This window comes from Rhinolophus ferrumequinum, chromosome 3 (assembly GCF_004115265.2).
Source record: "Rhinolophus ferrumequinum isolate MPI-CBG mRhiFer1 chromosome 3, mRhiFer1_v1.p, whole genome shotgun sequence".
In the NCBI taxonomy this organism is placed as follows: domain Eukaryota; kingdom Metazoa; phylum Chordata; class Mammalia; order Chiroptera; family Rhinolophidae; genus Rhinolophus; species Rhinolophus ferrumequinum.
Window position 1 is genome coordinate 84,002,892 of NC_046286.1, and position 228,636 is coordinate 84,231,527.

The 228,636-nt window shown below is 40.0% G+C and overlaps 3 protein-coding genes, 2 non-coding genes and 1 pseudogene across 6 annotated transcripts; all 6 read left to right on the forward strand.

Moving 5' to 3' along the window:
- Positions 1–18,795: 18,795 nt before the first annotated feature.
- Positions 18,796–172,893, forward strand: ARFGEF3 (ARFGEF family member 3). Of its 2 annotated transcripts, XM_033099357.1 has the most exons (34): positions 18,797–19,152; positions 25,428–25,479; positions 54,727–54,808; positions 57,683–57,814; positions 75,794–75,862; positions 87,161–87,283; positions 91,248–91,290; positions 93,504–93,582; positions 101,101–101,205; positions 102,602–102,935; positions 107,047–107,159; positions 107,934–108,847; positions 116,837–117,003; positions 118,017–118,182; positions 121,648–121,755; positions 122,080–122,295; positions 122,454–122,564; positions 124,239–124,389; positions 126,197–126,517; positions 128,545–128,678; positions 131,788–131,933; positions 133,504–133,683; positions 138,376–138,520; positions 140,071–140,193; positions 144,125–144,228; positions 145,935–146,079; positions 148,294–148,422; positions 150,467–150,643; positions 152,153–152,267; positions 153,089–153,191; positions 153,447–153,578; positions 154,094–154,215; positions 162,476–163,697; positions 165,079–172,893. In XM_033099357.1, exons 1-34 carry the CDS (start codon positions 19,068–19,070, stop codon positions 165,268–165,270), a joined length of 6,540 nt encoding a protein of 2,179 aa, XP_032955248.1. In that variant the 5' UTR covers positions 18,797–19,067; the 3' UTR covers positions 165,271–172,893. The 2 variants fall into 2 exon arrangements, with proteins under 2 accessions (XP_032955251.1, XP_032955248.1); XM_033099360.1 differs by lacking the exon at positions 87,161–87,283 and having other exon boundaries at positions 18,796–19,152.
- LOC117020970 (U1 spliceosomal RNA) lies at positions 32,918–33,081 on the forward strand. The gene has a single exon (XR_004422790.1). It is a non-coding gene; the product is annotated as a U1 spliceosomal RNA (small nuclear RNA).
- LOC117020969 (U6 spliceosomal RNA) lies at positions 137,716–137,818 on the forward strand. The gene has a single exon (XR_004422789.1). It is a non-coding gene; the product is annotated as a U6 spliceosomal RNA (small nuclear RNA).
- An 18,810-nt stretch (positions 172,894–191,703) lies between the features above and the next one.
- On the forward strand, positions 191,704–192,692 carry LOC117020699 (Y-box-binding protein 1-like; annotated as a pseudogene).
- Positions 192,693–200,846: 8,154 nt separating this feature from the next.
- SMIM28 (small integral membrane protein 28) lies at positions 200,847–206,997 on the forward strand. The gene is made up of 2 exons (XM_033102767.1): positions 200,847–201,257; positions 204,652–206,997. Exons 1-2 carry the CDS (start codon positions 201,147–201,149, stop codon positions 205,033–205,035), a joined length of 495 nt encoding a protein of 164 aa, XP_032958658.1. The 5' UTR covers positions 200,847–201,146; the 3' UTR covers positions 205,036–206,997.
- Positions 206,998–215,831: 8,834 nt separating this feature from the next.
- Positions 215,832–222,546, forward strand: HEBP2 (heme binding protein 2). The gene is made up of 4 exons (XM_033097677.1): positions 215,832–216,778; positions 217,362–217,497; positions 218,372–218,552; positions 222,254–222,546. Exons 1-4 carry the CDS (start codon positions 216,677–216,679, stop codon positions 222,450–222,452), a joined length of 618 nt encoding a protein of 205 aa, XP_032953568.1. The 5' UTR covers positions 215,832–216,676; the 3' UTR covers positions 222,453–222,546.
- Positions 222,547–228,636: the final 6,090 nt, after the last annotated feature.

Sequence of the window (228,636 nt, forward strand, 5' to 3'; positions counted from 1 at the left end):
ACATCCCAAGGACTTCACAAAGTTATGTTACCAGTAGTACCTCTCTAAATCCTCCCAACTAACTGCGAGTTAGATGTCATTATGCCCGTTTTACAGATGGAAAAACGGAAACTGAGCCATTAAGTAAATCACCTTAGTAAATAAGGGGATTCAGACCCCTATCACCTTGCTGCAATGTCCATGCTATGTCCACTTCATCACATCGATGTCATGATCTCTGAGTTGAGCTAAAAGTTGTTTTTTAGATAAGTATAGCATTTGGAACAAACAACTAAATAGAGTTAATGAAGGGTTACTATAGACATATACTAGGTGTGGATAATAGTTAAATCTCAACATCAATTCCAAGCTTTGAAATTCACTAAGTAAACAGAGAATGAAATACTGAACTCAAATAATGTCTTCTGGAACCCAAAAGTTTAGTTAGAAATAATGAACACTCACATTTATTGCGTGCTTCAAAGTTTGTGGCACTATTCTTAGTACATGATATATAGTAATTCTTTTATTCTCAGAACAACCCTCTGAGGAAAGTGCAATTATTATATCTACTTTGCAAATAGGGACACTGAGACACAGATAGTTTAAGTTACTTGTTCAAGGTCACTCAGTAAGTTGTTGTTAGAGCTAGGATCAGAAACAGAGTCCAGACCAACATTCTTGGTCTAAGGCCTTAGCTCCTGACCACTATGCAAATAATAATAATAATAATAATAATAATAATAATAATAGCAGTTAACCCTTGTATAGTGCTTATTATGTGTCGGTCCCTGCTTTAACCACACATTCATTTCTCTTATCTTCATGGTACCATGAGAAATATACAACTATTGCTTCTATATTACTGATAAGGAAACTGAGGCACAGAGATGCTAAATGATTTTTCCTAGATAACACAGCTAGTAAGTGGTAGAGCCGGACCTCAAACCCAGACATTTTAGCTGCTGAATCTGCACAATGAACTCCTAAAACTCAATTTTAGTGTGCATAGTCTTAAATTTACTGGACTATATTTGAAATGTGTAGAGCAAACCCAGTTGTCAATGTATGTTTTCAGACTCTGCTTATCTCTCCAAACCAATTCCCAAGCGTGCTTGCTCTCTCGCTCTCTCTCCACTATAAAGGTGATTATTGTGCTTATGGGATCATCACCGAAATGCAGCTTGTGTATCCTGGGGTTATTGCAGCCTGGAAATTTTCCAATAGTCAGCTAAGATCTAAATGTGTAAATAAATACATGCCCTTAAAGTGCACTTTTGGAAAATATAGTCGCAAGATAGGGAAGGGGGTGAGAAAATACAGGTCCAGGTGGAACAGACTTATATTGAGAATCACATAAACTTGCTTTGTTAAAGAATTGCAGAGACCATCAATGTTTGGGAGACTTTTGTATGTAAAATTCACACATTTCAGTCTGTTTCTCACATGGACATTTGGCCTTATTTGGAGTTTTCTGTGAGTTCTCTGCTGCTCACGTCTGGAAATGTGTGAGACCACCCAGCCCAGGCCATAATGACCTCTCAGAGACCACTTGGTCTGGTCTCTTGCCTCTACACAGGTCTCCCTGTTGTTTCCCAAACTGACCTTACACACCTCCAGAGAATACAGAATTCTCTGTGTTCCTCCAGCATCTATTTAATCTGCCAGCGTCCATGTCCCTTGATATCAGAAAACATAACTGCCAAATAATAGAAGGGATTTTCATGTGGATAGAAATGAGAAAGAGAAAAATATTCTCAAATATATGAATGTTATGTCCTGTTTAGAGCCTCTATTGAGGAAAAAGCAGTCGCTCCTAAACCCTGGAATCCGCTGCCGTTGTCCACGCAGAGAGAGACAGCATGGAGCCCCAGTCCAAAGGTTTAGTAAGTTAATAATGTTCAGTTAGACAGTGTTGAGAGAGCTGTGTTGGCTCATAGGCCTTTCAGAGAATATTAAATAGAATACAGGGATATCTCCCAATCTTTCTGACAAATATTCAGATTCATTTTTCTGGAGATTAACTTCGCAGAACGTGACATGTCTTGTCCATTATTGTATCACTGTCGCTGTTCCCACTCATTGGACTCAAACGAAGATTTCTCTTATCCAATTGAAGCAAAAGCTCTGTCTTTCTCTCATCCTAGTGTCCTGTACATACATAGGTAAATATTCATATATATGATATGCGCAATAAAATGCTTTGCATTAGTAAACCAGTGATAAATTTCTGGTTTGAGAAATTTAGTAACTTTATAAATACATCATTTGTTGCATTTACAGATCTATTCATTTATCTCATACTATCTTGGCATCTAGTTAGAAAATACTGGTGGGCTTAAGAAAAATAGAAATTATTGAAACCTCAAATGATAAAACAAATTAATCATGGAGGGGGATTCTTTTATTTACTTTTGGGGGGTGTTTATAAATCACTTTATAATTACAAAATACTTTATAATTGATACAGTTTGATTATGGTTATTTTATGAGAAAAGGATTACATTTTTTATTTTTATTTTTTTAACATACACTCTTTTTTTTTTTTTTTTTTAAGATTGTATTGGGCAAGGGGAACAGGACTTTATTGGGGAATAGTGTGTACTTCCAGGACTTTTCCAAGTCAAGTTGTTGTCCTTTCAGTCTTAGTTGTGGCGGGTGCCGTTCAGCTTCAAGTTGTTGTCCTTTCAGTCTTAGTTGTGGAGGGCACAGCTCAGCTCCAGGTCCAGTCTCCGTTGCTAGTCACAGGGGCACAGCCCACCATCCCTTGCCGGAGCTGAACCGGCAACCGTGTGGTTGAGAGCCCACTGGCCCATGTGGGAATCATACCTGCAGCCTTCGAAGTTAGGAGCACAGAGCTCCAACAACCTGAGCCACCGGGCCAGCCCTCCATTTTTTATTTTTTGAAATATTTAAAGCAATGTTTCTTTAAAAATAGCTACAAGTTAATCAAGCACTTTACCAGTTGGATTTGTGTCAACTAGAAGGGAATATAGACCCCACCTCTTGTTCCTTTAAGTTTATAAGTTAATATGGAAGGCGGCTCATACTGGAATATACATGAAAACAAGTAGCATTAAAAAGTATTTATGACTAAGTGCTCAGTGGAAATGAATTGAGTAGATATTCAGAGGACAGCGGGGAGCAGAATTATACTGTAAACAGGTGTATTAATTTTCTATTGCTGTGTAACAAACTACCACAAACTTAGCGACTTAAAACAACACCTACTGGTCAGCTCACGGATTTGTACTTCTGAGGTGTAGGCAGGCTCAGACATGTATTCAGACTGTCCTCTATCTAGGGTCTCCCAAGGTAAAATCAGGGTGTCAGCTGGACTCGGCTCTTATATGGAGCACAGGGGAAGAGTGTGCTTCCAAGCTCATTCACATTGTCGACAAAATCCAGTTCTTTGTGATTGTCTACCTGAGGTTCCCACTTTCTTGCTGGCTGTCAGCCAAGCCCTCTCTATTTTTTGGCCTCCTCCATCATCAAAGCCAGCAACAGGGCATCGAGTCCTTCTCACACTTCCAATCTCTCTGACTTCATTTTCTGCTGCCAGCTGGAGAAAACTCTCTGCTTTCAATGGGCTTGGTGATTAGATTGTACCCACCCAGATAATCTCCCCTTTGCCATGTAATGTAACACCATCAGAGTAGTGACAGCTTGTCATATTTATAGGTGCCACCTACACTCAAAGGGAAGGATTATGCCAAGGGTAAGGGTTACGGGGGCCTACTCTTAGAATTCAGTGAATAGTTCCCAAAGAAGGAGGGACCAGAGTGCATCTTAAAGGAAGGATGGGTTCCAGATAAAGAAATATGCTAAAACGTTTATTCCAGGGATAGGAATAGTTTGTTCATTCAGTAGATATTTACATAATATGTCGCTATCTGAATAGTGGGATTAAAATGATGAGCAAAGGAGACATGAATCCTGGCCTGACGAAGTTTACAGAAGTGGCCAGAGAGAACTGCAAGAGCTGTGTGCAGGCATATTGAGTAGTCCACAATTTTGGGGACAGAAACAATTCCTCTAAAGAGATAAGACATGGTAGAGTGTAGGGTCACATGGGTGTGTTTATACAACAAAGCATAGATGTGTGAAGGTTTTTATGATGAGGCAGGGAATTTTATGTAAGCAGCCCCCTGGCCTCTGGAAGGAAGAAGCAGAGACACCTAACCTTTCTTCCAGAGACCTAACGTTGTTTAAACCTGCCTAGGTGCTCTTTAAAATTAAGCACCACTACCTCTGAGGTCACGCTTTAAAAAAAAGATGCAATGTGCTTTTTATATTTCTAAATTTTCAGAATATCTAAAAATTCATGAGATAGCACATGACCTATGTTATTAGCTGCCTTGATGGTATGGTTTGAGGTTAGTTACTAATCAGAGAAAAATATAAATAACATTGGGTGAAAAGAACAATTCCAACTGGCAAGAATGTCATTGAGATGTCACTAAAGAAATTCTGGGGCTTAGACTGTTGTGTCTTGCAGACACCAGGACCAAAGCATTGGGCCACTGATGTTATCTGAGATGCGGCGCATTTGGTTTTTAGCGCATTGGAAAATTCTGAGACCTGAACAACAGCTACTCCATGGTACATGAAGATGAGAATGGGTACAGGCTAGAGGACTTCTGAGAATGCTGCCTGGCACTCAGCCTGACTCAAATCACCACTGACATTCCAGGGCATCTCTCCGGGTAGGAGAGAACTGGAAACAAAGGAAGAGAGACTAGATTTCTGAGAAAAGCCAAGCGGGGAAAGTGGAGGAGAAAATGCTGTCTTGGTGTGCCTGCTCAGTAATGGCAGATTGGATTTAAAGTCCGCCTCTAAGGGTCTAGATGACACAGACTCCTTCATTGCAGATTATGCACCCTATTCAGTTCTGTCCCAGAGTCTTGGAGCTGTAGCCCAGACTTTCCCTCTTCTCAATTTAGCCACCATTATGGAAAGAGAATCAGACTAGGGAATAGCCGGAGTTTCAGTCTTGATTTTGCAACTGAATCTATGACTTTGGAAAAGACTCTAAATCTCTCTGGAATTCATTTCTTCAATCTGTAAAGTGCAGGAGTTGGACTAGATAACACAGAACTCTACAAATGGAGTGTAAAGTGAAATCAGTTATCTGACTCTGCACAACACTGAACTTGGGGTTACTATGACTAAGAGCAGAAAATAGAGAGGAGTACCCTCTCCCTTCTCTGAATTCCTATTCAGTCCTTGAGGACCCACTGCTTTTCCAGTGTTATTTGCTAGTTGTTTCTTGTAAGATTTACATGCCTCTGAAACTTGACTATGAACCCTTCATAAAAATGATTTCACATGCCTCAAGTTTATGAAGGCGGTGAAAAAGCCACAGAAACAGAACGGGGTGTAACCTTACTCAGGCAAGACTTATTTGCTTATAATAAAATCCAAATTGCTTTCTGAGGTCTAAAAGCCTCTCTGATCTGGCCCTTGCTAATCTTGCCAACCCCATCTGGTGCTACATGGCCTCTGCTCACCAGCCTCCCTCCTGGCCTCCTGTCCCTCCAACACACCATGCACTTCACTGTCGCAAAGGCTTTGCAGTTACTGTTCCCTCTGCCTGGAAGACACTTCTCCAAGCTCTTCACATGTTGCGCACACTCTTATCTTTCAGGCACAGTCCAATCCCCATCTTAACTAAGCACACCACTCACTTTAATACCTCACCCTGTTTACTGCATCTAACATGGTGTGTGTGTTAAGGGTCTCCAAGACCACACTCAGACTTGGTGATTCGCTAGAAGGAACCACAGAGCTCAAGTAGTTGTTATATTCATTATCATGGTTTATTACAGTGAAAGGACACAGATCAAAATCAGCGAAGGGAAAAGGTGCATGAGTGAAGTCCAGGAGAAACCAGGTACATGCTTCCAGGTGCCCCTCCCAGAGGAGTCACACAGAGATGTCCTCAATTCTCCCAGCAGCAATGTGTGACAACACGTTTGAAGTATTGCCGACCAGGGACGTGCTCCACGCCTTAGTGTCCAGGGATTTGATTGTGGGTCAGTCACATAGGCTTTCAGGGCCCATGTGACTGACCTTACTGCTCAGTTTCCAGAACCCCTGCCCCTACCTCCCTCCAGAGGTCAATCTGACACAGCATGGCTGAAGGCCTCAGGGATCTGAAACCCTCGTATCAGGGTGTCCTAAGGGCTCAGAGGCGATCTCCCAGGAGCTGGTCGAGGGGCCAGTCCTCCTAAACACAAGCTTTTCTTTGGAATGTGCAGGGTTTGAACAACCAGGGCCTGCTAAGCTCACCCTTTACTGTGCAGTCTGAAATGGCACAGAGAGACACTCAACAGATATCTGCTGAAGGAATAAATGAATTAGCAAATGGAACATGAATACCTATTTACAATAACTTTCTGTTACCTCCCTTCTTATAGAAATTTTGTCACACTGGCACACCTTAAGAGCCTAGAAGGAAATTATAAAACATAACATTTTCACAGAGACAAACAATTCTTCTAAAGTTAAGTCCTCGTTAGCATAAAATTCCGAGCATTTCTTCAAGCAATATTTACATTTCATAATTATTGGACTTAGCATGAAAATTCCATCTAAATATGTCATAAGTTTGAAAAATAATTTTGGCTTTGTAATAAATTTCACTTTATTGCAAAGCCCGACTTTCTCAAATTATAGTAATAATTCTACTACTTTTCTGAAACATTTATGAATTCCTTTAACTTACATTTCAGTAGCATCTTAATCTTTTGAACTTCCTTATGTGAAAATAACTTTTTATCTAATGTCATAATTTCTTGTAATGTATTCCAGTGGAATAAAAGAATCCTTCAGTAAATGTAATAAGTTTCCAATATAGGACTCTGCTTTTGCGGAGGGGTGTGTTTTATGATTACATTACCTGATGCTTAGGTTTTGCCATCTGCTCTGCCTACTAATTATAAATGACGGGAGAAGAGCTTACAAACATACAACATAAAAATGATTTAAAATCCCCGTATCTGTTTCTTCCATTAAAAAATGCTGCTAAGAAGACATTATTATTCATGATTCAGGCACAAATTATAAAGTGAACTAGTTATACATGACAGAACAATTTGTTTCCTGGAGTAAAGATTTCCTAAAGCTCCTACGATGCGGGGGTATGACTACATTGAAAATTCCATAGCATCGTCGGCATTGTGAATTATTTAAGGGATGATGTTTATGGTAGCACTGACCTCCCAGTTTCAGCTGCATTCACTCTGTGGTTTGGGATGAAAGGAATTGTTAGAAGAAAAGAGAACAAGATGTGAGGATATATATACACGCTCTGCAGATTTGCATAATCATCATCATAATAAATCCTGCTGTACTAGAATAAATCTTACTATGGACAATGAATTTAAGCTCTAACGAAAGCCATACTCTCCTGATATTCATACTATTCCTGTTCAGATAAGTGTAAGTCCCTTGCTTTTAGAAAACTCATTGCTCTGTCCATAGAAGTCAAATAGTGATATAGTAGATTCTATATTAACCATATGCTTTGATAATAATAATAATAATAATCACCTGGGTGCTTATTAAAATCACAACTTTCTAGGCTCTGCACCTATAGAGTATGAGTATGTTTCTGTAGTAAGGGAGGGGGATATAAAATTTATCTTCCAAATTGGCCAACAGGAAACGTCCTGAACAAAGCAGACCACATGGTTATTATCAGTAGGTGTGTATATCTCCCAAGAACTTTATGTGATTCTTGTGAAGAGGGAATGGAAACATCTCACGGGAATTAATTTCCCTCTGTTCCTCAGTACCTACAGCACTTCCAGGAAAGTTTCCACCTGGAGGGAACCATCTGCTATGTCACAAGGAAGGGCCTTTCAGGGAGAGTGATCAAATACCCTGGTTTGCCTAGGACTGAAAGAATCCCCACGACACGGGGCTAAAACCAAGTCCTGGGCAAACAGGGATGAGTAGGTCACTCTCTCATGGGAGCCAGGCAAAGCGGCTTTTCCAGCGACTTGGGAATGGGAGAAGTCCATGAGAAGAAAGCCAGAAAGTCAAAAACAGATCTGAGAACTCTCATAGGAGTGGACTATTGTTTCCATCCAGTCCCTTCCTATCTGAGTATGTATGTTGTTAATTTTCTAGGGCTGCCATACTAAAGCACTACCAACTGTCTGGCTTAAGATAACAGAAATTAATTTTCTCACAATTCTGGAGGCTGAGAGTCTGAAATCAAGCTGTTGGCCTGGTCACCTGCAGGACTGAGGGAAGACTTCTTCCTCGCCTTTTCCTAGCTTCCTTCGGGTGGCTGCTGACAGGCCTCGACGTCCCTAGGCTTGTGGCTGCACTGCTCTGATCTCTGCACCTATTGTCACAATGCCTTCTTCCCTGGTAAAATGTTCGTGTGTGTGCATGCTTGTATGTGTTTATATTTCCAAATTTCCCTCTATTTTCTCTTAAAAACTCACCAGTCATTGGATTTAGGGCATAGCCGAATTGCTCATTTTAACTAATCCCATCTTCCAAGAGCCTGTTTCCAAATGAGGTCACATGCTGAAGTTCCAGTGGATGCCAATGGGGGATGGGCAGCCACCATGCAGCCCATTACCACCTATAAGATACATTAGTGGAAAAAGAACTATTTTCAAAGGTGGTTCCTAAGGGACCCTTCGGAGACTACACTACATAGTGTTCCTACTCAAAGAGATTTGCTTGCTTACCTGGTGTCAACAAACATCACTTCCCAACACATACAGATAGGGGCAACTTGGTGACAGAGAGTCACCGTCTGAAATGTGGAATTATGTTTCTCAGCAACACTGTGCCCTTACAGAGTTTTGCTGGTAGTATCTCAAACATGAACTAAGAAGTATACACTGAACAAGAAGGCAACTGGGCCTTTTCATATATATTTTTGGAGTTTGAAAGGAAAAAATAGAATGGAACATTTATTAAGCATTCAGCTCTACTCAGTAGTTCCTATACATTATTTCATTTAATCTTGACAATAACTGTGTGAAATAGGCATTGCCAGTTCCAGCTTCCCACTGGTCTCTCCTCTCAACCAATAAGGGCCTCTGTTCTCCTGAACTCATTTATTCCCAAGACCTCCTCACAGTCAGCAGGGATTTGGTTACAACTTCCTCGACTGATTTATGTCACTCAGAAGAGCAAAGTTTGGTAAAACAGGAGAATTAAGGTATTTAGTGGATTTGTTGCCCTAAGTAGTTACAAATCTCTCTTCCATTCATTATTCAAAATACCGTATTCTTAGTGCAAGCCTCAGGGGGCGTTAGTTCTCCTTTCAAGTTGGGTCATCAGGAGCCTGTGAACAAACCACACACACACACACACACACACACACACACACGCCCCCTCCCACCACACACACACACCCAGATGGTTCCTTCTCTCCTTTCCTCAGCTCCCAAAGGAGTTAGGTGTCAATTGTACTTAAGACCTCTCCTACGTAGCTTGATCCCGAAGCCCTCACTGCTTACTACAGAGCAGTAGAGAAAGGAGCCCGAGGTAGGGAGCATCTCATCCCCCCGGAATCCGTGTTTTGGGAGGCAGGAACAAACTGTCTCTTTAGCAGGGGTCTCTGGAGGACACAGCTCCAAGGACGTGCTGGCGCATACCCTGCCCACCAAGGCGATTCAGAGAGAAGTCAGAGGTGCGAAGATGGTGTGTAAGGGCCAAAGAGGGGAGAGGTCCCTGGAGAAAGAATTGAGAGGAAAATGCAGTGCTGCACATACCAGTGCAAGCTGAAAGAGTCAGCGCTAGGCGCGTCCGCACTGCGTGCCTGCGCCTGAGAAAATTGCTGTCAAAAATAGACCTGGAGCAAGGAGCCGCTCAGCTCCTGGAAGAGCTCCTTTTTGCTGTGGCAGGCTGGGGTGTAGGGGTGGCAGCTCTCAGCCGCTACAAACTGCAGAAGCAGGGATTTCCACCCCTGCCTGGCTCCCACGTGGCAAGAACAGTAGCAGTCTCCATCTGAGATAGTACATTAATTTCCTCAACAGAACACTGCACTTCGCAAAGCTTACTGTGTGGAGTAGTGTCAAGTCTCCTTTAACTTGGCAAACAGTATATCTGTGTTTCATCCAAGATCGCAAAAGACACTTTCTTCAATGTATGGAATGGAAAGGTTCACTAAATCACAGTCGATTGAACTTCTTGTAAGGACGTTATTATAGTAGCTCATTCTGACACATCTTTATGTGACTCACAGGGAAAATAGATCAAGTATGAGGAACTTCTAATCGTTTGTTTTTGTTTTTCCAAATATGAACTAAGTCACAGTTTTCAGAATTGAATTTGCAAAGGGTTATGTGAAGATGCTTTCAGGCGTACCTAAGAAATCGACATGTAATTTCATAAGGATTTTTCTGATTTTCATATGTGGCAATAAATTTCCTCTCCAATATATTATTGAAGGAAAGACAACTGCGCGCAGGTGAACTCATATAAACTTTGGGCCCCAAGTATAATAAGTATTTGAGAGATGACAATAATAGAGCTTCCCAAGGTTAGAGCATTGGTTCAAAAAGTCAGGGTTCTCACTCAAGCTCTCAAGTAGCTACCCATGTAAATGAAAACTTCTTTAACATGCTTCTGCCTTAGAAGTCTTTTCTGTAAAATAAATATATTCAACCAAGTCATTTTCATAGTGTGCCTTCCAAACCCCAGCTGAACTTTCATTCTGACTTTCCTCACTCATTCTCACTGGAAATTGCAAGAGGCTAATAAACAACACCACATTTTCCTTTAAGTGTTAGCAACATAAAGGAGCAACAAGAATCGTCAAAGGTATTGTGGGTTTTAAGACTGATTGCTTTTTGATTTTGGTTTTTATAGAAATATGCATAGCTAATTAAATTTGAGAACATAGTGCCCTTTAATTTGATCACCTGATCTCAAAAATTCCCTTTACCTTTTTTTAAAAATTAAAAAAAATTTTTTTTCACCTATTTCTCCCCGCCTCCCAACCCCCACCTCTGGCAACCACCAATCTGTTCTCTGTAACTATGAATGTGAGTTTATTTTTTTAGATTCCACATGTAAGAGAGATCAAACAGTATTTGTCTTTCTCTTACTCGTTTCACCTGACATAATAATGCCTTGAGGTCTATCCATGTTGTTGCAAAAGGCAAAATTTCATTGTTTTTTATGGCTGAATTGCAGATATAGGAGGTCGGACAATTAAGTTCACCAACTCATCCTAGAACAAGTGCTACATACCTCACTGCTGAATATCACTACAGTCACCTTCGAAGTACTCCCCCTGGGAAGCTACGCACCAATGCCAGTGTCTAGTCCACCCTTCAAAGCAATTTTGAAACTCTTTTTCTGGAATGGCCATCAGAGCTGTCATCATATTACCCTTGACGTCCTGAATGTCATCAAAATGTCTTCCTTTCAATGTTTCCTTTACCTTTGGGTAAAGAAAGAAGTCATTGGGGATGAGTAGAGAGGATGTTCCAATACAGTTATTTGTTTACTGACTAAAAACTCCCTCACAGACAGTGCCCTGTGAGCTGGTGCATTGTCGTGATGCAAGAGCCATGAATTGTTGGCGAAAAGTTCGGGTCGTCTAACTTTTTCTTGCAGCCTTTTCAGCATTTCCAAATAGTAAACTTGGTTAACTGTTTGTCCAGTTGGTACAAATTCATGATGAAAAATCCCTCGGATATCAAAAATGATTTGCAACATCGTTGCAACAAGTTGGGGAACGTAATTGTCAGGCCTCGGATACTCATGTATACACACATCTACACACACAGACATATCACCGTATGAGAAGCTGTTCATTAAAATTTTATTAACCAACAGGTGCCAAGCCTTTGGGGGCTGTTTATTGTTTACCATGTTATGTATAATTCATGTAGTTTTAACTCTATATGATTTCCTTTCCTTGACAACTTCATTCACGCTATAATTGCTTTAGTAATTCGGAACTCCAATTTCTGTCTTCCCAAACCTTGAGAACTCTGACATCTGTAGGCCACCATTTCCACTTGGCCCTACGCACTATGTTGAAAGCTGGCAAATGCTCCGAGGGGAAAAACAGCAGAGAACATCTAGGTCACTTCTGTGCATGACGCTTCCATCCAGGATCTTGGCCCTTCTGGTCCTGGCTGCTCTGTTTGTTTTGGATGCCTTTAAGTGATTGTTTTTAATTTTTTAAATCCAGTTTTATAATTGTTTTCAGCAGGACAGTTGTTCTAATACAAGCTGCTATAACATAGCAAAAAGCAAAAGTCCAGTTGTATCATATTCAAGTATATATTAATTATTACTAAAATAGAGAAATGTTCTGTGAATAAAGGAATTTTTCAATGTTAATAATTATTAATATTATCTAGTTTGGGCTATTTAAATTTTTCCTTAAATAAGGAAAAAATTCCCTTTAATACTGTATTTTACACAAATTGCTTAAAATATATTAAAAATAATTATTTACTTTTGAAATGCTTAAGACCACCATATTCAAATGAAGTATCATTTTCAATATTATTTAAATATTATTCAAATTAAATATTATTTTTCTAGGCTGAGTTTAATGCAAAACTGAATTTCATCCAAAAATACATTTATTTTACTTCCAGATCATACTGGTGTACGTTTGGGTTAGACTTGTTATTGCAAACAAGTTTCTTTAGTATCCGGGGAATTAGGCATCAGAGTAAGTGAAAAGACCAATGATTTGAATATCAGGTAAAACAAGCTTGAAGGGAGATTTGAGCAGGAAATATGGATTTAGCATCACCTTGGAGGTCAGGGTTGAAGTACAGTTGACCCTCAAACATCATGAGTTTGAATTGCACAGGTCCACATATACGGACATTTGTTTCAATAAATACCTGTAGTGTTTTAGATCCGTGGTTGGGAGTCTGTGGATGCGGAAGGCTGACTGTGTGCAGTGATCTATGCCATTTTACATAGGTGACTTGAGCATCTGCAGATTTCGGTATCTGAGGAAGTCCTGGAACCAATTCTCCGGCAGATACGCAGAATCGACTTAAGTTTTGGGGGTTCAAAAGTTGCATGTGGATTTTCCACTGTGCGGGAGTCAGCGCGCCTCACCCCTTCAATGTTCAAGGGTCAACTTAATAGCAAATTCATTAGATATTACCAGCTTTGGAAAGGTTGCTGAACTGGGACTGCTTCCTAAATGTTCATAAGCAAGGGACTGCTTGGGACCTCAACACTACAAGAAAGCTATCTATGTAACTGTACTCAACTCTCTTTCCCATTTCCAAATTTTTGGTCTTCCATCTACTCTTTTCTACTCTCACACTCGACGAATGTCCTCCTGTTTCACAAGGAAAACAGAAGCCTTCCGACAGCTCCCACAAATTCCTCTCCCCACATTAACAAAGTAAAAGCCATCAAAATCCAGTCTTCTTTCTTCCTCTGCTTGTCTATAGATTAGCCTTCATCCCCTAAATGGGACATTGACTCTATCTGTACACTAAATACCATCTGTCTCATCTCCTTAGGATACTTGTTTTACTTTTTACGCCGGCTGCCTACTACTTCTTCAATTTCTGCTTTTATGTCTCCTTTCTTTCGCTGTATAAACCTACTTCCCACCGAAAGGCTCTTTAATCTCAAATTGCCTGCTGGTCTGGTGTTTTTCAAATTTCAGATCTTTACCCATACTCTTTTTGGAAATGAAGTAGTGTGGCACCTACGATATCAGAATGCAACACATACATTCTAAATCTGAGCTGTCCACATTGCAGCAAATACTGGGGACAACAGAATAGAGTGACAACTGGTAGAGGGGGATGTAATAACTACGCATTGGCTGGGAGCTAGCCTGCCATTCACTCTTCTGTTCACGGTGTCTCATTAGATTTTCTGGATTTGATCATAATTGAATCAAAGAGTTAAAGCTTTCGAGTATAATTTATGCCAATGTAATTTACAGTTAATTATGAAGTGAAGTTTAGAAGAATGTGATCCACTGTTGGCAAAGGCATCAAGACTTCCCAACAAATTTTGGTTATAAAATAGTAACTTTCAATGTGTTTTGAATTAGGCATAACCATTAGGCAATTTTCACTTTGCAATAACTGCATATTTTAATCAATCTTCCATAAATTATCCTTAAAATAATTTATTTAATTATTAGAAGACATAAGAATGATGATGTGAAGAACACAGAAGCATGTTCTGGTTGAACTGGTAGATCTGAAGCCATAAATAATGACAACATTGGGGAAAATGTTTCTTCTAATCAATAAATTTTAAAATTTGAGCTATTATCCAGGAAAAAAATAAATGCAAACCTTTTTAATAAAGATTAAGAATAGCTTGTAAAATGCTCAAAACCACTGAAAATGTGTTATTTGCAATGATATTCTTGCAAATGAAAACTTAACATCTTACTTAAAAAAAAAAAAAACTTCGAAATACAGCAAGCCAAACTGGTTGATAAGGCCCTCAAATATTTTCAAAGAAAGGACAAAAAGACAAAACATAAACGTGTCACCACTATTTCATGTAGGTTAATAACAAAATACTATCACATTTAGTTAAATATGTGTGGCAAAAGAAAAAATTACTAACATCGTTGCTGAAAAAAATTATTCTCGGCACATATGAATATGGTGAACATGATTCTTGATAAATCAGCTGAGAAAATTAAAAACTATAGCTTTAAGTGATAACACAATCTCTTAACAAATTTTGGTTCTACAAAAGATATAAAATAGAATTAATACTCATTAGGTAGACATGAGCAGACATGGGTTGTATACTTTCTCTTAATGAGAGCACTAATATTTATAGCATTTATTCATAAGTTACTAACACTTTCAGTTTATGCCAAATATATATGACAAGACAATTTTTATAAAGAATTTATTGTGTTGTTTAAATTTAACCTGACATAATTGGTTTAAGTAACTTTGTATGATTGGAAAAATACATTATTTGAAAAACATAAATGAAACTGGTAAATTGTAATGGAATTCAAGTGATGTGGAAGTAAATGTGACCGGGAAACTTAGCAGAGTAATTTAAAATATTAGAAACTACCATTTATAATACTATTTGGAATCACTGTTTCATACATTGTAAAGATTTGGTATCCTAAGAATTCTACTGAATCTCTTGAACTTCAAAACAAAACTAGTGATAGTTGTTTAATTTCATTAAGAGAACCTTTACTTTTTGATATGTTTTGTTCAGAAATTAGAGCTGTGGCAAAGATCAGTGGTCACTGATCTTTCCTCCCTCTGCCAACAGAGCTGTGGCAGGGCCCTGGGGGCTCAGATGGACTCAATTGTACCCGAGTGTGTCTCTGCAACTGTCTTCACCAATGGAGTAAGAGAAGGATGTGACTTCTACACCTGAGGCCTGGGCCCAGATATCTACTCTCTTTTCCTCTTCCTGTGAGCTGGAACACAGCCTGCCTAGGACCCATCTTTGATTACACAACTAAAACAACTCCCTAAGGGATGATGCAACAGTAAGATAGATGTAGGATACATGGTCCATGAATGATCTCCTGGAAGTACTGTACCAACACAGACCACTGACTCAGGACTCAATTTAAGTGAGAAATATAAGTCTATGTTCTTTATAGAACAATATTGTTGGGTCTTTGTTAAAGCAGCTTAACCTTTCCATGGTCCAACACATATATACATTATAATATCTTGGAGTTATTGGTCATTATACGAACCAATAAATACGAACCAGGAAAATACGAACTAAGCCTTATGACCTCAAGATTGGGATTCACATTTTTCTGTTTAATAGCAATCTCATTTAACAAACATTTTTGAGATGATATTTCAGCAACAAAATTGGCATATATATCTCATTTTTAAAATATATATTTTTTGAATTAACTGAATTTGGATCTATTGAGAAAGAGTAACAATACATTTCAAGATGTTGACTATATGGAACAGTTACAAAATATATTTTAAGTAATCACCATGGTTACTACATGTTCTTAACACTTTGCAACACCTGAAGAGAACATTCTTAATGAAGACACTTTGAATAGAATAAAATTAAAGATATTAATGATATTGCAAGTCTTTTTTAAACTTCCAACATTTCCAAAAAAGAAATTTGAAATATCAAGGAAAACCATTTGAATACAAGATCCATTGTTTTTCAAAATCCTAAATCCACATATGAATTAAAGTTAATGCTCAAAGAAAAAACAAATACTAATGCTTTGTTATTAAAATACATTGAAGAATGATTATAAGTTTATAACCATTTTAGATTAAGATTAAAGAAGAATTTGATAAAATTTGCAATTTCAGTTGCTAAGTACAGTATCTTGTTATTAATAGCATCCTCAGCAATATTTATGTGACAAGAATTTTTAATTAACATAACTAAAAACAGTGGGAAGAAATAGACATCAAAGCACAAAGCAGCTGGGTTGTGCATGTAGCATTGTTCTCATGTCTCCAGCCTGGAAAGAATTTAAGACCAGGCAAGCATACCTGCAACAATGAATAAAATCATAATAGTAACTTTATTTCACAGTATTGTTTTATAAATAAAACTTTTGTTTCAGTTTTTTAATCTATGCATGTATCAAACTTTTTATCTCTGAAATGGTTATGTTTTTTCTAGTTTATATCTTAAGTAAATTTGTTTTTAATTAAAAGATAATAAATACTCTTAAAAGAGTAAAAAATATAAACACACATAAAATTGAAATGTAATTTACTCTCCTTCTTCCTTCAATCCACCCTTCAAAGTGTCATTTGCTTTTTAATTTTTTTTATCAAACTTTTGACATAAAGATTACAGATATTGAAATAATCAAATCTATTCACCTTTCCTGTTTTCAGTTTCTGCTTTAGCTGGTTTGTTAGAAATAATGTTAATGCATTATGATAAGTATATTCACTTACATTTTCTTCTAAACCTTTTAGATTTAATTATTACATTTAACTCTTAACACATTTATAATTTATTTTTCTATAAGGTATAAAGTTGTGATCTGAATATATATTTTCCAAATAGTTAACAATGTAGTCTAACATTATTACATTATCTACTACAATGTTTTTGAACTTTTTTTTTTAGCAGCCCTGGAAACCTTTCTTCAAATGATGGCTTCATGGGTTGGGTACATGGTGAATAGAAGGTTCTTTGGAGGATGGGACTTTGCAAGTTTTGCCTCCTCAGTACCAAGAGGGCTTAAGGAGCAGTCAGAACACCCCTGTCCCCCCCCCCATCTGTTGCACACCCTTCTGTGACATTCCCTTTGCTGGCTGCCCACCCACACCTCAGGGTTTCTGATTGGTCCTTCTCAGCCTCTTCTTTTAGCACTTGCTACTCTGCCCATCAGTTGGGTGTAACAGGGCCCCCATCTCCCTCCCTGGCATCCTGCTTTTCCCATTCCATCCACTGCACCCTTTAACATTTGCCAAATCCTAGACATCAACAATTCTCAATACCTGGTGGCTTTCCGATCCTCGTTTCTATCACAGAGCCCTGCTCTGTGTTCCTGCCCATAAGTAAAACACCCTATGGATATCTCATTATCATTTCAACCTAGACATGTTTAAAAGTGAACTTACATACTCCCAGATTCCGAACGTTTCTCTCCCTCTCTTTTTTAACTTGGAGCGTGGGCCATCATCTCCCCATTTTCCCAAACAAGAAACCAGGAAGTGATCGCATATGCTACTACCCAATCGTCAGTAAATTCTACTACTTTTACTTCCTAAATATCCCTTGCTAAATTTTCCTCTATTCCTTTTCCCCCACCATTGGCTTAACTTATTTCTAGGTTACTGCAGAACCTTCTTACTGCCCTCCCAGCTGCCAGTCTAGGGCTCTGTAACTTATCTTCCTCGCTACTGCTACAGTTAGTTTCTAAAGGAAAACGAATATGCTTCAAATCCTTTCTTAGCTCCCAATCACAGCTTTCCCAATAGGGAAAAAATGAGATTTCCAATGGAATTCGTGGTTTCCTCTCCCTCTTTCCTCCAACAAGCATCCCAGGGCCTCCCTCAGTGAACAACTCCAAGCTACTGCAACAGGGTGCTTTCTCTCAGATTTGAGGCCCTGGTTCACAATGCCGCCCCCATTCGGCCACCCACATCTGCCTCCCAAGATCAGCCTAAGGGGTCTGCTTAGGGGAAGCTTTCACTGTCACCCTCTCCCACCCCCATCCAAGCCAGCCCTCTGCTTGGTGAGCCCCTGCGTGCCACCCCCTCACCCACATTTTTTTTTTCCCCAGAGGGAAACTATTCAGCACAAGACAATAGGGAAAGGGGGGTAGGGAGGAGAGTGTTTTTGTTGTTGTTTATTAAGGGTTTTGGATTCAACAATGTATTTTGTGTCCACCTCTTGTTGGTCACGGAAGTAATTTCGCCTCTGGGCTTGTTTCCTCTTGTGATAATGGGGATATTAACTTCTATCAACACACACACACACACACACACACACACACACACACTCGATAGTGTTGCACACATGTTGGGCAGAGTCACAATCTATTCACAGGTTGCGCCCGAGCCTGGCACCGAACCTGGCACGAAGAGTGGCCCCAAGGAGCTGTTCACTAAATAGTGAACGCACGGAAAAGGGGATGAGCGGGTGCAGCGGGGGGTCCGCGAAGGGCTACGGCTCCCCAGCTCCGCCAGCCTGGCGCAGGGGCGGGGGGCGCAGGCGGACAGCAGTGAGGCCCCTCCCTGCCCACTTCCCGCAGCCGATCAGACGCTCCTTCGGGCTGAGCTCTGCCAACGCCTGGCCGGCGAGCCAACTCAGGACATCCGCCTCCACCTTTCCGCGAAGCCTCGATGCGCCAGGGGCCTGCCTTGACTGCTGGGTCAGGGACGCGCCCTACAGCCTCCGGCCCCAGCCCCGTAGCGCACCTGACCCCCGCGGGCGGGGCGCTGCGCGGACGGGGCGGGGCGACAGCACTGACGTGGCCCGCGGCATGGAGAGGGCGTGATTCATCAGCCGCCGCTCCGGGGCCGGATGCTGGCAGGCGCAGCGGCCGCCCAGCTTTCTCAGGGCCAGGCAGCAGCGGCGGCGACATCCCGGGTCGGGCCTCGCTCTCTCCTCTCGCTGTCGGCGGCCGAGCTCCTGCGTAGGTCAAGATGGAAGAGATCCTGAAGAAGCTGCAGAAGGAAGCGTCCGGGAGCAAGTACAAAGCCATCAAAGAGAGCTGCACCTGGGCCCTGGGTAAGCGCAAGGAGCGGGGCGCGGGGCGCCGGGCACCTGCCAGCCTGTCGGGCGCTGGCGCCCCTGCTCGCTGCAGCCCGAGGGCCGCGCGGGCTGGGGCTGAAACGGCCCCTCTGCGTAGAGGGCTTTTGCTGAGCATCTGTTATGGATGCATTTCGCGCAATTCCGAGAGTTGCCTCGGTGAATTGATGTGCGCTATTCTGGTTCGGCCGTTGACATCCGTCTGCCTTCCCTCTGGTCTATCACAACCTTAGCGGGGAACCACTGTCCTCCCCGCCGGGCGGCCCACTCCAGATCCCCAGCACCTTGGAGAATGGTCACTCATCACCCAGTGAGACAGGATTCGCCGCTGAGAATCCAAGGGCCTGATTCCGGAGCGCCAGTTGGAGAAGGGGGAAGTTGGACCATCAACCCCGATCTCAAAACATTGGCGAGTGTAACCAGGAAGGAATGGCTTATTTAATTTGATTTTCCTGATAGAGGCCAGCTTAAGTATTAGCTTTCATGGTTATTGTACATGAAAAATAAAAGACGTGTGGGATTGTGTTACCTCTGCAATTCTGTTGTGGTCAGCCCCTTCAGACAGGTGGGCTTTGAGTTTTGTGAGCCCTACAGGCATTGAAATAAGTTCCACGTAGCAAATTTGTGTTTCCCATTAGACTCAGATTGCAGAACTCAACCTCGGAGAAAACCGAAAGACATTGCTATCAGGCAAGAATTTGGGCAATCAAAGATGGGAAGGCAAAGAGATCAGGAGCATACTTTGGGTGATGGTGTTGCTTTAAAAAAAGGAAAGGCCAAGGAGAAACCAGGGCATCTCTGTGGGCCGCTGGCTTTGCCCAAGTGTGCATGTGATTCCTCAGCTGCCACTCAATTGAAACCTAAAATTGAAATCCTTTCTCTCTCAACCAAAAAGCAATCAATGTTTGTCATGACACTATACTGTGGTACAGCCTGAAAAGAGGTAGAGAAGTTCCATTGCAGGTTTCCCACTAAATGTAAAATTCTTATGGTATTTTAGATGACTCTTAATATTTAGAAGGTCTGAACTCACATATGTTTAGGTGTGTGTGTGTGTGTGTGTGTACAATCATAGTAATGTCACTTTTTTTGTTTTTACATCTGCATACCATCACAACATTTTCTAGAATATTGTCTAGGAAGTTTATCTTGTAGGCAGAATCAAAACTTGACCATTTGTTTACTGTTAAAGAAAAATGGACCAGATAAATAAGTGAGCAGCAAGGCTCTTAAAGCCATAGTACTGTTTTTGCTTTGCTATTGTCATTCAGCAGAGTGATTCAGAGCTAGAATCCTAAATCCCGCTAATGAAAGGTCACAGATGGCTGGGTAACATAATAAAGCAGGGCCTGACTGTGCTCTAAACATACTATTCCCTTGTATTCATTATTATTTTGCTGTAATTTAAGCAGATTTAGATAAAAGGGAGAAGAATAATCTAGGTTGGTTTTTTTTGTTTTTTGGTGGTTTTTTTTTTGGTGGGGGTAATGTTGGGGATCAGTCTGTTTTTCCAGGGCCCATCAGCTCCAAGTCAAGTTGTCCTTCAAATCTTTAGTTGCAGGGGGCACAGCCCACCATCCCATGTGGGAATTGAACTGGCAACCTTGTTGTTAAGAGCTCGGGCTCTAACCATCTGAGCCATCCGGCCGCCCCAATCTAGTGTTTTTAATATTTGAATTTTGATATTCATTATCTTCCCTTAAACTACAGTGTTGCTGAGTTTAGGTCCTTGGAGTCCAGAGTTGAGACAGGTAGATTGTCCAAGTTTAGAGCCTAGAGTCTAGCCTGACTGTAAGAGTAGATACGATTTCTTTCTCTAGCTATCAAGAGCAGCCGTAAGTGCATTAAATAGTTATTAATAGTGCAAATAGAATGAGTAAACTGGAAACAAGATAAAAGAAAAGGGGGTGACTGTGGGGTCGGGGTGCTGCGGGGTATTGGTGTGAGCTGGTGGGACTTTTGAAGTAGGTTTGAGTTGAAGAATGGGTAAGCTGTGGGTTCCTGCTTTTCTTTACTGAGTTGTTTTGCAGACATTTATTAAGACCTCCGCTGTCCCGAGCAATGAGGTATATGGATGAATAAAATACTTCCTCCCTGTGGAAGTTTGGTAGAGGACATGTTGAAGGGAGAATACAGCATAAACAATGGCACGGAGATGATTTCCTGTTCTCTTTCCTACTCCCGTCCTTCTTCCACTGTCCCATCACTTGTTTTTTACTATAAAACACTTTTCTCTCCTCAACCCCCATAATTTCTTTACAGATTAAAGTGTAAATTCATTAGAATCTCTTCAGAATGTAGCCCTCGTCTTCTTTCTTCTCGCTTCTCCACCAAGGGTTCAACGATCCACAGGAAGCTGCAGCACTTTCTGGAACACACTGTGCACTGCACATTTCTCGGCCTTTGCTCATGCTAGTCCTTCTGCCAGGAATTCCCTTTCCAGAATCCTAAGACCCAACTCATATAGGAAGCATTCATTCCCTGAGCTCCTCAGTTGAAGCATTTGGTCCTCTGGATTCAGAACCCTGCCCTTAGGACTTTCCTAGAGCACCTGCTACTTTGAATTATAGTTGGTTGTGTGTACAGCTACCCTTCTAGGGGCAGGATAATTGAGAATATGTTGGGTTCAAGAAACCAAAAAAAAAAAAAAAAAAAGAAAGAAAGAATTCAAGCTGACTTAAGCAAAACAGAATTTATTCACTTTAGTAACTCAGTATCCCGTGGAAGGCTAGCTGTGGGTTGAGTTAGGTTCAGGAACCAGACACTGTTTCGAGGACCTTACTCTGCTTTTTGGGGGGTGACTAAAATGCTCTGCATGAGTCTCCACAGCTTTGGGCTCACGAATCATCACATTTAGACCATCTCATGAGAAAGGGGCATCAGTACACTTAGACTACCTCAGGAGAGAGGGATCCTCTCCCCCTTAGACCATCAGAGGAGAGAAGGGTTTTCTTCACACCTAGGCCATCACAGGAGAAAGGGGTCATCTCTATCTTGGACCATTATAAGGGAGAACAGTCACCATGACATTTAGACCCTCACAGGAGAGAGGAGTCATTTCCCATTATAACCATCACAGGAGAAAGGGGTCATGTCTCCCTTAGCCCATCATGGATCATCTCGAGAATGTGGCTCCTCTAGTCACTCGTTCTCTCTTTGTTCCAATGGGTTGTGTGTGTGTCCTTGAACCAGTCCTCCAGCTAAGGACTGGAATGGGCTAACTGGCTTAGGCCTAGGCTACAAGGCCCACTGAAATTCCAGGCTCAGGGAAGGATTGTTTTCCTCAAAACCGAATTAGGGTGCTGCTTCAGAAGGGGTATAGTGGGTGCCTGTCAACCAAAATGAAAAATGGTGACTGTGTAGATGTGAGCTTCTTGAGCACAGGGACTGTCACTTATGCTTCTTTGTGGCTTCTGCATCTAGAACATGAGAAGCAGATGTTCAATACATAAATCAACGCATTAATGACTTGTTTGAGTTTTAAGTGATATTCATTTTTTTCTATTTATAAAACTTATATATGTGCATTTTAGAATGCTGAAATATATTTGAATAGTATAAAGACAAAATTAAAATCACCTGTAATCTCACCACCCAGAGCTAACACACTAATTATATTTTGGAGTATATCCCTTCTGCAAACGGTGATATCATATATGGTGGATTGCCATTTGTATTTTAACTTTAGCATTATCTTCTACTTTTTTATTGATACTTCTCTGAAAATGGGTTTTCTTAATAGTGGCATAATAACTGGCAAGGAATATATATGTATCTCTCCTCTATTTTGAGCTACCATGTTTCCCCGAAAAGGAGACCTAACCGGACCATCAGCTCTAATGCATCTTTTGGAGCAAAAATTAATATAAGACCCAGTCTTATTTTAATATAATAGAAGACCGGGTCTTATATAATATATAAGACCTCGTCTTATATAATATAAGACCAGGTATAATATAATATAAGACCAGGTCTTATATTAACTTTTGTTCCAAAAGACGCATTAGAGCTGATGGTCCAGCTAGGTCTTATTTTTGGGGAAACACGGTATGTAGGTTGTTATTTTTATTTACTGATCGATTGATTGTCTTTGAAGAAATGGTCTGACTAGAGAATAGAAAGAATAAAGGAGCGGTCAGCCTGTGGCGAGCCTGAAAGATTGGCATTCTCCTTTAAAGAACTGGCAATCCTAGAAGCTTGTGAGCTGGGAATGGCATGAAATAGAATGACAGAACATTAGAACTGGAAAAGACCATGCCCTCATTTTAGAAACTTTTAGTGTTTTACATATTTCAGGGGACTCGTGTAGAATGGATTTGGAAAATGGAGGAGAGGAGAAAGAAAAATAGAGACTAGGACACTAATTAGTGGAAGAAAGATAGTCTATCCAACCACCATCCTTCCCTCTATCTTCCCACCCACGTTTCCTTCCAGCTACAGTTCCTCTTACCTTCACAGCCAGACTTCTTCAAGTCTGTAGTGATCACTGCAGTACCTATAGTGATTGTGTCCACATTCTCACTGTCTACTCACTCTTCAATTCCTGGGATCTGACTTTTTCCTCCATCATTCCAGCAACTCTCAGGGAAGAATAAACACACAGATCTCAATCTAGCACACCGTGTCACACCCGTCATTCAGGTCCTTTTGGCCAAATATACTGGACTCCTGCTTTACTTGGCCTCCATGACCACGCCCTGCCAAGTTTTATAATGCCTTGTGAGCTGCTCTGTCCCCTTCGCCAGCTCCCACTCCTCTCTCTAACCTAAATGTTCTAGTTTCACAGGATGAGCCCTCTTCTCTTCCCCCAACCCCACTGGAGTTGAACACATCCATACCCACAGCTTCAGTTCCGTTTCTGAGACTGTGATGCCCACATTTACCTACCAGTCCACACCTGTGTGCTGGCATTCAAACCCCAATGCAGCTACTTACTCAACATCTCTACATGAATCGTTAGGGCTCATATGGCCGCTCTGTGACTTCCTTTTCTCTTTTCCCCTCCTAGCTCTTTCTTAGCATTTGTAGAGATGGGCACTGTTGCACATCCTGAGTGGAATATAAACCCTTCTGTCTGATGAGGAAAACTATGACAACTTGGTTGTTGGGTATTAGAACCTCCCCTTGAGGAGCAGCAGCAAGTTGTCCTGGACACTGGCCCTGCCATGCTGACCTGCGTGGCCTTTGAGCTGCTCTGTGTCCCTGAAGCTCAGGTCTTTGTTTCCTTGTTATCCTGTCTTATCTTAAGGACTGACCTCAGTCCTTCCACTTCCTCCCATAGCCTTGTGGCCTCTGCACCACTGACCCTACTGATTCCCTCTTTCTGTTTCACGGATTGCCTGGCTTACACCAGTGTTTTGTCCCATTGGCCACAAGAGGCACAGATCCCATCATCATCATTTTGTCCTGTTCTTACTCCTGTGTCTCACGGATACATTTGCTGGTCCATTGTTCCCTCTGCTGTCTTGGCAGAGTTGGGGAGAGATGTTCTCCTTTCTCCCAGTGAAAAGGCTCAAATTGACAGACTTGTTGACTCTAAGCAGTGATGAAGAGAGAGTGCAACACAGTTTCAGCTGAAAAACTGAAGATAAACTGAGCTATTAAATTAGAACAGTTTCTGTTTTTGGTTTTCTTGGAAGAAGATAGTGACCTTTTCATTGTCTCTACAATTGGAGGGCAACAGTTGTGTGAGTAATCCACAACGATGGTGAAGCACTGAACATCCAGACCGAATTAATGAGATTGGGGATGAGCCTTCCATCAGTGTTTCTAATTATACTGTGATTTTAAAAGTTTAATCTACCATGGCATAAATGTGTTCAAGAATATGAGATGTAGCATGAAGCGCTTTGTGAACTTGAGAGTCTCTCACAGGTAAGTTATCGTTTAAGGTATTGAAACTGTAGTTTCAAGGAAACAACTTTCCTTTCTCTATTTCTATTTAAAGAATATAGTATTTTAATCAGTTGTAACTAGGTTAAATTGGCATTCTGGTTCAGGTTAGGGATCTAACTATTCATGCTGTGTCTCTATCAGGAAATGTGTCCTGATTTTAACCTTCCCCAGGGAGGTCTCGAGGCTACCAAGGGAGAAGGATTTTTAAGTATGAATGATTTGCATACAGAGCATTGCGAATTGACTACTTTATAATGATAGACACATCTAAGGAAAAAAGAAACTAAGAGTGAAGATCTAGACAATGTCGATTCTCATTTTGTACAGATTCATTTTTAACTTTGATTTTCCTTTTGCAGAAACCCTGGGTAGCGTGGATACCATTGTCAAGGTTCCTCCACACTTGCTGAGGTAAGGAGACTGGAGTTGTATAATATAGTGGAAGTAAACATTGCCCATTGTGTTTTCCAGAAATCCCAGATAATCTCATTGGTTTATAGCATAATACCTGCTGACCGTCGGCTTTTATGCATCTATGAACCGGGGTATTTCATGAGGTTGGCATAATGGGAACATGATTGCACTGGTTTCTATCTGTCTGTGGAGTGAGTGGTCAGTGAGTCAAAGGAACCTGCTGTGGAGGTCAGGGGTGAAAGGATGAGGGTCAAGGAGAGAAATGACTATAGTCTAAGTGAGGATATGGGCATTGGACAGTGTCTTCTACTCCAGATTAGACAGTGCAGCCCCCCCAGGAGGATGCGGCCCTCCCCCATGGGGGGTGGACTCAAGCTCCCACAGGCCCCTCAGCTGGACACCATCACACACACTCTGTAGCCACAGGTAGCAGCCCTGAGACAGTGAATGAACCTATTTCCTTCCCACTTTTCTCACTTCCCTCATCCTTTTATTTTCCTTCCATTATGAGAGAAATACGTGCCCTTTGTGGAAAATTTGGAAAGAAACAAATAAGAAAGTAGTCCATAATTACACCACCTAAGGAAAACCACTGAAACAGTTAATAGATTTTCTTAAACAGGCTTTTTTTTTTTTTCCACACACACATATATTTATAAATTAATGTAAAATTTTATTTACAAGTTTGTTTCCTCCTTGTTTTTGTAGTCAACACCATAGGAAGAACATTTGCTAATGTCAATATATGTTCTTCAAATTAAATGTTGCATGTTCTTCCATTATATGGCTGCTGTAACATAATTTGTGTAACAGCTTTTTTATTAGTTGACAGTTGGATTGCTTCCAGAGCTTCTTTGAGATTATTAAAAATACTGAATTTTACAGTCTCTTGTTGGATGTAATTTCTATACTGTCAAGACACGATGATTTATTAGGTATTTCTCTCTTTTCAAGTAGATTGAACAAGAATTATGTTTCGGTCTTTTTTTAAAAAAATTATTACTTCTCGTGTAGTATCTGCTATGGGCTGATATATTGTAAGGGAATTCATGTGTTAATCAAACCAAGTGTACTTTTGTGAGCATAACACTTCTAAATGGACAGAATTCTGGCAGCAACGTTCTTGCCTAGAGGAGGTGAGTGCCAGCTGGGGTATTCATGACAAAGAAGAGGTGAAGACTCTCCAGGAGAGACAAAGGCATGGATAGTTTAAGGGAGACAGTTTCCTGGTCCCCCACTCCTTAAGTACCCTTTCTTAAAACTGATTTGCTTCCAAATGGATTTTGCAGGTTACTTTTTACTTCTTGGCTTTCAGCAAATTGAAGAAGGACTTAATCTGGTTACAAGTTAATAGACCAAAAGATTTTTTTGATAAGTTTTCTGCATTCTCTTCTTATTATGTAAACAAGTTTCTTACTGTTTACATCTATAAAGGTGAAAAAAAAAAGGTATGGAATTGGTGGTAAATCCTACTTTGTTATAGCAAGAGGGAGTATTCATCTATAGGTGTATGAACAAATTCAGGAGAACAATAAACTAATTCTGTCCATTTCTTTAGACATGCACTTCCGATAAAATTGTACTTTCCATGTTAACGTTCTTATAAGTAGTTATTAATGTTGTTTGGATCAGTTATGGTCTTTAGTAATTATAACTCAAACCAGAGGAAAATTGAATACTTCTAAGCCTTATGGCCATAGGAAAATTTTAAAAATCACTTAATACATACTTTGTTACAGAGCAATATAATACACAGGTTAATAAAAGCCTCTTAAGCTTAAAATATGTAACATGGAGAGAAAATTCTGTGGGGAAGTGGAATGGAAACATGAGTTTAAGGAGAACAATGCAGCCTTCTTTACTGTTAAAGGGGAATTTGTTCACGTATATTTGATGGATAAAGGTGGTTTGCATCCTGGAGAGGTATTTAGATTTCATTAGCTACATTTAAATGACTGATATATGTTTTAATGAAAAATTTAATAATTCCAATATGCTAAAATTATAGCCTTTGCTATTAATTACAATTCTAATGAAAATTTAAATATCAATTTAAAATGTGTGAAAAACAGAATTTAAAAATGTTCTTAGTATCTAGCAAACATGTTTAATGACATTGCTCTATATGTTGTTTTCCAGTCCTAAGGGCTGTTGAACCTCCAACGAGGTTCTCTGTGATTCTGGGTCTGTGGTAAAAGGTCTTCCTTCAGTATTAGGGCAAGATATGATACATAGAGGCTGCTGGTCTGTTAGTTGGAAATGTCCATCAAAGACAACTGGTATTTTCTAACTCTTGGTGTGTGTGTGTGGCCAGATGACTAGGAAAAATACAGTGTTAACGGGCCTAAGGAGATATGTTTTAGACAGTTAGCTTTCCATGGCCTTGAGATTTACCTCAGGGACAGCTAGCCATCTCGTACAACCCATAGGATAGTCACAAAATTGGGAGAAAGATGCTGGATGAGGAGCTGTGGAAGAGTATGTATCGGTGTCGTTACGTATCTTCACCATTATTAGAATGTAATTCAGAGCTTTTATTCTATGATAAAGCACTGATGATGCTACCCTTGTAAGTGAAGGGATGTGCATTATCGAATTCCAGGTGTGCAGTGAGGTCAGTCCAGCATTTTTATACAGAGAATGGAGCCATATGAATAAGACATCGCAGACGTGAGCGTTGCGTATTATATTCTGAAGGAGAAGGATGAAGACACACACAGCTGGAAAACACTGTTATGAGGTGGCAAGTGTACATTTATTGTAGAATGTTATCCATATGAGGAGTTTCAGTTTGACCATGATTTGCAATAGTTGGGACCCTTTTAAAGCCTCTTTTACGGTACAGGAATAAGCCATGACTACATTTAGAAAGAGCCATCAGTTCAATAATGCTCTGATTTACTATTTTACTTTATTATCTGGGATGGGATATAATGAGGAGATATACTGTGGGGGCTTTTTCCCCCTTTGTGTGAAATAGTCTTCCTTAATCCTTTGGCTCATCTTCCAGGCACTTTTAAGTCCAGAGAGCACTTACTCTCTCCAGTCATTATGTTCAACATGCCATCTTCTTACGGTTTGAGCACCTGCTCAAAGAAATCAAGTCACTGTAAATATTTCTCTGCTCATGAGAAAGAATGTGGATATGTTAATTCTTTTAAATATTTTTCTTCGATTATATTTAGTCTATGAGAAAGAAACCAGACTCATAAACTTGTATTCTCCCTGATTTTGTGTTCAGATTGTTTCCATTTCTGCTACATAATCACCACAAGTGATTATTTACAGATTTTGTTGTTGTTGCAGGTTTTGAAAAGGGCTATAAGGAATAATTCAAATTACAAATGTTTTTACTGTGCTGTATTCCTTATTTTTTTCTTTTGCCATTGATTGACTGCTTTTCATGCTATAAATAAATTAACACTCTGATAAATAATGACTGATATTGTTTTGATCAGTCCTGTCTATTAGTAATGATAGCTCAAAGAAGAAGAAAGTTGAAACTGTGAGGAACCTATATGGTTGTAGTATCTTTTTTTCTCTTTCATCATGGATTGCTCTGAGGATTGCTTGTACAATCTGAAGTCCAGATGTTACGTGAATGATTTTAGTGACTAGATTCAGTCATGCATTGGACACTGTCAGGAGAAACCCATGATAGGACATTTTAGATGGAAGTAAAGACTGGTCAGGCATTGCTTATTGCTGGCCCAGACTCTCTCACTGAGTAATTGCCCCCTGTCCTAGTTGAAGCTGTGAGCTTCTTTAGCAACAAGTGGAGGAATTCACGCAGAGGTCCCAACGAGCTTTAGTGTCAGGGCTGGAGGAAGGTCCAGGGAACTAATATGTGTTAGTATATGGTTTTGTGAAAATCTTTCCACTTTCCTGCCATTAATATTGCTTTAGGTTTGGGGAGTGAGTTTTAAAAGTCCTTATCTTCCTCTATAAGGAGCCTGCATTCTCATTGTCTTTGCTTCTCTTTCCCGTTTTCTTCTCTTATACCTCTTCACAGGGTTGATTAAAACCTGTGAATTACTGGGCCATTGCAGTGTCCTTACATTCAAGAAAGACGTCATCAATAGCTCAGGCTTTCCCTTAGATTGGGGGTACCATTTCTGTATCCTCCTTGTTTTATAAGCCAAAGGCAGCTTAGGATATTCCATAGTAGTCACAGACTTAGTAAAATATCTCTGACCAAGTCAAGTAACCATTCATATCCCCTGACTCCTTGGATGTTAGCCACTAGTTTTCTGACCAAGAAATAAATAAGACCTGGAAGCCTGACCAAGAAGTAAATAACAAGATGTTTTCTGTTCTCTGACATCCTTCTTCTTTACCTTCTCACCACCGGTGAGAAGGTGGTTTTTCCGGTGGTTTTGAAAATAAAGTGATATAATCAAAATAACCTGGTCATTTATGGAATTTTCAGGGCTGTTGTGGTTTTTGCTATGAACTTTCAGGGCTGATTCCTGTGTTTTGTGAGGCTTTCACCAACCTTGTCTGGCAGGAGCTCCTGGCTGAAGCCCACAACTTCTATAATGTTTAGCTTCTTGCAAATTGATGCATTGGCTATCCCCATCCATGCCCTGGTGTCCTCATGACGGCTTGTTTATGATGATATCTAGATCTGTCTGATATGATTTTTCTCTCTGAAATGTTGAAGAGCTTATATTTTATTTGACCCTGTTTGTTAAAAGGAAAAGAGCTTATGACTCTTCTGTGGACCTTTCGGTACCACTGTTATTTGTAGCTAGTGCCTCTTCCAAATCATTCTGGACCTGCTGGCACATCTCCAGGCAATGTCCTCCCCGCCACCTAATGGACTCCTTCAGTGTTCTTCTGCATGTGAGCCTCGGTTGGGAGTGCCCAGTCTCTCTGCTGGCATCTGGGCCAGAATGCCCTGTCAGCTGTCTTCACCATTGGATTTGAAACTCCGAATCCTGGTGGCTGTGGGTCTGGGCGCCCTCATATTGATCTATATTAATCTGCAATGAGGTTGCTTTTCACCCCATGTAATGCCAATGCCCAGAGACTTTAGGCCGCTACCACTTTGGATGTCATGGCTGAGCTGCCAGGCTCTCTGACTTACCACTCCATCTTCCCTGTCAGATTACCTGGGGGATCACTCCTCTGGGCCTGGGACCAAGGGGTTCACTCCCCCAGGCCGGGGACTAGGGTGAGGCGACTGAGGCTGAGTCATGCAAGTGCAGGGCCAGATCCTGTCTTCATTTAAAATTTTAATATTTTGTTCATCATGAAATTTCTGTATTAATTTTGAGGTTTTAAAAATGTGGCATTAAAATATTATTTATCTTGATGACTGAGTTTTGTGGTGCTTCCTTAAACTTTGTGCCCAGGGCCAGGGCCTCACTCCCTTAACCCAAGGTCTGGCCCAGCGCTCCCCATCCTGTTGGAAAGTTCTCATAGCCACAGAAGCCATCCACACTCAAGTCAAGCTTTATTCTGCCTCCTCCAGATTCCGCAGACTGTTTTCTTACTAAGGACGTTGGTTTCTGTCCTGCTCTGAATGGAACCTCAGTGGCATACGCCATCAAGGAAACAAGCTCCTTCCCAGGACTGAAGCTCTGTTTAGTAAGCCCCCAGTCCCACGATACCCTCTCCCACATGTTCTAGGGTTTTCCTGAAGGCACTTTCCAGCCACTGCCCTTTCTCCCTAATGGCCCATCTCATAAGTTTAAATAGAGACTTATAAATCCTTCTGCCTGCTAAAACTTGGACTAAAACAACAGGTCTGGAGGTGTTTGATTAGCAATCCAATGCTCCCCTTTATATGGGGCACTAAAACTACCAGGGGAGAATTTTGTGAGCTGCTCTCTTTATCGAGATTGCCTGCTGTGTGTTTTATAACATGCATCGTTTCTCACCTCTTCGTCCTTCCTATCCTTGAAGACTGAGCTGCGGTTGGTAGAAGCGGACCATCTTTCCTTTGTGGCTTCACTATACTCTACATAATTCTGTCATGGCACTTACCCATCAGGTTGACAGTTGTTAAGGATTCTGAGGACCTATCCTCAAGGACCTCATGCGTATAAATTAGTCATCTTTGCATCCCCTAGTTCAGGGCCTTATAAATGTTTGTAGGGTGAAACTGCTTCTCCAAACTCTGCATCACACCTCCCAGAGAATCTGTGCCCTCATCTTTTAGATCCTTGGAAAACATAGTATTTGGAAGAATCCAAGCCAGAATGGAATCTCGACTTTTGCAACAGAACTTCTACTATCTCATTGAATGAAAGGGTAGATCCCAAACAGTAGAACCAGAAGCCCAACCACCAATCCATTGACCTGAGCTAGCATAGTCTTAAATCCCTCACTCTCTACTCCACCAAAGCCTTGACTAGCTTCATGTGTATTAGATCAGGGGTGAGCAGTTGGTGGTAGTTATTGGGACGCTTATGCCGAAGGATATTGAATATACAGGGTTGCAGCTCTCACTGAGTTCCCACGAAGAGTCCTTGGATCTTCATGCTGCTGCCCTACCCCACCCCCCAACATGAATTCGACTTAGAGTATTTCCGTTCTAAAGAACCAAAGAAATTCCAACCCCTCGTGCTCCAATCCAGGATTTCCTCTTTCTCTTAGACCAGGTTACTTACTTACAACAGGATGGGTCCAGAGAGAGAAAACTGTCAAGGGAATCCTCGAGGTATCTTGTTAAAAAGCAGCCATTGGCGGTGAATCTTTTGTTGGCATTTCTCAATGCACCTTGGGAACAATCCCAGCCATTATCCAGCCATGGCCCAACTGCCATTTTGCTTACCTTTCCTGTGACTTTTCAGAGCCAACCTCAACCTAATTACTTTTCTTCTGCCAGTTATAGTTCTCAGAAAGACTCCAGTAGCCCTTCTTCTCATTTGTTTTTGTATGTGTCCTCCAACCCTTCCTGTTTCCACCCTGGCTAAACCTCTGCCCAACCCTCTGCTTCATTTTACTTGCTTGGTCCAGATACTTCTATCAACCCAGATGCTGACATGTCCTCCTTGTCTTGATTTGGGGACCTACTGAGCTTTCATGCAGAGTGGGAGTACTCATCAGCATTTATGATTGCATTTATGCTTGGAGAGAACCATCTATAATAGCTTCCCATTTTTTGTATGATTTTTTAAATCAATTTTAATGCTTTAGTTCTGTGCTTTGAACCCTGGACCAACATCTACAGGATGTTCAAATTTTTTGTTTGTTTGTTTTTCCCTCTCCTCCCTCCTCCCAACTCCAAGTCAAGCCTCAGTGTATTTGTGCAGGACACAGCTCATTGGCCCATGTGGGAATCGAACCGATGACCTCAGTGTTAGGAGCCCAGTGCTCCAACCACCTGAGCCACCCAGCTGCCCTGTTTGTTTTTTAATTGAAGAGATCAGCATGCTTACCGTATATCAAATAGGAAGGATATATGATTTAAAATGGATGACAACATATACTTACCTGGCAGGGGAGACACCATGATCACGAAGGTGGTTTTCCCAGGGCGAGGCTCACCCATTGCACTCCAGGTGTGCTGACCCCTGTGATTTCCCCAAATGTGGGAAACTCGACTGCATAATTTGTGGTAGTGGGGCACTGCGTTCACGCTCTCCCATAAAATAAAATAAAATAAAATAAAATAAAATAAAATAAATAAAATAAAATAAAATAAAATAAATAAAATAAAATATAAAATGGATGACAACAAATACCTCAATAGCAGTTTTCGCAGGCATTTTCGATCTCATCACTGTTATTTCTGCCTTTCTTGTGTCACAGAGAAGTGTTGGGCTCCCCTTGCTACCTCCCACTGTCAAGAGAGGGAAGCAAAGAGTGCCCGTGTAGAATGCCCAGGTCCTGTCTTCAGCTTGCGCTAACTGAATGGATGGTGTCAGCGGATGTGCAGGACATGTGCTTCTGATGAGGCATCCGCATTATTTCAGGTGAATTGCAAACATCTGTGCTTCTCCTGGATTTAAATTCATCTTGAGGTCTCCTCTCTTGCTGATTTCTGCCTTTCCTCCCTACTGTAGCTGACTTCTCTGTGCAGAGGCACACAAATATAAGTTTTGGCTCTATTGATCTTTTTGCTGGTTCTGCACCAGAAAAAAAAAAAGTGAGAGAGAGAGAAAAGGAGGTTTAAGACACTTTGGTTGGTCTAAGCCTGGCTCATTATCAGTGCAGAGAATTGTGTATCTCAGCGAGCCATGAAAGGAAATATGAAGGGTGACATTGATAACCTTGCTGGGAATCAATGGGAACCATTTAAGTGAGCAGGGCTTGTCCTGGAGTCACCTGAACTGTTCCAGCTTCCTGAGATCAGGCTTACCCTAAAGAGCAAGCACAATGACATTTCCGTGTTGGCCACAAAAACCAGATTGCAAGGAGAAGGTGGAGTAGCCTTTGGCAGTGGTGATGCTAAAATCCATGGTAGAAAGCAAGGTGACCTGAAGATCTAGTTTCTCTTTTTTCCTCTCTTTACTGCTGTGGAAGACAAAGAGTATTCCTTTCACCTTTTAACAGAGTATAAGTGACAATACTCTAATATTTCCTAACTTACAAACAGCTGCTTCTGTGTGTTATCTGCCAGCCTGTAAGCCAGTCCTAATGGTTTTCATGTTCTATTCCCTTTGATAAGGAAGACCTACAATTAGTTCTCAATTATAAAGCTCTCCTTGTTAATAGCCCCTGACCTAAAAGCACTTTTAAATGATGCAGTCAGTTAAAGAAGTGCACAACCTACCCACGCTAGGATGTAGGGGATATTGCGCTTGAGTGATATTCTGTGATGTGAGCACGATATTAATGGCCAGAAACCAGCCGTGACCACTTATCTTTCTTTTATGACAAGTCGTTGATGTCTTTATTTTATAGCACTCTAAAGGGAAGTGTTAGGAGGAAATATAACTCCATTTTGAAAAAGTATAACAACCCAATCATGAATTTCGTTTTTTGGGCTTCTTCATTCCTTTTGAATGGGATGAAGGTAGAATTTTTGCTGTGCAGATTATTCTATGCGAGGTTTTATGATTAAATGGTGCCTTCCAGGCATTTAGGTCCAAATTTCCTTCCATTTCAAAGTATGCCTCTGAGATATTTTATATTGATGGGTTACAAAAATGGATTCCAAGAGATGGGTAGGGACCTGAGCTCATCAATTCAGTCATGTAAATGGCTCCGTGAGGTATTCGTATCTCTTTTTTCAACCCTCTAGGACTTTTCTACTGGGGAAGGCACGGTCCAAAGCATCATATTTAGTTGCTTTGGACATCTTTGTGTATTAAATATTTCATACGATTATTGTAGTTTTATTTTACTGCATATTTATGTATAGTTGAACTGTTTATCAATCAGTAGCATTGTGTAACTACACAATACCTGGTGTATTGTTTTCAATTTAAAGCCAATAAATCTGACACAGGAGATCTCCCTCTACCTAGTCTGTAATCCAGAACTCTGTTAATATGATGCTTCTTAGCATGCTGAATGGCCTTACGATTCACATTTTCCCAACTAAATTTGGGGCACGTTAGAACATAAATTGACATTTTTTTAAACCTCTATTAAGTGCCAGAGACTCTCTCAGATGCTATACATGCTGGTGTCAGTCCCGACAGCACTTCTGTGAGGCAGGGGAGATACTGAGGCTTGGAGAGACCCTCACACCAACCCAGATAGAGGCAGGACAGTTAGACTCCATTCTTAACATTACAGAATATTACCTATCCCGTTATAGATTTAACACAGAAGTTTATTTCTTCTTATTTGTAATTTATGTAAAAAGCTGAGCTATATAAACCTCCATTTCATGCAGTAAATTATTTGCTGAAGCACCATTATTGAAAAGAGTTCTTGAGAAATCTGCTGTATTTAGCCACTGCTCATACATGTGTGTAATTTACTAATGTAGGAATATGAGTAATATGACCTTGTAATGAAGTAACTTTAAAAGCAATTTCCAAGGAGCCAGAGCTTTTCAAAGTGGGACATGTGGCCTCTCTTCAGACTTAGGGAAGAGCCATGAATTAGAGCTATTGAGAGTAGTGTGTATATTACATGACTCTCTGCCAGGAAATGGCCTAATGGCCTTTTCCTCTCTGTAAGGCAGAAGGAGACCTTAAGATAAAAGAGACGCTAGTCTGGAGTTGGTGTGACTACCCAGTGGGGAAGCCTGAGTAATTATGTAATTAAATAACTCACCCTATCCTTTCTGAGCTTCTGCTGCCTTGACTGAGGGAAGAGGCCAAGTCGCAGCTAAGGTGGTTTCTTTAGGGAAGGTTATTAAGATGAGGAAACCTGCGGAGTAACCAAGAGAAGATTTTGTGTAGGGCTCATCTAGAATAGATCATGTTCTAAACTAAAGAAATGCTTCTAGAATAGATCATATTCTGAGTAGAAGCAAACCTGGCCTAATTTGTAATCTAATGAAGTCCAGAGAGAACGGCTGTTATTTCAAAATTGTTTCCCACGAAACTGTAACCTCCCCCATTTACTTGCTTTATTTTGTAAGCCCCATTTTTATTTTATTTTATTTATTTGTTTATTTGTTTATTTTATATTTACCAGCTGGGAGAGAAATCCTTCAAAGACAAAAGGGGGTTTTGTATGCTTATTTCAGAAACTGTTATTAGAGAAGAAAGTGGGAAGCTGTGTCCAGCTATGGGTTGTTGCAGGGAAGGACAGAGGGAGGGGGCTGGACATAGAGGCCTCCCAGGATTGAGCCATGGGAGGACGGCTGTATTACCACATAGGATTTTAACTCCAGAGAGAGATACTCATGTGTTCCAGAGATAGTGAAAATATAGATGTAATTTAAAGTCAATTGGATATTTGATTATGAAAGAAAAACAGTTGTTAGTTTAAGGTGTGTGTGCCCAAGCACGTAGTACAGTGACGCCTTTATCAATATTTGTTCGCGACGATTATCTTTAATGTCAACATCTCTACAGGAGACATCTGGAAGGGGATCTGGGCTCTCGTGAAGGAGACAGTGGCAGGTGGGGATGGGTGTCCTGGGTTTGGAGTCAGAGTCAAGCAAGCAATGTTCTGTGTGCTGGGAACACAGTGGGGAACAAGACAAAAACTCTCCCCTCCAAGAGGCTTCCACTTTCTGGGGGGAGGTAAGCAGATCATTGAAATACACACACTAAGTCCCGGATCCGAGTCCTGGTTCTCAGGGTCCCCCAGTGGGACCCTGAGCCACTCATTTTGCTTGTCAGCTTCTATAAATGGAGATGGACACTGGTGAGGTGCCTTTGTTTCCCCAGTGTGATCATTGACGGCCCAGTAGATGCAGAGGAAATAGATCTAGAGGGACCCGATTGCAGGCCACAGAGGCAGACTGGGCCTCCCCTGCAGGGCTCAGCGTGCCTGCTCCAGGAGAAGAGCCTCTGTTTTACCTCCTCCATCCTCTATAGCTTTTTAGCATCTGAGAGAGGTTTATTGAGGTAAGTGACATCACATTGTGTAAATTTAAGGAATACAATTGGAAGTTTGTACCCTTTGACCTCCTTCACCCATCTCCCCTCTCCCCGATCTGTGGCAACCACTCATCTGCTCTCGGTTTCTGTGTGCCCGGCTTGTTTTTCAATTCCACACGTAAGTAAGATCACACAGTATTCGTCTTTTTCTGTCTGACGCCTTCCATGTAGCATAATACCCTCAAGGCTCAGCCATGTTGTTGTGTATATAGCATTGTGATATTGTGGTTCATGATAAGAAATATATACTGTATTTGGCCTTCCTCTGCATTGCTGGCACAGAGTCCCTGAAACTCTTGGAATTTTGTTAAGTGATGAGAGCAATAAAGTTGTCTTTTGTTGTGTTAATTAGGTGACATTGGAAAGCCTATTGGATAGGGGCTGGTTGTCAGGAGCCAACCCCATGATTAGAGGGTTGTAACTTTCAATCCCACTCCCTGACCTCCAGGAGGGGAGAGGGGGTGGAGATTGTAGCCAGTGATGTAACCAATTATACCTGTGTCATGAAACCTCCATAAAATCCCAAAGGACGGGGTTCGGAGAGCTTCCGGGTTGGTAAACATATGCAGTGCTGGGAGAATGGCGTTCCCGCAGAGGGCACGCCCTTCAGGGGGAAGCTCTGTACCCCCTTCCCACCTGTCTTGCTGGACTCATCTATTCCATCGGGCTGTTCCTGAGTTACCTCCTTTTATAATAAACTAGGAATCTGGTTAAGTAAAATGTGTCCCTGAGTTCTGTAAGCTGCTCTAGCAAATTGATAGAACCAAAGGAGGAGGTCGTTGGGACCTCCTCTCTGAGGCCAGGAGGTCAGAGGTACAGGTGATAACCTGGGTCTCAAGTACGGGTGGGGGGACAGTCCTCTGGGCCTGAGCCCTTCACCTGTGGAATCGGATGCTATCGCTGGGTAGATAGTGTTTGGAGTTGAATCATAGGCTATTGAGCTGGTGTGGGAGAATTGTTTTTGGTGGTGGGGAACCCCCCACACACACACTTTGGAATTGGGTACCTGACCCCTTTAGTCACACATTGTCCTTATCTGTTCATCGGTCACATTAATGCAGCAGTTTTGAGGCTTTGTAGTCTCAAGACTTTTTACACTTTTAAAAATTATTCAGGACCCCAAGAGCTTTAAAACTATTTTTGGATTATAGTTACCATATTAGACATTAAAATAGAAATTTAAAAATATTTATTAATTCATTAAAATAATGAGCCTATTACATGTTAATATAAATCATTTTCTATGAAAAGTAACTACTTTGAAAATAAAAACTTAGAAGAATCTTACATGTTTTGCAAATCTCTTTATTACCTGGTTTAATAGAAAACAGCTAGATTCTCAGGCTGCGTCTCTATTCAATCTGTTACAATCTGCTTTGATTGAAGTAGATAAAGAAAATCCAGCCTCTATAGATAAGTGGTTTAAAATCGGAGAGGAATTTTAATCACCGTTTGAAATAATTGTGGATATTCTTTTTTTATAAACTCCGTTGTATATTCCTGAGAGATTGGGAATGAAAATAGTTTTGCCCACATGGACCCTCTGAAAGGGTCTCAGGTGTCTAGGCTATACTTTCCTCCCCATTTAGATGCCAGAAGGTCAAATCATTCTTTCTTATGAGTCTCCAGGTCTTCCTCTTACCTAAGGACAGGAGGTACTCTCCTGTCTGGGCATTACCTTGGAGTATGGAGCCTTTAGGACCGCACAGCAATCAAGCTGTTGTGCTTTGGAGGGAGGTAGCTCTCGGCTATCCTGTTAGCACAGGCCTGTGGAATTGTTGCCTAGGTCACTAATTATACTTATACCATTCCTCTAGCTATGGAGATTGCCCTGCAATAGCCCTCCAATGTACTCCTCAGGGGGTCTTGTGAAGATTACATAGGATATCAAAAAAGACTGGTACTTTGCAAAATGTGCAACAAATCATAAGTGAAATATCACTGATAAAATAGCTCATGGTGTTTTGACTGTTTGAAGCATGATTAAGGGTTTTTTGTTTTGTTTTGTTTTTTTACCTTCAGTGATGAGTTTCCAAGTGTGATTTTAGATAGGAAAACAAGGTTCTGACAACAAAGCAGCAGATAAGAATCTGGATTTAAGTAGTTATTTCCGATTCCTAGGACTACAAAGGGGCCTGAATTGGTCCTTGGGAATTAGAAATAAATCAGTCTGGACAGGCAAGATCTGGAAAACTTAATGGTGGCAGTTCTAAATGTTCTTTAAAATAAATTCTGGCATCTGAAATAAGGGAACTGAAATCAGATGCTGCTCTTATCAGCGTTCCGCTTCCATTTTTACTTGGACTCAAGAGACTTCTTTAGCTGGCCTCTTTGTGACAGTCCACAATGAAGGTGGCTGTTGATGGAGTATGGGGGTGGGCGGAGGACATCAAATTCCCAGTAGTCCTGCAACACATACCGACCTAAAGGTAAGGCTTTGGCTGTGTCTTTACACAGAGAAAGTGCAGAGATTTTCTTAGTTTAGGAGGTAATTGATGGCTATTTGTGAATTATCTGGGCCGTCTATCATTTTCCTCTGGAACTGAAACCTTGGTTGCCTACTCAATATCCAGCCACTCCCTAACCCCAACAGAACAGGATTGGGTATCGGGCTCTAACTTTATTATCAGCCCTGTGCTTCAGGGGAGGCTGCCCCATTGTAGACACGACAGTCTGGCATTGGGCTTGCCCTCCCTCAGATGTATCAGAATGGAGTGTGAGAGGGACCCTCTCTCAGTCTTGTGCTGGTGAAGTTCTTCCTCTGAAACTTAACACATTCAAATGATGGTTGGAGGGGCGGGGCTATAGCTGTTTTGAAGTTTGCAGGGAGACAGCCAGGGGATAAAGCTGACATAGAAAGGATGGATCAGCAAAAAGATGGAAAGAACCTGAATTCTTGGCTGTGTCATGGGAGCACTGAATTACCTAAACCTGGAGCCAGCCTGCCTCCTTGTTTAAGCCACTTAAGGAGTTGGATTTCCTTTCACTTGCAGCTGAAAGCATCCTCACGGATACTTGCTCCCTAAAGGAACCTATGTGACCCTCAGGGCGCCAGGGAGAGAGGAAAGCCCAGGTGAATGTGGCAGCCATCACAAACATGAAGATTTATTGGTGGGACCCTTTTCTTCTTGTTTGGCTGCCATTTGGCCATATTGTTGTCCTTTTTGTTTCTTGTGCAGGATAAGGATAAGGAAATTCTACACTGAGTGTTTGGTAACGTTTGTGAAATAGTAAAAGAGAGCTGAGACATCTGTGGCATCTATAAGGTATAGGCTCTTGGGGTGGGGCTTTGGCATTCTCTTGCACACCCTGGGCACACAGGTGCACAGTGTGGTCTGTCCCACTGCCACAAATAACTGATTCACTTGTGTGCTCCCTCACCCAGACTCTAAATTCCATAATCCTTATGCCCACGGCCCCTGCTGTAATGTGCCTGCCCCACAGTATTGAAAGGTGCCAATTATGGAGCATTGGTCTATGCCAGGTATTTTACTACTGACTTTATGCTTTATTTTATTAAATTTTACAATGGGTAATAATATAATCTATATTTTAATGATAAGAAAACTGAGGCTGGAGTGATAAAATCGTTTGCTTAAAGTCACACAGCTAATCTGTGATAGACAGAGGTTCAAATACAGGTCTGATTTGAAAATTGTTTTTAATGAATATATTCTATGCCTTTAATGCATATTTGCTGAATACCTATCATTTAGATGTATTAGAATAAAAACTATTGTTATCCCTATTTCTTCATTTCACCTTTCGCCTTTGGGAAATTAGGCACATACGTCATTACTTGAATTTGGCTCTTCTCTAGAAATAGGCTTTAACAGAGTATGTAAGTTATGACTGCATTCAGCTATAAGTAATGGAAGCCTAACTAACAGTGCTTTAAAGAAGATGGGGCTTAATTTTCTCATTAGTAGGCAGCTTGGAGCTAGGCTGTCAGTAGTGGTTATGTCCAGGATTCTGTTGGCCTTCCATTATATTTGACTCTTCATACAACAAAATGGCTGTTTTGGCTCCAGTTATCACATTTCCATCCAAGAGAGAAGGCAAACAGACAAAAGGCAAAAGGGCAGTGCCACTTAAACAGATCTGGTCCTTTTTATCAGGAAAGCAAAAGTTTTTCCACAGCCACAAGGGAGACAGGAAAAGGAGACAGGATTATGAGGAAAGTCTTAGACCAATCTGGGTCTTCCACTTGGGGGAGACCACGTTGCCAGCTTATAAAACCAAGTTGGAATCCAGTTACTAAGAAGGCTGCTAAGACGGCTAGCCACACATTTCAAAGAAGTAGAGGCTATTAGCATTTGGAGAGGTGATAGAGATATCCCTGTCTTGCAGATAAGACAGCTGAGACTTCTGGAGAACACGTGTCTGAGCCAGGACAAGAGAAGAAGGCTCATTTCCTTAGACTCTGCTGCCTTCCTCACTACAGCTCCCTTATATTTCTAGGAAGTGTTTGCTTTCAAAACTCTTTCATATCTCTACTCAGTTTATTCTTCCCATCCTTTTGAGAAAGATTAGGAAGGGCAGAACCTTCCTAGTGTCTTGTGAATAGAAAGTACTCTCCAGAGAGAGCTAAGTAACATGCCCAGGGTTATATTCTCTATGTGTTGGCCAAAACAAAACCACAGATCTCCAAGTTGGACCAGAGTTCTTCTAACAGACCCCTTTGCCTTCATGACACTGTGGAATTCCATTATGGCCATCACACTTAAAACCAGAGCGAGGGGCTCCCTGCTCCGACAACCTGGGCTTTCAGTTGGGCAGGCCCAGCTGCGTTGGCACCCCAGCAAGGATGGCTCTGGCTTCCCAGGGATGACTGGGTGGAGTCCAGCCTGCATAGGGATATCGGGTCCCTCTGTGTCCCCAGGGAGAGACGACAGCCACCTAGTGTGGCTATGAGTGGCCATGAGTAAGTGCCCATAAACTTGAGCACGAACGTTGATTTGACCCTGTCTTCAGCAGCAGGGTTCCTGGTCATTTTGATCCTGCTCAGCATGTTCACGCCTCGCCAGGCTGGAACGGAGAGTGCCTCGTTTCCTCCGGACACATTGGGAAAAATACCATGATGTGAATAGTGTGTCAAGTCACCCGGGTAACAAGGCATCTGTGCAGCTGAAAGAGAATTTAGGTGATGGAGTCAATTCTGTTTTCTGCAGTTTAGGGATCTCTCCTATAGATATTAGGATAGAAAAAGAGTGTGTATGTTGAGGTTTCGGGGGGAGATACCTTTCTTTAGCTAGAAGAGTCTATGGAGTGGGATTTTACCAATAAAAATAATAATTGTAGCAGACTAACAATGATAGTGTTTTAAATACTTGAATATTTGATAAATTTATTGACAAATTTCCCTTTCTCTCATGTGAATATATTTATCACACTTCAGGATCTTTGCTTGATTTCACTGATCTTGTGAGCACCCATACATGTTCTTTTGCAAACTCACCAAGTCTCTGGATTTAGGACATTTACAGACAAGCCTGTTGCAAAATGGCTGCACTGCATTTGCTCTTTGTGGTCTCGATTGAATATGAATGTGGAGAATAATAAGGTCAGGCCGACTTATGTTAACACCCGTGAGAAGGAGGGTCTAGATTAGCCTCCTGGTTTACAATGCTCTGAGTCCTTTGCTGTCCCATTTTCACGCCCTGGACTGGATTGTTGTCAGGCAGCTTTTTACTGCCTGAGTTTTTTGGTCTTTAATTATTCTGCTAAGAGAACAGTCCGCTACTGTTTTTTTTTTTTTTCTCTTCAGCGCATAAAAAAAGCCCCAAAACGGGCATATTTGTTTTTCTCCCAGTCTGTTTCACAGAGGAAGGTCATAGAGTTGTGCACTAGAGTTGATATCACCTTGAGTGGAATAGAGCAGCCTGTGGTTAATATGCTGTTACAAATGCACTGCCTTCAGTGGACTGGGTTCGAAGGTCGTTTAAAACAGGCTGAAGGGTAACTGTAATGCCCCATCACAAACCCAACCTTTAAAATTCAATTTATCCTGAGGAACAGTCTTGTCTTCACATCAGAGCGTGCCAGACCTGAGGCTACTGAGTAGCGGATTAACGTAGATCTTATTTAGCTGACTCTTCAGGCTGGCAGAGAGAAATATAGAGTCTATACTATGTTTAAAGCAGACAACGAATAAGGAACCAAACCAACCTTTTTGGTTTTTACCCAAGGCCTATTTTTAAAAAGTGCTTGGAGTGCAGAATCTATTGGGATATTCAGTCATTGAAGCACCACAAATATACGCACATTACTGTTGGGAAAACTTGCTGTTTATGGGAAAATAAAATTTTACATCATTGTTCTCCATCTGACGCTTGTTACCAGAATGAATTGCTTAAGGGGAGTGATTGCTATCTATGGATGGCAGAAAGTGATTTTCGATGCCTGAAAGAACTACAGAGCTTTTAACAGGGGACAGAGACTCTAACTTCAAATTATAAAAAGGTGTTATTTCCCCCCAGCTTTACTGAGGTATAATTGCCAAATAAAATTGTGCATATTTAAGGTTTACAATGTGATGATTTGATATAAGTATACATTGTGAAATGATGACCACAATCAAGTTAATACATCCATCACCTCACAGTTACAATTTTGTGTGTATGTGTGTGTGTTGTGAGACCACTTAAGATCCACTCTCTTAGCAAATTTCAAGTATCCAATATCGTATTGTTAACTATAGTCACCATGCTGTACGTTACATCCCAGAACTTACTGATCTTATACATGAAAATTTGGACCCTTAGACCAATATCTGCCTATTCCCCGACCCTCCAGCCTCTGGCAACCTCTGGCAATTATTCTACGCTCTCTTTCTATGAGTTTGACTTTTTTTGGATTCCACATGTAAGTAAGGTCATGCAGTATTTGTCTTTCTGCCTCTGGCTTATTTCATTTAGCATAATGGTCTCTAGGTTCATCCATGTAGTTGTAAATGGCAGGATTTCCTTGTTTTTTTATGGCTAAATACTATTCCATTGTGTGTCTATCTATCTGTCTGTCTATCTAGAAGGAGAGACATCACATTTTCTTTATCCATCCATCTTTTGATGGACACTTAACAAGACATGGTTGTTTCCATGTCTTGGCTATTGTGAAGAATAGTGCAGTGAACATGGGGATGCAGATATCTCTTTGAGATACTGATTTTGTTTCTTTTGTGTATATCCCCACAATGGTATTGCTATATTTAGTTTTTTGAGAAATCTCTATAGTGTTTCCCATAATGGCTGCACCAATTTACATTCCCACCAACAGTGTACAAGGGTTCCCTTTTCTCCATATCCTTGCCAAAACTTATCTCTTGTGTTTTAATGATAGCCATCCAAACAGATGTGAGGTGATAGCTCGTTGTAGTTCTGATTTGCATTTTCCTGATGACTGGTGATGGTGAACACCTTTTCATGTGTTTTTTGGACATTCATATGTCTTCTTTGAAAAAACACCTATCTAGATTCTTAGCCCTTTTTTTAATTGGATAATTTGTATTTTTGCTATTAAGTTTTATGAGTTCCTTGTACATTTTGGATATGAACCCTTATCAGATCTATCATTTGCAAATAATTTCTCCCATTCGGTAGGTTGCCTTTTCATTTTGTTGATTATTTCCTTTGCTGTGCAGAGCCTTTGTAGTTTGATATAGTCTCACTTGTTTATTTTTGCTTTTGTCGCCTGTGCTTTGTTGTTATGTCCAAAGAATCATTGCCAAGGCCAGTGTCAAGGAGTTTTTCCCTATGTTTTCTTCTAGGAGTGTTATAGTTTCAGGTCTTCTGTTTAAGTCTTTAATCCATTTCAAGTTAATTGTTGTGAGTGGTGTAAGGTGGGGTCTAAAAGGTATAATTTTTGCCTGTGATATGAAATACACTTGTTTTAAATTATTTAGAAAGTAAGAGAATACACACATAATAAACTTGTGAAAAATAATGTTTTTACATTGGGAAGTATGATCTCTTTACAGACAATTCAAAAGCCTAGAAAATATAATTATTGACCCACAATGCCATGATACTTGAACTATGCAGTAGATTTCATTACATCTCTACTTTATAGATGAGGAGATAGAAGCCTAAAGAAGATAAGATGTACCCAGTAATAACTGGTAAAGTCTGAACTCTAACTCTTGACAGTTGGCTATAAAAGTCAGATCACCTGGAGATAATAAATCTTAATATTTGGTTTATTTTCTTCTGAGTGTGTCTAATGAAAATTTTTAGGTCACATAGTATATATTTTGCAACTTGTTATTTTCACTTAGTATGATATCATATCAAAAAAATGTTTTTCAAGTCATTGAGAGTTCTTAAAATCATTTTAAGAGCCATTAAAATTCCATCAAATTGATGTGCCATAGGGAAAAAAAAAAGTCGTGTTACTATTTCCCTCATTACAGTTATGATCCGAACAATTGGTCAGAAATTGGCATAAAATCCCGGAGATTGCCTCCTTTTTGAAGGTATGGTCTTGCTTTTTAAATTTAGTAAGCCATTGTAATGCTAGTAAGGTAGCTCACAAGGACATTCATTACCAGTGGATTGTGAGCCAAGGAGGGTTAATAGGTTTCCCTCCACAGCTATTTAACAACATTCCTCACCACCTGTGTAACCAGCCACTGGCTGCCGAGGTTATGGGGGTAGAGGAGGCACTAACCTTGCCAGGAGGGCTCTAGGAAGGCTCCTGCAGAAGTCTGACGGAGGGTGGCATTTGGAAAGATACACGGATGTGTGAACAGAGAGGACGTGAGGCTCAAAGGCACTGAGCGTGTGTTTGAGGAACAATTGTTAGCCTTGAATGGTACCGTCAACCGTGGCACTAAGGATTAAGCTTTAAGGTACTGTCCTTGTCCTTGCCATTTATTCAAATGAGCCTGATGCTTAGCTTTTATATCTTGGGTTAATTGTGACAATTTAATGCTTGACGTTTTACGGTTGTAGATAAAAAGCCAATAAAAGAGTGAAGGATACAGTTTTTTTGTTTGCTTGCTTGGTGTTTACTTTCTGGGACCTGTACATCTTATATCTGAGTTTGCTATTCAGACAGAAGCAGGTCTCCATTGTACTTGTCCTGAGAGAAGTGGGGAGTTTTGTACTCGCTTTCATGTGCTGGGTTGTTTTGGGGAGCACATAAGACAACTGAAAAATTAAAACTTTTGAGTCAGAAATCCTTTTTGTTGTGGTGGTTTATTTTCATTTGTCTCTGCATAGCAGAGATACTGGGCAAAGTCCTATCGCTAGATTGCTAGATGGAGCATTTTTATCATGAGAAAAAAATCATTAAATAGCAAAATGCATGTGGTTCTGTGTTAGAAGGCAGGGCAGAACAATTCCCACAGACATACTTCATGTTGTTGGTATATTCACACTCTAAGCCCAAAAGCTTGACTGTAGGAAAATGTATCACAGAAAGAAGCAAATTTAAGCATGCTGATTTTAGATCATGTGTATATGACTAAGGTAATTATATTTTAGGGTCAAAAGAAGGCCTTATTTTCAGTCAAAAATGCTTTCAGGAGAAGAAAGAATTCAGTAAGTATTTGAAAGATAGTAAGGAAATGTATTAGGGAAAAGGAAAAGAGAAACTATTCCTGGAATATAGCCCAGTTTTTGCTAAAGTGGGAAGGGTGGTGACTTGTTAGAAGAGATGAAATTAACACAGAGGAAGTTCAGGAAAGATTAGATGGAAGCTAATGACCACCGGAAATGTGGCCATCCAGGGTTCCAGGCCAAAAGCTTTGAAGGAAAGGAGAGCATGTTTATGCATGTGTAGGACAGGGCTGACTTTACTTTTTCTCTTTTTCTAAAGCTAATATATTTATTCTTAAAAAATATATATTTATTCTTTAAAAAAAAATTAAATGTAAAAACAAATAATAAAACTAAAATCATCCATATTCCCAAACGACAGAGATTGCATTCTGGAGTTGTTTTGAGGAATTTGTTTCCAGTCTCTCCCTCCTCCACTTACTTTGTATGTGTAATTTTTATTCAAGAGTGGATCCATAGTATGGTATATATTCTACATTGTATTCTCATTCCTTTTTTATTTTTTTGGCATAAGATTTTCAAAGCATTTTGCTGTGTTGTTGAAAACTTTTCAGAATACTTTTAATTATTATATACTATTCTATAGCTGTACCATGATTTATTTAACCTTATTTGCATTATATATAAAACTATAGTAAAAAATATTTGCATCTAAAACTTTGCTACATCTATAATGGTTTCTTTAGAAAGATTCCTAGAATAGAAAATCCTAGGTCAAAGTATTAATGTTTTTAATCTCTTGACATCATTATTGACATTTTTTGTTTTTTTTTTATAAAAGTCTTAAAGAGCAAAAAGTTTTTATGGTGCCACAGGAAGGGGTTTTTTGAAGAATTAAGTGTGTTTGTTGGTGGAGGCGAGGAGCGGCTTACGGTGTGTCACACTGGAAAAATGGAAAAGTCAGTATGTAAATGATTAGCATGGAGATAATGTGAGGAAATGGAAGGATGGATTGACAAGGGTCAGAAAGAAGTTTCTTTATGAGAAGTCCTTCACAAGTTTAAGTGCCTAACCCAGTTCTTGGAACGTGGTTTGAGAGTGACAAATGGTAACCATGAAGGTCAGAGGCGGCTAAGGAGCTTGCTGCTTCACCTCTTATCCGGGAGTAAATTTTTCTCTCCCCCTCTTCCCTTCACTACCCGCATCGGTAAATGCCAACGAGAGTCATCCCTCCTCATTGGTTTGGGGTGAGGATTAGATGAGATCATGTGTAGAAGCCATTAGCCTAGTATATGGCACAATGAAGGCTTTAAGAAATGACCCTTCTGTGACCTCCACAGCCATACTCCCTTATATCAGCGAGGAGTCCTTTAGTTGAAAGTGACAGAACACTTGACCCAAAGAAAAACGCCAATATGCTGTGTCCAACACAAAGTGTTGTCAATGGAATGAGAAGGCTATTTGCTTTGGTCCTTTATTGCTAGACTTATTTATCTTTCAATAACGATTATCTTTTCAGCCAACCTTTAGATGGCCTTGATGTTAACACTTCTCAGACATTTTCCTTATCAGTTTTTTAATTATCAGAAGGTGAATTTACACTTGCCTCTATCTTGGACAGGAACGATGTCTGTTTCCCTCTGTTTTATGCTCAGTGCCAAGTGCAGTGCTCTGAACATAACAGATGCTCAGTAGTTGTAGAAAAAAATGAATTCCAGAACAACCTCCCTTATGATTATTATGGATTTCATGTATCTTTTTTTTCCTCTAGAAATAAAAAAATCTGTAGTGTTTTGCCCCTGCTTACAGAATTTATATCTTATGGCAGAAGTACAAATATTGATAATGCTAGATTTCAGGTGAAAATACCAAGCTGTAATCCATCTTTAATTTTTTTCAAAGATGAGTAAGGTCTGAGGATGTAATGTACAGCATGGTGACTATAGTTAACAAAGCTATTGTATGTCTGAAAGATCTTAAAAGTTCTCATCACAATAAAAAAATTGTCACTATTTGAGGTGATGGATATTAACTAAGCTTATTGTGGTGATCGTTTTGCAATATATACATATCATTATGTTGAACACCTTAAACTTATACAATGTTATATGTCAATTATATCTCAATAAAACTGGAAAAAAATTTTCAAAATAAATAAAAATTTACTTTCCCTTATAAATTGTTTTCTTGACTTGTAGTGTCTTGTATTTTTTAAATACTGGAAGAATATTAGGTGAAAACTTTAAAATAAAAAAAGCATTTTTCTATGATAATGTAACAAAATATTTATTTATGTTGCTTTCTATTCTTTTCCAGCTTACTTTTAAAGTTAGACATATCAAATAGTAAAGATGAAGTCTAGATAGTATTTAAAATTTTTTGGATGATTGGTAAGCCTAGTTAATTCCCTGCAGTTGTCCTTTTGTTATAGAAACAAACCTGTTAGCATGGCAAGGTCCATAATGTAATTGAAGTCTTTCTTTATGGACAAGATCAGCAGGTAGAATAGCTATAATGAATACATGGATTGTCAATGTAAGTACCAGAGAGCAATGGGAGGAAAGGAGTTCCATGTTTAGTGCTTTGTCTGTATGCATGCAAATTCACTCACCTTTTTGAGCTTAGCAGAAGTAGGAAACACCATTGATGGCTATTTTTGTGAGGAGTCAATGGCTTTCTAGCTTTAAAATATATTTTCTTCAGATTATGCTAGTATTCTCTAGAGATATTATATAAATATGGATACAAATGTAAAGTGTAAAACAAGAAAATAAAATATCTGCCATGCCACTGTCTGGAAATGCCTGTCATCAACATTCAGCCCAGCTCTTTCTTCGATGTTATCCTAATTGATTTCCATTGCTGTATGTCCCTTTGTACTCTTTGGATTTCTTTTATGTACACCTATGCCTTTTATAATCAAATGATATCTAATAAAAGTTTATATCTTGAGGGAAATATGAGCTTAACCACATTATATTATTTATGATTTTTTAATAGGTTGAATCATATTAAAATTGCCAATATGCATCCCTTTCCAATCTACAGAGATAGCAATTTCATTCACTCAATTTAATTGCAGTAGGCTTGCTAAGAAATTTTGAAGGCCTCCAGGAGAAAGGAATTTTATGTTGCTTACAGCTGTATCTCTAGGGCCTAAAACAGTTTCTGAAGGATGAATCTAATCTTTGTTATGAAATAGAAAAGAAAAGGATTGATACTGAAAAAATAATTTCATTAAAATAGAAATAAAATGGAAACATTTTAACTGCCCTGCAAAGAAAATCAATTAAGGAACCAATTTGGTTCCAACTGGCTCAATGGAATTGGCTCCGGCAAAATTTAGTCAATGGAAATCCATCACTGTTGATACAAACTGTTTAAGGCATCAGCATTCATAAACATGCAAAATGACATCCCGAGTATCCCAACAAGGGGGTGAAAAACCCTCTGTGCTCAAATCTGGCTACTAAGAGAAGTGATGGCCGCCAACTCAAAGGCCATGTTTTTTCCCACCCCTCCAAACTGCCTGTAGGTTCTCGTCACACTACACACCAGCTGTCAAACGCAATGCATTGCTTCATGAAAGACCACTCGAAATAAGATAATTTGTATTGTTTGATGCTTGTCCTCTCTCTTTTAACCTGGTGGAGTTTGGATATTGTTTTTGAAGCCAGAGTCCATAGTCAGTGGGGAAGTGTCTGCTGGTTTAGATGTTGTGGTGAGGCCTATGAACGTGTGTTGTGAAGACAGATGCGTTTCAATGACAGCTCTGTCGTTTACAAACATATGACCGTGGATAGGTAATCGAATCTCTTAGTTTGTTGACAATTAAATCTCTACTTTCCAAAGTTATAATTAAATAGTAAATATAAACACGTGTGCGTGGTATTTTGCACATTGAAGCCACTGGTGTTCAACCAGAGCCCTGGTTATAGGTGAAGAAATCCAGGCAGTTATTGAATAGATGGCTTAGATCATAGAATCCTAGAGTTGGAGAGTATAGTCAGACTTTAGAAATCTAAGGTATCTTCTAGTGCCTTCCGATGCGGTGCATCAAAGAGGAGTCTGCCTACCATTCAGGACTATATTTGGTTTTATTTAAAGTTCATGGTGTTCATATTGAAAAGCAATTTTTGGTAAATCCTAATTTTTCCCCTATTTGCCTATTTTAATTCAATTTCCCTTTGTCTATTGTTATCTTCAGCCCAGTAAATCTGGTCTGTGAACTGTGACAATGCAGTTAAGGAAAAAGGCTCAATCTCCTTGATCTGACCAGACACAGTGTCACAGAATGGTGTCTTCCTCATGCATATGCAGCACTGCTAATTATTCTGCTTTAAGAAATAATGGCATGTCAGGACATGAAACCTGGGGCCACTGCCTTTATTTAATTAGGCAAGAGTGAATTTGCACATGCCTGTGCATAAAAAATTATCACTTAATGTGATTGAGTATTGGTTTTTTGGTATGCCCTTTTCCCAATGAGGCAGCATCTAGAAAGATCGAAATATAATTTATTCTAATACAGTATCTGCAAAGGGACTGAGTGTGTGCCTTGTTGCATGCATCTTCATTATAAATTTCTTCCTGAGACCTAGTTAACAGGCCCTGTTATTCTCTTCTGTTAAAATCACTTTTAAAAAATTGGGCAGCAGGGTTTTCATGGTATCACAGAGCAAGCAGTACAATTAGTTCCCCATGAGCTTCCTTCATTTCCTGCAGGTGTTCCTTTCCTATCAGAGTCAAGCTCTGAGGCTTGTGATGCTAACCTAGGACTGCTGAGTCTGAGAGGACCTGGGTCCTGAGAAGAGAGTTCGTCATCCCCCTTGCCTTATCCCCCTCACTTCCTGTCCACACACACGCGCGCGCACACACACACGCACACGCACACATACACGCACACGCACACACAAAGCTACATTCCATCCTAGTGGAACCCTAATCCCAGCCAGGGAACATGGCCTTCTTCTCTGAGGCAGACACTGAGCTTTCTTCCTTGACGGGCAGGGTCTTTCCCCTGAGGGCAAGGGTTCTTAACTTGGAATCCATTTGGAGTTTGGTGGGAGCTTTGAATCACCTGAAATTATTTTCTAGGCAGAGGGTCTTTTGCCAGATTTTTTGGAGATCATGATCCCAAAAAAGGTTATGAAACAGATCTCTTCTAGCTTTATTCTGATCTTTTGAAACCAAAGAGTGTTAGAAGGAATTTGGTCTTGGGAGTCAGATGGAATTGGGGTTGAATGGCTTTTAACAGATTTTAGCTGTGTGGACTTGGGAAGATTATGAAATCTTTCTGAACCCCTGTTTTCTCAAATGTAAAACAAGGGTAAGAATGCTTATTTTAAGACTGTAGTGACAGGTAAACTAAATAGAGAAATAGTAAATGTTAATTTTCTTCTTTTCCCCCTCTTTCATCTCATGACTGAAATGAAACCAAGTATTTGTTCTGTTTTATTCCAGATCTTCCTGGGCACTCATCCGGGTACCTTGCATGCAGTAGACTCTCCAATGTTGGTTGAATGGCTGGTTGGATAGATGGAGTGCCATGGTTTAGTGCCCAGATGAAATCTCGCAGTCTACTTCCTTAAAACACTTTCTCAAAGAGATCTTGGTGCTATAATTACTTTGGCTAAGACAACTCTACTAGGACACTTAGCTTTATGTCATGTGCAAAACCTGTCTGGATACTGTTGACAAGATTAGATCTGCTTATTCTGTGCTGACAACCATGATCTGTGCTGGACCTTTGTCTGTATCACAGCTGGGCAATCTACAGCCAGTAAGCCAAATCTGGTCTAGTGCCTGTTTTTATAAATAAAGTTTTATTAGAACATAGCCATTCTATGTTCATCTATGTATCATCTATGAATGTTTTTGCACTATGGCAGACTTAGGTAGTTAGAACCGAGACCATGTGGACTGTAAAGCCTAAAATATTTATTATCTGCCACTTAATTGAAAACGTTTGTCAATCCTGGATATATAGGCTCTGTATTCCTTATTATAACTCTGCAGGATTGGTCTCGAGGTGCTTTTTTAATGGATTGAGAAGCTAAGCCCCAACAGAGTTAAGTGTCTTTTTGAGATTGCATAGTTTATAAATGGTTAGGTCTATGTGATTTCATAGCCCCTGTTCTTTCCTGTAAATACTGATGATACCTTTCAACTCAGCCAAAACCTACATGAACCAGTTACATCTTCCAGTCCTGTCTGGTGACCAATCCTGGTGCAATTTGGCAGTCCTAGCATATGTCCATGACTTGGCTCAGGTCTGCAGTATAAATCGTGTGGATGTATAAATAGGAAAGAGAGTGGCATGAGGGTTTTGAGTGCTAGTACTACAGATGGCAGAGTAATATGGGTATACACTTGTTTATATGCTGACATAATGCTGCTTCCCAAGGGTCAGCAGGTTCAGCATTTCCAGGAGTGGCCTTGTTGCTGAACGTGGCATCCAGTCTTGTTTGGTGCCTTTGGTGAGCAACGGGTAATATTTGGGCATTTTTAGCATATAGTCACTCCACAGAGATTTTCCCTGCTCCCGGTTCTGAGGCTGTGAGAGCTTTGGACTTCCACACTTGCTCACTGGGTACTGTGCCCTTGCTGGCAGATCTGACTCTAAATTTGAGGTGAAAGTCCTTTCACAGTGAATTAATTCTGATGGAAATTGGACGGTTTCGAGGGTTTACAGATGAAGTTCTATTGTTCTTCTGTTACTACTCCATCTGCCCATTATTGCTACTTCTCACTCAACTTCACCCTTCCAATTAATTTTTCCAAGCTTATAAGCTGGTTGTAATTAAACAAAAGAAACAAAATTGGAAAAATCAGCTATTTCTGCTTTAAATGACTGCATTGCAGTGTTTGCCTTGTAACTGTTACACGCTGATAACAATAACAGGTACAAAATTATAGCCAACCAACTGGAAGTAATGCCATTAGGTAATTGATCCATCTGTCAAAGGATGTATCTAATGAAAAATGGCCGTAGTGTGAATTGTCATATAAAAGTGGGTATTGTAAAATTGGGTGAGTGAAGTGATAGGTGAGAAGGATTAGGAAGGCAAATGTTCCTTCCGATAGTCTGTTTTTGTTCTGTGTTTGTGGCGGGCATTAGGGAGTGTCTGTGACTTTCACTTCATCTGTCATGGAGCTGCTGATGGAGGATTCCATGGAAAAGCAGCAGAACTGCAGGGTGGACAGGAAAGAGCCAGAGCTATAATTAACTTCTGTTTCATTGTGTTCTACAGTAATGACCCGTATTTCTCCAAAGACGAAATCATGCAGTCTTACTTTGTGGCTTTCACACTCTCTAAAGTCAATGACTCTTTCAGTTTATGGTGAAAATATAACACAGATAAAAATAGGGCTGTTCTGGTTTAAGTGGGGGTGGAAGAACCTGGTAGAATTAAGTAACATTTCGTTTGTTGTGCCAGTGTAACTCCATGGGGAAATCCTGGGTTGATTAAAATTCTTGGTCTATTGTTTAATTATTTAGAATGAATGCTGCTAACAGATATGTTTTTCTTTGTAGCCTTTTTGATTTATTCCTAGCATGTTTTAGTACATTATTTTTTTAAGCTTTAAAATATGCAAGTAGCTCTCCATGTATTTTTGTTTCTTTCTTTCTTTCTATGACACCAGGTAATTCTCATTGGTCAAAGCTATTGATGATTCCTTTGTATTTCTATCTTGGAAATGTATTTATTTTTCACAAAATTCAGATACACCTCTTACTGGAGATGATTGTCAATGAATTATAATTGAGTATTGAATACCTTGAGTTGGGGAGCAATTAAGAAGTTAGTAGAATTTCAGTTTATATTGATGAAGCAAGGTAGTGGTGGTGATGTAGTCACTCCCTAGGTGAGGGAGAGGGATGAGCAAGGCATAGAAATCTGTATAAATGGTGCTTCCTAGAGTTGTTCACCCCAGGTATACTGGGTACAAGAAGTTCTATTAATTTGGGAAATAGCAAGGCACGTTTATGGACTACCATGTGATAACGAGCGCACCAAAGCAATTGTTTGAAAGTCCTTGTGTTTAGTCTTTCTGAAGGCCATACGAAGAACGCAAGCTGATGCTATGTTACTATTTCTGCACAGCTCTCTTGTTATGTGGTGTTTTTTTTTTTTAAGCGCATGTGCATTTTCATGATTGGTCATAGTTTTGTGTATGTGTGTGGCAGCATTTGGGGGGTGGGTGGGTGTGCATAAGGCTTGTATCACTTGACTGCCAACTTTGCCGAGCTCACATGTTGTCCTTATTTATGTGTTTGCCAGGGAGAAATGCCTGCTGCCTCTCCAGTTGGCTTTAGAATCCAAGAATGTGAAGCTGGCCCAACATGCCTTGGCAGGGATACAGGTATGGCTCTCACTGAGTGCAATGAGGGCGACAGAAATTGACAAGCCCCTTGGCGTGAAAAGAACAAATAGTTAACATCTGAAATACTAGCTGTTTAAAGACCTGGGCAGAAATTTAATTGAATTAGGTGATAACCGTAGAGGATAATAGGATTTCCTTATATTTACCAGGATTTCTCTATACATAGCATTACCTTGTTGAGCCTTCATTGTCACACACTGATTCCTGGGGACCCAGCTAAGCCCACACAGAAATGAAATACTTTTTTGTGATGTCCAACTTTGAGGAGAATAAGGGATCCCAAGAGAGACACCTCAAGTTCTATAGTAACTCAAATCCTGTATACACTGAACATCTGTGGATCTGTGTAAGGAAAATTAATGGTAAACCTGAAAGATCTTGTTTTGTTTTCTTGTCTACTGTTAGGTTGGCAAATGAATTAATGTCTTTTACATCCAGAGCAAAATTGGGAAGAAAAAAGAAATTTTGTCTAATAAAAAAAGTTAGATTCCTTGAATTCATTTTCTTCTCTGAGCATTTGTTCATTTGTGTGTTTACACCATACATAATAGATCTCATTCCAACAGTGCGAAGAAGATGGCTATAAAAATACATTGACTTTTTAAGTGGCTTGGTTTTTAAGAGACAAGCACTCTGAAGTTCAAGCCTGCATGGGTTTATTCTGTGTGGCCGTGGATCGGTCGCATTTCTAGGATTTCTTTTCACATCAGTATGTACAATTTCATGGTTAGCTTCGTAAGCTGAGCAAGATTCCTAATATCTTTTCAGAGTTAACACATATATAAAAGTAAGAAAATTACAACTTTTCTTCCCCCAGTGGATTGGCATTAGATCATATATATTTTAATATGCAATAGCATTACAAATGCTTAAAAATCCCCAATAATGTTATTAAAAGCTCTTTGCTTTTCTCCAAGGTAATTGGGCCAACCATAAAAATAAATGGAGGCTGTTCTGACCTGTCACTGATGTTCCTTTTTCTCTAGTCTTCTGTAGACCTTTAATTACTTTTTGGCTTTTTTAATCCTCCAGTACTTTAAGTTATGGTACCGTGATTTCAAGGGCTTTCGTAGTCATGGTAACATCAATGACCTGGTGGGCAGTTGCCTTCCTCTTACCATCCTTTGTTACCTCCCATGAATGTTAGGCACTTTTCTAGGGCTTCACAGTTTTTATCACTTTCATTAAAAAGAGGTTTGTATATTGACTTTGACTTTGGGCTGCCCTGTATGCACTACATCGTACTGAAAAATCTCTTTTTAGAGAATGTAGGCAAAATGGCAGAAAGTCCTAAGAAGGAAGTTTGCCATACTTGTTCTCCAGGTCTGCAATGGCATTTGGCTAAAAGATGGAGTCATTATCCTGGATGAATCAAAATCTGAAAGTTTTTCAGGGCAGCAACTCTACTCTGAATTAGCCAAGGACAAATTTAACAGGGATTAATATAAAATCCTTCACCGAGATCTCAGAAATCCTCTGCTCCGGGACAAAAAGGGGGAGAACACCTTACCTGCAGCCCGTGTGCATGAGGGTTAGGGCGAATCAGCACAGAATGTACCCTGACTTACAGCTAAGCTAATTTGATCTGAGAATGTGATTAAAGTCAGACATTACTATTTTTGTTTGCTTTTAGGCAATAAACACATTTAATTGTCTTCTGTAACTAGAATCCTAGAGGCGAGCAGTTTTAGGTTTGATGTAGCAACTCAGTGGTGCCACCAAAAACCCCATTTCTTTCTATCTCTCCCCATGCCATCCTTTTATTTCTTTAAAAAAAAAAAAACTTTCATTATTTTAGAGTTACAATAAAATTGCAAGGAAGGTGCAGAGATTTCCCATATACCCCTTACCTGCGTGGGTTGTTTTTTGGTTTTCGGTTTTTGGGTTTTTTTGTTTTTTGGTTGTTGTTTTTTTTACCAAGGATGAGCCTACACTGACACATCATATTCACTCACAGTCCATCATTTACACACACTCTTGGTTACATTGCTCTTTAATGCCAGACCACCCCTGAAGTGTTACATGCACTCTGGAGGCCATGTGTTAAGTGTCTGTGAAACCATACGAGGCTGAGAACATTGGAAGGTGCCTGAGGAGGTTTAGTATGGAGAAGAAAAGATTTAGGTGGACTTCATAGCTGACTTCCAATCTTTTACAAGCTTAATCTGTGTCGCTCCAGGGAAAGATGAGGGAGCAAAAGGTGTACGCAGGTGGGGTTTGGTACAAGCTAAGAAAGAATTTTATGAAAAGTGGGAGTTGTCCTGAAACAGGAAAGGGCTGTCCTGTGAGGTGTAATGACTCCTGGGAAATCTCGTGAAAGTGAGTACCTTCCTGTTTAGGTTTTTGTGGGGATTGGTTTTCTGATAAAAATACATTAAATTTGTGAATTCATGAATAATTCCTGGGTAAATGGCAGTTCACAGTAGGAAATAAAAAGGTACATATCTGAGAAAAGGAACTTGTGCTCTACAAGATTTCTCCTTTCCAGTGACAAAGCTAAATTCAGAAAGGGTATGTGTGAGCACGACAATTGTGACGAGCTAGATTGCCCTTGGCACATTTCATCCTTCATCTCCACCACCCAAATAACCTATATGGCCGCCACGTTAGAATTTTACTGGATAAATGTATAATGAATCATCTAATAGCAGGAGAAAGTCTTCACCAAAAACTGTTTACAGAAGGTTTGATGCATTTTTCTTTTCAGGGACACAGAGCATGAGGTTTTTCCTAATGGCCTCCAGCTACATGCCTTCTAAGAGAAATTATCCTCAGTACATACTAAGATACTCTAACAGAATAAGGCAGCAGGGGAAAGCCTATCTGTGATCACTGCCTTGTGCCTCTTTACAGAAGCTTCTGTCAGAAGAAAGGTTTGTATCCATGGAAACAGACTCTGATGAGAAGCAGCTGCTGAATCAGATCCTGAACGCTGTGAAAGTGACGCCTTCCCTCAACGAAGATTTGCAGGTGGAAGTGATGAAGGTTAGTTTGACGTGGGTACCTGTTTGCGTCATTGGGACAGGAACAAACTCGGACAATGCTCCCACCCTCCTCCCCCAGCCCTCATTGTTTTCTTGAAAATGCCTCGGCATTGTGGTCATGCTAGCTCACCCTTCATTTGGAATATATGGTTATTATCCTTGTTTGTGGTCCTGCAGGATTACCTTGATTGTTGAACAGAAATGACAACTAAGTAAAAGGTACAATTTCAATACATCTGTAAGATTTTTGACCTGATCATGCACAACAAATGTTGTCAGAAAATGTGTTTATCACTTTTTGTGATAAATATATGTGAATAGTTCCAGCTTGGGGTAGATCTGATCATTCTGGGTATTCTGCTTGCCTGTATCTGTTAAAACAAAGTAAATACCTAATGATGTTTTGACATATACTAAGGCTTCTGATAGTTGGTTTAGAGGAAGGAAAATCATCCTTGGGAGCCATATCAGAATCACTCCTTTTTTTTTTTTCCCTATCCTCAGATGATGTGAACCTAATCTCCCGCATTCTAGTTACCATGTACTTTTTAGGGATGCAGCTCTCCCTCCCCTTTCTCTTTTCCCTCCCTTGAGAATCACCATGATTGGGAGCCCCTTACACCGACTCTAGAGTGTGTCTTATCTGATGAGTGAGCCGTGGATTGGACAGAAAAGGATGGAAATCTCTTTGCCAAATAGCACGTTGGTCAGAGTGACACAGCTGGAACCAATGAGCTGGCTTTTAATAATGCCATCTGTCCGTTTCTTCCCTAGAGGAATGCGTGTAGAAGAATGTTTAAGAATTGTTGATGTCATATAAATGTTGATCTCTTCCTGGAAATGTACTGAAAGATTTTTGTCTTGGATAAGAGACTTCACTGCTCTAGATTTCATTTTTCTCCACTCAGAAAAGAAAAGATTGACTTCAGTCATGACATTTTCTTAATGCCCTGGGCCTCACCCTAACCGTGTTGGTGAGTAGTTTAGTGTAGTGATTAATTAAGAGCTTAGACTCTGAAACCAGCTTGTCTGGGTGTGAATCCTTATTCGTTGTCTAGCAGAATGTTCTAGAACATGTTCCTTAACCACTCTGCCTTAGTTTCCTCATCTGTGAAGTGGGGTTAATAGTAACACCTACCCAATAGGATTGTTATGAGGATTAAACAAGGTGAAGAACTTAGCACCGTGGCACAATGAAAGTGCTTTTGAAGTATTATATTTTACCACCTCTATTCCAACCACATCTCCCATTACTACCTCCTGCTGCTGAGTCAGAATCTCAGTGGGTGGGTATAGGAATATTCTTATACACAGTATACACTGAGAATCTCTGAGCAAGCTGATCTTGACAATCTCTCTTTTACTCTTTGATTCTGGAATATACAATTTTGCCCTGTCCTTTGACATACATTTGGCAGCTGTGCACTGATAGGAACCAAGGAGTAACCAACTCTAGACTTTTTACTTCTCTCCTACCTCTGGGCCACTGTTGAGAGAAAGGCAACGCCAGGTGCCGTGTTAAATGCTTTTATGTCTTCCGAGTCTAGTCTGTTGAGTCCTCCCACTGTTAGGCCTCCAGATACTGCAGGGTGAGATCTGGTGTCCAACTAAGAAACATACCTCACAGATTTCATATAATTCTGAAAATTCTCCCAGGAATATAGCTTTTTGTAGAATATAGGAATTTGTATTAAAAATTGAGAAAGTACCTGTTTTTCTAGGAGCTGTGGAGAAACAGGATGTTTAATGGTTATGTCAACCTGTTTTGAAAACTTACATTTAAAAAATTCCAGCCCAGTAGTGCCTTCTGCTAGCCTTGCTGAGGACAGTGGTTGACACATGTTAACTCCACTGGAAATCCTGGAAAGTCCATCTTAATGGACTTTGTAATGACACCATAATAGACCATGGTACCTGCAGTTAATATCTGGGAAGAAAATCAGACATTGTCAGAGAAGAGAAAAAACAGTAATCTGGGCTGCTATTCTTTACTATAGATTTCCAAAATGCTTAAAAAGATAAGGATCTTTGCTACATGCTATTGCTTTTAACTCTTTAAATATTGGAATTGGGGAAAAAATATTCCGATTCACAACAAACCCAGCCTTAAGCTCATTTTTTTTTTGTAGTATACTTTTATTTTAGAGAAACGTTTTAGCCAAGCAGCTAGAAAATTAATGATGAGATAGTTATACTTTAAAGTGATATTATTATTAGCATCAAATGAAACTTCAGAGATGGCAGCATGACTGTGATAGCCTGTAAGTGAGAGTTCCATATCATTTCCAATTTCTGAGATTTAGATTGCTTGTGTGTGTGTGTGTGTGTGTGTGTGTGTGTGTGTGTGTTTATGTGTATATAGTATAATTTGGAGATAAACTGGGGGTGCCAAAAAATGTATGCAAGTGGACACTTTGGTCAATGTTGCTCAAGCAGTAGTTTGCCGTAATCAATGTATACTTTTTTGGCACCCTCTATGTGTGTATATACACACACACACACACACACATATGACTATATATGTATGTAGTCATATGTATGTGTGTGTATAAGTGTCTGTGTATATGTATATATGTGTATATATATACATATGTATGTATATATACACACACACATATATATGTATATATAGAGAGAAGAGAGAGAGAGCGTGCCAAAAAAAGTATACACATGTTAAGAAAGGAAAAAGACTATTAAAATTGTAATACTCCATATATACAGATAACAAAAGATGAATACATGTCACGTTTGACTTCTGCAATTACAAGAGGTGTTCAAAGTGGTTACTATCAGCATCTGATTACAGCGAACTACTGCTTGAGCAATGCTGACCAAAGTGTTAACATCTCTTAAAATGTGTATACATTTTTTGGCATATATATATCAAAAACAAGTTTTACACTCTTTCTCTATGCGTGAGGAATTTCTATACTAACTTTGGTCATCTCTAGAAGCATGGACCCTTTTATCTTATGCTTCTGTTAATATTTGTAATGATCTAAGTAAAAACGCTTAAATAAATTCTGTTTTGCCAATGTTATTATGACATTTAAATGTTTTTACTACTTGTTTTCCCAAAAATTAATTTTAAAAAAAGGGAGCAAGAGAGAAGTGCATGAATTCTCAAAGGAAAGACTGGATTCCCATTACTATGAAGAGCGTATTAATTTATTCTTTGTGCGTCTACATAACTCATTCTCCTGTTAAATGATCTAAACTAGATACTGCATGTAAAAATCCTCCACTCATTTTGTATTAAAATTTTGTGATCAAAGTAGTCCCCCCGTATCCATGGTTTCACTTTCAGTGGTTTCAGTTACCCACGGTCAACTGCGGTCTGCAAATAGTAAATGGAAAATTGCAGACATAAACAATTCAGAAGTTTTAAATTGTGTGCCATTCTGAGTAGCGTGATGAAATCTCTCACCATCCCATCGTGTCCCACTTGGGATGTGAATCCTCCCGTTGTCCAGCATATTCATGCTGTAGACACTCCCTGTCCATTCGTCATTTAGTAGGCTTCTCCGTTATCAGATCAACTGCTATGGTATCGCAGTGCTTGTGTTCAGGTAACCCTTATTTTAATTAATAATGGTGCCAAAGCACAAGAGTGTGATTCTGGCTTTCTGGATATGCCAAAGAGAAGCCATAAATCGTCTCTGAGTGAAAAGGTATGTGTACCGATATGTATAGGAAAAAACAGTATATACAGGGTTCGGTACTATCAGTGATTTCAGGCATCCACGGGGGGTCTTGGAATGTATCCCCCTGCACATAATGGGGGACCACTGTATAGAAAATCTTTAAAAATGAGATATGGTAGGCATTTTCCAATGTTGGTCTGTGTGTGCTATTCAGGAGAGAGCTAAAACCACACTATGCAGGTTTTATTTATGTCTGTCTAACCATAGCACAGTACATTTTTATAACAAATCCTAGGTGCTATTTTTTAAAAAGCTATGTTGTGCATTTTAGTCACATATTGCTATCTCCTAGTGTTTATAAACATGAGAAATCGAACCATGTGACATTCTTAAGCATGTATAGCAATTGTATTAAGTTCCTGGAGAGAAAAATAAGATGGTTTCCTCGTTTAGAGAGTTCCCTACAATTAAACAGAAACTACTAATGAAACCCAACATTCCAATGGTAGTGTTCTCACTTAAGAAGAAGGTCCCAGACTTTCAGTTGGAGGGGTTAAAAAAAAAATCAAAGATGTTTGCTTCTGACAAATTCAACAGATGAGGTTAGATCATTTACCCCAGGAACTGTTGTACATGGTTTTGCTATCTAGCAGGAAGGGGAGCAGAGGCAACTGTGATTTATTCAAATGGCCATGGAATCCAAATAAAAATTTTATAGCTTGAGCAAATACAATGTAAAATTGTAGAAAATCAGAAGGTACATTCCTATGAAGATAGATTACCTTTGAAATGAATTACTAGATGGCAGGGAGCTATTTAGTAGTTAGGTTAAATACTTGTCTGCTTTGGTAACATTTTCCAAATAGTGTGTGCCATTTCCATGAGTGCAATGCAGACTTAATAGGAGCCAGGTACATAACTAATGACATCTCTGACTAGAGCAATTAGGACTTTATGTCCCTTCTTTCTGATGGATAACCTTTAGTGAGGTTATTAACTGATACAACTGGCTGAGTCTTCAAAGACTGCGAGGAATTATAGCTAGCCTTCTGCCTCTGTAAGTGTGTCAGAGATGAGAGCATTCGGTCTGGGGAAGGCAGGCTGGCTTTGTAGATAAGGATGTGATACTGGATATTGAAAAAGCATTTGATGAATGCGCTGCTACTGGATGTCTTATTTTATGTACATCTTTAGGTAATAGAAAAGAATATTGGTGGAGGTCTTTATAGTTTTCAAAGGAGAAATGTCAGGATGAATATTTAACATTTGTAATGCATTGGACACTAGTAAGTACTTGACATTCATACTAAGATCACACACCAAGTGAAATTGCAGGGCCAGTATTTGAAGTGTAATTCAGGCTCATGCCAAACCTGTACTCTTAAACAGTAGGTTATGTTGCTTTCTGAGTCTATCCTGAAAGACATGTAGGCGGGAGTCCTTACTGTCCCCATTTTAAAGATGATTGAACAGAAAAGTTAAGTCACAGGCTAACAAGGGACAAAGCTAGAGTGGCTCAAAGTCCTGAGAGATTTTTTACCCTCCCACGACAGTGTATTTCCTCACTAGTTTCGTGAGCTAGATTCAAATATAAAGAAAGAGTCAAAGTCACTTTCCCACCAAATTGGCTAATGACTCTGGTGTGTGTGTGTGTGTGTGTGTGTGTGTGAGAGAGAGAGAGAGAGAGAGAGAGAGAGAGAGAGAGAGAGAGAGAGAGAGAGAGAGAGAAAGAGATTATATGTCAGGAAAAGGGAAAGAGAATGTCATTTATTGTTGAGGTATTTTTATATTTTATAACAAATGCCAACCATATGTCTACAGAAAATACAAAAGTGAATGATTATGGAAAAAGAGCTTACTATCTGTAGAGCTGGTAGACCTAAGCTTCAGGGTGTCCACTTATAACTCTGGTCTTACAATTGGGAGGAGAAAGCGCTCCTTAAATTATGGACCAGCATTGCAATCCATGCTTTGGTCTGGGAGTAAGAAACAGGCCAAATGGAAAGACCATTTCTAAATCCCCTCTCAATAATGTTTTAATGGCAGAGTCTCATATGTGAGCCATTTATCCAAATGGCTAATTTTAATATTCATAACACTGGGTATTTGGTCTTCTGGAATGCCGTATGGAAGGAATGATCATTAGTGAAGTTTGAGTGTGATATGGCTAAACTGTCTTGCCTTCTGATAACAAGGAGAAATCCCTTCTTAGTCTATAGCTACTGAGACACATTAGAAGATTTGCAGTAATCTCTAGTATTAAGGAAAATTCCAGTGTTTGATAAAAAATATTTAATTTCGAAGGTACCATTGTTGGAGGTTGATCTGCCATGCTTACAAATGTATTATTTCTGTGGTTAACATAGGGAAGTGTCTAAAATATGTGGTTCTGTAAGTAAATTGTTCTCAAACAGCCCTCCTCTCCTTGCTGCTAAGATTGACGGATGATAGTCTTTTTCTACTTTGTACATACATTGATAAAATTCTTACTAAGTCTTCTCCCATGCTTCTTTACCCTTTAGTGTGACTGCATTAGACAGGCAATAAAAATATATGAAAAAGTAAGAAGCAAAGGTTGAAAACTTAGGAATGTGATTTTCCTTTAAATAGTTTATGCACTATTTTTTGAGATGAAAATATTTTCACATTATCTATTAATTTTTTAAGCACCACTGTTTCTATGTGCCCTGCCATTTAAATACATTTGAAAACAACTCTGCTAAGTGTTTTAAGACATGATTTTTGTTAAGCAAGTACAAATGCAGAGGCCATCAGTATTTACTGTGGATGTTTTAGAGTTCCCAGTAGAGTGGGGAGACCTCCAAATTTTTCTATAATTTATTCTGCACATATTTTGTTGCTTCCTGTTTGCTAGGCACTATGCTAGGTACAGAAGATCCTGTGATGAAGAAAACAGAACCAAAGTGAAACAAAAATGGCATCTATGTCTGTTTGGAGACTAGTGAGATAGAAATCAGCGAGATACATAAGTACATACAAATTGTGATACATACTATTAAAGAAAAATCTAGGGGGCGGCTGGATGGCTCAGTTGATTAGAGTGCAAGCTCTGAACAACCGGGTTTCCGGTTCGATTCCCAAGTGGCCACATGAGATGGTGGGCTGTGCCCCCTGAAACTAAAAATTGAAAACAGCAACTGGACTTGGAGCTGAGCTGCTCCCTCTACAACTAGATTTAAGGACAATGACTTGGAACTAATGGGCCCTGGAGAAACACACTGTTCCCCAATATTCCCCCCCAAAATTTATTTTTTAAAAAATCTAGGGAATTAAATTAAAAGTCTATTTATAATAGAGCATGATGGAGGGCAGATGAAGAAGGTGACACAGAAGGCTATTCTTAAGAAGGAAAATTTGAAGCAAATAAGATCTAAAGCATAAGAAAGAATCAGGCAAGAAGGATAGGATTGGTAAAAGGGAAGAAAAGACTGCTGTATTAGTGTATTAGTTGGATTCATTTCAGCTGAAACAAGATAGAAGTTTATTCTTCTTTTGCATAAGCTTTGGTCAGTGTTGGCTGAACCACATTGTCAGAGACCGTTTTTCTTGGATTTTGTTTCTCTGCCTTGTTGTCCATGATGGCGCTCCATCCTAAGTCAACACGTCCACATTCCATCCAACTGGCAGGAGGAAGGGGAGGGTGGACAATTCTACTTACATCCCATTGGCCAGAACTTGGTCATATGGCAGCACTCAGTTGTAAGGAAGATTGGAGAGTGTAGTCTTTACTTTGGGGAGCCACGTGTCTATATTCTATTCTTGAAAAAGAAGGGGATAATGTTGAGAGATAACTGGCAGTTTGCCACGATCACTTACTGCATGAGAATAATAGTCCGGTTTATTTTCCCTCAGCTAAAGGCAGCTGGCAGATTCTTCCCTCTCCCCTATCCTGCTCTTTTTTTTTACTGCATTTTTGTCCGAGGAAAAGGATGACAGTGCATTCAGAGAGGTGTGAGGTCGCCTGAGACCCAGTGGACTACCTACAATGGCCTGTTTGGGGAAACGGCACATTATAATCTCTCCAACTAGTTAGTCCTAGCCTCTCGATTTAGGCATGACTACAGAATTTCACTAGGTAGTAAGTGAAAACTAATTACATATTGTTAGTATTGTTTTTATCCCTTTGGTGCCTGGCAGAGCATCTGGCACATGGCTTACTAATTGCTTTTTAATTTAGTTATTGACTAATGAAGAGAAGGAGGCACATGTGGTCGTTTTCAGTGGCCCACCAGGATAAACGACAAACAAAAGAAACTCAAGTTATGATTACAGATAAAAATCTGTGTGAGTTCAAAAATTGAAAAAAACCAACATGGATTTGTAGTTTAGAATTGAAATAAACTCATACATCATCAGATCTTTCTTTTTATAAGAAAATTAAAGTTGGAGTGGTGCAGTTACTTAGTTGGCCTTACACACTCATTGGTAGCAGAATTGCTTTTTCAACCTTTTGTATTTTTCTGGAAAGGCTTTGTGGCAAAACTAGGCAGATCTAGTCTTTGGATGTGTAGTTTTAGATAGGTAGAGAAGAAAACTTTCCAAACTTGTGTTTGAGTTAACTGCAAGATCAATGTGGGTAATATGGCTTCTAGAAAATAATGAAACATAATGAGAGAATAGAAATGTCTTATAGCAGATAGGAATTCCTTGAGGAACCTTTACGTGGACAAGTGTGTCTACAAGAGTGGGAGAATGGTATGCTATAACTGTCCTATGAAATAATCGTTGGACTCTACCATTTTTATTTTTTTATTTTATTATTATTTTTAAATTTATTGGGGTGACAATTGTTAGTAAAATTACATAGATTTCAGGTGTGCAATTCTGTATCACATCATCTATAAATTACATTGTGTGTTCACCACCCAGAGTCAGTTCTCCTTCCATCACCATATATTCAATCCCCCTTACCCCCATCTCCCACCCCCCAACCCCCTTACCCTCTGGTAACCACTAAATTACATTCCCCAGATTAATTTTCAAACCCCGTGGCCACCCTGTGGTCATCGACTGCCCTCCAATCCCCTCACCCCCCCCACCCCCACCCCACCCCCGCCCATCTACCATTTTTAAATTTCTTGTTACCTTTTCTTCTTTTCAAAATATCTGGTAACAAAGTGGTAAGAACACAGCTTCTGGAGCTGGAATGCTTGGTGACCTTAGGAAAGTTACTTATCTGTGCCTCATTTTTCTGACATGTAAAATGTAAACAACAATGATGCATACCTCCTAGAGTTGTAGTGAGTCTTAAATGAGTTAATATAAAAGAAGTGTTTACAATAATGCATGGAACAGGGTCTGTATTAGCTTTCATTTTTATTACAATTATTAGAAAAGAGTATGTGTAGCATAATAATAAAGTGAATACCTTTGAACTCACTCAAATTATGAACCAGAACATTAGAAATACCACTGCTTTATGAGTTTCTTCATCTTTTTTCTTCCTCTGTAACCCCCTCTATACCACTTACAATGGAGTAATTTTCTTCTATAGTAATGTAAAAGAAGAGTGTGTGTTTCATTATGCATATTTCTGATTCCTAAAAAAGGACATCATCATATTTACTACTGTTGAATTGTAGCTTAAAATAATTTTATCTACCCAGACATACGTAGGCTCCTAATTATGAGCCCTGATTCCACAGTCTACAGAAAACACCCCCATTATTTGTGCCAATAAGTTTCTTTTCTGCTAGGCAGAATTCATATGATTTGGTATTCTAGAAGAGTTTTATAATTATTAAATGTTTAATATAGAGAGAACCAAATTGGTTTTTGCCCTTTAAAAACTCTTATTTCGAGGGGCCTTGACTGGTCATGTCTATAAGCATTGATTATAAAATTATCAAAAGCCTTGTATATAGTACATGAATGGAGACTATTATCTGAGATGAGGCAACAATTCTGGGGAGAGTCTGAGAGGGAAAGAGAGAAGGAAGAAGTAAAGGTGTTATCAGGGACAGATTGATGAAATTTGTTTCTTAAAAATTCAGCTGTGAGATGAGGTGAAAATAAATTTGTTACAGATTAAACCAGAAAAGATAATTCATTGAACTTTTAAATGTGTTTTCTTTGAGACTTTATTTTCATTGGCTTATTCAGTGAATATGTATTTTATTACCAACAATACATAAAACTTTATAGGATTAAAAGCAAAACATTCAAAGACAAGGGTTTATAATCTAATAGGAAAGAGATAAAGATGTACATATTTACCATAATTCAAGTTAGTTGTATAATAATTCCATGATTCAAAGATGTACACATGTGCTATAATTCAAAGTAGCAGAAGAAGAATTTAATGGGAAAATTCAGAAAGAGAAACCATATTCAGCTGGGCAGATCAGCATTTCAAGGAGGGGATACTATTTGAGTTGGAGTTTGAAACGTGTGGAATTCAGATAATTATATTGGGAGGGAGGTCATTCTTGGTAGAGAAGGAAAGTCCTGGCGATGGAAAAACATGGTATGTAAACTGGGATTAGTGCGGGATAGTGAAGGACGAACTTGGAGGGGAGCTTGAAGCTAATTCTAGAGGGCCTGGTCACAGGAAGCAGGAAAGTGACATGCCTAGAGTTAGATGGGAGTTAGATGTTGAAGGTGAGGGGAAGAGGGCAGAGTTTTGCAGGATGGCCTGGAAGTTAGCAGAAGCAAGTCAGAGGCGCTGGTGAAATGACTTATTGTGAGAGTCTAAGCAAGAGGTCCCAAGGACTTAAATCAGGTTGGTGGCGTTAGGTAGGGTCCCCTGCAGGTGAGTGCGGAAAAGTGCAGCTGACTGCACTGAGCTTATATACAGAGAAAGAACAGGAACAGCCTGTGGCAGTGACATAGGTAGGTAGTGAGTAGGTGGCAAAGGGAAAATGCAAGATGCTACAGGACGTGGAGCCAGAGTTTCTGACTGAATCAGGGGTTTTAAGGGGCCAACTTAGGAGAGAGGTAGTGTGAGTCCATATGTCAGATATGAAAGAATTATAACATTTTAAAAGAATAATTTAAAGAAATAGAAATAGCATAACATTACAGGGTTTCCAAAATAGAAAAAAGTTAATTGTAAGTCCCATCATCATGACTGATTTTTGTATATTTATTTCTAATCATATTTTGTATATTCATTTCTAATCATAGCTATTCATGTATTTACAATTCATTGTGTTCATATTACTTCTTGCTTTTCACTTTAGATGATAAGTATATCCCACATAACTATATTTATCCCTTTAAGTATAATTTTAATGGTTGCATAATTAAGAACTTCAGAGCAGGAAGAAGCATTAGCTGTTTATGATAGTCAGATTTACGTGATTTTCATGCAATTGCATATATTTATATGTGCTGTTGAGAAACTGAAATTAAGGATAAAACGTGGGAGAAGTTATGACTCTAGTAACAGATTTGTGAGCCCTGTAGTTAGAGGTAAGAATATGAGACTTTGCCAAGGGAGAGAGTTTCAGGGGAAAAATAAGAATAAGAACGGTTTATCTGCTCAGGTGAATAGCCAAGTTCATTAGAATTTAAAATTTACATATTTTTTCTATAGATATCACTGGTACAGTATTTCCTAGAATTAGGTGCTAAGGGCACATCTGATGAATATCAATATCAAACTTATTACTAGTGGCAACTGATAAAGGCCAGAAAAGAAGCTGACACATGACCATAAATCAATGAGTAATTTGAAATGTTTTCCAAACTGGGTACTTAGGAACTCTACCAAAATCTTCTATTGGCTAAAAATATCTCTTAGAATAGCCATTTGCCAGAATTTGGGCAAGTTGAGCCAGGAAGTGATTTCTCTAACTATCTGTCACCGCAGCTTAAGATAAATCAGTTTAAGTCAGATGTGGTGGAAGTTTCATGTGATAAAATAATTTGATTCATTTTCTTTGAATCCAAGTAAAGATTGGGATTGTAGCTTAACTGTCAGTTGTTAACTTTCCATCCGAGAGCTCTGAAGCATGGTGAAGGATCAGTGGCTTACCCCAGATCCCCTCTGGAAGTTTTGGATTCTGGCTTTGAGGCTTTTAGAAGCAGAGTAATGTTGTAGAGGGTCTCAGCTATATCTACAAGGCATGTGGGGCATAAATGACCTAAAACACTGGTTCTCAACTGGGGATCATTTTGTCTCCCTGAGGACATTTGGCAATATCTGAAGGCATTTTTGGTTGTCGCAACTGGTGGAGGAAGTGCCACTGCCAGAGGCCAGAGATGCTGCTGAACATCCTACAATGCACAGGACAATCTCACCCTTCAGCCCCCCTCCCCCAAATAAAGAATTATTTGACCCAAAATGTCTGTAGTGTTGAGGTTGAGGAACTTTGATGGAAATGCTTGGCCACCCACGTTGTAAAAATTGATGACAAGAAAATGCCCTCTGAAATTCTATATGTGTACTTTGGGACACTCTAAAAATATCCATTCTGCTATCTTCAGAAGACTGAGCCTGCTTTGTTGTTTGTACATGGACCATGTGGGAAACAACCTGTTTGTACTTCATGGCCAAGGTACACTTTCAGCAGTTCACGCCGTAAGGCGGCACGTGCAGAAGTTGGGCATGCCCTGCACCCATAAGACAGACACGTGGCATCTTAGTATTCAGTGCTTGTCACTGAATTTTCTGTCCTTTTTTTTTTTTCCGAATTTGACAGAGTTAAAAAAAAACAACACTGGAATGTTTTTAAAGAGAAGGAATTATGCAATTTTAATTTTATGAAGTTTCCAGCCAATATGCATGAGATGCCAGAAGGAAATATGCATTAAGGAACAAAGCTAAATTTTCAGCCAGAACTGGAGCTGGGATTTGAAACATGCCTGGCCTTAAGGATTTCAAGAGAGTCTGCTCATTCCCATACACCAGGAAAGACCAGGCCTTCTATGGGCTATACTCAAATAATCAGATACTGTTTTGAGCTCTTGTAGATTATTTTGTTTGGTTTGACTTATAAATAGTGTCTGGTATTTAGAAAAATGAAACTGTAATCACTTTAAGAAGCACTCATGTATAAGCCAATTTTAATAGTTTAAGAAAGAGGAAACGAAGAATTCCTTATTCAATATGCCCCCATGTCCTTGATGTGCCTTACGGTAGGTAGACTCCCTCAAATCAGCTTGCTTCTTAATGGAACCCTTGCCTTCTTCCCTGAGTTTATTAATTATAGGTGTTACAACGTATTAAATTCAGAGTTCCCTGAAAACAACATCGTGACTAGTGCAGTGTGACCCAGATAAGCTTTCCCAGAGTACAGGGTATTTTCCCAGTCATAATGATCACTATAAGTATTGTAATCCCTTATTTTGTGACTGTCTTCAAAACCCAATGTTAGTCCTGCAAGGGCAGGGATCAAGGTGTCTTCTTTTGTTCACTACCATGTGCCCAGCACTAGATCTGACCCCTTCGTAACTGACACCTCAATAAATCTTTATTGAATAAATGAGTGGGAACCTGAGTAATGCAGAACACAGACAGATGTAAAGTGGACATGGAGTTGCTATCCAGTAAGTTCGAGAATCACTTCTAGACTCTCTGGAAATGGTCCTGCTGAGGACTTATTTGGAGAGTTGGCAGAAATGAGATCTTTGAATTACAAATCCTAGGCAAGTTACCATTTACTATATTCTCAGCAGAGCCTAGCAGGAGATGCCAGGTGGGGAGAGTGTTCCATAAGTCTTATGGGAGACACCCTCTGGTTAGCAGAGCTGGTTTTCTCCCTGTCTAGAGTGAGAGCCTGCCAGATGGCTGAACATCCTGAAAGGAGGCTTACTAAATTTTGATTGCCCTAATCAGGCCATCTGAAATTCCAGTATCATTGCCTTATGTGGTTACAAAAACTGCCTTTAGGCAACCACACCACCTGGATCTGATGTTCAGATTTCCAGGATAATTTTCTTCCTTACAACTGGGCTGTCTTACCACATTATGTACACACGTTACAATAATGACTAGGCACATAGGTGTACAGTCCCGCTGACACTGTGTGAGATCGGTCATTCATGTGGACAGGGTGTCAGAGGAACTGAGCTTGGGCCAGGACTCGGCCATGCTCCCAGGGCCCAGCAAGCTGCTGTAAACATGGCAGGTATCAGAAAGTCAAACCTTAGTACTAAGAAGATTATAAATCCAATGGGCATGGAGAGAGCACACCGATTTAAGTAGTATGTCTGAAGAGTTCCAAATAAGTGCTGTAGAATAAGCCTTTTGCATTTTCTGCCCATTCTGTGATTGTCACATTTATAGCAGTAATATCTGTATTATGCATTTTGAATGAGATATATCATTGTTATCCAAAACATGTTACTTTATTAATATCTAGTATAAAGCTCTATGAAACATAATGGGAATGGGGGAGATTGGAGAGATTTCAGCCTGATTGACTAGCACGTTAGGGTCTCGGTGGGGAGAACAGTGGTAGGATGATACCCAGGTTTCAAATACATACAGGTGACCATTGCCTTCTACTTTGGGAATCCCTTGTGTGCCTTTGCCAAATGGACCCATTAATTCATTGCCGCTGGAATGACTGGAATAGGTCTTCAACTTATTCGACATCTTATTAAGTGTCTGCTTTTCTACTCTGATTTCCAATTTCCTTACTACATCTAGTTTTCGCTGTGATTTATTGGCCTGACCAGCCCTAAAATAATATGTGCAAAACACTTAGCATAGGGCATTTAAGTTGGAGCAGTAAGGTTCCATCCTACTATTTAGTATCATTTCTAGCCTCTACCTTCACACTGCCATACCTTCACTCATGACATTTCATTTGTTGGTACATATTTCTCTCCTGTATCAGTGCTTTGCTCAACTGACATTTCATCTGTGAAGTCTCTCTTCTCCTAAGTTGTGATGTCTTCAAAATTATTATATACAGTAGTGCCCCCCTTCTTATACATGGGGAATATGTTCCAAGACCCCTGGTGGATGCCTGAAACCTCGGACAGTACCAAACCCTGTATATATTACGGTCTTTTTTCCTATACCTACATACTTTTTCACTTAAATGAAGCACTTTATGGCTTCTCTTTGGCATAGCTGAATTGCCAGAAACTTATCACTTGTGCCAATTCTTTTAAAATATCAGTTTCACATCTCTATTTCAGTCTTTTTTTTATTTTTATTTTTTTATTCAGGGTTTCTATACACAGTTTAAATTGAGAAACTGCTTCTTGCACATAGTAGCTAGTCAATTACTTTTTTAATAATTAGGGTTTTTGTAGCCTTTGTAATGAGTTTTCCCTTTTCATGGAAGATTTTGTGCTTATTTACTCTAACCTCTCAGCTCATTTATGGAGGCAGTACCAGCAAGCTAGATTGCAAGATGCTGCCTATCTATCACTCAAGTTCCTGCTGTCTAGTGATAATGTAGTCAGTATGCTTTCATGACCCTGTCAGGAGTGTATTTTTAATGGAGTTGCCCTCGATATTTAGGTGTTCCTGTTCTCCTTGAGGCCAACGTGCTCAGAATGTGAATTTAAACATTTTGCCCCCTCATTATGCAATGGAAGTCAGACACTTAAATTAATTTGCTGTCACCCTAAGTTTTCTACTCCCAGTCTGTGTTTTAATGCAGTGAATTAACGCTTGCTAGGCATTGGGCACGTTAACTGTTTCTCCATTTATCATTTCTAATAAGTCATTTCTATCTGCTACATCATCCTTGCTAGACACTGTGTGCTCCGTATGTATCTTGGGAGTCCTGGGGGGGCCCACGGGCTGTCAGCCCTGTAATTAAAACCTGCTGTGCTTCCAACACAGCAAATTGGGTGTGAGCTTAAGCACCTAGCTTCATTAATGTGCTTCATTTTCCTTTCATTATTGTTTGTTCTTAGCTTTTGCATATAGCTCAGTGAGTCTTTGGATATTGGTGGCCAGATACGAGGTGTGGAGAGTCTTTCTTAAAAGATCTTTTGAACCCGATCAGCACTGGCTGGCTGTAGGGGTCCTGTTTCCTGCAGACCCATGTTGCAAGGCCTCCCTGTACATTTGCTGGCTTCCCTGTGGCAGCGGGAGGTGAGCCTCCCCTGTTCCCTTTCCCTGAGAATCTTGATTACCAAATCCCACCAACTCAACCTCCTTCACAAAGATTTCACCATAAGCACTGTTCTCACTTCTTTCAGCCACTGCTGCCAAAAAGCAACTGTTGCTCCCAGAAGACTGCGTTGGGTTTTTGAAAACTTCTTTGCAAACCTACTCTTTTGCACTTTGTATGAATGCAAGTGGAAGGCAGAAAGTCGATCAATATTCCTATAAGCAATATTATTAATTATCCAGTTCAGACAAATATTTGCCATCGTTATTTTCATATTGTAAATAATTGCCAGTTGCCAGTCTTTATTGTGGATTCTTAGAAACTAAGAGCCCAAATGGACCAACTCACCACTCCACCTCCACCGACCACCACCACCGCCAGCCATTTTTTCATACCCTCCCACCTGCCTGCCATGAAACATGGTGGGGAAAGAAAGAGAAGCTGGGTGAGGTAGCCAAAAGTCAAAACAAGAAAGCATCATATGAAAAAGCGTCGAGGGCCTTTCAGATGCTCAATGGATGTTATACTCTAATGGGAAGATTATAAATAAGTAAATAACCATTTATGAGACTGGTATATGCTGTGAAATAAATGAAACAAGGAGATGTGATAGAGACCATTTTAGAGAGGGTGATCAGGGAAGGCGGCACACCTCTCTGAGGGGGTGGCATTTGAGTTGAGACCTGAAAGAAGCCAACCAAACGACTAACATGAGAAACAAGAAGAGGAGGAGCCAAGGAAGGAGGGTTTCAGGCAAAGGTACCACCAAGTACAGAGGTATTAGAAGATGTGACCTCTCCCCGGGCCAAATAGGTCCTGGTGACACTGCTATCCTCAGCTTTCATCCCTTCTTGCGTACAAGACCTCGATCCTGAAAAGAGAGTCATTGAACAAAAGGAAGCCATTTCCCACGAGGCCATAGGTCAGTTGCTCCCATAATCCCTCTCTTCTAACCAGCATGACATTGAGACAATTTTTATCAGGAGTTGACTCTTGGATATCAGGCACCTTAAGGATCAAAGGACTGAAGAGCAGACCCACAATTAACTTGTCTAACCTTCTGACTAAAATTGGCAAAAATCTCTTTTCCCTTCTCTAATTACATACATATTTGTTTTCTCCAAAGGAATGACTGTTCCTAGGACTGGCCTGGCTAGTGACTAAGGCGAGAGATTAGGAGAGATTCTTTGTGCCATCAAACAACTGCATTTTTTGGTGTGCTGCTTAGGTGTATATCCTGTATTAGGTAAATTTGCTATGCTTTCGTGCTCTTTCATGAATTGGGTAGAACCAGATAAGAAACATCCTCAGACGCTGACAGGCCAAGTTGCAGGCAGGACATGGTTGTTGGGTTTGGGATAAAGGAGCAGACTCAGCACTTTTATGTCTCAGCCTTTCATCGAGCAAAGTCACAGCGTCAGAAGCCAAATGGACAGGGGAGAGTCTGGCATCTTATCTCCAAAATTAGAAGGAATTCTTAAAACACCACAGGCTTTTGTTGATCTGTTCTGTTTAATAGCTCTACAAGTAGAAAGTGAAATTTTTAATGGTAGTTAAATATCTTGCAAATGTCATGGGCTCACTTTCTATATATCTTGGAGAATAAGGGGAACCTGGGACTAATAAATAAGTACATCCCAGGCAGCATTCTGAGGAAAATTACAGGAAGGAAGAGGAAAGTGCGCATTAAAGAATTTCTAATCCCATGTGGATTTGGGAAGGGGATAAAACAGAAAAGTACAGTGATGCTTGAGTCTAGGAAAAGGTAGAAACAATATTTCATAGAAGTTCAGGGCATGGAGTCAGATTTCTTGGGTTCCAACCTCAGCCCCACAACTTGTTGCCTGAGTGACTTTTGGCAGCTTATTTAATTGTTTTGAGCATCAGTTTCCTTATCAGTAAAATGAGGGCAATAAGAATGACACCTACTAAAAATATCAATCTAGATAATTCATGTACAGAGCATAGCACTGAGCCTGGCCATGTGGTTTTTGTTATTATTGGACAGACATCCTGGAGCTGTTGAGGAATGCTGTTGCTGGTGAGTTTTACAGTGGTCCTTCCCAGGGGCATGGATAGCAGCCTTTACTTTTTAATGTATTCAACTCCATTTTATGGGACAATGGATGGCCACTAATTAGGGAGCAGTGGCTGGGACAGAAACACATTCGATAAAGCCAAGAACAAAGGAGTCATACACTGGACTGCACAAAGAGCATGTGGAACAAAAATTACTGTCTAATTTTTTAACCCCTTCTCTCTTCTTTCCTCCTTCCCCTCCTGGATGTAAAGGTTTTACTCTGCATAACCTACTCCCCAACATTTGACCTGAACGGGAGTGCAGTGCTGAAGATTGCGGAGGTGAGTGCTCGCTGCTCCCCCAGCCTTCCTGTGCTGCCTGCTCACAGCTGCTTCCCCCGCTCTGGGATAGATATTAGGGTGGAGCTGAGCCCCGCAGTGGGGTGAGCCCTTCTCTGATCATGACTGTGGGGAGTTTCCACTAAGGCTTGGATCTGTGGGAAGCTGGCTCTGGGGTCCATTGTCCTAAGTCATGATGCTCTGCATGCTTTGCTTTGCTGAACTGAGGCTTTAACCATGGAAATAACAGTACTGGTTCTCTCAACTCTGCCACACTTAGGTATTGCTTTCTTCGTCTGTTTTTCCTAAGATTAATTGAAAGGCATTTGAAAGGCATTTGAATTTAAGAAAGCAAGTATGATATTTAGAGAGATGTTTATTGATTTAAGTCCATCTCTGTCTGCTAAACCATGATGAATGCATTTTGTGGCTATCATTGGAAAGCCTTCTCTTTTCCATCTCTATTGCAGCCTAGAGTAATAAGTACCTTCCAGTGCCCCCAAGAATATGTCCCACAGGACACGTGGCTTCTTGACTGTCTGGCATATGCCTTTGGCTTTTGGAAATATTATCATTCCCAAGCTGTACTTCAATATGCTTAGAATAGTTTTCCTTCTATTTCTTGCAAAGAATATCTTCAGGATTTGTATGTTTTGACAAGAGTACGTGCTTAGACCTTAAAGAGGCAATGATATTCTGAATTCTGAAATAATGGAGAAAAAGAAAGCCAAGTAGTGCTCATGGGTATTTGTTTTTACAGTAATGATTACGATTTACTGAGTATACCAGGTAGAAGCTAAACCCTTTGGGCATTTTTTCCCCATTTTTCTCATCATTATCGAGGTACAATTGACAAATAAATGTTGCATATATTTAAGCTGTACAACTCAGTGTCTTGATATATGTGTACATTGTGAAATAATGACCACAGTCAAGCTAATTAACATATCCGTCATCTCACCTAGGTATTTACATTGGCCGATACACAGGCTTTTATAGTAGTATGTGCCATTAAAGGGGGAAAATTAAAGGAAAATTATTTTTGAGCACACAGAACATTTTATGTTTCTATCAAAATAAAAAGGAGCAATTAGGGGACCTCTCATTACAATATAAATCAATTCTCAAATCTGTATTTATATAGGTAAAAAGAACATTTTTCTTTAACACATATATGTTTTACTCTGTATACATAAAGAAATAGCATAGCTATTAGTATTTTTAAATTGAATTTTAAGAAATGAGTGCTCTTATTATTTTCAGGCTCACTTTTTTTATTGTGGTAAGAACACTTAACGTACGATCTACCCTCTTAACAAGATTTTAAGTGTGATCTCTAGGACTTACTCATCTTGCATAACTGAAACTTTATACCCATTGAATAATACCCCTTTCCCCCTCCTTCCAGCCCCTGGCAACCCCCATTCTGCTCTCTGTTTCTCAGCATTTGACTATTTTAGATACCTCTATTGCTTTTAAAATGACACATGTAATTTCTGATCAGAGCAAGAAATAGGGTTGGCACGTAAGAGACCTGTTAGTCCTTCGCCATGTGAAGGACAAGAAGGGTGATGCAGTGTGTCACTGCCCAGCTGGTCCCCTGGCCAATGGAGCTTAGGGGGGTTGGGGGAGGGGCACAGGTTGTTGCAGGACCCTCAGGAAAGGGGGAGGCCACCAGGGATTCCAAGCTGCCCCTCCAGAGGAGGACTTGGTTGCTTTTATCATCCTCAGGGAACCAGTTTTTGAATCTGAAAGATTCAGGTGTAATTCCTAAACTGGCGAGGACCACCTAAGTCAGGGGTGTTAACTGAGGGTATTGGGAAGCCAGCGTAAAGACTTAGCAATCCTGTCCAGAGAGGATGAAACAGCAAAACACAGTGGTCTCTACCAAACCTATAAAGGAAAAGCAAAGCATTTGTGTTCTTTTTGAAGAAAATTCAGCCCAAGAGTGATGTACAGATAAAGGCATAGGGCTTGGTGGTAAAAGTAGGAGCTCTGGGGTCCCCCTGTTTAGATGTAAATCTGCCTCTGCCACCTTCCAGCCATGTTGCCTTGGGTACCTCCCTGGCTTCATGCTTGTTCTCTGGAAAAGCAATGCTATCTCATAGTGTGGTTGTGCCGATTAGACAAGAAAAATGGAATCCATGTAAAAAGCTTTCTGTGCAGGTCCAGCCACATAGTAAACACTTGGCCAAGGTTAACTACGGTTGTTATTATGGAGCTGCAGAGTGACAATGGTGTCCCCGTTACCACTACCTGATGTTAATCTGGGACAGCGATGGGACCAGCTTCCTGAGGGTGTGTAACAAGCTCTCTCCCCTTCTTGTCCCACCTGCCACCCTCTGAGATCCCCTAGTTGGAAAAGAGTTCCCAGCAGAATGTCATTTTGCAGGCAGTTAAGCAGGGGTCACACCATTGTGGGAAAACGTGTTACTTCCAGTGCTGGCTTTGACTTATTGTTCATGGTAAAGACTTGATATTCATCAGAAGGCAGAAGGACTTAGTAAAGATCTTAAAAGTAAACTTTTCATCCTGTGTTTGATAGCGTGCAGGCTTCCGGAAGCTGTTTTCAGGCCCTGCCTCCCCTGCAGACCCACTGGAAGATCCTTCCACCCTGTTCATGGCAGGACTTATGATTTAGGCTGCCTGTGATCCTGGCCCTCAGTGAGATGCACCACTCTGCTCTGATGACGGGGCACACTGGAAGAGTCTCCAGCATAGGAAGGGTAGGGACACTGCTTTGTAACAACCATGAGAGTCACCACGTCAAAGTGGTTTTGATAAATGGCAGTGCACAATGGCTCCTCTGTGATAGCCTGGACCTGACAGGGACATCAGCTTCAAGAAATAAGAATCCAGCTCCTCTGTCTGGCCAGTCCATGGGTCAGGATGTTTATAAGCCAATCTGCTGAGAGGGGCCGAGTGATCCATGAGCATGACGAGCACTGCAGGTACCAGGGCCAGGGGTTCACTCTATCCAGCTGTACTGATCAAACACCCACCAAGAGAAACACCCTGGAGAGTGCGCCTCTTGCTGAGAAGTACAATGGGCCTTCATTCATTAGGCATGGTTGCAACTCAGCATAGTTCTACCAGGGATAGCTATAGTTCTGGGCTCTCTACGGCCATTCCCTCTTAGAGTCGGTAATTCTGAAAAGTCCTGAAAACCTTTTAGTATATGTGCTGCAAAAGCGAGCATGAGGCCTGAAAACATACAGCGTTACTTGTAGTGGCAAGAGACAAGTATATAGACTCAAAGACAATGTTATACAGCTATACTTACTATGTATTTAACACTTACTCTCCACCAGGCACTGTTCTAAAAACTTTACCTATATTAAATCATGTAATCCACATAACAATACTGTGAAGCAGGAAATATTATTATCCACATTTTACAGATAAGAAATGTGGCATAGAGAGAAGTTCGCCACCTTTCCAAGTCACACAGCTAGGAAGTGGTAGAACCAGGATGCAAGACCCATCAGTATGATTGAGCTTTCAGTCTTTACACTGTGTAGCACGTGCTGTCATCAGCTTGTTTGTGGAAGGTCCACTCATAGGGGCCCTTATGCTGCCCCTGTGTAAATGGTGGTAACCCTCAAAGGGGCAACCCCTCCCCTCATCCAAACCATGCTCAGGCATGAACACCCTCCATTCATAACATTGAAGTTAAACTAATCTTGTCTTTTATATTTAAAATAAGTCTTTTTATTTAGAGAGTAGTGTATATCAATTCCCTACTAACGATGATTAAAGATTAGAGTAAGAGACAGGCTGACAAAAGGTTGCATAGGTTCCTATGTAAAGTCAACTATTTTCAGTAGTTTCTTGATGAAACTTAGATTTTTCCTCTTTACCCTCCTAAGATGCACTCCCTCATATCTAGGGTACTTACAATCACCAAGCCTTGGAGGCCGTACTTTTAAGTCACTGGTTCTCATCAAAGGCTGTACATTAGAATCACCTAGGAAGTGTTAACAAAAATAAGCTGCCTAGGGTTGCCCCAGAAATTCTGACTTTTTTGGATTTTGAGGGACCTGAGCATAGACATTTTCTAAAAGCCGTCAGGTGATTCTACTGTAGAAGTCAACTTGAGAATAACTGCTCCAATAGTTACTGTTCTCTCCGGCCAAGCTTTGTTGTAAAACTGCACTGAAATGAGCTGTTGCGCTCTGAAGCCTCAAGTGTGGTCCAGCCGCCAGATGCGTGGGCGACGTGTCAGGCGCCAACCAAGACGTAAGAATCTGCGTTGTAATAAGGTCCCTGTGTAATTCATATCCATATTAAAGTTTGAGAAGCACTGCCATAAGTGAATAGTGGTATAATCTCAAATGAGATCCAAAGGTAATGTTCTACTGGGTGTATGGGCCTGAAACCCAGGTGAGAGCTGCCTTGCCTCTCTGGCATGGCTAGTCGAACCACCCCCGAGAAGTATGGCGCCCCACCTAGCAGCAGCATTCTCTCCATGGTAACCCCCCCAATAAGGACAAGCTTTGGATTTTTCTAATCCTCCTTGTTTTACATCTTCTCCTGCCAAATCACGTCCACATTTTCTCCTTCCCATTTGTGAGTTCTTGATATATATCAAACATATTTCTTAACAGTTGCTTTAACAGTTGAATCTGCTACAGAGCTATCTATCCCACTGTTCCTTCTGAGTATATGTGTTTTTACCAATAAGACAGTACAAGCCTTTAAAAAAAAGAGGGGAAATGTCCCCCACTCAATCCATATGTATGTAATCTAGCATAAGACAAGCGTACAGTAGATCTATTTATATGAAGAGAATAGCAACAACTTATAAATGTAAGCATATGGTTCAGTAGTTATAACTATTAGATTATTAAATGAATAATGTGTAGGTAACTCATGATAATACAATCATCTGAAATCATTGTTTACTTCAGACACATGAGATAGGAATAAATATCTTTTTTACAGGACTTCACTTTATATTTCCTCAAATTTGCAGAACAGCTTATATAGCTTTTCAGTTTTCACCATAGACATCGCTTAAGAAATGCTTTTTCATCACCAAAAATAATGAACCAGAAAAGAGAGCTACAGTACCATAAAATCTAATGGTATTCCGTAGGCTTACTGAAACCCCGTGATTTTGCAGGCTCGCAAGTGCTTTTCACCTGCTAATTTAACCTTTGAAAATCAGTGTCTCTATTTTAAAGCAGGACATTTCAGCCTAAAACTACCACTTAGCTCCAGGAAGCTTTCTTGGTTGTATCTGAACTTTTCATAAAGATAAGTCTTTAACTGAAAGGGAAAAAAAAAGGCTTTTTCTCCTATTGTCACTTTTGATATAGCAAGGAAAACAATTTACAAGAACACCTTAAAACAAATCGTCTAAAACTGCTGTGGAAATGCTGGGAAAGAATCCAGACATTCTCTTCTTTCATCCATACTCTGGTCTACGTTGACTGTTACTCAAGGATAGTGTTTACCCTGAAACCTGTTGATCAGGAAATCGAATGTGTACTTAAGTATGAAAAATGAGGCTATTCTCCCCCCAAGGTACTGCTGAAACTATAAAAGGATCATTAAGCATTTAAAATGCAAATAAGAGGGCAGCCTTTGTTTGTGTATCTAACTTAACTTGCTTAATTAAACTGCCATAATGAAAGCTTTTCAGTACAGCTGTCTTCCATGATACAGGAAGAATAAAAAATATCATCAAATTTAGACATGAAATATCCAACACGTGTTTTCTGTTCAATCTTATGAATTACCATGACTGAAACTCCATATGGATACATAATTCTTCTTTTCATTGGTTGAAAGCTGGGCCCAAGATTTCTCTTCCTTTGATGTCCAAATTAGCAGATATGTAGAGTTTTCTAAGGTTAGTTACCTTAATATAGGAAAAGCTGTGGGAATAAAAATTGCCAAGGTCTTGGGGTTAAGGAAGAGGTGATGCCATAGACAGAAGCTCTATGAATATTAATTTGAAGATTGTTAATTATATTGTTCCATTGGAAAGACTTGGGGCATATTCTCATGCCTGCTGAAGGCTCATTTATAAAATTTTCTTAAAGTGAGAAAGCCCAGTTTGGAAATGTGTATTTTCTGGTTTGATCTTACTGAGTCATGGGAAACTTCTAGTCTTTGGTCCTTTAGCATGCTGTCAGGTTGAAACAAAGTATGTCTCAAAGACCATTGTTTTACTCTTTAAGATTCTGACTTTCAGGGACCTCCCTCTATTCACTTCATCTATGAATTCATTCCTCAATTTCCAAAACACTGGTTAATAATAATAGCTATTAGTGTTTGAGTCCCTAAGGCAGGTCCATAAGTAGCATTTTACACACACTCTCTTTTAATCTTTTTCACAACCAAAGTAGATAAAGAATCCCAAGGAAAGGGAGGTTAATTTAACCAAGTTTCTATAGCTAGACGTTCAAATCCAGACTTTTGCTATTTCATATATGTGCTGTTGACTACTATGCTATATTGCTTCCTGGTAATCTCCGTCTTAGAAAATGTCAGCAGAATCTTGTCATAATATAATAATATTGGCAACCCACGAAAAATTGTAGGAGTCTTATCCACCTTGGACCTTTAGCGAGGCATTTAGTGGCTGTATGGTGTTTCTACATGTGAAACAGAAGTATAGATGAATTTCACTTTTTTTGTGACCATAAGTTCAGGTGACCATTAGCCATATACCACTTTCTTGGGTATCTTTACATACTGATACTCAGTTTATCTTTTCTGAGCATTATGCTACCATTACTGGATCTAGAGTTTAGTTTAGCTCCACGTTTCCTTCTAGAAACCCTTTCATTTCTCCTTTGTGAGCCAGTCTTTTTACGGTCTCTTGTTTGACTTCTTTGAGGTATCTGTTCTTTGGCTACCTATTACCAGATGGGCTTTGAGCAAACTAGTCCTTTTGCAAGGAATTGCCACACTACCTTTAACCTCTGACTTGTACGGCTCTTGCAAAATTTATTTGGAATTAAAAGACACATAGACCGATTATAGAGATCCTCTCTACTTCCTTTTGGCCTGAGTCAGAGAGCTGAGGCTGGAGTTTAGTAGGCCCTGTGCAGACCAAGCAGAAAACTCTGCCTGAAAAGGTGCCGGAATTGATGGGTTGAGGTATCTTAATCCATTTTAAAATGTCAGCTAAGCCAAGAAGAATATGGAGGAGGAAGAGGGAAAGGACAATCAGAGTTGTCTATGTATTGGCACTTTAAGATCCTTAGATCCTTTTCATTTGAGATCCAAAAGGAAAACCAGCACATTTCTCGACCCAGGCATGGTGATCAGACTTCCTTATACATGCATGTCAAAGGAATAATAAAACAACTTCAGTTCACCTTGTGTGTGTGTGTGTGTGCGCGCGCTCACATGCATGTTTGCATCAATAGCACCCATTTGATGAGGTGTCTCCTGTCACACACTCACCAGTTACTGCTGTTCACCTGGAAGCAGCCTGGCCACTGAGCTGTCATCGTGCTTCAACATAGAGTTTAGACTTGTAGTGTTAAGCAGAATTGTCTTTGTTTCTAATGTGATCAACAAGCATTCATATATAGTCTTCCCTGTACAGGAGATAGTTCTGCTTTCTTGTTGCTTAATCTCTGATCCTTTCTATTTTTTATTGCCATAAAAATTTCCCAATTAGAAACATGCTAGCTCTTCTCTTTATGGAACTTATTACTCAGTAGCATGCACTGTTTTGACAAAGTTGTGCCACTAACCCCATTCAGATAGGAAAGAGAAGGTAAGTAAGTGCACTGTTCAACAAAGTGAAGGTCATACATACTTTGCAAAGCTAAGCAAATTTCTATTGTGGAAGCTTCTCTAAAATGTATCACTTTGGCCAATATTGAATATCTGCTACATTCCAGTATACTACTTCATATTTAATAATAATGGGTTTAACCTAGTACTGTTATTTATCAGTCTACTAACTCGATGATATAAAACTTTTATTGCTACGTATGGCTTGCAGACTTGTATTTTTGTTTTGTTTTATTTTGTTCTTTTTCCTTCTGCTGTTGGGGTTTGTTTCGCTTCACTAACAATCTCTGTTTTTGCTCTCAGTTGTGTTTAGCATGCCGTAAAGCTGGATGTCCACAAATGCATGAAATGATCAAAATGTCCATTACGAAACTCCTCACTGCCCTGTGTCTTCGTGTGTTCCCTGGCGATCAGGGACCTGTGGCTTTTCACAAGGTATTTGATTTGGTCCTTTGAGCCTCTGTCAGAGGAGCAGGACTGAGGCTTTTCAAGTATCAATTCTACACTACGAAAGCAAAGGGCATGGGAGGTACAAGTGACACTGGAGATGCAAAAAGAAGAAATGGAGGAGCTCTTTCCCAGAAACTCAGCCTGCATTTGGACGTGGTATTCTGTTAGCTTCTCAATTCCATGTGCTCATTTTAGCACTGCCCCAAAGTAGAAAAAGAAAAACATTCACAAAGTGAAAGATCATTGGCCTTTAATACAGTGGTCAGATTTATCATGGAAACGCTCATTCTGTGAACCATACCATTTTACCAATTTATTATTATTGCTTTAGAAGATGTGAAGATAACTGGAAAGCTTTTCTTTCTGGGTACCTAAAGATAGCTGTATTGTCAGATTCATGCTCATTTTTATATTTAAAAAGATACCCTTTTGTTACATGCAGTATTTATACTCCCAACTTTGGTAGAATGAGCTTCTTAGATGAATCCTTTTTAAAAAAAAAAAAAAAAAAGACTAAACATGCTTACCTTGTCCCTTTATAAAATGCCTCCTGCAATATGTCATTTCCACTGTTACACCTCTAAACAATAAAAGTGGTACTGATATTAAATGTCAGATAGATTTGGTATTTGGGAAGCCGTTGCCTGTATATAGTACTATATGTGTTACTTAAAATCTGGCTCCTCCTATGTGCCCTCTTTCATGGGTCTACAGTGACTGATGTAATTTTTTAAGGAAGGTTTTATAGTGGGTATGGCTCTTGGTATTCAACAGAATTGTGTTTATATTAACGTGTGTAGTTCAGCTCTCAAAAGAGCTACTCTTTCATCTTTAATTCTTCTAAGACTTCAAATTCCTTGTTAAATTTGAACTTGGGGATCTGAAAGATCAGCTGTTATACAGATTTGGGAGAATGTAAGATTTAAAGAAAACTTAAGTTCTGAGGTATAGACAGCACTAGAGTGCCTAATTACACTGTAGAGAATTTGGTTTCATCAAAGTGAAACACCTCACTCATTTAGATATATTTTCAAGACTTTTAAACCATTTTATCACATGCAAAAGTAAAGGTCTTTCAGGATTAAAACTCCTTTTTTTCTAAGTATGTTTAAATTGTATCTTCAAGTACATTACAAATCCATGATCATTTGCAAAAATGATTTTAAGGTTAACATGCCCTAAATGGTAGTTTGAAAAATAAATATTTTGAAACTTGCTCTTATTTTTTTCACTTAAAATGAATTAATCTAAGCCAACTTCCAAACACATTTTTGAGGGTTAAGTGCTCATTTGGAATATTAAGCATTCAACAGGAGATACATTAAACTGTTAGAAAATATTTACTTTTACTTAGCTAATTGTACCAAAAAGCTTATAGAGAGACCTGGCAGAAAACTCTAGCTTAAGCAGTAGCAGCAACAAAGGTTAACGTTTAATCGCTCTCCCACCTCAGTTATCAATCATAAAATTAAATTTGCCTTTTAGGTGAGAACCCAGTATTTTCATTGTAGATAATCTTGGAGTTATTCCTAGAAAAATAATTTAGGTACATTAAATTCCTTCTTTTTCTTTTTGTGGGTCTAAATATGCTTGGTAAAATGGAAAGGATAAACACTTTATGGAGAGAAAAAAAGTGGGCAAATTTAAAGTATGAATTTATTGTTACGCCCATCCCTACATCTGACGGAGGAACTAGAGGCAATAAAATCTGAAAAGTCATGACATTTATCACCACCCTCTTCAAATGTAGGATTTTTTTTTTTCAAATTGGAATCTCTCTATGCTGCAGCCAGAAGAGCTTTCTGGGGTTCAACTGGACATTCAGACTCATAAAACCGAAGTAGGCCACAACTGACATTATACTCCCTTAGCAGGATATGACACAGGGGACAGACGCAGGACAATGGCAGACATTTGTCTTTCACAGGCGTCCTCACAGCAATCTAGAGGCTAGTCTCTGGCTCTCAGACATCCGCTTGGGAGCAAGATGAGAGCCACCTCAGAGGTGGGTGCAGTCACCTTGGCTTAGGAACCCCATGTTCCAACTGCAGTTGACCCTTGAATCATATGGGAATTAGGGGCACTGCCCACTCACACAATTAAAAATTCACGTGTAACTTTCACTCCCCCCAAACTTAACTACTAACAGCCTACTGTTGACTGGAAGCCTTACCAAGCACATAAACAGTCAATTAACACATATTTTGTATATGTATTATAGACTATATTCTTACAATAAAGTAGAGAAAATAATATATTATTAAGAAATATCATAAGAGAGAAAATACATTCATAGTACTGTACTGTATTTATCCATACCGGAAGTTTGGAAAAAAATCCACGTTTAAGTGGACCCAGGCTGTTCAAGCCCATGTTGTTCAAGGGTCAACTATGTATAGGAACCAGTATTTCTGCAATTCCATGAGCACAGCGTGCAGAGTTCTCTCCAAGGACATGGTCAGTGACAATAGTCACCCAGGGAAGCCCAAACCTGTGATTTCCTACCAGGATTTTATAGTCAATTCACAGTTTTCCCAATTCAGATGCACCTTCGTAATCCAGGGACATTTTAGCATAAGCCACGGTGCCTAGTAACACAGCTGACGTCCACCTTTATCAAGTTTCCAGCAGAACACAGCAAGACAGAGTTAATCCAAGGTCAAACTTGTTTATAGAACAGGAGAAAGGGTTTCATTAATGCTTTGCCCACACTTCATAACTCAGGAGTTAATAAATCTGTTCCTATTTTGCTGTCGAGAGAGCTTTTCTCATTAATTCCCAGCCACCAAAGTTCATTCTAGATATAATTACTTGGCATATCTGAAAATCACTAAGTAGTATTCTCCTATGATGCTCAGAAGAATAAGCTCCTAAGAGTGATAATCTTTTTGGAAATTTCAAGCTTGAAAACAAATGTTTAACAAGTTCCCAGGGAGTTTAAATATTTGTAGAACCCATTGATAACTAGTCCTAAATCAGGCTGACTTTCTCTTTAAGAGGGGTTTAATATCCTCTCCACGTAATTCCAAAGCATGTTGGTAATGAACTGATATCTACAGAGCGTGTATGTTGCTCTTATTTCTTTACCAGGTGTGCATTGAGACATACATATGTAGCTGTCACCAGCGTAGTATAAACACTGCTGTGCGGGCAACTCTCAGTCAGATGCTGAGTGACTTGACTTTACAGTTACGTCAAAGGCAGGAGAATACGGTGAGCCTTGCGGTATCCACATTTCCTCAGAGTCTTGCCCATGTCTCTGTGTAACTGCATGCTGTGTGTCCCACATCCTACATGCCCTCCACCCCCACCCCTGCGCACCCCCACCCCTGCCAGGGCTGCTCCCTACCGAAACAATAGGAAGGGGTGGCTTGATTTGGAAGAACACTTACTTATATAAATTAAGCTCTTTGAATATGTGTTTGCTCGTTTCCCTCCAAAGCTTTGAGAGTTGTTTTCCCTTACTGTTTCTGTCATGTTTTTAGTCATTATTTTAAAATTCACTTTTTAAAAATCATTTTTTTTAAACTTGTCAGGTTGAAAATTTTTATATTAACGTATTGTGATGTATTAACAAAGACCAGAAGTAAATACAAAATTAATAGCAGTTAATTACATGCTTTGAGGTTTGGCATATGTGTTTCTCTTTGTTAACTAAAAGGTTGTGGCAGAAGTTCTCCTTAACCTGAGGAAAGCTGGATTTGTCTTCTTTCTGTCATCAAAGCCTACTGGAGCTTTTTGCTCTAAACTTGAACAGATTGTCTAAAATGAACGACCCTGGGGACAAAAGTAAATGTAATTGGCTTCTTGTACATTATCATCTGCAAATGGTAATGAGGAAATGGTTTCTCTTCAAAATTGGTGTTTTTTAAAAAATCTACCTCTGTAATAATTCAGTTGAAAATTCTTTTAAAGTCTGCAAGAAGTACTCTGAAATGAACACTTCATTAGTTATTGTTTTAGAATACAGAATCTCAATGGCAGTCTGAAATTTTTCAGAAATAGATTTTACAGAAATTAAGATTTCGTGTTTAACTTCAAATACTTCTAATGTTTAACTTCAATTATCTAATTTTCAGAAAGTCCTGGAGTTAAGTGGAACCTTTGAGATTATCTGGTTAAGTTCTTTTATTGCTCAGAAAACAAATGAGGAAGATGAAACTCAGAGGGATAAAATTGAAATCTAAAATTAATGAGATTATCAGTGAAAGAGCCAGAACTAAACCCCTGGTCTCCTAACTGACTCCCAGGCTAAGTTATTAATATGAGCTCTGGCAGCCAGTGTTGAAAAAAGCAACACTAATCAGGAAGAACAAATACTGATTTTTTTTCTTTTGTGTTTGCTGTATCCAAAGCCCAACTTTCTATTGAAAAAGTAATGGTTTTAATTTGAGATATTTTTATTATATTAGCTTACTCTTTGTTAAAATTATTTCATTTATGCTAGCATTTTTAATATGGCGGTATAACAATATTCGTTTAAAAGAAATTCAAATCTAAAAATAGAGAACATATTAAAAGAAAAAAGTATTTTTAATGGAAATAAACCTAAGATGTCAAGAATCCTTGTATAAACCTAGTCATATTCCATCCTGGCTAAATGACAATATGATGAGATACTATAATAGTAATAATATCTTAATGTTTGAAGATGAAACATTTAAATAAAACTTTGAAGTTTCAAAGTGATTTCCATTATATTAGTCATTTAATCCTATTTTTTAAATTTTAAGTAGGAGAGTGGTAGGTGTCAATAAAAATGACTCAGCCTTTTAGCTCATGTTGTTCTTTTGTAAGAAGGGTAACAAGGTATAGTTGCAGAAGTCTAGGTAAAACTGAAGGATCATCTATCCTTGTCCTGTATACTATGTGCTAAGCAGCCTTCTGGTCCTGTTCATCAGTGACAATCTATTTGGACTCACCTCAACTGGAGGCAAGATCCCAAATTAGGTAGAAAATTAGCAGTTACTATTATTTCCTTTCCGTTACTCATATGGTCCCTAACGATAGCTCCATGTCCCAGAAAAACACTATTCTCAGTATAATATTTGGAGCATTTGTGACGTCTACTAGAGAGAGACATAAGTTTTGCCACCTAAGAATGGTTATTTTTAAAAAGCTATTAAAGAGGAATGGTCCATAGGAATGGGAGGTTCCCTCTAAGGAGTGAGTGTGTGTGTGTGTGTGTGTGTGTGTGTGTGTGTGTGTGTGTTCCCATGGGACACTTAGCATTACCTGGGGAAGATGTGTGTGGTGTGTAGCATGGCCAATCAGTTGGAAGACCTTACAGGCTATCTCAGAATTAGGAAGACTTACATACAATGGAAAGAAGATAAATCTAGAATGCAAAAGCATTAGCCTGAAATGTATCTTTAACTTCATGTCTATTCCCACTTCACCCCTACTCCCAGTACAATTTATGCAACTTGATTTTCTATGCTTCAAAAACCTGAGTTACTATTCAAGCTTTATTATTGAATTATTTAAATGACAAAAGCCATTGTTAAATTGTGATTTACTCATTTCCAAAAGAAAAAATGCTATATGTACATATTGAGGGGTGGGTAGGTGTTGGTGGTTCTCCTGTCCTTAAAACTGATTCAGCTGTGTTTCCTCCAGAAAATGTTGTTCTAAACTTGTATTTAGCCGTGTGTTGAGCTGTAGACACTGACATAGCATTTCACAAAGAATGCCGCCATGGAAGCAGCTGAGCTTGCAAACTGATGAACAGAGAATGGTAAAAATAATGTGCCTATAACGAGTGTAGAAAAACAAGAACAGTACCATGGGATGATTCATGAGGTGTGATAAAAAAATACAGTGGAATGTTTAAATTTAAAAAAAAATTATGACAGTAAAAGACACAGTGCCATTAGCACCCCTCAAAATACTCCCTGTCGTTTTGAACACACTTCTCCCATCGTTCATGCCACTTTCTGAAGCAGTTCTGGAAGTCCTCTTTCATGAGTGTCTTTAGTTGCACTGTCATGGCTGCCTTGATGTCCTGAATTAATCAAAAACATTTACCTTTCATGGTCATTTTGACTTTGGGGAAGAGCCAGAAGTTGCACAATGCCAGATTGGGTGCATAAAGTGGATGGGGACACACCATGACATTTTTATTTGACAGAAATTGCCATACCAGAAGCGATATGTGACAGGGAACATTGTCATGATGGAGGTTGTAACCATTTGCCCATTTCATGTTAAAGCATTGTTCGTGATCCATGCTTTACAGCACACTTTAAAACACACCTTCTCTCAAGCATAGTTCACACCCAACTGACAGCCCCAAACAAATTGAAACTTGTCACACACTGTTACTAGGGTTCAATATGCTGCTTCAGGTATTGAAGATCCCTGCCTTCCAGCTGGATGGCACTCAGCAGCAGCATTCACCATATTCTTTGATCACACCTCGTGTATATCTGATAGTTGATTAGCATGAAAATGCCCTCTTGTTACTTCCCATGCTAAGAGGAAGTGAGACGGAAGAGCCTCCTTCCTATTCTCTGCTCAGGAGTCACTGAATTCTCCCTGTAGTGGGAAGTAAGTCTAACTATTAGAAAATATCTTTCCCTTCCCGTTCTTTCTTCTCTCAGCGTTATTTCTCTACCTTGAGTGTTCTGGAGGTACCAAGCAACCACCTCGAGTGCTGGGTCTGGTCAGACAGTTGAAAGTTAATATGCTTCCTATGCTCCCCATAGGAAGCTGGTGCTTCTGACCAGCAGTCATCTCTGGACCTGTATTTTGAAGTCCAGAAACCTGATCCTTTTACGACTAAGAGTTTGTATTCATTAGGTGCCAGTCAGAGTGTAGTCTGTGACCTGGGACAAGGGTTAACTCACATGTTTAGGTACGTATTGCCCCAAGTCATAGCTCAGCACCCTGGAATCAGAAACTACACCACGAGGCCTAAACTCCTGGGAAGATGGTGGACTCTTGAATTAATTATTTTTGGAACTGATAAACTCAGTTCCAGATACCATATAGTCTTTTCATAAATACCATGAGTAATGAAACTCTATCAAGATCTGGAGGGTGAGCTAAGGTGAGTTATCTGAGCTTCAAACACTCAGAATGACATTTTGTTTCCTAGAATTTTCCATTGTCTTTAAGAGTCAGGAATTTTCTTGCCTGAATCTCCTAATTGTCCTGTGTGTGTCTCTCTTGCTAGATAATTGAAAACCCGGATGTCCCACAGGAACTCAGGAATCAAGGTATTGGATTTGACTTTTGCTAGTTCAGTTTAAAAAGTGGGTAGAAGAATGCCTCCTGGGGGGCATGGTGTTGGGGCTGTAGAGACGAGTAAGTGCTCTCAGCGTAGTTCACCGCTTTCCTTGGAGCTTCTGCTCAGCTTCACCTTAACCAGCTGTTGTCTTCCTTCTGTTCCTATGCTCTTTACACCAGCCACACCTATTCCTGTTCCAACAGTGCTAGGGAAATTAACTCCTTATAGATGTTCCTGTTGGAGGCAGTTTGGGTTTTTTTTGTTTGTTTTTTTTTGGTTACTTCATTCTTCATGAAGTCAGGTTTATCAATTGTTAAAATGAGAATTGGATAGAAGGTTGCAGAAACCTGATTGATATAAAGTGCTGTGACACCCAAAATATGTTTATGAAGCACGAACTTTTTGATATGAAAAATGAGTCATCTCCCAGGGAATCTTGAAGAAGGACAGAAATCAAGGTAAGGAACTTTGATTCTGACCCACAGGAAAAGAAAAAATAGAGGTCCACGTATAATTGAAAAGCAGTTTGACTTTTTTTAAATAATGGTAGTATTGTTTTCTGAAAGAGGTATGGGAAATTCAAATTATCTGGTTAAAAAATTGAAATGTAAGTTTTTCAGATTTTATTCAGTAATTTAAAAAATAATGGAAAAATCTGCTTTTCTTTGATTTTTTTTCCAGTTAATAATATGGAAACGGCTGGAGTAGAGAAAAGATGAAAAAGTGGGAAAGAAAGGGAGAGAAGGAAGCAGCTAAACAGCTACAATTAGGAGAAAATGAGTAAATGAAAGAAATGACAAAGAGAAATACTTTATTTCCTAAAGCATTGCTTGCGTGTGATATTTTAGTCACATCTTGCTACGTTTTTGGGCTGTGGGCCAGAAAGTTCTGTAGCTTCTTTTCTCCTTATGAAGCTCCCAATGATTTGTCCCAACATTTTCCTTCTGTCTTTTCCTCTTTTAGCAGTTGCAGTTCCCATAAAATCTTCACTTTAATATAGAATGATTTTATAAACCAGAGGGAGGTCAAAGTCATCTTGGTCAAAGATACGTCTTTGAAAAACATATGTTAGTAAAAAAGAATGGGTGGACTCATTTGAAATTTATCTAAAATTGACTTTGAGGGCGACATATGGGTTTTATTTATTTGAAACTATGTTTTATCATTGTACATTACCATTTCTCAATTTTTTTCCTGCATTTAAGATCAGAAATTCTTAGAATCAGCCATTTGTCTTTCCCCTGCCCTCTTCCAAGTGTACTTTTATTTTTTTACACTTTTTAATTTACTTTTATTTATCTTACGCTCTTGCCATTTTTTCTCCATCTTCCTTGACTTCATGGTCATTTACTCATTTATACATCATCAAATACTTAGCCACATTTGTATAGATCTTTATAGGTTTTTATTATTTAGAAAAAAACAAATGCTTCTACTTATTACTTCGCTGGGCCCAAAATTCTGTGAAATTGGTGTTATTTATCTCATTTTGCCAAAGGGAAAACAGAAGTTTACCCAAACTCATGGGATTAGCAAGTTGTGGACCAGTACTTGAACAGATTCCAAATTTCAGCCTTTTTCCAGTACACTCCAATGCTTCCGTGGGAGTGTTGTTGTTGCTTTCTGAGCACGAACATGTTTGGAGGGAACTTTTCATTTTTCCTGAATTTGCTGTTGCTCCAGTAAAACTATGTGCCTTAAGGATACTGGACAAATAGTTAAAGAGGGTATAGATGGTGACCAAGTTGTTCTGCCCTATTTCTCTAGTTTCCTAGTTTGAACAGCCCACCTTTCTTCCATGCTGCCATATTTTATTTATGTGGGATACAGCTCAAGTCTGTTCAGAATACCCAGAAAATCAAGAGGTCAGAATAAGGGACACATATATAGTCTACTGGCCTAAATATTGAGAAAATCATTGCCAATTGTGTTGTTTCTTAAACTAACCAAAGTTCCTTTCATTAAGTGTGAAACAATCTATTATTTTCTTTCTGAACTATCTTTTGAGTGTTTTACTTTAGAAAGGAATTATTATATTTAATTCCTTTCTGTGATCATTGTGGTGGCCTGAGGAAGGCTCAGCATCTGAAAATCATCTTTCCAGTCCTAACGACATCGCAAATGGAGGATGGGAAGGACTGTTGAGGGAGCGTCCAGTGCCACCTGCCCATGTCTAATGCCTGTAACCTCCTCTGTTTGAAGGGTTGACAGTAGAGGCCCTCTGTGATGACCTTGTCTCTGTGCTTACCGTTCTGTGTGAGAAACTACAAGCTACCATCAAGTAAGTGCCTTCAACACTGGTGCCCTCAGTCGCCAGTGGTGTATTTCTGAAGTACCTTTTGACTTAAAATTGCAGAGTATAGGGACAATGGTTCCTCCTATTGGTTTTCGCCTGTCAGTCGAAGAAATATGTTCATTGACCTTGGGCAAGCCCACATTACCCAGTATCATTACTGAAGGATATAATTTTCTGATGGTAAAACAATACCTTGCAAATAAGAGTTAGTCCCTCAAGCATGGAGCTCAGTGGAAATCATGTTGACTAAGAGCTAGTGGATGAGGACTCATCCTAACCCAGACATGTCCCAGCTGTGTGACTCTTAACTGAGTCTTCTCACGAACTATCGCACCTTCCTCCTCTGTTGAATGGCAGACTTGGACTGTGTGGTCTTTTTCTATTTCTTCTAACATTCTCTGAGCCTCTGAGCTCACATGCATATCATTAAAAAGAACACGTTACTCTGACTTTTATATGCTAGTCATTTTTTGCGTGCCACTTTAATCAGTGATATTAGTTCATTTAGGTGATGTCACTGCTCCAACTCTCTATGCAATAAGTTAATAAGATAACTTATGCATCTATCATAAAGCCAAATGATAAAAGGGCCAGACTCTCCAAGATGAGATGAAAAGTCTCTTCCAGCTACATATGTAGTTCGTTGCAAAATTCTGCAACACAATAGGATTCTGAAGGTCTCTTTGAGTTATAAAAGACACCTTCCATTATTGTTTACTGGTAACTAGAACATTTGATAGTTCAGAAAACTTTTATTTGTAGAATTTTATATGCTGTAATCAGCTGGGAGAAGTAGTCTAGTTACAAATGGGAATGAGGTCTCTCACATTGCTGAGAATATTCCAGAAAGTTGTTTTTGTTGTTGTTAGGTTTTGTTGTTATTTTTTTCTATAAACTCAGGATTGTTTTCAAGCTAAGCTTAGAATTACTCTTAAAAGTTGTTGCCAAGTGGCTTCTATATTAGTTTATCCATTGTTCCTCTAGGTCACCTACATATTTTGACCAAATTAAGCTCTGCTCCCATCAGGCATTTAAAAAATGAAGAGACCTATTTAATGTGTAGGGAGTATAAACCAAAAAGAAATTGCACGTAACTTCCCCATCTCCCAGCCTCATGCTGCTCCCACCCCGGGGCCCTAGACAGGCCTCAGGTCTAGGCATCATTTTCCCTCAGGAGGGATGTGTCTAACAGCAGATCGGATATAAATGGCTCCTCCTTTCCTCTGCTCAGGTCCCCATCTTTTCTGACCATGGAGGTTGGAGCAGTAGGGCTAGGACTCCGATTGCTATCCCAACCTCAGGGCTCTAATACCAACGACAATGACCCACCTAGGGGGTCCCCGTGCGACCTGCTTTTCTTGAGACAGTCCAGGTTATGCCTGTCGTGTATGATTGTAATCACCCTCCTTCACTCAGTGTCCTGGCTCGGATAAGTATTCACTCTATCCATCCATAACCAGGGTTTAGGTCTCTTCTAGTGCCGACTCCTGCCCACCCCTGCCCAGTTCCTCTCCGTCAGAGCGGAGCCAGCTGTTATATCAGAGCTGGAATATGTTTCTCATTGGCTTGTTTTCTCCTAGGATATAATCATGTGTGCTGTCAATCACTCTTGTCCACAACATTATTTTTGTTGGATTAGTTGCATAAAACCCGTTATAGACTTTGGGCAAAGATCTCAACCACCCTAAGCTTATGTATCCTATAAAAGAATATATTTTAATATAATAATGTTTTATATAATATAATATTAGTAATAAAAATATATTGAATTTTTGTAAGGATCAAATGAGATAATTCACTTAAAAGACCAAATTCACTTAAAAGACCAATAGCCAAAGATCACCATGAACACCTGAAGGTAACAGACAGACTTGTTATAGTGAAGGAGTCTGTACACTATGGAGAGCCCTGGGGCATCCAGTAAAAGAATGTTAGGGGGGGTCGTTATAGGATTTGAGCCTGGTGTAGGTGATGCAGGGTGGGTGAAAGAAGTGAGGATTTGACCAAGGATTGGGTTCTCTCAGAAAATGGAGACAATCCTAGCATCAGGCATCTTAGTTTTTGTTTAGCCAATGGAGGAACAGATCGGAAATAGAGTTATTGGCGAAGCAGCAGGAGCCATTCTCAGGGGAGGATGATATTTAGTCATTTTTGTGGTTGTACAGAACTTTGTTTTAAATCTCTGTTCAGATGGGATTGTTGATTGGCTCTCATCTTGTTCCATCACCATTGTGGAGGGTCCTTTTTTGGTAGTAACATTCTGTGAAATGGTTTATGTTCACCGGTAGGACACCACAGCTAGCTGACAGCTTAGGTACTTAGCAGCTGTCAAGGCGGCTTCTTCTCCCCCTCTCCCCACCCCCGCCATCCCCTCAGATCTTAGCATTATTAAGGAATAAAGCAAAGACCACCAAACCTCTGAAAAATATAAAGACTATGTTTACTATTTTGCAGGCAAGGGAAAACCAATAAGCGAAACATTTGTGTGTGTGTGTGTGTGTGAGTAGTTTACTAGGGAAAACTCAAAGTTTTTAAGTCCTAGGAAAGTTGGGGAGCGCATGGTAGTTATGCCATTAATAATTAAAAACTAGCCGTCAGGATAAGTCAGAATGAGTCTATAGGTCTATAAATGATAGGTTTACAATGTACCATTGTTTTAAACCTTTGTTGTTTTAAATGATTGGTCGGGGAAGAGTCTTCAGCTAGGTCCAGTAGGGCTTTAAGTTCATGGTTCTTTAAAACCTGGATGATTCTCTCATCAGCTACAGGGACCCCCCCCCCCCGACCCCATCTGTAGAGTGACCATGTGACCTGGTTTACCTGGGACTGTCCAAGGTTATGCCTGTTGTAATTATGATAGACATTCATCTATCTATTGATATCTATTGATATCTTCTAAGAAGTACTGTTATAAGTGGAACTTTTTAACTGCACAGTGCCTAGCATATAATAACAATTTGATATGTATTAGCTCTAAAATGGTTTGTTTACTTTCAGAATTGTTAGTGCTAATTCTAGTTTATGATGCAGTTAGGAACATTGAGCTTCTTACATAAGAAATTTGACTAGATTGTTAGGAAAATACATTGCATAAACATTCATTGCAAATGTGCACAAATACAGATTAGAAACTAAAGGTTACGGATTTCTATCAGTTACTAAAAAAAATGAAAACGTTTCTGAATCATATGACTTGAGAGTACGCTTTAATTGGGGAAAATAACTCGTGTGTGATATGTATATGTTTTTCTAGTATTTCTCATTGAACATTGGATTAAAGATACTTTAGGGATATTGTTATATACAGCTTAATAGTTTTTATAGGATTCTTATCGTCTTGCTTGGTTTTTCAGTGCAGTTCTCCGATCGTAATTCTGCCTCTGGATACTGTTCACCTTATTTGAATGTGGTCTTTCCCATCACAATTCCATTACCCTAAGTTGGGGGTTCTATTGCTAAAGAGACTGGGGGTGCAGCATGCTTAGTATAGTTAAACAGGAGATCTTTAAGTCCATCTAGTCAGATAGTACTGTGCTCTTGGCTGCTCTCACTCTGGTGGCTCTGTTAATTCTCCTTGTTACATTTTCACACCTTTTACAATTTCTTCTGATTTTATTACCTTAACTTCTTTTATTTCTGTTAGTTAAACTTGATACCTCTCCTACCTTCTAAATATCTTCTTCCTCTGAAATCACACCATCGTCAGTACCTTCCCTCAACAACCATTTCCAAAATCAAGGCTCAAATACCTCATAGGGGTTTAGCTCTGTAAGGATGTATATTCATGATATGTTCAGTCTCTCAGGAGGATCCAGAAAATGCATTCAGGTACTCAGAATAACTTAGATGCCCGGAAGATATGGTATTAATAGACCTCTGTATTTAGGCAACTTGAGTCACATAATGCTGTTTAAATCCAAGAATTTTTAGAAGGATAATTGGACTTAGAGAGATATTTTTATTCATTCTCTACCTATTGGTCTCCCACTGCCCTCTCCCCACTTCCCTTGCCTCTGAGCACAGAATGTCAGAGAGGAAACTACACCAAAGCGTCTTAGAATCAATGAGGCAAAGCTAAGTGTTTATATCGTGTGTTCCATGCCACTGCTTACACAATTACTTCACTCCCTGCCTCCTTATTCTAACTAACTTCCAGCTGTTTCTAAGAGAAGCAAAGTCAAAATGGCTAACGATAAAACAAAATTCTAAGAACTCCACAGATCCCAAACATGCTGCCCGATTGCCTGCACAGTTGCCTTGCTAGTATGGGCAGCTGCTGAGCCCCTCACAGTCCACTGGTCCACTCATGAGAGTTGTTCTCCAGGGATCATGTGCCGGGGAAGAAGTTCAGAGATGAGCAGCAAGTGAGACCAGCAGGTACTCAATCTGCCAGCCATGAAATGCTCAAACAAAAGACGAGGCACAGTGACTCACAAAGTTTGTAGATTTTTCCCTAGTGTGTTTTGAAAGTGTTGCCTGGTTTCTAGGCCCTTTCTGCCTGTGCATCCCACATGTTTGTCTGTCTACAGTCAGACAAGTATGAAACACACACTGTGCACATGCATACGTGTGTCTAGTGAGAGGCAGTGTGGAAGGTGCTTAGATTTCAAACAGCTCCTCTAATGACATGACTCATGTAAGGCCGCGAGCATCCGTTTTTTTCCAGACTGCTGCAACCCACAGAAGCTGCCACATTCCATCTCCAAGGAGACTCCTGGGCCAGTTACCTTGGCAATGCATTCTCCCTGTCATTGAGTCTGATGCTTTGACTGTTCATAGCTTTTCTATGGGTTTATTTCCAGTGATTCCAGAAATTAAGAATTGTTACTGTCCATGGTTGTTTTAGTTTTGTGATGCTAGATTGACAGTTTTAGAGATGAAAGGGCATTTTTGAATTGGGGCACTTAATAATTATTTTTCTTAATGAGTCAAGTGATTGGTCAGAAAGACTAGCCTGGGATTGTAGCAAAGGCAGTCGTTTCAGAACGGATTTTTCAAAATGTGGCTTATAATTGATATTGTGGCTCTTCTATTTTGCCTTCTCCAGTCTGTTCGTTTCTACAGCATCCAGAATGATCGTTCTGAAATATAAATCTGCTCATGTCGCTCTTGGACTTGCAGAATCAAGTCCTTACAAGACCCTTCCTGATCTGGCCCCTGCCCACCTCTGCAGCCCCACCTCCTGCTGGTGACATCCCCACACTCTGTGCTCCAACCACACACCATCCCCCCACCCATGCTCTGCACACACACCCTCCCCAAAGCCTCCGTGCAAGGCTCCTACTTGAACTTTAGGTTTCTACTGAGATGCCATTTCCTTTGGAAAGTCTTTCTGGACCTTTCTGAGGAAGGTTAGATGCCACTGCTATATGCTTCATAGAACCTTGTGTTAAATTATTCATTTATAGCACTTCCTACACAGTGTCTTATGTAGTTGTTTATCTCTCTAGTCCCATGAGAATAAAGACTGTGCTGATTTCAGTCAGGAACTGTGTCTTGTTTAAAGTGTAGGGAAGCCCGTGGCGGTTAGAGGTTAGAAACGTAAAGTCCTTACCTGGCCCAAGAGTGGCTAATTATGTCTTGCCTTTCTTACTCTTCCTCCAGCTACCATCTTCCTCTTGGCAAAATAATTTTTGTGGAGACTCAGCCTTTACCCATCTCTCCTTCCACCCTCAGAGATGTTATAGAGCACATCTAAATAGAAGTGGAATTCCCTTTTTCAAAATAATGGCATTGTTTTTGTCATTGTGCAGTGCTGTCTGAACAAGGGAGAGTGTTGTAGAGTATGAGTCAGCAAATTTTTTCAATAAAGGGCCACATACTGTTTCTGTCCCCTGTTCATTTCGATTTGTTGTTGGTTGTTGTTTGTTTGTTTTAAAACCCTTTAAAAATGTAAAAATCTTTATTAGTTCACAGGCCATGGGTAGGATTTTGCCTTCAGGCTGTCGCTTGCCAACCGGTTTTAGAGCTTAATGTCAATTTTACAGAGTCATGTCACCAAGGTATTTAACATAGCACTTAAATGAGGGGACCCCAGCCCCCTGTCTTATGATCCTTTGTCTTACAACTACACAGCCTTTCTCAGTTTGGCAGTTGTGTGGATGGAACCGTCTGGACTTTGGGACAGTCTAGTATTTTCTTCCTTCCTGTCTCCTTAAGTTTCTAGTCTGCCTGTCACTGGCCCTTCCTCTCCCTTTCACCCCCTTCTCCTGGGAGTTATTTAAACTGTTAGGGACACTAAGCTTCCTTTTGGCATTTATTTACTTTAGGAGAAAAGAGACACGACCAAAAATTAATTTTAAAAGCAAGTTTCTCCTTTACCTGAATATTTCCTTTCCATATATGATTTCTGAATGAATTCTCTTAAAAGTATTTATTATATGTGTCCTTGAACATAAATTCTTCCATACTCCTATCTGTCACTTGTCACCCACCTGGATTTTAATACTTTCTGGTGGTTAGGCAGAAATCTTCTGGCTATAAGAATGTGTACCCCATAAAGTTGTCTGTGTTTTTAATCTGGCTCTATTGGCTAATCCCATAATAGTAATTATGAAAAAAAAAAAATTTGCACATTGAAAAACCCTTTTGTCTTCAAAAATAAGAAAAGTCAAAGGCAAGTTAGTAAAGCAGTGACCATTTAAAAGGTAATATAGTAACTGGTGTTTTGGAAGGTTTAGACAATTGAACATATTAAGAATTAACATTTCTGGAATAAATTGTGGAATTCAGTTAGGAATAACATATCAATATTTGTTCATTAATGGTAGCAAATGTGCTATACTAATGTAAGATGTTAATAACAGGATAAACCACATGTAAAGGTGGGTAAAATGTGGTATCTTTGTTCCATGCTCAGGTTTCCCGTAAATCTAAAATTGTTCTGAAAACTCAACTTCATTAATTTAAAAAAAACAAAAAGTCACCCTAACCACTATATTAGTTTGCTCAGGCTATTGTAACAAAATACCACAAACTGGATGGCTTAAAAAATGGAAATGTAGTGCCTCACAGTTCTGGAGGCTGGAAGTCTACGGTCATGGAATCGGTGGAGTTGGTTCCTTCTCAGGGCGGAGGGAAGGATGTATCCAAGCCTCCCCCTTGGATTGTAGACGGCCACCTTCTCCCTGTGTGCCTTCACAGTATCTTCCCTCTGTGTGTCTCTGTCCACATTTCCCCATTTGATAAGAACACCAGTCATATCGGATTGGAACCCACCCTCTTGACCCCACTTGAATTCAATTTCCTGTGTAAAGACCCTATCTCCAAATAAGGTCACATTCTGAGGTACCGGGGGCTAAGACTTCCCTAATCCCTTCACCAGGAATTTGGTGGGGGGGAGGGGAGCAACAATTCAGCCCACAACACTAACAATCCCCCCCCTCCCCCCGCCAAAATGAACACTTCTGCAATGCCTGTTTTTCCAAGTGATTTCCACACATCCCCTCTGTAATGGTGCCTTTATTTTGTATGCGTTTGTGAACTGGTCTCGTTCTTCTGCAGTGACAATCAGCAGCTGCAGCTGCTGTACCTGGAGTGCATTCTGTCCGTGCTCAGCAGTTCCTCCTCCTCCATGCACCTGCACAGAGGCTTCACCGACCTGATCTGGTGAGCGCTCGTCCTCATGCCCGCGATGCCAGTCCCTCCTTCTAGCTGTGTCCTTGGGTCCCTTCCCACAGCATCCATGGGCTACCAGTGGTTTCATCCGTGTGTGAATGTTTTAGAGGGTGAGAAAGGTGAAGGCATTAGGCAGTACAAATTGGTGGTCACAAAACAGTCACAGGGATGTGAAATACAGTACGGGGAATAGAGTCAATAATATTGTAAGAACTATGTATGGTGCCAGGTGGGTACTAGACTTACGGGACGATCTCTTCATAGATTGTATAAATGTCTAACCACTGAGCCATACACCTGAAACTAATATAAAATAATATTGAATGTCAACTGTTCCATATATATATATATATATATATATATGTATATATATATATGCACACACACATACACACACACACACATATGTACATATACATATACATATATATATATTCACAGGATGTGAACAGCATAGGGAATATAGTCAATGGTATTATAATAGCTATGTATGTTAGATGGGTAGACTTGCTGGGGTTATCACTTTTGGGATGTGTAAATGTCTAATCACTGTGTTGTTTTGTACTCGTACACCTGAAAGTAATAATAAAAAACAAATGTTTTAGAGGGAAAGTAGGGAAGTTGATTTACTTACATGCACCAGACAAAAACACAGATCATGCTTCTAACAAAATAGACCTCCAAGGCCCTCTCGCTTTTTGTTTACATCATAGGCTCGTAAGACTCAGAAATGAGGAGACCATTTTTAGGGTATTAGTATGTTCTGAAAGCATACAAGAAAAGCACCAGAAAGTTGTTCTAAAAGCACCAGAAAGTTGTGTGGGGGGTCGGGGTGGGGCTAGAGCTATGGAACGCTATTCTTAGCCTTACCTTGGTACATTCTCCATCCCAACCTGAATACGAGTCACTTAGGCGTAGTCAGAGATTCACACAAGTGACAGGGCCTGCAGGCAGCCAGCCAGTTGCTCTGCGTTCCTGGGCTTATCCAGAGGGAGGAAGATGAATGATCTGTGTCAGCATGTGTGTCAGAATTTTAAGTAACTTCTCTAATGAGAAGTACAAATAATTTTGTTATTTATAGTAAAATGAAACTTTATAACTGAGTCAATTAGCATTTTGAGTCCCTTTCTTCATGTAAGATGGTTTCTTAATACTTCTGTTGATGTATTATTTAGTTAACCCTAGCTTGACTTATGAGAAAACGTATTTTATTCATATACCCAGAAGTGATGGAGAGACATGAAAAATTGGGGCAGGACATAGCCAAAAGAAGAAGCAATAAAGAACCCGACTCTAATTATTTGTGTGGCATCTGGTATCTTCCCTTAGGATGGTATTCACATTTGGCTTGGCAGTGAAATTTATTTTTCTTCCCATCACTTCCCAGGAAGAACCTTTGCCCTGCTCTCGTCGTAATCCTGGGGAATCCAATTCTCGACAAAACCATCACCTCTGCTCACAGCAGCAGCACAAGTACCAGCATGGAGTCAGACTCTGTGTCTCCAGGAGTTTCTGACCACGGCCGGGGCTCGGGCTGTTCCTCCACGGCGCCAGCTCTGAGTGGGCCTGTGGCTCGGACTATCTATTACATTGCAGCCGAGCTGGTCCGGCTAGTGGGGTCAGTGGACTCCATGAAGCCCGTGCTCCAGTCCCTCTATCACCGCATGTTGCTCTATCCACCACCCCAGCACCGAGTGGAAGCCATCAAAGTCATGAAAGAGGTAGGGAGGCGCTGAAGAGTGCCACCGTGCTTGCCCAGGGGGTCTGAGCAGTGTTTTGCACACAGGAAGCACGCAGATAATATTTGTCAGTCACCTGCTGAAACTTAATTGCTAGCTCATGTTATCCAGTAACAGACAAACAGTACCGTTAGGGTTGGGGGTTTGTGTGAGCAGGTGCTGGGAGCTGGGGTCAGGAGAGGTGGTAAGTGCTCACTGATGCAAAGCCCTTTGATAGTTGAAGCTGCATGTATCAGACCGGGCTCCAGGCTGAGGTTTCATTCTGCTCCCTGATGTGCTGTTTGTGCAGATAGATGTGTTTATTCATCTTTGCCAAAACTGGATTTCAAAATGATTTTATACTCAGGTTGTACATTATCCAAAAAAGAGCATTACTAATCTGTGATTATTAAAAGGAAGCCCTTTGCCCCGTCCCTTTTTAGGCCTCACATTTCCCCAGACCCCAGAGACCATGACCCCAGAGAGAAAGTAAAGGTTGTTCAGCTTATAATAGCCGTCCCAGTGTGCTCCTTAATGGTTTTAAGGAGGAACTGGAGTTATTTTGAAGGTATTTCAAACAAGGATTCCTCTGCTTTCTCTTAAATAACCAAAAGAAAAGTGAGCAACATTGGTGTATTTGTGAACTTAGAATTTTTTCATCTGTACATAGTAATATTCCAAGGGTTGCAAGTTCAAAATGCGATCAAGTACTTCGTAAGTATGAAGTCTAAACAAATACTTGGTGCACTTATTGCCACCCCAAGGAAGAGAAAAACAAAACATATGGAAGCTGAAAATAGCTGCTCCTGGTTACCTCCTGCCCAGAGTAGCAGACCAATTCTAGCTAGTTTCTTTGTCTCTTGCCTGTTTCCTTCCTTTTGTCTTTCTGGACTAAATCACCACTTGGCTCCTTACTGCCTGTTCTATCAAGTCTGAATTACTCTGCCCACTTTCCAGACACTTCTGTCATCATTCTCATTTCCTATCAGTTCCCAGGATCACTCTTATCCCATCTGATTGACTCTGCTTTGTTCAGTTCCCACCTTCTGGCCTCCTCTATTCATACTCCACCGCCCCTGTTCCCATTGGCCACTCCACGTGAGAGAGTTGAGTGGTTGATTACAATAGGCTGGATGCTGCTGGCACTTCACATTAGCTTATTTACAGTCTGTCTTAGGAAGCTAATGTTATGCCCAGTTTCCAGATGAAGAACTGAGGCCCCATGAGAAGTTATTACTTGCCCCATGATCTTGTGATTAGTAGAGTTAAAAAGTGAACCCAGGTATTCTAAATACAGCAGCCTAATTGCTGTCAAAATCCTCCTTCTTTACGGCTCTGCTTCCTCAGACCACGAATTTTTCTTTTAAAATCCCATTCCACCATTTAGTGATCGAGTAGATGTGGCATCACACTGATTGTTTCACAGTACAATGTGGGACAAACTCCTCGTCTCCTAAAATATATTTTTGTACATGTTGCTTTTGTGTGTTTCCCCTGGTATTTAGCCCTCCAGTGCCTGAATCACAATAAATGTTTAATAAATTTTGACTGAATGACTGATGGACCTGAAGATAGACTATCTGCAAAGAGGGTATTTTGTAAGCAGCAGCAACCTTTCCTTCCCCCTTGGAGTTGACAGGTTTGCTGCCCACAATAGAGCCACTTGAGACCTGAATGTTAAATAAATACTTTGCCTAAGGGGTATGTAGGTGTCTAAATGTATTTTAAATATTAACTTCTTTACTACTGCAAAGGACATTAGTTATGCTTCCCCCCCTTTTCATAGACCTTCTAGCTTCCCAATGTTATGTTGCAGGAAAAGCCTGGAATTAGACACTAGCACATGAGTAACACGTCCGGGCAACGCTGCCCCATGAACAGAGCAGACTGACATGGGTCAGATTGTTCTGAAAAGCAGTGCCTCCACTTACTGTGACAGCACCAATACTTTGAGAAAACTGGTAACCTAGAAACCAAAATATGCTGCGTTTATGCACACAAAACCACTGGGCACCCAGGATGTTTGTTTAGCCTTTAGTGTTTGAACGCTTGGTGTGTTATGTCCCTGTTCTCTTTAATTTGTGACTCTGCCATATACACCATGTACCTATTAATCGAAGACATACAAAACATTTTGTCTGTCAAAGTATATTTCCACTTTCCCCAAAATGAATAGTAATCAAAAAATACACTTGCTCTTCCTTTTGTCTCTCCCACGGATCAGCTTTAGAAGGAATTCCTAATCTTTACCAGACCTGTTACACCCCAAGCACTGATGCCATCTCCATCAGTTCCACCTGAAGAAGCAGACATCAAACATACCTTGCCTCTCTTTAAGTATTTGTTGAGGGTTTTTCAGAAGTCTAATCACTCAGCACCTTTTCCCTCCCGACTCGGAAACAACTGAGAAATAAACACAGGTTAATAGGGGAATTGAAATAATATCATCTAATTTATTACTGGTAAAGTTAGAGAATGCAATGGATCCCAAAAGAAAGTGATATTTCTCCCTCCGTTCCCCCCAAAATGTACTTACCCTTCTAGCCAGAGATAGGAGAGCTTAGAGGCCCATAGGCATAGCCACTTCACTAGGATATAGTAGGCCAGGCAGTGGGGGTGGGGGGTGGGGGTGGGGGTGGAGGCAGGGGGGAATGGGCAGAGGAAGAAGGAGAGAGAGAGAATGTTTCAATGTCAAAGAAATAGAATGTGGAGAGAAAAGTGGAACCTTCATTTCTGTGCCTCCAGGAGAGCAGAAGTTCCAAATATCCGGGATAAGAAAGGAATAATATTCTTATCCTTTCTAAGGGATAAGAAAGTTCCAAATATCTAGGATAAGAAAGGGAAGAGGGAAGAAGAGTGCCCCTTAAGATACAACATTTTCTATTTAATATACCTTTTCCTGTGAATGTAATTCACTTTGAAAATAATGGACATAGGGATAGGATGTTTGTTTAAATACACTTAATTAACCAGTCTCTTCTCGAATTAATTTAGTCTCAAATTGAAATTCTCCATAAAGACTTCTACCATATTGAAATAAAAATTAGTTAGAACTGAATAATTATGAAAATTCTATACATGAATATTTGTAGGATACAACCAAAGCAGTGCATAGGATACTTATAGCTTCAGTTGCTTATATTAAAAAAATAGCCTACAATTAAAGTTCTAATTCTCCAACTTAGGTAGTTGGAAGAAGAGCAGATTAAATTCAAAGTCAGTAGAAAGGAGGAAAAAATAAGGATAAAAGTAGAAAGTAATGTGATGAAAAGCAAACATAGTATAGTGGATCAATACAGTGAAAATACCAGGACTAAGAAACTTCCAAAACTCTTGGCAAAAGCAATCGAAAAGTTCCAGAATAGGTAAAAACAAACAAAAATAAGAATGAAAAAATGCATATAACTGTAGATGTTGTAAGCATTAAAGAAATTAAAGAAGGCAACTTTAGGCCAGTAAATTTGAAAACTCAGACAAAATTCATAAATTCCCTAGGAAATAACACAACCTTTAAAAAGTTGGCTCAGGAAGACATTGACGATCTAGTCCCATAATCTTTAAAGAAATTGAATCAGTAGTTAAAAATCTTTCTATTAAAAAAAAATTACTGACCTCATAAAGCTTTAGAAACAAGTTATATCAACATTCAAAGGATGGGTAATTCTACTAATACATGAACTTTTCCAGTCAATAGAAAGAGGGACTACTTCTCAACCCAGTTTTTTAAGCTAGGCAACTTGGATACCAAGATAAAACCTAGAGAGTATAGATAGGAAAGTTAAGTTACGGGCCAGTCTCACTGAAGAACATAGATGCAAGTGCTTTCTAGTTCTGTACTATAAACAATTTTGAAACAGTCCCTCAGAGGATTTTCTTGTCTGAGCTGGTCCTGAACGAGGGAGCTGGGAACACAGTGTGTGTTCTATGTCAAGAACACCTAGGCCAGTTTTATTAAGATTTGAGTTCCAAACAGTTGTTTCTCCTTAGACTGTATCACTCAGTAGAGAAAGTACATGTTTATTTGATCTCACAGTTTTAAAACCTTGTGCTTTTTTATGATATTCACTTTTCTGGGTTTTTTTGTTTTGTTTTGTTTTTTCCCTTCTTCTCGTAGCTACTTGGGAGCCCACAGCGTCTCTGCGATTTGGCAGGACCCAGCTCCACTGAATCCGAATCCAGAAAAAGATCTATTTCAAAAAGAAAGTCTCATCTGGATCTTCTCAAACTGTATGATACATTTCCCTTTTCGGTCTATGGTGCTTAGGAAAGACTGCTTCTCTGAATACTACTAACTTTGTTCCCAAATCCCTGAAATTTTATGAATCTACGTTATATGAAATGTGACTGTTTAATAACGTACCCACAAGCCATATGAGAAGTCTTATCCCAATTTATTATAATCATATGACTTTCTATATTTTCATATTGACTTCAATAAAACCCAGTGTACAAAATGAAATGTACAAAAATTATTCATTGGGGTTATTTTAAGGAAAAGCTTTTTGAATTAAAGTAGCTATAGGATTCCTTTACATGGACCCCCCCCCCCACTCCCCCCTGCAGAAAACAATATCTAATTTGGAAAAGTTGCAGCCACATGCATCAGTTTGGGAATATGGTCATTTTATAGACGGTGCCCACATTATTATAATCATAGCCGTTATAACTATTTTCTGTTTGAAAACTGAATACAAAGATGAGATTACCCATTGCCTGTCCTTGTAAGGATTTTGAATTCCCATCTGGAATTTTGTTGTACCCAGAAAAACCAGCCAATCCTGAGAGTGTGATTCAAGGTGAGTCACTTTACCTGGAGATTTTCCTCTGCCAGCTTGGACGTGTTTGTTTCATTTGCTTTTGCCCAGACCATTTAATTTCAGGTAAATTAGGATATCTGCTTTGAATACTCTCCTGTTCACCAATCTAACAGTTCTTGTTCATTTTGGAGCATTTTTCCGTGTCTCAAGTATTGATGTCATTTCCTCCTTTGCACACTTGTAGCATCATGGATGGCATGACCGAAGCATGCATCAAGGGTGGCATTGGAGCTTGCTATGCTGCCGTGTCCTGCGTCTGCACCTTGCTCGGGGCCTTAGACGAGCTCAGCCAGGGCAAGGGCTTGAGTGAAAGTCAGGTGCAGCTACTGCTTCTGCGCCTTGAGGAGCTGAAGGATGGGGCTGAGTCGAGCCGAGACTCCATGGAGATCAACGAGGCTGACTTCCGCTGGCAGCGGCGAGTCCTGTCCTCCGAACACACGCCGTGGGAGTCAGGGAACGAGAGGAGCCCTGACATCAGCATTAGTGTGACCACGGACACGGGCCAGACCACTTTGGAGGGAGAGTTGGGTCAGACTACACCTGAGGACCACGCCGAAAACCACAAGAATGGCCTCAAATCCCCCGCCATCCAGGAGAGCAAGGAGATGCTGCTGAGCAAAGTGTCAGAACCGGAAGCGGGGGACCAACCAGATGTTGTTCAAAGAAGCCACACAGTTGCTTACCCTGATATAACTAACTTCCTGTCAGTGGACTGCAGGATGAGGTCCTACGGATCTAGATACAGTGAGAGCAATTTTAGCGTAGAAGACCAGGACCTTTCTAGGACGGAATTTGATTCCTGCGATCAGTACTCAATGGCAGCAGAAAAGGACTCGGGGAGGTCTGACGTGTCAGACATTGGGTCGGACAACTGTTCCCTGGCTGATGAAGAGCAAACCCCTCGGGATTGCCTGGGCCACAGGTCCCTGCGAACTGCTGCTCTGTCCCTAAAACTATTGAAGAACCAGGAAGCTGACCAGCACAGCGCCAGGCTGTTTGTGCAGTCCCTCGAGAGCCTCCTTCCTCACCTCCTGGCCCTGCCCAGTGTGGAGGAGGTGGACTTGGCCCTCCAGAACTTTGCGTCTACCTTCTGCTCAGGTTGGTAAACAGTGTTTTGCCGTACAGTCAGCAAAAATACTCAGAGCACTTTGCCTTAATGGGCAATAACTATTGTGCTGCTTTGAAGTGCTTAAAGCATCTTAATCAATCTTTGGGTTTCTTATATTTAAAGAGAGCAAAGGAATGTAAGACTTTTTGGTGGTGATTTCTTTGAGTTGTAGGCAATTGATGGCTGGAATATATTGGGGGGGTGCCAAAAAAATGTATATAAGTGGACACTTTGGTCAGCGTTGTTCAAGCAGTAGTTCGCCGTCATCAGAAGTGTCTGGACACTGATGGGAACCACTTTGAGCGCCTCTTGTAATTGCAGAAGTCAAACGTGACTTATATTCTTCTTTTGTTATCTGTATATATTATAATTTTTACAATTCCTTTCTTAAAATGTGTGTATATTGTTTTGGCACCCTCTGTATTATGAAGCTGATAGACGTATATGGTGTGGAGTAAAGGGTAAGAGGTAGCTGCATTCTAGGAAACTGCTGCTAACTGAAACGGAATGATAACCTGTGATTCTCAAAACACTGAATTTTTAATTTGCCTCCATACGTCGGTGTCTAAAATCATAGAGCAACATACGTTTGGTTCATGAATATGCAGACTATTTTGAATGTGACCCAGGCTGCCCTCCCAATAGATTGTGAATTCCCCTGAATTTCCAAACTGGGTGATACCCCGGTGCACTTGGTCACATCACATTCCCCAACCTCAGCCCCTTCCTGTCTGTCGAATGTGGATGTTGTGACCCAGACCTACTAGTTATGCTAGTTTATGTGAGGGCAGAAGATAGCCACCTAGAATTTGGGTGGAGGAAGAAAATCTCACACAGTGAGTAATGGTTTTAAAGAGAATTTTCTTAAAAGGTATTTATAAAGGGAAAATGTGGCTTTTTCCTTTCTCTGTAGGAAAAAGTCCAATTCTTTCCTACTATTTGTTTCTTTCTTGTGTGTCTCTGCTAGTCACAGAAAATACTTCACTTCTGATACTTCTGGTCACCAAACTGTGGAGGTTTTTCCCCATAACAGCAAGGGTCTCTAACACAGCTGGGTGTCCAGTTTAACTCAATTCTGATACTATTTACCTGGAGATAGTCTCAGATCTCAAAGGTAAGGGCCCAGGCCCACAAGGCTGCCCCACCCTTACTCCAGATGCCAGTTGCAAGACCAGGTTGTTACCTGTGCTTCTCACTGACTACATACTGGAGGTTTCCATGACGCTTCGTCAGGTTCAATTAATTTGCTAGAGTGACTCACAGAACTCAGGGAAACACTTAGGTTTACCAGTTTATCAAAGATATGACAGAGGGTACAGATGGACAGACAGATGAACAGATACATAGGGCCAGGTCGGAGAGGGTCCCAAGCACATGAGCTTCTTGTCCCCATGGATTTGGGGTGTGGCCACCCTCCTGGTATATGGATGTGTTTACCCGCCTGGAAACTCCTCAAACCCACTACTGTTGGGATTTTATGGAGGCATGATCAATGATTAACTCCATTTCTAGCCCTTCTCCCCTCTCTGGAGGATGTTTGGAGGGGTGTGGCGCTGAAAATTCCAAGCTTCCAATCATGGTCTTTCGATGACCAGCCTCCATCTGGAAGTCATACATGAGCGCACCCAGAGTTACCTCGTTAGAACAGAAGATGTTCCTAGTCTTGTTATCACTTAGGAATTTACAAGGATTTTAGGAGTCCTGTGTCAGAGATGAGGTCAAAGACAAACATTAGAACAAGAGACACTCCTAGTATTCTTCTCACTTAGGAAATTATAAAGGTTAGGAACTCCGTGCCAGGAACTGGGGATAGATAGATAGATAGATAGATAGATAGATAGATAGATAGATAGATAGATAAACAGACAGACTTATATTCCTAATATCTCAGAATAGTACAGAAAGAAAGCAATTAATAGGTTCAAAAACCATTTTATGGCAGGAATAAATGATTGCCTGACCCCAAGGTGGTCAATTATGGCTTCACCCGAAATTCAAGGGTCTCTTGACCACCGAATACTGTGGTGGATGGACCTCCTTGGGCCTGTCTCAGACAGAAAGGACTAGCCCTGAGGACTCACAGAGAACTGTTAAAAGCCAAGATCACCACTTGCTCTTCTACCATTGAGCCTTAAACATGTGTTTGTCATTGCACTTACTACATCTATCAGTTTTTGTTAATGCATCCACCTTCCCTTCTCTATACTTTCAGCTCCTTGAGAGTCGCAACCATGTCTAACTAATTTTTGATCTTCCAACAAAGAACACATCACACACATAACAAAAAAAATTCCAGACCAATTCCTGGAACTTGGTTGGAGCTCACTCCTGTGTTGTTAAGAAGTAGCTTAATAAGTATCTTTAGGAAGCAGACCAGATTGTCCTTTGTCAAAAGGACAGAAAAAGACACTTTAATCTGGGAATATTTAAAGAAGAACATTTTAAAATATGAGAGTAATCCAAAGTTGTAGCAAGCACCAGAGAAGATACAGACCTTTTAATGCTGGACTTCTCAGATAACTCTGACTTATCTTAGAGGTTGGAAAGAGATGCATGTAATTTCTCAGCTTTCCTAACTGCGTTGTGATTCTTTTCAAGACATGAAAATACCAATTTTCAGGACTGTCCAACATTTTTCTCAATATTTTTTCTTTTGGAGTTAGATATAAAAATAAAGTTTGAATATTTAATTTGTGTGAAGGAACACATATGCACACACAAAATTCATGTCTTATTGAATGACTAGGGAAATGCATACTCTTCTAAAAAATTATATTTCTAATATCTTTTATACCATCATTAAGTTTGCCTTTTTCATTACATTTATTGGGGTGTCATTTGTTAATAAAATTATATAGGTTTCAAGTGTACAGTTCTATAATATATCGCCTATATATTGCTCTCTCTCTATTTCTCTCTTACACGCACACCCACACCCACACCCACACACACACACATACACACACACACACAAATGCTTCTTAAGTCAACATTTATGGAGAAGCTTCACTATGCTGTGTGCTAAGCATCCCGAGATATGCATAGCTTATTCTCAATAAGCCAATTGACTGTAGACTGATGAACCTGCTCTTTGGTTCCTAAAGATGTGAAATAGTCCATGGGCTTACAGAGTCATAGGTGAGGTCTGCATTGGAAGGAAATGTCACTATCCTTTGGAAAGAGTTTTGTGGAGCCTCTGAGCCTGTGCCTCTTCCCTGCTAGAAATATTCCTGGGGAAAGGAGCTCTGCAGCCTTCTCTGACCACCTCGACGTCCCTGGTGCCAAGGCAGAGTCCAGCAGACTTCACTGGTCCCCAAGAAGAACTGTATATCAATAATGTATATCAGTAATGATGATAGCAGTAATGATGGCTTTGAGTCATCAAGAAATTGTAAAATCATAGTTAGGGCCTTCTATTTTAAATTATCCATACAAAACAACTCAACTGCAGGAGTTTCAGCATTTAAATATTTAAAACTTAGCTCTCACATAACGTCATGTTTATAAACAACATGGCCCAGTTATTGCAGATAAATAAGTTGCCACAGTGGTCAAGACTGACTTCCAAGGGTCCTGCCTTGTTTCTTATGAGAATTAGGAAACATACTCTTAGCGGAGTCTTTTATAAAATTTGAAGCTAAAGTATATTTTCATATTTGTGCCTTTGTGCCTTTCAGATCAATACTTACAGTACATGCAAAACAGGGCTTAACTGAATATTTCACGTGGCCAGTCTGTGGCCCTATGAATGTGGCAAACTGCTCAAAATTTAAAGGTCTATAAAATGTTTCATCAGGCCCCATATGCTGTGACATTGATTTTTACATGTAGAAATCAATACATTGAAAAGAAATTTCAAAATCTTTTGTTTGTTTCCACATATAGTTTTTAGTGATTGTCTGTAATTATGTTGGTCATTTGTCTTTTAATTGTAGTGACCTCTATGGTGCTTTTACCAATTAGAAGTTGGTCTCTATTTCCGAACTACCGACCGATCCCTCTGTGGTCCTGCGACCAATAGGGCCAGTTCTCCTCAGTTCCCGCTGTGGTTTAGTGGATCACACTGACCATCAGTGTGGGTCAGCCAAAGCCACTAAATGCTGGCCTGGGTTCACCTCTGGACTGACGCAGTGTTCTCCCTTCCCTTGCAAGTATCACCTCCCAGATGAAAGACTAGTACGCAGCTGAGATGAAGGAGATGGCAGATTTCCTTTGTTCACCCAAGAGACAGTTATAAAAGTGAAAGCAGAAGAAAGGGAGACGGCACACAGTGTCCCTGAGTCATAACCCAGATATTTACTCATTCAGCGTCAAAAGTTTTAAACCTTGTTTTGCCAAAGTCTTCCATCGTGCATTCGTCCCTGACTTGTTACCAGGGTCCACTCTTCCGGCTGAGATCAGACTCACCTGGCATTTCTCAGGGACTCCTGTCCTCAGACAGCTAACCTCCCATTGGAATGAGCCTCACTTAATTCCACAGGATTCCAGGGAGCCGTTCCTTTGAAAGCAATTGAAGTGTCTTATGGTGGGCGAGTTCAGACAAACGCGGGTTTTATAAAGATGGTAGTAGCTGTGAGCTGTGATAGCTGCCTATTTGCCTCCCTGCTCCTGCAGGGAACAAGTGGTGTCAGCAGAAGGTGGCTCCTCGGGGACTAAAAATAAGAGCCAGCTTCGCATGGCAGTTGATGGAGGGGAGGCGGGCACGTGGCTTTGAGATTACAGTTTCTTAGATTAGTGGAGTTCACTTACTGACCAAATGTGAGGCTTATTGCAAGTGCTTTGATATTTATGAAGTACCAATTTTCACGAAAGATAGTGTAGCAAGTATGAATCTCAGTTGTGCGAGAAATATCTATTTCTTTCAATTAAAACAAATCTGACTCCAGATCCCCCACCCTGCCTAGCTGGCTAGACATTTAATCTCTGTTAACCCTCAGGTCCCCATCCTAGAGTAAAACCAGAAACTGGAGCTTATTCGGGATCTGGACAGGAAGCCCCTCACCTCTTATATTGCCAATGAGCCCTCATTGTCCCACTTCCCAGGCTCTCTGGGGGTTCAGTGATTTTGTTACCTCCCTGCCAGTGCGGCGCCTGGAATGCTGTGACAAAACCAGGAGCCCCTGTGTATGATAGTATATTCTCCTCTGGGGTCCTGCCAACTCCTTCCCCCCCCCATACTGCCAGTCAGCAAGAGATAAAGACCTCAGACCTCTGCCCAGCCAGGAATCTCCCTTCTCTGCCTCGATGCTGACTCCGTCCTCTCATCACCTGCTGAGAATGGACCCCAGTCTCTGGAAGGAGCTCTGGCTTTCTGAATGCAAAACCAGGAAGTTGAGTACCCTGTTGCCAGTTTCAGGTTTGGGCCCTGTGACTTAAACACCACAAGAGGTGACAGTACACATTTACCTCAATATCACTGAGGGAGCAAAAGGTGAAATACAGGAAGAAAGCCTCAAATAAATAAATGAATATGTAATCTTGACTCTGTCAGTTAGGATTAGGTTTTTTTGCAGATCGTAGGAAACCCAAAGGATTACTGAAGAAAGAGATTCATTTTCTGTCTCCTAAATTAAGTCTAAGGTAGGTGATCCAGTGCTCTGTGACAATCAGGGATCCAGGCTCCTCGCTACCCCTGGTGAAAATGTGACTTTCATCTGAAGGTTTCCTCACTTACCAACATGGCTGCGGCTCGTGGAGCTGCGCCTGCACATCCATGGCCCACTTGAGAAGGCAGGGAGGAAAGGTGGCAAAGGGCCCACCTTAGAGCTAAATAAAGCTACTTTAAGGAGCTTTCTAGAAGCTCCCCATAAAAATCTTGACTTTATAGGCCCCTCCCATTTATAAAGAAGACAGGGTATATTGCCACCCCAGGTAAAACCAGAATCTGTTACTAAGAAGGAAGAGATGGTTTTGATTAGCAACTGGCAGTTTCTAAAACAGCACCATATTCTGGTGTAAAAACTGAGTATGGATTCAGTTTTATCCTCATAATAATATCATTAGTCACTTCCGTTCTCAAATGTCTCAAAAAAGATAGAATTAAAGCTAGTTTGCCGGGAAGTTTGTTAATATAGTGTGTGTGTGTGTGTGTGCGTGTGTGTGTGTGTTTAAAACTATCAAAATATATAGTACCTGAGAGGCCATCTAGTGCTGTTGCGAGCTCCAGCTCTGAGCCCATCTTTAAAGCATAAGATATAAGTGTTTGGGGTTTTATTTTTTTCTTTCAGTTAGTGTGTAGAAAGCAAGAAGAATCCGTGAAAATGAAAACCCTATTTAGTATAAAATGATGTTTAGAAAAAATAGTGGGGGGAACCAACAGCTTTTTCTAAGTATATTTTTGGAAACCTTGTTTCCTCATCTTTAGCAGCTTCGTTGAGATACAATTCACATACCATGCAATGCACCCATTTGAAGGGCACAATTCAGTATTGTTGTTTTTTACATATTACATTATTATTTGTTTTTATTGTGGTAAAAAATATATGTATATAACTTAAAATTTGCCTTTGTAACCATTTTTAAGCATACAATTCAATGGCACTAATTACATTCACAAAATGTTGTGCAGGGTTAGGGTTAGGGTTAGGGTTAGGGTTAACAAAAAAAAATGTTGTGCAACCATCATTATTTCCAGAAATTTCATCATCCCAAAGTGAAACTCCCTTCCGCCAGCTCCTGGTAACCTCTAATCTGCTTTTTGTCTCCATGAATTTGCCTCTTCTATATACTTCATGTAAGTGGATCATACAATACTTGTTATTTTGTATCTGGCTTATTTCACTTCCCATAATGTTTGCAAGGTTCATCCATGTTGTAGCATGTCAGACCTCCATTGTATGTGTGCACCACATTTTGTTTATCCAATCATTTGTTGGTGGACACTGGTTGTCTCCACCTTCTGGCTATCGTGAGTAATGCTTCAATAAATATTCGCATGTAAGTGTCTGTTCAATTCCCTGCTTTCAATTATTTTGGGTATATGTCTAAGAATGTAAGTGCTGGATCATATGGTCATTCTATGTTTAGCTTTTTGAAGACTATTATTACTTTTAGAAAAGTATGTAATTATGAGTTACTGCACCAATCCTACATGCATTATTACATCTAGTTCTCATAGCAAATTTGTTCATTCTTACTTAGTCATTTATTTAGCAAATATTTTTTAAGGGTCTGCTATATGCCAGGCACTATTCTAGACACTAGGGATTCTCTAGTGAACAAAACTAACAAAGTCCCACACTCTGATAGAGCTTATATAATAGTAGATAATAGTAGAGATGGCAGATGATAAGCAAATACATATTAATATAATGCTGGGTGGAATAAATGCCATTGATGCAATGACAACAAAAATCACAGTGAGGGAGAAGAATATTGCAGGTTTGGCAGTAGGTTGGGGGATGCTATTTTAGATGGAATTGAAAGGAAGGTCTCGGAAATGTTGACATTTGAGCAGAAACCTGAAAGAATCAAGAGAGAAAGTCATCCAGAGATCTGGGGAGACCATTCTGGCAGTGGCAAAAACAAATGCACAGGCCGGTTCAGGCTCGGTGAGATCAAGGAACGCAGGTCAGTGTGGCTGCAGGGAGTGGAAGCAGAGAGGAGGGAAAAGTTGGGGTTTTATTATATTGCGATGGGAAGCTGTTGGAGAGTTTGAGCAGGAGATAGACAGACGCAGTTGATTATTCTGCCTATTTCCAGGTAAAGCAGCTGCGACTTAGAGGATTTAAGTGATTTTTACCCAGGTAGCTGGTGAGTAATCAACAGTTGCCCAGGTAGACTCCAGCGTGCGTGCTCTTCCCCGCCAGGCTGGGGTGTGTACCTAGCCCCGACAATATTCCTTGCTGGCTCTTGTTACTTTATGGAAATGTCCTGAACAATGCATGTACCTATACCAGTGGTATTGGTCCGTGGCTGTCCATAGGCCTGTGTACCAAGTACACTGTTTGCGGCCCCTAAGGACTCTTTGTTCTCTTTAGGCATGATGCACTCGCCCGGATTTGATGGGAACAGCAGCCTCAGCCTACACATGCTCATGAACGCAGACAGCCTGTACACGGCCGCCCACTGTGCTCTTCTCCTCAACCTGAAGCTCTCCCATGGCGACTACTACCGGAAGCGGCCCGCCCTGGCACCCGGCATGCTGGTGAGCGTGTGCTTTGCACTTGGACCCTCTGAGGACAAGTGATAGCCTCTGGGCTGAGACGGATGTCCTAAGAGGGATGACGCAGTGTGTTCTATTCCACACTGCTCTGGAATGGGCAGTGCCTGTGGGGCTGTGGGTGGTGGAAGGAGAGGCGATGGGATCTGCACAGTGTCATGAGCCAGAGAGTCACACGGCTTGCTCCACAGACAGAGCAGGACCCCAAGTGCCTGGAAGTGGCGGCCTGCCAATGGCCCAGTAATGTCACATGTGTAACATACCATCAAAAACACGTGATTGGCAGGTCAAGTGACATCAGAAGATGTGCACCGACTGGTCCCCTTTGCTGAAAGTGAAGGCGCCTTTTACAAAACCTCTTTTGTCTTCCAAAATCTACCCAGACCTACTCATGACCCAAAGCTAAGCTTACTCATTTGTTAATGACAAAGCCCTTCCTGGGAGGTGTGGGATGAGAATGCTGGCCTATTCTGTGGTCGGCTCCCCTGCCTGAGCAAGCCACCCCACGGCGTACCATCACGTCAGTCTGTGAGCTGCGTGAAGGGAATCAGCAGGCCTTCGTTTGCTTGAGAAAGTGTAAATTCCCAAGGGTCAGTGGTGGCCTCGTGAGTGTAAGTCATGTATCTCTGGAAACATGTTCTTTCAGGAAGCTCCTTCCATCCCTGCTACTGTTGGGCAGTGAGGTGCTCTGTTTAGTATTTCTGTGCAGTTTCTAATCCTCCCACACATCAAAGAGTAAAAATGTAGTTTCCCCAATCCTTCAGCGGGGTTCTTAAAAGGATATCGTACATGAAAGGAACTTCGTGAAATTTGGGACTTCTCCATCTCAGTTTCCCCTTCTCTTGCCAACCCCTTCCTCCACTCAACAAGGTTTTCTTTTTCCTGTGAGCATTGACTCAGTGGACATGTGAAGGGCAGAGGCAGGGGAGGAATGGAGGAGCCTGTGTGTTTGCCGGGGATCAGAATTTGGTCACCTTGTCATGTGATCTTCTCTGTAGAAAGAGTTCATGAAGCAGGTCCAGACCAGCGGGGTGCTCATGGTCTTCTCCCAGGCCTGGATCGAGGAACTCTACCATCAGGTGCTTGACAGAAACATGCTGGGAGAAGCTGGCTACTGGGGCAGCCCAGAGGACAACAGCCTCCCGCTCATCACCATGCTGACAGGTCGGTGGCTGCTTACGTGGCTCGGTGGCACTAGGTGAGGTGGGAGGGCTCACACTTCAAATCCCCTTCTGCGGAAGCAATGATGTTTGCAGCAGACCTTGAAATGGCACCCACAGTTCTTCTCTGGCCGTTGGTGACAGTTTCAGAAAAAGTGTCATGAATTCACTTCTCAGGCAATTTCTGTTATTTTTCCACATGGGACTCTGCAGAGCTCACTGTGCCCTATTAGATTAGGAATTACTTAGCACCTTTGTCTGTAGGTGGAAAACTATAGGCCTCTTCTGGGATATGAAGTGCTTTCTGGGCGCAAAGCCCAAAATTATTCCTGGAACCTCTCATGTACTAATAGATACTATTATCTGCATTATTATATCATTCAGGGCTGCTGGCAATTTGCCAGTAATATAAAAGGATTGATTTAAAACTTGGCTCCCTTCCCTTTTCTTATCCATATCAGCGGTCTTCCCTTCCCTTCTCAGCTATACCAGATTTAAAAACAATGCCAAATCGTTGCCCAGCATCTTTGTTTTCCATGTCCAGAGTTTTAAAAATCCTATGTCACTATTAGAAATTTGACATGAGCACATAGAGAGCATTAAGGGATGTGGTCACGAAGTAATTTTTTTTTTTGGTCAAAAGCAGCCATTTGTGGCTTTGCATGGCTTAACTCTTATGTCAGGGAAAGATCACTGAGTACTCAAAAGTTTACTCTGGTCAGCAGCCTTAATAAATTAGATCTGCAGGCTCATCTTGCATTTAATCTGAGTGATCCTTGCATGGTTCCAGCTGACAGGATATGTGGAGCATGGTCCTACATCAGATGCCTCCTCTGCCCTCTCTGTAGTGCCACGTGTCCCCACACAGCTAAGCATGGCTCTGCACCAGGTAGGACACACTAGCAGGAGCAGGACTAGGCTGGGCAGGGCAGTCCAGCTAGGAGGCAGGATCTGTTGTCCAAAGGGTGTGTTCTGTTACCTGGGGTTGGTACTGGATGCTCTGACCAAAGTGGCAGAGTGGACTACTGGTACTTGGAACCCAACAATGAGGCATGTGGGCGAAGGTGTTATTTAGGAGTCAGGTAGGGAGTCAAGACACACAGTGAGGTCTTTCCACAGCAGGCAGAGTCCTGGTCATTGTCCGGCATTTGGAGTCTTGATTCCAGAACTAGGATGGAATGTGGGGGAAGCAAGGCTGGGTCCTAAGCTTTAGGTATGAGGATCACTGGATATGTGACCAATTCATATTTTATTAATCATGATAACATTTACATCCATTTGAAAAATGGGAATTCATCAATGTGTGAGACATTTACTCAGTCTATTTATGAGCAGTGCTTGATTTCCATCTGTCTTCACAAACTCCGTTCAGTAGGGTTTGAAGGTGCTGCCCAGAACTTAGAAGTTCATGTAATTTCACTGAGGATCCTAAACATGCCGGGTTTAATTTTGAAATACCATAGTGTCTGCCAAAATCTCTTAACTTAAACCTTAATAAAAGGAGTCATTCAGCAGATGTAAAACTGAACAAATAACAAGCTTTTCACAATAGCTATATTCGTCAATCATTACTGTTCATCAGACTCCTCTTTTATAATAGAACAGTAAGCTCAATTGCTATGTCCATAGGAAAGTTATCAACTTTAGATTAATGAGAGAAAAACAGGCTTTTCATGAGAATTCGACACAATTAGGCTCTACGATTAATTTTTGTAGCAAATTTAAGGTATGAAGTGACAAGAGAATTTGAGCAGCAATTAACCTAGAGCTTGGAAACTTCCATCTGATCTTTTCATTATGTGCCAGGAAAAGCTATAGCAGCAATCTGATCATCAACACTGTACTAACCGTGGCCTATCCTGATGTCATGTTAAAGTGTTCTATAAAATACTGTAGTATTAATGTTTACGTAACCTTTGCATTACTTGAATTCATCAGTTCTTTACCTAGCATGTTGGCAACATTATAACTGATAAATGGGCAATTTCTGGTGAAAGTCATTAGACCACTTGACCATAGGTCAGATTAATTTCAGTGATACTGGCCTGTTCCCACTTTAGTAGCCATATAGATTTCTCCCTGCTTCCCCCACCCACCAGTTTTATTGAGCTATAATTGACATATGACATTGAATTCACCCAAGCTGCACAACATAATGATTCGATATACATGTATATTGCAAAATGATCACCACAGTAATTTTAGTTAACATGAATCACCTCACGTAGTTACACTTTTTTTTTCCTTGTGATGAGAACTTTTAAGATCTACCCTGTTAGCAACTTTCAAAGAAATGTGTTGCCAGAAGTTGCTATGCTTCTTGGAGTTACTGTAAGAATAAAAAGTATAATGAAATAATTTTCAAAAACCATACAAAGAAGTCTCATCCTATTGGAGTGAAATTCTAAAGTCAAAGAATAAACTTACGCTACCCTCTTTTCCCCTGCCCTCTCTGTGTTGCATTGAGCTATGTTACTTGCATTCAAGTTCATATGCTTTAACTCCATGGTCACTTCTCCAATGGTTACTTCCTTTATGCTGAGAAATTTGGGGCCCAGAGAATGGAGTGCCTGACTAAAGGCTACAAGGGTAGTGAATTCAGAGCCAAAGCTGAAGCCTAGTGTTATCAACCCCGAGCCAGTCTCTTCTTGCCAGCATGTTAGGGAGTGGTTTGTTGAGCTAATTTTGTAGATGAATTTGTGTTAACCAAAATTGAAACATGGTAAATTGGGATCCTGGACTGAGCTAGAGTTTGGTGTCATGGAAAGAGGCATGGATGGGAGTCAGAAGACATGACTACTGAGTCTAATTCCTTCTGTTACCAGCCTGATATCCTTTGGCAATTTACCTACTTTGAGTATTTATTTCCTCCTCTGTGAAATAGGAATAATAATTCTTAGTCTGCCTATCTACTTGGAGTTGTTGGGAAGATCTAATGAAAAAATAAATGTTATGTAAAAACACTTTGAAAATTGTAAAGTATTATTATTAATGTATTACTATTGTACTTTGGAACCAGGTTATATGATTATCTGACCAAAAAGGCTTATTCTCTTCTTAATTCTTATGAGGAAACTCTGAAAGACAAATCCATGTTAAGGTATCTTGTACATATAAAATTTGGGAATAATGCCACTATTTTGAATAAAAGGAGTATTCAAATATCACAATATTCTAAAGCAACAGATTTTCTAACAACAGAGATAGTAGAGTCTATCTTTATTTTTTTCAAATAAAAAATATATAACCTAAGAGAAGAATGCTCTAGCAATGAAAAACAAAAAACAAAAAACACTGGACTCAATGAATAACACAAAAATTTTAATCTTCTAATAAAAGGTGGCTACATACTTGTTACATAATAGTTTCAATGGATATTTGTTGGGGAAAAAAATGAACATTGTGGTGGCCGTTTGTTTTTGATGGACTCTTCTAATCAAAGAAAATCTTGTTCTTTTTTTCTTGACAGATATCGATGGCTTGGAAAGCAGTGCAATTGGGGGGCAGCTGATGGCCTCTGCTTCTACAGAGTCTCCTTTCACCCAGGGTAGGAGAATTGATGACTCCACAGTGTCAGGTAAGAGTCTTGAGCTTATGAATATACATGCATCGCATTTGGTACTAGCAGTTAAACCTTTACGAGTAGTTTTGGTGCTGACATAAATGAATTAAGGTTTTGTCTTTGCACAAGAAGGGCCTGATGGAAGTTACTTAGCATCATTCAGCTGATGATGCAACATTTATTATTTAAAAGCATAAAGTGAAATCCATTAAATTGTATTTCCCATGCTAGAAGTGCATACAACTCAGTATTGCTAATTTGATGGTTAAAGAATCCCATGCCATTCATTGCCAGGTTGTGTTTTTCCCTGGAAATGACCCAGTCTCCTTCATATTCTAGGTGTGGCATTTGCTCGCTATATTCTGGTTGGCTGCTGGAAGAACTTGATCGATACCTTATCAACCCCGCTGACGGGCCGAATGGCAGGGAGCTCCAAAGGCCTGGCCTTCATTCTGGGAGCTGAAGGCATCAAAGAGCAGAACCAAAAAGAACGGGATGCAATCTGCATGAGCCTCGATGGGCTGCGCAAAGCGGCGCGGCTGAGCTGTGGTCTAGGTACTGGCAGGAGTAGAATTTATGACCCGTGGCCTGACGGATGTCCCCACGAAACACATCGGGAATGGCCCTAGTGGGAAACCAATGTTTTAGAAGGGGCTCTTCCTGGTGAATGGTTAGAGACTCACTGAAGGGATAACTGTTTGTTTCCCCTAAAGGAGTCGCGGCTAACTGCGCCTCGGCCCTTGCCCAAATGGCCGCTGCCTCCTGTGTCCAGGAAGAAAAAGAGGACAAGGAAGTCCAAGAACCCGGTGATGCCATAGCACAAGGTAACAGCCGAAGGGCCAGACTCCACCTGGTGTCTCATATGCAGTGTGCACACACCTGCACAAGCAAGACCAGACACTTGTCTCCATTCCATGTGGGATACACAGCGTATGTCTATCGCTGATCACGAGCTCCTACGGGGTGGTAGGCTCGGGACTGTTTTACCTGAGATCCACCTGGCTGAGCTGGTCACACCTCTGTCATCATGTGGCCTCTGGGTTTGGCACGTCACAGAGTGCACATTTGAGGACCCTTCGGGTTTTAGTGGCGGGGAGGGCAGAATGGCCAGTTTTCTGAAAAAGAAAATGAAACAGATGGAGGAAATGCCTGAGAGGAGGCTCACAGAGACTTTGCTCTTACCAGAGAACTCAGGAAAGGGTTCTCTTTCCTGAGAACTTTTCTGAACTTAGGAAAGGGTTAAGTGTTTAACTTGCTAAAATCAGTTAGTCAATGAAGTGGATGATTAAGTATGAGGAAAGAGAGCAGCAGCCTTCCTAATGGCAATGAAAGGTAAATGGTAGGCAGCAAACAGAAGGAAAAATTGGAAGCTTGGTACAATTTACACCAATACTATGTATCAGGTATATAAAATAGCTAGTTGCAGAAACCATGGGCACATTTTTAGAAAGCTGAGAAAAACAGGTTAAGCCACTGTTCCTCAAACATGAGTAATATACAGAGACCCATTTGGAAGCAGAGCAGATTCCTGTGTTAACTGAAAAAAAGCTATCACAATTTGACTTCATATGCACAACCATAAATTATATAAAAATCCTTACATTTAAAGTTCTTTTAAAATTATAAAACCAAAACTAATGTTCAAATTATATATCAATAAAAAAGAAAATCAGTGTCACATCCCTGAGACGCATGGTAATTTGCTAAAAGTCAATTTGCCCTTTACAGCAGGAATACAGTTCAGCTTCCTCTGAAGTGAGCGTGCTGTATTTCTGGGTTCTGGACCATCCCTCAGTTGTCCCACCAGACCATCTCCCAATCACTTGACACCTTTATTTACAGAGCATGTTGTCATTTGGCCTTGCGTAGGCATTTTGCATACTTGACATCTTAAGTCACCTTCTGCACTCTTTCTCATTGGTAATCTACAATAAAAAATTATTTGAGGATCACAAATATAAAGTTAAACAAAGGGAGTGACATGATATGGTAATTTTCGGTTATAAAGCAGTCATCATGACACTCAGAGTGAAATGCATATGTTGTTTTAGGTGAATGCATAACATTAAATAAATCTCAGAGAGAACTTGTGGAACATCAGGCATTCTTCCATATTATCATTTTGAGTGCACAGGGACAGGATCTGGGAGGGATCTGGGCACAGATGGCTTTAGCTGGCATCAGCACATGAAACCCATCCTCACTGCTCTGCCTGACCCAGAACTCCGGGGTGGGCCTGGAGGAACTCCACCCATAGCTCAGGTCCCATCCAACTTCAGAAGCAACAAGCTGGAATAACCATTGTCTGGGGTCTGTGGACTGGGGAGTTTGCATGATGAACCACAGGGACCTGCCATTGAGGAACTTGCTGCCAGTGATGTCTGCAAGACCCTTTGCTCTTGCATAACGGCACTTTCTTCCCTTTTCCTCTTTTCTCTTTCTTCCTTTCTGTCTCCCTCATTCAGACTGTTATTTTAATGACTGTCTTTCTGGTACAGTGAAACTAAAAGTGGAGCAGAAACTGGAGCAGATCGGGAAGCTACAGGGGGTGTGGCTGCACACAGCCCACGTCTTGTGCATGGATGCCATCCTCAGTGTGGGCCTGGAGATGGGGAGCCACAACCCAGACTGCTGGCCACATGTGTTCAGGTGCATTATGGGATCCTCACCCCCACATGGCAACCACCCTATCCTGGGAGTCTGGACGTGGTGGAAGGGGTAGATTCCATGGTCCGCCAGCACTTAAATAGATGATGATAATTCACAGAGTTTGGATGAACCCCAAATGATAGATTAAAAAAAGAAGAGGGAATAGGAGCCCAACTGAACTATGTTTCAGAACAGAATGACAGAATTTGATTTAGGAAATTATGAATAGATTATTGACATTATCTAGGAGAGGCAGATGTGTTATTCAAAGGAAGAAAAACCAGTCTCTTAAATAGCGGATGGTGAAAACCACGTGAGTTAAGTGAATACTATGCAGATCTGAAGGCTTATCATGTCAGCATGTAATATTGCTATATGTTCATTAATGCCCTCTTCATTTAAAGAAGAATTTTGGATACTTTACTTGGACACATAAAGTACAAGATGCCTAGACAAAGAAAAAATAGAGTAGTCATTGTGACAACCAAAATTTGGCTCTAAGCTTTTATAGCATAAAAGTGAAAAGAACCCCCCAATCAGTTACACAGTCCACAGGACGTGTAAAATGAAAACAGAGAGAGCTCTGCCATCCTCCTACGACTAAATGAAAAGCAGGCCTCCCCAGGCATCAATATGCAGGCCTACCTGGGGACCATGGAAGGAGCGCTGCCTACCCAATGCAGGCACAGGTCGAGTGCTGGACTATTTTTTAACCTCTCTTCGGCGCACGCCTGCCGGCCACCTTTCACCCAGCTGTTCCCGCAGAGCAGCAGGGGGGCAGTCAGGAGCAGGATAATGTGCCACAGCAGGTCTCAGGCACCCAAATCTCATGCAGGGTCCTGGCCAGCTCTGGGTCCAGTTCTATCTTCTAAAAGCAAATACAGCAATTAGTGCTTGTCGACTTTCCAAGAGAGAAGCATTCAGATCATTCGAGGGGCGAAAACCCATCTTGAGAGGAACATGAGAAGGAGCCAGGATGAAACAGCCTGGAGCACAATGCTGACTGGTGCCCTCTTCATTGCTCTCACAAGCAAAAAAGGAAAAAGAAAAAGACCTAAATCACTCCAAAGCAATTTATATGAAACCAATCAATTGTCTGATTGTAGAATATCAGAGTGGATTATCCAGGACAGTCTTTACTAGTAACTGGACTTATTCTGGGACTTGTGGCCTCTTATAAACCGTCTTAGTCTCAGGTTCTATTGGGAACAAACAATGTGGAAGTTGGCAGTTGTACCGTATGTTGTGACTCTTCTCTGTGTTTGCCATGATTAAGGAAGCAGCCCACCTACCACCCCCACTGGTTATATGGGGCTCTCAGGACCAAGCAGGACATGGCTGGGAGAACCCCTGAGAGAGGGCCCATTGTGGCCACAGGGCCTGTCTGCCACTCGTTCTGGGATCCCAAAGTAAGGACGTCTTTCCTGAGTCCTAATCAGAGTAGTAGAGAGTTTTCTCTTGAGAAAACTCCCTCAAACAGCCCAAGTCCAGAAAAGCCAGTAAGCTAGACAGCACAGAACGGGATGAACAGAGCTTTGTTACCCACCCTTCTCCCAGTACAAGGCAGGAGAATTTGAGGAATCCTTACCTCCACTCCCAGAATGTCTGGTCCCACTCAAAAATAAAGTATAGTGAGAGGGGAGAGCGGTTTGAGAGAGAGAGTGAGACAGAGTGCTATCATCAGAGGAAGGAGAAACATTTGGGAGAACTATACAACTGGATGAATTTCTGTGTCACTGTGGGATTTACAGAGTTGGTGTGGCTGAGTTACAGCTTTTAATGGCTGCTTGTCTATGATTCTCTCTAGGGTATGTGAGTACGTGGGCACATTGGAGCACACCCACTTCAGCGATGGCACCTCTCAGCCCCCGCTGACCATCAGCCAGCCCCAGAAGGCATCCGGAGGCTCTGGGCTCCTTGGGGACGTGGAGTGTGAGGGCTCGGCCCAGGAGCAGAGCCTGGAGCAGGAGAGCTCCCTGAGCACAGCCCCAGTCATCCAGCCCCTCTCCATCCAAGAACTGGTCCGGGAAGGCAGCCGAGGCCGGGCCTCCGACTTCCGCGGGGGCAGCCTCATGACGGGGAGCAGTGCTGCCAAGGCCGTGCTCACACTCTCCACCCAGGCCGACAGGTGTGTGCCCACCTAACCTCACCACACCCCAGAAGGGCTGCTCACCACGGAGCACCCATCTCCTGTTGGCAACACCACACCCACTTCTTCTGGTTGCCAATTGTTCTCAGGACAACTTGATTTGTTACCCCGCCATTTAAACGATTAAAATACCCCACCATTTTAATGATTTTCCAACAGACTTCTGTCTCCTGCCACACCCCACACTTAGGACGAACTGCTGTCTGATGATTAGCCTGGAGGCTCTGGCGGCAGGCTGCCCTTACTCCACGCCTCCAGGCGACTGCACCTCCCCGGGCCCGGATTTCCTCATTGCAATATCGGGTCATGAAGTAGCTCTGTCACTGGGTAGCGGTGAGGTTAGATTAATTAGTACACTTGAAGCACTTAGGCCAGAGCGTGGCACGTAGTAAAAATCCACTCTTTTAGGATAATTAATAGTTTTAAATCCCACACCCAGGAGTGTGATATATTATTGAGTGATGCCCAACAACCATGTTAAGAGGTGAGAGGGAAAAATCAATAGTAAGTCCAACTGTTTGGTGACACTTCTTGATGTTGAAAGTGCTTTTGTCACCAGTCCCATGTCCCCACCTCACTTCACTCTCCACACTTGGCCATTGTTTCCCAGGCTATGCAGCACAGGCCCAGGGAAGTTTGTATGGAGAGGACAGACAGACAGCAAAGGGGTGGAGAAGTGGGAAGCCCTCTCCCTGGCTGGGGCTCAGAAGACCCGGGTTCTTTCCTGGCTTTGACGCCAACCAACTGCAAGGTCATGTGTATAATAAAATGTTGCACAGAAACTACTTTCTTCATCTACTAATCCAGTACAACATGTACACGTACTAACTCAGCACAAGATTCCCTTTCTCCTATTTATCCAGCAGCCTGGCTGTGAAAGTGTTCTGGAATCTGGATACAGGCATGAGGTGGGATGTAATATTCACCACTATTTTCTCACTAGGAAAGAGGGACAAGAAATGGTTCCTGGGATCCAGACACCAAACGGTGCTAAACTTGTAATTATAAAACTGCAAGAAAAATGTGTTCGTTATAATAATTGGTGAAGGATTAATTCACTGGTTCCCATCTTATGTGTCTCGTCTTACCCTTCAAAAGGGACTTGTTATTCATTTTATATGAGGGACACTCTCCTTTACCCAGCACGTGGCAGGCACTCCTGGCGGCTGCTTGCCCTTCTGTTGTCACCACAGGTTTGGAGGGCAGGCATTGGATGACCCAAATGCAGTGGGAGGCCGGCTCACCTCATTCCTCACGTGGCCACTTAAAGAGGTATTTGATCGCAATATTCCAAATTCCAGTGAACCTGTGATTCTCCTGTAAGCCCTACTACGTCTGCTCAGCTCCTTCTCCCTAACTTCTACTAAAAATGTCTGTGCGCAGCTGAGTTGAAAACAAAAGAACTTGCAAGGTCCATTATGTTAAGGAATATTCAATATTCCAGTAGATACTGGAGCTTTCCCCATGTCTTGAGCTCCTGGTATATGAGTTAGAGGAGATAAGAAGGCCAGTCCCCATCCTCGGGCGTCTTACAGGTTGAGGTTTACTCTGCTTTTGTATCCTCAGCGCCACACCTAGCATTAGCTCCATCAGTTGTAGCCCAACAAAAGCCTAAATTAACTTACTGGGTTTTTCTTTAACGTAGCTTATGAGATCGAAACCCATTCTAAGGATTCCATCCCCAGTTATTCAGTTTCTGGGAGTGATGCTTTGCCATCTTTCACCTTCTTGCCGAACATTTTATGAGTTCCTACTATGGCTGAGCTAGGCCCTGGGAATACAAAGATTTTTTTTTTTGTTTTAAATAGGGCCTGTGCCCTTCAGAGTAAGCTCTTGGAGTTAGAGCATACTTATACACAGTAATAATAGGTATAATGATGCCATACATTTTTTTCACAGTGTTCACACATTTCCATTAATCACATCTAACAAAAGTACTGTACTCATTCTGCCATAAAGACTTGGCTGAATTGTTTCCAAGTAACAAATCTTTTTATTTCATCCAGGCTCTTTGAAGATGCTACGGATAAGTTGAACCTAATGGCTTTGGGAGGTTTCCTTTATCAGCTGAAGAAAGCATCACAGTCCCAGCTTTTCCATTCTGTTACGGACACAGTTGATTATTCTCTCGCAATGCCAGGTAATTCCTTCCCTGAAGAAACTATGCCATGAGGTTAGCAGGAAACAGCCCACACCCCTGATACCACCAGGCTGCCTGAAAACTTAAATCTGCATTCCCTTCGCCCTTGGTCACCCTGGCTAAGTTCAAGTGCAGATTTGCCATCTAGTTGTGAGGCATGATGTGTGTGTGGGTGGGGTGAGGGATCTTATTCTTTGTGAATGGAAATGCTGCGGCTGCCACTCTTACAGGTATTACGGCTGGAGCTAAGTTTTATGCTTGTAATATAGAAATTAGGTGGCTACTCAGGGTGCAGATAACTTCTCCTGAGGGTGGTAACCCTTCTCCATATCACAAAGCACACCCCTCACCTCCGTCCAGTCAACTGGCAGAAGCAGCTACTGATTCCAAAAGGAACATGGATGAGAAAAATGGAAGGATCAACAGAAGCCTCATCCTAGAGAAACTGCACTCAAAGCTTACCCCTATAATGGGTCAATATCACTGTTCTCGTGGATGAGGCCAGAAGAAAGCCCTTTGGAAGGCCAGCCTGTGGAAGAGGGAATAGTTGTAATGAAGTATCCAACGGTCCCAAGTGGGTGGCAGGCTGCTCACAAATTCAGCTGTCCATCAACAGCTGGGGTTGTTATGCGGAAACAGTGAGTACATTGTCCTGATGCGATCAGGCAGGTGCAGAGCCATGTGCTGGGGACGGCCCGTGGTGGCAGGTTGGACTGCACAAGCTCTGAAGTCCCTTCCATATTTCAGGATCTGAACTTCTAAGTGTAATATATTTGGACTTTTGATCCTTACTGCAGATTCCAATTTGAGAATCACTATCTTTTCCCCCACCAGTTTTTAATAGACATTAAAAACCTTAGCTGCATAAAGCCAGCCTTCCAGACCCATCAGACTTACAGAGCCCCTCTGAGCCCAGAGGCAACCTTCAAAGTCTTTTGCATTGGAGAAATCAGCAGACTCGGAGCTTACAAAAATCAATGAGTTAAGAAAACCAATAAAATGCACCTAATCCATAAAAAAAAAGAAAAGAAAAGTAATGAGGAGGGTCAGGAAGAGGCAGCAGGCTCAGGAGGAGGAAATTGGCTTTGTAATCAGTCAGACATGAGTCAAAATGCTGCCTTCACCACTTACCAGCTGTGTTGCATTGTCTTAGGCAAGTCAGTTTATCTTTCCAGCATTCAATTTTCTAATCTGTAAAATGGCAATAATTATGTTTACTTCTTAAGATGTGCTTTAAAAATTAAAATGGTTAAAGACGCAAAGAACCAAATCAATGTCTAAGGCAGAGTAAACATTCAGTAAATGTCAGTGATTATTATTACTGTTATTTTGAAGTTTATTTGACATGGAAAGACTAATAAAGCATTTGGGCTGGAAGAGCCTGACAATGATCAGCATTTTGTAGGCAGTAAAGGAGAAGCAACAGGACATGAGCAGGAAGGTGGTGAGGAAGACTAAAGTGGCGATGGCAAAGAAGTAGTAAGAGATCAGAGCAGGCAAGGACCATACTGAAGCAAGCAGAGCAAGTTATACAGCATGTATTGGGTAGCAAAGGGGCTTGACTGGTTTGGCAGGGGATTCAGAGGTGCCACTAAGGATTGACAAAGTGGATAATGGCTGCGAAGGAGGGCAGTAACCACCTTCGTGACAACAGCTAAGAGTGTGGGTCAGGTAGTATGTGTCTCTGTTAAGCCCTCTGTGAGTATTACATTGAATCCTTCAGTAACTTTAAGAGATAGGTCCTTGGTGCAGCCACTATGGAAATCAGTAGTAGGTATCAAAAAACTGGAAATGGAGCTATCTTATGACCCAGCAATTTCACTCTTAGGTATCTATCCAGAGAAATCCAAGACGCTAATTAGAAAAAAAATATGTGTACCCCTATGTTTATTGCAGCGCTATTTACAGTAGCCAAAGTGTGGAAACAACTGAAATGCCCATCGGTAGATGACTGGATTAAGAAACTGTGGTACATTTATACAATGGAGTATTACACAGCCATAAAGAAGAATGAAATCTTACCATTTGCTATAATATAGATGGACCTAGAGAACATTATGCTAAGTAAAATAAGTCAGTCGGAGAAAGACAAATATCATATGATCTCACTTATATGTGGAATCTAAAGAACTGAATAAATTGGCAAAGTAAACAGAAACGGTTTCAGAGATACAGAGGAAAAACTGATGGTTGTTAGAAGGGAGGGGAGTGGGGATGAGGAAGAAGGGGAAGGGATTAGACAGTATAAATTGGTAACTACAATATTGCCACGGGGATATGAAAGACAGTTTGGGGAATATAATCAATAATGTTGTAAAGATTTTGTAGGGTGTCAGATGGACACATATCTTATTAGGGAGACCACTTCATGGATGGTGTAAATCCTTGACCACTGCACTGTACACCTGAAGCTGAATAATATTGTATGTCAACTACAACATATATATTTATAGTCACTATAATATATATATAACTATATAACTAGTTAACTATATAACTATAATATATATATATTTATAGTCAGGGATATGGGGTACAGCATAGGGAATAGAGTCAATGGAATTGTAATAGATATATATGATGTCAGAGGGGCAATAGATTGAGGGAAGAGGGTTGTCACTTTGTGAGGGGTGAAATGTCTAACTGTTGCCTTGTTTTGTACACCTGAAACAACTAAAAGAAAAAAAAAAGAAATAAGTTCTACTGTCCCCACTTTTACAATGAGAATCTGGATTAGAGAGGTAAATCTGTGGTCCAACGTTAGCCAACGACTACTAAATGGGGGAACCAGGATTTGCGCCCAGCAGCCTGACTCCCAGGCCTCCTACTTAACCACTGCATCATTCCTTCTTATGAACAAGGATTGTTCACAGTCGTCCCAGCAGGCACTGGGGATGTGGTGAGCAGGAGAACTGGGCTCAGACCTTGTTGAGTGGACCATCGAGTTGCTCCTGAATCCAGGCTCCTCTCCTCTCTTGGTTAGCACACACCAAATAATCCTGCTGGTCCGAGGACAGTTCTTTGATTTTCATCCTTTCTCTGTGCTTGAACAGGTCAAACTCTTTCTGAGTTTGGTCATTATGGCTTTTATGGTCTTCCCTTCTTGTAGGAGAAGTTAAATCCACCCATGACCGTAAAAGTGCCCTCCACCTGTTCCGGCTGGGGGATGCCATGCTGAGGATCGTACGCAGCAAGTCGCGGCCCCTGCTCCACGTGATGCGCTGCTGGAGCCTCGTGGCCCCGCACCTGGTGGAGGTGAGCACCTGGAAAGTGGGAAGCTCAGGGACCTCCTATAGCAGAGCCAGCACAGGGGCTCCGGTCTTTGTGGGGACAAAGAGCACTGTGGCCACAGTGCAATGAGAACGTGCCCATCACCGGGTCACAAGCATCATTGTTCTCTGATTATATCTCATGGCATCTAAAGAATCACCCCAAAGGGCAGTGCCACCCTCTGACCCTCTTTCTTTACAATTTGGCTAGGTGCCTTACACAGCCAGTTTTTCATTCTTTCTGATCTCGTATCAACCTGAATCTGGAGCCTCGTTTTATACTTGAATATAACAATGTATTTTGTTCCTTCCAGTCTCTCTTTTCTAATAGCTAAATATACTCTAGACAGTATATTTCCAGGTAGGAGAATCATGTGTCCTGGTTTTCCCAACAAAATTAATACTAAGACCCCTTTCACTCTCCAAAGGAAAGCAGTTTGTATGAGAATTTATATGGTAACTCTCCATCTCAGCATCTCAGTTCTTGATGACTGGCTACTTCTAAGTTGTTGGGGAAAGTATCACCCTGTTTTGCAGTGATTACTGTCCTTAATAGCCCTTTAATGCTTATCTGGTAGAGATACATCATTAAGCATTTTTTTTTGGACCTTAATTCACTAACCTGAGCCCATTCTAGTAAGAAAAAGGGTAGAAAATAATAACAGTGATGGAGAAATAGTATACGAGTTATTATTATACTACAATAAACCAGCCCCAAAACCTCGTGACTTAAAACCACAACCATTTATTTAACTCTTGATTCCCTGCGTCAGAAATTTGAGCTGGGCTCAGATGGGCAGTTCTTCTGGTCTCAGCCAGGCTTGGCTGATCTCACCTGGCCTTACATGTTACCTGTAGTGAGCTACTGCAAAGACTGGGGCCAGCTGGTTCATAACGGCCTTGACTGGGAAAGCTGAACAAATGGGCTCTCATCCTCCAGCAGGCTAGCCCTGGCTCATTCACATGTCATTCTTAGAGTTCCAAAGGAAAGCAAGAACAACTCCAAATCTTAACAACTTTCTGCTAGTATAATGTTTGCTATTCTCCAGAGCAAGTCACACATCCAAGCCCAGGGTCAGGGTGGGAGAAAACAACTAAGGGCATGGATACGAGGAGCTGTGAAGCAATTAAAGCTTTATTGGTGCAATTGGCCCACTTCACTGAGAAACAAATGACTCTTCTGATTTTTATCTGTTTGGACCACAGCTAAGAATGAGACCATGGGCAGTTCTGGTATCTTTATAGCCAGCACATTCAATACTACTTGAGGAAACTGTCATGTAGTGGGGAAAAAAAGAAAGAAAGAAATTGCTAGCAACACTTTATTTTTTAGAAACATTCAAGTGAAATTAGAGCTGGGTCTGATCACTTGGTTAAATTATGTAAAATGCCGTTTAGTGTGCTGTTCATCAGTACACATCCCTGGACATTTTTTACTTTAACAGAATTGCTGCTTCCACTTCCCTGTGGCAAGGTGGGTTAGGAAAACCTTCAGAAACCAGATTCTTACTTGCCTGAAGTCCTGATGGTGTTCTACTCTCTCATGAATTTTGCAGGCTGCCTGCCATAAGGAAAGACACGTGTCTCAGAAAGCTGTTTCCTTCATCCATGATATACTGACAGAGGTTCTCACCGACTGGAATGAGCCACCACATTTTCACTTTAATGAAGCCCTCTTCCGACCTTTTGAGCGCATTATGCAACTGGAGTTGTGTGATGAGGACGTCCAAGACCAGGTCAGTGTGTCACGATAATCAGCACCTGCTTTATCAGAGCGAGCTCTTATTGAATGCCCTGTCAGGCATTGTCCTAGGACCTTTGCATATTTCACCTTCACAATAATACTGTGCGGAATCCATGACAAAGAAGGTTAGGCCATTTAGCTAAAGGTACTTGATCAGTGCTTGGTGTAACTGGGATTTGAGCCTAGGCAATCGGGCTACACTTGTCTGTACTCTTGTACCTAGCCTATACTCTGAATGACCATCAGACCCTCCACTGGGAGACAAATGGTAAAGAAACTAACTGGAGACTTCATAAGTAGCATGACAATGGTCTAGGAACACAGATCTTCTCTCTGAAATCTACTAAAAGTGGTAAAGATTTTAAAATTCCTTTTAAATATATTAACACTCTGGCAAGAAAGTAAGGAATACTAAGATGCCAAAAACTCAGGAACAATGGGAAGCCAGAGAAGTAAGCAGAGCTCTAAGACTTTTTTTTTTTTTTTTTTTTTTTGCTGTGAGAGAATTTGTCATCAGGTGAAATTGAGTTCCACTATCACATTCTTCAAGCCACAAGAACAGAAGTCAAATCTCAGTACAAACTTTATAAAACTGGTGTGTATTCAGGCCAAGATTGAATTAGAAATGAACCCAAGTACCACTCCTCCCTGAGGATACTATCAGCCTGTTTCTAACATTGGCTCTTAGTGGACATAAAAAGTAACTCTCCAGGATTAAAATTACAGCCCTTCAATGGGGTCAGTGGATGAAATCGCACCACCTTGGTAGTCTAAGAAACTTTACACAGGCACCTAAAGAAGCAATAAAATTCGCTCTGGAGGAACTCACTTCAACTCAGTCCACAAAAATATCTGACAAAGTTCCAAGATATGTGAGTTCACAGTGTTTAAACACATGTCACAAAACACATAAGGAAATGAGGCAATAGTCAGAGGGAGCTGCTGAAACAACAAGACGGCAAAATCAGACCTAGAAATAATTGAAATATTGGTATCTTTCATGCAAAATATCAAATAACAACTTTTAATGAAACAAAAGAAAAGAATGAAAATATGAGTTAATACCTGAAGGTTAGGTTGGGGGATTCCAATAATAGTGAACTAAGTAATTTAGATCAGCTTTTCACAGGGAAAAACTTGAAAAAAGTTAGATTAAAAAAAATGTTTTTAATTGCTAGAAGGCATGAAAATACTACTAAAAAGTGGATAAGTTTGAGGCCATGATCTCGGAGATAAAGAATAACCAGATGCTGTGCCTGCTATCTGGGACTATTTTTCCTAAAATAGAATCTACTAATTTCAGAAGAGGAACCCGAAAGACTAAGAAAATAAGAAAAATTGGAGTCGGGGGCCTACCAATCTGGTAACTTCTTGACAACTTAAGTCAAAATCAAGAGGAGAATAGGACATCCTCAGAGGAAGGGTGAACCTTACATAGAGTAGTCCTAACAGAAAATAATATCCAACTTCAAATAATCCCAATCCCTAATTTGATAGTATAGAAAATGACATCATCCCAAGCTTCAAATTAGTTCTTATTTGCAGTTACAATGTCTGCATTCAATCAAAAATAATCAGGCTCATTAGGAAATAGAAATTGAAAAGAAAAGCAATAAAAATAGACACACACATACACACACATACACACACACACACACACACACACATCCTGCCAGAGATCTCAATATCAAAGTTATCAGAGACAGGCTTTAAAATAACTGTGCTTAACTGTGTTCAGAAAGATTTTGGATAAAGGGTTATTGGCTATGGTGGCTTGAAGAAGTTAAGTGAATCTTCCTCATAAGAATTGAGTATAAAACAGGACCAAATTGTCAAAAGCAACTATTTCAGGACTCTGGAAATTGACCAAGGGCAGACAAGAAATTGAGTAGCATTTATGACTAAAAATAGTTCTTGCCAGAATTTTGGTAAAGAACAGTGGGAGTCTGTGGCCTTCTTGCTGAAGACTGCACCTACCACCCTTACTCCTAAGCTGTTGGCAAGAATAGAGCCTGGGCTGACTGGGAAAATCATTCGCTTTTCTGCTATAAGGGACAGACTTGGTTTGCAGAAGAGGAAAAAAGATCATTGATTTGTCAGCTAAAAGTGGTGAATTCATTAGGAAATGAATGAGCGAATCATGCAACTTCGCCAGCCTGAGGTTGCAGTGAGCAGTGAACCAGTACGAAATGTAGCATGATGGGTCTATGGTTAGCTCAGTTCGTTAGAGTGTGGTGCTCTTAACAGCAGGGTTCGATCCCCACATGAGGATCCCCACATGGGCCACTGTGAGCTGCACCCTCCACAACTAGATTGAAACAACTACTTGACTTGGAGCTGATGGGTCCTGGAAAAACACACTTAATAAAAAGGGAAGAAGGGAGGGAGGGAAGGAGAGGGAGGGAGGGAGGGAGGGAGGGAGGGAAGGAAGGAAGGAGAAACAGCATGAGGCCCTGGAAACCAGAGATTCATAGAAGGACTAGACAAGTTCCTCACACATCTGGCTGATTGAAACATCGGCATATGCAGGATAGACCATACAGATCCCATCAGAAAGTAAAAGACAAGGGAGACTTAAGAATTGGCTGAACTTTGAATATTCTCCCCAGCCTATACACACAGAATGGTCGGCAGAGGGTGGAAGCCTTAAAGGCTCACGTTATTTGAGCACAATGTCTGCCCACATCATCTGCTAACCTCTAACATGTGCAATGTGGGGACAAACACTGGGAAGTCAAGTTAAAATATGAAATTAAAGAAACTGAGCAGAGACATGGTTGTCTCACACTATGGGAAGAGAAATGCAAGGTCGGACAATTAAGTTCACGAACTCATCCCAGAAGAAGTGCTCCATACCTCATTGCTGTATATCACTACAGTCATCTTCAAAGTACTCCCCTTGGGAAGCTATGCACTGACGCCAGCACCTAGTCCACCCTTAAAGCAATTTTAGAACTCTTTCTGGAATGGCCATCAGAGCTGTCATCGTATTACCCTTGATGTCCTGAATGTCATCAAAATGTCTTCCTTTCAATATTTCCTTTATCTTCGGGTAAATAAAGAAGTCATTGGGGGCTGGATCAGGTGAGTAGGGAGGGTGTTCCAATACAGTTATTTGTTTACTGGCTAAAAACTCCCTCACAGACAGCACTGTGTGAGCTGGTGCATTGTCATGATGGAAGAGCCATGAATTGTTGGCAAAAAGTTCAGGTCATTTAACTTTTTCACTCAGCCTTTTCAGCACTTCCAAATAGTAAACTTGATTAACTGCTTGTCCAGTTGGTACAAATCCATAATGAATAATCCCTCTGATATCAAAAAGGTTAGCGACATTTATGCAACAAGCTCATGAACTTACATAATTGTCAGACCTCGCATTTTACAATGTATGTCCAAGCAACTTAGTTTAAAAAAATGAAAGAAAGCTCAGAAAATAAGAATCCAGCATTGCTACAATGTATTATATAAAATGTCATATTTTCAGAAAAAAAATTGATACATGCCAAAGGAACAAGAAAGAGGGATACATACTTGGGAAAAAAACAGTAAATAGAAACTGTCTTAGAATGATCCCAAATGTTGGATTTGGGAGACAAAGATTTATAGTAGCAATTATAAATATGTTCAGATAATTAAAGGAAAATATTATGACAGTGACTTAAGAATGAGAATCTAAGTACAGAAATGGAAAATATGAAACAAATGCACATTCTTGAAAAGGGCAATAACTGAAATGAAAAAAATCCACTATATGGGCTCACCAGCGAGATTTAAGATGGCAGAAGAATCGGTGAAATTGAAAATAGATTAACAGAAATTATTTATTCTGAACATCAAAGAGAATTAAGTTTGACCAAAAAGAAAGAAAGCCATAGAGACCTGTGGGACAATGTCAAGCATACATGTAATGGGAGTCCAGATGAAGGAGAAACACAAAGGGGTGGGAAAACATACTTAAAGAAATAATGGAACCCCAATTAGCATCAACACAAATATATCCACAGTAGATACATTGTAGTCATTTATATGCTGCAGCAGCATATATACAAGTACAATGGAACAATACAGAGGTTAGCAGGGCCCCTCTGCAATGATGACATCAAATTCATGAAGCAGTCCACATTTTGTGCAGTTCCCAAGCATCCTGCCATCCTTCTCTGATTAACACAAATACACTAAAAAAAAAACAAAAAAAAAAACCACAACAGTTTAATAATTGGACTTCATCAAAATTTAAAATTTTTGCTCTTCAGACACCATTATAAAATAAAAAGACAAGCCCGAGGCTGTGAAAAAATATTTGCAAATTACAGATCTCAGAAAGTTTGAATCTAGAATTCATTCAAAACTAAAAAGACAATACTGAGCAGTAAATAGAACTGAAAATAAAAAGACAGTACTGAGAAGACAAAAACCCAATCTAAAAAAAACAGCAAACTATTTACAAATGGCTACTAAGCATATGAAAAGTTGCTCAGCAACATTAGTGGTTAGTAAAATGCAAATTAATGCTTTATGGCTGCTTTTGTAGAAGATTTTTTGCGTGAGTTTGTCTGGATTCTGTTTTTTCTCTTTCACTAAAATTAACCCAGAAATAGGGAACAGAGAAGTACATCACCCTTCCCAGAAATTCTCCTGCTTCTTTTAAAAGGGATTTAAGTGCCACCTCCTTTGCCTCTGCCAGGTCGTCACATCCATTGGTGAGCTGGTTGAAGTGTGTTCCACCCAAATCCAGTCGGGATGGAGGCCCTTGTTCAGTGCCCTGGAAACAGTGCACAGCGGGAACAAGTCTGAGGTGAAGGAGTACCTAGTTGGTGATTATTCCATGGGTAAGATTGTGTGTTGGTATTATATCCTGAAACTTTACTGAATTTGTTTATTTGTTCTCACAGTTGTTTGGTGGTCTTTTAAGGTTTTCTACATATAAGACCACGTCATTTGCAGACAGAGACAATTTTACTTCTTCCTTTCCAATTTGTATGTCCTGTATTTCTTTTTCTCGCCTAATTGTTCTGGCGGAGACTTGCACAGGAGTGGTGATAGTGGGAAGGATGTGTGGCTGATTTTTGCTATAGAACATTAGTTCTTTATGCCAAGTTCCATGCTATCAAAAGAAATTGAACAATAGGGAAGGAAGGCTGACATCCAGCCATGTTTTATCGGCAGGAAATAATCTGGTGTAGCAGGGACACAAGTTCTGAGTGCGGCCAGCAGGCCGAGAGTCCTGACCATTTTCAGGCCCTGTTCTTATTGATAGATTGGACAAAACGCTGAGGGACTTCTGTTGTTTCACTTATACATATGTATATTGAGTTTATTCCCAAAGCCAGAAAGAAGGATGTCATTCACTTGCTAGTAAGAAGCAGAAAACTATCATAACACAGAGGACTACAAATAAGAAGATTGGGTCTGGCTGGAAATGGATGGGTGCCCATTAGGCATGTCCAGTAACCAGGGGTCTCGTGTAAGGGGTCCCCACGATCACCCCTACATTCAGAGACCCACCAGAAAGACTCATGGGACTCAGCATGTAGTTATGCTAAGTTTTATTGCAAGGCTCATAGCTAAAATATATTATGGCAACATGGTAAGGCCAGGCCAGATTATAAGGGAAAAAACAAAATCTGTAGGAATCCCTGTGCAGTCTTCCTGGTGTTCTCACCTTCCCCTGAGGGGTCCCACGGAGCCCACTCTTCCCCAGCAGTGAAAATGCCACCACATGTGTATGATGTTTCTGCCCAGTGAAGCGCATTAGAGACCCAGCTGAGGACTTGTCGTGGAGGTCCCCTCTGCCTAGCACACACCTAAATTCCAGACTCCCTGAAGGAAAAGCAGGTGTTCAGAATAAATCACATTGTTTGCACAAACCATGTAGGCACAGTGAACCGCATTATCCGTTAACAGTTTCCTGGGAATATTCTGAAGCCAAGTTCTCAGATGCCAGCCAAGGGCCAACCTTACAAACAGGCCTTTCTAAGGATAGCAATCCCCAGCCTTTTATATTAATTCTTTTCTGCACACGTATGAATGAATTAGTATGTTCCATGAGGGATTTATCTAAACCTTCCATTCCCTATAATGAGAATTCCAGAGGCCCACATGTTTCCCTTCCCTATAGACCTACACATTATCTTAGCCTAGCACTCAACCAGTTTTGCCCTGCTCTCCCTACTGAGTTCTTTCCTTAGCCTTCCTGCAGCTCCCCCTGCAGGCAAAACTGAGAAGGACAGCATTGGAGCCAAGCCAGTTGTCCATACAAAAGGCCCTGGCTTTTCTCCAGAACATTTTTTCCGAGGCCTCATGGAAGGTATGGGAAATATGGGCAACCTGAAGGGTAGAGACTTAACTTTCTTAAACATCTACTATCTTTCTCCCTCAGGAAAAGGCCAAGCTCCAGTGTTTGATGTTTTTGAAGCCTTTCTCAATACTGACAACATCCAGGTCTTTGCTAATGCAGCCACCAGTTATATCATGTGCCTTATGAAGTTTGTCAAAGGACTAGGTAAGTGGAGTCCTCCTTTCATTACCTGTGACAGCCGGGGATGCTTGCCTGCATGGCTTTGTGTGGTCAGCCTTGGAGACAGGCCCACTGCCTGCCTGGAGCAAGCAAGCAAGCAAGCAAACATGCTGAGATAGAACCAGGTGGCGTGTTGTGTACTCAGAAGCAGAAAGCTGACTGTAAAAGCATCTTGGGTTTTTGTCCAGGGTTGATATTTTTCATTGTGTTCATGGAATAATCTTGTAATGAAGCATGTTTTTAGTCTACATATTTTATTTCAACTTCTTTCTGAATCTTAAAATAGTATTATATTCAATAGCTGTCCTTGTATAGGAAACTATTGTCTGCAGTGTCACATAATTTGTAACCTAAGTTTGAGTTCCCAGCTCCTAAACAAAAATTAAGAATGCCTCCCCCAGGCCTTATTAATAGAAAAATAAATTGGGGGGTATAAAAGTCCCCCTTCTTTGAGACTTGTATATTTCAGGAACAACATAGCTGATGTTATGCTTAATTTAGGAATACTTTAACAAAATAGAGCCTTGCTACGCAACATGAACTGCTGTAGCAGATTTTTATGTAGCACGAGTTTATCTGGGGTGAAAGAGAAAGGAGAGGCAGTTAATTAAGCCAAACCTTTAGGAGAAACATAAGTCCTGAAGTTTTGAGAATTTCACCATGGAGTGCTCTTAGACCTAGAGTCTGAGAACCTTTTCAATGAAGAAAACAAAAGATTAGTAATATTCTAATTCTTGCTAAATAACTGACAAATTCTTTTGCAACAAGGCCACAAAGAATCTAGGTGACTTCACTCATGTTCTCCTTTTGGGGGGAGCAGGAACAAAATGCAAGTTTCAGGACAGAGGCTGGAGGCCACAAGTCTGATCTGTAGACCATCCTTGTTACATTCTATTATTCTTCACACACATTCTATTATTATTATATATGCCTTGGGAAATAGAGGACTGAGCTGAGGGGCAACCATGGCGGTCACTCGCTTAGGGACTACCTGCTGGGCTTCAGAGGAAGATTTCTTTTGAACAACAGAGGAAGATTTTTTTTTTTTTAACTCTTCTCTAAACACTGACAGCGGCTTTTCCTCATACCAAGCAATTCTCTGTGACACCAACGAGGTGTCCTACAATTCAGTTCAAGGCTGCCACTACCCAGAGTTAGCTCAGCCCCCACAGGTTAAGGGCTCAGTCCCCCAAGGCTGTCCCCCACTTCAGATGCCAATTGCAAGTAGCTGGTATCCAGGTTCTCCACAACTTCTGTCAGACTTGGCCAAAAATTGCAGCTTCTGGTGAACTCTTCCCACCCCCACACACATCCCTTTGGATTTGATTATTTGTTCGAACAGCTCACAGAATTCAAGGAAACAAGTACTTACATTTACCAGTTTATTATACAATAAAGGATATAATAAAGGATACAGGTGAGCAACCAAAGAGATACATAGACGGAGGTCCAGAAGGATCCCAAGTGCAAGAACTTCTGTCCCCATGGAGTTGGGATGTGCCACCTTACTGAACTTCTTTCACCAACCCAGAAGTTCTCTGAAACCTGTAATTTGGGGATTTTTGTGGAGGCTTCATCATGTAGGCATGATAGATCATTAACTCAATTTCTAGCCCCTCTCTCTTCCTGGAGGATGGGGAGAGGGGCTGAAATTTCCAAGCTTCTAATCATAGCTTGGTGTTTCTGGTGACCAGCCTCTACCCAGGAGCCCTCCAGGGGTTGCTTCATTAGAACAAAAGATTCCTATCACTCAGGAAATTCCAAGGGATTTAAGATTTGGGATTGAAGGCCAAATATCAGATGTTCCTAGTGTCCTTATCACTTTGGAAATTACAAGGGTTTTAGGAACTACAGACAGAGAAATATATATATACGTATATATATATATACGTATATATATATATACACACACACACACACACACACATCCATATATATATATATATATTTACACATATATACATATACACACATATACATATATTCTATTATTTCACAGACCTGTGCTTCATTTTAGAACCATTATTATTTGTATTATGTTGCTCAGTAAAGACTGGAGTGCCTGCTATGTGGGCATGGCAGCCTGTACTATGGGGACGTAAAGATAAAACATGCTTCCTGCCTGTGAGAAGCTCACAGTCTCTTCTGGGAAGCAGTCATATAAATCAATAATTACAGTTCAGTAAGATAAATACTTTCATAGAGGCTACTTTAAAAAAAAAGTCATTTAAACTGAAATGAACAGCCAGCTGAAAAGTGGAACTAAGAATGACTCCCGTTCCCCAAGTTACTTACCCAAAAGGAGAGCAGGTTAGATGTGGGGGACAGGAAAAAAGTAACGAATTCTATCTTTGGACATTGGGACATGTTGAGTTTCTGTGAAATACTCAAATGGAGATGCCTAGCACATGTTAGAAATTTGAGATTTTCTCTTAGGGAATTGGGGGCTGAAAATAGAGATGCAGAATTATCAGTGTACACATGGAGGATGTTTAAAACACATGGGTCCTATTTTTTTTCTGTGAATTATAAGGTGGAATTATTTGCATCGCTCTTGGGGTCGTTTGGAACACCAGCCCCCGTTTTAGCCATGCTGGCTGTGTACTGCCCTCGGCTCTAGGGGGCGCCATTTGTATAGATGTGTAACCTCAGTAGCCTCAGTAAAAAAAAAAAAAAAAACTTTGGAACACTTGGCTGTGATCAACAGGTCAGGAAACGAATTTATTTTGAATTCCCACTTGGCTGTTTGAACATGAATTCGACCTGGTTTGTGTTTTTATACTGTAAGGTGTGTTAATCTAAACCAGGAGTTGGCAAACTGTGGCCCACAAACAAATCCGATCACTGATGGCTTTTACAAATATAGTTTTATTGGAATATAACCATGGTCATTTGTCTATGGCTGTTTTTGTGCTGCAGTGACAGCATTGAGAAGTTGCAACAAAGACAGCATGACCTGCAAATCCTAAAGTAGTCACTGTCTGGCTCTGTACAAAAAGTTTGCCAATTCCTGATCTAAAACATAAGAAATGTTTCTTTCTTTTTTTAAGGAGAAACATGCCCCTTTGTCTGCTTCTGAATTGTAACTAAAGCCTAGTAATTATGTCAGTTTTCCCACAGGAGAGGGTGCTAGTTGCTACAATTATAGACAATTAGAAACAATTACAGTACTGTGGAATGATTTTATTAAAAGTATAGAAATAGGTTCATTATATGAGAAGAAAAATAATTCTCGACTACTGTTTACCTATAGAATATCTAGACGCCCTCTACAGATCTGTTAAATCTCTAGATACGTACAAAAAAAAAAAAGAAAGAAAGTCATTTCAATTCAATTACGTAGTCTCCATCCCCAAACCCCAGATGTTTAGAATCTTCCCAGAGTCTTCATTTATCATCACTCTTTAGTGCTGAGCACTGGCAGCAAATGAGGGCCTTATCCAAATGGAAACAGGCCTTGCGCTTCATTCCAGCCCAGCACTCAGTTAACCTCCCCAATCGTCCTCATCAGAGCTTTAGAAGTCACACCATCAATAGCAGGCGCCCAGGGGCGTGAATTACTGTGTGCCAGGAACACTGAAAGTCAATGTTTAGCCACTGTCCAGCCACTGAAAGTACTGTGGTGGAATAGGGAAAAAGTGTTCACTATTTAGTAAAAAGGGGAGCTACAAGAAAATCTCAACAAAATAAGACGTATGGGATAACCCCTGCTGTGTTTAACATATGTACATGCAGGGGGCAAAAATAACTAAAAGGACTGTTCTCAGGATTGTACAATTTGGAGTAATTTTTGTTCTTTTTTTTCTCCATTTTAGTAGACATTTGGTGAACTAATGTTGTGAATAAATAGGTCTTCTGTTGTACAGAAATAAACAAAGATGACTTTGTCTCTGTCTCCCCGTGCTGCCTGCCCCAGGGGAGGTGGATTGTAAAGAGATCGGAGACTGTGTCCCAGGACCAGGAGCCACGTCCCCAGACCTGTGCCTCCCTGCCCTGGATTACCTCAGGCGCTGTTCTCAGGTACGCTGAGCCCCAGGCCCTGAAACCTGCCTCAGAAGAAGATGCTTGCAAAATATGTGTGGGTGTCTTTTACTGAAGCCCAAGAGAAACACTTTCTGCTGTCTCTGGGGAGGAGACTGGAGCTTAGATTCCGGGTATAAATATTGTCCCCATCCCTTCTACAAAGGAGAGGAAGAAAGTAATAAAAGTATACTAGAACACACAAGTGGACCCTGAGCTCTCTGAAACTTCTCATTTATATTCAGATGAACTACTATAATCTGTATTTGTGTCAGGCTGAGGGGAAAGGAGTCATGAGTTCACAGGAGGTCTTCCTGATATACCAAAATGTGGACGGTGGGGGTGCAGACAGTGAAGAAAGACATAAACAAAGAGGGATGTGTTCAGTCAAGACCTACAGATAAATCCAGTAAAACATCACCTAGCAGTGTGGACAGTGACCTTCATTGCGCTAAATTCAGTAGTTCTCTGTCCTTACCCGTGTCAAATGCCAATGGAGCAAAACCGTCCTCCCTCCCTGAAGCCCTTTCTCCTCTAGGTGTCAGTGACACCCTCTCTCAATAGTTTTTCTTGTGTTCTCAGGTTGTGTCCTAGACCTCTCCTCATCCCTCACTGATAGCATTAAGCCCATGGCTTTAGAAAGGATACACGGGACTTCTTCCTCCGCTGCCTCCACAAGGCCACACATAACACGACCTCAGCTCCCTGTCACCTCAGGTCCTTCCCTCTCACTCACTCTGCTGCAGCCACACTCACTGTTTGCCCCTCAAATACAACCCAGGGCCGTTGTTTTTCCCTCAGCCTGGAATTATCAGCCCTCAGATCACTATGACTCTCCTTATTTCCCAGATCGCATCTGAAACCTCACCTGTCAGAGAGACCAGGGCTTAGGTATTTATCAAGTCCCTGCCAACATTCCCCACACACCTTGGTTCCTCTCTGTAGTACCACCTGCCTGATTTTTTTTATATAACATTAGGTCAGAAATTTTACTTATTATTTGTGAAAGGATTATTGTCTATAAGATCCACAGGACATGAATTTTGTCTACCTTGCTCTCATCTGTTTCCCTGGTTTCTAGAACAGCATGAGCACGGCAGGCACAATTTTAATTTGGATTTACAAGGATCCTTGGGAGTTTGTTCCAGTAACAGAGATCCCTGGGGGTTGGGCTCTAGCAGGGAGAAGGGAACAAAGAGCCCAGGGTGGTTTATTAGCTCTGCTTCTCATACTTTTATCTCTGACCGTGCCCACGGATTTTTCCGTTTCCCCATTTGCCCTCTGTTTCTTTCATGTGGGTTCAGGTGAAGAGGAAATCAGAGTCTGGTATCCTATCTCGGTGATCCCCGTAGAACACTTTTCTCCCACAGGCAAAAATTCTGGACATGTTTCATGGTACCCTTGGTAGGTTTATAAAAGTCTATAAAACTCATAGGCAATTGAGATGCTGAAAAAGTTTCCATAGTGTTTTTTCCCTCTACCTTTGTGTTGCCACTGAATGCTATTTCTTCAGCTTCCTGAGATAGATGCCTTCTGTGAGTGACATTATGAAGCCAAATCACAAGCAACCAACTTGAAACTCTCATACAGTGGGAGCTTTTCTGGTTTTCTCTCCCCTTTCTATTACTGGTATATAATTTCATTGTTCTTGAACACCCAGAATGCAGCCTTTTCCAATATATAATTGAAATTTGTTATTTATGTAGTTATTGGCCAAAATCTACAAAATGCCCATGAAGCCAATATTCCTTAGTGGGCGACTTGCTAGCTTGCCTCGAAGACTTCAGGAGCAGTCGGCAAGCAGTGAGGATGGGATTGAGTCGGTCCTGTCTGATTTTGATGATGACACTGGTAAGTTGATTGATGGAACTGAACCAGGTTTATTGTATGTACTTGTTCCCAGAAGCGGAAGCCATGAATTAGGTAGCTTATAGATCATGAATGATCATCCATTTATGTTGTCATTGTTTATAATTCTAACAGAACAAGTCTACCTAAAGTTACCATGGACTCTCAAAAACAACATTTTACCACTGATATCTCCAAAGTCATTCTTTTTAAGTGGATGCCTCCATCTAAAACCAGTGCAGATTTGCAGATTCCACTAAGTATAATTTCTGACTCCGAATTCTCTTGAATTTAGCAAATTGAAATGTGGTTGCATTGGTGCATTAGTACTTAAATTGGCTGGTAATTGTCTTTAATTCCTTCTAGGAAACATAATCATTATATAATTACTTCCTGCAGGACTATGTGGTTAAAGACTGGGGAAATTAAGCCTTTACTGAAGAGAGAGTCTATTTGTGACTGGTGAAGCTGAAGGCTCATTAAAAGAATCATTTTAAAGAATGTGTTTAAACTTAGTTCCCATGTAATTTCCTGTGAATTGGAGTCCAGTCTAGTAACTTTGGCTAATTTTCAGATCGGTTAACTCATGCTCACACTTGCTGTCTTCTGTCTCGGATGACCCTGTCCTGTTTCTAGATGTAGAAATGGAAATGATATCCTTAAGGGGGTCTAAGGATATGGACATGGGTTGTTTCAAACTCTTGCAAAAGACTTCTTTAAATTTACTTTTGCATTTGTTTTACATTTTTCTCCTCTTTTCTTTTTCTTTTTTAATTAAATTTATTGGGGTGACATTGGTTAGTAAAATTCTATAGGTTTCAAGTGTACAATTCTGTAATAGAATATATCATCTATATATCACATCGTGTGTTCACTACCCAGAGTCGGTCGGTTCTCCTTCCACCACCATATATTTGATCACCTTTACCCTCTACCACCCTCAGCCCCTTTACCTTCTGGTAACTGCTGAACTGCTGTGTCTGAGTTTTTGTTTGTCTCGTTTGTTTGTTTCAGTCTTATATCCCACATGTAAGTGAAATCATATGGTTCTCGACTTTTCTGACTTACTTTGCTTAGCTTGATAATCTCAGGATCCATCCATGTTGTCACAAATGGCAGTATTTTATCTTTTCTTATGGCAGAGTAGTATTCCATTGTATATATGCACCATATCTTCTTTATCCAATCATCTACCAAAGGACACTTTGGTTGTTTCCACGTCTTGGTCACTGTGAATAATGTCGCAATGAGCACAGGGGTACATATATCTTTATGGATAAATGTTTTCATATTTTGGGGGTAGATACCCAGAAGAGGGATTGCTGGGTCATATGGTAATTCTATTCTTACGTTTTGAGGAACCTTCGTACTGTTTTCCATTGTGGCTGCATCAATTTACATTCCCCCCAGCAGTGTATGAAGGGTCCTTTTTCTACACAGCCTCTCCAACACTTGTTATTACTTGTCTTGTTAATAGCCATTCTAACAGGTGGTGAGGTGGTGTCTCATTGTGGTTTTGATTTACATTTCCCTAATAGCTAGTGAAGTTGAGCATTTTTTCATACATCTATTGGCTATTTGTTTGTCTTCTTGGAAGAAGTGTCTGTTCAGATCCTCTGCTCATTTTTAAATTAGGTTGTTTTTTGTTGTGGAGTTGTATGAGTTCTTTATATATTTTGGATATTAGCCCCTTATCAGAGGTGTTGTTTGCAAATATCTTCGCCCATTCGGTTGGTTGCCTCTTTGTTTTGTTTATGGTTTCTTTTGTTGTGCAGAAGTTTTGTATTTTGATATAGTCCCATTCATTTATTTTTGCTTTTACTTCCCTTGCCTTTGAGGTCAAATTTATAAGATCCTCACTGAACCCAAGATCCATAAGTGTTTTATTTTTCCGTTACAAATTTATTTATGGAGATGGCAAGATTTACAGTTTTTCATAGAGATTGTAAACAGTAAAACTTCACTAGTTCAGACTAGTTATAAGGAAGAATTATATGAAAGAATAAATGCCTAATGTAGACGTTTCATTTGAATGATTAGATAAGAATAATTTTTACTTAGCATCTTATACCTCCAACCCAGACAACTATAACCAGAATTATAATGTTGCTTATCTATAATACAGTCTTTAAAATAGTTGTAAACAGTTTGTGTGTGTAACAGTGAGCATTCCCTTCCTGTTTGTACAAATCATGAATCCCAGTTTTTGCTTTCCAGGTCTGATAGAAGTCTGGATCATCCTACTGGAGCAGCTCACAGCAGCTGTGTCCAACTGTCCACGTCAGCACCAACCCCCTACCTTGGACTTACTCTTTGAGCTCCTGAGAGATGTTACCAAAACACCTGGTAACTATTTCTACGGCTATCTTTTGGGGGAGTTGTTACACATAACTTTTTTTCAGGAGGGTATTTCTGTGAGTGCCTACCTGTTTCACTGCTGTGACTCTAGACAGTATAATAGGTGCTCAATAAGTATTTGTTGGATGGCTATGACGGAGTGATGTTTAACATATGTCCTATTATTGTTTATGGGTCTTCCCACCAGTCCATTTACAAATAGTGTATGGTGGCCAGTTAGTTGAATGTGTGGAGCCCCACAGTAATCAGACCAAGGCTGTGGAATCAGTGTCTCTGTGAGCCGGCTGGCTTTGCTCTGGTCCACACTTACAACCTTCCACTTCAGCCAGATCTCACATGCTCGTGGCCCCAGAGCTGTCAGTTGGCCTCACTGTGTCTCCCACTGACATAAACAAACCAGTCAAACGCACATATATGCAGTATTAACACAGCAACATCTTGACTGTATAAAGGTCACAGGTGATTAGATTTTGTAAAACACATTTAATGACAGTACCCTGATAGTACAGGAAAAGAATGGCCCGTGGGAATTTATTTCTTGTTCTGAATTAATCAAGGTTGGCATGCACACTTACTTCCCAAGGTTAAAGACATTTTTTATAGAGATTCTGGTTTTTAGCAGCAGACTCAGAACCACTAATAAAACCACTTGTTAATTCCATAGTATAAGAGGTGTTTTATATTCAACATGAACAGATGAAGACTTGATAATTGATATTATTTTAAGATCCATTGCAAAGTTTATATCAGAATTTTTTTCAGGAAAACTATCATAGCTACTCCAACATGTTAAAGAGTTAAAAGTTTTTCATCTAAGAATAAGCGGGTATTTTATAGAATTAATTATATGCCATTATTTATGTCTGTTTTATCGGTCAGTACCATTTTCTGCTTTCACAATGAGTGCTACTAAGTACGTGAAGAGAATTTAAACAAATAATTATATGCCTAGAAATCAATCATCGAAGGAAATTAACAGTAATAAAGACAAAAAAATGTATAAATAATGTTTGCTGAAGCATCTTTAATACCAGAAAAACTAGAAACACCCTAAATGGGTTAAGTAAATTATGATAAAAGCATATATATATATATTCTACAGACATTAAAATGAGTATTTGTGAGAAATATTTAATGATATGAATAATTGTTTATAAGGCATTATGTTAAAATATATAGTATTCAGTACAATTCAACTTAAGGAAATTTTATATACATTTATAAAAACACATGCATATATCAAAAAGCACTAGAAGGAAATACATCAAAATATAATTTATTTCTTTGTATTCTCATGTATATTCTGTTTGTTATAAAAAGAATGCCTTGCTTTTGTAATCAGAGTTTTAAAAATCCATCAACATTTTCACAAAGATTTTCATTATGGCATTGTGTACAAATGAAAATATAGAAACATTTAAATGTCCATCAGTAAGGGAATAGGTAAGTAAACTGTTGCACATACATACTATAGAATAGTATGTGGCAATAAAAATGAGAAATATCTGATTTTGCTGACACAGAATGATCTCTAGCACACATTGTTAAGGGTGAAAAAAATCAGTATGTAGACCAAGGTTTACATTATTCATATAAAAATAAAAACAAACAAAACTATATTTCTCTGTTTCATATAAATATACGTACGTTTTAAGGGTACTTTCTCCATTTCCTATAAATATATGTACTTACATTTTAAGGGTATTTTCTTATATGCATGTAGGTATCCGTTTACTTCTGGGGACTAAGTAGTTGATCAAGTAATAATTAAACTTTATCAGTATTATTTGGAGTTTTATGAGTTTATTCATGATTATTTGCATAAGTAAAATCATGCAGAATCAAAAGAGACAAATGTCATCAAAGACCTCTGTTCCCCAATCAGCAATAAATTCTCTTTCGTTGCACCTTCTCAGAGAACAAGCAGCTCCTTTAAAAGAGATCAGTAATGCCAAGAGATGGCAAAGAACTTCCCTTTTATTACAGGAGAGTTGCTGAGATCACAATTCTGATGCTGACTTTTCTTTTTCAGGACCAGGGTTTGGCATCTATGCAGTTGTTCATCTTCTTCTTCCTGTGATGTCCCTTTGGCTCCGTCGTAGCCATAAAGACCATTCTTACTGGGATGTGGCCTCTGCTAATTTCAAGCATGCCATTGGTCTGTCCTGTGAGCTGGTGGTGGAGCACATTCAAAGCTTTATACACTCAGGTATCTACAGCACCCAAGCAATTCGTGCTGAGTATTTCCTTAGTAGGCAGCATCATTGTCTAAAAGTGCTTAGTAAGCAACTAATACAAGTACCAATGCATGATTTTTGTCCTAGGAATTACTAAAATAGAATTACATGGTCAATGCCAGTCTTTTAATAGTAGATTGTCAGAAAGAAAATTGGTACCCATGTGTCCTGTACAAAATTATCAAACAGAATACTCAAAATACAAGTGTGGCTAAAAATAAAATACCTAATAAGGTCTAGAATATTTGTGCATTAGGAGAGGGGAAGCAAGTTCAAGTACATAATAAGAAAAATAATTACCCCTGTAGCATAGGAGTAAGGGAGAGGGTGTACCCTATTGTCCTGCTTCATCTGAGGAGGTTAAGTGGAGGAGGCAAGGCTTTAGAAAAGATGGAAATTACCGGCAAGAAGTTGCTTCACAGGTTAGGGGTGAAGAGAAGGCTCTTAATATATGTGGCAGTTTGAAAAAGATTTGAAAGTGTGAGGTGGGCAGGATGAAGTTGGCAGATGGGCAGGGAGCCAGAGACAGGGGAAATATGTCAGCCGTGGTATCGGTGGAGCAACATTTATGAAATATAGATTCTTGCTCATGATTCTTGCCATGGGAAGATCTGGAAATCTGAGAGCAGAAGAAATATTGTTGCTAGCTCTAGAGGTTACAAAGAAATGGGAAAGGCATGCAGAAGTACAGAAAGAGATGAGGTAAGAGGCTCCCTTGTTGGAGGGGTTAGAGAAACTAAAGGGAAGGGAGAGTCGAAAAGAGATAAGAAATGTGCTTCTACTAAGCTTAGTAAGGAAAATGTGCCCTGCCAAAAAAATAAAGAAAGAAAAGCAAAAACTAATTGAGAAAGGAAAGTGGGTGTTTCTACAGGTAGGCGCTAACTGTATCCCTAGAGGTAGTTGTTCTGGACCAGGTCATTGCTTTACACGTCATGGGACCTTGGACGATTCTACTGAAAACTGGTCCCTTGGTATCACAAGGAGTTTGAGGAAAAGAATGCTGACGTATTCCTTGAGTGGGGCAAACAGAATGTGATTGTTGGAAGTGTTATTCTTTTTAATCTGTGGCTAGTGTGCAGACTAAAGACTGAAAGGTTCAAGAAGTAGTAGGACAAGAGACATTTTGTTTTCCAAGAGCATTTAATTCAATATAATTCGACTTCCATCAGTAAGGAAAGTATGTTTTATTTCCCCCCAACCCCCATTTTTTTTAAGAATTAAAATTTTTTACTAGCAAGTATTCAGGCTACATAAATCACGTGTTCTATTCTGCTTAAGTAGATAAATTATATGCTTAACTTTGAAAAATGTATATCAACACATAAAAGTGAACCACATATTTCATTTTAATATACCTAGAAATGGATATTATATATATATATTTTTATCACTCAGACTTTCCTCTTTTGCCATAGATGTCCTTTCAAGCCATTCCTTTGCAGCAGCATTGAGTGAAGTCTTGATTTTGCTTTTTCCTATAGACATCAGGTATGAAAGCATGATCAACACCATGCTAAAGGACCTCTTTGAGTTACTGGTCGCGTGTGTGGCCAAGCCCACAGAAACTATCTCCAGAGTGGGCTGTTCCTGTATTAGGTGAGAAAAGGATTCCTTGGCTCTCTACAAGATGGGAGTTTTTATTACGCCGTCCAAGGGAATTAAATTATCCTTTGTGGTAGCAATCTACTTTTTAGATGGTTTACTTATAAGTAAAACTGCCTTTTGTAAGTAAAAATGACTATATGCTAACAATAGTTCTTCATTTCAGTGTTCAGTAAGCAAATATTTATTACGTAGGCATTACACTCTGTGGCATAGATAGTGAGGTAAGCCAAGGTCCTTACCCTCAAAAAGCTTACAGCCTATTCTAAAGGACATAACAGAGAGTCATGTGGAAAATGATAATAGTAAAGAGTAACTAATAAATAGTAAAGAGGACAGGAGGGGGGTAGGGTGTCAGCAGGGCTTTTTGTAGTAGTGACACTTGGTCAGGTCCCCCAGAGTGGCCAAGCTTTTGATAAATGGAGACTGTGTACGCAGGAGAACAGCATAAACAAATGCACAGAGATTATAAGAACTATAAGTGACAAGAGGAGTTTTTGTTGTTTTGTTATTTGTAGAGGAGTAGTGGACAACAGGGCTAGAATGGAAGAATTAGTACAGAATATGTACAGTCTTGCATGCAAGCATAAGTTTAAACATTGGCCTATTTGTAATGGGGATCCATTGATATTTTTTCATTAAAATGATCCAGGAAGCAGTTTTATGACAATGCCTGAAGGCAAGAGTGGTAAGAGGCAGGGAGACTTGTAAGAAAACTCTGGAAAAAAATCTATGTATGTGTTTGTAGGGGTCTAAATTTTGTGGCAATAAAAATGTGTGAAGCTAAGACTAACTTTCCTTGCTTGTTTTGGCAGGTACGTCCTCGTGACAGCGGGCCCTGTGTTCACTGAAGAAATGTGGAGGCTGGCCTGCTGCGCACTGCAGGATGCATTCTCCGCCACACTCAAGCCAGTGAAGGTAAATTGCTCAGAGGAGAGAAAGCCAGAGCAGGTTCCAGTCTTCCTTAGCTCCCTCGTGCCTCGTCAATTTGGCCACCTGGATCCTGCCTTATTCCTCCTAGCAAGCCGTCTCACTTAAAATTTTGCAGTGGGTAAAGAAGTTGCTGGCTCAGTACTTTTGTCACAGACGCAGTGACGAGGTCCTATCCAAGACAAGGCCTGGAGCCATGAATCCGGATGCCCCCCAGTGAACGACTGCTGTGTTTCTCCCTAGGATCTGCTGAACTGCTTCCACAGCAGCACCGAGGGCTTCAGTGGGGAAGGCTGCCAGGTGAGGGTGGCGGCCCCCTCCTCCTCCCCCAGTGCTGAGGCCGAGTACTGGCGCATCCGAGCTATGGCTCAGCAGGTAAGTGCTGGTTGACTTACTGCTGGAACCCTCCTGAAGGTCTTACATCACCAAACAGCCTGGCATAGAGTAGTATGGCCCCATAAGTAGTCCTGACAGCAGAAGTCCTAATTAACTACTTATTCTTGTGGTGGATAGAATATGATACCAAACAGATGTCACAATCAGAGAAGATCTTCTACTAGCCCCTCTTTAATTACTTTTAATAAATAATAAACTTCAGTACCTGGTCTTTGGAGTGTAATGAACTGTCACGGTAGAAGTAGCAATGTGATTAGTGTGGGCAGCTAACATTTATTGAGTATTTGCTCTTTTGTTTCATAAATATGTTCACATATTAATTCGTTTAATTCTCTCAACAAACATACCAGGTGGGAAACCAGTATCAACCTCATTGTATAGGTGAGCAAATGAGTAGAGAGAGTAAGCAATTTGCCATGGCTATCCAGCTAATCCCTGTGGAGTCAGGTCAAAGATGGTAGAGCGCTGAACTGTACCTTTGTGCACCCATGCAGGTGTTTATGTTGGATACCCAGTGCTCACCAAAGACTCCAAACAACTTTGATCATGCTCAGTCCTGTCAGCTCATTATTGAGCTGCCTCCTGATGAGAAGCCGAATGGACACACCAAGAAAAGGTAAGCAGCTATGCTTAAACACGTAGAGAGCTTTTAAAGAGGAAAGTTCATTTATTCCCAGTTCTTGGTCATTGTAATCTAAGCATTTGACGAGAATACTGAAAACATTTGTAGAGTCATTTAGCAAAGATTTTCATAGAAAATTGTTAGCCTCTTAACCATATTTCCCACATTTCATAGATATTAGTTTGTAGTGCTGCCATAACAAAGTACTATAGACTGCATGGCTTAAACAACAGACATTTATTTTCTCACAGTGCTGGAGTCTAGAAGATTGAGACTGAGGTGTCAGCAGGGTTGGTTACTTCTGAGGCTTCTGTCCTTGGCTTCTCCCTATGTCTTCATGTGATCTTTTCTCTGTACCTATTTGTGTCCTAATCTCCTCTTCTTATAAGGATACCAGTCATATTGAATTAGGGTCCACCCTAAAGACCTCATCTTAACCTAATTATTTCTTTAAAGACCTTTCTCCAAAGATAGTGACATTCTAAGGTGCTGTGAGTTAGGATTCAATATTTGAATTTGGGGCAGGTGAGGGTGGTGGTACACAATTCAATGTGTCTATAGCATCATATATCCTATTATAACATTTTTAAAATAATTGTAATTTGATCTGTGATTCATATTGTTTCAGTGAGAAATACATAAACTTCTCATGAGCAATACCACTGTCAGGAGACATAAAAATCTGTGCCCTGCTACAGAAACTTGTTCTTTTGAAATACAAGCATACCTCAGAGATTTTGCAAGTTTGCTTTCAGACCCCCACCGCAATAAAGCAAGTCAGAATCTTTTTGTGGGTGGAGGTTCTTGCCTTCAATTTGTAAATAAACGCATCTGTGAATGCAATAAAATGAGGTATACCTGTACTGTCATCCTGCTTAAAACTACTGTTCCTAGACTTGAAGATGAAGGCAATTTCTGAAGACTTACATTTTTAAACTTCTAATACAATAATAGTAATGATGATAAATATGTGAGCACTATAGCTGAAGTACAGGGGCCAGGTATTTTCACTCCCATTTATTTATGAGGAAACATTCAGAGAAACTGAGTCACTTATCCAGTTATCCACATAACTGTGATGTGGTGGAGTCAGCATCAAAACCATTTCTATTTTAAGGACAGTGTGTGATTTTTCTAAATGTCAGCTGATTAGTAGAGCAGTTTGGTACAACCATTTTGGTGAAATTTGCAGATATAAATTTTTTAGTCAAGTGTATGGAATATACACTTGTGGAAGGTTCAAGAGTTATAAAGAATGAATAAAAACTAAAATAACTATGACCCTGTCACTCACCTTCAAAAGTAGAACTACGAATTTCCCACGTACTCCTCCCCAATTCCCACCGTGTTTCCCTCCACTGCCAGTCACTTGTTTTTTGAAGAACTGGTCATTTTTATCTACATTAGGTACCAAATATTGTACTCCTTTTTACATCTTTAAAGCATTGCTCTATTTCACAATTTCAGTTCTTTTCCTACCTATTATTCAAGGATCAGCTGTACCCTAAACCATGAATCTGTTGATCTCTGATACTGGCATTAGTATGTTGTAAGTCAGACACTTGTTATACAATTTAGTCTCAATTATCCAATCTGGAGACTTGCTGTCCTTTACACTTTGCATCAGAAGCAGGAAGGGAAGGTGTAAGTTTCACCACTTTGTAGCTTCACTACCTTCTTAAAGGGTGTGTTCAGAACAAGGTTGAAACACTTGGGTACCACAAATTCAGATCGTGGCTCCTATAAGCATAGATGATTAAGAGTTACTTATCTATAAAGTTATTTTACTTTTTGGAATCTTTCTGAAATTTTTCTCTTTATGATTTCTTTAGTATTGCTTCATTGTCCATTCCATTTTCTTACTGCTGCATCATTTAGGTTGAACCTAAAATAAGGATATTGTCTATCCTTTCTCACATGCACAGTTAGCAATTTTATATCCTAAAGCATCAAAGTGAATATCTTAATTGATAAAGATACTCCATGATGCAAATATGGCCATGCATCAGCCCTCTCTTTAAATGTTTGCTGGCAAAGGGCTTTCCATTTCTCAGGGATGATAATAGAAAATATCCTGTGGTATATGGTGTTTATATCTTTAGAAGGCTGACCAAACTCACCCTTCTGGTTGTGCTTCCTACTTCAGGAATCCAGGCTGCCAGGGGAGTGGGGTTGAAGTGTCAGAGCCATTTCCCAAGGACAGCCTTTCCTCCAGGCAGTGGTCTGTTCAGGCGCCTGCATGGAGAACCAGTCTGTTTTGTTGTTTGGTTTGTTTTGGATACTGAGCACTACTCACACCAGACATTTTCCTAGGCCCTGGTGACAGGAAGATGAGTAAGATACTGCCCGGGCCCATGAGAACGTTACAGTGTAGTGGGGAAGATAGGGACTAGAAGGATTTCCCTTCATAGTTAGGCTATTACATTTGTAGACATGAAGCACTATACCAACTTAGTGCCTGTTAGAGCCCTCTTCTTCAGAAAAATGCATATTCAGTGTTCCAAATACCTTAAGTAACTTATGAAAAATTAAGTAGGAGCTGAGGAGAGCTGGGGGAATGGGGAATTATTGTTTAATGGGGACAGAGTTTCTATTTGGGATGATGAAAAAAGTTCTAGAAATAGGGGTGACAGTTAGCCAACATTGTGTTTGTACTTAATACCACTGAATTGTACCTTTTAAAATGGTTAAAATAAGTAAGTTTGTTTTTTTGTGGTAAAATATGCATAAGACATAAAATTATTCAGTGATTTGTTAGCACAGGTTACTGTTTGTGAATGACAGTTCTTTGCTACTTCCTCATTCCATTTTTGCTGAGCGTACTATTTTCCCTCAGTATACCACAGCACAAAGAGCAAGGTCAGCTTTTAAATGTATGGAAAGACTTTGGTTTTTCTCTGCTAATTAAAAAAGTACTTTTCCAGTGATGTCAGTGTCATGGTGGAGTGAGATGACCCATTTGTATCTCTTTTTCAATCTACAATTAATCAGACATCAATAACCCAACAAAGGTTCCTCTGCTCAACACACTACACCTCCTGAAAGATCCACACATCTGAAGTTGGGCAGATTGCAACACATACGGGAGGAAGTACAGGGATGGACCCAGCCCCCAGCTGCTGCAGCTAAGCCCATGCCCCAAGCAAATGCTCTGGAGGTGAAGGAATCGGGACAGCCTCCATACCACAGCCCAGGGGTGGGTCAAAGAGGCAGCATTGGCACCCGAGAATCAGCTCCCTCCCCCAGTTACAGTGGTATTTGCATGTCCATGGCTTTCCTGCTAAAGAACAGCAGTACCAGCAGTCATAGAGAACCAGGTAGCAGCTCCTCCCCACAACCTGCCACATCCTCTCACCATGGCGATGATGCCCTGATACCCAAGTGACCCAAACACAGCCAGGGTACCCACCATCCTGCTCACACAGGTGACTACTCCCACAATGGCAATTCAACCTGCTGAATTGCTAAAATCAAAAGGGGACCTAAATAAGAAAGGTGTTCACTACTTCAGTTGCACCAGCAGAGGAATGATCCATCAAGCACCATGAACAACCAAGGTAACACAGTAGCACAAAAAGAAAATGACAATTCTCCAGTAGTCAAACTCAAAGTCAAAGAATAATGTGATCTAAATGATAGAGAATCCAAGATAACAGTCATTAAGAAACTCAATGAGATACAAGAAAATTCAGAAAGACAGTTCAGTGAGCTCGGGAACAAAACTAATGAACAGGGCCGGCCCGGTGGCTCAGGCGGTTAGAGCTCCATGCTCCTAACTCCGAAGTCTGCCGGTTCGATTCCCACATGGGCCAGTGGGCTCTCAACCACAAGGTTGCCAGTTCAATTCCTCAAGTCCCGCAAGGGATGGTGGGCTCCGCCCCCTGCAACTAAGATTGAACACAGCACCTTGAGCTGAGCTGCCTTCCGGATGGCTCAGTTGGTTGGAGCACGGGCTCTCAACCACAAGGTTGCCAGTTCGATTCCTCGACTCCCTCAAGGCATGGTGGGCTCCGCCCCCTGCAGCTAAGATTGAACACAGTACCTTGAGCTGAGCTGCCGCTGAGCTCCCGGATGGCTCAGTTGGTTGGAGTGCATCCTCTCAACCACAAGGTTGAGCATTTTAAAAAATAGCGATTAAAAAAGCATTTTAAAAAATAGCGATTTCAGTTTGGTGATGAATGCACAACATAAAAAGGAATAATTTGTGACAACAAAATATAAAAGGACACAACTTGTATAGGCAAATGAAGATAAGATGCTATCAGAAGAAAAAGGACTGTTTTATCTATGATATATTTTATACAAACTTCATGTTAACCACAAAACAAAAATACAGAGCTGAGACATAAAACATAAAAAAAAGAATAAACAGAAAAATCATCATAGAAAACCACAAAACTAAAATAGCAGACAGAAACACAAGGGGAAAGAAACAATGGAGACACAGAGTAATCAGAAAACAAAAGATAAAATGGGAGTAGTAAGTCCACATATATCAATAATCAATAATCATCCTAAATGTAAAAGGACTGAATCTACCAGTGAGGAAGCACAGAATAGTGGGATAGATTATAAAACAAGACCCAACTATATGATGCCTTTTGGGACCCCATCTCACCTCCAAAGGCAAACATAGGCTCTAAGTGAAGTGGTGGTATCCAGAGAAAATCAGGTGTATCCATACTTGTATCAGACAAAATAGACTTCAAGAGAAAAAAGGTGACGAGACAAAGATGAACATTTTATAATTATAAAGGGGACATCCACCAAGAAGACATGACATTTATTAATATATATGTATCCAACTTAGGAGCACCAAAAAATATAAAGCAAGTATTAGCAAACCTAAAGGGATAAATACAGCAACATAGTAATAGTAGGAGACTTTAACACCTCACTTACACCAATGAATAGATAATATAGAGAGCAAATTTAAGCATATTAAAATCAAAAGAGATATGAGAGACTTCTGGTCAAGATGGCAGAGTAGGTAAACATTGTGCTCACCTCCCCCTTCTACATCAAAATTGTAACTAAACTACAGAACAACCATCATTGAGAACTGCCTGAAGTCTAGCTGAAGAGAAGTCCTATAACTAAGGATATAAAGAAGAAGCCACATCAAGATTGGTAAGAGGGGTGGATACACAGAACAGGCCTGGTTCTTTGAAAAGATAAACAAAATTGACAATCCTTTAGGTAGACTCACTAGGGAAAATAGAGAAGACGCAAATAAAATCAGCAATGAAAGAGAAGTTACAACAGATACCACAGAAATACAAAGAATCATAAAAGACTACTATGAAAGGCTATGTGCCACCACATTGAACAAGTTGGAAGAAACAGATACAACCTTCCTACAGTAAATCAGGAAGAAATAGAAAATCTGAATAGATCTATTACTAATAAAGAAATGGAAACAGTAACCAAAAAACCTCCCACAAAAGTCCAGGGTCACATGGCTTCACTGGTGAATTGTACTAAATATTCAAAGAAGAGTTAATATATATTCTTCTCAAACTCTTCCAAAAAAGGAAGAAGCAAGAATGCTTCCTGACTCATTTTATGAGGCCAACATTACCCTAATACCAAAACCAGGCATGGACACCACAAGAATAGAAAATTACAGGCCAACATCTCTGATGAACCTAGATGCATCAAACCTCAACAAGATATTAGCAAAGCAAATACAACAATACATTAAAAGGATCATACACCACCAAAAGTGGGATTTATTTAAGGATGCAAGGATGGTTCAACATCTGCAAATCTATGTGACACACCACATTAACAGAATGAAGGATAAAAATCGTATGGTCGTCTCAATAGATTCAGAAAAAGCATTTGACAGATACACCATCCATTTATAAAAACTTTCAATAAAATGGGTATGGAAGGAAAATAGCTCAACAGTTTAAGGTCCATAATAGACAAACCCACAGTTAACATCATAGTCAATGGTGAAAAACTGAAAGCTTTTCCTCTAAGATCTGGAACAAGACAAGAATGCCCACTCTCGCCACTCCACTCAGCATAGTAGTGGAAGTACTAACCACAGCAATCAGGCAAGAAAAAGCAATAAAAGGAATCCAAATTGTAAAGGAAGAAACAAAACTGTCACTATTTGCAGATGACATGAACTTATATATAGAAAACCCTAAAGAATCCACCATAAACCTATTAGAAATAAATACAGTGAAGTTGCAATATACAAAACTCGATATACAGAAATCTATTGCATTTCTGTGTACCAATGATGAACTATCAGAAAGAGAAATGAAGTGAACAATCCCATTTACAATCACAATAAAAGTTATAAAATGCCTAGCAATAAACTAACATAGGAGATGAAAATCCTGCACACTAAAAACTAGAAAACATTGTTGAAGAAAACTAAAGCAGACACAAAGAAATGAAAAGATATTCCATGTTCATAGATTAGAAGAATTAACATTGTTAAAATGTTCATACTACCTAAAGCACTCTACAGATTCAGTGTAATCCCTATGAAAATCCCAATGGCATTTTTCACAGAAATAGAACCAACAAAATTCTAAAATTTGTGTGGAATCACAAAAGGCCCTGAATAGTCAAAGCAAGCCTGAGAAAAAAGAACAAAGCTGGAGGTATCACACTGCCCGATTTAAAACAATATTACAAAGCTATAGTAATCAGAATAATATGGTATTGGCAGAAAAATAGACAAGCAAACAAATGGAACAAAATTGAGAACCCAGAAATAAACCCACACATATATCAACAACTAATTTATGACAAAGAAGGCAAGAATATACAGTGGAGAAAGGAAAGTTTCTTTAATAAATGGTGTTGGGAAAACTGGGCAGCCATATGCAGAAGAGTGAGACTATACCACTCTATTATACCATACACAAAAAATAACTCAAGATGGATTAAAGACTTGAATGTAATACTGAAACAATAGAATATATAGAAGAAAACATAGGGACTAAACTTCTGGACATCAGTCTTAATGATGTTTCTGTGAATTCAACCCTAAAGGCAAGGGAAACAAAAACATTCCAAGATTTGACAGACATTATTAACATAATGTTTGCACCTTTGAAATCAGTGTTTTTAATAAGCATCGTCATAATATAAGTATCCAGTTATGGGAACTAGTCACAACGTAATGGCCTTAAGCTATTTTCATGGAATTCTAAGAGCAATGAACAGAACATGAAACCATAAATGCCAAACCACACTGGTGAATTAAAATGTTCAGTAAACATAGTACCTGGAATTGGAATTGTTTTCTTAGTACAAGAATCCAACCAAACAAAAGGGGTCAGTTTGCTTAGAAGCAACATTTGCTTCTAAGTCTGCCTTATCCTGTCTACGCCCTGATTAAAAGAAGCAGGAAGTTGTCCTAATGATTAGTGGGCTGTGCCTGCCTTTCAACCAGGAGTCCTGGGCCAGATGTCTAGGGAGGATTCTCCCTCCCCGAGCTCTGCGTTCCACGAAGCTGACCTGAGAGGCATTTCAGTGGATCCAAATGAGCACTCAAGGCCCACAAAGAGTCCCATGGTCATGATGGCAGGAAAGGATGCTGAAGAAAATTAGTGTGTGTTGAGAGACCGCTTTCTCTCCAAGGTTTGTGTTAGAAAGCTGTTAAATTTATTTCTTAATTTTGCAAATGTTAGCCCATAATAACTCTAATGTTAAAACTTTTCAATGTTTGGTTCTTCTCTATGTCACATGCTAGAAGCACTGAAGTTTTTATATATATGCATCTAAAGCATTAACATTTAACCCTGGTAAACTAGTTTGGTCCTTGGGTGTGACTTCCATAAGATTGGTAAAAACTGGGTTTAAGAAAAAAATCCAGTAAAGATTAATAAAACTCAACAGAAAATGTTACTTTTTTATTTGATATGTTTTCATTTATTACAACTAGGAAAGAAAATAAAATGTGTCCTATCACATAATTGTGCCTACATTAAAAAGTTTTTACGAAACTCTTCTACTTTTTCCTAAGGCTTGTAGATAATTGTTAATTCTGCATCCTAACAGATTAATTCTATAGCTCCTAGATTTTAAAAAGTGTCAGGAATTCCATTAATCATGATTTAACTGGTTATTGTGGAATGCCCTTTTGTATGGAACACATTAACATGCAAGAAATTTAGTTGGTAATTGTGCAGATGGCATTCTGAAATGTGTAACATCTGAATCACTTTAAAATATCTCACGTAAGGCAGAAGGCTACTAATCAATCCGTTTCTTTCATTTGAAGTGTTTCTTTCAGGGAAATTGTGGTGAGCTTACTATCTCATCAAGTGTTACTCCAGAACTTATATGATATCTTGTTAGAAGAGTTTGTCAAAGGCCCCTCTCCTGGAGAGGAGAAGACAATCCAAGTGCCAGAAACCAAGCTGGCTGGTTTCCTCAGATACATCTCCATGCAGAACCTGGCTGTCATATTTGACCTGCTGCTGGACTCATACAGGACGGCCAGGGAGTTTGACACCAGCCCTGGGTTGAAGTGCTTGCTGAAGAAAGTGTCTGGCATCGGAGGTGCTGCCAACCTCTACCGCCAGTCTGCAATGAGTTTTAACATCTATTTCCACGCACTGGTCTGCGCTGTTCTGACCAATCAAGAAACCATCACTGCTGAGCAAGTGAAAAGAGTCCTTTTTGAGGATGACGAGAGAAGCACAGATTCGTCACAGCAGTGTTCATCAGAAGACGAAGACATTTTTGAGGAGACTGCCCAGGTGAGCCCCCCAAGAGGCAAGGAGAAGAGGCAGTGGAGGGCTCGGATGCCCTCTCTAAGTGTACAGCCCGTTAGCAATGCAGACTGGGTGTGGCTAGTCAAGAGGCTTCATAAGCTGTGCATGGAACTGTGCAATAACTACATCCAGATGCACTTGGACCTGGAAAACAGTATGGAGGAAGCACCCATCTTCAAGAATGACCCATTCTTTATCCTTCCCTCCTTCCAATCAGAGTCATCCACCCCATCCACTGGGGGGTTCTCGGGGAAAGATACACCTTCTGAGGATGACCGCAGTCAGACACGGGATCACATAGGCGAGCCTCTGAGCCTGAGGGGCGGCAGTGGGGATACGCTGCTGCTACCCCCGAGCCCCAAGGTGGAGAAGAAGGACCCCAGCCGGAAGAAAGAGTGGTGGGAAAATGCGGGCAACAAAATCTACACTATGGCAGCTGACAAAACCATTTCAAAGTTGATGACTGAATACAAAAAGAGGAAACAGCAGCATAACTTGCCCACATTCCCCAAAGAGGTAAAAGTCGAGAAGAAGGGAGAGCCACTGGGTCCAAGGGGCCAAGACTCCCCGCTGCTTCAGCGTCCCCAGCACTTGATAGACCAAGGACAGATGCGGCATTCCTTTAGTGCGGGCCCTGAGCTGCTGAGACAGGAGAAGAGGCCCCGCTCAGGCTCCACCGGGAGCTCCCTGAGTGTCTCTGTGAGAGACGCCGAAGCACAGATCCAGGTGGGTACCTGCAGGCCAGAGTGCCAGGAGGCTTTCCCGGCAATGCAGTGGGGGAAGCTGGCTCTCTAATGACAGACGTGTTCCCCTCCAGAGCACTCATGCCCATTCCAAGATTTGATAGACACCTGTAGGAGACCCAATTTCTCTCCAAAGTCAGACAGGTAGGATCTGATCTGGGGCAGTGTATCAGAGTGAAACTGACATTTTATTCCTAGATAATTTCAGGAATTGTTTTTCGGGGTTATAACAGATATTGTTGAGAATTAGGAACCCACCTGTATAAACAAGATGAAGCTAATGCTTATGAAATGGATGTACTTTAACTGGCATGGAGTTCTGAGCTTACTATTTGAAGATGCACTGAATAAAATCTGTAGTTAATGAAGAATTATATAAAGGAAAAAGGCAGAGTTCATATTATTACATGGTTATACCAATGAATTGTTTTCATCTTAGGTTTTTCTAACCCATCTGGAGCACATAAAAATTCTCATTCCACAGAAGGCTTTGAGTGTTCCTGTTCTTTCATATATTTAATATTTGTAATTCCATCATTCATTAAAAAATGAACTTGAGAAGAAAACAGTGTTGGTACTGTTTTGTTCAATTTAAGAATAGATGACATGGGAAAAAAGAAATAGAGGGATCTAAGGTCATAGAGAGCCCTTGGAAAATAATCTGATATTTACCTTAAATTGTGGATTCCTGTCACAGGTATACGTTAGGTGATCTTGGGCCCTAGAATTCAATGAACCTATACAGAAATGTGTATTTTGGATGAACATAAAATTGGAATTAGTATAAATCGCTTGCAAGATGCATTATTTTCCTCTAAAGTAACTTGAACATAGAACTAAACTTTATAATTCAGAATCCACAAAAATCATCTTAGACTAAATTTGCAAACGTCTAGTCAAACTTGAGATGTATGGTTATTCTTTAACAGATGACCTTCTTGACAAATAACACATCTTAATGATTGCTTTTCAGGTCTAGGAGATTTGCTTATGATTTTAAAAGTTATCCTAAATTAAAGTAGACCGATTTCAAGTTTTCTAGGCATTATTATAGTGACTACTGATTAAAAGTGTCATATGTCCTATGGAAATCTCATTATGAGCAAGCAAGAGTGTGTTTAAAAATCTGAGGAGTAAATAAGATTTTTGTACTTTATGAAAGCTGAAGATAAGTTAATGTTAGATAAGTCTTGCTATTGATTGTATATGTGAAATTAAAATGACAATTTCTTAGCTAAGACTAATTTATTGCAGCCTAAAGCCTAAGAAAACTCATTTGCAAATTGACAGGGTTTAGCCACACCTGAGAGTTGAAAAGAAACCACAAGAGAAAACTAATAATTCTCTCAAATCCTTTCTCGTAGGCGTGGACCAACATGGTGCTAACAGTTCTCAATCAGATTCAGATCCTTCCAGACCCAACTTTCACAGCCCTCCAGCCAGCAGTGTTTCCATGCATCAGCCAGCTGACCTGTCACGTGACTGACATCAGAGTTCGCCAGGCCGTGAGAGAGTGGCTCGGCAGAGTGGGCCGTGTCTATGACATCATTGTGTAGAAGACTCACATTGAAGAAATTCAATAGCGAGGGTTAGAGTATGCCTGCCTTTCAAACTGGTAACATTTTCCTCACCAACAGCCCCATGGAAACTAGTGTCTCAGAGAACAAACGGCCGCTCCCTAACTAATCTGCACTGGGGCCATTCTGGATACGAAGGTGGTATCTAGATAACACAAATGATACTCTGATTTTGCACATTGTTTCAGAAGAGTCTCCTTGACACATTTCTAAATCTTCAAGTTTATTTCCCAGTGCTTTTGCCTGCAAAATTATTGCCAAATGGGTCACTTTCAAGAACCACTCTTTGAAAACACTACATTAATCCTTTTGATCCTTTTTTTTTTTTTTAAGTGCAATTGCTAAGGAAATACCTGCTGGTAAGTCAAGCTGATACATAAACACTCAAACATCTAGTACCAAACATTATTCACTGAGAAAGATTTATATCATGATTGTGCATTTGGCAGGGAAGAAAACAGAAAGATAAATTCTTGGGTGTCATAATTAAGAATGGGATGAATTTCTCTGTAAAATATTCCAGAACATTTCAAAATTGTCCTAAGTTGTCAAGATTTTCTCGTTGGTACGCACCAACTTCTTCATTTAAGGTACTTCATTTAAGGTACTTCATTTAAGGCTAAAGGAAGAAAATGCTTTCCTGGCAGGGTTTTAACTGTATGTCATAGCAGCCTTTGACACACAGTACCCAGTGATATTTGATGATACAGATATTTCCAAGAGACAGAAGACTGACCAGCCACCCTGGCTGTCCCATTAGTCTTGGCTTTTGCTCCCAAGGCAAAAAAGAAAAGGGAAAGAAAAAATGGTGCCTTAGTTCCTTGTTGCACAGACATTTCTATACTCCACAGTTATCTGAACATAAGTTATAATATTTGGTTTTTAAGGAAACAAAACATAAAATGCAACTTATTTGATATGAACAGCCTTGGAGGAAAGGAACTCAAGAGTTCTCCATTCAGAGAGCAGACTTCTCAGGGAAGGGAGCAAGAAGTGTGGGATAGGGAGACAGCTGGAAGGGGTGGGAAAGGAGATTAAGATGAAATGATTTTAAATATTAAAATATTACACAACAACCATATGAAATTATCGTGTCAGTTATACACGCTCCAGTCTCAGAAGAAAACTAAAAGAGAAGGGGCACAGAATGAAATCTCGGAAATTAAGTTTTTCAATTTAAAATACTTCTTCTCTGGCAAGTAAATTTACCTTATGTCTGAAGTCTTTGTATTCAGGCCAACATTAAAAGTGGATATTTCTTTTCTAAAATATTACTAGAAAATTAATCTGGAAATTTTATATACAGGATATTTCATATTTCTTAAATTATAATAATGATTGAAACTCTTCAGTCAAGCCCACTCATATACATCCTAGAAAGTGGAGTTAATTGCTAAGATGTACATTATAATTTTTCCCAGCCCCTAAACATGTGTTCATAATTAAGTATGTCATTCATCCTTTAAAAATAAAATACCAGCTCTTCCATACTGAAGTAAGGATTTAAAACTGACAACTTTATTCATTGCTGGCGTTAGGAAATTTTGTCTTCCTTGAGAAATATGTAATCTGTCTACAAGGTTAAGAGGAAGACACAGCTCCCTGATTTATTTAGGCAGTCTCAAAGAAAGAACTTTATTATTCAGTATGCCGCCTAGAGATCACCACAGAATTCAGAAGACATTTTTTTAGTTCCATGAAACACTCTCTTTGCCTTCAGTTTTTACTTATTAGACAATAATTTGAGTTTAGAAACAGATCAGCTATCTTAACAAGCAATGAATTGTTTGGATAGCAATGAACTGTGCTCTGTAATTTTGAATTTTTATATTTTGTAAGTAGAATTGAAAGTTGGGTACTGTTTTTCATTGTTTTTGTTTTGTTTGTTTTTTTTAACAAAACAGTGCACCATGGTTGTTCTGTTTCTTTTTTGTAGCTTATCCTAGGTTCAGTTCTCTACTACAAAAAAAAAAAAAAAAAAAAAAAAAAGCTTCAGTGAAATAGAGTATCAAATCAGAGTAATCACAAAATGTTTGTATGTAGCAATTTTTTTCTAAAGTATAAAAATTCAAAGGAGGCCAGTCTCAATGTATGAATGTCATATCCCAGAGTATATTCAATTATTTAGAAATCAGAGTTCATTCTCCCCACACATTCTCTATTCTGGGATCCAAGGCTAGTTTATGAAAATAAATTTACCCCACATTCTCTCCAAACACTGCTCTAGTACTAGTCTGATTATGGGTACCAAGAGTAAAAACATGAAAGACTATACATAGCTCTTCACCTATACTTTTGCAAGAGGGTTTTGGTCCCTTTCCATCACCTTTTCTGTAGCCTACCTCAGGCTCACATTGGTCTTCAGTCCACCTTCATTTTCAAGGTACTCTGTGTTCCACATCCATGTCAGATTTCAATCAGAAAATTAGTTAAGTCACAGTAATAATTCCCAGGGGTATTTGTAGTTGTCAAAAAGTACATTGCTTGATGCAGATAATCTCTAACAAACAGGACTTCAGGTCACAGTGAACTTAGTCAAATTCTCCCCAGTGATGGAGAAGAAAGGGACACAATTAGGAACCCTTAGAAGACAAGGGGTCCCTTCCCAGACTGCCCGGTCAGTCCCTTATACTCTTCTTGGTGTCTCCATTTCTGCCTTTCCCCATCTCTTCCCTCACTCTCTCCCAAGGTCTCTGAAAGACCAAGGTCAAGACAGCCTTGGAATATATAGTAATATATTGGAATATATACAAATATATAGTAATAACTATAGTTAAAACAGTTATTACTATATATTTACAGATCTGAGCAGCACAAGATTTTGAATGTTGCTTTCAGTTGCCTGTATTTACTGTCAAAAATGTGTTAATGTAAGGTTGAGATTTACTCTCTTTTTTTCTAATATTTTGATGAAGTCGCATCATGAACACCTGGAAAACTCAAAGTGTAAAGTAACTGCTGACTGAACAGCTCAGCCAAGTATACCACACTCTTCATCAGATTTCTTTTTGCCATGAGGGCATAGGTTTGATGGAGGGCTAATAGATTGTTCATTGGATCTCTCCTAGCTCTTGCGTCTCCTGGTCAGCTTTTAAAGATGCATAGGCTGCCTTTTTATACCATCTTGTTCTTGCTCCCCTTATGATTATTTTCTACCCTTCTCCATTGACACAATATAGGTACCTTTTCCCATTTTGAGGCCGTTTAATGACTGGCTGAGGCTGACGTTAACATACATAACAGCTCAGATTAAAATATTTTCAATCAAATATGACAAAATGATAACATAATTTAAAAGCACCTTTAAATGGAAACTTCTTTGTACAGTATCATCAGGCTTTTTGTCCTTGTTGTTTTCAGGAGCCGGCTTAGAGAGTCAGTTGAGAGAGTCAAATAGCCTTAACTGTACGAAGGTAATGCAATTATATAATAGATATCTTTGACTTCGCTCAAATGCATCACAACTCTGCTTACATAGGAACGGTTTCTTTCAGAAAGGAAAATCTATTCACGTCAGTCCCTTCAATGTAAACAGAATGAAGACCTTTGGAGCTGATGACAATAACAGGAGGTTACAAACAGCAGGAAGGAGGTGACATTTGTTGAGTGCCACTGTGAATGTAGACCCTTACCTGCATTATCCTATTTAATTCTCACAATAACCTTGTGAAACAGGTACTGTTTTCCTCATTTTTTCAGATGAGGACAGAGACCCAGAGAGGTTAAGAAATGTGCCCAAGATAACAGTAAATGGCAAAGTTGGTTGCGGAAGAGGTGTCCCTGAATTCAAAGGCCACACTCTGCTATGCCATGCTCTAAGTGCCCAGAGGAAACAGTTAAAATGAGTTGAAAATATTTGATTGATGTCCCAGATCTATAATGGTACGGGGATAGTTCAAGTAGGTTAAAAAAATAGTGTTTACACATAGATTACATGTAACATAATATTTTAAGAGTTTGAAAATAAAGAAAACAAAATCTAAACTTTAATCTTAAAGCAGACCTTCAGTGGTAATTAAGGAAATTTGCCAATTAGGTGGATATAATGGAATAATATCATTCATGGACAGCTGTTATGCAAGAAAAACATGACAGCCTGTGTCTAGAATGACATGCACAAATAGTAAACCTTTTTCAATTACATTTAATCACTCGGAATAAAGTGCCCTGTAGCCAACAGTGCCTCTCCACTTGCTTCCCTGGAAGTATACAGTACTAAATTTGTAGGTCAACATCAAAGTTTGGGAATATGCAAAATAAATGATAACCATTTTTCAATTGCACACTGAAGAGGAAGTATTGGTTAGACAAGATTGTTTAAAGATGCAGGAAGTGAGGGCATCAGGTCAACATCCAGAGTAACCATGTCCCATAATACCTAAATATTCCTACTTACTTTGCAAAAAAAGGAAACAGACATAAGGAAAATCCAGAACTTACATGTGCGTGGGTACCACTTAGGTGATCCTAGTGAGAGACTTAGTGTGGCCTTAAAAAAAGGAAGAGACTATTTTTAAGCACTTTTTATTGGAAATATGAGCTTGTTATTGGGCAAGATTTATGAAATTGGTAAAGAATTCTTGTAATTATGCCTCATCAAAAAAAAAATGTGTTTACCTCATTCATTAGTGGAGCGATCTAGAAAACTGTTTGTCTGTCTTTTTGTGAGATCTTCCTCTGCTTGTATTGTAATATTTGTGTTTGATGTAGACGTAACTAATTAACTTAGTTTTGGACTAGAGCACCATATAGATTTCCAAAACACAATGATTACATCAGGGAAGACGGACCAAAAAATATATACATACCATCTCCTGGATAGTTTAAGGGAAACTCAGTTGAGAACAATGCTCAGTTTCCTTATAAACAGTGACACCACTTATTATTAACTGAAGAAAACCCACTACCACACCACTAGCACCATACAAAACAATTTTCCTCTCTTTGTGTAATCATGCAAGGGGTTTCCAGGAAGGAGAGGCTGGCTGACCATCTTTGTGACAAAACTCAGTCAACAGTTGGTGAATCCCATTCAGTTATGGTCCTTCCAGTCTGTTCAACCACCAGGAATTGTTTGTACGGTTCTTTCCTCTCCTGAAGGTTTAAGCAGTAGTTGTCTAGTATCTTCTGACTTTAGAATAGTGGTTCTCAAACGTTAGCACATATCAGAATCACGTCAAGGGCTGGTTAAAACACAGATTGCCAGGCCTAGAGTTTCTCATGCAGTAAGTGTGGAAATTTGCACTGCTCACTAGTTCCTAGGCAAGGCCAAGGCTGCTGGTTTTGGGACCACACCTTGAGAACCACGACCTTGAAAAAATTTCCATCTACTACCTTTACGATCAGCCTGACTTATCAAGCACTAGAGAAAAACTGAACTTAACCTTGGACAGACAACTTGGGATTGGATTCTCTACAGCATTCCTGCTCAACCTTCCCTGTTTCCAGGTTTATTATACCAACAATTGTTTTTTTACAAGCTAGAAGACAATGAATGTATAAGGTCTATGGAACAGTGAGATCAGTGTAAGCTTCTCTTGTCTTTGTATTTAGAACCATTGATTCTGTGGATGATCATTTGTATCACGTTGGCCCTTTGACTTGTACTGAGGTGATTTTAAAGTATGTGGTGTTTGTGTTTCTTCAGTCCATACGGTTTTAATGAGATGTTGCCATGTTGACTGCATTACAACCTTGGCTCCTGGCTTCCAGAGGTTTTTAAGTAGTTGCTTGCCTGCCAGTAGTTTTAGATCTCTCATTAGTCACCAAAATATCAGCATGTCAAGTTGTACTACTTGATGTGCCTTCTTTCACTTAACTGTCTTTTGTAAATTAATATTTTAATTTCCTGTATACCTGCAAAGAGTTTACCAAATGGCTTCATGGAAATTTGCAAATGGGACCAACTCCCTTTTGAGCAGTATATGTGTCTGTTTTAGAGACTTTCAGTAAATATGTTGTGTTTGTGCTCATATCTGCACAATAAATACTGTATTCATTATCTCATCTTCCAAATGATGGGAGAAATGTAAAAGTAAATCAATATGCATTGGGAATACAGTGAAATCATGTTAACCCAAATATAAGTGGGGCCTTAGTTTATTTCATAAGTCTTTATTCAATTAACTAGCTTTAGAAATTCTTTTTCCATGAAAAAAAATAGGGAACATAGAAGAAATAATTCAAGAGAAAAAAATTAAATATCTTAAAAATCATCACCCATGTATAAACTATATTAATTACACATAATTCTTCTTGATTTAATAAAGTTTCCCTAAATACTTCTTAAATACCCTGACATCATTTAAATTACTTTTGTGAATAGAAAGTAATGACTATATTTCCTAGAATTGGTGAGATGAGAAAGCATATCAAAGTGTGTTCATGATATCAAGGATTCAAGTCCTTGCCTCTGTGGATGGAAATAATTTAAGTTTTTTGTTTTGTTTTTTCAAATTTCACTTTTGTTTTCCATAATCTCATGTTTTTAATTATGTATGCATTTAGTTCTTTTAATAATAATTTATTTTTAAATTAAATTTAAAAAGTTAATCTCTAGGAATAGTTTAAGTTTATTTTACCAACCGGTGCCAAAAAGGGGAGGAGGGAATCTAAAAGCCAATCTTTTGAACGACCATACAAAATATTATGTTTTCTCTGAAAGGTAGGGAATCTCGAGCCCCTGACTCTACCAGCCACCGTGGTCATCCATGGCTACCTCATGATATGTGCAAGCTACTTGGTATTCCTCCCTCTGCTGTTCTTTCTTCTGATTTTGTTGGAAGTGGTTCTCTCTAATACAAATCAATAGGCAAAACTGGACAAAGATTAATGCTTTTGATATTTTGGTTTCACTTCATTTGTAACCATGTGGTAGAATGTACGGGTATGGCGTGAGAGGGGCAGGTAGAGGTGCCTAGAGGGAAAGGCTGATTTTGTTTGTTTTTGTTTCTTGATTTGTTTTTGGTGGATGGGTGGGGGGCGGGAAAGGAGCTAAGAATTAAAAGTTTATTGCCCTAATCATGCCAAAATACTATTATTCAAAATTACTTTTCCGCTTTTCTAAGAGGAATGAACTTCAATCACTTACATTATAAACAGTTCCCCTACTACCTTCTCCCCACTCTAAATAAAGCCAATGGGTGGTAAGGGTCCTTTTATCCTTTCTCGTATTTTGCCAAAGAATAGACTTGTTTCATTGAAAATTATAAATAAATGAAGTTTGGTATAGCCGTAGTGATTTGAGTCAGTATACCATTTTATCTACAAAATGCAAAATCCATAATCGCAACCCCCTTCACCAGGAGCCTTGAAGCATTTTGTTTACTCCAAATGACTTGTTAAAGAAGTACAGTTTTTGTTTTGCCTTTTTAGTCAGGTTGGTCACATTTATTAAAGAAAAAAAAAAGAGCTGAAAACTACCCTCCTTTATATGTTGATATAACTGATTTGATATAATCTGTTTGTTGTTTAACGGGTTGCTGTAAGCAAGCTTGCCAGTGTATTTTGTGTACATTTTATCTGAGGTGAAAATGGAAATTCTAAAGAGAAAATATTTTAAAAGATATCGTATTTATGTTGCTTGTGTTGTAGAATAAAGATTCAAATGCATTTTAAAAATCTGATATGTGGAGCAATTTTCTTTACTGAATGAATATGCCAAAATAATTTATGTAAATATTCTGCCTAAAGAACCAGGTTCCTTTCCATGGCATTTCATAACTATGAATGAAGAGCTTCCCCGGCTCCTAATTTCTATAACACAGAGATATTCTCTGCTGACAGGTTAGTACATGCCTAGAAAATACATTTGAAGAAATACATATATGCACACCATTGTTTCCATTTTTTTAAAAAAAGGGCTTATTTTACAATATTGAGTTTTTTCTTCATAAGAATGGATATCAAATGCATATTATCAGTAGATACTGATGTAATTTATTCATTTTAAAAAACGAAGTGTTACCTTTTGTGCTTAAATAGCTAAACCTCTCAATCAATAGGAATACTATTATTAAAAGGTAACACAGCCACTTTTAACTTCATGATCTTATTGGACTGCAGCTTTAAAACAAAAGCAAGCCTGGGAATCACCAGGCCCAAATCATGGAAAACTGCTGTTTGGCTACTAGAAGGATAAAAAGACATACAAAACACCGTAGAGATGGAATCAGTGTATATGACCTTAAATCATGACTATATTCTATCACATACTCTGGTAATCTCACAATGGTATTACTAACACTTGGTCACTTGCATTTTATGGCCAAAATAAAACTAAAATGGACACTAATATACTTTGCACAAGGACATCACACCCTTCGGTGACCAACCACATTCATGGATGGAGACAGTTTGGTAGAGAAGAGAAAGGTTGGGGCCATAGCCAGAAAAGCAGAGCTCACATCCCAAGCTTTGCCCCTTTTTGGGAGTGGGAAAAATCAGACAACCCTTGAGTACAGAGCTCAAGGTTTCTGCTCTATAAACTGAATTTAAACCCTTACCACAAAGGGTTGTTTCAAGATAACACTAGAGCCCCAATCTTGCAGTGCTTTGTAAATGTTAATGCCTAATAAATACAAACTACTATGTGCTGGAGGATAACCCATTTCATAAACGGCCCAACTATTTTGCAAGATGATTTATACTTGAGATCTAACGTGTACCTATTCTTGACGTTTATATCCACGAATACACTACAACACAGCAAGCTTAACATTATGTGTCAGTGTTATATAAGCAGGTCGGCACCTCAGATGCAGATCTCTCTAATCAAAACATTTTGGAAATAAATTCTAGGTCAATAGCCAATTCTTCCATTATTAATATCCAGCAATTAATACATTATGTGCTTAAATCTATATGTATCTCTTTAAATAAGAGACTTGATACACTTCAACTATTTGGCTTGTGATCAAAATTTGTATTATAATTCAGCTTTGATAAATATTTCATACCACTCATTAGAAAATTTACTTTCCCATCCGGCTTCAAGATAGGTTCAATAAGCAAGTGAAAATAAAATTGAAGCATAATGCAATACTGTGGCTTTCACATATTGACCAACATTCCTGTTATTTCAAGCCTTTGCAAGGGCACTCTATGAGTGCCTTTTATCTCTTCCTTGTTTCTTTTTTATTTATAGATTCCTAGTTACAACATCTAGTCATTGGTGCCTTCTGTCTACCCTGTTGACTTAATCTGGTTGTACAAAATGTTTTGTCGCCAGAGAAACTATCCAGTTTAATGATCTCAGCCAAACTCAGATGGCAACAGCATAATTAGATCCCAGGAAAGTTTATAAGCTGTTCCCAAATCACGGGGGGGGGGGGGGGGAATGACGATTTCAACGTGCAGGGATCAAATTTACAACAGTTTAGAGCTGAAAACTCAAATATTAAACTTCAGTTGACTTTGATACAGTTTCCTAGTCTTCCCTATATCAATACAGGCATACCTCGTCTGATTGCACCTCACTTCACTGTGCTTCACAGATGTTGCCTTTTTTTTTTTTTAAACAAATTGAAGGCAAGACCTTCCACCAACAAATAGATTACAGCTTGCTTTATTACGATAGTACTCACTTTCTTGCGGTGGTCTGGAACCAAATCCTCAGTATCTATGAGGTATGGCTGTATATTAATTAATGGCTATATTGAGCTATTGTTGTAACCAGTACAAAGGATGTGAGGAAGTAAAACAACATTCTTTGCCAGCGTCTCTAGCAGAGAATATAAAGAACATAAATTTGATTTAAATGTTACGATGCAGAAAACTCCATTATAATTCAACTTGAAAAAGTGAGCATGGAAGTTAATTTATCAATTATAAAGGAAAAGATACGATCAGCCATAGTATAGTTAAAAGTGCGATATTCCAAGTCTTGTTTTAATCTGCACCTATGACAGCCATCGAATCAGTAAACACTTGGAATTTCTATTATAGCAATGTGTTATAAAAATAACATTCTTCTAAAGCCTAGAATAGATTTATTTTTCAAATGTGAGGGCTATATATTAATACAGAACTTTCATATCAAAACCATTTAGAAATGAGCTTCTTGGAAAACTGACTGAGCATATTTGAAATCTGTTCTAAGCCCTACCAACTGGAGACACAGGCAGGGTTTTACATTAGTATAGATCTAGAGAGTTAAATTTTACATTGTTAAACTGATCAATCTAATTTAACTAGCTCTTATTCCTATGGGGGGAAAAGTCTATAAAACCCTTGGGGATTAGAGCAGAACATGGGGATAAAAATAACACCTCCTACTTGGCAAGTCTCTCTATCAGCCCCAACTTATGGTTGGCGGGGCAGCAGCGCTCCACACTCCCCACACTCAGCTAAGCACCTCTGTGCATTGCCTACTTCCCTGCTCATGCTACTCCAAGGAATCAAACGGAAAAAAATGTTAACACAATCAGAGTTGTTGCAGAGGCTACCACTAAAATGATACACAGGACTCGGTCATTATCAGAAAAATGGGGGTTGTGTCTTTCATGAAACTGTGGACTGGCCAATATTCAGGCATGGGCACAGCTATGGACTTACAGGACCAGATCTCCGACCCAGAGATGGTAAATGAATGCTACCACGCCACCTTTCTTCAATACATAAAGTGTTTTTTTTTAATTGGAGTTTATTGGGGTGACAATGGTTAGTAAAGTTACATAGGTTTTAAGTGTACAATTATGTAACAAATAAAGAAACAAAAACTCATAGACAATAGCTTAGTGGCTACCAGAGCGTAAGGGAGAAAGGGGTGTTAGATGAGGGTAAATGGGGTCAAATATATGGTGATAGAAGGAGAACTGACTCTAGGTGGTGAACACACAATGTGATATATAGATGATGTAATACATTAAGTATTCAGGCAATAAGTAGACTCCTGTGACTGAAAAGTACATTGAGCTACTAATCTATGTTCTTTTTCTCTCTCAGTATTTTCCCCATAACTTTTTCCCTATTTAAGTAGATAGTTGGCTCAGAGGTTCATTGTTTCAAGGGAGGAGTATGATGGGACACAATGACCAAAAAATTGTCTGCGACATCCTTTGGCTCTTATGTTCCAAAAGCTTAAGTCCTATCCATATACATATATATGTAAGCAAGTGTGTGTTTGGGGCGGGGAGGGTATGTATGTTTTAATGTGGGTTTTGAGGGAATAGTGCCATGAAAAGGGAAAGCATAGACAAACTCTCTAGGGTACAAACTTGAGGGGAAAGAATTCCTTCCTCTTTGACCAAAACTGAATTTCCAGGGCTGGGAGGAGAGAAGGTTCAATAGCAAAAAAGCTGCAGATCAGGGAGAACCCATGCAGTGCCCAGACCGGAAGAACCCAGGGAAGGCAGGCCTGCATGGTGTTCAGGGCTGCAGGCTGGCCCGACAGCCTGGGGGAAAGTGCCACTCCCTGGGTGGTGTAGAAGCAGCAGGGGGAGCAGCCACCGGGCAGAGGCTCAGAACACTTTTCAGCTCAGTTACAGAAAAATAAGGAAAATTAAAATTTGACACGTGAAGTTGTGGGCTGAGAATGTATACTTGCTTTTGTAGTGAATAATCTCAAAATCATGGCATGTCTGATTTTAAAATTCGAATGAGAGTGGCAGGAGGAGACAGCTACCCCTACAAATGCAAAATTATTTGCAAGGAAGTGCCAAGAGTTGGCAGTTAAAAAGACCTCCCAAGTCCAATGCCAGTGACTTTCAACATCAAAAAGGTGTCTGCCCCCTTTGGGAGCCCAGCTGCTTCATTAGGTCTCTTCCATTAGAGTTCCAAACTCCCTCCTCTTGGACGTGTGAACTGTTTTGACAGTGAAGTTTAGTTTGTCCCACTGAGCAAGGTCCCAGTTGCTGCAGATAAACCAAATGTGTCCGCACCTGATTGCATAGCCTCCCTTCTAGTACTTGGACATCTCCGCTCCCCTGCTGCCATGGCTGCAATCACCTCTCTTCACGTTTTTAGCTAACCCGCACAAAACACCTCGCACTCCATGTGGATTACAGCCATGCAGCGTTAGAACTGTCAATAGTGTCTTCGTATAATTTTCAATAAGAATATAACAGGACAACAGCTTCCTGCGTGACTCACAACTTGGGTCAAAAATGTACCTCCCCTCACCTACAACCCGTCCTCCTACCCTAGCTCACTTAGGCCCCTGAACTAGCTCAGCTACCGAGACAGTCTCAAATTGTAATGTACACAAAAACCACTTGATTGACTGTTGAACTTGCATGTGGCCAGGACTTGCCTCAGAAATTCTGACCCAGTATGGACGGTATAGGACTCAGGAATCTACATTTTGACAAGCTTTCAAACGGACTGTGATACAGAGAGATCACTCTTTCAAAAGAATTCTAAGGAGCTAAGTCTCATTCTAGATTCTCATTCGAAGGAGGCGATTCTAAGGATCTGATGTATAATCGGATCTAAAATTAAAAGGCATGTGAGTTTGGTCCCTAAACAGGAGAGTTTAGGTGGAAGCCCAGAAGTAGATAGCAGTTGTTCGAGCATCCAACCCCCAAGATAGCTTTAGAGCAGAGGTTTATAACTTGGGGTATAGAAAGATTGAAGAGGTTTAGGAACAGGGAAGGGGGAAATGGGAGCCTTTTTTATTGACTTCTAACTGAAATTTAACACGTCCTTCCTTAAATTTTGAATGTGGGCAACAAACCACTGTAATGATGACAGGCCCTGTGATTTGGTACCTAATTGCAGGGCCCTCGGCATTCCTGCAGTACCGGGAGTTGCTATTAGAACCAGTACTAGATGTTGTTACTTAATGTGTTCCTGAGGAAGAATACATACAGACAAGGTCGGACAATTAAGTTCATGAACTTGTGGCAACAATGTTGCCAACCTTTTTTGATATCAGAGGGATTATTCACTATGAACTTGTACCGATTGGACAAACAGTTAACCACATTTACTATTTGGAAGTGCTAAAAAGGCTGTGTGAAAAAAGTTAGACGACCTGAACTTTTCACCAACAATTCATGGCTCTTGCATCATGACAATGCATCAGTTCACAGGACACTGTCTGTGAGGGAGGTTTTAGCCAGTAAGCAAATCACTGTATTGGAACACCCTCCCTACTCACCTGATCTGGGCCCCAAAGACTTCTTTCTTTACCCAAAGATAAAGGAAATATTGAAAGGAAGACATTTTGATGACATTCAGGACATCAAGGGTAATACAACAACAGCTCTGATCGTCATTCCAGAAAAAGAGTTCCAAAATTGCTTTGAAAGGTGGACTAGACGCTGGCGTCAGTGCATAGCTTCCCAAGGGGAGTACTTCGAAGGTGACCATAGTGATATTCGGCAATGAGGTATGTGGCACTTTTTCTAGGATGAGTTTGCGAACTTAATTGTCCCACCTCGTATATTATAGTTTCAAAAGTTGAGTATTTTGATGACTACATTGGTTTCCTTTGTAATAAATGTATTTTAACATATTCATTTAAAGTTATTTAAAATAATTTAAATTATTCTGAAAAGGAATTCATACACCTCCCCAGACTACAAAGAGTCCATGGTATAATAACCAGTTAAAGAAATCCTGTCCTAGCATCAGTATATGGAAGGATAGCTAGAAATACGGGGTAAACTCATCAAATTACATTTGGAACAGGTACATTTTCTTTCTTGTGTCACCTTACATTCTATTGTGATCACTTCAGAATCAGGAGCAACACGGTGTGTTTGTGAACATATTACTTTCTCTGAGTCTCATTCCCTCATCGGCCATGTGACAGGGCTGGGGAAGTAATAGCCTATGTCCCTTAAAACAGAAACAATTGAGTTTCCCTGACTAGAGCTCTGACAGCAAGCCAGCTCCTAAGAATTCTCACAAAGGCTCCTACTTTGGAGGCATTCAAAGGAGGGACAGTGCACAGATTTGTGTCCTACTAAGAAAGAAATATCTGCCTGTTATATAGTAAAGCTTACTAAAAATATATGTATTCATGAATTTCATACAGTTTTAAAATTCCAGTTGGTTTGGGTTTCTAAAGCACCATAAGAAAAAATAGAATGTCCTAAAATTCCATGCATTCCCATTTTTAAAAATGGAAAAATTCAATGTTTTTATATCAGAATAATCCTTTAAATTAAAAAGGAGGATGCTCATGTAAAATTTTAAACTTGCTCTAAAATAGGAATATTTCAAAAATAAAAAAATAAAGTAACAATGTTTAAAGATGAAATGGTTGAAGTATAAATCAAAAGAATTAATTTTAAATTCTTATCCAGATTCAGCTGTTAATGAATGTACCAACCCTTCAGATATCTGGAACCAATTTGATAGCTAATTACTAAGCAATTTAGAATATCTATTCTAAAATACTCAATAACTAACACTGGTAATGACTTTACTAAGGAAACCTGATAGATACCTGGTCAAACCCACTTATTATTACAATTTCGCACAATTAGCCAACAGACTATGAAATAAATCTATGGGAATTTTACCCACAATGGGACAACCAGGGTTACTTATTTAATCACTTATTTATTCATTATTTTTGTTTTTAAAATGAATTTATATACCACTAAAGTAAGCATTTTCTTAAGAAAGTTGAGACTGATAGAACTTTCCAAAGGCACAGAAGTCTTGGCTCCTCCATGTTCAAACCGTCATAGAAAATATTTCCTGTCTGAACGGAGAATCAGAGTGTAGGAGCCTAAACAAGCACCACGTCCACAACCTCACTCTCAATACTCAGAACTGTGCCAGACAACTTACTCACAATATGTCCTCTTGCTTTCACCAGCGCTCTGCAAGATAAGTTTCTCAGATCACATTTTGTTTTTACAGCTGGAAGACGTAAACACTCCAAAAAGTGAACAGGGAAATAAGTTGCTGAAGGTCACGTGGCTAGCTAGCAATTGGCAGAGCCAGAATTCACACCCACACCCGTCTGACCATAAAGCCATGCGCTCTCCCCTATAACGTCATACCTTGCCCAGTGCAGCGTCTCCCACCTCAAGTAGTTGACATCACCCACAAACTTAAATTCAAACCTTTTTAAAATCTGTATTCTCAAAACAATTGTGTTACGTTACTCCTCACAATGGGACACAGTCTGATGTCATGACCATGGAAAATCCAGAATAAATCCATCTGCTGTAGGAATAAGCAGCACGAAATTCAACTGACGGTTGTATCCAACCTGACAGTCTAGCATTTGCCAAAGGATAACTTGAGAGAGCTAATATTCAAGACAAACTTAAAGGTCATTTTAAATATCCACAATTTTTGGAATTTCTAATTTTATTCTTGCATTAGGTTATGCTGTTGAGAAGCAGTGTATTCAGAGCAAATTATCTCAGCTTCCTTTAAAAAATGACTCCACGAAATTAAGATTTAATGTTATGCCCTCAGCTTTTAAAGAGGGTCGATATGAGGAATTGCCAAATTTGTCTTCTATAAATCCATATTGATAGTAGGTGCCTATGACATCACTCATTTGTTTTTTTATATATAAGAAACCACAAGGCCAGTTTTTCCAGAATTCAAAGCCAGGGTCTTTGATAACAATTATTTGATCTTGTATTGATATTGACTTTTTTTCAAGTGAGTCCTTATTTGTTTTTGTTTTTGCCTTAGCTTCCAGGAAACTCAGAGCTAAATTCAGGCTCACATCGTGACGGGTGAGGAGTAAGGAAAGAGCAACCACAGGCGCCGGGCTACTCACTGCATTTCTTAAGTTGTCTTATTTACTCATCACAACAATTCAACCAGGCAGTTTCAATTCATGTCATCTACAGCAAAGAAGTGTGGTAAGTTTCCTAAAGCTGCCTGGCTAGAAAACAGTCAGCAGTCAAGCCCAGGTGGATTCAATGTTCAACTCTTCCAACCATGTGGAGAGAACTGTTTCACCCTCATTCCCTGATAACACCCATTCCCCCTGCCCTTTAGGTTTGCACTGTTTTTATTTATGAACAACCTTAAAGCCTTTTATGTAAGCGGGTAATATATCAATCACATGTAGATAAATTATTTCCTCAAGAAATATGTGACCTAGCTAACTCTCAGATGTAACTAGCATATGTACCTACAGAGTTTCTAGACAGTACAAGGACCACACCAGACACCCGACGTTTCAGGTCCCATTCAGTGGCATAACCTACAGAGTCTAAAGCAGCTGTGCTTCAATCCTCCATAGGTCTGTCAGCACTCTTGAAAAAAGGGAAAGTCTATGGGGTGTCCAGTCTCTCTTTAGAACACATTCTTGTCTAAGGAGTTGAGACCACCCACAAGAAGATTGTGACCCACGAGCTCTCAGAGTTAACTTTCTGTTAAACTTCCCACTTCTTTAATAACAGAAATAGCATTTCCCATCATCATAGTAGCTAACACTGAGCACTTACTAAGTAAAAAGCATTTTACATTGTGCAATGCAGGGTGTCTGGTCCTGCTCCCCACACAAGAACGCAGAGATGGTGAGGCCAAAAAGGAACAACAACGGAGCCATAGATAGGGGAGTCATACCACTATATTTTTGATGGCGACTCATCAAGACACAAAAGCAGACATCCGCCAGTACCCCAGTGAGGGGTCTTCCTGCACCCCCATCTCGCTGGCGGCCAGGCGAGACAGAGGAAGTAGGATCAATGGGATCCGCAATCCACAATCTGCTTGCTAACTGCACTTGCTAGCCACAATCCGCCATCCACTTCTCTGCCAACCAACCAACCCCTAGCATAGCCACAGCAGTTATATTAGTGGCTAAGGGCTAACTGGTTACAGCTGATGGCCATCTACTACCGGAGCCAGCACCTTTCCACATGAGGCCAAGAGCTTGGAAACTGCTCTCTGGGACTGTCCCCACACATGGGTTATTTTATATGATCCTCAGGATAATTCTGAGCGAGGCATTATCCCTATTTTAGGGAGGGAGAATGTGAGGCTTAAAGAAATTACCTAACTCACCCAAAGTCATTTTTGTGTAAATTGTGAAAGTAGAATCAAAACCGGTCTGGGCCCAGAGCCTATGCCTTTGACTGAGGGCCTATAGGCCCAAGTCTAAAGGGACAAATTACGTTACATCACTTACCAATTTTTTTACTACATGGAACACAACATCTCAGTCTAAAATTCTCCACTCGGGTAGATTGCCTGCAATTCAGGACTTTCACTAGAATGCAGGAATCTCCTAGCATTCAAAGAGAAGGTCTATCCTAGAAAGCAGAAACTACTTAAAAACCCCAAAACTGCAGTTCTCCAACTTTAAAATTGTGTAAATTCAATCTTTATATTTGTTGTAAAATTATACACATACAGTCACACATAAATGCATACACATCAAAAGTATACCAGGGGTGCCAAAAAAATGTATACACATGACTTGTATTCATCTTTTGTTATCGGTATATATTGAGAATTACAATTTTAATACAGAATACTGTTTTTTCCTTTCTTAAAATGTGTATACATTTTTTTGGCACCCTCTTATGTACTAAAATTTCAAAGTTGATAGAATAGACATGTTAACTTTCTTCTGTGTTTAATTTTCTAATTCTTCTGCACTGATTACTCTGATAATCAGGAAAAAAAATGTCTTTAAAAAGAAAAGATTGGGCACAAATGAAATGTCCACGAAAAGAAAAGACATCGTCAAGGCGTTGGTTGCGTTCATTTCCACTGCATTTACTCCTTCCTGTAACCCAGCACATCCCGATAGCCTCTCAAATGCTCTCCCTCACTCTAAACTTTCAATCAGACCTCCTTTCAATCAGACCTCCATTCACATTGATACCACAGGGTTTTGTTTGGGTCTCTTTTTTCCTCTTTTAAAGTAACATTATGTATTTATCTGTTTATTTTTCACAGAACATAACTCTAACATTGCTATCATTAGAATGAAGTTAATATGCATAATTGTGTCACTCAGGTCCCTGCACAATTAGCTCCTTCTCCTTTCCTAGTCTCATCCTGCCAGACTTTGGAAATTCACACTCCTCCTTCTGTGGTCCTAATCTTCAATCTGTGATTCTTGGGAAGACTATCATTCTTCATTCAATCAATAAGTTTCTACTAAGCACCATGATAGAGCCTGGATATACAGTGGTACACAAGAAAGACACTTCCTGGAGTTCCCAGTCAACTTCTGCTTTTTAGAATCCAATAATTCCTGCAAGCCTGCAAGCCTGCCAACCAACCAACACTATTCCAGGTACATCTCATATGCTGTGCATACTCACAGCGTTTTTTTTGCTTTTTTTAATTAGTTTTATAGAGGACGAAGCCACACATATATGAGAAAATATACCAATTTTCAACGTAAAATTTGATAAGTGTGACAAATATAAAGCTGTGTAGCCAACACCTCAATCAAAATAATAGAAATTTCATCACTCAAACCATTTCCTCAAGCCCCTTCACAGTCAATCATCTGCCTCTAATCTGGCCCTTGGCAATCAGTGATTTGTTTTCTGTGTCTTAGTTTTCTTTTTCTAGGATTTTATATACATAGCATCATACAATACATAATCTTTTGTACTTGGCTTCTTATATTAATACTAAGTGTAATGTTCCAGAGACTCACCCATGTTGGTGCATGCCTCAGTTATTCATTTCTTTAAATTGTTGAATATGCCAATGGATGAAACACACATTGTTATTCATTAGTTGATGTACACGGTCTTGTTTCTAGTTAAGGACCTTTATGAACAAAATTGTTATGAAGAATAATATATCTTTGTGTAAACATATATTTTCATCTCCTTTGGGTAAATACTTAGAATTGACATTGCTGGATCTTAAGGTAAATGTAGGTTTTACTTTAAAAAAAAAAGACAGTGCAACTTTTTCCCAAAGTGGCAATACTATTTTGCGTGTCCACCAGCTGAAATGACAGTTCTAGATGCTCCACATCCCTGCCAACATCTGTATTGTCAGGGAGCTTCTCCTCCACTCTAGAGAGATATGTGACGACGTCTCAGCGTAGTTTTGATTCCCATTACCCTAATAACTAAAGACGCTGAGGATATTCTCACGTGCTTCTTTTCCATTTTTATATCTTCTTTGGTGAAATCTGTTCATATCCTTTACTCATTTTTAAATCAGGTTATTTGTCTTATTATTGTGTAGTAAGAGCTCCTACAATTCTTTTGTCAGATATAGTTGTTGTAAATCACAGCCTGTGCCCTGTCTTTTCACTTTCTTAACAGTAAAGTTTGAAAAGCGAAAGTTTTGATTTTGATGATGCTAGCCTCATAGAATGAATTGTGAAGGGCTTCTTCCTCCTCTATTTTCTGGAAGGGTTTTGTAGAATTGGTTTGTTTATTCCTTAAATGTTTAGTAGAATTCACCAATGAGTATATCTGGGACCAGAATTTTCTTTTGAAAAATGTTTTAAACTATGAATTTAATTCCTTTAATAGATATGGGCTAGTCAGGTCATCTATTTCTTTTTCTTTTATATATAACAGCTTTATTGAGCTGTAACTAACATACCATATTATTCACCCGTTTAAAGTGTAAAATTCAATGAAATATATAGATTCAAAAAGTGGTACAACTATCACCACTGTAAATTTTAGAACATTTTCATCACCTAAAAAGAAACCCTATACCCTTTAGCTATCATTCCCCTCCCCCTTCCCTAAGCAACCACGAATCTACATTCTGTCTCTCTAGAATAGCCTATTTTGGACATTTCAAATAAATGGAATATGTGGCCTTTTATAACTGATTTCTTTTAATTAGCATAATTTTTTCAAGATTCATCTATATTATAGCATATATCAGTACTTCATTTCTTCTTATGGTTGAGTAGTATTTCACCATATGGATATACCACTTTTTATCATTCATCAGTTGATGGACATTTGGGTTTTTTTCCTACTACCTTTTGGTTATTATAAATAATAGTCATTATTTATAAATAATATTATAAATAATACTTGTATAGTTTGTATACAAGTTTTTATTTATCTTTCATTGATACCTAGAAACATAATTGCTAGATCACATGGTATATCTATTTTTTCCTGAGTAAACTTTGATAGGAATTATTAATTTTATTTAAGTTGTCAAATTTATTGGCCTGAAGTTTTCATAATGTTTTCTTATTATTTTTAAAATATCTGTAGTAACACTCCTGTCATTCCTGAAATCAGCAATTTTTGCCTTCTCTCTTTGTTTCTTGATCAGTCTTGTCAAAAGCTAATTGCTCTTATTGACTCTTTTCAAATAACCAGCTTTTAATTTAATTTCCCCTGTTTTCCCATTTTCTATTCCTTTGATTTCTGCTACTATCTTTATTATTTTTCTCCCCATTGTTTGCTTTGTGTTTAGTTTATTCCTTTTTCAAGTTTCTTAAGGTGGCATTCAGTTCAAAATATTTTAAATATTTCCTTGTGATTTCTTCTTTAATCCTTGTTATTGAAAAGTGTATTGTTTAATTTTCAAATATTGGGAGATTTTTCCAGATGTTTTCCTATTGGTTTCCAATTTAAATTCCAGGGACCATGATTTCAATCCTTTTTTAATTTATTAAGAATTTTCATGGCCCATAATATGGTATGCCTTGCTCAGTGTCCCATGTACATCTGAAAAGAATTAATATTCTACTGTTTTGCATGGAAAGTTCTATAACTATTAACTATGTCAGCTACACTGAGAGGGAATGTAAAAATCTTCAATTATACTTGTGCTTTTGTCTATTTCTTCTTTTAATGTCTCTTGTTTTTGTTTCACATATTGAAGTGCTATTTGTTAGGCATATATATTCAGGATTGTTATGTCACCTTAAAAAAATTGACCCATTTATTATTATGAAATGTCTTTTTAAGTCCCTGTTCATATTCCTTGGACTGACATCAATTCATCTAATATTAATTATATTAATCATTTGGTTAATGATAACATGGTACACTTTTTCTATTCTTTTCCATTTAATCTATTTGGATCTTTATATTTAAAGTTGATTTTTTTTTTTTTTTTGGAGAAAGCTTATCACTGGGTCCAATCAATTGGACAAAAACAGAAGCCTGTGAAAGAGTTTCTCACAGAAGACACTGATAAATAACAACCAGTTAGATGGGAGGAGGACAGAGTCAGCATATTACAAAATCAAGTAAGTGAGCACTTCAAGAAGAGAGTATTCAGTAAGACCATCAAGTAGGATGAAGACTGGAAATAGTCTACAGGCATTTAGAAGGTTGCAATGATTTTTATCAGATTAATTTCGGGGTTAGGTAAGTGCAGAAGCCACACTTCAGAGAGAAAAACAACTGGGAGGAGGGAAAGCAGGAGCAATGACCATTTTTTAAGTTGTGGAGGTAAGGAGGGCACGAAAGAACTCAGAAGGAACAAGGGACAAGGGAAAGGATTGAAGTTCTTGCTCTGTTTATTTCAAAATGGGAGGTAATCTAATGCTTATGGACTGAGTGGAAATCTTTTGAAAGAGAGAAGCTAGATATTCACTGTCAAAGAGGATACTGTATCCTGTGGTATGAGAGAAGGGGACAGGATGAAGTGGGCATGTGTATGTGTGTGTGTGTGTGTGTGTGTTTGCATGATAAGTTGGAGGGGACCCAGACAAATAGAACTTGCTTTGGACAAAAAGGACAGTTCTTCCATAGCACAATCCACCGCTCCTTCACACCACCAATGTAGGTGAGAAAAGATGAGGAAAGTTCAAAAAGGTTAGGATAGAACAGAGTTCCTACTTAATAGTTGTTTCAGAAATTTAAAAAATGAGCCTAACAGAAAAGAAGATGGATTGGCAAAGGATTTAAAGAGAGGGGTGACTGTTTAGGAGGAGTGAGAAAAGAGTTGATTGTATAGTCATTTCAGAAGACAGTTTTCATATCTCACAGGGTGTAGACGCTCTCTTTAACTGTTCCAGCTACTCTTTGCACATACAGCTGCCCAAATGCCTCACACTGACCTCTAATTGTTCAGTTGCTTGCCTGTCCCACACATAATTGCAAGCATTTTTGGGCAGGGGCTGTTTTATATGTACACATCATAATGCCTAGAACTTCATAGATACCCAATAGAAATGCTTGCTCAATAAATGACAAAAATATTGCCAAAGAGCAAAGGGTCTATATCACTTGCTTGGTGGTTATTTCAGAATTTGAGGTCATGAACTTAGACTTCACAACCTAAGAATCCTCCAAACTCCATATTCTATAATTCAGTGAGTGAGTGATAAAGAGATTCAAATTGCAATACAATAATAACTGCCTATTATGTTATAACAAATGATAACATATCTCTTTGCAGGTAAAACTACCAGCAGAAGCCTTAAAAATATTTACAAAGCTTAAGCAAAATATCTGAAGACAAGAAATTGAAATGCAAGATTCAGTATAATTTTAAGTAATCCTGTTTTGTTTTGTTTTAAGGAATGAGGCTTAAAATGGGAATGCAGATTAAAGATGGCATTTCAAATCCAACGTACCCAAATTAAATCACCAGTATCCCAACTGTATGTCAAAGAAGAGGACTGTTAAATAATGCACATTTCAATTCAAAGGCTTTCATGTGGATAAATTGGGCCATGAACTTACTATTAATGCTTTGTCCCTTTGTGTTTCAACAGCAATACCCAGTATACAAGTATCTTTCTAACTCACCTAGCCTAACTACACAGGAAAACTTCACAGCATATATCCCTAACCAAGAGCAATATCTATATCTTTTATTGTTAATAACATCAATCTTACTTCTCTCTTCCCCAAACAAAACAAGACTTTACTTATGTATTTTAACAAATATCTGCACCAAGATAATAAGTTCTTAGAAATGTGTTTAGTGCTGAGACATATCACATAGAGGAACATTTTCACCAGGGAAGAAATGGATATTCCACTTATGGAACTTTCCAGGGTTAGAAAGCACTCTGGTTTTATGACGTAAAGGATTTTTCCCTGGCTCCAACACAGGCTCATCATGAAACACTGCACCAGTCACATAGCTTCAGTTTTCTTGCCCATAAAATGAAAGGATTGAAATAGAACAGCATTGCTCAAGGAATGTTTGTTGGAAAACTAGATCTTAAAATTAGTCCTCAAAAAAAAAAAAAAGGACGAAATTCATGATCAAATAAGATTAAGAAATGCTCTAATTTGCTGGCGACGCACAGCAGGATACTTAAGAATTTGACAAGCAGGGTGCGGCAAAGCTGAAACCAGAGCAGAGAGTAGTTAGGATGAGTTGCCTCTGTCACCGTGGAATTGGAAGGTTGAGCCTACGGCTTCTAACACGGGGACAAGCTGAATCTGCAACTCCCACACTTAACCCTGAATTCCCAAGTGTGACTAGTGTGATCCCAGGTTGGTGGTGGCCCCATTGTACTGAGTGCAAATCATCTCCAGAGAAAACATCTTCAATTTTGATCTCAGGATTCCCAAAGATCAGATTCAACTAAATTTGAATTCCCAATTGTAATAGTTACCAAACATACTGGGGGGAAAATCCACAAAGTCTAGTAAAATAAATAGACTTTGACTCTAAAGAATTTAGATATTTAAATGATCAGATAAAGAAATGAAGTTACATGAAATATTTAAAGAAATGAATAATAGAATCCAAAAAATAAAGGATTCCAGGAATAAGAGACTAAAAATTACCTTTACCAACCATTTTTGAGGGGAAAAAAACCCTAACACTCGAAAAATATCAATGTTAACATTTAAAAATCAAGGATGGATGTGTTTCACAGCTAATAAGACTCAGCAGAGGAAAGAATTACTAATTAGTTGATAAATGCAGAATGCAGCTCAGAGTCATGGACAGAGGAATTGAATAGGCATTTTTCCAAAGAAGACATACCAATGGCTAACAGGTAATGAAAGGTGCTTTAATGTATAAGGTCAGACAATTAAGTTTGCGAACTCATCCTAGAAAAAGTGCTACATACCTCATTGCTGAATATCACTATGGTCACCTCTGAAGTACTCCCCTTGGGAAGCTATGAACTGATGCCAGTGCCTAGTCTATGCTGCAAAGCAATTTTGGAACTCTTTTTCTGGAATGGCCATCAGAGCTGTCGTTATATTACCCTTGATGTGCTGAATGTCATCAAAATGTCTCCTTTCAGTATTTCTTTTATTTTGGGGTAAAGAAAGAAGTCATTGGGGGCCAGATCAGGTGAGCAGAGAGGGTGTTCCATTGCAGTGATTTATTTACTGGCTGAAACCTCCCTCACAGACAGTGTCCTGTGAGCTGGTGCATTGTCATGATGCAAAAGCCATGAATTGTTGGCAAAAAGTTCAGGTCGTCTAACTTTTTTCAGGCAGCCTTTTCAGCACTTCCAAATAGTAAACTTAGTTAACCGCTTGTCCAGTTGGTACAAATTCATAATGAATAATCCCTCTGACATTAAAAAAGGTTAGCAACATTGTTGCAACAAATTCACGAATTTAATTGTCAGACCTCATATAATATGGTGACTGTAGTAGATAACACTATTATATCATTGAAATACTATGCTAAGAGAGTAGAACTTAAATGTTCTCACACACAAAGAGATAAATATGTGAGGTAATAGATGTGGTAACTAACTAGATGAGAGAAATCCTTTCATAATATTTACATATATCAAATCATCACACTGTACACTTTAAATATCTTAAAATTTTGTCAATTATACCCCAATAAAACTAAAAATAATGAAATGGAACATGAAAAGAGAAGTTGAGACATGAAGGACAGAATAAAAAGGTCTAAAATATGTTTAATAACAGTTTCAAAATAAAGGGAATAAAAGATAGGCACTAGAATAATAACTCCAAATTTTCCAAAAGCTAATGAAAGACATGAACCCATAGATTCATGAAACTCAACTGATAAGATTTAAATAAAGTGATACCTTTATCTTTAATTTCATAATATTATTAAAGATCAAATACAAAGAGAAAATCTTTAAAGGCAGACAGATAAAAAGAGAGACCTGTTACAAGGGTATGGCAATTACAGATATAATTAATTTCTCCACAATAGTTGAAACAGCCGTATATCTTCAAATGCAGTATATCTTTAATGCTGATTAAAATATCTGTCAACCTAGAAATATTTACTCAGAAAAAGCTCTCTTTGAACAATGAGTGAAATAAAACTATTTCTTTTTTTTAGAGTGATTTTATTCTTTCATGAAAGGGAAATGGAAAATGATTACCGAAAGAAGCTCTGAAGAACAGTAAGCCAAGAAATATGTAAATATATAGATAACTCTTACCAAGAATTATCTAATACACCAACAGTATCAGTTTGGGATTTTAAAAAGAACAAAACTAAATGAGCTATCAAGCCACAAAAAGACATGGAGGAAGCTTTAAATACATATTGCTAAGTGAGAGAAGGCAATCTGAAAAGGCTACCTACTGTATGATTCTAACTACAGTTGACCCTTGGACAATGTGGGGTAAAGGGTATCAACACCACTGCAGTTGAAAAGCCACGAATAGCTTTAGACTGCCCCAGATCTTCAAGTTGTCCCTCGGTATCCATGGGAGATTGGTTGCAGCACCACCACAGACACCAACATCTGAGGATACTCAAGACCCCCCTATAAGATAGTATAGACCAATGCATACATTTGCCCCCCCCCCCAAGGATGTTTAGAGCCCAACATCCTCGTGCTCTCCATTGTGGATAAAAAACAGTACAGATATTTATTGGAAAAAAAAATCAGTGTATAAGTGGACCCAGGCAGTTCAAACCTGTGTTGTTCAAGGGTCAACTGTATATGACATTCAGGAAAAGGCAAAACTATGGAGACAAAAAAAGATCACTGGTTGCCAGGGGTTTGCGGGGAGGAAGGGGAGAGATGAATGGGTGAAGTACAGGGGATTTTTAGGGACGTGAAAACATGCTTCTGCACGATACTATAATGGTGGCCTACAAGTCATTACACATTTGTCAAAGCCTAAATGCATGACACAGAGTGAACCCTAATGTTAAATTGTGGACTTTAATTAATACTATGCTAATATTGGTTCACCAACTGTAACAAATATACCATATTAACAAAAGACGTTAAAAACAGGAAATTTGGGTTGGGATAAACGGGTATATGGAAACTCTGTACTCAATTTTCTCAATTTTTTTCTATAAACCTAAAATTATTTTTTAAAACATAAACTCTATTAACTTAAAATAAAATAACTTAAATATCAGATCATTTAAGTTCAAGGGTTATGGCTCAGGTGACCCAAGGTCTTTGTATTCTTTGGAAAAAAGATTAATATCTAATTAACATATCCAGAACCTGACAACCAACAATTACAGAACAGTCATGCTTTTCAATCACACATGGAATGCTTAAAAACTAACCAACCATTCTCCCTCGTTCCCCTAGCAGCGGATCAGAGAGCAGACCCACCACCAATGCAGGCCCAGTTCCCATCACCCACCCGCCAACACCCAGCCCCAGTCAGCATCACCACAACCATGAGCAGCCAGGTGGACACCCAGCATCCGCCTGCCCCTGTGCATCCCCCCTGCCCTGCCCTCAGCATCACCAACACCGAGCCCGGCCCCTCAGGCCTCAGCACAGGGAGCAGCAACCTGTGGCCTCACAATGGCGGCACCAGCCGATGGTGACAAGAAGGTCATGGCAACAAAAGTTTTGGGAACAGTAAAATGGTTCAGTGCAAGAAACGGATATGGAATGACAAAATTCATCACAGGAATGACACCAAGGAATATGTATTTGTACACCAGACTTCCATAAAGGATAATAACCCCAGGAAGTACCTTCCAATGTAGGAGATGGAGAGATTGTGGAATTTGATGTTGTTGAAGGAGAAACGGGTGCGAAGGCAGCAAATGTCACAGGCACTGGTGGAGTTCCAGTGCCAGGTAGCAAATGTGCAGCAGACTGGAACCATTACAGCTGCCATGCGCATTGCAGGGGGCCTCCACGCAATTACCAGCACAACTACCAGAATAGTGAAGGTAGGAAAAAGAATGAGGGATCATAGAAAGCTTCCGAAGGCCAGACCCAACAGCACCGACCCTACCGCAGGCCATGGTTCCCACCTTACTACCTGCGGAGACCCCATGGTCATTGACCACAGTATTTCAACCCTCCTGTGCAGGCAGAAGTGATGGAGGGCGCTGACAACCAGGGTGTAGGAGAACAAGGTAGACCAGACCAGTGAGACAGAATTTGTATTGAAGGGGCCACGATTCCGTAGGGGCCCTTCTGGCCAAAGACAGCCTAGAGAGGACGGCAATGAGGAGATAAGGAAAATCAGGGAGATGAGACTCAAGGTCAGCAGCCACCTCAACTCAGGTGCCCATGCAGACACCCAGAAAACCGTAACCCACAAGATGGCAAAGAGACAAAAGCAGCTGATCCACCAGCTGAGAACTCCTCCACTCTGGAGGCTGAGCAGTCAATACTGGCTTACCATCGCTACCATCATCTAGTTTAGTTGTCCAACAAGAAGAAATGAATATGAAATTCCAGAAATAAAAAGTGAACAAGAGATTGGAGCTAAAGACCTTAAGCCCTGCTTTTTGCCGGTTTACCATGTAACTAGAACTATCTGCATTATCTATACAGTATGGAGTTATTATTTTTCCCTAAAGATGTCTCTTTTTGCTAATGACAAACAAGTTTTTTTTAAGCCTGTTTTTTTCTCACACCTTTAAAAGTTTTTAAATTGTTTCATACCTAGTCAAGTTGAGATTTTTAAGAACTTCATTTTTAATCTGTAATAAAATTTTACAACTTGACTTTTTCAAAAAGAGTCAACAAATTGCAAGCACCTCTTAATAACGTTCTTAAATAATTTTTGGTCTTTAGAAAAGATTAATAGAACTGACAAATCTATAGTCTTGTTCAACAAAGAAAAAAATAGAAAGCACAAAAAATTAAATCAGGGATGGAAAAAAAATAAAACCATAGATACAGGTGAGAATTAAAGAAAAGTAATATCCATGATTCCAATAAATTTAAATACATAATACTGACCAATTTATAGAAAAATAAAATATTTTGGAAATGTGAAACATTATCATCCTACTAAGAGTCAGAGCTATACACAACGTGTAACCAGAGAAGTATTGCTCCCTCTCATCCTTATTTCCACATTCCCATACCTCCATCTACAGAGATATTCCCTATTACTGTATACAGCTGTGTAGTATCCATCTGTTAATGCATCATAGTTTATCCAATCCTTCTCTTATAAATGGGCATTTATGTTGTTTCAAACCCTAGAATTTCTCATAAAATCCAAAAAGAAAATTAGTTTTCAATTGTTATTCAAAAGCTGATTACCCAGATTTTGAATCATTTGTATCCTTTGTTATTTCTTTAAGCTTTTATTTTTTTTTTCCTCTTGGTTAAAACCTCAAAAGAGAGAGCAGGATCAGGAAGACAAATGTAGGCCCTGTATAAGCTCTCTTAAGAAGTTGTTGCCTTATTAGCACTCCAGGGGAAATAATGGGCTGGCACTACAGAGATAACAGGTTAAGTTTCATTTATGTCCATGTCTGATATTAAAGAGATTCTGGTGAAACATCACTTCTTTGACTATTTCCCCGTGTTTATATTTTGATTGTGAAGGGAGTCCCTCAATGCATTATTTGTGCTTTTATTTTGATTATGAAGGACAGATAGATTAAAACTAATTGTGACAGAATACAATAAAAGAGAAAAGGAGGGTAAATTCCTTGAGGTCAGGAATTTTCTTTTGATTTTGGCTTAAGTCTGTGTAGAAAATACTATTTAGAATTAATAGGACAACATTTTAGACACATATGTGAGAAAATATTGCCAAAATGGCCCCTATTATTTTTACATATACAAAAGTTCCTAAAATGAGACAGTAAATGGGATTTATTCCTATGGGTTAATTAACCAGAAAAAGTAAATGAAGGAAAAAATACATAAATAAAATTATTAGACAATCCAATAGGTTCCCCCAACTAATTTCCCCTGAAAGGGAGTTTCCATAATTCTATCCAGAATCACAAACCCACCAAAGATTTTATTCTGTTAGGATAAGCATACGTGTTTGGGTGGTGGTGAGTGTTTGTTTAGTTCAGTGTTTGTTTCGTTTGGGCAGACTGAAGTACTGATTGATGACTATCGGGGAAAGAATAGTGGGAACCTATAAATTGCTTCTTTATATAACTGTTTCAAAATTGATTGTTTGTTGAAGGAAGAGATTTTATCTCTGTCAGACTTCACATGAAAACAGTCAAGATGTATATAGAATTCATTTTTCTTTGATTTCCCATCATGAAATCAAATCCATCAAGCATTTTTATATTATAATATTTCTAATCAGAGAGAGAAGACCTCAAAATAAGCAAGGGCTTTGAAACATGCACTTAAATCAGAGTTAGTGGATATTCCATTTTTTCTTTTCTATGTCCTACATTAGCTACTAGCTTATTCACGAATTGTAATATACCTAACATATGTTGGTTATACTATTTTTTCCATTCCAAACTACTTGCTCAATTTCTCATTCAGATGAAAAATTTCCCAGAAGCATTTAGGATATTTTAAGTGACATTGCTTAAAGGTATTTTATTGGGAACATCTTTTGGGGAATTCTGATGAGCTCAAGTTAATGGCAGCACAGTGTACAAACCCTCTCACTCAAGTTCCAAAAACTGCCGAGTTTGAATGAGCAGAGGCCTCCACAGAGCAGGGAACAAGCCCAGTGTCTGTCTGGCTGTAGTTCCAGCAGCTGAGGACAACCCATAGGGGCCCCTTGCATGCCCCAGATACATACAATCCAATAAGGTGAGGTTGTCTTCCTGACAGTGTTCAAAACAGCAATGAAGATTACACATAAACTGAGATTCAAGTGCTTCATTCATCCTTTCCAAAGCATTTGAGTGCCTGCTAGATGTCAGGACCTGACTGGGCTTTCAGAGAATGTAACTTAAAAGACAATTCTTTGTCTCCTGTTAGTGGGGTGAAGAAAGATTTTCAGACGATATCGTCACAAAATATAACATGTGAACTAATGAAAGCATGTACATAGTACAGAAACAGTCCAGAGAAGGTGGTAGTTGGCTATATCTGGGCCGAGAGGCAAATCGGGAGGTGTTGCAAAATAAATGGTGCTACAGAAATAACAGGAATTCCAAGGCAACTAATTTTTCTTATGAGGCTTCATATTTATAGTCATATGACTTTTGCCTTCTCCAGGTGTTTGCACAAAGCATAACGTTGCTACACCTATTAAAAGAGGAACAGCTTTCTTCATCCTCTAAACTTCTTTTGTTTCACAGTGAGGTGTAGTTACATCCAGAGTTGGTTCCTAGAATTGGATAATCTTAAAAACCTTGGAAAATTTCCTCCAAGATTGTTTAATATATGCCCTAACATCCTAACCAGCACAATAGAAATAATTCTTATAACTCAGAATTGTTGTAAAAAAAAACACAGATAATAACATGTGACAATTTAGGTATTAAATAAAGGTGCTCCTCTATACCGTGTTTCCCCGAAAATAAGACCTAGCTGGACCCTCGGCTCTAATGCATCTTTTGGAGCTAAAATTAATATAAGGTCCAGTATATTATATTATCATATTATATTATAATGATCCGGTCTTATATTATATTAAAATAAGAACTGGTCTTATATTAATTTTTGCTCCAAAAGACTCATTAGAGCTGATGGTCCGGCTAGGTATTATTTTCGGGGAAACACGGTACTTCACCTGACCCACTTCCTGTCACATACAGGAATAGAGAAAATATACACAAATTACATGAGGATTTGTAATCGGAATAATCTAATTATTGGCTTCTGTTTTAAATTCAAGAATATCAATTTAATTTTCAAACATTTATGATCATCATTCTATCTTAAATATTACTAGATTTTCCTTGATTCCAGATATAGAAAACTAAAGACCAAATATTTGAAAATACCTGAGTTTATAACCAGAGAACATCTCATAAGCTTATAAATTTCATATCCTGCTCCCTGATTTTTCTGAAGGATTGAGATTTTTAAAAATCCTCCTCCATTGTAGCTAGAAAAAAAATAGTTAACCAAAGGGAAATTTCTCTAGTGATGGAAATGTTTTATATCTTGTTTTAGATTGTACTTACAGGAGTGGGGGGAAAAACTGTCAAAATTCATTGAATTGAACACATAACATCATTACATTCTATTTCATGTTAATTATTCTTCATAAATTTTTTTCAATCTTCTGTTCAAACCTCCAGTTCCATAAGTGCTCATATTTTTCCAAAGTAAAGTTCATATCAATAATTTTTATTTTTTTATCATCATTCTGTTAGTTAAAAACAAAACATTCTGGAGTATTTTCCTCTTTTAGTCTATATTGTTAATTTAGTCAAATTGTTTATATCTCTTTCGTTCCAGATTATCAGGGCCAAAGTTGAACAAAAACTGACGCCAGATCATCTGACCCTTACGTGAACCCCTGGGTCTCCATGGCACTCTGATTTGTCATAGGGCTGCCTGCAGTCCACTGATTAGTTTTCCAGTCTTCCTAATCAAATAGAAGCTTATTTAATTCTTGTAATAACATCTCGAGAAAGTATACTGAGCAGTCTGCCGAAATTCGAAATTAAATGTAAGAATAAGTATATTTTACCAGCATCTTTCGTTTATTTGAAAGATCTTCCCTGACCATTAGTTTTTGGGTGTGTTTTTTTTTTTTTCCATAATTGACTCAGAGACGAAATGTTTAACATAGCAAAAAGTCAAGCTTGCCTATGTCCAACTCGTCCACAAACCAGTAGAACCAGAAAACCTAGAAGTCTTGGTAATTCTTGAAACTATAATAGCAAATTAACAATGTTGAGTTTAAGGGAATTAAGAAAAAATAGAACAATCAAATGGGTGAAGACAAATGGATATTTTTCAAAAACAAGAGTGAGAAAGGGAGGAAAATTAAATAAAACATGGAAAAACTCTTCTCTTGGCTCTGAAATACTTAGAGAAGTTTTAGAGGTAGCTAATCACATTTTCAAACTAATTGTAGTTAGTGTTTGTAATTAAAATCTAGTTGTAGAAGTCCTAAACAGGAGAGTCTTAGCTAAAAAGCCCATCGTAATAATGGATGTGTGGGAAAAAATATTGAAACAATGAGTATATATTGTGGAAGCCTTAAAAAATAGACTTCCATTACTAAAATCTACACAGATACAGTTTCTAGAGTTGAAATGCTACAGCGATTCTGTAAGTAGTTACAGTACATTCCGTCTGTTGGCTCTATAGACAAAGCACATTATTTCAGGCAACTCTTCAATAAGGCCTTTTCTAAGTCAACTAACAATCCCCTAACTTATTTTTGAAGTAATACAAAGCTAACTCAAATTAAGTGCTATAATACTGGAATATCTAACATGCTGTGGGATTTCAGAGGAAATTGTGATTCGTTCCTAATTTGGGTAGAGGGCAGGAAATTGCAGACTATTATAACAATACAGCTTTTATGTGGGCTTTCAACCATGGGCAAGTCTTAGAAACTATTTTGTCTTATTTATATAACACATATTAATAGAACAGTTACAAAATGTTGATCAGTTAAAAAGAACCATAGTCCCATAAAAAATAACTCGTAATCCCACCATTTAGAAAAAATACCACTGTTAATATCAACTTGTTTCTATATGCAGAGACATGTACATTTATAATAAACATGCAATTTTCTGACAAATTCTTCTGAATATGCGGTACACAATGTTTACATCTTTCTGATATTTACTTTCAGATAACAATCTATATGTTGTATATCTTAACTTATTAACCCAATATCACTGTGTGAATTTTTTTTTATTTCTAATTACTTGTTATGACAGACATTTAAGATATGTTAAAACATCTTTCAACAATATGTATCTTTGAATATTCATCAGATTATTTCCTTGGGAAGAATTCCTAGAAGTGGAATTGCTAAGGGTTGACATATACTGATGTTCTCTTTCCTCTATAATCTATTAACATGCCCTGTTTTAGTATACAACGCTCTCCACTCTATTTCTCTGTCCAGCTATTACATCATTTCTTTGCTCCCCATTCAAGCAAAGTAACTCAAGAGTTGTTTACATTCACTATCTTCAATTCTTCTCCTTTCTCTTTTATAACCATTCCAATCAGGCTTTTTTCCAGCGACTCCACCAAAACTGCTGTTGTCCAAATAATCAATGGCACCCCTTCCCTGAATTTCATTAACTCCATTAGTAAATCTCATCCATCATCTTACTTGACCATACTGTAGCTTTTGAGATAGAGATCATTTCCCCCCTTCTAGAAACATTTCTTCCTTTCGATTCCAGGATACAACACACTCTTGGTTTCTCATCTATCTCACTGCCACTCACTGTCTCTCCATCCTATTGACACGCCTTCTCTTGGCGAGCTCATTAAGTCTGGTAATTTTAAACAGCCTCCCCCTGCCAAAGAGTTCCAACTATTCTCTATGGTCTAGTCCTTACTCCTAAATGCCAAATTCAAATATCCAAACGCATCCCAAATTTACCAGGTTTGAAACTCAACCTCTGATCTTGACTCCTCTTCTTAAAAAGAAACAAACAAAAAACAAACAAAATAACTTTTCCCTCCTGTCTTTCCCCCTCTCTGTAAATGACAATAGTTATCCTTCCAGTTGCACAAGCCTAAAATAGAATCCTTCTTGATCATTTTTTTCCATCTATTCCACCTTCAGTTCTTCAAGAAATCTCCTTGGCTCTGTCCCTAAAATGTATGTAGAATCTAGACTCTCACCACATCCACTGCTACTAGGCTGGTCCATTATTTCTCCCCTGAAAAGACTCTAACTGGTCTCCCTGCTTTTGACCTTAATCCCTGTATCTGTTTCACACAGAGGACTGAGTGATCCTTTTAATGTGGAAGTCAGATCTTGTCACTCCTCTGCTGAAAGCCCTGCATGGCTTCTCCATTTTAGTTAGCATAAAAGCCAAAATTTTTACAATATTCTCTAACCCTGCATTCTATAACTACCACTTCCTACATATCGTCTCTGACCTTATCTCCTACTTTCCTGGCTCACTGCTCCAGCCACCTTGACCTACTAGCCATTCTGATCTACTAGCATTTGACTGCCTCAGGGCCTTTGCACTGTCTGTTCCCTTAGTCTATAATGCTCTTCCTTCCTATATCTTCATGATTCAGTCCTCTGTATCCTTCAGCTTTTTGCTATCACTTTCCCCAGATTCTAACTGACTTCTCCCTTTAAAAGTGCTCTCCTCCTTTCAGCGTTTACTTTGCTCCTTCTCTGCTTTTTCTCTATAGCATCTATCACCTTCTGATATATTTTTTTATTTGTATAATTTGTTTCTCTTGGAACCTAAAAACATATCCATAAAAGCAGGAATTTCTGTCTTATTCATTCAGTGCTAGACAAGAGTCGACATTAGAGATGCATATTTAATGCTTTGATCCAGACTTCCAATTTGCATCTCAGGAAATGAAGATATTTAAATAAGTATTTACGATGAAAAAGGATGGTCCATGTTGAGGACATAGCATTGGCAAAGCCACTGATATGCAAAAAAAAAAACAAAACACAAAATAGAGCACTGGTGGCCAGGTGTTTCTGTTATATCAGCGTGGGGCTATGGGGATATAGCATTCACTTAAAATAAATAGAAATACATCAATGGGAACAAGCCAACATTTTAACTAAAAGCATAAAATCCACTTACTCCACAATAAGAAATAAAGGGATGAAATGACAAAGGAGTTCTTCACTAGGATACTGATGGAGGCACTGGGAAACTCAGTGAAAACTTTAACCACAAATAAGAAGTTTGGCAAAGGGCCAAATTATATGGGGGAGAACAGCTGTTTTTAAAAAGGAAATCAAAATTATGGATCCTCCCAAGAAAAGTGGATGTATCTGAATTGTTTAGAGTTCACCACCTACTGCAACCTATCCATAGACCACCATGGGCCAGTGATTGAGAATCCTCATGAAGAAAAAAAAAATCCCCGTTAAGAAATATTATTTCAGCATCACGACAGTCACTTGGATGGAAATGATGCTTAAATAGGATGTGGGTAGTTGTATTACTGAGTTCTAACAGTTTGGGGAACTGTTTGAAATTTAAGGAAAGTGACTCCCACCACCATGTCTTAAATGTGAATTTCTCAAATATGTAGAATTAAACATCCCAAAGTTACCTCAGTGAAACTTCAGATTGAAAGTTTCTTATTTTAAGCTTGATACAAATAATATCACAAAATTCAGAAGATAAGCAGAAGGAAGACTACTTAGGTATTGGTAATTTGATTTTTTTTTTAAATTGAAACCAGCAAACATTGCAGCCAAACAGTCTGAGCTATTGTCTGTCTGGCTTCTGTACAACTTTATCATTAGCATCTTTCATCTAAATAATTCACTAAAATGTTATTAATGAGTCTTGCTTCCCTACCAAATACCCCTTCTCTCTGTATCACAGAATCTAGAAATAATTAAAGGAAATTCAGCATGGGGAGGTTTTCTTGCTCAGCTATATCTCTGGAGAGGGATGTGGGGAAGGAAGGGAGAGGGTCCTATTTACATCTGAATATAAACAGTTGTTTACTCGCTGAGACCATTCATTGCACTGTACTGATGCTAATGCAAAGAACTCCTCTGTCTGAAATCTGTTCCATATCTGATATCTGATGCCAACCCTTACCATGATAAAGGCCACAGGAGCCAATCCAGGGGCACTGAATTTAAATGTATAGCCTGTCCTGAGAAGTCTCTCTGGTTGGTCTCCTTTTCCCTTTTGCCACACGTTAGAGAACGAGTTTACCAACAACCATCAGCCAAGCACATCTAAGCTGGATCCAGGCCAAAAGCAAGCAGCATTGTTGCAATCTGGGCAGTGAGGTGGAAGGGTGAGTGGTGCATCAGTCGGATGAAAACATGCGGGCACTGCTGGGCAGCAGCTGGAGGAAGTTTGGACATGCTGGCAGGGGGACATACGAGTGGTTAACTAGCGAACCAAGCCTACCTCTTCTGGAAACCCAGCTGCAGGTTTGTACCTATGACTTTTGCCTCTTCTTCCCCCAAAGTATCTTTGTCAGTTTTAAAACCAACAATGCCTATATTTTTAGGATCTTATTATAAAACATACTGGCAACCGTTTGCACGATGGGTATGACAAAAATATGATTTTGCTGACTGGCATGGTCTAAGGAAGTAACTTGAAAGTTGTATTCTTTTGACAATGATAAATTCAAGTGAAACTTGCCACAAATATATTCTAAGAACACCTGATATATCAAATATATCAAGGAGCACCTGAAGTTAGGTGTCAACAAAATTTTATGCCTTGGTTTTTCACTTTGTTCTTTTCTCAGTAAGCAATGTCTATGTATTCACAAATAAGAGACTCCCTTTGGTTCTCTGGCTGTATAATGACCACTGTTTCTAAGAGGTGGCAGTAGCTAATCAAATTATCTTACTTCTGGAAGGATAGTAGAGGGTTAAGCAGGTTTTGTCTTTACTAAGAAATGTAGCAGCTGCTTTGCTTTGTCTGGTAAATCACCAAAGAAGCCTCAATCTGAGACAGCATTAAGGAAAAATATTGATAGAAATCTAAAAACTCCGAATTAATTTTATCATCAACAGGGAAATGAGTGATATCGCTATACCCCAAGAAAAAGGGAAACAGACTTATTTTCTTTTCTGGAATATCAACTGATTAGATTAGTAGTTAAGTTCTCCAAAACCACCTTTTACAGAAAAAAAAATTATACATGTATATATGATAATATGTTTTATTCAGCAGTTGTACTTTTAACTGAGTATGTCTTTAAAATATTCCCTGAAGAAGAAAACCAATATACACATCAGAGTAATATGAAAAGCCAAGAAACACTTTGAGGGAAGTGAACAAATTAGAACATTTGACTACAAAAGTAAAGACATCTTTTCTGCACTTAAAAATTCAAAACACTTTGAACCAATATACCATGAATCAGTAAATAAGCAAATTAAAGATACCATCATAAATTTGTCCTACACCTTGGTGCATCTCTCAACTGAAAAACAAGAATTCGTTATCTCAAGAAATTGTCCTAATCTGCTGTATTAGGTGAGCAGTACCACTCGGTATCTGGATAACTTTAACTCAACCAACGGAACTACTGATTACAGGAGAGGATTGTGGCATATCTCCTTTCAAAAAGTTTTGCAATTAATATTGATAATACCATAAGTGGCATAATTGTGAACAAAGGGTCTGTTACATAAAACCTTTTAAATAAAACATTAAATATCTTTATATTCTATGCATATTGAACTTACAGGGTGTAATTGAGAATTTAAAATTTGATGCTCATAACTGTTTAGAAAATATTAGCATCCATATAATTGATGGAGAAGAAAGAACAATAAGTTTTTCAAAATGGCCCATGTTTATCAAGATTGAAACATGATTATTTTAAATACTGAAGGAGATAATAGCTTTAACATTTTTAATGATTCATCTAGAGGGAGAAAATGAACAGTTAAATTGCTTTTTGACTTCAACTTGATTTCTTAATAATTGTACTTTTATTTATGAGTTCATCTACACTTATAGCTTTTGTAATCAGTCCCTTATAATATCACAACTGATTTTAAGTGAATAGCTCTGATAATAAACTAGATTATGTGTCAGAAAACAAAGAATCCATAGTTTAGAAATCAAAGAATCATACACAAAAATATTAACATTGCCAAAATATTTTTCTAAAAAATACATATTTATTAAACTATAAACTTAGAAATGTTAGATTTTATCTTCCCTATATTTTCCAGTCTTATCAATAAATTTGATGACTTCTGGTTACTTTTAGTATTTTAATTTGACCATTTGAGACACTGATATATATAAGTACCTATTATTCCCCAAGGGCTTTACACATAATAATTCATTAAATTTTCATGCCAGTCATTACATCTAAATATAAACATGCTATTATTTTCATTCATAGAGAAGAAAACCCCGGCCCAGGGAGGACAAGTGAATGGTCCATAGTCACACAGGTATTAGAAGCTCATACTGGAATTCAAACCCCAAAGATGACATTCTGCTTCCCAAGAAAACCTTTAATTTTTATGCACTTGAAGCTAAAATATCTTAACTCATATCTTACCAAAGACAAAATATATGGAAGTATAAATATTAAATAAACCACCTAATTCTGAGTCAAAATAACACACATACTTGTAAATCCTCTAGAAAATAAAAAGATTTTAGTCAACACGAGATTAGTCAGTCTCTTAAGAGGTCATGACAAGCAAAACAGTTGTCCTTTCCACTGAAGTCAAGGAGAGAACTCCAGCTCTCATAGTTTTATGTTTTATTTTAGATAAGGAGATAAAGAGCTTAGTATTTTGCTTGTCTTAAACACAATTATAAGGCTTTAATTTTTCTTTTCCTCTGTAGTAATAGATACATTTACATTTGTTGCTGTATGCTTTATATATAATAGAGAAGCTTTTTAATATTTCATTATTTCTTAGAAGCTTTATTTAAAGCAATGTCTATGGAATTTGGAACGGTATTTATATTTTTTGTATTGCTTTTCTACCTCATTGTTCAGCGTCATTTCATGCCTATTGTATAGTGATGAGGCAAAAAAGGGTTAATAAAAGTGAGCCTGAAGGGGGCCTGACCTGGCCTGCATCCCCTTCCTAGGAACCACCCAGGCTTACCCCCTCGAAATAAATCAAGGGTGTCCAAACACTCCTAAAAAGAGGAGGTAAGACCCTAACCGGAGTAATCTGGTTTTGATGCCTGCGCAAACTGCTGAAAACTGTCCATTACTTGGACTGTGGCTTCATTATAATTAAACTAAAATAAAATGAACATAAAGGCTTGTCCCCCCACCCTGTACATTTTTCTGTATGCATTATGGGTAAGAGCGTGCACAGAAAGAAACTAGTTATATAACCAACATATGTCAATCAAATGACCTCAGTCTATATATCACATCTCCTGCTGTAAGGAATTTACCTACCCTTTCCTATATAAGAGAAACCTAACCTAAAGTTAGGTGCAGTTGTCTGCCTAGGCAACTTCTCCTATGTGGCAATAAAACATTATTGGTCTAATTCTAAATAAAATAAATACACAGTGAGAGTTCTCATTGAAAGAATGAGTAGACCCCCCCAACTGAAATTTATTTTAATATTTGTACGTTAGTGGAAATATTGTAGGATGTCATAAATGTGTAGTTTTGACATTCTGAATTCACACTTTATCTTGGAAATTCATTTTATTTCATGTAGGCTCAAGCTCCTTGGCATAAATGAAGGATTAAGTGATTTTTAGAGTGATCAACGAAGATAAGAATAAAAGATGACAAGAGAGGGGCCTTCGAAAGGCTGGGGTCTTCCTTCCCCCATCTCCTAACTCAGTTTCATTCCCTGACTCCAGGGCACCCAGAAGATAAGTTCCGCCAAAGAAGATGTGGAGCCCTTCCTGTGCATCCTTCTTCCAGCCACCATCCTGCTCTTCCTGGCCTTTCTGCTGCTTTTCCTGTACCGCCTCTGCAAGGCCCCACGGCCCCAGGGCCAGGTTTTCAGCATCGACCTCTCAGAGCACCCACCCGTGGGAGAGGAGACTGACTTCCTGCCAGGCTTACCCTGGAGCGGGGAGCAGGACTTCGCCTACGCTCCTCTGCCCGGGGAGGTGGCCCCCCTCTCCGTGTGTTTACCGCCCTCCTATGAAGAGGCCACCAGGAATCCTGCTGAGGAAGATGGCCCAAATGCGGGCCTTCAGGGGCGACACACTTTACCTGGACTGAACGAGCCAAAATAAACTGCTCGTGGAGACCATTTAAAACGCAGCTCTCCACCCTTATTGGAGGGAGGCGGAGAATGGCATCTAGTCCAAAAAGTTGCCGCTATTCCCAGGCAGACTCCTGGACGTATGGGACATCTTAGGCTGGGGGAAAGGCTGGGCAAATGTCTAGTTAACCCATCTTCAGGTTCCTTACAGGAAAATGTCCCCAGCTTGTTCTAGAGATGACAGGGCTCCCCTAAAATGTATAACACTCCTTAGAACAAAAGGAAAGTTTTATGTGAGTTGAGAAAAAAAAAAAAATCAGTAACAATAGTGGGCATAGGAACGAGGTCTGAAGAGAAAGGAAATGGAAAAATGCTGATACGTCGAAGGTAACTGCTTTTGCCACCAAATGAAACTTTTCTTCCTATACAGGTTTTTCAGGGCCTCATGGTTTCACTTTTGTGTGAGGGCTTCAAGAGGGCTAGCAAGCTCTAGGAGGCAAAAACACCTCCAGAGCTGCAGTGATCAACTGAATTGTAAATAATGGTGAAATAATGAGAGTACAGGTGTCTACACACATTTCAGTCTAAAGAAATAATAAAGCTCTCCAGAATGATTTCCTTCTTAGTGTCGCTCTCGCTTCCTAGAATGGGAAAAGGATTCGGCTTAGTCCCCGTAGGCATGCCCTGCGCTGCGAGAACATCGTAGGCTGTTTGGCAGTGCTGCTGTGGCAGGACAAAGAGCTGCTGCTCTAACACATTACCTTAGGGGACCCGATGACTGAATGTGTGGCTTCACCAAGCAGCAGTAACAGAGCAGAAATCAGTTTAGCAATGAAAAGTAAAGGTGAACATTTTGGATCATGTGGTAAAGAGAAACATCGATTTGTTCTAACAGGGACCTTATAAATCAGAGTTCAAACTCTTGCTCTACGGATGTCAAAACTAGAGCTCTGAGAGGCTAAGCGACTTGCCCGATGTTCAATACGTCAGAAGAGGCAGAGCTGGGATCAGAAGCCAGGGCCCACTGTCCTGGGCTGGAGCACTTTCCTCCGTGCCAGATATTCTCCCAAGAAAACAGCAAATGTGGAATTTGGGTGCATCCTCCTCAAGACTCTCAATAGGATGAGTGTGGCCAAATCTGGACTGGATGCAAATCTCCCTTTGATTTTCACAAGGGGAGGTGGAGGTGGGTCATGTGTCACTTGGGAGGCCCATGGGAATCCCCATGGAGCTGGGGAGGTGGCAGAAGGGTGACATGTGGCGTTCTTAAACTCTTATTCCATGCTATAATTTGGGGGAGGAAAACAATTTTTATTGTTTTCACAATACAAAATGCAAAACTAGACAACCTTTTGATAGTTCAAAATGAATCAAAAGGGTGGCTTTAAAAAAAAAAGCCTTTTTTGACATGAACATTTTTATGCTAGATATGCAATGTGTTTTAGGAATGCAATAGTTTTAGGAAAATAACAAAGTAAGCCAATATAGGATACATTTCTTTTTAAATGGACTCTGATAGAAATAGGAATATCTTTGAGGACTGAAGCAAAACATAACCTATTTGAGTGAAAATTAGTAAAAGTTCTTAAAGGAAAATTATACAGAACAATTCCTTAATGGTCTTTTCAGGGAAGTAAATAAGCAAATGGAAATGAGATGCAAAGCAGACAGCCTTCTTCAGAATTTTATTTTTTTTTAATCCTAAGAATCTAGTTCTGGGTGAGACTGATGATTCTTTCCCAACTGCCATTTCTTCCTTTTCCTTGTTAATGAAACTTTGATTTGGCTCTGGGATCCTGAGGTCACCATTGTAAAGCAGATCAGATTCCTCCCAATGCCAGAGGCTGCATCATGACAGTTAATCATGCTGATCTAATTCCTTCACTAGGGACTGATTGGGTTTGGGACCTACAGGGAGAGCTACACAGAAGGAGAGGCTTGTTCTAAAAAAAACCCAAAAAACGGGTGCCTCATATTAAAAAATAATGCATTGCAGGGGCGACTGGTTGGCTCAGTTGGTTAGAGGGCAGTGCTCATAACACTAAGGTCACCGGTTCGATTCCCACATGCGCCAGTGAGCTGCACCCTCCACAACTAGATTGAAAACAACAACTTGACTTGGAGATGATGGGTCCTGGAAAAACACACTGTTCCCCAATATTCCCCAATACAAATAAATAATAATAATAATAATGCATAGAAGAAGATACTCTGTCTCTTTGCTGGATGTTATGTGTCTGCATGTGCTGTCTGCATAGCTGCCTGCTACAGCTAGCTTGCAACCATGAGGCAAGACATCAGCCAGGAATAGTATTGAGGATAGTACAGTACAAAGATGGAAATCACCTGGGTTGATGACATTGTAGAGCAGCTGAATTAACCCTGCCAATTGTTTATATTTTAATGAGAATACCTGTTTTAAACTATGCAAACCAGGTTTATTACTTGTAGACAAAAGCGTGCTGCAGTTTCTCAGGCTATTAAGGAAATGCATTGCCATGTTTAAAAATCTCCTAATAAAACTTATTTAAAATAAATATTCAATGCTCAGACTTTATTTATTTTTTTTATTTATTTTTATTTTTTTTAAAGATTTTTTTATTGGGGAAGGAGAACAGGACTTTATTGGGGAACAGTGTGTACTTCCAGGACTTTCTTTTTTCCAAGCCAAGTTGTTCTTTCAGTCTTAGTTGTGGAGGGCGCAGCTCAGCTCCAGGTCGGACCTCAGTTGCCGTTGCTAGTTGCTAGTTGCAGGGGGTGCAGCCCACCATCCCTTGCGGGAGTTTAACTGGCAACCTTGTGGTTGAGAGGATGCGCTCCAACCAACTGAGCCATCCGGGAGCTCAGCGGCAGCTCAGCTCAAGGTGCCGTGTTCAATCTTAGTTGCAGGGGGCGCTGCCCACCATCCCTTGCGGGACTCAAGGAATTGAACTGGCAACCTTGTGGTTGAGAGCTCACTGGCCCATGTGGGAATCGAACCGGCAGCCTTCGGAGTTAGGAGCATGGAGCTCTAACAGCCTGAGCCACCGGGCCGGCCCTGCTCAGACTCATTTTAGATGATACCGGTGATCTACGTAGGGAAGGAAATGTTTTCTCTTGTGGGACCATACTAAAGCAGTGAAGATAAACTAGTATGCACCAAAGGTTGCCAAACTATAGTCCCCAGGCCAAATCTCACTTGCAATCCATTATTGTAAATCCAGCAAGACAAGAATGGTTTTCAGTTTTAAATAGTTGAATAAAACATCAAAAGAAGAATGTTTCATGACACATGAAAATTATATGAATTCAAATTTTGGTGTCCAGATACAAAGCCACGCCCACTTGCCTGTGGCTGCTCCATCATAGGAATACTTGCAACAGAGTCTATCTACAATCTGGTCCTTGAAAGAAAAATTTGCTGACACTTGCTATAGACCAGTGGATTTCAGTACCAGTTACATGGTATAATAGAATTACTCAAGGGATTTTTAGAAATACTGACACCAGGTCCGACCTAAGCCAATGAAACAGAAATAAACCAATGTGAAATAGAAATAAAAATTGCCCAATATGAATGCAAGGCTGAAAGCCATTACTCTTTAAATAATGTAAGTGGGTCACAAAATACAGGTGAGCTTCAATGTTAACATATGTGAGGTAACAGGTTTAGAGAAAACTAGATCTGTAAACCTAGCTATGAACCACCATTTTATAACCCAACATTCTCTGTAAACTCTGTCCTGAAGCCATCAGCCAACCACGCATCTGCAGTCAATTCAATTCACCAAGCAGGATTTGCAAACAGAATATTAGGAACAACAGTACATCTCCGGTTACATGTTGGCACAACTGGCAAACACAGGTAGTACTTGTTGTTAGCAATCCCAGAAAGACAGAGTGGAAATAAAGAAAATCCACAGACGAAAGAACTGCACTGTTAACAGCTAAGAAGCATTTGGGGAACAAAGAACTGCTGCCAGAAAAATATTAAGAATGGGATTATAATAGAAACAGTGACTAGAATGTGAACTTTTTCACTGAATTCTAAACTGGACAAGAAAAAAATGTCAGTAAGGCACCATTTTATAAAAATGAAAAGGAGGCCAGCTTCTGGCCTGGCCTGTAAGGAATTTGGAAGTCATCACTCCATCCAAAAAGAAAAAGCTGAACAAACTGAAAAATCAACATCTGTCCTTTGCTTCATCAAAGAACTGCAGTCACCAACCACTGCCCCCAAACTTAGAGAGACAGATGGGCAGACACAGAGAATCACAACTTACCGCAGCTGAAATCCAGGAGCAGGAACCTCTTTAGGATACAGGGCCAGGGCACAGAAACTTGACTGTAACTGACAGACTGCTGGAAGCTGACAGAGGACAAATCTCGGGATTAAATATTCCAGAGGGCCCCCAGTTTTGTGAGTTTTGCTTCCAGGAGCCCTACCAGGTTCTCAGAGTGAAGAGCTGAGAAAAATCTGGTCCTTCCAGCAAGAGAAGGGGAAAAGGAACCATTTTGAAATACGCCAAAGTGCTCTGTTCTTAACAAGGCCTGCTCTCAGGAGAAACTTTAAACAGAGCCTACCTTGCCCAGGTTTCATCAGAGCCTAACCGATCTGGGAAGAAAGGAGTTGCCCAGCCCCAGCTGGCTCTAGCCTCGTACCAAGGAAGGGAAATACCCAACTTCAGCCTCTCTGGCCATCTTATTTCACTTAAGGGGGTGGAAAACAAAACAAAATACAGACGCACTTGTGAAGTTCTCAGCCCAGCAGCACACGCTCACTAAAACACTGAGACCTAATAATAGGACGATAGGACATTTCCCCTCCCCTACACCTAATCCCTTTAATAAAGGCCTATACACTGCAATTCCTTTTACCCAGTACATCAAGTCCATCTTTCAAGAAAAAATTGCAAAGCATACTGAAAAGCAAAAAACACAGTTTGAAGACACAGCGTAAGCATCAGCACCAGACACAGACATGGTAGGGATGTTTTTGGAATTTGTCAGACCAGAAACTTAAAATAAGTATGATTAAAAAATATTTCAACTCTTAACATATTCACAAGGAGAATGAATTGTGTACTGGCCACATATAGAGGCATCGCTTTGATTGTCCTATAGTTCAAGTGAAGGTCTGAAAGAACTCTGGCTGTAAAAGCCGCATGAATGGGTTCCCGCCTGTCTGTACCTCATCCATTATGTTTTCATGCCTGGAGAAGCTCATGTCAGCTCATCATGGGATATTCAATTTGCACAATATATATTAACCTGGAAAAGAATCATCATATTCTGAAACATTAAATAAATAAATGATAATAAACAAACTAAAACACAAATTTACTTAATGTATTTAAGTATGAACTGACTATAATAGAAAACCTACATTTATATAAATATAAGTTTATGAATATAGAATAAAAATAATGTAATATGCAAATAATCTTCCTTCAGTATAAATACGAACCAGCTATCCAGAGAGTCAAACTCAGAGGTCTTGCAAGGCAGGATGGGTGTGAGACCCTAAATCAGGTGCAGGTCGGGCAGGAAACTGGGAAGTTCATCTAAATCAAGGGTCTTCGAAGCATGGTTCATGATATGGTGCTGGCTCACTAACTGCTTTAACCAGTCTCAGATAAGATACTTAGACAAAGTGACCTTAAGTGTCAAGGAAGTGACAGGAAGTGAAACTGCATAGGAATTTAACACTTTTACAAAATCCATACACATGATCAATGGACTTATCTCACTGTGCGTGATGTTATTGTTGAAGTTGTGGGTGAAGAAGCACATACCGACCTGCATATAGTCTTAGGCAATAGGTTCACGTATCAGTTTATGATGAACTAGAAAAATAAATTGAAGGGAGGGCGGGTCCTTCATTACAGGAGGCTTGAGAAGCACTGATCTAGGTGAGATGTCCCAGGCATTACTGCTAAACGTTTCCTCCATCTTGGAGTCAATTCTTAATCTCCCACTGACCTCTCCCATGCCTGGAACTCATTGTGAACACCAGACCCAAACAAACGCAGGTGTAGAGCTGCCTGGGGACACCACTGGGTAGGACCCATAAACAGGCTGAGAACTGACCGGTTCGTTGGTACATGTTCAAGATCCGGACAGAGTGGCTCCTTTTCTCAGAAGTGGGGGCACTGAAATACCTCTGTTCTAAAAAAGTCACTAAGGGGTCCAGTCCAATTCCTACCAGTTCTTAAATTTGTCCTAATCAACAAATAATGTAATAATTTATGGCAACAGCGAAGGTCCCATACATAAGAGAGAACATTTTAGCTGCCCTACCGCAAGTTTTTCGGAAATGGTCCTTAATCAAGTGAGCTGGTGAAAACATTTCCTCTTAGCTGCAGCAAGGATTTACTTTCTTTTAAGAGTTTTTTGAGAAAGTGAGCTGTCTCGTTGTGGGGTAGTAGGTGGTCTCCTTTAGCTTCAAAGCATGCACCTTTTAAAATCAGTATGGATAGTCGTCTCTCCTTTTTTATAAACACTCACCACAGTCTCAGAAGTTATAGCAAGGCTTATATTGATTAGGATTGATGTTTTAATTTTTAAAGACTTTCCCAGCTTTAGATCTTAGCTTTCTTATGCTCCATCCCACATTTAATAAATGCCTCCATTTTCTGTAGCCCATGAGAAAGGTGGTTCACAGGTGCTCCTAAAAACACTCAATCAATCACATCTATGTGTCTGATAAATTCTGACTGGCATTCATACAACATTTATCAAGCAATTATGTGTCAGGCACTGAGCAAAATGCCTAGTATAAAAGGGGTTTCATGGGTTGTTTTGTGTATCAATAATGGATGAGTATTATAATTCTCACCAAAACTAAAGGAGATGAGAGTCAAAGATTACATTTCCTGTTAGAATACCAAGTTGTTACCCATTTTATAGTTATCATTTCTGAGACAGGTAACGATAAAAAGCCCAGATAGTTAATTACATTGTGGGTGCAAGAGTAACCCCAGAGCAAACAATGACTTGATAGGAAAATATGTGAAGACTGGAACCGAATCTTTTTCATTGCTTAAACCCACCAATACCTACTACAGCAGTATACATAGAAGATACTCTTTCAGTTATTATTCCTGAAAAGCTAATCACCCCATGAGCATTTTGTTATGCTCATGGGTTCTGTGGGGATAACTTGTGTCTGCTCCATGACGTCGGAGGCTTCAGCCTGGAAGACCAGAGGGTATCTGGAGGTAACTCAGTGGCAGGGGCTGGAGTTGTCCGAATCCTTGGTCACTCATGTGTGTGGTGGTTGATGCCAGCTGTCAGGCAGGACCTCAGCTAGGAACCTACACACTGCTATCCATGGAGCCGCTTGGGCTTCCCTTCAGCATGGTTGTTGGATTTTAAGAGTAAATTTCCCAAACAGAACTAGCTAGAAGTCTTTAGTGTTCTAGCCGCAGAAGTCACACAGTGTTACTTCCACCGTAGTCACAAACCTGGAGAGTTTCAAGGACAAGGAGCATAGACTTTCACCTCTCAGTGGAAGGTGTCAAAGTCACAGAAGAACAGAGTGTTGGATGGGAGATCATGTTTTAATTACCTTTGGGAAATAAAATCTGCCACAAGTATCAAATAATCAATGAATGAAAAAATGATATCAGCAATAAACATTATTGCTTGCTTCTCTCAATTATGTGAGTTCTTTGAAAACACAGCGTGATTGCACTTTCCCACCCTATGATTTGCTTTGGTCAATGGAATGTGGATAGAAGTGACTTATGTAATTTATTGCAGGAAGCACTGACAGGCCATCCTCCTTATTCACCGATTCTGTATTTGCAAATTCACCTACTTGCTAATATATATTTATAACTGCAAAAGCAATACTCACAGCACTTTTCTGATGGCTGGTAGACATGTACATACATAGAGCAGTGAAAAATTTGAGCCACCAGAGGCACATATTTCCAGCTGAGGTTGAAAAAGGTAAAGCTCTGCCTTTTAATTTTAGCTCTCATACAGCAAAAAAGTGTCCTTTCTTATTTAGTGCCATGTTTTCCGCATTTTTGTGCCTTTTTTTTGGTGGTGATTTTGCTGTTTACAATAGCCCCAAGCATAGCGCTGACATGCTGTGTGGTGCACCTAAGTGCAGGAAGGCTGTGCTGTGCCTTTTGGAGAAGATATCTGTGTTCGATAAGCTTCACTAAGGCATGCATTACAGTGTCATTGTGAATGCAATGTTAACAAATCAACAGTATATGTGAAATAAGTATCTGTATATAATAACACACATAAAACAAGCTTATGTATCAATCGATTGATGAAAATGTTGTGACCAGAGGCTCAAAGTAACCTAACTCTGTATTTCCTCTAGAAGCAACAGTTCAACATTCACTAATTCAATGTTTGTGGTGACTTTATAGAACTTAGCTGCTATAAATAATGAGAACAGCCTGTAACTGCTGTTGCAGGACCCTCAGGGCTCTCCTCTCCTGCAGGGGTGAATGTGCAGGTGGTGCCGTATGGCACCATCACATGTGCTGTAAAGCTTAAATAAAATATCTTCTTCATAGTTTCTCACATAGTGAAACATTGATTAAATATGAGCTAATAGAAAGAACAACTTTTCCATAATTAGTCAACAAGAAAACTAGCTAGATTATTTTGACATATGGGTATAAAACTCGAGCCTTCTGAATGTCAATAAATTTGTTCTAACTCCAGTACTATTATTTTGAAATAAGTCCTTCTTTTTTCTTCCTTCTGTTATTTTATATGACTAATTATCACCTTATAAATATAGATAATTTGGCTTAGTCACTCGCTGTTATCGTCATTAATTGTGTATTCCACTATATAAAATGAACATCTCCAAATTTAGCCTCAGTTTTTCTATAAGTAAAATGCCCCCCAAAAGGCATTGATAACTGCAAAATGTACTCTGCAGATGAAAAGAACAACAGAGTTCTTAAACAATGTAAATTACTTCCTTTTTCTCTTATAAAAAAAAAAACATTCTGCAATGTAAAATTATATTCTCACTTTTTCAGTCACCTAAGCAATGGACCACGTCTATTACTTAAAAGTTAAAATGAACAGGCTATTTTTAAGTCAGAATTCGTTATTTAACCTTTGCTAAATAATTCAAAGCTAGCTCTGCATAATAATAAATTTGATATAAACACTAGAAAGTGTCATATGTCCACAGGCCACTGTACACTATTTTGGCAGGGGAGAGGGAGGAAAAGCACTAGGACCATACAATGCGATATTATTCGGCAATAAAAAGGAATGAAACACTGAGCCATGCTACAACATAGATGACTCTTGAAAACACTACACTAAGTGAAAGAAGCCAGTCACAAAAAATCACGTATTATATAATTCTATTTATATGAAATATCCATAACAGACAAATCCACAGAGAAAGAAAGAAGATTAGTGATTGCCAGGAGCTGAGAGGTGTTAGAGACTGGGAGTAACCATTAAACTGTACAGGGCTTTTTGTTTGTTTTTGAGGGATGCAATGTCCTGGAATTAGATAGTGCTGATGGTTGTACAACATAGTGAATATACTAAAAACCACTGAATTGTACCCTTTAAAATGCTTGATTTTCTGTTATGTGAATTATATCTCAAAAAAAAATTTTTTTAAGTACTAGACACACCCACCAGGATGGCTATAATCAAAAAGCCTGATAATAATAATTGTTGGTGAGGATGTGGAGAAACAGAATGCTCCTGCAATGCTGGTGAAAACGTAAAATGGTACAGCCACTTTAAAACACAGTCTGCCAGTTCCTCAAAAAGTTAAATATGAAGTTACCATTTGACCACTCCTGGGTGCTTACCCAAGAAAAATGAAAACATATGTCCAGACAGAGACCTGTAGGTGAATGTTTGTAGCAGCATTATTCATTATAGCCAAAACTTTGAAACAACTCAAATGCCCATCAATGGATGAATGAATTAACAAAATATTTATCCCATGGAATATTTTTCAGCCATAAAAAGGAATGAAGTACTGATCCATGCTACATGGATAAAACTTGAAATATTTTGCTAAGTGAAAGAAGCTAGCAAGAAGGATCACTCGCATATGCCATGGTCTGCGTGTTTGTGATCCCCCAAAACTCAGAGGTTGAAAATCTAATCCCCAATGTGACAGTATTAGGAGGTGGGGCCTTTGGGAAGTGGTTAGGTCACCAGGACAGACAGCCTCATGACTAGGATTTGAAAGAGACCCAAGAGAGAGCTCCCTCGCTGCTTCCACCATGGGAAGGTACCACTAGCCAGCCGTCAGCTACCAGGGAGAGGACCCTCACCTAACCTTGCTGGCACCCTCATCTCAGACGTCCAGCCTCCAGAACTGTGGAAAATAAGTTTTTGTTGTTCATAAGCTGCTAGTCTGTGGTATTTTGTTATAGCAGTCCCAAGGGATTAAAACTGTTTTTATGAAATGTCCAGAATAGGCAAACCTATAGAGACAGAGGGCAGATTAGCAGTTGCCTAGGGCTGAGGGATGGACAGTTGGAGAATGATAGCTAAAGGGTGTGTTTGGGGTTTCTTTGGGGGCGGTGATGACAATGTTCTAAAATTGATTGTGGTGATGATTGCACGACTGTGAATATACTAAGTACCACTGACCGGTACACATTAAATGGGTGACATAGGGTAAGTGAATTATAGCTCAATAAATCTGTTAGAAAAAATAAAGAATAAATCTAGCCAAGAAACTGCAACAGCACTACGGTCCCACAGAGGTCCCTATCCTGTCTCTCCCTTCTCTCAACCCTCTCCCCTCCCCCTCTGCTCCCCTCCTCCCGGCAAGTTAGGCCTGGCAGGATGACTCAGAGGTTTGGTGGTCATTTGGAAGGGGGGAGGTCAAGAAACTAGGACAGTTCAAGAGTCTCTCCGCGCATGACTGTAGCCTCATCCATCTCTTCCGAGAAGGGGCCCTAGGTCACCTTCTAGGTTTAAGGCCACTTGCCCCCTGCTGGGCCCCCGGAACCAACGCTCAGAAGGAGCCCTCGGCTCACAGCTGTGCCGGCAAGGACAACCAAGTTCAGAGCCTCAGGTGCGTGCCCACCCTGCCCCGGGGAGAGCAGGCTCCCTCCCGCCTTTAACTGGGTGCGCCCACGAGGTGCAGGCCCGCGCTCAGGCCGGTCCCAGGAGTAGACTTGTCAGCAGAACCGACTCCCAGCGCGGGTGGGGCCGCCGGAGAGGTTCCCCAACCGGTTACACCAGAAACCCCACCAGCCAGCAGCCCTGTCCTGCTCCACCCCGGGGGCCCCACAGTAGACACCTTTGTGTGCCTGTTAATTGGAAAACGAGGGGGCTGGAAGGACCACCACAGGAAGCCGGACCCAAGCGGGCCCTGCAGGCCGGGTTCCGGCCCTCAGCCCTGCGGAGGGGACTCAGCCAGGGGGCGCGGCCCGGCCGCAGCTGACTAGGGTCGGAATCCGGGCGCGCGCGGTCGCAGCGCCCCTTCCGGCCCACGGCCCCGGCGGTGTCCGGCAGACTCCGGTCTCCCGCACTGCGGGGAGGCGAGACGCGCGTCCGCGGGGCACTGGCGGGCACCCGACAGCGCCGGGGCGGGGACTCGGGGACCTCGGCGGGCAGGCGCGGCGCGCGCACGCAGGCAGGGCGGCCCCGGTGGCCCGAGTGCGGCCCCTTCCCGGAGCCGCTCGCTAGGCTCTTCCTCCGGACCATCGGCGTCTCCAATGGCCGAGGTGCTGGAGCCAGAGCCCGGGACAGGCGAGGGCGAGGCGGCCCAAGCTGTGGAGACGCCAAGCTGGAAGGCGCTGGGAGACGCGGGCCCCCAGGTAGGAGCCTTCCGCAGAGGCACAGGGTGCGGGCCGAGGTGGGCGGGTTGGGGGTGGGGGAGGCTGTCTACGAGCTGATAGGCAATGAGCTCCGAGGGTCCCACAGATTTAAGTGAAAAGTACAATTGTATAATGGTCTGAGTCCCTAGCTCTCCATTCCTGTGCAAACGTGAAAATTCGCTGGGTTAGCCATAAGCCTAGGTACTGGCCACATCTCAATTTCTTCTATTTTTCTGCGAGGGGAAAAAAAATTAAAAAGGAATCGATCACCTCCCAGAATCCACTGTGGGACCCTCCGGGCCGAGGGGGCGTGAGAGACGCTTGTTCTTAACGGAAATGAGCTGACCCCCGCCCCCACTCCAACCCCCACCCCCACCCCCAACCCTCCTTGTGGGTCCAAGGCGCCAGAGTCTCTAATTCAAGGATGGGTGCCGCGGACGAGAGGCTCTGCCCCGCCCTAAGAAGCCAGAACCTGGAGCCCGATCCAAGTGGCCCCCAAATCAAGGCACCTGTACTGTTGCATCTCACGTCCTGCCTTTTTAAAAATCGCTTGCTTCCTCAAGTTTTATCTGTTCCATTTTAGCCCGGAATTTACGAGATCCGACACTATGGACCAGCCAAGTGGGTCAGCACCTCCGTTGAGTCAATGGACTGGGATTCCGCCATCCAGACTGGCTTTACCAGGCTGAACAGCTACATTCAGGGCAAAAATGAGAAAGGTGAAGGCAATTTAATATATGTATATATACGTATATATATACGTATATATAATACTTATATAATAATATATTTAATTATATAATAATTATATAATAATGTATGTGTATATTATACACACACACACACACACACATCTATCTATCTATATATATATATATATATATATATTGAATCCCCTGGTTTATTCTTGAGTTTTAGCTTATTAAAGAGATGCCCTTTAGAATAGAAAAATAAGCAGTTCCTCAAAGACTTACGTTTAAAGCAAAGCACTCTGCTCAGGAACCTTCGCAGCGTCTAGAGGAGCATAGTTTTGAGTAGTGCTTTTCAGACTTTGTTCTCCTTGTCTGTGTTTCTGCTGGATGAACTGGGCCTCTGTAACTACTAGTGTTAAGTCCTGTTCATGGCTGATGCTTTGAGGCAATTCGGTAAGGTGAGAGACATCAGGAGGCAGGAAGTACAAAGGACAAGACCCAGAGTCTCAAGACAACTTCTGGTTCTGGTTCTGACTCAATTTATATTTTAGTAGGTCACTTAGTCAATGAGACCTCAGTTTCTTAATTGTAAAAAGGAAGAATGGACTGGACTATGTGATCTCTAATTTTCCCTGCTATCCCTAAAACTATAGAAGTTAGTAACCAAAAATATTAATAGTACAGAAAGTGTTTAATGTAGGCAGTGGATAATTGAATCATTTGGGCCTTATTTTTTAAAGCTGAAAATTATCTTAAAGGTAAGTATTTATGCCAATAGCATAAAGTAAATCAAGAAACTCAGATCACAAAATAATAGGTGAAGTTTAAAAAGTAGTCGTACGTACCCTACATCTACTTTCACGGTCTCCTTTGTATTTAAATATATATTTTTATGGCACAGAGATGAAAATAAAGATGACAGCTCCAGTGACGAGCTACGTGAAGCCGGGTTCAGGCCCTTTTAGCGAGTCTATCATTACCATTTCACTGTACATCCCCTCTGAGCAGCAATCTGATCCACCCAGGCCTTCAGAGTCAGATGTCTTCATTGAAGACAGAGCTGAAATGACTGTGTTTGTACGGTAAGTGGTAGATAATTTATAGCCCTGCTAACTGCTAGTTTCACTTGCCTCCCCTTACAGTTTAGCTCCTATGCAATTTCAGTAGGCTTTTCACCCTTCCATAAAAGCAGGTCTAATGCATTTTGTGGTGTTTTCCTGTTGGCTCAGCTTTATATGTTACCAAGGGTCTGTTGCAAGATATAATCAATTCATTTAATGCAGAGCCTGTTGCATACCTTCCACAAATCAGACACAATGGAAATCATTCCCCCCCAAAGCATAAGACTGCCCTCACCTGCCATTTAGTTAAGCCTGAACAAAAACACCTTAACACGCCATGCATGGTAGCCCTCCTCCCACCTTCTCGGTTCTGATAACCCAAACTCTCCCTTTTGTCCCCATCCCAAGGAATGGCTGCTGTTTCCTGCCATTATTGCCTCTTGTTAGTTTACTGGTTTCTTTTTAGTACCTGTTTAACTCATTCCTTATGTTAAATTCTCTCTGTTGAAATTTTAAAAACACACACAGTACACGATAATAGTCTTATACTGGAGTCCCTCTATTACTTTTCTCTCCCTCTTGTCACCACCCAACTATTAGAAAATCTATCTCTGTCTCTGCTTCCATAACTCTCACGTACTCCTCAAGCCACACAGTCCAGTGCAGCCTGCACCATCTCCTTGGAACTGCTCCTGCCACCCTCAGCTGTGCCCTTGCACTTGTCACATGATAGCAGTCGTTTCCCCTGTGACCCCTGCAGCCTTCGCGTGTTGACCAATGTGTTCCTTTGATAGTGGTCCCTCCTCTCACTCTCAGAATGTCCCTCTTGTCATTCCTCTCCTCCTGCTTCTCTCCCCCGACTGGCTCCTCACCCACTTCCCCCCCAGGCATCGCTGGTATTGATGCCTGTTATCGACCCTTGTGTCATAGCAGATTTGTGCTGCACAATCTGCTCACCATGTTTCAAATGCTTATAACTAATGACTCTCAAATTTAGTGTCTCCAGCCTGTTTTCCCTATTTTGTTGGACATTTCCGTGTGGGCTGATGGTGGAGACCAAACACAACAGCTCTAAAAAATGAGCCTTCCCCCAAATCTCCTTTTATCTGGGCAGTGATCTTACAGCGCCTCAGGAAAGGGCCTCGTCAGCCAGAAAGCCCCCCAGCGAGGACCTCCATGGCTGGCATCCGCACTCTTGCCTGACAGCTGGTCTCCAGATCCGGCCCATTCCCCTCAGAAATGATCATGATTCTGTTCCCTTCCCTCCATCCCTGTGGTTACAACTCAGGTCTTCATCTTACGGGGACCACACTAAGTCATCCTGTGTAACCCATGGTTGGGTACAGTGCCTGACATTCAGCAGATGTTCGTGGGTCTGTGGGCCTCGTATCTTGACTATTCCACGTCAGTAGCCTCCCAACTATTCTCTCTACCCACCAGTTTCTTCCTCTCTTGCTCCACACAGGAACTCATGATATTTCTTACAACAAGAGCAACAAACCCCCCAACCTGTTACTCCATTTAAAAATCTCTGTTGGTTTCCTCTTGCTTTAGGGTGACGTTCAGATTATTCACATTGTACACAATGCATTTTATAATGTGACCCGACTGTTTCCCCCACTGACTTTCCCACCCTTAGCTGAGCAGCCATGTTCTTCCAAATCTCTTTACCTTTGACATCAGGCAAGTTACTCAGACATTCCTTGCCAAAACCTCTTTATTTGGGAAAAGTGTATAATAGTAGTGCCTACTTATCTCATAGGGTTGCCATGAAGATTAAATGAGTTAATGTACATAATATACTTAGAACGTGAATATATTATGACTTGTAGCTTTGTCTTCTCTTCTTGGAGAGCCCACTTTTATCCTTCGGGACTTAGATTGAATGGCACTTCATCTGTGATGCCCTCCATGATTTCTCCAATCAGCTAGCCACTCTGTCCTTCTGTTATTCTAAATTATGATCACCTATTTATAGACCGTTGCTTCTTCAAGAATACAGCAACATATTACTCTGTCCATATCCTTCAGCTCCAAGCAGGGCAGGTGTGTGTATGTGGAGGCTCAATGTGTTTGTGTATTGAATAAAGATGTGGATCGATTATTATAGAACAGTATGTATTCAGAGAACAAAAGATGATTTCTAATTAGGGACTTCAAGATTTGATTTCAAGGAAGAAGTGTGATCTGAAAACAAATTCCCTTTGAGTAGAACATACCAAGAGCTGACTGTTATTAAGGAAATAAATAATGAACTTGGGAGACAAATATTTCTTAACACATGGTTCAGAATTATCATTATCAGTGAACATGCTGAAAATTATAGAACAGTTTTATCCATTTGTCTTCAACGTTATGTTTTATATACATGTGTGCACATAGATTCCTACACTTATTCAGCAAGGATTTAAAAGAAACTGCATGCCAAGAATGATTCTAAGCACCTGACAGACACTGTTGAATAAAATCGATATGGTTTGTACTCTTAAGAGCTTATATCTTATCGGAAGAAGACTAGGACTGACCTTTCCCATTGGTACATTATAATAAAACTTATGCTAAAGAAAACGTATTAGGAATATTGTTGTTTTTCTGTGTTTCCTATTCTTAACCTTCAAAATCAAAGTCATCGTGTTTACATGTTGGCAACTCAGCTAAGTCTCTGTCCTGTCATGATTTAATCTCAGGATATTTTTGTTTATATTCTTCAAAATCTATGTTTAAACTTTTATCCTCTTTTCCTACTTTTAATTTAAATCTTTTGACTGTCTTTTCTTCTCCATCCCATAGCAAACATCCTAATTAGATCCTGCCCTCCGATCTATTTTTCATCTGTCTCACTCAGATCTGATCAAATTCTTTTCTGCTCAACATCCTTTTGAGATATTTTGAGAATCTGAAAAGGTCTTTAGTCACTATACAAGGTTCTTCCTTCTGGTTCTGACTCACCTTCCTGAACTCATTTTGTGCCTCACTATGAAAATGCTTCACATTTTTGGACTTCTGTTCTTTTTCTTATCCCTCCCCTTCCTCTGCCCTGCAAAACCACCCTCCATCCCAGACCCAACTCAGAGGACACCCTTAATCATATCCTCAGTGTTCCTAAACATTTTGATCCTGTCTCCGTTAAATCTCTTCCCAGGCTGTATAGAGAGAGTGGCCGAAATGTTTGTCTCTTAATTCAGACTATAAATTCATAGGGTCAAAACTAGATCATATGCATCTGTAAGTGAGTGCCTCACTCTTCCCAAGAAGAGGACGAAAGGGGAAATGTTCCATAGAAAATTGAAAGTCTGGAAAGGAGGCTTCGAAGGGGGTTTCAGTGTTGTCCTGTGACCGGCAGCAGCAGCAGCATCATATTGTTAGACATACAGACTCTCGGGCCTCACCCCAGACCTGAATCTGCATGTTAGCTAGATTCCCAGGGGACTCATACGTACATTCAAGTTTGAGAAGCACAGAGTTAGAGCACAAGATGGTGTAAAGTCCAAAGCTGCCTGCCAACAGCTGGGCCGTCTGCCTCCTCCTGGCTCTCCTCAGTATGCAGAGGTCACATTGAGACGGGGAACCAGAGGAAAGGATGCTGCTTCAGGGCCCAAGAGGGAAGAGCGCTGAGCGTGCATGTTATCCAGCTTTGTTGTCTCTGCTCCTGCTTTTCTCTTCAGACTGACATCAGCATCGGTAATAAAACCATTCCTGGTTATGTACTTTCTCCTCTCTAGGTCTTTCGAAGGATTCTCTAGTGCCCAAAAGAATCAAGAACAACTTTTGACATTAGCAAGTATTTTGAGGGAAGAAGGAAAAGTGTTCGATGAAAAGGTTTACTACACTGCAAGCTACAACAGTCCTTTCAACGTGGTTAATCAAAATAATGAAGTGTGGTTGATTCAGAAAAATGAACCCTCCGAAGAGAATGAATGAGAAAATGAAAGGAGGTGGCATCGCGAGGGTCTAAACTTCTGTTTAATACAGACATCAACACTCCCTATAAGTAAAATGTATGTCTAGCATCTTCTACCTGAGAGTACGATTATGAAGTGAGCCTTTTCCAATGTGCCTTTTTAATGCTCGAAGCTTTATCTAGATACACATAGAACAGGGCGCTATAATAAACATGTAAATTGGCCATAATCTTGGTGGCCTTGAATTCTATGAAGCTCCAGGGAAATCCCATGTTACTTCCCCTTCTTCACTGTATCACAGTCCTGTTGCTATTTTCTACTTGGATTTGTGTCAGGTGGATGTTATCCCCTTTAGCTGTTATCAATAAAAATGTTAAAGATTTATCTTGTGTGGAACTACTAGGCGGTCAGGCCTGGAGAGGTGAAGTTCACGCAAAATTCAAACTGACGCGGCTGCCACGGGTACAGTCTCTGTTGAGTCCTCTTCCCCATCTGCGCGAGCGCGCGCGCGCGCACACACACACACATACACACACACACACAAATTCTGAGAGTCTCCAGAGTGTTGATATTTCATGACAAAGAATACATTTATGAAATTAGGAACTTCTATTTTGATACTCAATAAAGGCATTTTTTTTTCCTGAAGAAATGTATACAAACATGTAGTCTTAAAATTCACTTGAATTATAAAATTATTTCATATAGTATTTCTGAAGGTCATATAAAAATGACTGGTTATTGAAAGAGTGGGTTGCTGCAAAATCAAGGAAGTTGAAATTCTCACCTAATTAGGTGGTAAAACTTGTCTTGAAGAAGATAAAGTCACATTCAGATACCTGGAAGCCTGTCGTGGGAAGGGACATTAGCTTTACCGTGGGCCCCTACAGGATGACGGCTGTAGGAGAGACAGAGAAAAGTAGTTTGGAGCTCAGTAACTTCCCAGCAATTAAAACTGCTGATGAATGACACATCCCGTTCCTGTCATTTAGGCAGGGACCACGTGATCACTTAGATTTGAATATCCAATGGATGAGAGGATGGGGCCAGATGATGATTAAGTTCGCTTCAACCCCAACATTATACAGTATCTCTTAAAATTCGTCTCCCTAACCTGGATACAATGAACTAACATACCTACAGTTAATGGTTTCCATCACTAACATGGACTGCCTTCTGGGCGCACCATTCTAAGTGCCTCCCCTGAATTACCACATTCAACCCTCAAATAAATCTATGTGCCACATTGTATCATCTCCATTTTACAGATGAGGACAGGGAGGCCGAGATGTAAGGTCACTTGCCCTAGATAAAACTAAGGACAGAGTCTGATTCGAGCCCAGGCAGCCTGACTCCTGGGTCCATGCTGTTAACCACTGCGCCCTGCTGGGCTCGGGCCGTATGGAGGGGTTCTTGCATATCATACATGCATGATCAACACTATTATGACTTCAAGGGTACCTTTCAGACGGTAATTTTCTATACACAACAAACTAGATTTCTGGATTTGGAATTATGGATATAAATTTTAAAATCCCAGGCAATTATTTTTCAAAGGTATCTGCTTGCATTATTTATTGATTCTTTGCATTTCTATTCTTGTGAAAAAGACATTAAATTTCCTTTTTAGCTCATTTACCGTTACCAATGGGAGGATCACTTCTAGTCCTCCTGATCAAAGTTCACAGAACTAGCCTCATTAGTATGAGGTAAATCTTGCTAACACTTCCCCGATAGTCCTAGATAAAAAAGCATCTCTTATGCAATATATCCTATTTTAAATGACAGAAGTATATTTCTAGTTACCAAGATTTAGTTGTAATATGAAACATGTTCAATGAAACAATCAATTTTGTACTTTTCCAGTCCAGGACATCCCATTTTCCCCTCCTCTCCCATAAATCATAAACTAAAACATTGTTCAGCCTTAAATTGATCCAGAGAGTATTTCTCATGGCATCGAATCAGTTATTTTAATTATGTGGCCGGCACTGATTACAAAATATCCCTCATGTCCACAATTCTTTTGAGATTTTTCTTCTCTTTCCTCTGGGAAAGTCACATCTAAGGCTAAACCTTCCACCTTTCCTGTAGAGTCTAATTCTTGCTCCATCCATTTGCTCCTGTCCGCTCCTCTCCTTTCTCCTCCCCTCCCCTTCTTTTCGCTCCTCTCCAAGCTCTCCCTCTCTACATGCTCCAATCACTCTGCTTACCAACAGGCTCAGAGTCTGCCTATCTTCCACCCCCCAAAATCACATCGCAATTCCACCTAGACCTGTATATAGGACAGTAATTCCCGTGCCTTGATTATCCAATTTCTCTGGAAAAAATTGTCCAAGGGCTTCCTTGGAGCTCTAGGTTATAAGGAGGCATCTCATGGACCATGACACAATTAAGCTGGGCAGCCTCACCCACCTCTGTGCTTTCTACAGAGCCATACACATTTGTCTGTGTGTCAATTTTTCATAAAATCATGTTCTTAAAAATCTGGAAACAATTGATTTAAATTCAGTACATTCATCCATTCCTTTCTAGTCATCACTTAAACTCCCCAAAGATCTTGTTTTCCCCCTAAACATTTCACTGAAATGTCATTTATTCTACAGTAAGTCATGTTCTGGGGGCTGGGATATGGTGGTGAGTGGAAATGCTCTCTAGTCAAAGCCAATGTCTTTCACTCTTCTATGTATCCACCTTCCAGCTGAGAAGACAGCACTGAGCAGGACAGATAACGTCACAGTGTTTCCATTCTAGAGAATGAGAGAGTCCAAATGAAATGGGGCAGTGGGGTGGAGTGTGATGCGGCAGTGTGGTTGGAGCACGTCATGTAGGGAGGGTCAGGCAAGGCCTCTCTGTGGAAAAGCTTTTGCAACTTGAATACTGAGGAGCCAGTCAGATGATAGCCTGGGGGGAGGGCGGGGGGAAGAGGGGAGAATCCTGGGTGGAGGTGACAACGTCAGAGGAAGAGGCCATGTTCAGCACCCGGAACAAAAAGCTGCATGTACTGTGACAGCAAGCGCTGTCACAATCTTCCTGGACAAAGAAAACTGCTGACTGTGCACAGGGCCTAGGAAGCATAGACTTCAAGGATGAGGGGACATTCAGAAGCACTTAGGCACTGATTTTGAGCTTCGGTTATGGAGGTGTGGTTACCAGAGTGAGGACGCGGCAGATTAGCTGCATCTAGGAGCCTGGTTTAGAGGCGAGGTTAATGACGCGAAGTTGGCATTGATGGTTTCTGGTACTCACTTGTTACTGTGGCCAAAGTGCACTCATTTCTTCTCTGGGATTTGGAGCCGTGACAGGAAAACACATGGGGCTGTGCCACTCAGATCCAGCTTTAAGAAAGGACTAGCTGCCCAGCTCTGAGAGGTGTGGTTAGTTGATGTCTCCAGCTGTCACTTTCTTCAGGGTCCACTGCAGACTTCAAGATAAGGACACACTATTCTCAGGGGTGTACATAGCCTATAACTGAGCGAAGCCATGGGAGCTGACAGCACGCTTTTTCCTAGCATCTTCCAACCAAAGACTAAGCGAGGTAGTAGAACAAGGACCCAGTGATTTCTGCCTGACTCAGGACCATTCTAATAAATAGTGTCTGCTCTGGAGCTCCCTAGTGGGCTGGCAGAGACCTTATCAGATCTGTAATGCAGAATGCAGTTGACAGCCTCCCTTCCCCCCACCAACCTAAATCCTGCTTTTCCCTTTTCCTTCCAGAGGTACTACTTTGCTACACATATTTTATGCTCCTAACTGTATCTCTGCATCAAATTAGCACAAGGGGGATCAGAGTGACCCAAGATCATGGGCAGCAGACAACACTTTGAGATTGGGTCGCTCACTGCCTGGCTGGTTATGAGGCCCCCGTCCCTGGTGGATAGACAGTACATAGACAGCACCTAGCACAAGAAGGCTGTCGAATTATTAAAGCTTTGGAATGGCAAAGTGGTGCAGAGGAACGCACTGCTGGCCATGATGGGAAAACAGGAACCAGACATTGAAAGGAAAAAAGGCGAATTCAATGATTGTTCAAGCGTATGGTTTGGAGCCAGTTTCTAGGCAGCAAAGCAGGGAGGGGAAAGCAAAACAGAGACCATTGGTGTCACTGAGTTGAAAAGACAGAAATCAATGTTAGAGGAGATCAAGGTGGGTAGACTTTGTTGCACAACATAAAAGAAAGGAGGAAGAAACATACACAGAGAGCTCTATAGATCTAGTGAGTCTCCTTGAGTCCTTGGCTGAGCACTTATCTGTGAAGGTGTCAGAAACGACCCAAGCCAAGAAATGAACAACTGTAAAGTAGTAGAACAAATGAGTCACAGATCTTATATGGGACTTGGAATAGCTTCTGTTGCCATTGGCAAGAGTGGAACTAACCCACAATGCATGGGGCATCAGGTAGAACCCTCAAAACAGTATTGCCTTCCTTGGCTGGCCCGGTGGCTCAGGTGGTTGGAGCTCCGTGCTCCTAACACCGAAGGCTGCCAGTTTGATTTCCACACGGGCCAGTGGACTCTCAACCACAAGGTTGCTGGTTCGATTCCTCGACTCCCACAAGGGATGGTGGGCTGCGCCCCCTGTAACTAAGATTGAACACGGCACCTTGAGATGAGCTGCTGAGCTCCCGGATGGCTCAGTTGGTTAGAGCGTGTCCTCTCAACCACAAGGTTGCCGGTTCGACTCCCACAAGGGATGGTGGGCTGTGCCCCCTGCAACTAGAAAACGTCAACTGGACCTGGAGCTGAGCTGCGCCCTCCACAACTAAGACTGAAAGGACAACAATTTGAAGCTGAACGGCACCCTCGACAACTAAGATTGAAAGGACAACTTGACTTGGAAAAAGCCCTGGAAGTACACACTGTTCCCCAATAAAGTCCTGTTCCCCTTCCCCAATAAAATCTTTTTTAAAAAAAAAGGGTATTGCCTTAGGAGTGAGGCTGAATTGTTTGTAAGCCAAAAGCTTCTCTGGACCTCCCATAACAAAACTTAAAAGCAAGCCTTGAGAGGACCAAACTAATTCCAAGAAACTTGGCTGTGCACCAGAAGAAAGCCCAATACTATTTGAAGGAATACACCATAACAAACAACCTAACAATCACAATTCCCAACATCCAATAAAAATTTACTAGAAAAATATGGCCCACAATAAGGGGGTGGGAGAAGTGAAACAATCACTAGAAACAGGCCCAGAAGTGACAGATATGAAGGAATTAGCAACGTGGACAATGTGATCTGGCAGACCCTATGGTATTACAGGTGTCACTGGTTAAAAAAAAAACACTGCAGTGTGGAATTCATGACAGGACTCAATGGGAAAAATCACAATGCAGGTCCCTGGGAGAGAATTACATGCTTTTAGAAAAACAGCTTCTAGTATACTACTGAGCTCTGGTAAAGATGGAACCATAAGACACCGAGGGATGATATATTCAAGAACTGCTCTTCTTAACTAGGACCTGTCAGAACCAAGTCGTAACCGTGGTAAGACCAGTAGCGGTCCATCCCAAGATGGAAATGTATCTCCAGGCGCAGTCACGAGCAGAGTACATATAAGCAAGCTGAAAGAGCAGGGGGCCCAAACCACATGTCATCACCCTATGGTTGTTTGGAGGACCCGTATGATCAGCTGAAGAGGGAAAAGCCTGAACTAGGTTTATGGATGAGTTGGCTTACTATGTGGGTGCAAGCTGAAAATGGACAGCAGCTGCATTACACGCTCACTCAGGGCTGACACTGAAAGACAGCTTCAAGAAAAAAAATCTGCAATTTTTCTGCAAAAAGGATCAAGTCTACCCTCGTTAAATTTTTAAATATGATTATGATCTGTTAACAGTAGCTAGCCCCCCACAGAAGAACAGAGTGACAAAGCTAAAGATGCCATATGGTTCAAGAACGAGTCTAGATGCTTGTTCCCTGTACTTCATCCATGCCTGGGAAAAGTTCATGCATCTCTCCACATGTCACATCATCTGAATAATCAGTCAATGCATTATTTGCATTTTATTAAAAAGCCCATTGGACATCATTTAGAGTTGTTTTTTCCTATGTCCTTTTAGATGGCACCATGCACAATATCTGGGATGTTCTATCTCCTCTCTGTTGGGTCCCATCTCCCACAAGCACCTTCTGGTCTTCGCTGCCGTTCTGTTTGCATCCAGCAAAGAATGCAACAGCTCTGTACAAGGAGACCTACTATTGTCACA

Excerpts from the sequence above, each read along its gene's own strand:
- ARFGEF3 (XM_033099357.1), top strand. The coding sequence starts at position 19,068 with ATGGAAGAGATCCTGAAGAAGCTGCAGAAGGAAGCGTCCGGGAGCAAG. Across the intron at positions 93,583-101,100 it reads AAACTACAAGCTACCATCAA|TGACAATCAGCAGCTGCAGC; the intron begins GTAAGTGCCTTC and ends GTTCTTCTGCAG. Across the intron at positions 144,229-145,934 it reads ACCTCAGGCGCTGTTCTCAG|TTATTGGCCAAAATCTACAA; the intron begins GTACGCTGAGCC and ends TTATTTATGTAG.
- HEBP2 (XM_033097677.1), top strand. The coding sequence starts at position 216,677 with ATGGCCGAGGTGCTGGAGCCAGAGCCCGGGACAGGCGAGGGCGAGGCG. Across the intron at positions 216,779-217,361 it reads TGGGAGACGCGGGCCCCCAG|CCCGGAATTTACGAGATCCG; the intron begins GTAGGAGCCTTC and ends GTTCCATTTTAG. Across the intron at positions 218,553-222,253 it reads GAAATGACTGTGTTTGTACG|GTCTTTCGAAGGATTCTCTA; the intron begins GTAAGTGGTAGA and ends TCTCCTCTCTAG.
- SMIM28 (XM_033102767.1), top strand. The coding sequence starts at position 201,147 with ATGCGGGCACTGCTGGGCAGCAGCTGGAGGAAGTTTGGACATGCTGGC. Across the intron at positions 201,258-204,651 it reads TTCTGGAAACCCAGCTGCAG|GGCACCCAGAAGATAAGTTC; the intron begins GTTTGTACCTAT and ends CCCTGACTCCAG.